Genomic DNA, 285,592 nt, shown 5'->3' with positions numbered 1-285,592 from the left:
CATTCCTTCTTTCTTCATCGATCCAACCTTTATTTGTACTCATAAAATTGTAATTATCTATTATTTAATCATTTTATTTGTTTATTTTTATTTTAAAAAGAAAATGAATAAATTACTTTTGTAAATTGCACTAAAAATTGCTTTAGGAAAATTGGAACAGACAGCTCAACTTCTTGAGGATGCGGATGCTCGATCTTGATTGCACTGCCTACTTCTTCATGTCGTCGTTCTTCGTTATAATTAGTTAGCCTCCGATTCGGTTTCCGTCTCAGCATCCACATTGATCTCATCCTCCTCGTGCTCGGACTGAGCACGTTCCACATTCGTTGGGGGCGCCATGTGACGCCAGATGTATTGACGCGCAAAATTGAGAGCAAAGGCGGCGGCGGAGGAGGCGGAGCCGGGAACTCCTGCCGGTCCAACAGCGGCATGAAAGGCGCTATGCTCACCGCCCATTAATAATGGAACTGATGCTGTGTGTGAGGCAGGCGGCAGCGGTGGTGGAGCTGACGCCGGAACCGGAGCCGGAGCTATTGCTATCCCCGCTTCGGGGTCGCGGTCCGTAGGGCTTCTCCGGATGCTGTTGTTGCTCCCTGCTGCCTCGTAGCCGACGGCTTGGGGTGCATAGGGGTAGCTGACTGTCGATGGGCTGAGCTCCTCCCTCACTGCAGCGGCGGGTGGCGTCGGGGAGGTGGAACCCGAGATTGAGGCCGAATCGCGTTGCTTCAGCAGATTGACCCGTTGATGGCGACGCCATTTCGCACGTCTGTTGGAAAACCAAACCTAATTGATCAATCGACGGAGAGACAATTTGTTAGTTTAACAAAAAACGAGTAAGGGCGACCACGAGTCCAAGTCGACGTACTTGATCAGTCCTAGTCGAGGTCTTAGTCTAACTGGTTAGTAGGCAAAAAGCAAAAGCACAGTCCGGTGTAAAACTTCTGAACTAACCTGAACTCTCGCTTCGCTCAGCGTAGTACGCGACGCTAGCTTCTCCCTTGTGCTCACGCAGGGATAATGCGACTTCTCGAACTCCTTCTCCAGTTCGTCCAGCTGCTCGGGACTGAACGTTGTGCGATTGCGACGAAACTTCGGCTGATCACTGTCCTCCGAGTCGCTGTCCTCGCCCTCAATATCTGCAAGCGTAATTCATTTGATAAGCCTTACAATTAATTTTGGGAATTATTCCTCGACTTACCGATCATGCGATTGGCATCCACATCCGGTGATTGACTGTCCCTGCTGCCTGATCCTGGGGAGAGCGCTGGCAGCGACAAGCTGGCACTTGAGCTGTGATTATTTGTGGTCGGATTGGAACTGCCATCGGAGTTGCTGTAGCTGCTCCCGGGTAAGGCGCCGCTGCCAGGCAAGGGCACCGCACTCCAGAGCGGATGATGACCCGGCAAAGTTGCTGGCCAGGTGGGAAAGCTCGTATATGGATGTGTGTGTGGATGCGGGTGCGTGGGATGCAATGCATAACCATAGGTTGCAGCTCGGGCAAACTCTGCAGCCGCTCGCTCAGCAGCGCGATTTCTCAATATGCGATTGATGCTGCTCACCGAAGGAGCCGTGGCATTCGTGCAGACACCTGCGGGGAGAAGATGAGCAGGAGTTCGAGGTTAACCGGATGCAGTGCGACTGACACAAATTAGATTGACTGTAATGAGCAGCCGAGTTGCGATTTAGATCTGTCTTCGAGACGCAGTTCGACTGGTAGTCGCAGTCAGTCAGGCAGTTAGTCAGTTTGGAGTCTGCGAGCTAGCTCTTCTTGTGTGTCCGCGCAGCTCATGTGAGCGATGGCAATCGGACGATTCATCGCTCAGCGCCAGGTAAGCAAAAGGCCCCCCGAAAGTCAGGCAGACAGGGAGAGTCAGGAGAGTCAGGGAGTCAGAAGAATCAGTCAGGAGAGTCAGGGAGTATGGAGAGGGCATCCCTCGCTGTGAGTGACACAAATGTGAGCACATTTACATATCAATTGGACTAAGCCTGCAGCGGATGTTCATAAATTAGCCAATCGATAAATCTTGCGATCGCAACGAGAAACAATACAAGACACGAGCGAGTGAGAGAGAGAAACTTACAACATTAAATGAGGCACAAAGTTGGCCAGAACTGCGGCACAGACTCGTACTTGGCTAATTCGTATTACCAAAGCTGCGGGCACCATAAACACATCAACAACAAGACGCAGATGCAGCCAGCTAATCGGACTCTTTGCTGTCATCCAGCTGGAGAGACGAAGCTGGAGATGGAATTGTAGATGGACTTGGAGTTTAAGTTGAAGTTGGAGCTGGCGCTCTGTGCCCAGAGGCAACGCACTCGACGAACCATTGATTGCTGACGTTCTGTCAATGGCTGCTGCAATTTCGCTTTTGGGGGCTTTTGTCATCAGTTCAATTTAATTAGTTGACCCCGCTGCAAAGTTGGCAGACATTAACCCTAATCTGCCAAGCAATCTGCACTTCCCTTTCATTGTACTCATTGTTCTCATTTAAACCAAATAAAATAAAAGAGTTTTACTCACCTTCGGTAATCAGTCTCTCGCGTATTTCCCACGCGAATATCGTTGGATTCTCGCGTTTGTATTGCTCGATCTTGGAGACAACTGTTGGCGTGGCCACCTTCGGTTTGGAGCCACCAATTAAACCTGGTGGACGCAGTGTGCCTGCAAAATAGAAATCAAATCAAATTGATTTATCGTAATTCCCAAAAACAAACATTTTCATTCATAGGTGCGACCTCTGACCTCTCCCCTGGCCCCTACTGTGAGTTTGCATAATTTTCGCATTATCAATCGCAGCTCCCGGTTGAGTTGTGTTGAGTTGGCGTTTTCAACAGGTCAAAAGCCCGCTGGCTACCTGTCTAACTAACTGAATGAATGAATGACTGACTGACTGTCTGACTGCTGAGCTAAACAATTGAACTCGCGTTTCACTATTCTATGGCGGGTTAATTTGAATATTTCAAAATGCTACAAAACAAATACAACTACGTCAACTCTCCACATACAATGTCAGCTCTAAGCTCCAGACTCAGCCTCAGCCCAGTTAGAATGATAATTTGTCGGAAGCAACTGACAGGCGTATACTGTTTATCTTGTGAATTAGGCGTCGAGCTGGGGGCACACTTGGCGGCATAACTATCGACCCATATCGTATCTTACACTCAGATCATTGTTAGTTTCAACCTGCGATGTAAAAAAATATATTTAAGACGAACTCCTAGACATATATTTCATTGCAGTCGATCTTCTCTAGTCGATTAATTATTAAAGTTTTGCATATGAAAAATCAATCATTTTAATATTAAATTAAATTATTAACTAGCGACGCTTTACTATAATATTTTTAGGATGAATAATGGTTGGTATGTTAATGCATTATTTTCTTTTAGTATATACCTTTTAATATGTTAGCATACCAAATTTAGTTAACTCTTTTATTATTCTGATTTGCATAAATTAAGTTTATGATCAACTATTTTACACTAAGGTTTGCTTTTAGAATATTTAAACTGAGTTTCTAAATATTTATATGTATTATACAATTTTTAAATACGTATGAGTTATATTGCGTATACTTAATAGATCTGATCTGTGATCTTTTACATTAATAACTAAAATCTTGTTTTGATGTATTATAAGTAAATTGCAAAATTGCATGTGAATTTCATTTAATTTATTTTAATCGATACCTTCATCGTCATCTCAATTCATTGTTTCTTTCAGTGTATACCTTACAGGTATTTGCAATTGTCGCTTTAGTTGCACAGATACAGGTATAAGTATCTCTCTCTGTTTGTGCGAACTTATGTAAATTGAATTTTGCGCAAAACGGAAATTATTTGTACATTTACACAGTTTACATTAACCAGCGTCAAACTGCTCCCCACATGGCCTAAAGGCAAGCCTACGTTGAGAGTGAATGAATTGCCGTCGTAATGGCTGCGCACAGATCAGAACAATTTGTGAGTATGATTCAAAGATAACCCAATGAATGGATGTTGTTCTTGTTGTTATTGCTGTTGTTACTGTTGTTGTGTCGGTGACCGAAATGAGCTGTGCTCAACAATCAACTGCACTCAGTAAATCAACTAGTTAGACAGATCAAGGTATGCGCAATTTTCAAATTCAATTGTTTTTAATATTTCTATAGTAGCTTTTAACAGAAAGATAAGAATTAAGCAATGATTTATAGGGTATGTCGAACTTAAGCTTATAAATTGTTTGCTTTTGTCTTACTGAAACTGAGATTTTTTTTTTAATTATTTAGTTTTCTTAACTGCATTGAGCGTTAATCTTTTGGGCCTAGCCTTTAAATTGAGCGTATAGTTAACAGAAAAATTTAAAGTTTTGTAATCGGATTATAAATTAAAACGCTACTCGAACATAAATGGTATCTAATATAATGTTGTAAATTACATTTAAAATTCTATAGGAATAACATTCGGATATAATTTAAATTATTTAATTCATAGATTGCGAAGAAGTAGATATATTACGCATTATAGTGCAGAAGCAAATATATAAAAGATTAATTAAAACGGAAATTCACATTAAAGCAAATTTATTAAAGATCGAAGAACTGAATTGATGCCTTATGCCTTGAATTGAAAGACCAACAACAATATTAGTTATAATCATAAAATAATGTTTCAAATGGTTATAAATGTATAATGTATTTGAACTTTGAATTAGCATTCTTCAGAGTTATCTTTTCAAGTCCTTAATAGAATCATTTAAAAGTATTTTATACACTTTTTTGTCACTTCTCTCTGTTTCTTCCTTATGTCTCTCTATTTTATCTTTTCTTATCTTATTGCTTCGTTAGCACATTTCTGATTACCTTATTAAGTTGTTCCCCTAAACATTCCATAATTCACTTTGCTATTTTCTCCTCTATCTTTCTCTCCCCTTAGAAATTTGTTTGTTACTTCGCCTCGGCGAGTGCGCAGAATTGCAATTTGGAGCGAAAAGATTTGTCTTGGATGGCAACAGGTGTTCAGGTATTGAGAGCAGCCTCAATTGCACTCGCTGGAATTACATTTGTGCATGGAGTTTGGCCAGGTGTCACTTTGGGCATGGTAAGGTGCAATCGATTTGTCGTGTATACGTAACCTTGGCCTCGCATTCAAACGCGGAGTTACAGTTGCAGTTGCAGTTTAAATCGATTACGGACGCTTGAGCCCCTAATTTGGCGGGACACATGGCAATTGCATTTGGAGCGCGTGTTTTGTGGTTCCGCGTTATGCAAAAAGATGTCGCAAGCGCTGATTACATTGGTCAGGCTGAGCCAACATCGCTAGCCAATGAGTGAAGCAAGCCGCAAAGCTCTTATCTAACGCTTTATATAACTTACCCACTTCCATAACTATTTGCATTAGAAAATTTCATTATAGTAGTTTATTTAACCTATCCTTTCACTCTGCTCATCTATACTTTTTTTTGAAAACCTGCAGGAAACAGAGGGATCACTTCACTTAATTCACCGGAAAGCTCTTAGAAAACAAATATGTAATTTGTAATGTGAGCTCCAAGGTACAATCAATTCTTTCCTTAAAACGTAGTCCTCCTATGCAAATGTAATGCGTAGCTCTTCAGGCTAAATTTACAACGCAATAATATGTATATAGAGTTTAACACATACTATAATTTTTATTTATATGCCATTTTTATCCACTGATTACATTGATCGGTATAAATTAAGAGCCCTCTCTATAAACAAGTTCTAGACGCTTATCTTATCTACGTTCACTAATCTACTTACTAAGTTTAGTGAATACATTATCCAGCGTGGTTCTCTTGAGTTAATTCTTCCTTTTATGTTCCCTTATTAACTGCATTATATAGTCGACAACCCTTAAATTATCTTTCACTTAGCACCTCACTATATCTATATCCTTTCACTAACCCCTAGTTTAACTTAGATAAGTCTGTAACTTGTTAACACTTTTGTTCGCTAATTCGATTCGCACATAAAACTCATTTAAGTCCCTTATTGCTTGCGCTATTCCTAGTGTCCTGTAGCCGAAGTCGAAGACCATAGTGTAATGCCTTTTATGTTGATTTCCATAGCTTGCCGCTTTCATGTCATTCTACATTTTAAACGCTTCTTTCCCTTCGCCTTCGAGTGCAGTTCCTTTTCTATTCACGCCTAGTCAATTTGCCCTTTTCGCTGTCCAATCAGCCTAAGCGCGGTTTCAAATCAAAGACTCGCACTTACCCAGCAGCTTGGAGACCGCGCCTTGTTGGGAGAGCATATGCTGCGCCAGATCGTATCCTCGCAGTCCAAAGCGTGACAGTTCCAGCAGCCGATGCTGCGAGGCCAGGGCGCTCAGATTAGTTGCAGCAGCCGATCCCGGAGGTCCATTGCCGCTGCCTGCCCCGGGACCACCACCGCCAAAGAGACCCAACGTGGGAGCGGGTGGTGTGCCTGGAGCCAACGAGTTGGGCGAGCAGTGGCTGTGCGTAAGAGCTGCCAATAAAGAGGAAAAGAGAGGAGTTATTGTGTGACAGAGATGGGGAGAGAATCATTAAATGTCAATTGGAATTTAAACGAAGCTGCTGCCAGCATTCCACGCATGGCACGCAAACACCAAGAAATTTGTAGCTCCCCGAAGGTAGCTAAGGTCAGAGAGTGGAGTTCGGTAGAGGGGGAAGCAGTTGATGATTGGACAAATTTCGGTCTGTTTTTGATCGACAACAGACGCTGATCAGAGACGAAGACATTGAAGCCAAGTGACGACGACGGGAACAACAACAACAAGCTGCTGGCGGAAGTGTCAACGTTTATGGTCATAATGGCGTGTCAAGTGGTCGTGGTCGTGGTGTGGTCCATTACCGTCGAAGACGGTAGACGCAGTTGTCCGCAATCGTGGAAGTTGTCGTCGTCGTGAATCAGTTGTGCCCAAGCCAAGTGCCGAGTGCCAACTGCTAATTTGAGCTGGAATTTATGAAATTCCTGATGTCTCGCAAGGCAATTTGTTGCTGGGATCTCGACGAGATCGCGCACATCGGCCTCTCGAACCATGGTGCAACTGGACTCTCGGATTGTTTGTTGTGGCAGCGATTACCAATTCCTCAGATGTAGAAGCTTTTATGTTCATTTTGACATTTTATCTGATCGCGAGAACTGCACACATTTTAACACCTCTTTTTTGGTCTCTGAATCTTGCGTTGCCTCCCTGACTCCCTGCCACTCTATAGCAACCTCACTAACTCCTTGTCACTCCTTAGTCAGTTGCCCTGACTCCTTGTCACTCTTTAGCTGTCCTCCTCCCTTACCTTCTGAGAATCTTCAGCTGCCTCCCTCGCTTCCTAAGACTTCCTCTTACATTTTCCCTCCCTCTCTGACACTCTTTAACTCTTTTGTTGTCTTCCTGCCGCCCTCTCACTCCTTTGATGCCTCCCAGACTTGCTCTCCCTTCGATTCGTTGCCTTCCTGATTCTCTGTTCATCATCCTGATCAGCGGGATGCTTTGGTATGCACTTGACCTCATCGCGACCCTTTGCTTTCGCGCTAATTAAATGCGTTGCGGTAGCTGCCGTTTCACGCGGTAGTCGACAATTTGTTGCAGCCGCATGTTGCACCAATTGTTGCAGTTGCAGTGGCAGTTGAAGTCGCTGTTGTGGTCGTGGTTATGGTTATGGTTATGCCTGATTTATGCCGCGCGCTCCACACACAATTGACGTTCAAATCGGAGTAGTTCGCTGGCTGCGCTTATGCCACGGATGTCAACCGCGCTGCTTGCCACAGAATGTTGCAGAGAGTCGTGGAATCGGTCGGTACTCGGTAGTCCAGCGATGATTTACTACCGATCTGGCCGGGCAATGCGACAGCTCCGGCTGCGCTCACGACGAACCTCAGTCAATTGCAAAATCGGCTTAAAATCGCACGACTTGGCGCAGTCTTCTTGAGAGTGGCCGATGAAGAAGAGGCAGCTGTTGAGGCCGCCACAAGAGTCCGCCACACTGTCTGGTTGCCGTCGACGCACTCGAACGTCACCGTGCGACTTATAACAAGAAGCGACGCCGCCACAGCTCAAACCACAGTCAAGAGAGAGAGCGCGAGATCCAGATCCAGATCGCCGTCCAATGTGAATGTCTGGCACAAGTGATGATCGCCTCGGAATTCAATTGATAGTTTGATTTATTGCTACCGGTGAGTTTTTGTGCCCCTTGCTGCCAGCCTTTGGCAGCCTTGCCAGCCTTGCCAGCAGCACTGCATATAAATTAAACTTGAACGCTTTTTATTTTATTTTATTTTTTTTTTGCAGCGCTCTTCCTCTGTCTTCTTTGGCTCCCGCTCGAGCTGAATCGAACCGAACCCGCAGCAGCGAACCGCGTGCTCGCTGATCTTGTTTGTCGCGCGCAGCCCATTTAGACGTTGTCTAGGGGCTTCTGGTTTTCAATGCGTAATCATGTGATTTTCACTCCATTTTGGGTATGCACGACTAGGCAATTAAGTTGGCTTAACCGACGTAATTTGCTCATCATGCTTCCTAAACAGAAACTGCACTTAATCTAACTAACATACTTCGGCTACAAAAGGGGCGGCTATTTGCTATTTCAAATGTTTCTTTAATCTGGAGTGGTATAATTATATTCTATAAAAGACATATATTAAAAATGGGCAACACCTTCTTAGCTAGAAATTTATAATATTTTTGCATACCTAACTCAAAAAATATAATTAGTTGTGTTCATTTGTTGGCATATAAACGATTTTTTTACTTATTATATAATTTTAGTAACAGAGTCTTGTATCTATTAAAGATCAAGCTAGCCTTAAATGTGTATTAAATTTTAAACCAATTCAAGACTCAAATTTCATAAAATTTTTGCCATGAAAAATATGTGTTGCTTAGAATTTTATTTATAGAAAGCTTAATGAAGACTAAGAAAAATTCAAAACATTAAAGTTGTTAAGTGCAATATATAAAGTGACTCTTTAGAATCTTTTCTATTTTATCTAATCACAGTATTGTATAAAGAGCTTTTATTACGATACATTTACAATACATTTTGCAGGGTATCTTTGTAATGCAATGACAACAACTTTGCTACTTAAAAGTGTATAATAACTTAGTGTTAATGTGTTTCATCGACTAAACTACATACATATGTGTTTCCCAGCCTATAAAGAACCACTAGCTAAATAGCCATACACCTAAGCGTTTGCAATAGCTCAACGTCTTAAAGAGCTACAACAACCAAATTTCGAATATTAATTAAGAGTATTAAATAAATTTGATATGTGGCATAACAACAGCAGGTATTTGGCTGTCGTGCACACTCGACTGTGGCTAATTTTAAGTGATATCCTCGCGTATTTCTAGTGTGACTTGCATTACTTGAAATGTCGACGTCAACGTCAAGGGCGTGAACAGCTGATTTCCGGACTGCACCAAATTTGGCTGTTGATCCACATAAGGGGCATAATACATACATATGAAACGACTACAGTTAAGTTATGGCACGGCAATGGCTCAATCGAGGCGACGGCAATGTGGCTAAGAGAGCAAGAGGAGCACTTGAAAATCATTGTGGACACCTTTTATACGGTCGGCTTTCTAAGAATAATGCGAATATATACAACACGTACACGCACCACGAAACCCGAGACCCTTAAGTATGGTTTCTGCCCAGTGCTTAAACTTCCATGTATGCTCCCCTCCCTCCCCTCCTCTCTTGCTCTCTCTTTCACTCACTGTGTGTGTTGGTTTTTGCCCCCTTACCACTTTTTTATAATTATTTATTTATTGTGCAACTTCCAACACCTTTTAGAGACAAGTCAAAGCTTTAGTCTGTGTTGTGCTGTTCTCCTCTACTTCGCCCCCCCTTCTGCTCCCCCATCCCCTAGACTGTGGCATCGAGTCGCATCTCGACATGGCCAACTCGATGGTTGCTTTGGCCTGGGACGACGTGAACTAATTTTATTTGACAACCCATACTTGTGCAAAACAAATTGCCACTGATGTGCGAAAGACCAAAACAGTTGGCAGTTGCCAGCGTTGCCAGCGCTGCAACTCAGCCAAAGTTGTTGTCGTTGGTTGCTGTTGTTGAAATTTCCAAATCATTGCGCTTTTCCTATGCGCTGCCCCTCGGACTCCGACTGAGACTACGACTTGACTCGATCAGCAGCTCAGCTTGAGACTGCCTTTTGGTCTTGGCTTTTTGGCGGCGGCCCAAATTGTCTCTCGTCGTCGTATCCTTGTCAATTCAAAGAATTTCGGCAGAATGCGTCATGTTCACCCTGTCTTTCCCTCTTTCTCCCTCTCTTACTCACCTGTAGGGGGTGTGGGCGAAACGCCAGTTGCCGTCGGCTGTGCAGCAGTTTTCGCCGCATAATCTATGCCGCCGCCCAGCAGCGGTGGCAAATGTGGCGGCAGACGCAACGTTGGCATGCCGAGGGGCAAACTAACAGTGGGCATCACCTGTGCCGATGTCATTGCCGTTGCTGCTGCTGTGGGCGTATAATCGGTTGCAGATGATGGAGCGGCAAGTTGGGATGTGGCTACCGTTGTTATCTTGCTTGTGGTCCTTGTGGGGGCTGCACTTGCCGCAGTTGTCGCCATGCCCCGCACAACAAGAATCGAACGAGTCAACAACGTGTGTGTTTATTTTCTATTATATATGTATGTCAATTTTTAATTATAGAATTTTATTTTTATTTATGCCTCTTATTTGTGTTGATATTTTTGGCAGTTGTGCGACGGCAAAAGCGAAAAGTGCACGCGTTATCAGCCAAAAAAAAGGGCGAATTACGCGTAATTCGCCTGGGCGAATTTCTTTATTTGATTTGTGCTTAACCGTCGGCGCTTTGACACTCACACAACGACGAGCGAAACACACGAGAGACGAAACAAAACACAACGCAAAACGTAACGAACGAAAGCGAACGGCAAACGTTCCCGTTCGACGCGCACTCACTCACGCTGTTGGCTGACGCCGACTGAGACTGAGACAGCGAAACAGTCTCGAGCTCGGACTCAGGCTCGGTCTCTGCTTGCTTGCTGGCTGGCTCTGCGTTGCCTTTGCCTTTGCCCACAGTGTTGTTGCTGTTTGCTTTTTCTTTGGCTTTGGCTTTGCCTTTGTCGTTTGCCGTTGTTGCTTTGCCGCTGTCGTTGTCGCCCTCGCTGAGATCGAGGCTCTTGTTGTTGCTTTTTTGCTGTTTCTGCTGCTTGTGACTGTGGTTGCCATCGAGCGAGCATTGGGGTCTGTTCACGTGCTTGTATGTGTGCATGTGTTTGTGTGTGTGAGTTTGTGCGTGTGTAGTTTTGAGCTCGAGCTGTCGATGAGCGTCGCACAATTGAGCGCTTCGGCGAGTTTCTGTTTTCAAACAGTAGTAAAAGTTCAATAAATAATTGACTACCAATGCAGAGTCCGCTAAGCTCAACAACTTTTCCGTCCACTTTTAATTGATGAGTGATTTTGTTTTGTAATACGGGGCGTATGTGTGACTTGGTAAAAGTTGTAAATAACAACCAAAAAAATGCCCACATATCTGCTACAAATATGTAGCTAGCAAAATGGATCGGCAGATAACTTGCCTGCTCAGGCGAAACGGAAGCTAATCGCACACTTTGATTATGATATATGAGAGCATTCATGGTCGCTGGCTGTCTTCCTCTGTCCACTGTCTGTGCGCCACAAAGGCAAAGGCTAGTCGAGGGTGCGCAAAAAACGTATTAGAGCCGCGACATGAACGGGAAGTCGAGCAACGAACATACCGCAAAAAAAGCAACAAAGGTGGTTAAGAATTCGCCAGCGAATTGGCTAGCGACTGGCCAAACAGTAACCGATTAAGGCTTAAACCAACCCCACAAAGCACTCAACTCCAATGAGAGAATGCGCGCGCGCTTGCCTAACCATGTGCAAGAGTGAGAGGCAGCTAGCTGAGTGAGAGTGCGCAAGCGAGTGCGCAAAAATCATGACGCTACGTGTCCACACTTACAACTGCTTCTGCTACTGTTTCGCTGCAAGTGCGAGCGAGAGCGAGGGAGAGTGAGAGCTGCGACACTCTGTGGTGGACTGTGGGCGACGCGATGCGACGCGACGCGCCTAATTGATTTATTTGTTCATATTCCCATTGCCGCAACACTTCCATTTCCATTTCCCCTTTCCAATCTCGCTCGCATGCATATAGACTACTTAAAATGGTCGCCAAGTCTTCTTTTTTCAAGTAATGGCTGCCGGACACTCTTACTCTCCCCCTCGCTCCTGTAAGTGTTTGCCATCAAATCGCAGGTGTCGCTTTTGAAATACCCATGATTCGCATGCACTCTACCCCTATAATCAAGGCACGCTCAGTATATGACAATGTCGCAAAATAAAAAAGAAGAAAACCAGCCATTAAAACATTCGATGCGCCCTCTGCCCGATAATGAAAAATAATCAATTTTAATGGTCTATAATTTGCCAACAATAATTCAAATTAAAAGACAAACTTTAGCCGGCAGACTGACTCGAACTACTACTGTTCGCGTATGAGCGTTTTAATAGATACTTTTATATCGATAGATAACAAACTTGTGCGTTTCACTGCGAAACGTTTTAATTCGCAAACGCAAGAGAGTGAGCGAGAGAGAGAGAGCGACGGACTTGCGAGAGAAACGTGAACTCAACTCAACTTACATAATCGACGAGCCGAAATGTCATAATTACGCGCTTGAGTCAAAACTCAAATATTGAGTGAGAGTGCGCGCATCTGGTAGAGGCGTGCCCGTCTAACCAGTGCATTGCACAGTGCGCAACACTAGTTGTCTCTTTCTGGCGCACACACTTGCCGCATTACCGGATGAACAGCCAATGGCCTGCGGCGACGGTAGTTTGTAGCTTGAGAGGAAAGAATTAAACGAAATACTTGAGAAGACAACAAAAAAAAAAGAAAAATAAAAGAAATGATTGTAGCTGTCTTTTGGAGCTGATTGCCACAGATTGGCTAATGGGGACGCAGTTGTTGTTGGCCCCTCTTCCCCTCGCTGATGATTGATTTTCATTTTGTTGTTGGCCGGCATGATTGATTACGTTAATTACGCGCCTAATTAAGCATTTATCATTGTATCTAATGGGTACACAAAGCGTCGCTGCCAAGCGCCATTTGCATGCCAATTTGCCGATGTCGCAGTCGCCGACGCAGTCGCAGTTGGCGTCACTGTCGCTGCCGCAGTCGACGCAGACGCCAACAAATTATGCTTGCGCCTAATTGCGTTTCGTGCTCCTTTCTTTTTATTTTGGGAATGAGGAATTAATTATGGCCGCCTGACAGCCGCGCCGCCGCCATTATTTTAACATTATTTCACTATTATTTTCTCCTGGTTAGATAGCCATCTAGTATCTTCATGCAAGTGGTAGCCAATGTCCAAGATACAGCCAAAAACTAAAAGCTATGGGCCAAACCCAAACTCCAAGTCAGAGTCAAAGCCCTCCCCTGCAACACAGAGCGCGCATATTTGTGGTAGCCACGCTTCCTGTTTTTGTTTGTTTGGCCTGCCCGGCAGTCCGGCTGTCCGCCCGTCCGTCTGTCCGCTGTCCGTCTGTCTAAGCGGCCCCTGGCCACAACATAGACAAGAAGTGCCCATCGCGCGCTTTTTGTGCCTTTCGGTTTAGCGGTTCGGCGCGGTGATGTTTACCCATATGTAGGCATATGCATATGCTGATTGCGATTGCGGGTGTGTGTAATGGCCTCTTGCCTTCTCTTCTTTTTGGGGCGGGAGTCGGGGGGGCAGACAGAGCCAAAAGGGGTTAGTTGTATCCGCCGTTCAACCATTAACACAATGGCCACAGAAGTTCTTCAAGCGTAAAAATGAAAATTTAATAACTTGTATCACGCGGCCAACAAACTAAATTCTTTTCGAACACAAAATAACCCAAAAGATATTCTTGATGCTCTTATCAATGAGAAATGTTAAGAACACGTATTGATAATGCATTTAATTGTTGGTTTGCAGCCCTACTTATTCTTGTCCTTGCAGCGGAAAAAAGTTTGAGCTTCCTTTATTCTTAAAGCCTGTTGTTATAGTTATAAAGTACGCCCTTTGTTTTCTTGCTTCCTCATTGTAGTGGAATTTTCTTTGTTCTTAAAAACTTTAATCGATTGATTTCCTAGTGGAGGTCATATGTGAGTATTACCTTCTCGATAAATGTAATATTATAAGCGCATATTAAATGAATTGCTTAAGTAATTGCCGGTTAGCTGTCTAATCTAATATTTAAATTATAAAATATCGATAATATTTTATTAAATACACACTCTTACACATCCGTTCAACCCTTTCTTTGAGTTGACTAAATGATTTCATGGGAAGCGACAGGAACTAAATCATTTGAGGGGGTTGAATTAAAAAGCATTAATTGCATTAAAAACGTTAGGAAGTTCTACCATTGAAATACCTTTCTTATTGCTTATATTCTTTATAAATTCACTGAAATTAAATCAATAAGTTTTCGAGATGAATCATAGATAAAGAATATAAATGATTTAATTGAAAAGGTAAGCATCATATCAAATATCTAAGAGGATGAATTATTTAGTTGCTTATCTGATATAAAATTCAATTTTTTTAAATATCAAATAGAAAAGTGAAATTAAATACTAATAATATAGCAAATTGCAATTATTCTCTACACATAATTATTTGAAGTTTTTTCTATTCATCTCTTCCTATTTTTTATTTCATAATCTAAGTCAAATTAACATACCTATCTTCTATTTATTATTAATTGTGAGCTTATGTACATAACAATGAAATTTTGTTATATATTTGATGATATTCTAAGAATTTGATATAATGATATTAATAAATATTTTATGAATTATAATAACGTAATGTTACCCAATCAGCAGCCAAGTGAATTAAATTCAAGAAGCAGTTTAAATCTCATTACAAATTCTATACAATTTGATCTCATTATGATGCATTATATTTATTTACGAATGCAGCAATGACTAATATACAATTGGCTGCAATAAGGTCACATAGTTGGGCTGCAGGAATGTGATTGGGATTGTTCGAGTATTCATGTACCACTCTCTAACTGCAGTGCAACGTTGCACGCACTCTTGCTTCTTTTGTTGACCCCACTGGCGGCGAAATGTAATGATTAACTCCTTGCCGTCGCTAAATTAAGTGAGTTTTTACTTAACTGGTGGGGAGAGGAGAAGGAAGAGAGGTGGAGGTAGCCAAGAGGTATCCATGCGGTGCAAGTTCTTAATGCTGTTGTGCTCCTGCGACAAGCTAATTCTGTTGCTGTTGCTGCTGTTTGCGTTGATGTTGCAGTTGCAGTTGCGTGTCTGGGGCCAGAAATGATTTCCACATACCACAGCAGTTAAAGCCCTTAAGTCAGGGAGAAAATCCAATTAAATTCGGTAGCGAAAGAAATAAGTCCGAACTGTCGGTAAAATGATTCTACATACACGTATTTGCGTCAACATTGATTTTGCCAACAGAAACAGAGACAGCAAATGTGCACGAAAAAGAGACAGAGCGACATTATGGAGAAGGAGACGTCGTTGACGACGGAGACGGAGACAAAAGTAGTTCATGTGCATGGCGTGATTGAGGACGAAGCCGACGACGAAGCCGAGGACAGCAAACTGCAGAAGCAGCAACAGAATCAATAGCAGAAGCTCTTTGCTGAGGCGTGATGCGAGTTTAAGCGTCGGTTTTGGGCTCCAACTCTCAGACTGGACGTGGATTCTTTTGACGAGAGACCGAGACACGAGGAGGAGACATGCAGTTGGCGAGAGGAGAGATGAAGGTGCAGGGCAAACCGTCGAAAAGTTGCGTGCCCATAGGTCTTCTGTGTAATTGCGCAACAATTGTCAGGCCGCAGTTGCCGAGTCTCAGTCCCGTCACCGTCTCAGTCTCTGTCTTCCGTCTCCGTCTTTAAGGGCGCATTGCAGCAACCGCAATCAAGACACGGACACGTCATGGACAACAAAAACAAAACACAAAGCAGCAGCAACTCCTGCAGCTATGGCTACCTTCGTGTTTGCGTCAAACTTGCGGAAATCTGATTTTAAAATTATTAACAACATGCAATGGCTAAATAGTTTTGCATTCGATAACAAAAGGCGCTCGCTCGGGAGATGGACTCAAAAACATGTTGACTGTTGACTGGCAGCAACAACAGCAGCACCAAAGAGAGGAGTGGGCAGCCCCAACAGTGCGAGGGGCAGCGCCTCACGACAGGCCAATTTCTGATTGCTTTTTTGCGAGTTGTTGTGAGCTGATCAGCAAATATTGCGAACAGACTCGTATTTGTATTCATTGCCTTGTGCCTTGTGAGTGCATTTTGCATTTGCAGTGTGAGTGCATTCGTATTTGCATTCACCTCATTCGAAATGTTTGTCCAGTGACCGCAACGTATAATTCACAAATTCAAATTCAACAACGATCGAAATGCACTTTGAGCTAGCGAACCGTTATAAGGTTAATTAAATGCAGCCACCAGGCAACCATCTCACTACTTCACGACCCACCATTTCACCACCCACCCACCTCACGCCCTTCTCCCTAACTCTCTGCAAGCAGCTCCAACTACGCTTTCATTTCCACACGACGGAGCCCAAAGCATTTCTCCAGCTGCAATTAGAAGTTGCACAAAAAGCGCAATAGAAAGAGAGCGAGTAAGAGAGCGGGAGAGCGCAGGGAGGCAGCGTCGCCAGGGCTGAAACAAAGCGAAACATGAAAAACAAAATGGCGATAAATAGCGCAATTTGCATATAAATGGACGTAGAAACGTCTTTAGTCACCCGAATCTTGAGCAAACCATAAGACCGATTAACATTGTTGTCGACCGCCTGACAAGCAAGCAGCCGCCACAGCAACGTGGGAGGGACGCATAGGGGCAAAGTTGGTATGGGAAGCGACTTGTTACATTGTTAGCAGTTACGAGTGGCAATTGCCACCACTAGAGGAACGAGCGGCACGAAGAGGAGAGGTGAGGCGTCGCGACGGTCACGGAAAGTCGAAAAGACGGAAAGACCGACAGGCCAGGGCACAAAATGGCGGCACAGCCGTCAGAGCGTGGCAGCAGCAACACCCCAGGGGGGAAAGCGGTGGCCAAAGAGGAGGAAGAGTGGTGCCATCAAGCGTGTTAGGTTAGCTGGGCAGCCCAGTGGGGTACTTTGTATACCCTGCAAATTAAAAGGGTTAGACGGGTATAAGGAGTTACTAACAAACAGAATTATACTAGAGGCCTGGATTAGCTGAATAGAATCAAGGTCAGAACAGAGAAATTGCTAGAAATTATTATAGTTTCAGCAATCAAATCTTAGAGAAATAACAAATTTTTCTAAAGTACATCTGAATGTGAACAACACACAAATTCACTGAGTAGTCAAGACTTTTCGTTAAAAATAAATGAAAACTTAAGTCATACTAACTTAAAGCAAAACTACCACGTTTTAGAAATCAAACAAGCAAACAAGCTGACGTAAGCATCTCTATTTATTGTGCAATAAAAAGTAATTCTAACTTAATAAATATTTTGAATATATAGAAAAGTAAATTACGATTTCACATGGACATTTTTCGAATCAAATAATATAATTTAATAATTGGAGAGTTTTAAGTTCTTCAATCTTACCTTTACTATTGAATCCTCGAGATATTCAGCAGGTGTTTGAGAGTCGATCACACTCGACTACAGCGTTTTTTCCCCTAACTCGTTTTGGTGTTGGCTGAGTACCCGTACTCCTATTCGTACTGCTCTATGAGTGTGCACGTAATTGCAATGCATTTTTTTCTATCGCTGCAGTGTACACAGGCTCCCACCCGCCGCCGCCCCCTCTGACACGCCACAGGAGTGTAGGGGAGTTGGGGGCAACCATTGTAGTGGTGGTGCTGCTATTATGCAAATGCCATTCATAGGTAATTACCACGCTGCACCGTTATAATTGCGCTCGAAGCCCAGCTACGAATCACGATTGCCGCTCCAGCGCCAAAGCCAAGCAGCAAGCTGCAACTCCAACTCTAACTACATACATCGCCATCTGTAGTCAGCCTACCATTGTTGCCTCCGCTTTTTTTTTTGTTTGACTCAAAACGGGGGCAGGCAAATCGAAACTGGCAACAAGGCAGACAGCACACACAACACACACACACATCAGAAGGTGGCAACACAGCGTCAAGTCAAACTTTCCCATTGCGGCGATTCCAGAGCGTAACACAAAAATGATTTCATCGCTAAATACTCTCAACTATACTTCCACGAGACGATCTATTCAAATAAGCTACTATATTTACCTGCCTGTACAATTTATGGCCAATAACGTTTAGCAACAGATAACGTTAATTTTTTTCTTTAAAATGATTTACAATAAAAACTAAACTGCTGTGAAATGCAACAGTCACATGAGTAAATTTCATACAAGCAAGTTAATAATTTTAATTTTAATAATTTAAAGTAGGAATTTTCTAAGTTGAAATATGAAATTCTTCTAAGCAGTTTTTTTTAAGTTAGTAGTGCCTAAATTTATAAATTTTTAAATTAATTCCTTCAATAAGTGTATGACATTTCTACAGCCAACAAATGAAGACATTTATTTTCGTTAAGTTGAAACGCAATAAGTTTAATTATCATGTATAGAATGCTCTTCTTTAATATCTGTTTACAACGAATAATCTTATTTAATTCAAACGAGCTCAAAGCTTGACTGTTCATGTTACACTATAGGGATTCAATGAATACAACGATTAGCGAAATAAACTGGTTTAACGAATTTCATTCATTTAATGTATAAATCAAAATTTATCTCGTATTATTGTTATATTTACAGCAGTTTAAACAAATAAAGTTCGCATTGAATGATAACTCCATAAATCTTTTTTGACAATAAAGATTAATTATTGTTCGTCGTTTAAATGGCATCCATTCAAAAATGTAATTTAGTAAATTCTATATGGAGAAATTCTCTTTTAAAAGAAAACGGCAAACACGAAATTTGATATTATGATAATTTCGATTTAAAAGAATTGAGTAAAAAACCTACAAAAAGTATTGTAAGTTTGTTGACAAGCAAAATGGATAAAAATAAAGGAAATTATGTTCGTTAGAATAAAGAGTTAATATTTTTGATACAAAATAAAACAAAATGGGGTTTGTAGAAACTACTATTTCCAAATAAGAGAATTGTTTGTATTTAAAGTTGATTAAAAGTTTTTTTCTATGTTTAAACCGTTTGCAATTGCAGTTGCTCAATATTATTTTTCAGTAATATTTATTTTTCTCAAACATCAACACATTTCGTTGTGACATTTATTTAACAGACCGCAGGAAGTGTGAGTGAATGTCGCTGACACCTTTTGTGGCATATGGAGAAGGGTCGCCGCAAAGAGAATCATCGACCATGAGAGGACCAAGGAGGTGCTGGCAAATTAGAACAACTTAAAAACGCGGCAGCACACATTAGCGCATTTGCCTGTTGGCTGCACTCCGTCTCCCGCTTTTCCCGTCTTAGCCCAAAAAAAAAAGCGGAGACGATATCAGCAGTTGAATCGGCATCGGAGCAGGTCGAGGCGAATCCTTTCCTTTTCAGTCTGTTCTCGCGCACTATCAAAAAGTAATAAATCTGCGGCTGATCTGTCGTAAATCTTTGGGTTCCCTTCATGATTTACCCACATAAATCAAAATTATCGAAACGTCGCCTCGCGTTCAGAGTTCTGGGCCCCAAAGCGAATGTGAAGCAAACTTGTTAACCAGCCGCTGGGGAAGTGTTAAATGCATTCAACTGCTGGCTGTCAGACAGACAGCAGGACAGACAGAATGTCCTGCCATTTGGCTGGGAAAATCTGTCTGTTGCTGTTGCATTCGCATTTGGGTTATTGCGTTTAGCGCTGCAATTATCACCCTGCAGCCTGCAACTTGATGTGGCAATGTGCAATGTGGCATTCCAGCTGTCCCCAATCAAATGGATCACCCACCAGTGACCTGACGCAGGTCACGCACCTCTCTTGCTCGCTCTCTCTTCTCACTCGACGAATTGAGGATTCGTCACATGCAAAGTGAAATTACCTGGTCGGCTAATTTCATTTAATTTTCGGGCCAGTCAAGCGAGCCAAGTGAGCGCTAAAGAAAAAGAAGCGACCGCCACACAATTATAGCATATTTTCCCCAATTAATAATTAATAATTTGTTTGGGTCACGAAACGCTCTCGACTCTCGTCTCAGTTCGTCTCCGCTGCTTGCGTTACATTTCGTTACATTTCACCCCGTCAACGAGCAACAAATTTGTATCTATAAGCTACACACAAATGTATCTACACGCATGCACACTAGAAGCTGCCCATTTTTTGGCTGTTTTCATATTTCGAGAGATAGGCTGAGACTTTGTCTGATACTGAAGTTAATTGCTGTCACAAGAGTTGAGGTCGAATCTTCAGCTCTATGCGTAATACTCTTACCTATATAACTATTACCATTACCATGGCCAACATTTCAAGAAAGACACGCAAACCCAGCCAGAGGTGCAGAACACATTTTGTGTGCGATTGCTGCTTCCTTCCTGCCCCTTTTTTTTTGTTGACCGTCTTTAAGTCTGTCTTTCTGTCTCTTGACAGTCAGTTGGCTGATGCTTAGTCAGTCAAGAGTCGAGCAGATGGATTTTGTTGTCGTGTTCTGCTCTGCTCCGCTCTGCTCTGATTTTTGCTGCCCCAATCATGTTTTGTTGCAAGGGCATTCGCTTATGTCCTTCGGCAACAATTTGTGCGCCTAGCGCAGCGATAAATTAATTCAGCACTACAGTGAGGCCTGCCTATGAGACTCTGATAACTATCGCCTTTTTGCCGTCGCCTGCAAATTGCGCTAAACTTCTTTTATTTCGCACTCACACTCGCTCTCCTTCTGTCTCTTTCGTTTTTGGTCATTGCGCCGTCAATAGAGACATCAAGCAAACCAGGCCAGTCGAGACCAGTATGAGATGCCGCTGTTCTTGCCGCTGCCCCAGCCCCTATCCCATGCCACATGCAACTTGCAACTTGAATTATGCTCGTCTCGGGCTGTGAATGAAGCTATGTGCGATCAGGATTGGCTAATGTACAGCTCCAACGACTGCCTGACTGCCTCTGCTTGGCACTGACTTTGCCACTGCCCACTCATGTTTGCCTCAGATTCAGCAACAGCAACAGCATCAGCATCAGCTTCAACTCAGCCTCGTCTCCAGGTCTCGCCTCGGCTCGGCGTATCATCAAAATTGTCGTTGGCTCGCAGTTAAATTAAGTCATAAATTCAGTATTTATCTGTTGAATGTAGTTTGTTGTCCGGTCATCACTTCTGCTTTTGTCGCTGCCTCAACCACAGCTCTTGCTCTGTCCACTGTCCTCATCCTCTTCCTCATCCTCATCCTCGTCGCATTCACATTCGCATTCGCATTCGCATTGGAGTTGCTCTAAGTTAACAGTCCCATCTCTGACACGGCCGTTGTTATCCACGTTTGCTGCTTTTATAGCAGCAGATAGTCAACAGGAAGGGAGGCAGGCAGCAGGGTAAAGGAAGTCGATGCAAGGCAAGCGCAGACGAGGGCGCGGCCTGGGGGCTTGGATACAAACTTACTCAAAGTCTCAGAAATCGCAGCTCGGAGTAAAAGTTTCAGTTGCTCTCGCATGTGTCAACTGGCGCTCCCTTTGCACTCTTTGAGTTTGAGTTAGTTTAGCTCCACTTAGCTCAGCTCTCGATTGAATTGTTTCCCCGAAAAAAAGAACCGCATATCCGCAACAAACACGACAATAAGGAATGTCAGACTAAAAGTTACCCAATAGCTAAATATAATAAATATATTCATCATCAGTTCTAAACTTTTTCATGATTGTTCTCATTTAAGGAAAATACTTATATTTGTTTTTTTATTGCAATACTTTCTGATCAACCTCTCAGGCATTATTTAACTATATATTGAATAGTATTTAAGTTTGAAGCCTTCTTCTAATAATTAAAGTTGAATGAATTGAATAATTCAATATATTTGATAAAAATCAGTTCCAGTACAAATACTTTTAAGATATGAAATAAATATGTACCATAAATGGTATAAGAAAGTTTAAATCTATAAGTGTTTCCTAGAATAAGTGAATCGGAGAGACTTACGAATAAACGAATTAATATCGGAAATGGTTACATTTTAATTTTAATCTTTAAATCGATATAACTTTCGTCCATTCACTAGAACTGTAATTTTAGTTAGAAAATACAGCAATTAATATTGTATTATTTGACTTCTCACTTTTTTAGAATTAAAACGTTTTAAGACTTACCAAGAAAAAGTACATTGAATGGTAGCAGGTTTTCTAATACACTTTATTCCACATTTCAAAAAAAGGCCACAGGGTATAACAAGTTGCATTTGATTAAACAATGCTGATGCTGCGCGTCAAAGATTTGTATTTTTATTGAAAACATTTCAGCAGATTTATTATTGCACATCAATTAGCTGCCACGCTTGGTTGCATCCACATTCACATCCACATCCATATCCAAGGCATTCAACAGCCAGCGGCTAGAACATGTAGCACACGTATTTGTACAAATCGTTGATAATTCAGATCAATACGCCAATGCGTACTGCCTGTCTGCCTGTCAATTTGTCACTCACAAAATCTTTATCAGTTTGCAGTCTTCGCTTCTTCGTTTCTTCGGTTCGACTGTTTACTATTGCGACATTGTCTTGACGGTCATTTATTGAAACATAACGCATTATGGACATTTTTTAATGTCAGCCTAAAGTGTTGCTACCCAATTGCAACTTGGCTTAGAAACTGCGCACCTGAGACTGAGACTGCCTGACTGAGAGTCGCACAGTTGCAGGTAGCCGAGTACCCAGCGATTGTCACTCTGATTGTTGTAGTCGCATTTGTTGTTGCTGTTGTTGTCACAAAGACGACTCAAGACAAGTCGAAGTTGCGTTGACAACGCCAACGCTGATGGGACGATGACACTGAGTACTGCGAGTTTGTTGCCAGTGGCAACAAGCAGTGGCATCTTCTTCAGCACTCGCTCACGTGCGTCCCCCTTCTCCTTAGCCAATGTGGCTGCCACAGTCAGTCTGTGCGGCTCAGTCGCAGCAAGCGTGAAATATTTTGACAAATCGCAGCCACTTAATCAAAAATCATCATCAAAAAGCGATCGATGTTTTGTATTGAGGTAGCAGCAGCTACAAAGGACAAGCCGGCAGGTGAGTGTGTGTGTGTGCGAGTGTGTGTTTGCCTATATGTGTGTGGAGTAAGCTGCAGCTAGAGATTTCCGTTGTGGAGAGGCGATGAGATAAAGCGGGGAGCTCGTTGGGTGCCTGGAAAATGGAATTAGTCGGCTTTAAAGTGTGTCTGCTGTGCCGCACTTGTCGCCTAGCCTACGACTGCAGCGGGTGTGTGAGTGAGATAGATAGGCAGTGTGTGAGTGCGATAGCTAGCCAGTTAGCTGGTGTAAAGTAATGACAATTCATTTGTGTTACCACATTATTAGGCTTCATATCAATCTTCATAATGGCGCTGCTTATGAGCTACGTGACACATGCAACACACACTCACACTCACACACACACACCCAGTCACAGTGACATGTGTGTGGGTATTTGTATGTTAACTAACCGATTGACGTTGATTACAGATGGGTCGCGCGACTCTGACTACCTCGACCTCCTCTCCCGCTCCTCTAACTTCTCCTTTCTCGCCGACGCAGTTGCCGAGCGATCGCCATAGGCATAAATTGACAGGCATTTATCATTCAGTTGAAGACGTGACCAATTAACAGCATAAACACACCAATAAATGACACAACTTAAATATACATAAGCGTTCATAGAAAGTGCTATATGTTATATCGACTGCACATCCTGTAGTCTTTGATGTACTTGCTGAGTATTTGTATTTCAGAAAGAGATTAATAAATTATTTGTATTGTTAGGGAATACATTCAAAATGGTGTTGAGTTTTTGTATGAAGTAAATAGAGAATGCACAAATATTATTTTATTCACCGTATCTAATGAAAATAGATGGGATTTGGAATTAATTAAAAGAAGTTATGGCATGGAATCGAATAGACTTTTTCTTAGATTAGAAAAATCAATTATACAAAATATGATGTTCGATAGCAGCATAAAATTATTTATATTTAATTAAATTATTAATATGTATATTATTTTAGAATTAAAGTTGTTTTGCCATTTTAGAAGTGTTTTTCCTTAGGTATATTAAAGTAGTGAAGCCTCTTTTGTAAACAACATTTCTTAAGAATCTTTTAAAATACATACTCGTTAGTTGATTGCGCAAAATAATGATTGTATCGTGGAACTGATCAAGTAATAAAGGCGCCACTTAAAGAAAACAAAGCATACAAAGCTTTGGAGCTACTTCAGGCTATGATTATACAAAAGGGTTGACTCAATAGATACTTGAAAGTATATATTATAAATCAGAATAAATTTTAAAATAAAATTGTTCTTAAGGATTTTTTTTTATTATTTTTAGAATATATTTATTGTTGTACAGGAAGAATATCGTCAATAAATATGGTTGTATAGTTAAATTCTGAAATATTTTTAGTACCCACACTTATTTGATTTCCTCACATTTTGAAAAGTACCGGGTATAATACCGCCAGCTGAAAAGAGCAAGCAATTGTGCGCCTTTTGGAAAGTGGAAACTCATTAGACACATGATTCTGCAGTTCATTGAATTCCATCATTTCGATTCGGATTCTCATTTCTCGAGATGCTACCTACAGCTGAGGCAACTAAAAAAGCGCCAGGCGAGTGAGGTAAACCCGTAATTAAAGTGCGAGTATATCAGGAAACAAATGCTTAAATCACGCGACGCAAACTCGAATTCGAAATGAATATAATCTGCAGCAGCAGTCAGGAGCGGAATCCACAAAGGTCGATTGCTTCATCCGACAGGCAGGTGATGAGCCGTCATGCAAGCCAAAAACGAAGAAGACCAGTCGCCAAAGACCAAGGCCGACACATTGACTTTGCTTAGATAGGTTATTAGAGCAGGCGATTGAATGAGAGATGGGAGATGAGAGCAGCTAACGGCCATGCCACTTGATCATGTCACACTCTCTTAAGCTGGGGTATGTTGGAGAAGCTGCCACGCTGCTGCTGCTGCTGTTGGGCACACGCAAAGCCAGAGGCATAAGATACAAAAGTATCTTTTTGATGGAGGCGGGGGCTAATTTCCATTTGGGCAGCCAGCGCGCATGCTGAACACGCGCAAGGATCAAAATAGCTTCGCTTCTTATTTTTTGTTCTTGTCCATGTCGATGGCAAATCGTGCGTCCAAAACTCACCTGTCTGTCGTGGCATTTCCGCCGGCTACAATACAGGGAAAAAAAACCTCAAATGTTGCGTCATTATCAACAAAAAAAAACAAAAAACGAAGAAGAAGCAACGAAAATTTATGCCATATTGAGCACTCATACACATTGCTCTAATTTTTTCCGCGTTGTTATCTGGCTTTTTGTTTTAATCACCAAGCGAGGGCAGGCAGCTTGAGAGCATGTTTTGATGAATTGATGATGGGGTCTGCATCTTGAGCCGAGTGCAAGCGTGAACATGTGGAAAACGCTCAACGGGAACCCTTTTCGCAGCGAACGAACAGTTTTTCTTAATTTGGAATTTATTTAAATCTACAGTAGCAAAAGGGTCCTTGTCCAGGCACCAGTCAACCAGACACCAGTCATTGAGTCAGTCAGTCACTCTGTTTAGGATAGACTTTGGGGTTCATTGTCTTTCGTGTTCGTCTCCATTTTTGGCAGGTGCATTGGCTCGCTGCTAATGCATAAATAACGCATTCGGGTTCAGCTTTGAGTTCGCAGCTCTTTACTTTTGTTGCCCTGTCTTGTCTTGTGTTCTCCCTCTTTAACATTTTTTGTTTGTCTGTTGTCGTTCACCGAAAAAATGTTAAAAGGCGTTTAGCTTGTTACCTTTTAATAATACCATTTAATTTGGCCGCTCACTTCTTTCTTTGCCTTTCGCCTTTCGCGTTTACCTTTGCTGCGTAGGCGCGCAACCATCAATCAGCCTCGAGTTCGCATCGAGTTCACCTGATAGCGCCAATGTATTAAGTATAACATAGCATCGTATTATTACCCGGCAAGCACCAAGCACCCTGCACAACACTTTTGTTTAAAGTGCAATTCATAATTCATTTTCCGCTTTTTGTGGATCACGTCGTCTTCATTTTTTATGCTAGCACTAGACCATAGACAATCCAAAAAGATACCATCGCACCACAACAGCAACACTTACCCAGTTCACAGGGCAAACAGTTTAGAAGAGCTCAACAGCTACTCGGCAGTTACTCAACAGCTACTATAGTTGCAGCTCCCTGCTACTGTTAGAGATACAATGAGCGTCTTGTTTCTCAGAGGGGAAGTAGAGAACACTTTGTTGAATTATATTTCTTATACTTTGAATGGAAGACAACGCTAGAAAGTTAATTTCTGTTTTGTTAAGATAAGGTATTTCTTCAAGCGTCAACTTTGATACATTCAATTAGAAATTTTAACGTTTTTCTTAACTAATTAATTATGTTATTTGATTAAAAATCCCATATTCTAAAAGCCTATGACTCTTATGTAAACTTAGTATATGGGAAACATTCTAAGAAATAAGTAGGACGATATGTCGCTTAATAATTTGAGTCATAAGAGAAAATATTTATTTAACTGAATCAAATTGGTTTATTGCTAAATTCAACTATATTGGCATATGGATATATATCTCTTCCTAACAAATAAGTGAAAAATTTGAGGCTATTTAACAATTATGCAATCTTCTTTCCTAACTACCAAGCGACTAATGATTATATTTCACTTCATTTACGCCAATTATATTTTGTAAGTGTTTAATCCATATGTTTTTGTATAAGTGAAATAAGATTAAATATTTGATTTTCTAAAAAAGGGAGTTACATAATTGTGTGTATTTTTTTTTTAGTTTGGTGAAAATGTTTATAAGATAGTTTTATATTCTTTCCTTTTTTTGTAATCGTAAATATCAGCATAGGCTGTTTTTCATATTTCTCTCAATTTGTGACACAATTAAATGCAACTTTGCTGGCCCAAAATCGCGTGGGCTTAACTTATTGTAAGCGACTAATTTGAATGCCAAGTGGCAATGCGACATAAACATGGCTGACGCATTCTAATGGCTGTTATCTGGGCTCGCGACAAACTTCCCTGCACCCGCATCCCCCGAACGGTGAGCATAGGGTGAGTGGGCGCGGTGTGTGGCTACTGTGGCCTGCGGATAGAGTGGATAAAGTGGCCAGTGGCCAGTCGTAGGGCAGACACAGAAAAGGCAATCAAGGGGTGGCTGGGGCGTGACGTGGCCGACCAACTTGGCCAGCTGCTGGCAACATTTACCAAATAAATTATGACACAACAAACATACACACACACAACAAAGCAGACTGAGAGACTGACTGAGAGCGGGTGAGGCAGTCAGTACTCCTACTTCCGCTGCTACAGACACAATTGAAGCCTTTGCAGCGAAAGCTTACTGAAAATTGAAGTCAGAATTGCAACGCGCGATCGAGGATCGAGGCAGGAAACCCAAGTCGCAAGTTGCAAGTCGCCAAGTCGCAAATTGCTGGGTAGCGCACGCGGAAAACCAACTGTGCGATAAGCGGCGAGTCAGAAGAAAAGGACAGACAAACAGACAGACAAGGACCGTCGACAATTGGTCGGCGATTGACGATCGACGACGTTCGACGACGACCAGAAGCCGGGGCACATGGAGCGATCGATGGAGCGGGTGAGCTGTCTCTCTGTTTATGAAGTTGTGGATTTTTCGGTCGGGTTTTTATTTTCAAGCTGACTGCAATTACAAGCCGTAAATTTGTCAAGGCGCGATAAATGTGCAGCAGCAAGGAGCGGGGAGTGTGTGTGCCACGTATAGTGGCAGCCTAATGCATGTAATCTGCCACTCAACACCCTGTCAGATCGTCCAAAGAGTCCCAGCGAGAGCCTGGCGTCGCGTTTGCGGCTTGTTAAGGTTAAGCAATTTGGCACGAAGGAACATATGGGCAACTGTTGAACTGCAAAATCAAATCAAATTGCTGGCCAAAAACGGGGCTAACCGAGAGACAGCGAAACAGACAGACAAGATCAGTGTTTGGCCATAACCATAATCAGCAACAAACTAACTAGTCAAAGGGTTTAACGGAGGGCAGTTGGAATTGTGCGCGCCTGGCCAGGCCAATTCATGCTCACATTTTGGGCTGGTTAATTAAATACGGATTTCGTTTTAATGGTCGATAAAACTTGATGAGATACTTTAATGGCCAGATCGCTCGAGGATGCCAAAAAATCACAATATCAGAGTCGGAGATTGGAAGAATTTAAAGTTGGAGGAGGCATTCACTCTCTCTCTCTCTCTCTTTCTGTGTGTAGAGTGCTAAATCACCGTTAAAGCGATAAGATTAAGATGGCCAATAAGCGCATCTATGGCAACATCAGCAAACGGCGAGCATAATCCGCGTTTTACGAGCCAATTGGCAACACAATCTCTGCCTCTTGGCCAGCGCTGCTATTCATTACATTGTTGCCGAGGCGCACAAAATTAATTGCTGATGAATGTCAATTTCGCATGGCATCCCCCGCTTACCCCCTTGCACCCTGTTGTGACCTGCACTTGGAGGGGAAACCAATCGGTTGCCACAACAACAACAACGGCAACTGGAGCGCGGGTTCAAAGTCACTGGCAAAAATGTTGTAAGCTCATTGGCAGCGACCGCAGCTTGGCAGCGTTCGCATTTGCCACTTTCTTAACGTTGCCCTCTTCCTCAACCCCTTCCGCTATCCCTCTTCTCCCTTCCCTTATTGGCCACCCCTCCTCCTCCTCTCGGTATGTCCGCCTTTCGTTAGCGGCTTACAAGCTCGAACGCTGACGTTGTACGGCCATAACCATTCGCCATTCGCCATTCGGGGCATAAAATTAAAATGTTGCGCTATGACGACCCTCCACAGCCCCCCGTCCCTGTCCCTCAACTGTAGGCCCCGGCAGCGTAGAGGCGCGCTCATTAAAAACGCCATAAATGCAATAAAACGTAGAGCAAACATCGATTAAACAATATTTATGGGGCTTCACTTGCACATTGTTCGTTGGCTCTGCGCCGAGCACGTCCGCGAATCCATGCCCGCAACAGACCCACAGACTATAGCTATAGACCCAGCCCAACACAGCTCAACACAGACCAGAGCCAAAGCCGCCCCCGGTTCAGCTCAACGAGACCACAACACAAACCAATACAACGCAACAGAACAACGGAACACAACAGAACACAGTCCGCTTTATTTGTGTTCTCTTTCTGTTCTTTGAGTCTGTTTTGACCTCTTAGATTATATTGTATATACTTGCTAAATGTGTCTAGAACTACACGTGAATACCTATAGCAACAGCAGACGCTATATACTATATACTTTGATTGCACAGAGTCGAGCTTTGCTTATATTCATACACCGAAGGAAAAAATGAATGCGAAATGCATATTTCATATTTATCTATCACAGAACTAGATTGTTATCGTGGTAAAATCTGTAGGATTCGTAATCAAACATCGTTTCTTGTTTACTTTTATTAGAACCTTCGCTTCTGGTATATTTTCTAGGCTATAATTTATTTAGAATGTATATCAATATACCAAATACCTTCGGTATATTTGAAAATTTTTTAGTAAACAAATTCGATATATTTTAATTATGACTTTATTCAAAATGAGAAGCGGGTAAATAAAAGTCGAACAAACTTGAATGAAGCATTCTTTCATCATTTTTCTAGCGAATTTAGTTAAATTTTTATTGAAATACTAATACAAATTTTAAGTATTTTTTTTAATATTTATCGAATTTGCTTAAATCAGAATTAATTTATAATAGTTATTACGATTGATCATCATATATAGTAGAAATATACTAAAGTCCATAGATATGGACCGTTTTAGATTATTAAATTTCTCGCTGTGTATATTTGAGTACTTTGAGCAACAGCAGACGCTATATAGTATATGGTATGTACTTTGATTGCACAGAGTCGAGCTGTGTTTTATGTTCATACTGCTTATTGGTATGGCAATTATTACAAAAGTGATTTACAAGTGATAATGAGATATGATGCTAAAATCTTAATTTTATTATTATTGTTTGTAAGCAGGTGTAAACTTTTTGTTAGGCAAAAATTAATTTTTTATTAAGTCTAAGTAATTTTTCTATTTTGTAAAAATCTAATTTTTTCTGTGTACAACTCTGACGAGTAGAGTTTTGTTTAAATTTGTAGTTTGAAATTTAGAAAATTAATTCACTTTGTCCCACTTACCGCTCATAATCTGTTAGATGGAAAGTTTGAAAGATCTTTCTTATAGTGAAAGGAGTTTTTAGAGACATTTTACTAATTCGCGTGATAGCTCATCTCCTAATTGGCGATTAATCGTCCGCAATTAAATGTTTACAACTTTCCCAATTGAATTTGTATAGTACCTACAAGGAAAAACAATTCCAGCCAAAAACATTTTCACATTTTCTGCGAAATATTTGAAGTTAAATTAAAATGTATTAAATCCACAGACTGCCGCTTTAAAAACTATGAAACACATTAAGAACCAAATTTATTTCGCATATGTTTTACTTTACTTTTTAAACTAGTTCACGAGCTAGGAAATGCGAACCTTTTAGGGGCGTTAATTTGTTGGAAAAACGAGCACTTAAATTAGGCAAATGTAAACGATGGCAAATTAAGAAAATAATATGCAATCAACTTTTGGCAGAACATTTCAATTTGCAACGGCATCGAGGCATGGCAAAGATGCGGCAATTTAGCAGACTTTGTGGTTAAAGATGTTAGCCAAAAAAAAAAAGGTTGCAGAACAGTTTTGAAAACGGAACCGAGTCAACAGAGGCAGATGTTGGTGTTGATGTTGTTGGTTCCGGCCAAGTGTTGAGACAATGGCAGAGCCGCGGCGTTCAATGAATAACAATTACAGCTATTAATCTTAGCGAGGTCTGGTATTTGGCTTGTGGTTAGGCTCAGACTCGAACTCGAACTCGCACTCAAACTCGAGTTCTGCTCCCGACTGCAATTGCGACCCATTTATTTATTTGTTAAGTGGCCGTAAAAACGGCAAACACAGCAAACAGAGCAACGGCACTTGGTTGCGTCTCTGTCACCTTTTTTTATGCACTTTTTTGTTGTTGTAGTTGAAATTTATACATATTGTATAAGTAATAATTGTGCGGAAAACGGAAACAATGGAGGTTGTGTAATGCGTCAGGGGAGGGGCCGAATTGTGGCAAACTAAAAGGCGAGTCGAGGCGAATCGAGCTGGCCATCTGGCGTTGGCCAGGCCAACTCACAACGTCAGTCAGTCGGCCAGCCAGCAAGCCTGTGGCAGTGGCTGTAGCTGTGTGCATGAAAAAGGAGTGAAAATTGCACGTAATTACCCATATGAATATGTGTGTATGTAATACGTATATAATACTTACAGTTGTGTGAGCACATGCGCCATTGGTAAATGGTAAATGTGGTCATTATATGCTGCTGACCACGATTACTCGGCTCGAGTACAACCACTAAACCAAAACAACGCCTTCGTGTCCGCGAATCCACATCTCAGTGCCTCAAGCTGTGCCCAAATCCGCCATTCTAAAAGGCTTTGCCCATGTGTGTGTGTGGCATAATAGCCGCCACAGGAAGCACTCGCGATGGCGATCAGAGAGCGCACTTACAACTGCAGCGAGCTTATGGCCATCAGCAAACCGCAAATAGCCATGGCCATAGACATGGCCAAGTCTGGCCAACTGCCATTTGCCACCGGCCACTTACCACTTGCCACTTGCCACTGCGGTAGCCGCGTTGCAAGTGTAATCATGCGCCAGTTATTTACTATGGAATTTCAGTGTTCATAAATTTTGGCACAAGCTGCACAAGATTGCGGCAATCAGCAGCGGTGCAAGTGGGGTCAGTTGAAGGCTAGTTGCAGTCAGCCCGCGCTGCAAGTTATGCTCGACTTTGATAGACGCTGCCACTTTGAAAAGGAAGCAAAGAATTTAAAAGAGGGCAGAAGAAAAGTAAGAATAAATAGACAGCGTAAACGAATGAGAACAAATCAAAAATTAATTATGAAAACTACAAAATTTATTGACAAAAATTATGCCATATAAGATATTTTAACAGGACATCAATAAACTGGAAACAATCTTTTTCAAAATCAGAAATAAAATGCTGAACTCTTTAAATACTGCTTGATTTTAAATTAAATGAAATACTTCATTTGTTGGTACTTCAACTATTAGCATTGTTTCTTTTCAGTTACTACTGTTCTTACACTTTTTAAGATCATAAAATAAAAATTGATACACAAATGTTTAAAATTAATAATACATTTTTGTTTGTGTTTATTATCTTATTTACTTAAATATAATATATATTATTCATAATATAAACTTCTAGTATTCTATTCTAGTATGTTATTTGCAATAATCAAAACTTTTAACCACCATCTGTATAAATTCTAAAAATTTATTTATTGGTCTAATTTTATAATCTTAAATGTAAATACACAATTGTGTTCCCTTGTTTTATCTACTAAAAGCCGCTGTTCGAAATAGCTACTAAAAATAGCTCCTGGCAAACCGCTTTTCAGCTGTCTAAGCAGCACCCATTATTCTACTCTTCTTCACTTTTAATTATTCAGGTGTTCAGCAAGATAAGCAAACCTAGGTGACCATCCTCCACGTTATGATGTCCCTGCTCCTGGCTTTCTTATAGACAATTAAGTAACCACGAATGCGACTGTCTAAATTCGAGAGGTGTTACCAATGACTCTGCTGCTGTTGACCAAAAAATACAAAACGAACAAAAAACAAATGAAAAGAACAAAAAGGGTTGACGGCCTTCTGACCGAATTCCAACGACCAGCCGAGCAGCAATCCCTCCCCCTCCATCTCCACCTCCATCTCCTTCATCCAGCAGATCGCAGGCGGAGCGTATAATTGAGGCGAAGCCCAAATGGAAATTCGAAATGGTAACAAAAGTTATTCCCGACTGTGAGCTGACCACAAAACGAGACAATTTTTATTGGCGTTTTGGTTGGCTTAATATCAACCAGCTCCCCCTTTCCCCTACTCCCTTCGTGCCTTAAACCAACTTTCGTGTTTACCACAATTTAAACTCAACTTAATGATTATTTGCATTTCGAATTCAATAAATTGCATTTTCCAAATCAAACCCAAGACCAACTTCTATATTGACTTCGACTCCGACTCCCACTTCAACTTTTTTGGACTGCCCGAGTTGGGGGAGAGAACAGACAGACAGAACGAACTTACTTATTTTGGGCACAAATTATATAGCACTATATAATACTTAGTTACACATGTGTACATCGACTGTGGATGTGGCTACAAATTGAGGGTTATCGCATCCGAGGGATACACTCAACTGGCTCGCCTTTTAGTCTTTACCTTGGCTTTGCCTTGTCTTCTGTTTGTTAACTGAAATGCAACTGAAATATTGATGGCGACTTTGTTTTTGGTTTTTTGGTAATTATACAGGTCTAACATAGAAGTTGACTTCTTCTTTTCAAAACAAAACCAAGCGAAATCCAACACAAGACGTGACTCAGTGGCGACCACAGCTGATGCCAATAGCCGGGATAGACGGATCGTTTCCCATGGATATCAACGTTACGGCCAAAGCCACATTTCGACATCGTTCAATAACGCTCAAGTGAGCAAATGAGCTCAAATCGAGGCGAGCAGGCAACTTCTAAGTAAAACTCAACGAATCTCTACAGAATTCACAGCGAGTCACAGTCACAACTGTGAAGAGTTGAGTCTGCTCGGCATAGAAATACTCGACAATTGTGTATTTGAGTTAAGAGTCAAAGCAAATGATCATTGATAATATGTTAATATGTCAGTTTGACAAATAAATAATATAAAGAATATTAATGAGTGATAGGTAAATACAACAAAATATAATTAAACCCTGAAAATTCAAAAGAAACCGTTTCCATTTCAACCTGTCTTCCTAAACATCCTTATAAGCTATACGACATATCAATAAGATTTTCCCTATTTAAAACCTCAAAAATGAAAAACCTCTCAAACCTCCTGTACGCTTTAAGATAGGCATAGGTTATTTCCTATTTAAATCCTCAAAAATGAAAAATTCCTTAACCTTACCCGTTACGTACTTCACCAGCAACTTATCACAATCGTTTCCCCAGTTTTTGTGCCGCATATAAACATGATTCGCATAAAGGAAACTTAGAGATTGATTTTGTTTTCGATTTCATTGGATTCATTTAATCCAATTAGGCTAGAGACTGTGTGCGGCTCAAGGCCCCGGACCCAGCCCCAACCAATCGATGTGAGGTGAGTTATGGGAAAGCTTTTGAGCTGAACTTGCCTGCGTTGTCCGATCAGAGATCTCTCTGATCTTGATCTGAGCACCCTTTTGCCGCCAGTTCATTCTTATCAGCTGCGCAAGTTTGTCGCTGTCGCAACCGCTGCACATATTTAATAAGCGTCAAGCTAAACATGAGCACTCATCATTCAGCCGCCAAAAGAAGAGTTGACTCTAGCATGAAGACATCAATGTGAATGAGCTCTGTTTGTACCTGGGGTCAACTGGGTCAGCTACCCTGGAGCTGGGGCCGCAATAACAACTGGCAGGCCATTTGAGGAATTGCAGCGCAGTACGCATTTAATTGAATTAAATTCCAATTCCAATTCCTGTTTCCCTTGTCATCAACTCGTTTCCACAGTTCTCTCAGTTGTGTTGTCGTTGTCGTCCTATCGCTTTGATCAGTCAATCCAATTATTTGCAAAATTTTGTCACATAAATAACTAGACGAGAGCGTTTCTGAGACTGGGAAGGAAAGAGGCGCCCCCTAGAGCCAGGTTAAGGTCTCAGTCTTGTGCTCTGCTTAGTTCGTTTCCTTTCATGTTTCACCTGTCGCCAGAATGTGAGCTCTTCCTGGTGGCCCTTCGCTTTGAACCGTTCGCAACCGTTCACATTGGCGTTGGCGTTAGCGTGCCGATTAACCCCAGCAGTTGAAAAGCAGTTGCTGCGGTTCCCGCCCGCTGAGTTGACGATCCAGGTCCCGGTCCCTGTTCCCGGTCCCGGATGTCGACAAGGGTGACGAAAGCAGCAAAAGAGGAGAATAGCGCGACCTGCGTGCTACCGCGCACAGCATTCGGCATGGTTTTCTGTTTTATGCTGAGGTGTTAATTGAATTGAATTCGTTTTGCATAACGAGAGCTAAAGGAGTAGCAGGACAACAGCAGGACCACCTGCAGCACAGTTAGCGCAGAGAAAGGGAAGAAAGAGAGACAGGGAAAGAGAGAGGCACAATGACAAACCCTTTGTGTGTTAATTGTTGCCACAATAATGCCAAAAACAGGGCCAGAAACAAAGCGAGCGACCAATTGTCAACATGACAGCAACAGACAACAGTTAGCAGCGATCATTGTTGCTGTTGCTGTTGTTGTTGCCACTTGCTGGCTGCCGCCTGCTGATGTTGCCGCTTTTGCTGTTTATTGTTTGTTCGGCGTGATCTTTATCGGCGCATACTATTTGCATATTCCACAGTGCCGACTAAGTAGAGGAGTTCAAGCAGGCAGGCAGGCAGGGAGCAGGCATTGCAATGGTGGCATTGTCTGCTAGCTCGCTTGTGCTTGCTACTTGCCGCATGTCGCCGCTGTCACGTTGTCGTCGTTGTCGACTTTATTATGTCATTGCATCATCAGCAGCGCCTCTTTATCGCCATCCGTCATGCACATTGTGTAGAAATTAGCACATAACCCAAATGTGTAAAATAGTACAAGCGTGTAAATTAATTGCAAACAATTATCGAAGTCATACGACGAGTGGTGCAGCTAAGAGAGAGGAAAGGAAATCAGCATGAGGAAAAATATTCACAACAGAGGCAATTGCATTGCATTGCGAGAGAGTTAAGAAAGAGCACAGAGTATTGGATATAAGGAGAGCAGACCTTAAGTTAGGAGAGCTTACAGAGTATGTATTGCCTGTATTTATTTGATTATTAATTAAATTCGTCAGATAATGCCTTTGCATCAAGTGTGATTTTAATAATGTACAGCATTTAAATTAAAAACTTGTTTCCATTTATTTTTGAAAACATTTAACAAATTGCGAATTAACACATAAAATTCAAATGCTTCCACTCTATTTATTTGTTAAATTATGGCTTTTTTTATTTACTTATTGTTTTTTTGTTCGATTTTATTATACATATGTTCAATGTGTTAGAGTTAATACAAGCGTTATTTAAAAAAAGGTAAAGATAATATTACTATGTTTTCATTTGTATTTGAAAGTGATTTTAACATATATAAAAAGCATTCCATTAATTTAAAGTACTACTTTTGTTTTTGTTATTTTCGTTTATTTACAATTAACTTATATTGGCTACTATACAATTAATTTGAATTTAAACTGTAGCTAAGTAGCATTTCTTTTATTTTGTTTACAAGTTTCTTGAAGTAAAAACTTAAGCCCTAAGACATCATAAATTAAAGCATAAAATAAATTGTTCAACAAAAAGAAAAGTGTTGTCTTTCTTGTTGATCTTTAAATTAAATATATATGTACATCTAAATATGAATTAAAAGTGAATGTGTAATCATTAAGAAAATGTATTTATACTTTGTGCAAAAATGTTTTGATTGTAAATATCAACATAAATTGCAAGATTACAAAATAAGTTTCACAAGTAAATCTCAATAGGAAATACAAGTATTACAAGCAACACGAAAGCAAGTCAAAGCTTCCTTAATAGAGTTACAGTCGCTGGAGCTGGCGCTGGTTTTGGATCTGACACGTCAGGGAATCTCACAGGTGTCAAGGCGCTGGACAGCTGCGAGTGTGCAACGGATCTGACAGCAGAATGCCCTTTAATGTCGCCTCACTGGGTGACTGTGTGACCGGCAGGCAACTGGAATCTTTAGAGCTGCAAGCTGGAAGCTGAAAGCTGGCAACTATTCGATTGTAAGCCCGCGTCTCCATGCAAATGTCAGTGTCGGCACAATGTTGTCACAGCACAAATAAAATATAAAACGAGCCGTCGCCGCGATAAATCATGAGGATTGGTCACTGATCCTCTGGTTCTTCAAGGAAGTAGCAGTAGAAGTAGTAGTGGAAATAGTGGCACCATTCTCTGACGTTTTTGGTAAGCGTGGCTCTGTGTTGCTGAAACTGAAACTGAAGGCAACTCAGCCTGGGATGGCCATTGGCCGATCGCATAAATTAACAATCTAATTACCACGACGATGCCGCGCGAAATCTCACCGGAATCACGAAGCGCAACCGACACTGAGCACGAGCATTCACCATTTGTATGCAAATTACTTTGTCTCCGTCGACGTCGATGCCGATGCCGACAACGATGCTGACGTCGCTCTCAGCTGCTGGCAGCACTGCTGCGACGCGTCGTTCAATTCGATGCCAACGATCGCTGAGGTGCAATCATAATCGACGTCATAATATCGTTACGGTGCCGTCGTTATCACCTGTCCGCCCGGGCATCGTTTTGAGCTGTTGTGCCTTGTGTTTGTGCCCGTGCCAACTTTAGAATCAGCTTCAACCTCAGCCTCGGTTTCAGCTTCCAGTCGAAGCTTGGAGCTTGGAGCCAGTGCTAAACCTATCAGCCAGCGGCCAGCCACAGTGGGCCTGCTGCAGCAAAATAAATTTGCATATAAATTGCAGCGACTGCGCTGCCTTTGCCGCCGACGCACAGTGTCCTCATGCCCAATTCACATGACGAAAATTCACAAATTAAATTAATTTTGTATTTGTATTCAAATTTTATTGTGACTTGCTTTAGTCTATTTAAAACATTTGAATGTAATGTGCTGCAAAAAATGTATATATATTTAATGAAAAGCAGAAACTGAAGAAGAATTATTCGTTTCTCCTACGAAAATAAAAAATGAAAAATATTTGAGAATTTTTCAAAATAACCAGATGCCTTAGTAAAAAACACTTTTATTAAATAACATAAAGATTTTACAAATTTTTGTTATTTTTAGAAGAAAAATGTATTTAAAAACTAAGATAATAATAATTTATATATCAAATCTTATAATATTATGCAAAACTGAAATTATTATTCTCTAATTTAGGTTTAGTAGGTTGCCATATTTTTAAGTCTTTTAAGTCTTCTTCTGAGTTATATATTAAAATGCATACTCCCTTAGTCTAAATTTGATCCCTTCATCGTAGGAAACAGCCCCACTGTGCACTGTTCTTGGTTGGCCGTTACTGTTCCATTTAAATCGATGCCCACCGTAAGCAATTTTGGAATTTATGTAAGCATTTCGTTCGCAGATTTAATTGACACGGTGCAGGCTAAAACCCATGGCCCAGCTACACGCTTTGAGTCTCCGTCGAGGCTCTCAGGCTCAGGCTCCAGCGTGTCCAGTAATCCAATTAGCCCGAGCGACGTTTCGTACAAGAAAAAGCACTTGTCGCTTGCCGATTCGGAGCAGACTCCCAGTTCCTGCCGCTTCAGCTACAATTCCAACATTTCAGTCTCCATCCCCCAAGTGCCAAACCCATTTCCAAATGAAGATGTTTCTTTGCGGATTTTTGTTGCTCCCCTTGGGCCAATGTTGACGTCAACTTACAGTGCATAAATAACAAGTGGAACTTACTTATAAAGCGATCATGAAAGTGAGTATATATAACCGACATGCATACATAGATAGTGTGTAAGTATTCTAGATATTGGATGGAAGTAAGTACCGTTCTGTCGCCGTCTCAAATCTTTTTATGATGCGGCTATTTTCAAATTCAATTTAATTCACTTTGTTCGATGAGCATTATCAGACGATAGCAGATAAATGGGGATCACTTCACGCTCTTAATGGGCATGGCATGGGATGGGATACGATGGAATGGGAAGGCGACAGAAGCAAAGCATTGACTGCAGGTGACGCGACCAACGAATGAGTGGCCAAAAAGGTGAGCACAAACGACATCGCATGCGCACAATCAGCAGCAGGAGCAGCATCTAATAGAGTGAGCCAAAGAGGTAGAACAAGAGAGGTAGAGGTAGTTAGTTGTCGAAGGTGTCGACTCGCGCAGAAAACGGCTGAGCGCTGAGCTCTGAGTGCTGATGATGCCCGTTTGCCCAGAGAGATAACACAATAAATTAGGAAACGAAATCTTTACTAAATAAAGACATAAATTAAACACACAGAATCGCACTAGAGAGCCCGAAAAAAACCGAGTCGGTGTTGAATGAACAACAAAAAAACAGACAAAAAAAGCAAAGAGACACAAAAACAAAAACAGAAACAAATAAAAGCCAGAGGCGAGCCACAATGGCGACAACAACGAGACCGACAACATGACAACGTAGCAGCAGCAACAAGAGGAGGATGAGTTGAGGAGAGGGGGCCGATAACTTGGTTTAAACTCGCTGCGAAGCGAGAGAAATACAAATAATCAAACGAAATGTATTTTATGGGGTGATAAGAATCAATGAAGCCACTGAAATCCTATAGAGACATATTGTATGCATTATGAGGCATCATCAGGCAGTCCCCATCCCAATTCCATTCCCATTCCTATGTCCCATACTCGGGGACTGACCCCTGCCTATAAGATGCCAACATTTAAATGAAGGTTTAGCCAACGGCAGCAGCGGCAATGTCGATCAAAAAGTGTCGAAGCGCTGCACAAACTTTTCGACTCTGGAATTGGACTTCAGACAAAATTCTACACAGCGAAAAACTTGCAAACAAAATAAATTTTCTAAAATGAAGATAATTTTTTAATAGAGAATATAATAGAATAGAGAATAAAATATTATGTATGTACTTAAATATAAACAAATTTTAAATACATTTGAAATTTTATATAATTAAGTAAACAAAAATAATTTAAATTAATATCAATAAATAAATATACACAATAATTAACAGTAATTAATAAAATACATAAAATCAAGATTCAAGATTTTTGATCTTAAGAATTAGATAAGATTAGATAAATATTTCTCGTATTTAGATAATAATGTATCCTTTTTAAGTTAATTTGTTTGTTTATTTAAATATATTAAATATATATATATATATATATATATATATTACTATACTGTTATAGTTAATAATATTATATTTCTGATTGTATATTTAAAAAAAATTGAAAATTAAGGATACAAATTAATAATAACAAAAATTATGAATAAAACAATTGTGATTGTTTTTAGATTTGTTTGCAGTCAAGAGTAGCAAAAACGTTTTATATATTTAATACATAAATAATTTCTCTCAGTGTAGCTAGTGTCTTATCAATATGATGGCATTGGTTTGGCTTAGCTTAGCTTGGCTTGGAGTTCGGCTTGGGTTTCCGTGTCGTTGTCACCGTCGACGGGTCAATTAGTGGGCGATGTAGGCGCATGAATACCTTAATGTTAATGTTGATGCTGATGTGGATGCCGATGCCGATGATGCCTGATGTTCGATCGCTCGTTCGTTCGTTATTCGTAGCTCGTTGTTAATGTTGGCGACTCTGCAGCAGCGCTTCTTTTGTTTTGGCCGCAGCAGCAGAAGCCGTATCTACAACGGTCTGCTGTGATTTTAGGACAACCAATAAATCTTCTGTCAAACCCCAGCACCAACAGAAAATAAAAACAAAACAAAAAACGATGCCAGTTAACATTTTTGGTTAGTAGTCATAGTAGTGGGAACAATAGGCGTTGTTTAAAGACCATTTGCAAGGGAATGCATTTTAATTACGCACTTGGACATAACTTTCTGGTTAATTGCACCTCACTGTGACAATCAATCAACAACCTTCGTTTTCCCCATCCCCTTTTCACCCTTTCCATTAGAGAGAATGCCAATGTTAAGTGGCCCAAAGTGCTCAGAAGTGGACCGACTTTGATTAGCCATTGTCTGTCCTTTGTATAATACGACAACTTGGGCTAATAACTCATCGCTCTCGCAGCTCTATTGTTCTAAGCAACATTCTCCAGTTAAACTGCACACACAATGCTGCAAATTGAATAGAGTGAAAAGAATCACAAATAATAAGCGATAATAATTCGGTAGCGATCGCACCGTTAATTGGAGGCTTTACAACAAAAAAGCTGAACGCAAATTTGTCAAATGCAAATTGAATTTGAGAAAAATTCCAGCATTACAAACGAATTGATCAACTTTAACCTTTTGACTGTGGCTATGAACTTAATGTCCCAAGGGAGCTTGCTTCTATAGCTTCATCTATGCTTAATTAAGCTGAAAGGGAATGAATGCCAATGCATTAAATGTCTTTCGCTCTTTGGACACTATCAACACCTCATTACTCTTTTGATCACACTCCTCGTTAATGAAGATGTCAGGCGGCAGCTGCCGACAAAATCATTTTGAATTCAAAATCATTGCTTAGCATTCCACTTTTGTTGTTGTTGATGATGATGTTGCTGTTGTTGTTGTTGGGATGTGCTTGTAGCTTGTTGCTCCGAAGCGACAAAGATTAAATATATAACTCTTCTTTCTTTCTTTCTGTTTTGTTGTTTTGAACTTTTCTTTGCCGTTGCCGTGGTTGATGTCACATTTAACTCTATTGAACTGTCAATACTCTACCTTGTTCCTCTGTCTAGTTTGGCTTCTATGCTATCGATATGCTCAACGTATTGCAGGGCATGACAACTTTAAACCTGTATCTGCATAAAGTTATAAACAAAGAAAACAAATTTGTCTTATCGCCCGATTCCTAATGAGATGACAACGAGACAAAATCACTCGGTCGCAGCGCGTTGAAAGCGCGAGCTCATTTAAGGAGCGGACAAATACAAATGCACACATTTTTAATCACTTTGCTCATTAACAACAGCAGCAGCAGCAACCGCTAAAGCAACAGCAACAACAACAGCAGCAGCAACCACAGCAGCAACTTAACTATTGTGTTCATCGCAGTAAATTATTGAAATCAAAACCGAATCATATAAACCAAATTAATCTATGACTATTGGCATTTGCCAACACTATCGTTTCTTCAGCAGCACTTCCTCCCTCTCTATTTATCTTCTATATGTATATCTCTCTCTCATCCGGCGCTCTAAACTAATTTCGAACTTTGCGTCATTTGCATGGAAGTCACTCTGCGAGTTTTGAACAAATTGACTAATGAGCTTCTAGAACCTTAAATTGATTTCGTGATATACTATAGAAAAATAAATCAATATATGATAATAAAGTGCCATTAAGCTAAAGATTATTACACTCAAAACTTGAATCTCTTAAGCTTTAGCTTTGCAAAAATATTTAAATACATGTATAGCAAACTAAGCAAATTTGTCATCGTAGAAATCAAAAGTTTCTTACTTGACCTTCACTTGGGGAAAGGCATTTTAGGAGTTAAGTTAATAAAATAGACATATTTGAAAACAAGCCACTTTAAAGTTAGATTAATTGAATTTAAAAATACTTATAATAAGACCATCTATTTTCAATATTTTCATTCATATATCATATTTTGCGATGACTTGTAGTAAATACATTAAATTTTTTATTTGTCTACGACATTTGATAATACTTACCTATACTTTGACTGACTTTTAAATTGCTAAAATGGATTTAAAAAAATCAACAACACTTTTAATGCTTGCACATAAATCCCTTTTCTGCTGAAGCTATCAAATGTATTTTATCATTTTCGTTTTCAAATTTTAAACAACTTCTATACAAACTGTAATCACATAAACTTTCCAAATTATTGCTTATCTGACCTAATGAAAAGCTCTTATAATAGATTTGAACGCTATGAGAAAAGTTTCACAGTGTATAAAAAACTTCCTTGGCGGTGACTCTACACTATTACTTTTTCTACATCATTATAATTAGAAATGTATTAATGTTTACTTTCTGGTGTTCAATACTAGTTTTTTCAACATAATTGTTGTTAGAAGTGTATTTTAATCTTCTTTGGTGGTAGCTCAACGCAACATCATTACAATTAGGCATCCTTGGACATTAACTGAAAAACGTTTAGCAAAAAAATCATCATAAAAAACCGAATTTTCTAAACTTACTTTGATCTCGCGAAAGATCTTTGCTGAATTTTACGACATAGAATATTATCGGGTAAGACAAGAAATGAAAAACAATTGCAATGCTGGAATGAGTTTGAGTATATTAGCATTCGTCAGTAAATCTATGATCTATTGCCGGTCAGAGGGCAGGCAGACAGTTTTAAAGACAGACCTAAAGCTGGACTTGGACCTGGAAGAGTGGCAGAAGAAGAAGAAGAAAAGTTTGCAACATTGTTGATGTATTAGTTAACGTAACTAACTTTAGTTATTGCTCGTGTTGGGATTTCGCGCTTTTATGGTCCATTTAAGACTATGAGATGGAAATGTTGTGTCGGCGTTCCCAACAGATTTATCACCTGGTCCCCTAGCGGGTGGCGGTGGCCAGCGTCACAAAGGGAGAGGGGGAGGGAAGGAGGGGAAGAACGGGAAGACAAACTGGAACTGTGCGAGGAACACTGTCGAGTAAAGTTCATCGATTTCAGCCAACCCAAGTGATAAAAACTGTGCGCAGTGATCAACAAGGGGGAATTGCAAAAGATTGTTGCCTGTTTCGTGGCCCCAACAATGTTGCCAACAAAGTTCTGAGCAATTTTACTGTAAAACCCCTAAAGAGAGAAGTCCCAGACAGACACAGAGGATCGTAAAAATGTTTGACTGCGATTATATGGCGCTCATGAGAGCGCCACTTTGTCAGCCAATTCCTCGACAGCGAACCCTTCTGAGATGAGGTTGAAGCTGTAGCTGCAACTCAGGTTGATGTGGATGCTGATGCTGATGGACTGGACTGGACTGGGCTCGTTAATCCAGGGGCGTACTGCAAAGTGTAGCTGGAAACGAGCTAAGAACAAATTGGCAAAAAAAAAAAAAAAAAACGAAAACGAACCACATGCAACATTGATACCATTTGCCAGCTCACTCTAGCACACTTACCCGCTTGCCATCTCACTTCAGCACACCTGCATAATGTGTGTACTATGTGTATAAGTTAGGCATAATTTATGGAGCGAGAGGTGAAAATATTTTCAATAGAAGGTGATTTAAATTTATTAAAGGAATGCTCACGACCAGCCCAGCACTAAATTAGAATAAGTCAAGGGGACTGAGAGAGAGAGAGAGAGAGAGAAGGGGGGTTAAAGGGGAAGCTGGCTCATAAAAAGTCAAGCAAATTGAATTTGTGTGTGACTCGGCGCACGCTTGCACGGCTGAGCATTGGTAACAGGCATCGGGAATCGAGAATCAGTAACAGAATGGGACCATCAAAAAAAACGCTGATCAGCTGCATCTAAGCATCGACATCGTCGCGCTCCGCTTATCAGATTCGAAAAATTTGGTTACGAGTCCGACTCATTTAAATCTCGGCCAGAACCTGAACGTGAAGTCGCGCCTGAGCCGCGTTCGAGAGCCGCGTTTGCCTTTTGTTAACACCATAATTTACATTGATTTATGTGCTTAGTTGACTCTGCATTTTTAATCGGTTAGCCGGACCGTCACCGTCCCCAACTCAACAAATCCCAGAGCCAGAGTCGCCTTCCCCGTCTCCGACTTCGTCTCTAGTGCCATCTGTTACCCCCTCTCTCTCTCTCTCTCACCAGCTCTGTCTGTCTCGCTTTTGTGTGTGCGCGCGGCTTCATTTGGTTATAATTAAAATGTCGATGTTATCAACCAGATTTGGACATATTGGCCATTACACTCGAAATTTAAGCGATTTCTATGCGCGTATTTTGATTTTGACTTCGTTTTCGGTTTCAATTTCGTTTCCATATCTCCCTCTCACTCTCTTTCTACCCTGCTTCTCTCTGCCGTCTCTTTCGCTCCACACACACACACTCACAATACATATTGATTAAATTAATATTTAATAACGTTTTAAGAAGCTTTTGAGTGTTAAATGTTTATTTATGCCCATTCGCTGTGCTTTTTGTCGCTGTCACGTCTCACTCTACTCTCCCCTCCCCTCCTCTCTCTCTCTCTCTCGCTATCTTTCTTTCTAACATGTCGATGTGTCGATGATTATTTGGGTTCGAATTTGGAATTCAGTAAATATTTAGAGAGTTAGAAGTTGTATTTCTTCTTTTGATTATGCTGAGCACTTAATAGATCAATTGAATGAAGATTAATACTACTTAATGAGTCGTATTATTAAGTCGTATGCATATGAAATTCGCCTCGGCTCTGTTTCAAATTAATACACACCATTACTAAAGCTTCCATTAGGCCTTGTAGTCTTTTTAACTTTAGCAACTCGAAAGGTTTTTAAATTGTTATAAAAATTGTTTGGCAAAAACTTTAGTTTTGAATAAAAGTTTTCCGTACTCTTCCTTTATGAGTAATATATGAAGTAGTTCATGCATTGACCTTTACCCATTCAATCAATTTTGTGTGGATCAATCAGCCAATCAATCACTTTTGCAAACATTAACCCATCAGTTTGTCAATCAGTTGATTAACAATGTCTGAAATTTTTCGCTAGTTATTCAACAAGTCATTCAATCAATACATGATTGAATCTATGTGAACTACATTCAGTCTATCGTCAAATCAATCATGCGATCTAAAAACAATCAAATCTTTTATATTTATACACTCCGCATGAAGAGTATCAGTTTTCGAGCAATCAGTAAAACGCGCATGAATCTTTAGGATCTTCAAAAATGTATCCAGAGTTTGCCATATTAATTCATTCGAAACTCAGTCTTTCAATCTTCTCGACAATTACTCGATCCCGAATCAATGTTAGAAGTCTTCAATCAGCTGATGAAACAATCTACACACAAAATAAGAAATACTGATCCCAAAAAACACAACAAATTATATTTTTTTCAACAGTTTATTATTGCGTTTATAATGTTTTTTGAGAGACTAAGTAGTTAGTTATTTTGAGCCATCGTAAATGTACAATTGAATTACATATAAAGTACCACGACGACTTTCCTCCGATTGTCGCTTTTCTCTTCACATACTCCTGGTATCAATATCAGTTCAAACGCAACCAAAGACAACACAGTGAGTACTCGAACTCGTACTCGTTACACACTCATACTGGTAAAATGGGTATCTACAGATACAGACATCTACAGTGCTGGCCAAGCAAATAGCAACGGGGGAATAAATAATAAAATATTTTGATAAAACAATAAAGTATAAATAAAGTATAATTTATTTGAATGAACATTTAATTTAAATAAAATTTAAAGTAGTTGTCACTTATGTTGTGCTATTTGCATGTCACGCACTGTAGACACGTCTCGCAGCTCTCACTTAATGAGCATACATGGCTAAGCTTAAGCCTAGGAGCTAGGGCTAAGTTACAGATAAATATTGCATACGCTATAGCCTTAAATGGTGATGAGGTAAGCCGGCAGCTAGTAGTAGATAGTAAAGATATAATAGATAGAGATACAGATACAGAGAAAGAGAGAGAAGGAGAGCTATGAAAACGACCTACGGCCGGCAATGAATAAATAAAGTACTCTTAGTTGTATTCGTAATAGAAATAAGTATACGAACTGGGGCACACACAAACACACAAACACGCTCTAATAGAGGGGCGACCCCCCTTGTTAAGTATTAGTTACAATTTCAGTTTAATTTTAGGCACACACGCAATTGTTGCAATTGCAATTACAGAGCGCGCAACTTGCAACTGCAACACAGTGTAACGTGTAACGTGCAGCTTGCGGCACACACAAGTCTCGGGTCTCTTGATCCGCAGCCATGTGGGTGAGCAGCATTTTAACTTTGGTTTTCGATTTGTTTTATTTTTTTCTCTCTATTTTATTTGCTGTATTTTTTGCTTACATTGTCGCAGTCGCTGCAGTTGTCGTTGTCGCTGTCTCGGGTTTCAGAGTGCAACATGCACGGCAACGCCCCCCTCCGCCTGCCGCCTTCCCTCCTACACTACCCTGGGGCGATGGGGTCGCTCGACTTGTCGCTGTCAATCAGAAACGCGCACACAACTCAACTTTTATAATTAGAAGCTACCGCTGCCGTCCCCACGTCGGACATCGACTTGAAGCTACGCCTTGTGCCACGCCCTTAGCGGTCATGCTTTAGGAGCTGCAACGTTGTCGTCGCCGCTGTCGTTGTCGGTGCATCAGAGGATGACATGCGGGCCACCTTAGCCACTGGCGACTCAATTTCAGCATCAGAATCGTCGTGCACGTTGATCTCTTCATCGGAATCCGACGAAGAATTGTCCACCATCACCGTCGACCCCGCTGTCCCCGCCAATGTCGCCGCTGTTGTCACACACTCCCCACCCGGATAGTGCAACCGCGAGCGCTGCTCCTCAGCAACCGTTAGCGAAGCAGCCACCGCATATTGTCGAGCTAGGCCAAGAGCAAAAGCTGCCGCGGATGGCGAACCAACCAGACTGCGAAAGGCGCTGCGTTCGCCGCCCATCGAAAGTCCCGAGTTTGGACTGCCGCAAACACCTCCCGAAGTTGGAGAATGTTGCTGCTGCTGTTGTTGTTGCTGCTGCTGCTGCTGATGATGATAGTGGCTGAAAAGCTGCAACGCAGCCGGATGCGCGGGCAAGTGATGGTGATGTCCAGGCGGTGCGGGAGGTAACGCGTGCAGCGGGTGCATCATCACAGCAGGTGGTGATTGGGCCGAGGATAACGGCGAGTCAGCGCAGAGCAGCGATTGATGAGCCAAAGGCGTTGTGGGCGCCGACGTATTGCTGTGTGTGCTGGGCGTGGGTGAGCTGGTGGCGACTGGACCATCGTTGGACTGCTGCGAATGCATAGGATTGGCGGGACTGGAGCGCTGGCGCTTCAGCAGATTCATACGCTGATGACGACGCCACTTGGCGCGACGATTTGAGAACCAAACCTGTTTGTTTGTTGTGAAGATTGCCGTTAGCTGTTGCCCCAAAAGCTAGAGAGAGTGGGCAGTATCGAGACTTACCTGAACACGCGCCTCGCTGAGACTGGTGCGACTGGAGAGACGCTCCCTGGTGCTCACACACGGATAGTGACTCTTGTCGAACTCCTTCTCCAGCTCCTCCAGCTGCTCCGGACTGAACGTGGTGCGATTGCGTCGAAACTTGGGCTCATCATCATCGTCCAGATAATCCGAGTCAATCTGTCGATTCTCATCTGCCGACTCCAGCGTCTCGTGGCTGCCCGAACCCGGTGAAATGGCTCTATTCATAGGCGCAGCGCTGCCCAGCAGATTAGCAGAGCTCAAACTCAGACTTCCAGGCGTCGAGTTGCCTGCACTCGGTGGCAGATTCGCCAGCGTGGGAGCAGCCACGGGCCACAGCGCTGAGGGTGGCGGCGGCACGGGGGAGTTGCCAGCTACACTGCCCGGATGCCAGGTGAAACTGCCGTAGGGATGCGGCGGTGGCGGATACAAGCCATAGGCAGCGGTCCGAGCAAATTCGCTGGCCACACGTTCCGCGGCGCGATTGCGCAGAATGCGATTGATGCTGCTCACCGAGGGTGCTGTGGCATTTGTGCAGACACCTGCGTAGAGTTTGTGCTTTTTAGTTACTGAAACTTCAATTGCTGCCGCTCGCGATGGCGTGCAGATAATCCAAGGCTCAAGCTCGAGATTGATTTGCAACTGCAATTACCGGACTTACCTTCAGAGATTAAACGCTCTCGTATCTCCCAGGCGAAGATCGTTGGATTCTCGCGTTTGTATTGCTCGATTTTGGAGACGACTGTCGGTGTGGCCACTTTTGGCTTGGAGCCACCAATTAGTCCAGGTGGTCGCAACGAACCTGCGGAAGCAAAAACAACAGCACAACACAACACAAATGGTTAATAACAATAATGAGACAATTGTTGCATCGATCGCAAGCATAATTTCTGCGGCAACCCACGCTAAAATTGTGCTGGCTACTCTGGCGTTTAATAGCTTTATCAAGCCGCATCATCAGACAAGCGACAAGGAGCTTCCCTTGCCTCTTAACACGCTTACTCCTGTTCCCGACTGCGGCGATTAGGGCACGTTATGATTAATGAGCCAACAGAGCAAACCGCAGTCGTTCGAGGCGTTTATGCAACTTTAAGTGCCCAAATTATGCACACCGAAGGACCGAAGGCAGGAGTCGACATAAGTAGGGATAGGGTTGGAGTTACACAGAGAGAAAGGATCAATCAACTCGTTAAAAATAAATATACGGAATAAACATTACCACACATTCAAATTTTGTTGGTAAAACTTGACTTCACAACAAAAATTAAAATAATTTAACTTCGTTCATATCACATTTGTTTATGTTTTTTTTTGTAATTTAATGCGCAAATAGTTATTCTTATGATCATTGGGAGCTGTCTATATTTTTTGTAAATACTTTTCAATACTACTTGAATTTTTCTTATTTTATTAATAATATTCATTAGAAATCCACGATATTTTTATTTTGTTCTATTTATTTATCAATTATTATTTTCTGCATACAGTTATTTATAATATCCATCAACTGCAATTTTTTTAAATAACTTTTCTTCTCTGTTCTTGTTAAGTTTTAATTATTTATCTATATCATTATTATATTTACATTATTTATCTTAATCACTAAAATGCAGTTAGATATTGAATTAAACTCTCAATCTCTAGCAAAATCCAAAGAAAATTAGAAATCATTCGAATTGTGTAATGAATCGATAATAAAATTCAAAAACTGCTCTTATAATTATCAATAACAGGAAATGTTTAAAGTGTACTTTTTTGGTTTGAATATTAGATCAACCTTTTCTCTCTGTGTATGAATTGCAACGGGCACTGGGACTGGGACAACTTGGGTTGTTACCGTCACACTGACATGCCTCAGCGGTCAGGATAATAACGTTATGTTAACATTATGCGTAATTGTGTTTATCACATACAAATTGGCAACACACACAAATCGAGCAAAGTGTTTATCGCACTGTCCCCTCTCCCCTATATAACTGCTGTACTTACCCAAGAGTTTGGACACTGCGCCCTGCTGTGTCAGCATGTGCTGGGCAATGTCATAGCCACGCAGGCCGCCAAAGCGCGAGAACTCCAAGAGGCGATGCTGCGACATCAACGCGCCGAGTGTGTTGCCCGTGGCAGCCGCTGCTGCTGCCGCCGCCGCTGCTGCGGCTGCTGTGGCTGCTGTGGTGCCAGAGGCACCGTTGCCACCAGCCGCAGCAGCCGTGGAACCAACGAAACCTGGTGGTATTTGCACAGTTGTTGGCGCTGCTGTTGTCGGTGTTGTGGCTGCTGGCGATGCTGCCGCGGCTGCTGCTGCTGCTGCTGCTGCCGATGATGCCGACACTGCAATTGAACGAATTGAATGATAATTGGCCATTGTTATCAAGTGTTGCTGCTCTACTACTTTACTTTACTTTACTGTACTGTGTGTTGCCCGTCACAATGCTTAATTATGATAAATTAATGGTTAATTGTGTTGACGTTGTTTCTAAAAACGAGCCAAAACACGACAAAGTCGTGCCGCAACAACAACAACAACAAAAAAACAATGGCGTTCCTCAATTGTCGCACAACATTCATAAAAAAAATGTGCTCGGAAAGCAAGAAAAAGAGACTTTCTTGAATGGATTTCTGATTCGCAAATTCGAGCGCAATAAAAACTAAATTAAAATATTTAAACAGCTGTGTGTTGAAGTGTGTGTGTGTGTGTGAACCTAAACTGCTGCTGTCGATTTGGCATTTTTCCCCACCCCCATTTGTTAATTAGCAATAAATGGGTTTAACTTTCAAAAACAAATATTTTGTCGAAATTCATTTATGAATTTGTTAGCTGCTTTATTGCGCACTCGAAGTTAAACTCTGCTATCGATTGGCAATTGCCGTCGGCAATCGATTTGTATTGTTGGTACTTTAGTATGCTTACTGCTGTGTGCTCCCAGTGTTGGCAATCGTTGGGGATGTGGCTCCATTTTCCAGTGTGCGATGCCAGAACTTGCAGCAGTTAGCGAGCCAAAGTCACGGTTCAAGCTCGGCTCTATCAACATGTCCGTAGCCGTTTTAAATATCGTAATCGCTGTACGGAATCGATTTGATTTCCAATCACAATTTAAGCTCTTATATATTTAGTTAGTTAGCACTGTCACAGTCACTCTTCGTCTCACTCTCTGTCTCACTCTGTTCACAGTTCACAGTTCACGGCGGCAATTATTGATTATGGGCTACAATAGCGAATCGCACTTTAGTGGCAAACGGAAACGCAATTCGGCCAATTAAATGCATAACGTTCTACGATACACCTCGCATCACCCGCGCACATTGCACAACCGATTATTGATGATGATATTAGTTAAGTTGCCTTTTTGCCTTTGCCGTGTGCTGCTGCAGTTGCCCGTCTTCAAGCGACGACGTTTTTGTTGTTTGTGTGTGTTTTGTGTTTTCCCGTTTTAACGTTGTTCTCGTGAAAGCCGCTCTCAGCACACTGAGTGGCAGCCGCAAGTGGCTTTCATTTCACCTGGGCCTAGGTTCGCTGCCGTCGTCACTCCACTCAATTCTCGTTTCACTCAATCGCTTGAGTGCATCTGACGCGCCAACCGGTTTTTCAACTTCGGCGCACATTCATAATGGCGGCCGTATTCAGGCGCACTGTGCGCGTGTGAGCGGGACGACAGTATAGCATCTGCCAGTTGGCGCACACACAATTCATGCAATTACACATGACTCTCTCCCCCCTCTCACACACCCGACGACAATCGAATCGGCGCTGAGCGCGCTAAGTAGGCAGTGGCCAACGCGCTCATGACTGCGTCTAAGCGTATAAACAACCAGCCTCAGGAAAAAGAAGAAAACTCCGCAAATGTTGCTTCTACTCGTTTCTCTGTGTGTGTGTTTGTGTCAGGGGAAGTGCAATTTATTTATGAAAAGGAAATGCTTATGTGTACATATGCATCAAATAGTGATAAGTATGCTTGGAAAATTGTCGCATACCAAACAAATATCAGACTGTGCAACAATTAAAACTTACTTGAAAAGAAAATGAATGCAAGTTTACAAACATGCACGCTTCTGCTCACCTTTCAAATATCGAAAAACTTTTTGATTAATTATTTATCAAATAAATTTCAATTAAATTCAATTACCTTAAGAGGTGGAAATTTTTATTGAAAGAGCTGCAACCCCTATAATAAGCATAAACTAAACTTTGTATACAAAATTAAATTTAAAACTAAACTAAAATTGAAAAATAGTGTTTAAAACATATTCAACTTGTTCTTAAGTCATCGCAAAAATTAATAAATTGTAACTTAAGCTTAACTTAACTCAAATTAATTATTTTAGTTTCATATTTGAAGTATTTATTGTAACTGCCGCATTTTTTAAATAAAATATTTTTATTAAGTTTAAAAAGAAAAGGAAGAACAAACCACAAATTTATATTGCATGCCTATCTCATTTTCCACCTAAAGTATGGCATATGAGGGTATTAATAATTATTATTAAATTTGATGAGGATAAACATATTGTGTTGGCCACGCCTCCTTGATTACGTTGTGGTGAAAGGAAAGACAATTATATGCTTGAGTGCATTGATCTCGATATTCGACTTGATATTAGACATGCACGCATATGTTTCAGCGAAGCACAAATAGAGCTAAGTTCTTCAATTAATTAATGACATATACGTTTGGTCAAACATAACTTTAGGCTTTACTAAGTTAATTTAAAATGTGCTCCTTTTTTAATATATAAATAAAGTACAAAATAAATCTAATTTATTTCTATAAGCATTTTTCCCATTTTAGTCGATTAAAATTCACAACTTGTCCCAAAATTTGAATTTTTCATTAATTAAAATTGCCCTAAAAGGAGTTTCTAATTTGCAAGCATTAACAGAATAAAGATAGATATATAGATCAGTTAAATTTCTCATAAATTTTTCAAATAATTCTCAGTTATTTCAAATGCTTGCATATATGTACATATTTTTATTTCATTTCTTGTGTTGACTTATTTCTTATATGTATTGCGGCTCAATGCATCATCAGGAAACTTGCGCTTCAGAGAGTTTAATGCACGATTTGAAGATCAAAACCAGCTGCCAGATATGTTATGTACGTCAACTTAGAGAAGCTCAAGATTTGCTCAGTGTGCAGAATGCGAATGCGATCAGGTTTGTGGACTCTGATCTTGTCTTGTCATGTCTTCGGACTCGTCTTTCTCTCTTTCACTCTCTGTGTGTTTGTGGTGTGCGTGATGAATGATTGATGCGCTGCTTGGGCAAGGCGACTCAAATCTGAATCGAAACTGCAACTAAGCTACACATGGCGTGATTGGCAAACCACACAGAATGCCTCTTGCTTCTTGCCTCTTGCAACTTCGGGGCATTGGCAAATAGTGCTGGCTGCACAGAAGCCAAATTGCACTGATCCTTTGTGATTTGATTTGGCTGCTTGCTGCTGGCGGTGATCATCTCAAACGAAGGCAATTACCCAGTTCCTGGATTAATAGAACATAAAACTGCGCACATGTTCAAGAAAAAAAAAGAAAAATGCTTAATATTCCATAACAAGATGTCTCACTAACGGCTCCACAAAAATATTGCACAGGAAAATGAGCTCAAATATTTTTCTACGACAGACAGAGAGCAACATATGAAATGCACATAACATACATATGCAGATAAATCAAATTGTGAAAGGTAAATCATGAATGAACTGACGACGACGATGAAAGCTGACGATGACGCTCAAGTGCTTTCATGCCAGAGATCCAGAGCAAACGCAAACAATCGAACAGGAATAATTTACTATGTAAATAAGATGTGAATCGAGCAGTCCGACTTGGAGTTGGAGTTGAAGATGGAGATGGAGATGGCGATGGAGTTGGGAACGGAGAAGGGGAAGCTTGAGAGTAGCGTGCGCCCTCGCGCCATCAAGTGGCACTTCAACAATCAAGCATTCACACAAGCAGATGGTTCGCAGCCAGGCCGCAAGCGACCACCTTTAACGAAATTTCATTTAGTTTTAGCCTGTCATCACGGCGCAATCGCAATCCCAATCTCGCTGCTGACTCGCCTCAATGTGTGTGTGAGTGTGTGTGTGTGTCTATACGCGTATGCACAACGAACACTCGCTTTATTGAGTGTTTGTTTACCTAATTCGATTACCGATCGCGTCCGTTCGCCATAATCCACAAAACACTTGACCATTTGGGTGGCACACATACTATATGTATTGTGTCGATATGTATATATGAACATACACAAATATGCATATAGATTGTATTGACCGACGACCAACGTCCGACGACCGATGAACGGTGAACGACGTGGCCCGTGGTCTTCGAGCACGCAATCATTACGGAGTAATAAGGTTGCTGCCTTAATTTAAGAGCTTTAAAGTATGCAGTTGATTATTCATCGCTCAAGATTGTAAGTTTCTGCTCTCTGTATCTGTGTGATTGTGTGTGTGTGTGTGTGCCTGCGAGTCATAATCACAATGCAATTGAAGTGACGGCTTGGTGCACCAGGTGTGTGCTTAAGTCCCCACACATGCTACCTACTTTAATATTATGTGTTTTGTTGTGCGAAATTTTATCCACATGCCCATACATTATTGTTTATGACTTAATTATCATCTAATGTTTGCTCATTGACAAATCAATAATTACTAAATAGAACACATTAATTACTCACCCATTGCAGCACTTTAATTATAGTTTTTATTTTTAATTTTCGTAAGTATTCAAAATTTTGAATTGGCGCCGATTACACTCGATCTTCTTCTTGCTCCCTATTGGTTAGCGATATTAGTCGATATTAAGTCGAATAATCAATCAAAAACCGATGCTTCTCCTGTTGTTGTAAAAATTATCGATAATAATGGCAAATTATTTAAATGAAAGTAAATAACTACACAATGAGTGCCGTTTTATCAATTGCTTATTCTAAATCAAATATTTCATTAACTTCTTGCTAATTAAAAAGCTTAGTAAATATATACGCTGTTAAATATTTTTAATTGAGCGCTAATTGTCTATCGAATAAAACTATCGCAAGTTGAATCTTATCGAAATACCAAAACATATAAAATAAATACTTTTTCTCTTTGGTATAATTCGAGAACCAAGTAACGGTCACGCTGAGTGTCAGCTCCGAGTTGACTGCACGCACACAAATTACACACGAAAGTATAGAGATATTGTTATTTCTGTGAAAATAAAAACGTCAAATTATGCGTACCGTGCTTTTGAGCAAAGCCGATGAGGTCTATCTGGAAAAATGCGCTCAAGAGCACAGTTTCTCGTACGGCATAATCGTTGGGCATGTAAGTTACCGCTCCTTTCGCCGGCCGTCGCCACGTAGATTATTTTGTTGACTCTATTTGCCACCTCCCCCACCCACTTTAATACAGCAAGCTGACTTAACCAAGAGCATTGTTGTGCACTTGGCCCGCAACAATGAGGAGGATGCCGACTTGGAGGACCTAAACGATGTGAATTTTACTATTCGCGATGTCAACTCACAGGCGCTGGCATCGCAGTGGCTGAGTGCTAGCAAAATGTGTCCCGGTTCCTTTGACGTCATAGGTTTGCATTGCCCCTCCCCCTCTCAGGACGCCCACCTGTGACTCAATTTCATAATTTATCTTTGTCTCTTCAGGTATTTTCATATCCTCTACGCTGTCCGAGGTCGCCGATGAAAACAGCGATGAATTTAAGAACGCCAAGAAGCTGTTCTCCGATGTCTACGAGTGAGTACCGAATTTAATTACACCCGGCAGCCATACTCTAGTAGGGTATTTCAAGTGAGCGGAAATTTAAAATGTATAATGAACATAAGGAGACATTTCCGACCTTAAAAAGTATTGTTCATATATATATATGTCCTACTCATTTCCGTCTGTCTGTGTCCGTTTATCAGAAAACATAGATCTTGGAGACTATTAAAACTAGAGTCACCAAATTTTGATTACAACGCCTATCAAAAACAATTTTTAGTTCAGATTCAATTATAATTTTGTTTTAATTATAAGTTTACGCTGCATTTGCTTTGAGCAGAGTAATTGTAAAATACATTCGATTTCAAGTGCTAACCGGATATTTTTCAGTCGAGCAAACTCGCCCTTAGCCTAACTACGTTGTTAAATGTTGAAGAAATGATCTCATTTGATACACTGCATGATTTTATATTCCTTAAAACCTACTTGTCGGGTATTTCACAGCCGAAACTCGAGTTTAGCTGTACTACCTATTAAATGTTGAACTATTGAACTAATTTGACTTTTATGTTTGTAGTTTACTGCTGCAGAGCAACAGCTCGTTTGGAGTGTACACCACAGATATGGCACAGACTGAATATGTATTTCTCGCCTACTCGCTGGCCGACAAGAGATTACTCTGCAAGAACTTTACCTACGGGAAGTAAGTACAAACTGTTTAGATATTAATACCAAAATTAATTGAGTTGAGTGCTCGGGTTAGGGCATTAAGATTTGCTGTTGACTTACATATGTATCTTGTATGTTCTTTAATCAATTATCTCAATTAAACTCTACTACTCTAAGACATTGCAAAAAATCGTATTTTACGGCAAACATAAAATGCATTATATGGTAAATAACATAACATATTTGAAATTTCAACTACCTACAATACAAATACACTTTTGAATGTTTATTAACGCGAATGTTTTTTATCGTATATTCACTAAGTTCGTAGTTTCGTTTTATGGATTGCATTTTATGTGTTTCGGTTTTGACTCTAGATAACAATACTCTATATATACTATACTATACTCGTTGTGTGTTAATTATTATTCTGTAGTGCTTTTGCGAAAACAACTTGTATGATTCATCCTTATTAATGTGTGTATATTTTATCTTAGCGGCGGCACGTTCACCAAAATGGATCATCGCTTTGTGGAGAAGCCATTTGAATGGATACCGCTCGAGTGCAATTACGATCTGGACGATGTTATACCCATTATCGATCCGGCACGACGCATTAACATCGAAGAACAGTTCCAAAACATTATATTGACCATACGCAAATATCTCATCGCCAGTGAGGTGTTTTTACAAAACGAAATCGTCGAGGACACCATCGATTTGCAGACGTACATAAAGAAAAAGAAACAATCGGATGACAAATTGAAAACCTCGTCAAGCACAAATAGCACAGCATCGGGCAGCAGCACAGCAACGGGACCAGCTTCAGGACTGCATTTGTTATCCTCGGATGACGGATCCAATGGCAATGGCAATGTGATACGTGCCAGCATTGTGATGCCCGTCAAGTGTCAGCTGAACAGTCCGGCCAACATCAAAATAAGCGAATTTAATGGCACGCTACGGATGAGCGGCATGATCTTCTCACGGATTTACTGCAATTCACGCAACACAATCGCGGATGTAAAACGTTTCGTTCGCGACGATGTCTTGCGTTCGCTGATCACACGTATTCAAGTCTATTGTGATGGCTTGACCGATCCGCATGTCTCCAACGAAGCTGTCTACATCAGTGAGCCACCGCGACGTGTGTTCTTCAGCATTCCGGCAGATGGCGCCAGTCCGTCGACCAGCACCATACAGTTCTCGGAGTATCTGTTCCGTGGCGAAGCCCCCACCGTTGCCGTCTCGCAGGCCAAGCAAGTGCTCGATGTTGAAATTGATCCCGAAGCGATTGTCTTGGATGCCGAAGGTCTACCAGATAGCAATTTCACAGCCAGATTTCAGGAGACCGATAATGTGGATGATAATCGTACCATGTCTAGCTCGATGCCAAAGCGTGAACTATCGCGCAGCCTCTACATGGTGGGCATTGCAGTTGCCCTCTTGGTGCTGCTCGCTTCGGTGGCGCTGCACTACGTCATGGCCTGATAGTAGTTGGCTGGATGGATGGATAGAGGGAGGGAGGGAGGGATTTGTTGATGCGCAACCTTATATAGATTACATACTAGTATGTGCAAACACACGCTGTAGTATGCTGGTGAATCTTGTGATGGTTTTTTTTATGATACACAACAACTATACTCTTATTGTCTAGTAGAAGAAATGTAAAAATGACCCGTTAAATAGTTTTATTATATTGAACGCCTGAACGGGCAGCATTTAATACTTATTGTAATAAATTAAAGTATGAAAAAAGCAATTTTTGCTGTTTGTTTAATTTGTGGTAGTAATCTACAATTAGTTGTTAGCTGCAAACAAATTAACTAATTTCTTTTTAAATTAATGCGCCATCTGTTGACGTAAAATGGTGAGTCATTGCCCGTGACCTGCCTTAATTATCCAGTGTGTTACAACTGTTCTCAGTCTGTCGCACTCTATCGTTCTCAACTGCTCTCTCGCATCCACACTCAGTCTACACTATTGAACTGTTCTCGGCTTGCTGAGCTGCTCTTCCACACGCATACAATCAAGCCAGTCTCACAACCATTCTGTTCCCAGCTGCTCTTTCTAACGCCTACTAGCCTCTAGCGTAAACATCCAACACTGCTCACACACAAACACAGACGCAAACGCAGCCCCTGCTGTGGGTGTCAAACTGAACTGAGTTATATTACGTTCCACTTAGAGCCCTCAACGTAGCACGCGCTTCACCTACACACAGTGGAATCTAATTATGGCGCGCGACATTTGAACTCGTTAATGCGCCAGCTTTTATTATTTACAACGTTTCGCTGTGAATTATTAAAATATATTAAGACAATTATGTTAATTCGTATACCTTTATTAAATAATTTATTCCACTAGTTTATTGCTCAGCTTAAAGCTATCTACCAACACTTATTTTTTCCATTTATATAAATTTTCTCTAATTCTCTGTAGATCGAAATTCTTATTTAGAAACGCTGACAAATCTTAGCTAGTTAGTTGAGTTAGTTTAGTTAGTGTTAATTTCCATTCGTAGTTTATTTTACGTATTTTAGTTCTGTTTAAAATAATAAAACAGTTTTCGAGTCGAGTTAGGGGAATTCGCCTTTTCAAGGGGACACAAAAGGACTCGAGTCATTCATTCAGATGAGTACTTATACAAGTATAGGAGTATGTTTAGTATTTACATGATGAGATTTGCTCGCAAGCGATTTAAAAAAATGTATATAAGTATCTCACAGCCTCTGAAACATAACGAACTTAAGCCTAAATTAAATCTAGGGACTCGAGGAAATACTTATAGCGTAATATACTAACTATCTAGTGCATCTTGCAATTGCCATCGCAGTTGATCACTGACCACACCCAATCCACATAGTTTGGCACCTTGGCGTAGATGCCAAACTTGTTGCGCTTGGCACAGCCATCTCCAAACGAAGTAATGCCAAAGATGGTCCACGGATGATTGGGTTTAGTCGTATCCCGACAGAGCAAAGGACCTCCCGAGTCCCCGGCACAAGTGTCTATGCGACCTCGACGATGTCCAGCGCAAAACATGTTCTGAAGATAGAAAATATAATAATTACAAGTTCCTTTAAGACTCCGTCACCTCCAACCTTTGTTATGGTGTAATCCTGGTACACACTTCTGCAATTGTCCATGGGAATGATAGGCACATGTGCTTGGTGCAAGATTCGAGTGCCAATCACCGCCCTATTGCGTCGCTTACCCCAGCCAATGACTGTGCAGTCCACATTCTTGGGCAATTGCTGGTAGGGACGTGGTAGACAAGAGTAGCGTATCCAGCTGGTCGAGTTCACAGGTTTCGGGAGTCTGAAAGTGGGAGAAATGTATGATAAAGAGAAATTAAAGCTATCTTTGCGTGGTCATTAAATTAAATTGTTTAGCAAAGAGAAATCTCGAATACTAAGCGTAATTTATGTTGCTACAATTTCGCCATCCCAAATTTATAATAATTAGATAATAACTACGTAGTTATATGATATTAGTCCAGTTCAAGTAAAATTTGGAAAGTCGATAAACGTTGGCAAATACAATCGGAGATAGATAGAGTAACTTACTAAACTGTGATATAATCCGCTCATGTTAAAGCTTATCAGATTAAATTACAATTGACAATGTGTCAAGAGATATTTAGTAGAAGTAGTTTATTTACTAAACTATACTATAATCTATTCTCCTTTATTGTTGTACTTTTTTAGTGTTTAGCCACACTGAGAATATGACCTTAGCTAGCTACCAAACAAGTTTATTTTGAAGTCGATGGACATACGGTACGAAAAAATACTATAAATTCAATCATCAGGAGTTGACCCATGTACTCACCTTAAAAGCGCCACATCGCTGTCCACGGTGCGCTTATCGAAGTTGGGATGCTTGAAACTCGTCTTGACACGCAGCGTCACCTCGGTGCCATCGTCGTAGCTGAGATTGTGTTCCCCAAAGCGCACATAAAGAACTTTGCGAACACAATGTGCCGCTGTAAGAACCCAGAGAGGAGCAATCAAGGTGCCACCGCAGAAAGCTTCCTTAAAGCGATTGAAGATCGCCACCTGCCAAGGCCAATGTCCTTTTTCAGCACGCCTGCCGCCAATGATCTTCAGCATGTTATTCATGCTTTGCGGCGCCTGGCCACATTGCAACTTAAGTGGGGAATACTCTGGTCCGCGATAGCCACGCCCACTCATTATGACATTCACATCGTTTTTGCTCAGCGCTGCTGTTCCCGGTTCCGTGTGCATGCGTCGCATGGCAGAGACGCCTCCAGTGCTGGGTCGTGTCTCGTAGACAGGAGCTTTCTGCACTTGCGTCTGCAGCCACTGCTGGCAGAAACTGTTCTCCGTGTAGCAGTAGGCGATCTCACGCAGCACCTCACGGCCACATTGATCCATCACGCGGCACTTTCTAAGAAAAGGAAAACAGATACGCAATGAAAGGTACTTAACGGAAGATTTATATGAGAAACATAATATTATACTAATATTTACTTTAAAAAATTAAAAAAAATTCCAGTTTAAACGTAAAATTTTTGTTAAGCCTCATGTTATAATTAAATAAATAATAAAATCACTTAATTCGTAATTGCAGAATTGAAAATTATAGAAAAAAAATTGAGTTGAATTTGCTTTTAATTATTAAATCTTACGTTGTTCATAAAATAATCATGAAAAATGATTATAAATCTACTAATAAGAGCGTCTTGAACTATTAATACATCACCTTACGCTTTTTCTCTTAAAAAATTTCATTAAGTATACGCATATAACCATTATTAAGTATACGCCAAGTAAACGATCTCAACTTACTTGTAACGTCGTGTGGTGCATTTCGGTGAGCATCTCGTCCAACGGCTCCATTTCGTGTAGAGACGTCGATGTCTGGACACAAGTCCATCTGGCGTATTGCGTTCCCAGGTAATGTTGCGATATTCTCCGTACTCCTCCGAGTCGGAATAAGCATTATCTTGATCCATATCAAAGTCCTCGTACTGGAAGACGTCGCCCTCCAATCCGGAGTCGCTCTCTACGCTGCCTAAACTGCGCTGCCGCGAGTTAAACGAACGCTTCTCCAGATAATCCTCGAAGTCATCGTCTATATAGTTGGGACTGGGCTTAGGTCTGGGCTTTGGCCTTGGCTTGGTTCTCTTCTTGTTCCTCTGCCTCGCGTGTTGTCTGGACTGCTGACGCGCCTTTTGCCTGCTTCGCTTAAGCACAAAGAAGTCACCTTGATCCTCTGGAAAGCTTGAGTCGTCATCTTCCTCCTCCACTTCCTCCTCTTCAATGGGATAGAAATGCGGCGGCTTGCGATGTACAACCTCAGCAGAGTCTGCATCCCAAATGGGACCATGGTCGGGACTGGGATGTGGACTGGGATGTGGACTGGGATATGGACTGGGATGTGGACTGGGATGTGCTTCAGCTATATGTGCGCGGTAAGTTGGCCCACCAGCTGCAGCTGCTGCAGCATTAATGATGATGGATGGCGGTTGACTCTGGGTGTTCGGGAAGTGATGCTCTTCTTTGGACTTATGCCACTTCTCAACGGGATGACAGCTAAATAAAAACAAGGCAGAACATTTTATTGAAAAGTGCTCGACTTTAATATACCTGCTACCCATATTTAGTAAACAAACGTATGTGTATAATAAATATGTATATCAAATATAGTTGCAACTGATCTTCACTCCATTAAATAAGTTTTAAAATGTTTAACGTACGATCGTAATAAAGATAATTTATAAACAAACATTGTAAATATAGATATTTGTTTGTCTTCCGATGCTTTAAAACTATGCTCATTCAAGAGTCGTTGTAAGTTTTAAAGTTCGTTTTATGAGCATAGAAAATATTGGAAGCAATGAATACAAACGAAGTGGTAGACATGATCATGCTATAAACGCTATTTAGTAGTTTAGTATATAGTCGAAGCTGCCTCTTATTGCCTATTACTTGCTTTTACGATTGTCATTAAATTCATATGCCTTTTTAATATAGAAAATTTATAAACAATCGTTGTAAATATAGATGTTATTAAATATATCATAATTATAGTCGGATACTTTAGAAGTATGCTCCTCATTCGCTTTGCTTTCTAAAGCTTGTTTAACTTTCCCAAATAATATTGTCATCATGAAGTCATATTTGAGTTCCAGATAATGTCAATACAGACAGACAGTCTATTTAATAATGCACTTTATAGAATCAAAGCTACCTCTAGCTGCCTTGTCTTTACGATTGCCATTAAAATAATACGCCCTTCTATAACATGTTAAAATAGGGAGTATTATGAAATCGAATCCCCCTCGCTGAGATCGAGTTTCAGTCGCCAGCATCGATACTTACTGCAGACACTTGCGCTGCTCCATGTGCTTGGTGTGTCCGCACTTCCGCTTCGCTTTGCAGTAGCGTTCCCTGTGCCGGATGCAATCGTCATCGCACTGTGTCCACTGTGTCCAACGGCTGAAGGGATGCGCATGATTGAGCGATCGTCGTCGGCCACTCCAACGCTGATGACTGTGCGATGGCATGTGGAGACGATGCACTCGCTGTCCATTGTGCCAATGAGAACCATGGTATCTATGATGACCCAGTGCATCATTGAACTCGGCGCGTATGTGTCGCTTTGCTTCCTGCACAAAGCCACACTGCAATAACATAAAAAACACAAAAAATCGCAAATCTTTCATTGATTACTCGAGTCGCCAGCAAAGTTCCCCATTTGTCGAGCGTCGCAGACATCTTAACGATTGCCAAGGCAACAAAAAGACAACAACAAAAACGAGACCACAATTACATAGAGTGTATATATTTTTATATACTATACTATGCTATGCTATACTATATATATATATATATGCCCGCCAGTGTGGATAATTCAGGCCGCAGCCCCGCGCGAAAGTAGCGCAGGGGATGGAAGATGGAAGCGATGCATTTGAGGTGTCATTGCTCTCGTCTGACTCAGGGCGCTGCATCGATGCATTTATGCTTCCAGCTCCCAGCTAAAAATAACATAGATCTCCGCTCTCCCGGCACACCACATCACAGCACATCATCCACCAGCCAGCCAGCCAACATCGGGTGGCATATCCCTTTTTTCCTGCCTCAGTTTCAGTCGCAGTCTAATCGAAAATAGGTTGCGACTGCACGATGCCGTCGTAAAAATTGGCTCACAAGTTCCTGTTGTAATGGATGACGGACCAGCTCTAAAGGCACTCTAGTTACCCTACAATTAGTTTAATGTTTTTTCTATCTGTTTATGAGATCATCTCGCTCTCAGCATCTATGTGATATATTCTTCTCAAAATTGACATCCAGTTTTCTATATTTGTCTCCCTGTTAATGCACATTGTAAACTTTGCATTATATACAAATGCAGCCTTCGGGCATGCATTAAGAAAATTATCTAATTCAATAACTTTTGGATTAATTGAGGTCTCGGGCATGTAAATAATTTTAGTTTACTTTGGCCTCGGTCAACCCTGAAAATTTGATTCTAAATGCATTTGCAAGCCTTGAATTAAATTTACTACTAAAATTAGACGACAATGTTCCAATAATATAAACATATGAATTACTTAGTATAAGAAATTTAAAAGAATGTTGGTAAAATTGATACCCTAGGCTCCGAAAAGTATGCCTATAACCTTAGATTCTGTATTAAAATAAATTTGTGATTCTTTAAATGTTGAACTCAATACAAAATAACATTATTAAGGTTAAATTACCTTATAAGCAACCAAATCTTTTTAATATTTCCTTATTCATTCGTGTGCATTCATTGATCAACGAGGATTAAACGAAGGCAACTTTCAGAATTGTAATTGTAAATTTGAATTGTAACACAAATTTTGACAGAAAATAGTTAATATTAACACCTAGATTTTTAACCACATCCTATAAATTTCGAGTCTTTAAGAAACATTTTCGTTGAGCTCATCACAATATATTCTACCTTATAAGAAACAAATTATTTTACATTCCTCAAAGTAAAAGCTTTCTTTAGGTTCAAGCTATTCCCAGGGAATAAAGAAGAAATTAAAAACAAAAACCCAAATTGAAACAATTTAATAGCCATCACACCTTGTCCCATAGAAAGCTAGGTCATGCCAGAGTTGCCTAACCTTACCAATTTTGGTGATTGAACTGCGACTAACTGTAACACTCACTCACTCATGCGGAAATCGACAAACTGCACGAAAAATCATTCAAGGGTACTCGATACCGTTTCGTTGCCGGGGTCACAGATACGAGTATCTATCTATCTATATACATATACATATGTATGTATTTAACAGATATGTATCAGAACATAATATAGTAGACCACAATGGGATTACTCAATTTGGGGACCGAGATAATTGCTGCACAAGTTGTGAGTCGACAAATTTGTAAATTATTCACAGTTCGGCAAGAGAATTGTATTCGATTGACATCACGAATATGTGAATTCGGGGTTGTGTGTCAAGTGGGATTGCCCCATTGTTGTGTGTTTAGTGCTCACCTGACTTGGGACCACAAGCTGTAAGAGTGCCAGCCATTTGAATATGTTGTAAATTAGCCACATGGCTTTTATGGTATTATTATTTGGTGATGCTTTAGCCCCGATTCTTCTCTGAACAACAATGGCAAGCTCTGGAATTATAAAGCAAATAAAATCATTAAGTATTTATTTGGTTCTGCTGTCGTATTTAATACGTTTTTATTGCACATAATTTATTTCATTCAATTTCATTCTATTATTATATTTATTATAGGGAAATGAAATCATCGAGGTATTATTTCCTTCCTTAGATTTCAAGTTAAATGCTTAAATTTCGTTTATGTTTTTATTCTATTATTTTATTATTTAAATGTTTAGTATTGATTGAATCATTGATATAATTTTGAATATTTTTTGCAGTATTTCTAAATTATGGATTCATTTTTAATAATGATTAATTACTATTACTATGCAATTATATATTTATTTCCATTTATTCAGTTAATTTAAATCACATTATTTAAGAATTGAAAATATAAAGAAAAACATAAACAATTTCAATTCGAAATATCAATGAATTTTGATAAACAATAGTCTTTTGATGTATTATGTACATTCAAAATGCAAATCAAAAAAAAAAAAAACAAAAAAAAATGTTTATATTTCACAAAAACAACAACCGATCAAGATCAAGATCGCTTTGAGAGTGCGGGAGTTGATATTTGCATGTAAGTTATATAAGAACGAGATCACTGAAATGAAAAGATCATAAACAGATCGAGTTAATGAAATGTTTATGCTACTGTCAGTTTATTCACTTTGCCAACGAAATGATTGCATATGTTATGAGTACTCGTTATATCATATGCGAACATATTCTCTATGTGTGTAGTACAACATGTAAAGCTGGCACAGTCCAATGCTATGCCCGAGCAATTAACTTGTTTAATTTGGCCTAACTAATCGGCTAATTTGCGTCAAAAAAACAAAAAAAAAAATGAAGCACAATCACAACCAGTCAGATCTTTGGGCGGCGCACAATTAAACACAATTCCGATTTTTGTTTCGAATTTATTTAGAGCAGACAGTCAGACACTGACGCAGTCAAACGGCTTGCCCAGCCAGGGCTAAGTATCAACTACAAAGCAAAAATTTGAACTTGCAAGAGACCTTAAAAACTCGACGATCAAACGCGTGGGCATGAGAAAAAAAAAAGTGAAATTATTTCATGTACTCATGTAATTACAAACAGACAAACAGATGAGCAAAAATTAAAAACATAAAGATAAATTATTTTTAAAAATTGAAACTGCGGCTGCTCTTTGACGAATGCGAAGAACCCAAAGAACCGAACGCACTGAATGAGATTCACTCGATTCGATATCAGATACTACGAGTACCCGTTGAATACACTATGCATTGACTTTTGGTCCGTTGCATCCCCCCTTCCCCCACCCCCAATTAATATCATTAACTTCAAGTTGCACTGTGGAATTTAAAGTGGCAACAGCAGCACTTGATTATGCTGAACAAAAAACACTCACAATGTACTCGTATATTTATTTTTCTGAAACAAGTACAGGCGATCTTACGTCAATGTTTGTACGCTGACCAAATTTAGATAAGATTCATGTGAATACATTCAACACTCATTGCATATATGGTCACGTATTGTCCCTTTAAGGATGCAAACAAAAGGCAGACGGGGCAACAAAAATAAATCACGGTTTCTGGCTACTTCAGTTGAAGTTACACAATTCCTGTTTTTCCCAAAAGATTTCTGGGCTTTTACAGGAAGAAAGAATAAACCCAATCAAGCACACTTTCTATACCATTTGCATTGAATTCTCGAAGAGTAAACTGAATAGAAGAATACATACGTCAACTGAAAAATGCAAAAGAAATATTTTATACTGGATACCCAAAATATGTAAAATATAAATACTAAAATATTCGCATTTAGTCCTACAAAATTTCTTGCTCAAATTACAACATTTTCTCTGCCTACATATATCTACATTCTACAAACTCATTATACCTCTTTTTGACATAGATGAATAGGACCTTCCGAAACACTATATCATCAGTCTGTCATAAGTTTGTTTTGAGTAGTTGCTGATGCTAAAAACTGATGTGTTTTAAAATGTATCTCCAAGAGAATCTAAATTTAATTTCTATATGAATGATTGCATCAAAAACTATTTTGATTTCACATGAATTATATGAAAAACCAGAGCATAAATAGTCGAAGAACATAAATTATAGTCACATAAATCGTTGGCACGCAGAAAACAATGGTTTTAAAACGTATTTCAACAAAGTGTCGCCGCAAAACAAAAAGCGCTATAAAAACTTTAATCAAATTGTTGAAATTTAAAAGAATATCAAAGTGGTTTAATGACTTTCTGAGAACACACATTTAAAATAAATAAAAACACATAATAAAAATTTCAAATGAAAATTCGCAAATTGAGTAACAAATGTCATTCAAGAAAAACATATTTAGTATTTGTTGTGATTGTCGGTATAAGATTGCGAGTTTTCCAAATGATTGTTGTTTATTTACTCGACCGACGTCGTAATGGGTGTGTTACGCATGTAGTGTTTATGTATTCATAAATGAATGTAATCCTCAAATTAACCCCAGTTGAGGCCCCAACATGGCTATCTGACAGTGCGCCGGATCTCACATGGTTGAGTAACTGTCACTCTGGATTGCGTACGGAATGTTCGTATACCAAAAACTCAACAAAAAAAAAACATTATCAGAAACAAAACCACTAGAAACTATTCTTAAACACCTGACGACATACGCATACATATTTATGTACACACACACACACATACTCGCACACTCAAACATTCGTCTCCACATACATTCTTAATTTAGAACGCAGCGCGAACGCTAAGCATCCCAATGACGTCGCAGTCGCAGTCTCAGTCGACGTCAACTGCGACAGCAACTGAGTGTTGGAGATGTGGACGCGGATGCGTTGTCGGGTGTAAACAAACCGTTCGTCATAGCCATCACTGCGCACCCCTCAACACCGCTGAATGCCACAACATCACCTCTTAAGACCCCACCGAGTCTAAGTGCGATTAACTTTTAACTTATTAGCGCAATCAAATCCGATAAACATGGGGTATATCCATGAATCAGTAACACCCACAAATTGAAGCTGATCGATGTGAAATTCCAGTTCCGCCCACATCAATTATGATCTGTTCCATATATATGCTGAACATTTCAATAAAAAAATCACATAAATTGCATTAGAAAAACATATTGTAGTGTTTTTAGCAATTTATTAGATTTAACATATGTTTAGTACTACCATATGATCGATCAGCTAAAAATAAAGTAGTCAAATTACCAAACTTTTTAAAAACATCCAGAAGAATTATAATATTTATGCTGAAAGTAATTTAAATTGCTGTACTATTTAAATAGGAAAATTTAACTTTTGGAACACATTATTTTAATTAACTTGTCCAATTCTAAAGTGAAATCAGTGCGCCTAAAAATAAATTCAATAATTTGATTATGTTATGTTATGGTACAAAAACTATAAATTCCCAAGTTCAAGGGTTAACTGAAAAGACGGGACAATAAGAAATAGAAAACTGACATATAAAAATTAAATTGTAATAGAACCTGTAACTTAACTGGTTATGTTACCCTTGTCAAAAAGCTTTATTGATAAAACCTTCAATTTCAGGGCCTCCATTAACATGTCTTGATCTACATATGTCGCCGTTGAAATCAAGATAAATGTATTTTAAGTATGTACATAAGTAAATAACAAGGAAAACGCAAAAAATATTTTTGGCAGGTTCAACTGATTACAGGGTATTTAAAAGTGTTATACACTGGAGTCTACTTGTTGTATACACCTATGAATGGGCACTCATGAATGAAAAAGTACGCATTTGATTAAGCAACAACAACGACGGGCGGCAAAACGCCGAGAGAAATAAAATTGTAACAACACGTTAGTTAAACGCTCGATAGTCATCAGATTGGCCGCGCACCAGTTGCCAGTTGCCAGTTAGTCAGTTAGCCAGGCCAATGCCCATGTCTCTACTTGCTGTGCTAGCCACAAAGTCTGGCACTGCCAACGGGCCAACAGAAGCCGGCAAATGCAACTGACAGTCACAGCGGGGAAGGGGAGGAGGAGTGACGGGGCTTGCCTACGGGTCTGTTTAACGAAATGCAATTTTAATGGCGCTTACGAAAAATAATAACAACAACAACGACAAAAGAGAAGCCGAAGTATCGAAAATACGAATTGACGACGCTACTGTGGGGGGTTTGTTGTTGTGCTGTTCGCTGTTGTTGTTGCTTACGTCTCGAGTGGGCAGCGCCAGTTGTTAGTGGGCAGTTCTTGTCGTTCGTCTTGCCATTCGTGTTTACAATCGCACAATACATTTACAAACGTCTGTCTGTGTGAGTGTGTGTCGGTGTGTTTATACATGTCGTGTGCAGATGATGGGCAGCCACGACGGAAGTTGAATATGTCAAGTTGTCTGCCCATCCAGTTTTTTTTCAGTTTTGTTAATTTTGATTAGTGGGTTCTTTTTTTTATTGAGCCCAATATCGTTTTCGATTTCTGTTGTAATACGCAAAAAGCCTTTAATAGTTTAGTGCGCGACAATTTGATACACAAATAAGCACACACGCACACACACACACACAGATTCAGAGGCAAGTATTTATATTAGCGGATGTTGTTGGCCATAAATCATGTTTTGCCGTCGCCGCTCAAAACACGCGGCGATGCAATCGCAAAGAAGCTTCGATCACAGCGACAGCCTCGCTCCCTCCCCCCAATCTCTCCCACTCTAAAATCCGCAAAAACCCACCCCACACCACACACTATACACATCAGCAGCAGCAGCAGCACATTTTCAACACATGTATGCGTTTATTGCAGTCCATTTAGAAGATGCACACACACACGCACACACACAGTAAGATGTAAATATGTATATATTTTTCTGTCTGTCTGTCTGTCGGTGTGTACACACTGCTATTTTTTGTTATGAATGAAACGTTTATGTTCATAATTGGCGCAATGTCCCTTGCAGCTGCACTTGGAATGTACATAATTAAATATTTACATACTTGAGTATGTTTGCATCTCGAATGTATTATGTATGTATGTTCATATGTACATACATACTCGTGCATATATTTATAAAATAAAAATCAATGGAAACGGCATGACGACATCTAATAGAGGGGCCGACGCATTGCTAATGCCATTGTTGCGTTTTATCGCCTTTCAATTGAGCGCGGGTATGGTTAATGATTTTTTATTGTTATTATTTGCATGTTAACCAATCGAAGGCACCTTTCAATTAGAGGCTACTGCTGTCTGCCATTTACCTTTTTACCAAAACCAACAACAACAAAACATACAGGGTCACTCAGCTGTCGCACAACAATTTCCGTTAATTTTTCGCACACTTAATTTGATTTTAATTTTGGCTTTTTTTTGTCAAACACTACGAAATCTATTTCGACGATGGAAATACGAGGCAAGGAAAATCTCGAAAAGTGTTTTTCCCGATCGGTCAGCTTGCAGCTTCCCAACAACGCACGAGACACGAACACACAACCGATCGCGTCGCTGTCTTCTCGAGAACTGAACGCCAACGCCGAGCGTTCGCTTCAAGCCGAACGACAGCACCAGTGTTGCCAATTCTTCTGCTCATAAAATAGCTAAAGTAACATATGAAAAACGCTAGAAACCGCCAGACAATTAGGATGATAGCCAAAATATAAAGCTACGTTAGTAAAACAATATTTTTATGAATTTGATTTTTTTATTAAGTATTTTTGATTAGTAAATTTCGTCAATCATGCCCTATTCTATTGATCTGTGAAATTTGTTCCCGCACAACAATCCCAAATGGTCAATGGGGCTGACCAATGCAGACTTATGGTTGTTTGTCTTGGTATGTGCGTGCAATTCACAAAGTTTCGTATTAATGGTGCATTTGCAATATTTACAAAAGCATTTTGGATCATCGGCTGCACCTAGAGGCAACCAATTCTTAAAGAAGGGGTCTTGCAACTAAGCATGACGCGGTTTTTGTTTATAAATCTTGGGCATTTTAACTGCCCCACACGATCGTTTTGGAAATTGTGAAATACCCAGATGGTCATGTATATAGAGTATAAAACTAGTAAAAACTATAAATCGATAAAAATGAAAAGATCTTTTGGCATATCGACGTTTTTTACCATTGCAATGCAAAATTACTGCAAGGTTTTAAAGTGTGGCATAGTAAAACATAAAAATACACAAAGGTACCAGATGTTTTTAAAAAACTAAAGTTCCATCAGTTTTGTTTTGCAAATAGCTATAATTCCCGCTAGCCGCTAGTTTTCAATTTATCCCGCATTTTGCTTTTGAAAACCGTCAGATCTAGCGGGGAAATAGCTAAATTGGCAACGCTGGACAGCACACCAAAAAAAACCAACAACAACAACAACACCAGAGACTATTTTCCATATTCACACACACATACGCCGTTTGTGCTCTCGCACAGTGGGCCGAAAGCAGCGACATGCGGCGCAAGCGCAAGAAAAATAAAAGTGTAAAAACCCCTAAGCGTGAAATAGGCAATGACCAGGTGTTGACCTGGTTCTGTGCTCGCAGTCATGGTCATAAAGCAGTTAACGGATAAACCAAAAAAAAGTTGATCGAAAAATATTATTTAGTATGGGAAATACATTCTTCAATTGTAAAAAACTGTATGAATAGTAAACAAAACATTAATTTATATTTAAAATACATTTTTAATTATATAAAACTTGTTTTCCAGACAAAAATATAAGATCCTTTATGTCAAGATGATCCACATAACATTTATATTCAAAATAAATTTTGAATAATAGAAATTTTGGTCTCACTCACTTAAATATCCTTTTTGCTTTGACTTATTTCCTTTCTAAGATATTTATATAAATAAATCCCAACGGTAACATTTAGGATGCTGAAACTTTAATATAGCAGAGTCTTTAACACTTGTCATGTCATACATTAAAATAGAATACTTCGTCATTAAATATATATTTATTAATTTAATTTAATCGAACACGTAGAGTAAAAACTAAGATTTTGGCATCAACTTGAGCTTATCTTTTCGTAGAACTCAATGGCATCATCCTCCATCGTTAACCTCCTACCTATTGATAACAATGCCAAGCAGCGACTCGCTGGTTCAGTGGGGAACTCTGCAAATGTTGCATTTGCTCTGCGCCGGTTTCAGAGGATGAGGAACTTCTGCCGCCAGCAACAACAACTGTGCCCAGCACTAGTTTCTTGCCCATTTTCAACTTGGTCGCTAGCGTTATCCTGATCTCAATATTTTCCAGCTGTTCCAGGCTGCGCAGAGGAACCGAAATCGTTGCATCATCCCCGCCAGCGCCATCCCAATTGGTCGAGAGCGAGGGATAGAAAAGTTGTGACTTCCACGCATCCACATAGATGCCATGCTCAAAGATTGTGGTCTTCACATAGACTCGACCGCTGGACGTCGCCTCCAGTTCGTCCTTGACCTTGTTGGAGCAACGCATGCGCGATGTTGTCACCCTCAAGAGAAGCGTTTCCCCAGTTGCACTGCTGACATTGCTGATACCCATTTTCCGCTTCACTTCGGCAGTCATCCGTTGCCAATTATTATTTCCGCCTGCATCCTTTGTTATATCCTGCTCTGGCGCTGAATGCACCTCGGACTGTGTTTCTCCCTCGGCAAGTTCGGCAAGATCGCGCACTTCGAGGGCCAACTCAACCACGCCCTTTGCCGAATTTGTGAGCTGCAAAAGAGACAAGGGTCATGGGTCAGGGGTCATTCGCATGTCGTGTTTTTTGTTGTTTTTGTTTACTTTCGTCAGTTTATTTTTTGTGTTGAATTTAATTCGCGTTGGTTGTCGCAATCGCAATTTGAATACGTTAAATGTACTTTCTCTAGGCCAAATTGAAAGCGCATCTTAATTTCATTTTCATATGCGGCCAACACTCGGGTTATGAGATTTAGTTAAGTCATTGTTGTTGTTTGATGTTGTCGCTGTCAAATTGTAGTCTAATTGTCCAGTTCAACCTGTTGACGATTAACTTACATAGTTGTTGTTATTATTGGGCGTTGCTTTGGATACTGTTGTGGTTATATCTTTAATTGGTAGCCATAGCTCCTCGGTCGTATAAGTTCCATTACGCGGGTTGCGCTTAAAAAGCTTCGGCTCCAGATAACAGGTAACAGAACCTGCAATTAAAGCAATGAATAAGTTAAGTAATAGAAAATACTGTTTAAAAAAATAATTAATTGCATCAAAACAGTGAAGTATAATCTAGTACAATAATAAATGTTAAAACCAAAAAAAGAAAAGCATAGATATAAGCTTAGATTAATGACTTCTTCTACAATAATATCACATCTGAATTTTGGATCACAATTTTAGAAAAGATACTTTGAATATTAATGATGCAAATTATTTCAACCCCATATTAATATTCTGCCGTTTATATGTTAATATATAATGATAATGTTTAATAAATACATTAACAACATGTGCTCCTATAGAACATTCATATTTATGTTAAACGTTATTTAATTTTTAAAATCCTATTAAATTATTGAAACCGCATTACAATCTCAAAATGTTATAAAAGTTTATCTTACAACAATTAGTTTCCCTACTTAAATATTGGAAGTCTTACCTATATTTCGTCTGGATTCACTTATCGTCAAAGCCGGCATAGCAGTTCGGGGGCTTTCCGCTGACTTCTTATCCTTGCCTTTTGGCATCGCACCATTTTCGGGAGGCGCTTCGTTCGACATCACCCCCGTGGAAAGGCGTTGCATAAATGTGGAGCTTCTTTCTTTGAGGGAGCGATAGGTCTTGTTGAAGCGATTGAAGCTCTGCAAGTGTTACTATAACTCACATACAAACATAGATAATAGGTGAAACTTACAGCTGCGGGTAATTCCAGTAGAGCATAAACGGTAAAGACCAAGAATTGGCCGGCAAAGAGTTCCCCTGGATCGGAGTAATCGCCGTTAACTGGCTGCATATGACGTCGCGATGAAAATGCCGAGCCATGCTTCAGTGAAGGTCTTTGGTGAAAAGAAAATCATTAGCAGATGGAAATTAACACTTTTTTCTACTCACTTAATGTCTGGTACAAGAGGAAACTTGAAGTTTTCATTGAACTTTGGCCAAGTGTTTGTTTGAATGCTACTATCCAAGCGCTTGGTGCCTGGAAAGAGCTTAACCTGTAAGCACAATTAAAGAGAAACGCATTACAACACCACTCTCTTATACTTATGCTTCGGCTCTCTTGAACGTACCTTAATAATATAGCCCTGAACAATCTTGAAGCCGAAAAGAGAGGGCAGATGTCGGGCCGCAATAAGATGCACATTCAACTCGGGCATTGCAGAAGCTCCTCTGTCATTGCTGCTCTGATTCTGTGGCGTCTCGATGGTGATCTGAAAACCAATCTCCGGCTCCAATGTGACCGAGTGGCGCGCAGACTCCTTGGAATGCTGCCCCGGCAGCAAGTTGCGTAGTTTATTCATGACTGTCACACTGCACTGCAATTGCGATCAAGAACAAAAACGTAATGTTGACTATTTGGAATAGTGATTTCAGTGTTGCTTATCTATGACTCGCACTTCGTATTGATAAAGAAAATAGAGAACTTCCACCGCCGCCGCCACTTTGGCCACCCACTTCCAATTAGTACTAACTCTCTCACTTAAAAGTGAAGTACACAACCCATACAATAATTTCAACGCGCTTTCAACTTATCACATGCTCAGCAAGAGAGAGAGAGAGAGCGACCAAGGCTACTTAAAAGCTACGTTTGAACAAACAGCTGTTCGGCCAAAGCTCTGCTGTCGCTCTCTCTCTCTCTCTCTCGCTCGTTGTTGATATTGCTCTCTTTGCATGCTCAAAGCTTGATAACGTGCTAGTGCTGTAGTAGTTTATTAGTGCCTTGTAGCGAATTGGCCACTCACTTAGCAGGTTTATCTACATTCTACAATCGTAAACACAAAGTATAGTATATGTATGCAATGCATAATCACTGAAATCACATTTCTTTATCAATAATACGCGAAAAGAGAGTGTAATTTCCTTTTGAGTATGTAAGAGTCTTTGACCCTTCCAAAAAAATAAAATATTTCCAAGCACATGCAACTTAACTCATACATATATACACGTGTGCTCAATATATATAAATATATGTATGTAGTATATTATTAAGACTGATGACTAACAGCAAATATTATGCATACGTCGTGTAAGCTTTGCCAATACCAAATGTCATACCAGTAATACCGAAGGCGGAGTTCCAATAAATATATGTATTTGTTGAAATAAAATAATAAAAAAAAAGCCCGGTTGATATTCTGCAGTTGCTCAATGCTCAGATGATGATGATGATGAAGATAATGTTGACATGCTTAAGCTCCAACTACAGTGTGATACATTTAGCACAGACACAACAGAAAGCGCAACAACAACAATAATAACAACGACAACAATTAACAATCACTTGAGATGAGACTGCGACTGCGACAGCGACTGTGACGGCGGCACACGCTCCGTTCTGGGTCTCTTCACGATCGACGCTCGCGTTCAGCAGCTGATCCAACGCTCAACTGAAATGTAAACTTTGAAATTATTTCGCTGCCAGTAATAATAATAAAATGTAATGCCGACAGTCAGTCGCACAGCGCACATTCTCACAATTCTCTTAAGAAGCTCATATATGTGTGTGAGTGTGAGTGTACGGCTGCCTACATAAGAAGTACGCGCACACAAACAAGCGCACTCACACACAAACTCAGTTGAACTTACGCTTCATACTTCGAGCTTTGATTGTCGTCGCTTTCTTGCTCAAAAATGCAATAAGATTCTCTCACCGCTGCCGCTGTCGTGTCGCTGTCTTCATGTCGCCGTTATCGTGTTGCAACAAAAACAATTACGGGAATAGCAGCGATCATAACGTGAAAGCTTAACTGACTCTTGAATGCTCTAAAGTTTTATTAAGTTTGAGAAAAGTATGCTGACATTGTATAATTTTAATATTTTATATACTTTAATCAAGAATCAACGATTTCGATCATTTTCAGAGATTTTTATATTGTGAATATTTGTTCCTACTAAATTTTTAAGTTCTACTTTTATTAATTTTAAAATTCAATCTTTTTAAGTTGAATCATTCTAGTTATCTTTCATAAATTGGCAATCTTGAAAATTAAAAAAAAGCATGTTCTGCAGTTTAGTACTTTAAAGAGAATCTAAAATAACAACCCAAGTGATATTCAATGAATCATGCAAAAGTTACCTTATAATAAAATCAAACTGTAGCACAAAATTGCTTAGCAGAATTTTAGGAGCCCCTTTTTACACCTGTTGCCAAATATTCTACGCTACTTCCAAGAAATAAATATATGGAGATTTTCACTATCAATCGAAGCAAATTTTGCTACTTTTTGAACTGCATATTTAAATTGATTAATGCGATATAAATGTGCATATTTAATCATATTAAATGTAGAATGATTCCAACAGTGTATCTTAGCTGTCGTAGATTCTCTACTGTCTTAATCGTGCTTCCACTTTATGTATATCATATGCCCCATAACAACAACTAGCATAAGAGATGGAGAACACGCTTTAGGGTTATTCACCTTGATGACATACATTAAAATTGGGTAATGTTTCAACATGGTTCTGCTTGGATAGTAAAGGGTAAAGAAACCAGCATTATTTTAGATGGACTGTAAAGTAATATCTGTATTACTTTTTTAATGTGTGTTGTAAATTTAATAGAGAACTTTACAATAGAGCAACAGTGACTACAAAAAGAATAATACATTTTCTAGAGTTGAATAATGGATCGACTCACTTGGTGACAATAGTTTGATAAACTTCGCATTGAAAGGAAAACTTCAGTCGCGTTAATGAATTGAAATCAATTGCATATTTATCTAGAACTCTGTAAAAGGAAAGGAAAGTGGTCAACTGAGTTTGCCAATCATTGTATAATCCGTTTCCTTTCATCTTAAATTAATAACTACAAAATCTTAAGTTAATCATTGAAAGAACACTTTTAGAGAATGAAAACAAACATTTGATTTGTCAACAAAAAGATGTACATACATGTAAATATATTTAAATAGCATTCATACAAAATTAAATAAGGCTATGCATGAATAGCATAAATTGTATAGAAAGTATGTATAGTATATATAGTTATATCATATATCTACCTCTAAAACTCTATAACGCGTATAAACTTCAGTTTCTGCCTGGTGCTCGTGCTTTTTTTTTTTAAGGTATCTGCGTGTGTTGGGTGATTGTATAAATTTATTTCATAATTTAATATTTCTGTACTCAGAGTGACAATTTTGATGATTGTGTGAGTGAGTGTGTGTGTGTTTTTTTTTGTTTTTTGTCATTTGTATCAATGGTATTCTGACTTATGCTATAAACTTATTCAACTAGCCGAGAGTGTTTGGAGGGAGAGAAAGAGGTGATGAGGAGAGGACACTAATCCACCTCCAGTTTCCTAAAGCTACCCACGACGCCAGCATCGATGTCGCCAATGTCATTGCCAGCAAAGTTGGCCGCCTCCTTGGTGATCTCGATCTGCATGTCATCCAAGGCGAGAATCGCAGCACGACGCTGTTGCAGTTTCACCTTAAATTCGCGTATCATCTCAGCAATGGGCATGGTGCCGCCATATTCCTTGGGCAGAATGGCGGGATCGATCTTTGTCTTCAGCGCCTCCACATTTTTGTGCACCTAAGCAAAGAATAAAATACTGTAAGTTAAGTCTGCACATATTTCCAAGATCGTGGGCTAACTCACAATGATACGCTTCTTCAGCTTGTCACTGAGCATGGAGACGCCCAGCTCAATGATGCGGTTGGCATAGTGTGGAATGTTGACAAAGTGCGTCTGCTTGTGTCGCATGGGCGTCGAGTTCTGAATGCACTTGAGAATGCTGCGCAAATCGGTGAGCGACCACAGACTGACAAATCCCATATTCATGCCGCTCTCATCGTTCACATACACATAGCCAGCCACCTGGGAGTCCTCATCGTCCAGCAATGCCTCACAGATCAAGCTGTGCACTCGGGCCATCTGCACCGACGTGAACTTGTAGGGATCGAATTTCCCCGCCACCGAGAAAAGTATCTGCCTTCCGCTAGCATCGCGTTGTGGCAACGGCACCAAGTATCCCGCCTCAAAGATCTCATTGATGGCCGGATCATTGATGTCCAGCTGCTGGAACCACTGCGGAAACAGTTGGCGAATGGTCAGATAACGTTCCAGCATCTCGCAAGCGGCGGGCACCGAGAACTTCTTGGTGCGCAAAAAGCGCAGCAGGAAAACGGCATCGGTGCGGCACTTTTTGATATTCGGATGCTTGGCGATCCATTCGCGGAACTGTGCCAATGCCTGTCGTCTAATGTTCTCATCTTCGTGCAGTTCCTCCTTGGCCACCTTTTTCATCTCGGCACTCAGGCCGCAAGTGTAGGGGAAGTCATAGTCTGAGGTGCTCGAGGCGGGTCCGTCGAGCTTGGGTTGTTGCAGCACCTCGGTTTCCAGCACTGCAAAAGTTGAAGGAAAAATATTTCATTTTAGTAAAACTCATTATGGAGACAAGTTCATTTAGTTTTAATAGTGAAAATCATTAGAAAATGCAGCAAGTTTATAAATAGTGTAAGTAAACAAGCTAATCTAATCATCAATCTTATTGATGCCCTCACTCAGTCAAGAAACAATTTCACAACAATTATCATTAGCGTGGAACAGTATAGAAGAAACCTAAGCTAGCGGCAACATAGATAAGCAGAAAGTAACAGAAAGTAGTTCTTATGTTGATGGACAAACAAGCAGATAAAGAATAACCAAGTCATTTGAAAGGCGCACAGTTTATCAATGTATTTAATTTTGTTTGGGTAATAATAATAATAATGATTCATTCAATACACAAATCAATAAATGTTGCTTAATATACAAGCACTTCGTTTACTACGACATATATTTTAATACGTATACGTAATTTATGCATAGGCAAAAATTTATTAAAAATATAAATATGAAAATATATATCATTAATATTTCATTCTGAAATAACTATTGCATAGTATTTAACTGGTAAATAAACTCTTCTATAAATAGAATACGCTACGAAATCAAATCTAAACATTACGTATACGTAATATGTGCCAAGTGTAATATATATTTTAAAAGCAATAAACAATATTTTATAAAAAATTACACATTTGCTTTTATTTTTAACTTTGTGTTAAAAATTTAAAGCTCACATTAACTCTCATAACACAACACTAAATAATTAGCAACAATAAACCAATAATTTAATAAACAAGTTGAGTGAAAACATTTCGAATTGACAAACAAACTAAATAATATTACGTGATATACGTTGAGTGAAAGATTTACAATTTATAGATTAGAAACGTGTTGAATATTTCAACTTTTTTCAAACTCATTTTTTTCAGAATAAATGCATTTCTTTGACAAATGGTGTCCAAATGGGAAGTTCCCTGATGAGGCAAGAAATGCAAAAAAAACATTAATGAATTTTGTAACTGATGAAGGCTTAGTAAGATTTGTGTCGTGTTTCGAGCCGTGTCGAATTGGCCATCTGCAGCGCAGTAAACGTACAATTACCGTTTATTACGTATACGTAATGCATGATACGAGTACGGCTTTGGTGCAGATATCACTAATTGTGTGGTTGGCCTTGGCCAGCCATGTACCACAGACAAAAATACAACGAACTCTTGGCTGTCAACAGGTTAACTAGTTGTTTACACACATACCCAAATTGCACGTTAACTGTAGAGTACACTGTGAGAAAATTGGCATTGCCAAAAAAAAGGCCAACAACTTAATTCTGCATAATATTTACAAATGACAAGCACAGTTTGTTGAAGCGAATTCTTGTGGCAAAAACATGCAGCGATTGATTATCGAATTAAGCATGCACTTATAATTAAAAATCAAGTTTTTTCGGTGTTGCAAGATGTTTGGAATTTTTGACGAACTTATGCATTTAACCTTAAGTATGGTCAAGAGAAATATAATTTATAAAAAACAAGTTAAACTTCAAGTTCATAATTCATAACGGAAACGTGTTAATAAAGTGTTAATTAAAGAAGTTTTTATTGAAAACCTTTATCAATACATAACTAAGAAGTGAAATTTTTATATATATATACATCCTAATTAACACATTTAGTTGATAAGCTGTTGTGTATCATAGTATTTTTAAGAGATTAAGGAAAATTTAATGAGATCAGTATAATATGCCTTTAAATAGAAATATGTAGGGAAAACTCAATAAGATCAATATAATACTAGTAATAGTTAGCATTACAGTTATAAAAGTGAAAGTAATATTTAATAATAAATAATAAGAGCTATGAGTAATCATCTCGAGGAAGAACTCAAAAATGTGTCGTAGTTTTTATGAATGAAACCGAATGAGTTTTGGCTGCTGTGTAAATTTGTTTTGCAGTGTCGGATTATTTTTTGTCTAGGGCGGCAGGCAGCACAGCATGTGGGCATTGGGTCATTGGCTTCGATTGGAAGTGAGGTCTGCAAACCCCGAGTGTGGGCACAAAGTGAACCACCTGTTGTTGCCAACAACATCAACAACAACAAGAAAAAAGTCGCCCGTTGCCAAGTTCAGAGACAAACAATTTGAAATGGAGCTGTGAACGAGGCTGCGACATTGCCACAGTCAGCGGCAGAAGCAGAAGCAGAGGCAGAGGCAAAGGCAGCAACAAATATAATAGTCGAAGCTAAAGCGAAAAGCTGAAACTGAAGCTCAAGCTCATTAACTGCGGCCAATGCGTTGTCCGCTGTTGTTGTCCGAATGCTGTTACCGGTCCATTGACCATGACCTAAAACCAAGGGCTAGTCGCTTCCAAGTAGTATTTTGCATATGAACACACAAGAGACAACACAACATCATCCGATCGTATAATTCAATTTCTACATGCCCAAAAACCCATTTAACTGCCGAGAGCAAAGACAAGACGAGAAGGTCAAACGAAAAGATAAACCGAAGAAGATTATTGCAGTCGCTTCAACTGTACTTATTTACATATGCATGCATGTACGAATACACATATAGACATGCCTATTTATATGTATATCAAGTGTTGCAATCGCATGTGCGTAGATTGGTGTGATGTATGGTACATTTTGTTTGCCATCATCATCAGTCCCAGTGAAATGAAAACCATTTTTGGTCAACAAACTTTTTATGAGCAATTCATTCGGTGCCCATAACCAGAGCCGTTTGGACGCAAAATCAGGTTTATTTAGGTTTTATATTTATTTTTTTTTTTCACTTTCATGGCCTTCACACAGATTTCAATGTACACGGAGCAGAAGTTGAAAATGAAATTGAATTGGTAACATGCCCTAGCTATGGGCTATGCCCAGATTACATGTTCACTTACACACATACGTACATACAAGGTGTGTGTGTGTTTGTACATATTCGCAGCACATTGACGATTGCGTTTTTGGGTCACACACACCCATATATACAGCTGACTATGCATGTGTGTGTGTGCGTGACAGCTGACAGGAGGAGAGAGCTTCAAAAAGCTGCGCTTCAAAAACGTGCAATTTATATTTTCTTTTCGCTCACTCTTTCTGCATCCGCTCTGGCAATTAGCCTAGCGATTGCATAACAGCATAAAAACCGACAAAGCGACAAAACGTACCACAGCAACAAAAACAACAACAACAACATTTACATTTACGCACGCCTGCCTGTAATTGTGAGTGTGTGTTTGTGCGCGTGCGAGAAAAGGAGAGGAAGAGCGCATGAGCAAAGGCAAAAGAAATGACTCAAAGAAACAGGTTTAAACTATAAGAGAGCTTTCAACTTACACCCCACCGCCCCCTCCACCCATCAAGGGGGTTTTAGCTCACTCGCACTTCAAAATGTGCTTTTTTTGTTGTTTGTTTTGGTTCGATTTCAATTTTCCATTAGGGCCTTGGCAAAATTTTTCTTTCCGGAAACTCATGTAACAAAAAACACAACTTGAATTGTGCTTTAAAATACTTGTGGCGCATGAATAGTAAAATTACACACAAATATTTACATAAATATATAGTATAAAGCATCCACGTGATCTATTAGCTTACACGCTTACAAGCTCGTCATTCAAAATGCCAAGTTAATGAACGAAATTGTAAGATCATCAGCAAACACAAATCTAACAGATATTGGATAATTAATAAGTCGCCTCACGTTCCAAACTGATCGTTAGCGTTAGTGATTTGCATTGGTCAAGATCGTTCCACAATTGTTTCGAGGTGTTGCGGATATATAGCTATGCGTACACAAAATATAATACTTCAACTACATATATATGCGATAAAAGTTAATGATTTCGAACTGATTAAAAACGTCAAGACTACACACACCACACACACACACATACACAACAAAAAAGTATGTTTCGTTATTATGGCGCTTCAGTCGAGGTCAAAATATTGTGTGTTGACCGTTAATGCAGTTGCCAAACTCTGCTCGCTATGAATATTAATTAACGGCCAACACATGCTCTAAGTATATGTTATGTACACATATCTATAAAGCTACATACGCTTTTCATTTACTTTGTTTTATGGCGTTGACCAACTTCGATGGACAAGACCTTGCATTGCGCGGCCTATAGCTCTGGCTTTAGCTTAAAATTCAAAACTTAACGCTGGAATGGCTGCCAACAACTTGAGTAATTTTAATTGACTTGCCACTGCAATCGCACAAGTACAATTACTTAATAATCCCCCCTTGCTACCAATTGAATTGAATTTTGCATTGGGCAAGAACAATAACAACAACAGCAACAGCAGCAACAACAGCAATGATAATTGCCCTACACTTTTCCCAAGTGTTGGTAAATAAATAAACATACGTAAGTACACACTGTCAATCGACCAGAGAAGAAAAGCTCATGTGCAATGCGAGATCAACGATAAACGCGGCTGCGCATGCGTTTCGAGTGAAAGCGAAAGTTTTTCTTCAGCTTCGGGCAGAGTTTAGAGTACGACAGTTTATTTCAATGTGTGTGGGTGTTGTTATTCGCTCTGATATCCTTTCCCCCATTATGTAACTGTAGTGTGTATACATGTGTGTGTGAGTGTGTGTGCAATGCTGTTGATGATGATGATGATAATGATGATGAACTCACTTTTCGATATATCCGTACAACAAGTCAAGGTTTTTTATTTTTGAACAATCGCGCGATCAATTTCACAACTTGCAAAAACTTATATAAATATGCTTTACTTTTTATATGGACGCGGCGTTGCAATATGCCAGTTTGAAATTTAATTTTGTTTTTTTTTTTGGCTATTTATTTTATTTTTTTGCTGAGCTTTCGAGAGCGCTGCAGAGCCGACGGACGTTGTGAACGTGGTGACGCTTTGAGCGAAACTGCCTATTTTCGGTTAACTGAAAACTTATTTAAGCCTCGCTCACTACATTTCCACTCAAATTGGGCTTTGAGCCAATGTCTCTGCTCTGCTCTGCTCTGTCAACTACCGAGCAGTGTTGGCTATGTGAGTTTGTTTTCGTCAACTTTGGACTTATTTAAGATGATGCAAAATTTTAATTTTAAATTAAAAATAATATAAACGAAAATTATAGACAATTTTTTAAATACGTTTTTGCTCTTTTTATTTTTAATACTTATAATTACTCAAATTGTCACAAAAATATTGTTTTTACTTGAAAATTAATCCTTATGAACGCTCAAATTGTTTATATATAATAATAAATTTGTATTTACAAATCTATTAACTAAAATGTATCTCTTTGTTTCATAAATTTTTTAACAATAATCTTAAAATATTTGTATATCCAATAAAACTAGCTTTTTTCTTTAACAAAGTTGGCAGCACTATCAACCGCTGTTGAGCTTTATTCGTTTGAGTTATAAACAAAGATAATTACGTTGTGAGTCTGCCTCATATCTCAATTAAAAATAACTTTCCTTGTTTTTTTATTCCTGGCCTGCGACCCACTAACTGGGGTATCCAATGCAAGGCAATTTTAGGTGGGGTGGGAATCTTGAAGACCTGTCAGTAGCCAGCAATTTGATTTAAAATCTAAAAATGTACTAATTTTTATAATTAACTGACACTGCTGACGTAATAAGTTCATAAGAATAGCCCCGTGTTCTGACTTCAAACGCATAAAAAATGTTGTTTTATGGGGGCGAAACGTCTCCACAACTCTCACTCTAATTTACATGCATAAGTTAGTTAAGAACTTGTACGAACAAATTGAGATATACTACTTAACGAGCATTTCTAAAGTCCTTATTCAATTACTTGCTAAGTTTACTCACAACTTCAACAGATAATAGAAAAATTTCAAGTACTTCTCAACACATAATTTACATGAATGAGAAGACACTCAGCTGCTCAACTCTCTTGGGGCCTTTGTGTGGGAGGTGTTAATAGTGAAGGGGTGAAGGTTAATGTAAAGTATCGTCTATAGTGTAAAGTGTGGTGTGTATTGTGGGTGTTTGGTGTTTGGTGTGGTATAAATCGTCGAGTGGAAAATATAGTAGACTGTGGAGCAAAGTGAAGTAGAGTTCAACGAAACTGCGTAGACTGTAAAGCTGAGCGTATTGTAGATTATAGTATAGAGTTCATTCCATTATTTATATATTTTTTTTTGTTGTCGCAACGCGCCTTCCATATCAGATTTAATGCGTAATGAAAAGAGCATAAAGAAGCATTGCGCTGACTGGAATTCAAAAGGTGCGTTTATTAACCTCGGTAACAACCTTTGACTTTCAGCAAGATACACAAATATTCTAAGCTATTACCATAAAGAATACCCAAACAAAAGCGTAATAGTTATAGGGCAAGATCTTAATAACAATGGGATAAAGTATGTCTACTAATTTACTTACAATGAGATGGATTTTTACCTCTCAATGTAGAACAACATGTTAATAACATTCTGTTAAGTTTTTATCTGAGATATGTTGGCTTACTGTAATTCGGATAAATCTTAACATAACTCGGATAAAAGCCTAACAGAATGGCGTGTTTACAGCAGCCAAGAATTCAGCAGTCCATTGAGAAAATATTATTGCAATTTGAATGGGCTAATTATATTTCGAGAGTGCCGAATAATCTGCAAATAATTGGTTAAAATCATCCAATTGCTTCCATATACATACATATGTACCACAATTAGAAATCTACGCTGTTTCATGCATCATTTCAGCTTGTGGCGCAACTAATCGCAGTCACATAAAATTTATCAACTTTGTTTATAATTTGCTACACAACAATTTTGGACGACCATGTGATTACAACAGATTAATCTTTCCATTCCCTTTTCCCCTATCGATGCATCTATTCATCGCCCTCGTCCACCTCTTGTTCCGTTGGCTCCGGTTTAATCGTTTGCCTCGTCGGACGTGACTTTCGCTCCGGTTCTGGTTCCGGTTCTTGATCGTCTTCCTCATCCTCTCGCTCGAAGGGATAAAATGAATGCTCTTTTACAGTTTCATATTTAACTATTCTAGGCTTGGGCTTGATGCCACGCAAGGCGCGAACATCGTTCTCATTTAATTGAAAGTCGAAAATGTTTAGGTTTTCTTTTATGTGCACGGGATTGCCAGCCTTGGGTATGGGCACAACACCATAGTCAATCTAGGGGCGAAATGAATATTAGTAGAACAGAAAGATGAGCAAGAAAAGACAATAACAGAAAATCAAATACATTAAGCTACACATTTTTAGGGAAATGCTTGAAAAAACGCAAAAGACTCTTTTTCACTTATCTATGTATGTTTAAAGTAAAGGGTCTACAAACTGTTCAATTTTAACAAGATCTACGCAATTTATATAGATTTCAAGAGGTTACAGCACACTTACCAAAAAAAAAAAGGGTATCATCTTCAGGTGTATTACAGTCACTTAGGTAAAGGTGTTAATAGCAACGGACACACAGATCGACGGACGGAATAGGTCCTCAATGCTTAACTACACATATTTTATAGTATAGAAGTTGTCTTCTGCTGTTTGTAATAAAATTTTGTCAGTTATTAGCAAATTATTCTACCCTCACAATGTCAGATAGCGCCTAACCAAAATACCCCTTTTAACCGACTTGATTACGGATATAACTAAGTAATCTTTACCTTACCAAGTAGCGAAGCACAATCTGCGAAGCAGTGCGTTTGTATCGCTTCACCAGACGCTTCATGCCCTCGGAGAAGAAATAGATGGGTGTATGATCGTCTCGATTTGGTTGACCAAGAGGCGAATAAGCAGTGACAATGATGCCATTGTAGCGACAATAATCCACTAAATCCTTTTGCATAAATCCTGGCCAGATTTCCACTTGATTAACGACAGGTTTTGAGGAGCTGCATTGAATAATGCGCTGCACCTGCTCCATGTTGAAGTTGGAAACTCCAATGCTACGCACCAGGCCAAGCTTGACCAGCTCCTCCATGGCGCGCCAGGTGTCAATATAGTCAATCTCTCTTTAGGCAAATAAGACAAATGAGATAGACTAACTCCGAAAGTGAACAACTTACGTGGTTTGCACCTTGTCGCCCTCCAAGGGAGTGAGAATCTCGTCGCACATGTGTTTGTAACCCACAGGGAAGTGCATCAGATAGAGATCGATGTAGTCGAAGCCCAGAGCATCCAGCTGCTTCTCGCAAATGCGGCGCACATCCCGCGGATCATGATGTATATTCCAAAGCTATCAAAAAGCTGTGAACCTTTGAAGCAACTGAGGGCTGGACCAGCACTTACCTTGGTGGTCAGAAATATGTTCTCCCTGGAAACATTTCCCATCTGAATTTGGGTGCGTATGGCCTCACCCACCTCCTTCTCGTTCTCATAGCTGTAGGCGGTATCAAAGTGGCGGAAACCCGTCTCCACTGCACAATGAATGGCCGACAAGCATTGATATCCCTTCAACTGCAGGATTGAATATTAGCAAAGCAACATTTGACAGCACCAGTTGAGGACAATTTACGGCATAGGTTCCAAAGCCCAGGACAGGCATTTCGTAGCCACTGCTCAGCTTGATCTTGGGCGCCATGAGCAGCGTTTTTTCGCCACACACGGGTTTATCGCCCAGTATCAATGCCACCCGGGAATTGGAGTCTTCATCGTCCTCACACGTGGTCAAACAGCGTGCTGGTATCATATCGAAATGCAATCTCAAATAAATCTAACAAATTTGTCTACAAACAAAATTCTTAAATTAATCTGAAAGTTATTTCAATTGGAATTACATACTTATACTTCAAACAAAGCCAACCTAATGTTTGATTCCATGTATCTGATGGATGCATTTAGCTGCATAGCTAAGCGAATTAAACTTAAGTATATTTTTGTTGGTAACAGCAAAATTCGTCAATGGCAACTTCACTTTCTTTGATACCATAAAACTGTCATAATTACTAATTTCATTTTCTATCTTAAGAATAATTTAAGCTACTACCATTTAGAATATGAAATACATTTCACTTCAAACTAACGACTATCTCACGACAACATTCCAATAAAATTTGTACTTTCACAAGGCTATTTATTATTTAATCATACAAGTATTTACAAAAGCATTCTTTTAGGTTTCCAGCCCTAAAATTCAATGGCAAATGGAAAATACTTGTGGTTACGAGCCTTGATCAGATTGAGGGGCACCATGCGTTCTCCAGTATTAAAGCTATCGAGCACAGCCTTCTCCTCGTCTGTCAACGAAAAATCGAACAGATCAAAGTTTTCGCTGATGCGCTTCGGGTTCGACGACTTGGGAATGGGAATAGCGCCGCTGTCAATCTACAATAAAAGTTTAATCACAATCAGTTATGATTTTATTACTGTTAAATTAAACTTTAACCCACCAGATAGCGCAGTGCCACTTGCGTTGTTGTCTTGTTGTACTTCTCAGCAATCGCCTTCACCTTGTCCGAATAAACATAGTCGGGTTTCTGCTCCTCGGGTCTGGGACGTCCCAAAGGAGTGTAAGCTGTCAATGTGACATCGTGCTTCTTGCAGAACTCAATCAATTTCTTCTGATTGATGGCTGGTGAGCATTCCACCTGATTGGTGACTGGCTTAATCTCACAATTGTCAAGCACACGTTTCAGCTGTTCGCTGTTGAAGTTGGACACGCCCAGACTGCGCACCAGACCACTCTTGACCAGCTGTTCCATGGCCTTGTAAGTGTCCACGTAATCTACATCGCTCAGCAACAGCGCACCATCTTCGTCTTTGGGCAGCAGTGTCTCCTCATTGATATACTTGTAGCCCACGGGCATGTGCATCAAGTAGAGATCGATGTAGTCAAGGCCGAGATTAGCGAGCTGCTTGCGACAGGCACCCTCAACACGCTCGGGGTCATGGTAAATGTTCCACAACTAAAATAAAGTGGTTATTAGCATCATATTTTGATGTGTATCTAAATTGAAGTCGTTACCTTGGTGGTTAGAAAGATGTCCTCGCGCTTGACCACACCCTCAGCTATCTTGTCACGAATTGACTGGCCAACCTCAGCTTCGTTCTGATAAAAGAAGGCGGTGTCCAAGTGGCGGTATCCAATGTCAATGGCATGTTTGATGGCAATCTCGCCTTCTTTGTTCTGAGACTGCAGGCGAAAATGAACAAATGTAATAATAAATATGACGTTGTTGGTACAGAGATAAGCTTATCTTATCTACTATGTAATTATGCTACATAGCCCCAGGAAATGACAGTGCCAAATTTACAGATGTCACATCTCCCGACCACCTTTAATTATCACTAATGAAGACACAAACGTACATACAGTGAAAACTCCCTAAGCATGTCTGTATGGGGATATGTTACTTGTTGAACAATAACAGTCCGATCTACAGATATTCCACAGTATTTACTTAGGTGCAAAAATATTATACCTTTCATTTTCTTATGATAGCTAATATATTTAATAATAATTGTTATAATGAAAAACTATATAAAAAATCAGTTACATAAACCATGAAATATAGCATCAAATATTAATTTTCATGGCTGCTTTTTCTTTATAAACAATTAATTGATGATAATCAAGGTCAATTTGACATGTGTACATTGTACACATATTTAATAGGGTACAATTTGGTGCATATGTCCCGCAATTGTTCGTATTAGTATTAGTACATATTTGTATTTGCTTTAGTACACTTACTGCATAGGTTCCCAGGCCCAAGATTGGCATTTCGCGGCCATTGTTTAATTTCACAGTCGGTGCGAGCTTCATGACTATTTATTGATTAGCAATTTAAAATGAAGAAAACACACACGCATTACTTACTTTTACAAACAACTCTGTTCATATTCTTTCTTACCGTCGAAATGGAGAATTTGGGTTTATTTATTTTAGCACAACCGGCAAGCACTACGTACAAAATGCAAGTGTGATGTCAATTTGATTTCGTTTAGCACAACCGGCCCAAGTTACTAGAACACAGAGAGATGACACTATCGATTAATCGTATTGAAGCTTCTCGAGTAAAAACAAATTACTTATCATGTGTTATTATGAGCTAATTTCAGAGATAACAAAACAAACACTGTGCGCAGTTCCAAATGTGCAAAAAAAACGAATTTTATAATTGATTTTCAGCAAAAACAAATTGTACTTTTCTTTGTATTCAATCGGGTAGTGCTGACAAACGCTTCGAGTGATCGAGTTGCATGGGTGGCAACACCCTAAAGCTCTCATTCGTGAGGAGCAAGAAGGAGAAGCACGACTTGGAGAGTATGAATCGGGTTAACATCACTGAGAGCAGTGCCCGATTGAAAGGTCTAAATTCCCTTTCGAACTTGAACTTGTATTTACCTTGTAAAATTACATTTAGGTCTTAGTTTATAAGGGTAATGCGATAGGTATTAATTGTTGTGTGGCCGGATATTCATTGTGTAGTGTTTTGTAGATATGCCAAATCGCTTAATTTTGTTACTGTCTGTTAAATAAGTGTTGAAAAGAAGGTGTTGATTAAGAAGTAGTGCATTAGGATTAATATACAACCCTTAATATGATTATTGAAGTTTTTCATGGCAATGAAGTGGTTTCATAGGAAGCACTCCAAAATAATATTAAATAAAATATCAATCACAATAAAAAGTCTTGTTGCAAATCCAATTCGGAAATCTGTAGTATCGATGCTAATCAGCTGTTAAAAAATACTCATACTGATAGGGCTGGTATTTATAGACATTAAAGTTTGCGGTCACACTGTGTGACAAACAAACTCAAACCTTTCGATTGTTATGGAAAAAACAAATCCCAATAACATGGAGGACAACGCGGATATGACACCAGATGCAGAATCATTCAATGGATACGGTTTCAATAACTACACAGCTGCTGAAGCATTCATACAAGGACTAGCTGGCATGGTCAACCAGGGCGACGTTGAGACAATGATTCGAGCACAAAAACAAATGTGAGTACAACAACGAAATACCTCCTATTGCCACCCACAAAGACCAAATTTGCTTTAGGTTGCAACGCTTTGAGAAAACCAATGAAATGCTACTAAATTGCAATGCATTGTCGCAGAGCCGTTTAAAGAGTGCTAGCGAGGATTTCAAGCGGCATGTTAAGCTATTGAGTGAAATGAAAAAAGATCTGGATTATATCTTTCGTAAAGTTCGCATCATTAAACAGAAATTGCAGCAGCAATATCCTGCCATATATGCCGAAGTGCAACCACAACGCAGCAGCCTTGCCGAAGAAGCAGAAGATGAAACTGAAACCGCTGCAGCAGCCTCGCAGAATGTGGAGCCAAGCAAAGTGAAAGCAGCTGCTGATCCTGCTGCTCCCAAGAAGAGCGACGCCACTATTGAGTATGTGCAGATGCAGGAGGCCATCGAGAATGGCACTGTCGAGGTGGAGAATGAGCTGATCAAGCGTGTGTGCTCCGTGGAGACGGCGAATCCCAATGACTCCTCCGACTGCACGTCAGAGGACACTGGTTGAGGCCAATATCAGTATATGGACTCGTTACCCAAGGACTAGAAGGTAGATGCAGGCAACTTTTGATTCGATAAAAAGCAAGCGTTACATGTGCATCCGTCTACCTATCTGACCATCTGCGTTAGCACCTAGATCTCATAGTATTCCACAGTCGAGCACACTCGACTAATTCCCTTGTTTTAGAGATAACAATACTGTAAATATTACATATATATTTATTAACTAGTAAATTATGTGCTAATAGTTAGAAAATAATTTGGTACTTGTACTGCTTGGGTACCTTTGAGATTATAACGCGTCCATCATAGCTCAAAGAAGCAAATATCCAGGGATCAACATTGCTCCATTCAGCGCAATAAACCGAATCCTCGTGTTGATCAAATGTTTGTAATAGACCATCAGAAAGGACTTTATGACGTTCCTGTGCTGATGCTTCACTCACATCACTTGGCACAGCTTCGGAGCTAACAGAACCAGCACAAGTAAGAAGCACTTTGCAATCACTTGAGCTTGACAAGATGAGCTGATCGTGGAATGTATTAAAACGCACGGACCACAGCCAATGCGAGTGATCGCTGCGCTCAAACACTGGTGCTTTGACCATACGACAATCCCACACCTTAAGACAACCGTCGTCGCCTCCAGTGACCAGATGGCACTGCTTATTGGGATTGCAGTCCAAATCGCGCACCAGCTGACCATGTGCGTCATCTATGCTCCAGGCACAGTGCTGGGAATCGCGCACATCGTAGGCACGCACACTGCTATCGTGCAGCACCACAAACTGATGGCCCTGATGATGATGCGACCACTTGCCGCTGGTGAATGACGACACGCTCTTGGCGCCACTTGAATTGCTGCTGGCCTCGGCTACTACACGAGTTGCGGACTCGGCGCGTTGCATGATTGCCAACTTGTTGCCCGCAACACAAGCAATAGTCTGCTCTTGGCTGGGATGAAACTCAATGGTCTTGACTCGATCCCCCAAGCTGGCGGTGTCCAACACTTCAACTTTGGCCCAGGGAATATATTCGCTTTTTAAGGGTTCATTGTCGGATGCGTTGGGATCGTCTTCGGGTAATGTTAATAATGCTGCCTGGGACAACACTTGCGCTCCTTTCTGCACATTGTAAACTGATGCCAGCAAACGTGCGTCGTGTGGACAACTGTTAAGTTTCCACACTTCGCCCAAAGCATGCTCAAAGATCTAGAATGAAAATCACTTAGAACTTTTTCATGATTTACTTGTCTGCTTACCTTGGATTGTATAGTACCCTGCTCCTCATCGTACTGCAGCAAATGCAACTGATTTGTGGGCTTTAATGAATTAGTAGCAATAAAAAAGCACACGTCATTGCTCTCCCCGTATTGTGGCGTCAACGCTCGAGCTTGCAACTCCAAGCCGTAAATTAAACTATTCTCCTCCATGTCAGACGCTTTTCAGAAAGCGACGTAACTGATTGAATCCCGGGGTTTCTTAAATATATTTTAGAAAGAATATTAATTATGAATACCAAATATAGAATTATGAAACTTTTTGTTTACGCCCGGCTGTGGCTTTTGTTTTTGTTGTGGCCGTTACAAGGATGCGTTGGCAGCTGTCGATACATAGTTATCGAAATTAAGGGTGTCGCCAACTGTTAACCTAATTGAATTATTATACTGTTTGCTAACATTTATACATTTAAGTAAACACTAACCGCAGACCGATAAAATGATCTTATTTGCAAAAACAACACAATTCAAGCAATTTGTATTAGAGATGAGCTCATACCGATAGACGTGAACAACATAGTAATATTGATGCTATATTACAAATTCATATATCGATTTTTATGGCAAACATTGATGACTTTTGTATTCAAATAATAATATCAAAAATGCATTTATTGTTGAAGACAATTATTCGATGAGATGGATTAAAATTTTTAGATCCCATAAAAAAATCTTTAGCCAATTAAAAATCAATACATCTGATGCACATGAAGCAACTGGCAGAACTCAGTAGCTACTTACATTAACTTCATGTTTAACATATATTTGCAAGCAAAAATAGGTTCAAAAGTATATTTATTTTGTAAAAAGTCCATTATTGTATGGGCGTTCATTATATTTTGCAATTATTTTATAGTGCATTTATGTGAAGCAGTATATTTTTTAAAGTGTATGGTATATTTTAACGGTCAAGACGCGTCGCAAAGCTAACGACGCCAAAATTGTATATTGTGAAATGATTCAAAGACGATTTATTTGCATATATTTTGGAAAAAATTAATAACTGATGAAATTACGAGGCAGAGAAAAGGTATATTTATTTGATTTACAATTGCCACTCACTATAATGGAATTATCGACTCGTTACAATTCAGCTACCACAAAATACAACCCTGTGCACGCTCAAATCAACACTGTGTGTTGTCTCCATCCATTTTGTTTTAGTGAAAAAAGATTCTCAAAAGTAACAGACGCGCATTAACAAAATTCTCCATTTACAGTATAAATTAGTGAAACTAACATTTGGCTTACAACCAAACACAAGCAACGTAACTAAATTGCCCCCGAGAGTGCAACAAACGACGCGCAATGGCACAAAACATCAGCCCTGAACAGAGTGGTGCTGGTGGCAGTAGCAAACACAGCGATGACTCGCTGCCTGTCAAAGACAATCATGCTGTGAGTAAAAGGTAAGGCGCCAAATTTTTATAAATGCCCCCTCTCTATTTATATGTATATGTACTCTAATGATTTGCATTATTTGCCCATAGACTGCACAAAGAACTCATGAACCTAATGATGGCCAACGAGAAGGGCATCTCAGCATTTCCGGATGGTGAAAACATCTTTAAATGGGTCGGCACTATTGCAGGCCCCATAAACACGGTGTATGCGAGTCAAACGTATCGCTTGTCGCTCGACTTTCCCAACTCATACCCGTATGCGGCGCCAGTGGTTAAATTCCTAACTCCATGTTTTCATCCCAACGTCGATCTGCAAGGCGCCATTTGTCTAGACATCTTGAAGGACAAGTGGTCAGCGTTGTACGATGTGCGCACCATATTGTTATCGATACAATCGCTGCTCGGCGAACCGAATAACGAGAGTCCACTGAACGCGCAGGCCGCCATGATGTGGAATGATCAAAAGGAGTACAAAAAATACCTAGACGCCTTCTATGAGAAGCACAAGGACACCTAAACCTAAACCTAGCAAGCAAAACTAACTACTACTACAACAACAACAACACCAAAACTGGCAGCGACCGTTTTATCCTAATTCTCTATGCTCATATTGCGGCGTATTTATTTACATTTCGTGGATGTCTGGTGCTTGCAACACCAAGCACACCACTCTCAACACCATCATCACCACATCCCCTTATATTCCCCTAACTCACTTATATTTCTATATATTATATAGTTTATGCTAATTTTGGCTCATGCATTTTATTTCTTCCCTCTCAACTGTCATTTTTATAGATGCAATTCAATTTTTCAATTATTTTTACAACCAATTATTAAATTTATATAATGTAAAGTGGTATGTATGTAATTCTCAAATCTAAAATAACTAAAAAAATACCGTCTGTTTCATTAAGCTTAAGGCAAAAGTTTTAGTTAATTGTTTTTTTTACAAATGATTTTTGAACTACGATTATTGTAAGGCGGGCTTGTGCCAAGACATCTGTTCTGTACTGATTTCAAGATAATACCAGATTATCTTGCTGCAAGCCCAAGCCCCAAGCATTATTATGTGAATGTTAGCTAATTTTATAGTAAACCTCCCCAAATCGATTCCCCCTAAAAAACAAAACAACTGTCACTTTTAGTATATGTATTTACTTTAAAATCAGCCGACTTTCGAAAAGAAAATAACAAAAATATAAGAAAATTTTTTTAGTATTTCAATGGATTGTACTTTTTACATTGTAACAAAGTTTCGTTAGTAAAGCAGAGTTATTGAAATCACATACTATATACAATATAAATAAAAGCGAAATAATTGATCAGTAAAATGTTCTTATCATAAATTTATCCCGCTTCATTTCATTTTGTTTCGCAGTTTCGCATGCTTCTTCATAGTGTGATTGCTCAGCGCAGCGCGAGATTCAAAGATGCGTCCACAACGACGACAACGCAAAGCTGGCTTATGACTATGACGTCGCTGTAGATGATCCTTCATATTCTGATTCGTATAGAAACGCTGTGTGCAATAGCTACACTCAAACTTTCGCTCGCCCTTGCTCTTGTGCACCCATTGATGACGTGTAAGGTGAGCTCGTCGACCATACGACTTTCCACACTTGTCACAAATGTGTGCAGCACTCGACTCCTCCTTGCGATGACCCCGCCGTATGTGATAGTTGAGACTGCGTGCCGCCGTGTAAACCTTGTTACAATTGGGTTCGAGGCAGGCATAAATCCTTGCGCTGTTCTGATGAACCTCGCGGAGATGAGCAGTCAGCAAATTGGCTCGTGCATATGTCTTTCCGCATTCATCAAAGGTGCACTTGTAGGGCTGTTCGCCGCGATGCTTCTGCATGTGTGCCTCGTACAAGGACATTTTGTAGAAGCCACGTCCGCAGATGTGACATTCCGTTTTGTTGCGTACTCCACGGGCTCGTTGGGAAGTGGGAATCCGCTCCTTACCCAACGTTCCCTTGGCGGTTTCATCTTCTACGATATAGACTTTTTCCTGCAAGTAAAAATAAGTGCATTACATTTAGGTGCGAGAAGGAGCGATTACCTAATGATGTACCACATAAATAATAATAAATTAACCAATCTAAGAATTAAACCAAGTTTAAGTAACAGGTGTAAGAAACACAAATTTTCTAAAAAAGGGAATCAATAAAACATAAATTTAAGGAGTTGGTTTGTATTATATATTATGAAAAATGTTACACTTTTTAATAGGAGGTTTTCATCATTCTAATTTTGGCAACAGTGCGTATGATGGATATGATTAATCGAGTCTTTCAAATCTCATAGCTATGTAAGAATTAAGCAAAAATATTCCTCCCATAAACAATGATAACGAAGTTGGTATATTGCATAATTATATAGGTCAGGGACAATAGTAAAATACAACTACAAATTTCATTTGGCGTTTAATTGTGTGTGTATGCAAAGTTATTCATACACTTAATTGAATCCTGCTGCTGCACAATTGTATACAGATAGAAGCGCCATAAATGATTTATCAACACTGGTCATAAATGTGGTCGCGTTATCAATCCTTTTGAAAAGCGCGCGGCAAAAGCTTTCAAAGCTGCCATAAAAAAAAACAAAACCATCCGTATCTATGTTTTGTATGTGTGTGTGCACATTTCCATAAAGTAAACATACATATGTGAGAGGTAGTATAAAAATATCAACAAATGTTCTCACGCCAATAAAGTGTTTAATGTCAAACATATACAAATATGTATGTATGCATGTGTGTTTTGTCTTCCGTATCCAATGTGCATACACACAAACATATATAGTTTACAGTTACAGTGAACACATATACAATCATAATTAGGCGATGCTAATCAAGAACATGCGATTAGATTGTACCGAACTTGTACACACACACACACACACCCACATATGCACTTCCTAGCAACAAACACTTACGATTTCTTCGATGACCAGCGATGATTGAAGCTGGGCAATTTCTTCCACATTAGGGGACTCCAGCGGCGTTTCAACAATAGTATTTTCCTGAATTTCCTCCACATCCTTGGCATTCACTTGTAGCATAATTTTGTCAAAGTTTCGCTGGGATTCCTCGCACATGCATTGGAAATCATGGAATTTTTGCACTAACTGATAACAGCACTCACAGATGCACTGCAGCACAACGTTGCAGCTCAAGCTGCTGTCCAGCAGAGCCTGAGGGAATCCTTTCGCTCGGTTTCCCATGCAACCCAGGAACTTGACAGCTAAATCTTTTTCACGGCACAAATCGTAGGACACATCTTGGCTGCCAAGCAGCACGAGGCAAGCACGACATAGTGACATTCTGCTCAAGGAATTACAGGCAGAGGAAGGTTCATTTGTGTTTGTAGTTGTAGTTGTATCTGCAAGTGCGCGGCACGCGCTTGAATTTCGTTCTGATTTAAACATCGTTGGTTTTGGGCTGCATTCGCGCTAACCGGTCTGCTATAAATTGACTTCAATTACTCGCAATCACCGAAAACAATAACAAAAGCCCAACGTCGACCACCACGGCGACGACGACGACAGCGACAGCGACGCCCGTGCCCTCCGCTGCTTGGGCTTTCACTGCGCTGGATAATAAAAGCTTATTAGATGCTGCCCATGTCGCTGCTGCTGTCGTCGGCGCCGCTGCCGTCGATTGAAAAAACTGTTATGTATCACAGGGCGATTCGGTGTGGTGCTAAGCTTTTCGGTCCTAGCATGCCAACACAGGGTGTCGCGTGTAACGGCTACAATTCAAACAGGTTGCCATGAGTTCATATTTATAAGTTCATTTAATTTGATTGAAGATTTTCATTTCCTTTCAAGTTGACTGGCAAGTTATTTAAATATTTATGAAATTATTTAAATTTAAATTTACTCGGCGTAAATTATAACACCAAAATAAGCTCCAAGCACGTATTAAATTTTTGTTTCTGTTCACCTGAATTGCTAATAAATTGATCAAATAAAAAAGATTGCAAGCTTTTACATTTTCATTTGTACTTACCTCAATGGCTTCTAAATTGATCGAGTAAATTAACAAATAAGAGATTTCAAGCTGTTATTTATGTTTATTTAAAAATCGCACAAAGGTTATTAACATTTCAAGACCTCAAATTAAATCATGCTTCTTAATACACGAATATTTGTATTTAAAGTAAATAATTAAAACTTGTCATTTTTATATGTTTTATACACTTTTCTTTCCAAAACGTACAAAAAATTAAGATAAATGTTCAAATTAAATGAGTATGACAACTAACCGATAAATACTATATGACATAGGACATACAAAAGATTCCTAAATGTAGACATATGAAACTTAAACGCTATCTGTGGTCATAATGGAGCCAAGTGTGACAGACGTGGCCACCGAAGAAATGGTTTCCATGGAAACATTAAGCTTATGTTTGAAAGCCTGCAGAACATCCAGATGATAAATCTGCTGGACACCAGACTGCTGATCTATGGACAACGTATAGGCATTTGTGTCGCCACTCGAGGTCAGCAAGGTTGGCATATAATGAGGTAAGTACAAACGCTGCATGTCGGGAGCATCATTGCTGTCCGCATTGAGACCGCTGGCCAGCTGTTTGCTGTAGGAGCGTTGCAGACGCATCACCTGAACATGCTGATAATGCGAAACATAGAGAAAAGGTTCACGATAAACGAAACCAGTTGGCGCATATATCCAATTCAAGTCGTAGGGACGTGAACGGCAGCCAAATTCATCCACAAAGACGCCACATTCGGCAAAGCAGAGCAGGAATTCCTGTCGTGAGATGCGCACGGCTACAAAAGGTTGACACTTGATCGTGTGCTGCAGCGACTTGTCCGCCAGATCAATAAACTCCTCAGCAGCATAATTATCCAGATCGATTTCGTAAAACTTATCCGAACTGACAATAGCCGAGTGGCGTGTATAGAAGATTGAGGTCACGGGCGTGGCAGTGTCCAAAGCACGCACAGGCTTGAATTTGTGCAGCTTCAGATCATATTTGAGTATGACAATGCGCGAGGAAGTCGCTGCAATGGCCACCGAATCCAGAGCGTTCTCGGTTTCATTGGAGATCTGCACAAGTTTCCACTTTTCGCTGGCCGTGCGATTGGCAAAAGGCAGCTCAATTACCGACGTCTCCAGCGATGGTTTTTGGCAAGGAATAGCGCTCTGACAACGTGTCTCCAGCTGTCGATAGTCGCATTGGTAGAGCTTCTCGCCACTGGCGCCCACCATAATTGCCTTAGCCAGACGTGTGGAGATGGACACATAACTGACGCTCTCAATGCCAGCAATATGCAGCAAACGCTGGGTTTCCACGTTGTAGGCAAACAAACCATTGTTGCATCCAAACAGCAAGATCTTTTGTTCCACAATTTCATAGGCGCAATTGATCTCAATGGTTTCCCCCGACTGCTGCACTGCACCATTGTACACCAATGTGCCCAAGTAGTCGTCATTTGAGCTCTTTTCACTCTCAGTGGTGTCGCTGCTCAGCGCTTGCAGCTCCTCGCAACTATCGACGATCGAAGGCGCCGTCGGAGTCACCTTGCTGCCGCATGACTCGCTGACATTAGAGCGACATTTACGATGTGCAACCTCCTTGCATTCCTTGCAACGCCAATAAGGTGAACCCACAATAATCAACTGCTCACAGGCCAGACAACTCATCTTGTCCAGCTTCGACTCGTGCAGCGCCAGCTCAAAGCGATGATGTGTTGGCTGTGCTTGCTGCTGCTTCTGCGGTGACTTTGATTTGCTTTTGACTTCCACTTGACTTACGGCACGTTTCAGTTGCGTCTGTTCTTTCTCTTTGAGTGGCGAACGCGGCACGACAGCGATGCTGGCAGGGCGCGACTTCTTGTCCTCGCTGTGGCCATTTGATTTGCTTGGCGATCGCAGCAAAGCTGTACCTAAAATACAGAGTTAAATTTTACAATTGTTCTTTTATTTTATGCCGTCTGCTGCTAACCATTCAACTGGTCGAGTTGCTCCTGCAACGTCTTCGAGTGCTTCTGCTCGCGACGCAGCTCCTCCTTGAGCGCGCGATATAGAATCGAGGACTCCACATCATTGGGCGAGATGTTCTCCTTGGCATTGCTGCTGGAGCCAAAGATTTTATCGGCCAGCGTTTTTTTCTTCTTGGCGGATAAGTCTTCAACTTTGAGCTGCAATGGAATAGTTAATATATTATTTAATTAGCTAAGAGCAACTGCAGTGATTAATATTCATAGTTAACTTAAGTATTCGACACTTGTTTAATGCAGGTTTACTTTAACTAGTAAAAACAGATGCAGAGAAATGTTAACTTATTCAATATTAACATCCGTTTTTTGTCTTAAAGTTGTAATTTTGGAAATCGTTCAAAAGTGTCGGATTTTAAATAAGAAAAAACTTAATATTGGTACAACTTAAACTCAAAAAGAATTACCTGCAAGTAGTCAATCAATTTCTTGTGCTGAGCCAACGTTGCCATTGACTTAATGTCGCGCTGCACAAAGTATTGCTCCTTCTCCTGCAGCGTGTTCTGCAGCTCATCGATCTCGCTGTGCAGCCCAGTTTGCACCTCTTGCAGCTGCTGTAATTCCTGCTGCAGATGGCACACCTCATCTCTGCTGTGGAATAGGTCACTCAAAATGCGCGCATTCTCCTCCTTAAGCTGGAAGAGTTCACGCTCGTACTCTGAGTTCTGAGTCTGACAATTGGCGCTTTGTGTTTCCAGCTGATCTGTGCGCTCCTGAGCACCGAACAAAGCATTCGTCTGCTCCACCAGCTGTCCTTGCTGGGCAATCAGTTTCTTTTGCAACTGCTGCAAATTCTGCTTGAGCTCGTCCAGCTCTACGCTAAGAACTTGAGCACGCTGCTCGGCCAGACGTTTGCCCGACTCTTGCACTGCGAGTTCCTTGCGCACTTCGCTCAACTGTTCATTGCGTTCACGTAACTTGTCGTGGCAGGCTTCCAGTTGGGTTTGCTGCTTCTTGTTGCGCTGTTGCTCCATCTCCAACATGGCCTCCACTTCGGTCAACTGATTGTCCGTAATGCTGCATGCGTATTTCAAACGTTGGAAGTTGTTCGTCAACTGCTTAATCTCCGCTTGCAATGCCTGGCTGCCTTCGCCCACCACAACGCCACGTTCACGCTCCTCTTGCAGCTCCCGTTGCAGTCGCTTCTGCTCTAGTCCTAAGCCATCGCAACGCAGCTGCGTTTGTTGCAATTTCTGGCGCAGTTCCGTGGCCTGCTGCTCGAGTTTGTGCACATTGGCCAAGTGTTCAATGATCTCCGACTTGCACTTCATGCGCTCCTGCTCGGCCTTCTCCCACATACGATGCTCCTTGAGCACATCGCGCTTACTTGCTGCCAACTCGCCTTTCAGCTCCTCGATGCGAGCATCGCGTTGTCGGAATTCGTCCTGGGAGGATTTGAGCGCACGCTGCGCCTCGTCTCGTTCGTTTTGGGCTTTCTTGACGCGATCCTCGGTCAGCTCCATGCGACGCGCAATCAATTTCTTCTCAGCGAGTGCTTCCTCCAATTGCTTCTCTACTTTCCATAATGAGAGATTCGCTGTGCGCGCCGCCTGACGCTCCACAATCATCTGCTCGCGCACTGCGGCCAGTTTATCCTCCAGTTTCTCATTCTGTCGTTCCAGCATGTCGCCCACAGCAGTATTGCCATGATGGGAACCTCCATGCGACTTCATTGGCGATAAACTCTGCTCGTTGAAACGCTCCAGCATGTGTTCCAGCTTGTTGACCAGCTCTTGAAGTTGATCGGCGCGTGTCTTTTGCACGCATTCACCTTCCTTGGCCACAGCGAGATCGGCACGCAGTTGATCCTCTATGGCATGAAGTTCTGTTAACGAACCTGGCGCTGTTTCATATGGAGATGTTTGAGATGCTAGCGACGATTCTGCCAAATTGCAGCGACACTCTGCGAGCTGTAATATAAAATTATATAATTATAAACTAGAGATGTACTCCAACCAAAAAAGAGAGAGAGATTCTAAAGTAATCTAAAAGAAAACAGTAATTTTTAGTTAAAATTATAATAAGATTAATTATTTGAACACAACTCCAAAAAACCATTTAGCATATTATTAATTATTTTAACACAACTCCAAAAAACCATTTAGCATACGATTTTTATCTAGACCAAGATAGCAAACACAATTTTTAAAGTGTCACTCTTAATTCGAATTTTATCGATGTAACACAAATTTTGCGCCTTGAAAAGTTAGCTCGATAGATAAGACAAGAGTAAAACTTCTTTATCTTCTACAACAAGTCAAATTTATAAAAAATAATTAAATATATTTTCCTACCTGCAGTTCCCGCTCCAAGCGCACACATTCGGTTTGCATCTCTTGAGCTTCCTTTTTGGCATTATTAAGCTGAGTTTCCAGCAAAGATTTGCCAGCACGCAACTCGTTATTCGCTGAAATTTCGCTGTTGAGGCGCTGCAGCAACTCCTCAATGCTGCGCTCCGAGGCGTGTTTGGCTTCCTGCGTTGACTTGCTCGAACTTATTGATTCATCTAACTCTGTGCGTATGTCCTGCAGCTCCAGAGTCATGCGTCGATGCGTGTCCTGCGAATCTCGCAGCTTGTGGCGCAGTTCCGTCATCTTGTTCTCATAGGTATCCCTCAAATGATTGACCTGTTGCTCGTTATTCTTCTCGGCTTTGTTGTTCTGCTCCTTTAGTTGCTTTAGCATCTCCTTGTAATTGTCCAACTTGTCTGTCAGATGCTTGCATTCATCGCTCTTCGCATGAAACTCCAGTTCACGCGCTTCCAGTTTCTGTGTAGTACTTGCGAGCTCCTGTTTCTTCTCTGCCAACTGTTTCTCATAGCGCTGCTCGGAGGCAATCTTTGCTTCCTCATATTTCTGTCGATTCAAGCGCAACAAGTCTGTGATTGTGGCTTCCTTTTTCGACCACATCTCCTCGTCAATCTTGGCCGAACTCTGCAGCGTCTTGATTTGAGTCTTGCAAGTGCTTAGCTCCATGGTTTTTTCCTTGATAATCTGCTGCAATTTCTTGATTTCAGCTTTGGCCTCTAGAACAACCTGCGATTTGCCGTCTGTCTTTTTAAGAGCCTGCTGTGCTCTAAGCAAATCTTGTTTGAGCACTAGAATTTCAGTTTCATGTGATTTTAATTTCGTTTGCAAGTTCCTCAGTTTTTCCTGTAGCTTTGCGTTGCGTGACGATTCCGAATCATCGCCTGAAATGGCGTCATTTTCCATATGCACAAAGCTGTAGCCAATGAAAGGTAAATCTTTGCCACTAAAATCATTCGATTTCATATTCGAAGTCAGCGATTTTTTCGTTTGCTGCTCTCTGCGTGCCTTATGCCGAATGCCATCCTCAAAGTTGGAGATGTCGTCATCCGACTTAATAGTGGGTATAATTGGCGGCACCTGGGAGCGAACTGTGCTCCACTGTATTGTTTCAAAGAAGGGATGCTTTACAATCTGTTCATACGACAGACGATTCGTTGGATTTGTGACCAGCGAACATATGAGACTCTTGAGATTGCTAGAGATTTTTAAATCGCTGGGAAAGTTAATAATCTCCTTAAGGCGACTCTCCTCGCAATGCGAGAGTATCTTCGAGTACGTCTCATGGACATTGTCTTCATGGAAGGGCGTTATCTCGCAGATGAGCTCGTAACCAATGATGCCCATGGACCAATAATCGCAGCTCACCTGCTCAAGAAATCACAAAATTGAATAAGAATCTTGTCTACACATTGTTCACACCATAAAATCATACAATTAAACTCACGTCATGCATGGATTTGGAGAGCTTATATGTAGATATGGTCTGCAAGAGCTCAGGAGCAATATAATCTGGTGTGCCGACAGGCGAAAGACTGAGCACATGACCATCGCGATCTAAGGCAGCGGCATTGCCAAAGTCCGCCAGCTTTATGTGACCAAAGCGATCGATGAGAATATTCTCGGGCTTAATGTCGCGATGCACAAAGCCCATGTTGTGAAGTGTGTGCAGAGCCAAGGTCAGCTCGGCTAGATAGAAACGCACCAGATCCTCATCAAAGGGGCCATGGCGTGACATTAAGCTGAGTAGATCCCCACCAGGTAAATACTCCATGATTAAATACAAGTTGTCATTGTCCTGCAAGCGGTATATCAAGGTAAATATATATATTTAAATGGAGAATATAAGAGAAACTCACCTGAAAGGCGTACTGTAAATTGGTAAGCCACTCAGAGTTACGACGAGACATAATATCGCGCTCCACTTGTGATGTGGTTACCATGGATTTTTTTATCTTTTTCATGGCATAAACATCCGAGGTTTGACGTTCCACAACCAAATGCACATTGCCAAAATATCCTTTGCCGATCAATGCCTTGATCACAAAATCATCGGCATTCACCCGTAACTGACGCGTCTCCTCAACGATGGGACGAACTACAATAACAATAGTAATAATAACAAACAATGCTGGAATCCGATTTCTAACTTACACTTGGTCACAAATTCTGCAATGTTGCGATCGCGCTTTTTGAGCGTCTCCTTGTCACACTCATTGTACAGCAGACAGAAGGCATCGAGCAGTCCTTCCCTGCACACGGCCTCAGCGACAGCTGCACTTGTGGTGCTAATGGGCACAATGCTGCGTCTTGTGGCGCCCAATGGCTTCTGAATGGCGCCAACTCCTTTGCCGAGAATTAAATTATTGAGACGCGTTGTGCGCACACTAATTGGATCGCGTTGGGGCGGCATTTTATTGTTTATTTTGAACTTAATCGAAATTTAAACTGCATAAATTAAAACGTGTATTTTAATATTTCAAACACAAGGAAGCCATTGAGAAAAACACAAGCGACGCGCAGTTGAGAATTCAACGTTTTGAATGTTGTACGAGGTGACCGTATTGAAATTTCAAAATACATCACTTTAAGTCGGAAAATATACCGAAATATACCAGGTTGATGATTGTCTAGTTTGAATTGGTTTCGTCACTAGACAACAAATTTACCTAGAAATTACCACATTTTATTAAAAAGCAATTTCTTTACGAAGTTCCTCTGGGACCTATTGTTAATATTATTTTATGTATCTAGTCTAACGATTTATTTAAACTGTTTAAAAATGGTCACACTGTTAATGCAACATCAATATTGTCGCTATTGTATTGTTGCATTGGGAGTCAAAATAAAGAAATACTTCTTATAATAGCTGAAAGAAAATTGTTCATTTATTTAATATTTTGTGTATATCCAGTACAATTGGGATTTTATTAAAATAAATGCTACATTTTTGAAGCCATTTTTGTTTATGCAGCCCCACTTCAGTGCGTTGTGCAACACTATCGAAAGCAGCGAGTGTGGTTGTTCGTTCGAGTTTCTTCCACTTTCGACGGGTAGGTTTTTGCAGACGGAAGGTGAAAATTTTCCACATTACGAATTGCAAAAATTGTACATTTTAACTAATTTATTCTTTTGGTTCAATTAATTGTTCGAATTGTGCATAAAACTGAACACATTAGAAAGCTGTCAATTGAAAGTAAAAAAGCCGACATTTTGAATTGGAAACTTGGAAAGTTATTGCGTGCTTGCTGCTCTTGTCAACGTCGAAAGGTTGAAACTGCAGGCAGCAGCAGCAGGCAACTCAACTCGCTCGTCAAACGGGGCAACGTCGCGCTCGTTATAATTGTTTGCTTTACTTCATTATTTCTACGATTCGTCGACGATTTTTGTCGGCCAAGAGAAACAGTTCTTTTTAATTTCATTCGAAGACTTTGTTGGTGATTTATAATCGAGAATTAATACGTGCGATTGAAAATCAAAAAGATGAGTGGCGGATTACCGGAGTTGGGCTCCAAAATCAGCCTAATTTCGAAAGCTGACATCAGATATGAAGGCCGCTTGTATACGGTAGACCCTCAGGAGTGTACCATCGCTTTGTCGAGTGGTAAGTATTGTTTCCCCCCATATTATTTGTATATACACTTTATATAGGGTATAATTTTTACAGGGTAAAAAATAGAGATACACTCTTGCATTTGCATAGATGCATGCATAAGTATATATGTATGCAAAATGCGTGGGTGTACAACGTGTGCTTTAAAACTAAAAAAAAAACGGTAAAAAGAAAATGGTTTCTATGAACTTTTTTTGTGTTCACGTTTTTGGCTGCTTCAGTTAGTTTTTACAGTAATCGCCCAAAGAGCGGGCACTCGGCGGCAGTCGACAACTCGCTCTCTCTCAATTGCGCTCTCTCCCTCTCCCTTATGCTTTTTTGTTTGTCATGTTGTCGAAGCTCAGATGCTGCTGTCGGTCGTCAGAGCAGAGATAGAGCTTCGGGTTGTACAGTGTTGCTCTTGCATCCCCATGCATTACATTATGATGTACCTACATACATATATACATACATGCTTGCTTACTTTCGCATTTGCATGTGTACGTATGTATGCACGCTTCAAAATAAATATGTACACACACACACATTTGCTGTACATGCGTGTGTGTAGGTGTATTTTTATTTGCAATTGCACTGGCACATATTCTCACATACTCATGTTTGGGTGAACGGTTGAAAGTAAATATGTGTGCATGTGTGAGTATAGTTCGGCAAGCAATCAAAAATTGTTGCAAAATTTTTGGCGCCAGGGTTAAGCAAGTACCGTTAGCGAATGCAGAGGTCAAAATGGAAAACGAAAACAGTGCAGTACAATAATGCACACGTGATCCTCACGCACGAAGCAGAAATAATCGTCAGTGTTCTTAGAGCAATTAATTAAAATAATTAGCAGCAATATTATTAACATAACTTATTCCAATAGGCAAACATTTTTTCATGAATTCAAATTGAAAATCTTTAAATCTGAATCATTATATTCCAATTTTTTTTTTTTGTATTGAGGTTATAATAAAAACTATCAATCCATCTACAAACTAAAGCATGTTTATTTTTGCTCCCCTTTCTCCAATTTAACAGTGCGCTCCTTTGGCACCGAAGATCGTGACACTCAGTTTCAAATAGCGCCGCAATCGCAGATCTATGATTATATTCTATTTCGGGGCTCCGACATCAAAGATATTCGCGTTGTCAACAATCATACGCTACCGCACCACAATGACCCGGCTATTATGCAAGCACAGTTGCAGAATGGTCCCCAGGTGATGCCCCAACATTTCCCCATGAACGCACCACAGCAACAACAGCAGCAGCCACAACAACAACAGCATGCGACTCCATCCATGGGTGGCAACAATAGCGGCGCATCGGGCGGAGCACCAGGCAATGCCTTTGGCAACGGTGGCAACCCCTTCGGCGCATTGGGAGCTCCAAGTCTCGGCCCCGGATCGTTGGCGCCTGGCGCTGGAGCACCTGGCAATGGTGGTGGACCCTTCATGAACATCGGCGGTAATCAGCAGCAACAGAAGCCTCAGCAGCAGAAACAACCAAGTAAGCTTTGCAACAATTATCTTAAACTAAGGAACTGTCACTTAACCTATAGTCCATTAAATAATAAACAATCCAAGTAGGCTTCGAAACAAAATATTTATTTCACCTGCGACAGCTACATTTATATAATACAAAAAAGAAATCGGCAAATTTTAAAATAAAGCGAGTCGTGCGACGCTTTATATAATCTCATGATTCTCAAAATACCAAAAACTGTTTAACGTTTAGAATAAAAGCTGAAGCGACTATTTAGACAATTTTATAATTTCAAATACAAGCAATTAGCTTGTAGAAAAGATGGAAAGATTTCTGGAGATAGTAATCGTCTTAAAGATATTGTTTGGTTAGTATTAATGGAGGCTAATGACTATCACACACACACACACACACATCAACACACCTGCAAACACACACACACAAGACACACATTAATATAAACAAAATTTGTGCACTGTTCCTGTTTATATGGAAAAGTTTCCGTTTTAGATATGCTGGCGAGCGCATCGCGTTCAACAACACCCATTAGCCTGATTATCAGTCCCACGGCCGATATGACCCAGCAGCACAACCAGCAACAGCAGCTGCATCAACAGCAGCAGAATTCATTGCAAGGTCTTGGTGGTGGTAACAATGCGCGCGATGCCGGACATAAGCGCCAAAACCACCAGCAGCAGCAACAGAATCAACAGCAGCAGCGATCTGGCCCGAATATGCAACAGCAGAGGAACAACCATAACAATAACGATTTCTACAATCACGCCCATCCACAACAGCAGCAGCAACAACATCAACAGCAGCAGCAGCGTGATCGCCGTGATTCAGGCCGTCAATTGGATAATAATTACAACAATTACAACAACAACAATCAACAGCGTAATCGCGGTGCAGTCGGAGGTGGCAATGCCATGCAACAGCAGCGCGGAGGCGGCGGAGGAGGAGGCAATGGTGCATGGAATATGCATCGTGGCGGCCCACAGAATTCCAACAATATGATGATGCGCGGCAATCGCGGTATGGGGGCACGTGGCCCAGCGCGACCCAATCAGGTAACTAAATAAATAAATAAATATATCCATTACGTGATTTTGGGTTTCGATTGTGTTATTATATATGTACAGCAATTTCAGGGCTATCGTATGCAGACAACTAACCAGAACAGGCCTCGCAACAAGATAAAGTTTGAGGGTGACTTTGATTTCGAGCAGGCAAACAACAAGTTCGAAGAACTGCGTTCGCAATTGGCGAAACTCAAGGTGGGTGATGAGGCCAATAACAAAACCACAGCTACTACAACAGCTACGTCTGCAACATCAACAACAACAACTACAACAACTACCACTACTGATCAGGTATAAAGACATATCATTTCACTCTAATACCTTATATAACTGTGGGATGTCATTTTTGTAAACAGTTGAATGGAGAGACTGACAAGAAGGATGATTCGGGCAATGAGACTGGCGCTGGTGAGCACGAGCCTGAGGATGAGGATGTGCATGTGGGCTATGATGCGACCAAATCATTCTTTGACAACATCTCATGCGAAGCTGCCCAGGATCGCAGCAAGAACAAGAAGAGCGACTGGCGTCAGGAGCGCAAATTGAATACTGAAACGTTTGGCGCTTCGTCGACTCGTCGTGGCAGGTGAGCTTGCACAGCTGATTCTGCTGCTATCAAGCAAATTCTAATTTATTGATATTGACACTAGCTACCGAGGGCGCAACCATTACTACAACAATGGCAACTCAATGGGCGGCGGTGCCGGTAACGGTGGCATGAACTCTGGCTATGGCGGCGCACCAGGCTACAATCGCAACAACTATCGCATGGGCGGAGGCGGCGGAAATTATCGCAACCGTAGCAACAATCGTAATAATAATAATGGCGGTGGCAATCCACGTCAGAATACCAATGTTACCAATGGAAACGGTAGTTCAGCTGCTGCTCTTAAGGCGGCCAACAATGCAGCAGGAGGTGCCGCAGGTACCGGCAACACGGACACCACGGCATCCAATGTCACAGCAACGAAGACGGCAGCAACTACGCATACGGAGCAGACGCAACAAGTGGCGGCAGTTTGTATGTCAACAAACTCTTTCATTTACTTTCACAAACAATTGCTAACTTTGCTTAACTTTTGCAGCTCAATAATGTCGCACAAGTGGAAATTCCTTGCCCCAACTTTACAAAATAACCACTGTCCTACTCAAAAACAAAGAAGAAAAAAAAAACAAAAAACGAGGTAGTTACACCCGAATAAAAGCTAATCAAGCGACTCGACCGATCGACGACAAAAAGGCTCTTATAACCGATTCAACAACAGGAACAACAACAACATAATGTTATGGAGTTATGGATCTTAAACGGCAAAAACAAAATAATTGTAAAATTTTACTTAGTGTTGTAACGCTCATTGACGTCCTGCGCGCCCTTGTGCCCGCCCACCGTGTTGCTTTGCTCTCTTCAATATGATCGAAAGCGTTTGGAAAGCAGCCATATGGAAATTATGTTTAGGTTTTTCATTTTGTGTTAAATGGCATGCAAAACAACGTACCTAGCAAGGCAGCACTTGATAGTGAGAAAGAACATACACACCTCTACCATATACTTAGTAATAAATGTGAAGAAAAATATTAAACATAAGTATGAAAAGTTACCGAAAAACAAAACAAACTCTAGGAGTCGCAAATTATGAAATTAAAGGAAAGAAAAAAACATTAAATCCATGGAATTCCCGAAACATAAAATAAAACGCAATTCACACATGTTTATATATATATATATTTTAAATCGAAACAAAAGTCTACGTTCGAAAAAATAACAGCAACAACAAGAACAGCAAACAACTATACTTACTTGCATGTGGGCATACGACATAAATAAATTAATTCAAAGCGTTACTAGCATTTAAAACTTTTTTAAGAACATTTTAATGATGGAGAAAATGGAATTACATGCATATATATTATTAAAATTAGAAGCAAAAACACGTAAATATATTGAACCCAAGAATTGTAAAAATCAAATAAATCACCTATCCAGCATGTAGTGTGTGGGCAAACAAATAAATCTACAACAAAAACTGGTGTTTATAAAACAAAAAATCAAATGAGAATAACAATTATATAGCGTGTCTTTAAATAATTGGATTAGTTCAATTCCCGATCAATTTCAGTGTCTATAGCCAAAACAATCTTAACAATATTTAGCGTGTAGTATGTCTTTCACAATGGGAGCTAAAATACAAATATATATATATATTTTTAATTATGCTACGGCCTTCAACAACCATTTGCAATTTTGCGATTTGCAAAATGAATAATATTCTATGTTTCCAGTAATGCACAATAATAATTGTCTCATATGATTACCAACCACACTTTTAGTTTAAGGATATCATCAATTGTCAGCTATGCATTAAATATGTTTGCGTAAGATTGCTATATTTGATCTTATTTAACAAAAGAAACAACAAAAAACTACATTTTTATTGCTAATAATTAACACTTGTAACGATTAGTTGGAATTTAACAGAGATTTTACGAGTATTCAAGATTGTACATCAAGCATGTTTAATTTTTTTTTTGTAAATGTTTCGTATATAATAAGCCATCAAATGCATATTAAAAAATCAGAGATAAATTATTATGAAATTACTTTCACGACCCTTAAAAACCAAAATGGGTTTTAGTGTTGCGTTAAATGCTATTAAGCAATGGGAGAATTTACTTCTATGTTGAGCACAAAATAATGTATGAAATTGTAATAAATATGTATAACTCGCTAATAAGTAAAATGAAAAAAAAAAAACAAAGTCATATTTTCCAATAGATACAATGTTTATGCAGACACTAGGCTTGTGTTCATTTGTTTTGAAATCCTTTTTGAATAACTTTGCTTCAATTTCATTGGATCCAAAATTGATTGAAACCAAAAAACAAGTATTGAGAAAGCTGATTCTGTTTACTCAAAGATTACTTTATACGACTTTAAAAAGCGTTGGACATTTCTGCTCACAATAGCTAAGGTCATTGAACTTATTAAATGCGAAGTGAAAAATTACCTAGAGTTATTGCTGCCGATTTCTGTTCGCTGGTAATTTACCTGTTCTTTCGCAATTAAATTTCATAATTTAATTCTTCTTAATAATGGACAACTACAGAAATTCGAGAATGAAGAGGGCAATGTACTTAGTGAAGAACAAAATTATATCATTTTGATTACTTTGTTTCTGGTTAAGAAACAAATTGTCATTAAATTCGCATCATTAATTCCCTTAAAAATCACTTTTATTAACTTCCATAGTAGTTCGTGCATACAGATGAATTATGTTCTATAATAAATAAGGATTAAGCATTAGATAACTTTGCATAAGTTTATAAGCATTCTGAAAGAGCGTAAAATTATAGTTATGTATTTATCGGGTGCTATCTAAAACAAAGCAGTCAAAATACTCTATACATAGTTAGTAGATACTTGTGTCTTAGCAGGATTCACTCAGCTCGAACCCGATGGATGAGTTGCTAAATCGTCCGATCATTTGTCCCACAATCCCAGCTCACGCATCTTGGTTTGGAAATAACGCTCCAGGGAGTTGGCACAACGGTAATACTCAGTCTCGGGGGAATTGTAGAAGCGACAATTTGTGAAAATCCTCGCCATATCCGCCATAAACAAGCGACGTGTTTGATAATAACCTCGCTTTAAACGTTCGCCCATCGTCTTTAGATCCATTGGATACTTGATATGATCATAATAGTCGGGAACTTCAGCTGCGGTAACAGGACGCAAAAATGGCCAGGCCGAGGCATGCTGACGCGTGGACTGCAGCACAGATTGAAACGATGTTGCCAATTTCTCGGGATCAGGTGATTCCTCCAGCGGACGCGAAGCACGTGCTGGACGCATCTGGGGCTTCCAGCCGATTTCCCTGAGGCCAGGTATCGATTCAACCGGTATGGATGGTAAGCCCTCCTTGAAACAGGTGAGACCTGGTCGCACCTTCTGCACTTCGTTATGGCGCTGAGCGATGAGTTCCTTGAGAATCTCGCTCTGATTGCGAATCACTGTACGAAAAATGGAAAATTCACATTTACACTTCAAGGTATAATTATTTGCTATGCTAACCTGCAATAAATTGTGTATTGACAATGCTTGGATGCAGCTCACAGTGCATCAAAGTAGCACTGTCGTATTCCTTGATGTAGCCCGCATAAACAGGACGTGCTAGCTTAATGTCCTTGGAGAAACCCTGTTTCTTGAAGTAGCCGATGGCATCACAATCGGCAAATGTCAGCAAATGCTTAATGTTACGCTGAATGCTGTAATCCTTAAGATGATTCATCAGATGTGTGCCATAGCCCTTGACCTGCTCGGCCATTGTGACCGCGCAGAAGACAATTTCAGTAAAACCCTGCGACGGAAATGGACGAAAACAAATGCCACCAATGGGCTGATTCTCCTTAATCAATGCCAAGGTCTTGTGCTTGGGATCAAACACCAGTTGGCTGATGTATTCACGCGGCATCTCGGTGAGTTGATGAGCAAACACTAGTTGCAAGCCCAGAAGCCAAAGTATGGTTTGTTTGTCCACCGGCTTGGTCAACGAATTTCCAACGACATGAAACTCGATGGCACGCTTCAGCTCCTCCGCCTTGACATTTTCATCGCGAGACACATTAACGGGAAACAATATCTCAGCTTTGTTGGTGGTCTTGGACTCCGAGACTGCTTTCATGGCACGCGCCACAACCTCGACAGGCAGATCATCTTGATGCTCGCTGAAAGCAATTGGATGTAAGATAAGCTAGAAGTCGAAGAGAAGTTTTCTTGAGCAACTCACCTGCTGCTGCGGTCGGGTACCTCTTTTTTAGCCCGCTTATTTACGGGTTCTCCAACACTCGAACGTTTACTGGTGCCACCAGTTGCTGGAGCAGCAGCAGCCATGACATTAGTTGCCAATGGTGCAATTTCCTGGTGACGCTTACGTTGCTGCATAACAAATGAATTGGGTGGTCGGTAATTTGTATCCCAAATGGGCGAATCATCTTTCAGCAGTTCCGCACGCAATGCTTCCAGAAATTTGGGCATTTGTGTGATGATCGAACGCTTATCCTCCGGGAAACGATCACGTTCCGAGATGCACTTCTTCTTTAGCTGCTGCGACATATATTGGAAGACAGTTCGCAACAAAGTACGACCAAAGACTACCGATGTCTCGAACTGTCGCAGCGAGTTACAGAAGGCAGGCACATGACAAAAGACCAACCATCTGGTATAGTTGATCTTATAAGTGGAGGCATCCTCGTGCGTCAGCGTCAAATCGTTGCGTCTCGCCGACGGCGATTCAAAGTTGTAATGATTGAGGAAATTCAAAAAGGTTTTGGCCACCTCCGTCATCGTTTGGAGTTCTCCAGCATTTAAATGATTGTACTTGTAGTAGACCAACGATAAAACGGCCTTGGTGATGCAGGGCGACTCAAAAGGTGGATCCCCTAACGGACCACGAATCACCGCCTGCTGACGTGTGAGCACACATTGACGCAGCAATCGAAATAGATACAAATATACCTTCTTTGTGTCCTCGTCTTCGACGCGTTGCATGGACATGAACAAGTTTTCCATATCGATGATGGCGCCAAGTAGATCATCCATGCTGGAACGTGAAATCTCCTTCAGATGTGAGATGTGTGTGCGCAATGGATGACGACAGCTAACGTTACGACACTCCTCACTGAATTCCGGACAATAAGAAGACTCGACATCGCGGTGGCGATTCTCCTGTGGCGTCTTCCAACCCGTGCAGCGGCAGCCATCGGCTTGACATGCCGAATACATGGAGAGCTTGGCCAGTTTTTGTGCCTCGGGCAGATTAAAGACCTTCTGCTTGCGTTGCTGTATGCGTTGCAAGCTATTCTGGCGAGTTCCCTCTTGGGCAGCTGTACCTTGTTGTTGTTGTTGCTGCAGTTGTTGTTGTTGGGCCGAAGACGCTGCATTGTTAGCAGATTGTTGTTGTTGCTGCTGTTGATGATGTCCAGCAGCATTGCTATTGCTGCCATCAATGGGTTGACTCTTCAGTGTTATTGCCGGGCCGCCAGACATTTCTGCTTCGTGCCTTTTTGCTAAAACAAATATCAAAAATTTGTGCTTAGTATATAATTTTTAGATTTCACAAGATGCGAAAATGCTGATGACGAGGGCTGATGAAATTACGTGCTGCGTTGAAGTGTTCGAGAGACAACGGAAATATCGATAATAGTGAGGGTACAAATTACAGCGGTTTAGTGCTTTCTCTTTTCAGTTGGCTGTTGCTAACTGCAAATGCTGACTAAAAGAAAACTGCGCTCGACCTTTGTATTTATTTCGCTACAAATCGAGTGTTTTTGCTAGACTTCGCAACCTGCGTAACGTTGATGAGGGATGGAATATTACGCGAGTGCGCCACATCGATAACTATGCTCTTGTTATCGATATCCGCATGTGAATACCCTGCACATAATTCAAAATGGCAACAAAGAAACTCGAAATATATACATATCTATGTGATTTGCAGTAATGTAGAGCACTTTTGACGAAATGTCAAGCCAGAGTAATGTTGATTTAGAGGAGCAGCTGGACAATTTCATCATACGAAAGACAAAAGATGCCCGAAAGCCGTTTGAAACAGCGCCTTTAATAGCGCAAAACGGCCAAAAGATTTACAATGAAATACCACTGCTTGTGGGCGACATCTTGAACTCGTCCTTGGTGCCTAACGATGCAGGCGTCTTTACCGCCCACAATCTGGGCACACTGAGCTACCGCACTTGCTTGGTCTATGGCTTTGTAGCTGGTCGTGGAGTTCACAACAAATCGTTTCACAAATACATCATCGATGATGGCAGCGAAACCATGGAAATCAGTATACCCTTGAGGCCCAAGGAGCGGAAATTGATCACAACGCTCCATAATGAAGCTTCTGTAATGTCTACAACGGTTGGTTGTGAAAACATTGCTTTGATCTTACAACGTCTACTCAGCAAAGCCATGGCTTACATTGATGGTTCTACGATCCTACCTGGCAGCAATATTTTATTGTTGGGTCGTCCTAAACTATTTCGAGGCCAGATATCTTTAGATGTTATTTCATTCTTAATAGACAATGAGAGATCTCGCAAACTAGAGTTGGCCTATAATGATTGTTTAATAGAGTTTTATCAGAGCCAAAATAATAGTGAGAAGAAATAAAATAGTAAAACAAATGCGTTTTGTATATATATTGAAATTTTACTCATTAATAAAAAATCCGAATATGCGAAATATATATACCGATTTTTATGTGGTTTTTGCTCGAATGGCGGCACGCTTGCCAGTGACAGCTTGGAAACCCGACTTAATGCTAGCGACAGAGCAGCGAGATCCGCAGGATTCACACTGCAGGAAGAATAGACGCGTATCCTTTTGCAATATTGTTTCCGGCGAACGGCAGGTGTGACAGGTGACATATTCCTTAATATAGCGACGCAGCACATTCTCAATTTGCTTGGGCTGGAAGCGACCCTTAATGATTAGCTGCTGGTTGCCATCCATTGATCCACTGGTACCCAACTCGGCCAGCAAGAAGTCCAACAGATGCTTGGGCAAACGATGCAGAGTTTTCGCAATATCCATAAAGTTGGCAAACGATGTCTTCTTGGTGCCCACGCGCAGTACTTGTGGAGGTCGCATCACAAACTTGGGCTTGCGGCCGGCGGCCATGTCGGGATTCTTGTCCAGAATAATTTCAAAAACGCGTTTAAGTAGTTCGTCATATGTGTAATCACGATCTGAGCCAGCCCATGTGGAACTGTTATCCTCGACTGCAAAAGGGGAAATAATATATATCATATATTTCATCACATTCACCAAAAAAACATTCATTCATTGTGTTGTTACTTCTTTCACTTAAGTTGAGTCACAAACCGTAAAACGTTTAAACATATGCTCATCGAAGTAACAAACCAGATGTAGATGTATCAAACAACAGCTGTTTTCGTTTGATCCTTCTTACCATTTTCTTTGTCCTCGCTCTTGTCATCCTCGACTTTGTCAGCAAACAGCTCATCCAAGTCCTTCTTTTTACTCTTCTTCTTCTTTTTGGCCATTGAAAAGTCCATGTCTAGATTAATTTCTTCCTCCTCAGGATCTTCAGCTGCCCCAGCATTGTTGACATCATCCGAACCATCGGGCAAGGCACCTTCCAGCTCATCCAAGTTGAATGGCTTCTTCTTTTTCTTCTTCTTTTTGCCAAAACTTTCTAAATCGAGATTGTCTTCAAGTTCAGCTGCCGCTGGATCAGCGGCGCCTTCATCTTTAAGATCCTCTTTCTTGGCAGCATCATCGAGTCCCAACGCGGCATCCAAATCGAAGGTGGTCTTCTTCTTCTTCTTCTTTTTCAACAAAGTGGGATCGAAGCCCTAGACAAACAGCGAAAGAGAATATTGTAGTATTATTTTATAGACGCGTATGCACAGTGGAACACCCCTTGCACATAACCTCACAAATGGCGACCACAATGTTGTTGGCACACATGAATATTTCTCACAATCAACATAGCAACAGTAATTTTCGTCACTCAATCAACACTTACGTCTTCGCCTTCCATTTTCGTGTTTTGGTCAACAATTTACGAATTAAATTTGATAATTAATAGCCGCGTTAGTTATTTCTGACTAGTTTTTGCATCAGAAAAAATACACATTAATGACAGCAGGGCAGAGTTTGACAGCACCGAAAAGTTAACAGAAATCTGTAATGTAAAATGAACAGCAAGCACAAGGTTTCTTCAAATTTCTTTTGCTTTAAAAGTACACTTTTTAAAAGGACTGTACGTCGCTGAAATTATTATTTCTTGACCAGAGTATCTCTCACCTTGAATGTAATTTAATTTATGATTGCAATAGTTTCGAATGCTGGCCCAAACAAAAGAATAACAGAGCCATACGAGTACGTTCGAACTGCGCACTGTTATAGCTTTACAGCTGCTTAAAAAGATGATGAAATTTGGATCTGGTTCCTAATTCATTGGATGCTCCGATAACAATGTCATCGTAAACAGCTGATATGTGGCGCGCAAATTATAAATATTTGAATTTCTGTTACTATTGTATGTATCAAATTAAAACAGCTTACTGATTTTGTTTTTGTGAGCATTGTTGGGACATCAAATAAACTGGTATGTTTTATTAGAATCTATAAAAACAATCAATTCAACGAATACGACTATTTTATAAATGCACTTGCAAGTATTACACTCTGAGCTTACGTTATAAAAAAAGATATAATTATAAAAATTTTGCTAAGCTCGTTGGGGCTAAATGCGAAACTGCTGAGTGGAGCTTAGGATGACAGAAAGATATACATATGTGTATATATATGTACATATGCCTGAACACATTTAGATTCATAGAAGCCTTTGATTTTTCGTCTCCACGATTTGTGACTACAAATGAGCATTGCTTGGATTGACTAATTCTGGCCCAACTCCGCCAGCAAGTCGTTGCACCAATCTTCCCACCTCGTACGCCAGCTGTTGCACATCCTACAAATATAAACAAATTTATTTCAACTGCTTTAGATAATTAAAATCACAACTTGCCTCTTTGGTGGCGGCCTCAGCATAGACTCGTACAACATCCTCAGTTCCTGAAGGACGCACAAAGGAACGTCCTCGCTTATAGTTTGCTACGACCTTATTGATCTCCTCCTGCAGCCCCTGGGGTTCCACGCACACACGTTCCGCATCCGTGGTCTTTATGACATTTCTATCCTGCACAGATATCTTCAGCTGCAGGTTGGGCAGATCATTGTAGGCCGCACTCCAATCCTTAACATCCCAGCCCTTGTGATTCAAGATAGTCTCAACCAACAGCATATCAGAGATGGCATCGCCAACCGTTTCATTAATGAGATCGATTATCAGCAGCAATGACTTGGCATCCTCATTCGTCTTGGCTGCTTCGGCAATAAGGCTCTTGGCGCTATCGCTAAAGACAATTGTGCCATGTCCATTGGCCTCAAAATAAACACCCACATCATACTCCAGAGCCTTGTGATGCAAATGCTTGACACCCGTGGGTACACACGACACCGGCACCTTAAGTTCATTGACAATGTAATCAGTGGATGCACCATTCGCATACGCAGTTTGCACAAGGCCAATGCGCAGATTGAGGTCACAGCGTTTAATCTGCTCCATAAGATAGTCAGCAACCAGGGTGGCAATGCGATCGCCATCCAGCAGATGGAACTGTCCCTCGTCGTCCGTGTAGAAGTAAACCACACGATCGGCATCGCCATCGACACTCACACACCGCGTAAACGGTTCCACATCAGGCATATTAACGGGAACACGTTGCTTCACCTTGACATGATCGGCACCGCAATCCTCATTGATTTTGCCAGTGCCAATACCCTGATTGATGACCGTTACAGCGAGCGAATTATTCATTCGCTTGATGAACTGCAGCATTTTCCTAGCACCAACACCATTCGCACCATCGTAGATCAGGGAATTGCGATAGTTGCCATTCTCGACGCGGCCATTGCGTAGCTTCTCAAACGACGAGATAAGCTTCTCGTAGTAGCTCTCTTCCGTGGGCTTGCCATAGGCCTCCTTTGTGTTCGCGGCGACGACAAAGAAATGCATCATTGGTGTTGTGACAATGCCAAACTCTCTGACATTGCCTTTGAGAGCGATGACGCCATCGGCGACAGCTTTGAGCAGACGTGGACTGTGATAGCGATTGTCCATGCCTACGTAGACATAGGAGCTGGATGTCACATCGATATTATTGTCCTTGATGATCTGGCCCACATGCTGCTCCAATTCCTGATCACTGACATTCACTAGATCTGTGGCGATTTTCTCCCAGCTGGACTCCAGCATTTCTCCCTTCGGATCGATCAGTTTAACGCCATTGTCGGGCTCCGGATTATGCGAGGCTGTGATCATCACACCAATCACGGCACCTTCCCGATAGCGAGAGCGCAGTGTGGCCAAAACACCCATTCTGAACATGACACTGTCCAAGAACTCGGCCCTGAAGAAGTAAAACAAAATATTTAGTCGGAAAGTAATTGGAAACTATGCTTATGAGAATGTTCACATTGGTTTACAATGTCGTATTGTTGTCTTGGTCACGATCTTTTAAATATCAAGTTATTTATAATATCGACAAGTTGAGTATACGACACTTCAAGATACTCTCTGATCATTTCAAACATTACTAAAAAGTATACTTAACCCCCATAAAATTGTGTCCTCAATATATGCATAGTTATCGGATAGGTAACTATCCGTAATCAATTTTTCAGGAATTATTAAGATTAAATTTGTCTAATGTTTAGGGTAAATAATTTAGATTGATGTGTATTGATATCGGAGAATGTTTCAATTTGAAGCTATATTATAAAAGTGTCAGAGCAATGAATATATTTTGATTTTTAATGTTTTTTTTTCTTTGGTAATAATTAATTTAAAAATTTAATAGTTTTGACTTTATATTTATTATAAAAAATTTTTATATATCAATATATCGTGTTTATTTGTTCAAAAAGTTTTAATTCATCATTTTGAATTAAGGCTTTATTTGATTATATTTATTTATTTTTTTTTTTTTCAAATAATTATTTGCAGTTGTGCTAAACTTGTAATGAAGTTCACTTATACGTTTTTACCCCAAAAATTATAAAAACACGAAAAGTAAAAGTTCAGCCAGCATAAAAGGGAACATGAAATTAATCAATGAGGAAATTTCAATCATAAACTACAAACATGTGTGCGTGTAGTAACTTCAAAAACAAAGATAGATGGATGCATCTACACATAGGTAGGAAGACTCCATTTATTTGCGTTGGTGTGTATGTTAGCTATCTTTAAATGTGCATGTCGACTGATAAAGTGTATTCGTAAGAAATGCTATAAATAGTTTCAAATGCCAAAATAGTGCAGCCAACCAACGTCTTACTCATCTTCACCACTCCCAAAAACACACCCATACAAATGCAAACACCCATATAACAATATCTGTGTGTTTGGGTAATGCATGTATGCGTGGACCTACAAGTAGCCCAAGCTAAAGTACTTGCATTATCTACTTATGTACATTCTTTGTAAATACATATGTTTTATGACTGCACACACTTGCATAAACGTTGGAATTATATGCATGTGTGTGGGTGCACACCAATAGACTCACTTGCCGCGAAAGCCAGCTGTTCCATACTGAATGGTCTCCTTTGAATTCTTTGGATACATTTCTCTCGCAAAGGCGTAAACGGTCCGCAGATTGATCGACATTTTGCAATAACTTGTAATACTACTTGACTACTTCGATGTGGCACTGAAAAATTCCGCTGTTTTTTGTTGCTGCAGCTGCTGTAGTCGCGATGTTTAACCGGTTGAAAAAACGTATTTCAGTGTTGACGCTGTTGTTGTTGTACTAAAACTACCTACAAGAAATACACCATCGAAAAGCAACGCGTGTCAGTGCAAGCGCCAGCTGTTTCAGCGTGACCGCAGCTCCAATCTTCAAATATACTGTGCACCTCGAGAAATATACTACTTACCACACTTCATGGCCACACACCGAATTAGATAACAACCACACACCGCGCAGTTGGTGAATTCTTTGGATTTGAATTTGCTTTGTCCATCCAAAGTGTAACACCACAAGTTAATACTTTGATAACAAGTCAGAAAAACAAAATGAGATATTGTAAAATTTTTATTTAATGTTCCTTGTGTATAAATTTGATCGTTTATAAAAAACTACACTTTCGATGTGTAAATATAAATATATTTGAGAATGGCTTGTAAAAGTTTCATTTAACATAAATGTATGGGACGGAAAAATTGTACGCTTCGACTTAGTAAATTATTGTTAACAAAACTGTATACCTATTTGTAATGTCATGTCTTACGATTAAGCTAGTTTACATTTTAGAGTACATTGTATTTCGCTTGGCTGACATTTTAAAAGGCAATTGATTTAATTTCAATTAATCTTTCGAGATTCACAATGTTAAACAATCTTGTACTCAGGACGGATATTAAGGCACTATATTCTACATTTTTCTTTTGATAGCAGTTTTGTCTATCCGTTGCACGTTTACTTAAATAGCTGCCAAAAAGCTTATAGTTGATATGTGTGTAAAAGATTCGTAATAAATAATTGAAGAGTTACGAGTCTTATCAAATTTTAAAAAACATGTCTTTAGCTATTGAAAAAATATTCTTAGTGTTGGGCTATTAGCTGCCAGTTTTTCTGAATAGTAATAGCTGCTAAAAAGTAGTATTAACTACAGCTTGTAGTTGATGTCAAAGAGATTCGTAAAAGATATTCGAAGTGTTAGAAGTCTAAAATTATTCGGATAGTTTTATCCAGTTTGGAATGGTTGTGTGAAGTTATAAAACACGTCGATAGCTATCAAAGAAATGTTCTCAGCGCCAAAGAGCTGGTCAACAGCAAGATTAATGAAATTGTCATTTGGGCTGCGCCAGCATAACAATCTGTAATGCGACGAGCTCTCATAAAATTGCTACCCAAATACGTATCATAGCGACGACTCTCCGGTGGAATAACCTGCAATTGTCGCGTAGCATCTTGGAAGATTAAATCATAATGTCCGATGGGCGATGAAAACATACTGAAACTGAAGGCATCCACATCCTTGCGGCCATATAATTGTTGAGCATAGGTGAGGAGATTGATATAGGCATGCAGCTGGGTCTCATTATAGTTGATACCGCCACGAGTGACGACAGCGTTCGCCTTCACCTTGCCCAAGTTGCATCGCTTGTAGTCTTGTAGCTCGGCACGTGTACCATCAGTGCACAGCAATTCAAAATCATCGTTGAGAGCATTTCTTGCCCACCATTCCTTGCGTTTACCGCCCGTGCTCTCCATTACAGTGGTGTGCTTCATAAAGGCCACATGACCGCCGCCTTCGACGAGGCAACGGAAGGCACCTGTGTGTCCATAATAATCCTCTGAAGCATCACGACGACAGTATCTATAGCTGGTACCGTGGCACAGATCGCACATGCTGTCATAAGGCACACCTGTGTTATATTCACTGCTTATTGCGCCCGGCACACACGATTTGGTAAAGTACTCAGCAGCAGCACGAACGGAATCACAGCCATAAGGACGTATCCAGCCATTGGAAATAAGGAATGCCATCGGATATGTCCAGCCAGCGGCAGTATTGATTCCCGTGTGGCACGTGTTCTTGCCTTTCAGATACGTAAGCTCGGTGTCGGGATCTTCTTCTTTGGCCACAGCAACCACATAGTACTCTGGCTCACCCAAATTGTACACCTCCGACATGAAAGGAATTAGATCGTAATTTAAGCCACCAGTATACACATCGCCGGCATCAAACACAGAGATGTCCGCTTTGCCAGTTTGAATCAGTTGCATGCAATTGATGTGCGAATGCATTTTCTTGCAAATAAGCTCAGGTTTCAATATCTGTGCCTTCAATGCAGTCTGTTGACAAAGAAGAAAGCGTGTGAAATAATTGTGGCAACTGAAACAATAGCTTGTAACTTACCCGCATTTTGATACACTTTTCTAGCTCTTGCTCAGATGTTACGCAGAGTGTCATTGCAGGCACGGGACATTCACGAATGCCATAGACATAGTCAATAGATTTTTGCAGATATTTCTTAAACGACTGATCATCCTCTGGGAAAGCAAGCAAACCTTTCGATGCATCCTACAAATTGAAATACATAAATTAAACATATTGTAGACAGGAAACTCTTTGATAAATACCTGGAATAATAAATTGGAGCCTTGGTAACGCTTCGATTCGAATATACGGAACTTTTCGATAGGAATAGACCCATTGACATCCAGTTGATTGCGTTCAGTGCTAAAGCTGCTGTCCAATCGTTCATTACGATAATTCTCATCGAAGCGACTGAAAGGATTCTGGTTGCCATTTCTGCCATATGGATTGCTTTCATATTGATTGTTGTAACCACCACCATAGGGAATAGGATTATTGTAGTTATTGCCGTTGCTGGGTTCGTAGTTGTTGTAACCGATGCCAATCGGCTGCTGCTGGTTTGGATCTTCACGTGTGGCATCCGAGTACAGTTCGGTAACTCGCTTCAAGAACATTTGGTATTGTTTTCTATCGTGATAGCTGCGCGCTGATGACGTGACAACGGCGTCCGAAGGTACCTGACCCCAGGAGCACTGACGATACTCTCCGACGGCGACACGACGGCCATCAGGACACAACAACTCAAAGGAATCAGGCGACAGTTTCTCTGCAAAAGCAAACATCATTGTATTTTAAATATAAACTAAGACAAACAGTTGTTCAACTTACTGTATTCGACTGTTTGCAGCATCTCCGAGACTGTTGAATGCCTCAAAAAGGCAACTTCACCTACATCGAGCAGACAGCGAAAAGCGCCATCGTAGCCATAGTAGGGATCAGCAGCTGAGCAACGTCCTCCAGTGATTTTGCCAGTACACAACGCACAAAGTCTTTAAGTAAATAATATTATAACTATCTTCATATTAAACTTAATAGTTTCACTCACTTGTCGGAGTTGTCGCCAATGGGATTGTATTTGTCAATCAGCGAATAGGCAGCGCAGGAGCTATTGAAAAAGTTGGCAGCGGTTTTCACCTGGTTGTTGCAGTCCACAACTTCCATGGCACCATTGTGTTGCAGCTGCAATAATGCATAAAGAAATGTTTTATTTGCCATGCACAGCAATTTAATTGACTTTTCGTACCGTGTAAATGGGCACAATCCAACCAGCCAAGCTGCCCACCCAGGGGAAGCAAGCACGCTTATTGCGCAAATGACGCAGCTCGGTAACATCAGGCAACGTATTCTTCTTAACCACAGCTACGGAAAAATATTCAGAGAAGCCGCCCTCTAACTTTTCCTGCATAATGGGCACCAAAGAGTTGTAGCGACCCGCTGTAAACACATCACCAGCATCAAGTGATGTTATATGCGCCTTTTCGCGATCCAACGCACGAATACACTCATCAGCGCTATAGGCTCTGAAGCAGGTGAGATTCAAGTAGGCTTCATCAAACAATTGGAAATCACGTTCGATAGCAACCGTCAGATTTTGGCATTTGTATTGCTCCTCCAGGCTTTTGGTACACCAAATAATATTTTTCGTTTTGTGCTCATTGTAGTGATGTTGTGCTACAATTAATTGAAAACAATTCATGAAAATAAACACTCAAGGGAGGCGTCAACACTTTGAAGACACTTGTGGTGTCTATATGTATGTGTATGTGTGTGAGACTATATTGTAGGAATCACAATTACTGCTTTGTTAATTTAAATCAGAGATCACAATTAAGCAGAGCGATATATGTAGTTAAGATCGTTTGGGTATTGAAATACCCTTATACTCCACTTTTTAGAGGAATTCATTCAGAATGTTTGAGCATCACATGCACACACACAAATACATACATATGTACAAACTCAATAACAACGCCCAATGTTTAGTCAGCGAACTGTGAATTTTAAATAGCCACTTACCGTTTATGACGTTGAACTGCAGTGCGCATAATATGCTTAAACTCAACAAAACTCTCAGCATTTTCTTACTTATATAGAACAATGCACATTTATTTATTCGTTAAAAAGCTGCCGTAATTCACGAAAATAAAAGAAATTAATGAGTTAAAGAACGGCGACACGCCCGCAGTACATATTAATCGATTGTGTCTATCGCTTATCGAACGTCCATAGACACAGTGTTGATTTCGAAGTGCTGGTATTTTTTAGACAATTTCGTATGCAACCAGGTGTTTTGTTTTATAATAGTCACTTTAAATAAAAACAATTTGTAAATGAAATAAATTGTGTATTTTAGTGAAATGGCAGTTCTGCGCGGTTGGAGATTTATTGGCTTTGTGTCCTGCCTAGTTGGCGCTGTTGGACTGACGCTGTACCCGGTTGTTGTGGACCCCATGATAAACACGCAAAAATATAAATCATTGCAAGAGCATAACAGAAACAAATAAAATGTACACAAAAGCGGTTTAAGTGTATTTTGTTATTATAATGTTAGCATTCGTTTCCATATGATCATAAACAATTCACGCAATAAATGAAAACAGCTGTTTTTTGAACCGGCATTTGCATTGTGTATTTATTTATTTTATAACCAATGTGCAAAACACTTTGTAAGTATTAACAGTGATACATTCCAAAGTTTAACAGCGGTGACCTGTGCTAATGTATTGCATTTCAACAGTTTACAGTGTTTATCGTCATTCCAGTAGAACGTTAACAGCACTGCTGCAGCTTGATTATCAATCACATAATCAGCTGACGCCTGTAAAGTTGCGTACACACAACATACGTGGTCGTTTTTTGCGGCAAAGGTGTTTTTCTGTTATTTTTCCTGTTCTGTCTGATGCAAAATACATTCCAATTAGAAAAATGTCGCTGAAACGTGAAGATATCTTGCTGCTCTTCGATGTCGATGGCACCCTAACATATCCTCGCTCTATGGTCGAGCCTGAGTTCGAGGAATTCTTCTACACAAACGTCAAACCACGGGCGACAATTGGCATCGTTGGCGGTTCCGATCTGGAGAAGATGTTTGAGCAGCTCAATGGCAAAAAGATATTGAACGAGTTTGATTTCATCTTCCCAGAGAATGGCCTAGTTCAAATCGAAGCTGGCAAGGAAGTCGGAAAACAGAACATCATACAGCATTTAGGCGAAAAGACCTTACAGCGATTCATCAACTATGTGCTACGTTATCTCTCTGAACTTGAGCTGCCAATTAAGCGAGGTACGTTTATTGAGTTCCGCAATGGAATGATGAACGTCTGTCCCATTGGACGGCAATGTACGCGGGAGGAGAGGAACATGTTTGCTGCCTATGATGATGAGCACAAGATCCGAGAGAAGATGATTGCCAAGCTTAAGCACGATTTCGCTGACATTGATCTTACGTACAGTATTGGTGGACAGATTAGTTTCGATGTCTTCCCACACGGCTGGGACAAGACCTTTTGTCTGCGTCACATCGAAGCTTATCACAATAACTTCAAGGAGATTCACTTTTTCGGGGATAAGACTGATCCTGGTGGCAATGATCATGAAATTTACACGGATCCTCGAGTCAAGGGTCATAAAGTTGCCACTCCCAAGGACACCCAGCGTATTCTTTCCGAGATTTTAAACATTCAGTAAACAAATCTTTTGCATTTTCGGAATGTTGTTAAAAATGTATTCTTGTATTTTTACAAAAATCAATAAATATACAATGCTGTTTGTAAAACAATTAATAGTTTATTCCCAAAGATTCTCTCATTCAGATTTTATGATATGTTAAGTGCAGAGTTCAAGAATTCTATGGGGATTTGGGATATTTTTTACATAGCACAATATTTAGGCATACAGGATTCTTATTTACTATTTTGTGTAGATTTTTCAATGGGATTTGAATTTTGATTCTCCAGAAATTTATAGACAATATATTTTGTTTTAGTAATGAACATTCTTATAGTAGATATATATTTACTCACAGTTCAAATGATTGTGATTATCATTTTTCTAAAAGATTATTTTATAAAAATATTTAATTTTCATTCAATTTATATTTTTTTTAAATCCATATAATTAAAAGATTTGAATTCAATGTGGCATTGAACTGCTCTTCGTAACACTATATAATTGTTAATGAACTCCGTACGTTAGAATAATGATTATAATGAAATAGAATCTATAGACAATACAATATTCAATTGATTTATTTTAGTAATCGTCAATTTTTCAAGAGATTCAACTTAATATTATAGATTTGTCAGATTAAAAAAAATGCGAATGTTATTTTTATAGAAAATTAAGGTTTCATTGAGTTTCGTCCATTGACTGACCAATTGGAGTCAAAGCCACAAGCTGAATCTGAATCGGAATCAGCTGTCAAGGATGCCCCACCTATAGTTTTGGGTGCACGTATTTGATTGGGAGTCGTGGGCATGCTGCTGTAGCCGGAGTTAAGATTGGAACTGGAATTGGACGAGCAGATCGAGTCTCGTGGTGAATCAGTCGCATTCGAAGCATACGACGAACGTTTCGAGGATCTATAACGTTTCGATATAAAGTCCACCGACTTTGGTGGCGGCATTAGATTCTCTGAGCGTTGTGTGATATTGTCAGCTGAGCCCCAGGATTTGTGCACAGCATCGTAGATATTGTGGTTGATGGGTACACTCGAACGGGAGCCAAGGATGTTATTCATCCCGTAGGGTACAGTCGCCGATGCTCTCTGATTCTGAGAGATTCGATGATCCCGTGTCGTACCATTGACAGGATGATGATGACGCTGATGAGGGTGACGGTGAGTTCGCTGGTGATGGCGAGTGGCTTCGGTTGCCGCCCCATGGCCATACGGATTCATTCCACTGCCATTGCCCACTCCCAAGAAGTTGCTGAAGGCTTCTGTGGTTTTCTTTACTCGAACATTCAGCGATCCAATCCGCAGGAAGCCCAAATCTTTTTCGACTGCAAAAAGAAATAAAGATTATTTTATACGCATATTTCAATAAATTAACTCCACGTGCTTGACTTACTTGTTTGCTTTTTTCTCGCTTTGATTTCTGCAAAAGTTCATAAGAAAGAGAGAATTAATTAATTAATTGCTTAAGAGAGACAGCTGAACATGCACATGCTCGGCAAAATAAAAATGAAATAAATGCAACCCAGACAAATTGAAAGCGTTTTTTTTTGTTTTCTTGTTTTTTACAAAGACAAATGATTGTGCGATTAACAAAACTCATTAAAAGAATAACTTACCAAATTAAATGCTAAGTATAACAGGCATCAAAATCAAATGCTTTTAAGTAATAAAAAATAAACTTAGGAAAACTACAGAAAAAAAATAGCGTAAGTTTGAAAAAAGCTTAAAACATTTTAATAAAATGGGATTAGTGAAAAATATTGCAAATCGAACAAAATCATATTAAAGAACGCTAATTGATTGCAAGCAATCCAAATCGTTAGTGAAGTCAACCTGCCTCCAGGTGCCGTTGTGTCCGCTGCTGAGTTGCATCGCTTGAATTTCTACACGAGTTGATTATGAAAATAGAAATAGAGGATCCCCATTTTTTTTGTTTTTTAGACAATTCAGAGAACTTAAATACAACAACAAGGATTATTTAACCAGAAACGTTGGCCAAGTTAATAAAGATTATCAGAACATAGAATGCAATGACAATTGAAGTTGTGTGTGAAATTTATGAAAATTTATCCATGTTGTGAATTTCCTTTATGTGATTTTTCAGGCACTCGCATGCAATTTATTTTTAGTATTACCCATTTAGTAATAACACATTAATTATAATAAATTATTGTTATTCATCGCCATAGTCTGAAAAAGTTATACATTGCAGTGGAATATTTGAATGCCAAATGCTTTCTTTTGATGTAGTGTTGGTAAACGCGTGACTGTTTCTTGCCATTCAAATGCTTTGCGCGAAGCTTAATGTAACGGTAATTTGAATTGCAAAACACTGATTGAATTTAGTGAGAATAATGTTGCGCAGCTATTATTAAAAGGTATATTATTTCTTTTTACATTATTTTCAGAGCTGCTTTAATAAATGCATGTTTATGCATTTACTATGTAAATATTATTAAAAATCTATTTTCTATTCTGTTGCTTCATTAAATAAGTTGTAAGGCATGCAAACTGTAATTGAGAAAAGCAAAGACCGCAAGTTGTATTCCTTACGTGGGTTTAATAAGTACTCTAAGTTATTGCAGAAATATATATTTGTTTTGATAATCACTTTGTTGGTTTTACCATTGTGCCAGTTGTGTAAACATAACATACATAATAATTATATAGTAGTAGTAGTAGTACTGGATGTATAAAAGTTGTATTGCAGTTGTTGTAATAATATTGTGCAATTAGCAAAAGCTTTGTTTTTATAGTTGATAATTACACAAAAGGTAGTTGTTTAGCACATGCTTGCTTTAATTGACTAAGTAGTTGGGTTAGTAACAGGATCTTTATATGGTCGGCTTGCACCGGCAGCGGACCGAAAAGTTTTGCGCAGAAAGCTCTCTTTGCGTCGAGCACTGCGAGCACTTGCCACCGACACTGGTCTCATCGCCTCCTCGTTGTTGTCACTGGCACCACCATCCTTTCGATCCGAGTCGGAGTCCTCGCTTACATTTTTGAATAGCAACGATTGCACCGATGGCTTCTTATAGCGTCGCGATGGCGATGAGACCAATAGCGATTGAGTGCGTGACACAGTACCCATGCCCTTGGGGGCGCCACTAACGGTGGCATACCGCAGCTGAGAGCGTTTCTTGCCGCGTGTCAGTGCGCTGTCGAGTGTGCCGCCGCCGCTGAACTTATTATTAGTACCGCTCGAGTAAGTGCTCTCAAGACTCATGGGTCCCAGATAGTAGTTGTTGTTAGGCTCCATTTGGAAGAAATGGTTTTGATACTCACTACTACAGGTTGAGGCCGAGACGCTGGGACGTTGGCGACTATAATCCAACGGCTTGTTACCACTCCAATCCATAATGTCACGATTGGCCTCTGGAGAAGCAAAGATTATTAAAGTCCACATTATTAGTTGTTAGGGGAAATTATTATATTGCAGATAAATATATAATAATCTTCATGATATCTTGAAGATTATTTTAATGCGAAATAAATAAATCTGTTAAAAATTAGGGATAGCTGCAAAACTTCTTGTTATTTCTTAGGACACTGCATTTCGTATGTTTGAAAATTCAGTTGTTCAGAAGAACAAAAAAGGTTGTTTTAGTTTTTTATTTAAGATTATTTAATAGTGAGTATATCAGAGCTCTATTATAATAGTACTATAACTCGATTCATTGAAAAAATGTAGCTACTTACTGTAAACATTCCAAAGAAGCTCATAAATGTTTTGTCTGCCAAACTGAGTTGCCAAGTGAAGAGGTGTATAACCCTAATATAAAGGATAAAGAATAAATAAATAATCGGTTAGAATTCTTGATAAATTAAATGAAAAAAGTCACACAAAGGAAATACATTAGTAAATATTTGCACGCAAGATGATGTAATATTTAAAACGAATATTGAATCCTTTTTATAAATTGCGTATCGAATTGGAAATGCGAAAAAGAGGTTGAGGTAAAGAATAGAATCTAATATGTAACACACATTGTGATTGACAATTCACTTTGTCTCAGTTTTGAGAATGACATTTTGAAACACATTTGAAAGCGAGAAAGAGAATTTAATTTGTTGGGAACACGGCACGGTTCAATTTAAAATTGTGTAAACTCTCATGCATAAACCTAAGGACTTGAGGTTGGGCAATGTTGTGGCACAATTGGATTTGCTCGTCACGATTTGTCACAGCTTGCGACTGACGATGGTCGCTGTGCTCCAGCCTCAGCTACAGCAGCTCCTGCTCCTACCTCATGCCTCTGGGGAAGGGTTAAAGGAAGCGCTGCAGAGAGTGTGTGACATGTGACGCAGATTTTCGCGTGATTGTGACTTGTGACAAGGCAATCAGTTCGTCGCATTCGCATCAAGTATTATTATTAAAAGTATTTCAATCTATGGCAGGACACACTTACACCATGCTGTAGTCGACAGTTGTTCAATCCAGTTGGGTATTCGGCAGTGGGGGAAGATACAAAAAACAGAATAGAAGAGTGTTTCATAATTTATGCATATTATTTTTCAAATTGTACAAATTGTAAATTTACCGTTTTGGCATTAACATCCGCCTTATAAGTGCCGGCAATTAGTTTAACCACATCCTCATTGCCATGCTTCGCAGCCCAGTGAAGTGCGGTCTATAACCAGTGAGAGAGAGAGAGAGAGAGAGAAAGAGTTGAATACTTTAATTAGTCAAGCGCTTAAGTCACATTAAGGCAATATTTATAGGACTACCATTCAATTGGTAACAAATCACCGATGAAGGGACAAACACTACAATCAGCAGGGCGTCGCTGTTCCAATATGCTGCACTTCACCAACTATTTGTTCGACCATCAATTGCTGTCCACCGTAAAACAACAGACAAAAAATAAAAAAGCAGAGCAAAGGAGTGGGTGAGGGGAAGGGGAAGGGGGAGATTCAATGCCTGTCCAAGAGATGTTACGATATAAATAAATTGGGCACAGAGCGCGATGCAGCCACTGGTCGAAATGCTGAATGCCGAATGGCGAATCGCTGAATGCCGCTTGCCTCAATTATTTTCATGTTAACATAATAATTTAGTAAGGCGCAACGATTCGGCCAACTCAGATAAGCTGAGAAGCCCAAAACTGAAGCTCAAGCTGAAACTGAAACTGGAACTAAACTGAACTGCAAGATCGCCGCGAGTGCACGATGATTTTCTATAGAATTGTTTGCCAAGCCAAAGTAAAGAGTCAAAGCCAAAGCCATGTGTTGACAATGAAGACGGTCAGTTTTTGAACAGCGCGGCGACAAACAAGCAGCAGAAGCAACCGGAGCAACAGCAGAAGGATCAGCAGGAGGAGGAGGTACAACAAATAGAGTTTCAACCAATTCCCGCGGAGGATCGGTATGTAATTCTTTTCAAGGGAAATTTGTTTCGTGTCTCCCAGTTTAAAGCGATGTGCTCTGCTCTGTGCCCTGGCTCTGTGCTCTGGCCTGGTGGTGGTAGCACACATGGGATCCATCGCCGATGCAGATGCAGATGCCGTCTGCTGGCCGGCTTAATGCTGATACTGACATAGCTATTGCTGTCGATGCATCTTAATCTGCACTGTTTGGCATTTAATCTCATCCATTGTCTTAGCATTTCGTGGAGAAATGTTTCACGAACAGAAGCTGCAAACCACCACAAACTTGCGTCTTCGCCTTGGACACAGTCTCAGACTCGGACTCGGACTCCACTCGGACTTCAGTCTGACTATCTTATCAACAATGTCAATGGATCTGGCCAATACTTGCAACATTGAAGCCTTATTCACTTGCACAATTGCGGCAGATTCTATGGATTACTGCAGGAAAATCGAATCGGATATGGCTGAGACTATTAATGCCTAAATTAAAATGTATGGCCAAAAAAAAAATCAATTGAGAAGGGAAACTGAAATAAATCTATGAATCGTATAATAATATTTAGAACTCACTGAAGATGTTTCAAATTATAACTACTAAATTTCAATATCTTTGTTTATTGAACAATTTAATTCTTTTTTATATGAATCTTTTTAAAAAGAGACTTTATTTTGTTGATTGATAAATTATCTTTTGAAATTCCTTTTCTTTACTTTACTTTTTATAAGAATTTTTCTACGATGAAGATGGTGAATCTTTAGCTTATGATCTTTCTAGTTTTTGGAATATACTTTATGGCTTAATGGACTACTAAAGTAATATTGAATAATAAATTCTTGTTTCCTATTCAATGATCAATACACTTAAAATTAGGTGAACGAATTCAAAACGAAATTTATTATAAATTTGTTGATTGTTGAAGCCTAAGAAGTTTAAATTTTGCATTTTTTACGACCCCAACTATGATTTCTGTATACAAACTATGAAATATCTATATCAACTTCCTTAGCTACTACACAAGTTTTGTAATATTGACATAGTACATTCTTTATGCCAATTCGAATGATCGATGCAAGTTGCTCTTGTAATTTGACACGATATACACAATAGACAATTGTGTTGATATGATTAATAGGCTGTTGATATGGCAATGAAGTTGAGGTGTGAAAATGATTATCGCTTTGTCATATGAGGATCTTGACTCTCGGGGATATTGGAGTTGAGGACTGGTTTTGCATTTACAAATCGTCTCACGCGCAAAGTATCCGTAAGAGTAGCGATTTTGTCCATTTCGTGAATGTCGCTTCTACACTGCACTGAATTGAACTGGACAGTTTGCTGAGATCTCGGTGCTAGAGTGAGAGGGAGAGGAAGAGGAGGAGGCTCTTTACATATGGCATGTTGTCCGTCTGCACGTTTAAATTTATTGTCCATTCCATTAATGGTGGCAAGGGACAGGAATTCTGCGTCTCTGACAGTGAAATGCCATAAATTCTTGCGTCTCGTTCGGATGTGGCATTGTGTATTTTGTGCCTCTGCAGCAAGCTTCCAACACAAAACAAAACAGAGCGATTTGCTCTGCTCCACAGAGAGAGAGAGAGTGAGTGAGAGAGAGACTTCTCCAGCTTGGAGCTGAGCTCAAGTCATGGTGGAATCCGACGACATCCGACGGTGTTGGGTTGAGATCGCGCTAAGGAAACCAAAAGGCAGCAAAACGCATTGTGCAGGAATTCCAGGAGTATGGAACCTGGAACCTCTTTTGCAAACTGGACAAGTACTCAGCTTTAGGTTTAGCTTTTAGGTCGTGAGACACACTCAAGCGCTCCTTGTCCTTTATATGTTGTTTTTGTTTTTAATGCCTCACGATCATAAAAGGATGGTCAAAATATTTGTCACTCGTTTTAGTTCCAGTCCAGCAGCAGCAGCAGCCGAGAAGGTGTCACAGCTGGAATCCGATATGGTAAAAATGCGGTAGTATTATCGTATATGTGTGTGCATCTGGATCATGATAATGCTTGAGTAGCCGATGCCGATGCTGATGATTGAAAACCCAGATAACACTGGCCGATGCTAATCTCGCTGACTTTAAGACAAAAGCACTTTGCTAAAATCATTGTGTTGGACTTTACAAAGCAAACTCAATTTGCCCCAATTTTCTTGCAACTAAATACAGTTGGTACAATCGAAATCTTGGCAGAATTTAAAACTTATTTACGGGTCCACATTTTACGAAGAACAGTTTTTTTCATTAGAGAAGATTATCTTCCTTAGTTAATTCCATGCTGCAATTATAATTTTTGATTCGAACTTTTTGATTCGTTTGAAAAGGTATTAAAAGTCAGCTCGAATCGTTTTGGGGTTTTCCTTTTCATATTTTTGTTGGGTCTTAATTGCTTTGGTTAACATCGTGTATATTTTGTATTCTACGGTATATTTTCAAGGTATCAGTAAGCTAATATACGAAATATATCTTTTGATATCAATTGTTGGTATATTTAAACGATAATACAGCTATCGCATTGTATTGATGCATTAAAAGCTTGCTTACTTGTTATTTCTGCATGTGAAATTAGGTGTAAAAAGATCTCTAGATTTTTTTCATAACAATCAGAGAAGTGAATAAAGCTGCTATACATTAATGCATATGACTCTCGATCGTCTAGAGCTTAAGTTAAAGTATATGTTTATAGTGCAAGTATTATTTAAGAGAATCATATTTATGGGTCTCTCATTTAGAATCTTAGATTCTTCAGACGATGATCAGTACCCCATTAACTTATCATTTAAAAATTGAAATTGAAATGTATATTCAATACTTACATACTGCGCAACGTCCACAAGGAGTGTGCAAAACATGTGAAAAGAAAGGAAAAAAATATTTAAATTTCATAATGCCAATGTATGTGAAAACACTCCATTAATTAGTTTAATTTGTAGGGAAAAACAAACGTAATTATTGTGGATCTAGTTAAGCTTTATCAGCCTTTTTCTACACATTAAGTGCTAAATATAGCTCTGAAGTTAGCTGCCATTTCGCTTTAACAATTTAATAACACATTGGCAAGAGACTCAACGCCAATTACGCTGTCCGATCCTGGCAGATGCACTTGTATAGTGAGCACATCCTACTGTCAATGTCTCAGTGATGATCGTCGTAGGACTTGAAAATTGGAACAGTGAGCAAAATTATCGTCCCCTAATGGTGCCAACTATGATAATGAGGGTCATGTGAGCAAGGAATGTGGGCTGGCAACAGAGGCAACAACCAAAACAAGATCGGTTCAGTTTTGCTGGATGAACTGCAGCGCGCCAAAAAGTCGAGCGCCTGCGAGTGCCGTTTTTTTCTGTTTTCAAAAAGAGAAAAAGTCGCTCGAAGGCGTTTTGATCGAAATTCGATATTACGTTGATAAGACACGAAGTTGGCTATTCAGAGTTGGCAGACCAGCAGACTGTGTGTGGACTGGAATCTTTTAAAGCAACTGCCACTGCCACTGACATTGCTACTGCTGCTATCCAGAAGCTGTCGTTTTGATCGATCGCCGGCACATGAAAATTGTCATGTTTAACAAGTATTTTGCTGGTTGTAATTAAGGCTGAACCCGGGACGTTCAGTTCCATGCTTGCCTGAGTGTCTGCTGATCGTCAAACTGAATGGTTTTATTCTTTAAAAAGACATTTTAGTAGGTGTCAATTGTTTGTGAAATTCATTTATCACTCGACCAGAGAGTTTGGACACTCGACAATTTCTCTCTCTTTGGTCTGTCTTTCCGCTTCCGATTTGAGTGTTCTAGACCTTAATGTTTATTTAATTTTTGTTTGTTTTTCCCTTCAAATGCAACTACTTATTAAAGTAATTTTAAATACATGTACTTACACCCTAGTTTTCAAAGTAAGCGGTTGATGTGGCGATCCAATTAAATGTGTTTTGGGTGGGAGAAACAAGAAAAATAGTAGATATAAATTAGAGTCGATCTTTAGTTAAAAGTAGGAAGAAAATTTAGAAAATACATTTACAACACGAATATAAATTTGTTTGATATAAATCCTGAACAATTTCCTGATTGTAAAAGATTATAAAAAATCTTATTTAGAGAAATAAAATACAAATATATAGAATAGAATTCAAAAGATATTTCATTTTGATATATGTACATATGGGAAGAAATTAGATATTACAAAAATTGTTTATTGATTATATTTCTTTTAAATATATAAGTTATTATAAAAAAGATTGAATATTTATTTAGTTTTTATTTTATATATATTGTGGATCTTTTACTCTGTAGTCTGCTTTTCAAAATCTCAAAATTGCTTATCCTCTTATTCAACTCAACTGAATTGAATTATAGCTTACCCTGCTGAAAGCCTCTGTCCTTCCAGAGACCTTCAGCTTTAGTCAAAACATCAGTTTTTACCAAATGACACTTTAAGGACTCGTTTATCAGATTCGGAAAATCACAAATTTTCCATGTTAATACACCAAACTATATACTTTCCAAAATGGGCACTAAAGTATCCTCGATTAAGGTAAATCAAGCTTGTGTTCTAATTGCCTAGTAAAATCCGAAATCTGAAACACGAGTTCTATCAGGAAATGTGTGTGAGTTCCCAGAGTAATTGAGACAAGCGCATTTAACATGAATGTGAAACAGCAAACAATTATTTTCTCTTTATGGCCTGGAGATGATTAACCAAATTGATTAGACATTATACTAGTTATATATGTATATATTGCCTTGACCTCACAGTAGTATGTTAACTTGCTTACGCACCCCACTGTAACGCGAATGTGAACGTGAACGTTAACAAACTAAACAAGCAAAAAGAAATAATCAACAGCTACGATAAAAATATAAAAACAATAATAATGACAGGCACACACAAAAGTCCTCGCTGCGTTTTCTTTTTTTTGTTTATCGGTAGAAAACAATCTAAATGATATATTAAGCGCAAAGCAAATAACGCTCTTTTTGTCGCCACCATGCTCAGTTCTCTTTGCTCTTTTCATCTCTCTCTCGCTCTGTTTTCCCTGGCGAGTTAAGTTCTCCAATTATGCGGATTATTAATTTAACTGGGTCGCGGCAGTCCCTTTCCCAATGCCCTTCACCCTAAGTCCCTTTATCCCCACAATGTTTGCTCGCATGTCTTCGGTTCGTGGCGCGTTCAAAAACGAAATGGACAATGGACTGAGTGTTTGTGTTGTTGTTGTTGTGTTCGTAGCAAGCCAGACCACTGACCACTTGTCGTTTCACAAGTTGTCAAAACTTGTCATTTAACCGACAATGAGCCTTGTTTGCTTTAATCGTGGTTATTATGCGTTCGACTGAATGAATAAGTCCGCTAACCGTTTCCCTTGCCCTCCGAATTATTAATGATACCCAGAGCCAGTGAGTTGGCTATAGAGAAGTGCGTTCGTTGAGTGTTCGACGTCGCTTCGACATCGACATCGGCAGGTGCTCGGACTTCATGGGGAGTTGCCTCCTAATTAGCCCGACTCGGCTCTTCAGGCTCGACATCGAATTTGCTGACAACATGCTTTGCTGACGTGGCAGAAAAATGGATTATTCCTTGCCGCGATAATCCTCAGTTTAGAAATGATGTGTCATGGATTTACAACAGCAGTAGAAGTCGTAACTCCAATTGCCACAATTGGTTAACACCCATTAAAACAGCCAGTGTCCTGGACTGCACATGATTCATTTCAATTTCTTTTTTTTGGCATTATGCGATCCATCTTTTAATTGGTTTCCCAACGGCAGCGTGTCTCATTTGTCAATGGGGCAATCGATAAACTTGCAGACAGGTGGAATCCGACTACGACAAGGGTTGTTTCCATTCATTTCTTTTCCTTTTTTTTTAGTTTTTATCCTTTCCTCAGTAGATCCGCAACAGGTGATCGTCGCGTTGAGGTGACGTGTTTTTGTTTTGTTATTAAGTTGTTAACTTAAATTATTGTTTCTTTCTTTTATATATGCATTTGCCTTTGGCTTTTAGTCCCCGTCGGCGACATTTAACAGTTCATGCACTTATATGACCTGTCGCAAAACTTATTGTGAACAATAAAAGGCACACATTGTTTGCAGGATCAGCATTAAGATCGGCTTGGGGATCACGTCTTTATGGCCAATTTATGCGCATTCAAATTATGCCCTTTCACGCTGTTAACAGCATTTTATTACAGCACTCGAAAGCAGTCAAAAGCATTTGTCTTTAATGGTCAATTTTGTGTGCAATAAAATTATGGAAGTATTACTCCTTTTGTTCAAATTTCCCTTATTGGTTGTAATGTATGCAATTGTCCTGGATTTTTTGGTCCACGATTTCATAATTTTTATTTTCATAATTGTTGGTATATTCCTCATTAATTGATGAAATGCTCAACCATCAGTTTAAATTTCTTTTAATGATCAATTATGCAAGAAACTGTTGTTTAGATTCAAAATAATTTAATTAATCTATTTTATATGCGTATAGTCGGATAGTATTCATTTCGCTTTAACTTGTTACCTTCTATGTTCAGAATAATTCATTTTAGAACACAAACATTAAGTTTATCATTTACCACGTTTAATTTTTGACTATTTTACTTACAGATACTATTCAAAATTTAGTGGTATGTCGACTTACCGTAGCTGGGTCCTGAAAAGAAATAACAAAAGTAATTATTAGTAATTGGCTAAATAATTTATTAAAAGAATGAATAGAATATTATTTTAAGAATCGAATATATAATTATGAATATAATAAAATGTATGGCACATAAAATATCGTAAACTGTATTTAACCTTAAAATTAGACAAAAATTCTAAGTAGAAAAAAAGTATTCTACTTGTAGTAGAAACTTGTCGCAATTCAATAATCTTTCAGAGAATATATTACTAAAATGCCAAAGAGGAATGCTGTTAATGCTATTTCTAAATAAATGGGCATAAATGACATAATTAGTGCCGTCATTACGTATGTTAAATCCTAATTAATATGCTTAGACACTAACCGCACAAGTCGCCAATGTCCACAATGAGATCACTGGAAGTTTGTTGTTGTTCTTGTTGTTGCTGCGAGAGCATCGTGTTGGGCATCGATTAAAATGAAACGCAGGCAACGCAAAAGTTATTTGACGTATGAGAAATAAATGAATGAAAATCGGATTCATTTGGCATCGATTTAATTGTCTGATTTAATTGTCTGACTAATTGAGAGATTTTTTTGCACTGGGCCATCTGTGAACTCCCAGGACGCACATTCGGCCTAGTTGCAGCGTTATTTGCTCCATTTGGCACTCCGGCCGAGGCTTAATGACTTGATTTGGCAAGCTGATGAGGTGCGGTTCCAGTTGCTTTCCTTGGGTTTGCCAGATTGCTGCCCGTTGATTAGTTCACATTGGTATAGCCTCCGCTCTCCTCCTCCCTCCACCCCTTCTCCTCCACTACTCGACTGGCTTTCTCTCTCTCACACACAGCGATACAGATACTGAGATACAGATACGGATGCAGTCGGAGAGTCAAAAGCTGTACGTGCAGAACCGCCAGTCGACGACGACAATGACTTGCCATATATGCGCACTAGTAGCCGTAGCTGGGCGGCTGGTCACAAAAACCTTAAATTTCATGCAGAATTAATTAACTTCTGGCTGGTGGCGCTGATGCCGCTGTCGCTGCCACTGGCGACTGAGCTCGGAGCTCGGTTCGTGTCGCCGCCGTCGTCGCAGTAGCTGCAGCCGCCCAAGTTGCGGGAGCTTCGTTTTTGATACCCGCCATCCAGAAGGATAGAAGGGCATTATCTATAAGTGAATTGCTATAAACAACTCTATGAAGCATAATATATAGCCCCACATAAAATAGACATTCGAATATCCGCTGGAGAAACTCACAGAATAGATTTCTCTAAAATTAAAATATCTTGAAATTAAAATTGAAGTTTTTAAAATTGCAAAAATTGCAAGATTGTTTACTTTTTCTTCAAAAAAACACTTTAACAATTTTTTTTGCAAAAACTTTGATGCACTCAAGCCCATTGAACACATGTTTAATGTTTCCTAGGATATATTAAAGTGGAAAGTTTCTTAAAGAAGTATTTCTAATGTAACTTACTATTGTATTTTGCTTAACTATTGCGTCTTTTAAGCAAGCTTTTTCATTTGTTAAAATATTTGAATTGGTAGTAAACGAGAACAAGTGTTTAATAGTATGTTATATTGAATTACTTTTAAATTCTATAAGATCTAACAAACACGGTTATTTTCAAGAAACAATAATATTGCTAATTTAAAGTCAGTTTATAAACATATATTTATAAGAACAAATATGCTATTGATTTGATTACACTTCAGTATGTTGTTATCTACCCTGTTCTCAGGTATATTACAGTCGAGCATACTCGTAAGCAACTTTCGTTACTGCTTCAGTTGTTCTCTCGCTGATATTTTGATGGCTGCCCAGACAACATGGGAACACACAGAAGCGGCTGTGGCTGGAGGATCGCTCTGGAATTTCATTGAGAAACGTGCCCTGTACTTTGGGACAACGGCGCAGGTCGTGTCCCCATTGCTCTGTCATGAATTGCACCAGCTTCCTGCACCCTGCACCCTGGACCCAGCATTATGGCCACATCTCATCGCTGTGGCAATATGGTTCACTCGCTGCAGCGTGCGAGTGTACTTACTATACTCTCGTATTTATATTTGTATGTGGGGGATCGTTGTTTGTCTCGCGGATCTATCTGCTGGCGCCATTTGCTACCATTGGCTGGATGGCTGTGTCGACTTGCTGGATGGCTGACTTTGCTGGCCTGTGTCGCAATTTAATTACAAGCATTACTATCACAGGAGGCGGCATTAAGATTTATGCAAAAGAATCAACGAGCAATATAGTGATGAGCAAAACGAAGCGATAGTTGGCTATCGAAAGGTTGTTTAGGAAAATTTCGAATAAGTTCAAGCTAAGCAAATGTTTAAAATAAATTAAACTGAGAAAACGATGCAATTCTTATCATATATTCTCACTTTTAACATTTTATATGATGCACTCTATATTTGTCAGCTCTATTGTGCTACCAGTTAAAGATCCCATTGTTGCCTTCAAATGATATCACGATGGTCTCTTTATTGGATGTCATCGTTGGGAGTCAGTCGCCGTTTTTGTAGTTTGTTTGTTGTTTTTGTGTTTTGTTTTCTTTTTCGGGATGCACAACTCAATTTGCTGTTCGTATGTGTGGATGAATATCTCACAAGTACGAAACGGAATAGCCTATTAAGGGAAAAGCACTTGTCGACCACGACTGCTGGCAGCTTCTTTAAAATCGAATCACGTCTGTCCAATTTTGAATGGAGGAACCCGAGAGTAACCTAAGACTTTCAGTTCGAGCAACTTTAAGAGCGTTCCTCTGACAATTTTAGCTCCCTTGTAGGCGATTAAGTTAAATGCCACTAAACTAATTTAAAAACGATTGTAAAAGCAATCTCGCTCTCACTCTCTCGCTTTCAGTTGCTTGGCGATAGAATTTCTTGGGCAAACTCGCGCCAAACATCTTGTCTTCCTCGATATTTGCTGCACTTTGTCACGTACTGCAGAATTGTGGTCATCAAGAGTGCTGTGCTGACCAGCTATGTTTATACACTATATAGTATAGTATAGTAAAATAAATACATGTGGTGGCTCTGGGCAAGATTGCTTTTTCCATATGGAATTTAATTTGCGTTACCCTCAAACATGTAATAACGATGCAATTTCATTTTAGCAATTTACCCCTTGCTTGTCTTGCCTGACCAGAGTTGCCCCCACACACACACACACATACTTGCCAGTGTTGCCTGCCTTTGAGCGTATTACACATGCGATAATATTCGTTGGTTTGTTTTCAGTTTTGTGTTGCGATGACAAAGAACTCTCGTTATGCAAAATACCTGCGAATATTACACAGTTAAGTTTACGATTTGATATATTGCTCGCTTTGTGGTTGTTGTTGTTGTTGTCGTTACTGTTGCTGGCGCCTAGAAAACAAAACACAGTCGTGGCCTGCAGTAGGCTACGGTTGCTGTTGCTGCAGCGGTGGCGGTGGCAACCTGTTGCGCATATGGATGCCCCGCGGTTATGGCAACCATAAAACCTTACGAGCTGAATAACAAATACACGTACGGCATGATTAATTTAAGCACTTTTACGAGCTCTCTTCATGGCCCTGCTGATTTATTGTCGGACCGTGCGACGAATTTGCGTCAGGGAAACAAAAAAACCAAACTCCACAAGAGGTCCAGTTGTGATCCGCGGACGGATTTAAAGGCCTCAATCCTTGGTTTACGATTGGGTTTTAAGGGGCGATAAATGAAATTAGGGTCTTAGAATAACTGGTCGCAGTTGGACGCAAAGCACTTGTTCTTGGCTATAGATTTTCTCTTGCTATCTACAGCAGCTTGTAGGCGTACTTTCAATGAGCGATGCCTATTCTCTAAGCCAAGTTAACAGTTTTGTGCATTTTGTTGTGCAACAAGTACACAAAGCTGGGCAAACACCATCACAACAACAACAACAGCAACAACGACTCGGAGCGAGGCGACTGGCGCATGTTGCCATCAGACGCATTTACTATTTTGCATAAATCATAATGTAATCTGCATCTGGAAATGAAAACAAACCGAGTCGAGTCGACTCGAGTGGAGTCCAAGTCGGAGTCGCGTCGAGGCGATGCGAAGCGAAAATGTCCAAGCTTTTATAATTAACTGCGCGGGCACAAACTGAAGACATTGGCAGGCGACATGCCGGGCACAGCTGCAGGACCTCTCTCAGTGGTTCCATAAGCAGCCCAAGCCACAGCCTTAGCTACAGCTACAACCAGCATCAGCATCAGCTTCAGCTTCAGTCTCAGTCAGCGACAACAAGCGCATAAGTTTCTCAATGAAGCATGGACCCTGATATACATATATAGATATACTCGCACTTATACATATATACGTACACTGGGAGAAATGATATATCTTTAGCAAAAGTTTTGTTTATAAAAATTTAAAGTCAACCTGAGAAGATTTTATAAAACTTGACAATCTAAATCTCCTCATGAGACGAGGTTTAGATATTGTTTTATTATGGATAATGTAATAGATTGCTATGATATAAAAATGGAATCTATAAACCAAACTTTTGAAATTCCTTTAAGTAAATATATAATAATTTTTTATATATTTCGTATCGATTTCTTATATTATCAAAATTCTTGATTTGATTTTATTTTCATTCGAATTTTAATTAATTTTTATGCAAATTAAAAATTGAGTTCTTAATGCTTTATCTTTATTATCTTTATTTATTATTATATTTTAAGTCAATCTGAAGATCTAAGTTTATCTAGTTATTTTATTTTTCTCTGGAATTTTATTCTACTATACAATCTTCAATTATAATAAATATTTTTATATTCAATATTTCAATTTTATTGTCTTCGTTTTATATGTAGATGAGGATTGAATTAGCTACAACCCTATCATTCCCACTGGTGTATTATTTCTATTTATGATAAATTTATTAGAATTTCATCAATCATAATTGTCTTTGAGGTTCTAGTTTCTAGATTATTATGTTTAATTTTATGAAATTATTGAAGTGTATTTGAGCTTACTTTTATATACGAAAATCAATCCTATTGAGTTGGTTTGTGAGCATTCGGTTAAAAAATGCATCAAAATTCAAGAACATATAATTTAGAAAGTGAATTTATGCCTGACTTTAATTAGAGACTTTTCTCTCTGTGTAGATACAGTTGTGAGCCGTCGCGGTCAGAGATTCATGCCCAAAACGAAGATGAAGTCAAAGTCGATGCAAAGAGACTTGGATGTGAATGTGGAGGACGACTGGATGGCATGGATGAGCCCTCACTTCGTCTTCGTCTTCATCTTCAGCTTCATCTTCAGCTTCATCTGTTCATCTTCCTCTGCTTCTTCTTCTCTCGTGCGCAATCGCAAAATCTACGCAGTGTTTGCAGCACAGTGCGCGGTCAACGGGCGCCTGCCAAAACTACGGCAAAATAATTTATGCCCCAAGTCAGCGAAGCGCAGCCACAAGCACACAGAGCACACAAGAGTACAAAAACAACACATTGGCGCAACATGCTGCATGCTGCAGACCGCAGAAGCAGCGGGTTGGATGTTAGTCCCAGTCAAAATCAAACAAAAATTATAAATTAATGAAATTTATGCACAATAAAATTGCAAGCGAAATTATTAATGCAGTCGTTCACGCTTTAAATGCACCCTAAATCAACGAACAAACGGCACAAAATTATTAATACGGCCAACAGACATGCAGCTTCGATTCCTCTTCTCCTACTCCTCATTCTTCCACTCCAACTCCTACTACAAACATCTCATCCTGCTGGCTAAGAATCAGTTGGCGCTAGGCCCGCAGACCGCAGTCAAGTGAAGCGAGAGCAGCTTCTTTTAGGCGCCGGATATGTTCAACTTCCAAGACATGCGTCTTGTTACATTTACTGCACAACTACAACACTGCGATCTCTCGCTCTCCTTCTCCTCCTCCTTGAGCTCCTCTCAAACCACCTGCCCACCACTCGCAGATATAGTATGCAGAAATCATTGCGATCTGTTGCCACATTTGCCACTTTGAACTGGTTGCATGTCTTGCTCAATGCCTCAATGGTTATGATGATGCCCAGACATCAGCATGATTCACAAGAGGAATTGATTCTGTGCACAATTAAAGATTATATCGACAAGCTGCCATACAACGCGAACAGCTTGAATGGGTATTAGCTATTTATGTGATATTTTAATGGTTTCAACAATGTTTATGGCTTATAATTGAAAAATTCTAGTCTTCAAACTGAACACGTTGAGTTGCAATCGGAAATAAATTAATTGATTTCAGCAAAGTTACTCAAGCGCTTAATTAAATTTTGTATTTTGAAATATTTGGCATTGAAATAATTTATATTATTAGTAAATCATTAAAGTGAACAAAATAAATTCACTAAAACGCATAAAGCACACAAAAATCAAAGTCATAAAGAAACTCAAAGAATCTTTATTTTAATCAGATAATTTTATACTAAAAATATGCGAAGAATCGAAATTTATAGTACATTTGGCATAATTTGTTTCACATAATAAATAATTCTTTATAATTTTCATTTTTGATATTTGGTAATAGTGAAGTTATAACCGATCCAATATTTAACAATTTACAATTATAAATTTTATAAATGCAAAGTTATTATTGAAACTTCTTAATAAAATAGATTAATATCATTAAGAATGTAATGGAATCTCAGAATAAAGAAAGCCACATATTAACAAGTGTATTATTGTTTACTTGCTTTCGCTCTAAAAGTTAAGATAAATACAGAAGTTAACACAAAAAAAGGTGTTCAGCATTCTCCACTCTTATTTGCGTATTAAGTTCATATCAAGATTTAGTTCACATTCAAAAGAACCCAACAAAAAGTTTGTAACGTATTCACTTTCCGACTAATAATTCGGACATTTCTTAATTAAACGGTTGAGCATTTCCACATTTGGTCAACACATTCATATAAATTCATTGAGAGTGACAAATGACGTTTATTGCGTGTAGTTAATGTCTAATAAACTAGTTTATGGGAATATAGTCATGTTTAATTTCAATTTCGTTGAAATGCCACAATCTAAGATCATCAAAAAACAGGGGGAACCTCTACTACTTGGTTTGCTGCTGTTTTTGGTTTAGATTCAAGTTAGATTTCTCAAAAAGAAGTATCTCACCCAAAAGCCCTTTCGCAACAGAGTTATTTAAATTTTACAGCGAATTTTTTGTATATCTTAGTATACGAGTATTTTTTGGGTTGGAAGCGAAGACAGCTTTATCTTATCGCCCGTCGAGTTGAGTTGAGTTTTGAGGTTTCCCTTTAACGAATACATTAAATACATATATTATTCCGGGAAATATATGTAAATAACCCGCCCCGCCTGAGCACTCCATCTTCATCTCTCTCTCACTCTCTTGCTCGGTTTGTGTGCGATAGTTATCGCTTCGTTTTTTTTTTTTTTGTCGTGGGCAAGTTTCGTAACTTACGCAGAAATCTTGCGTCGTATAGTGGACACGGCGTCGTGTTCAAGACAGGTAGCGCTCTATTGGGTCCATATCAGCAAGCTAAAAAATTAGTTCCTCAACGATGACAAATTAGACGTCATTAAGACAGCGTCTCTCGCGCTCACTGACTTTGGGGCCCTCTGTTTTCCTGGCACAACTTAAGCAGCAGATAATGGTCAACTGGGACTGTGACTGCGACTCTCGACTCTCGACTGTGACTGTGACCTCATCCTTTCTGAGAAAAAAAGTAAAAACGGCGCGGTACGTGCAACAAATGGGCATCCTAGGGCTGGAACTGTTACTCCATATTATTTATGATAATCTCGATTTTGTGTGGTAGCCAACTACCAAGTCAGTTCGCGTCAGTCATTCAGTCATTCTGTCCTCTCTTTCTCAGCCACTGGGAACGCTGTGTGTGGCCCTGATTCGAGGGGCTCTCGCGCCTCTACCTGTTGCCAGGCCCCCAGTTCAGATTAATGTGAAGTGACATGTTTAAGTAAATGATCCAGAAGCTTATCCGATAATGGTCAGCATATTTGTTAAATGCTGTACTTGCAATATTCTTTTTGGTGGTCCATCTAATTGACCCAAAATATTGCCATAAATCGAAGAGTTTTCTGCTCAGGATATTACACAGCGAAACAATCACGAAGAGCAGCTAGACCAACACGAGTGGCACACAGAAGAGACTCAAGAATCGTCTCCAGACGGTACACGATTAGCCTTAAATAGGCTCCACAATAATCATTTGTTTTCGGCGGCCCCACCAACAATGCAGCTGGGTTGCGCATCGATAAGCCAAGGAGTGCGGCAGGTGAAGAGGAGGATCCAAAGATTCAGCTTCTCATGACCAAGTCGCAGGGCCACCGCAGTTGCCAGACAACGTTGTTGTCGTCGTCGTCGTCGTCTTGGTCGCCGTCTTCGATGTTGCTGCTGCTTGCAACGGTTGCAAGTTTTGCGACAACACGAAGATTAGCATGCGTGACTAACAGAATTTTGTTATGCCTTCCAAGTCGTGTGCTGCTGCTTCTGCTGCTTCAATTCTTTGCAGTCTCTCTCTCTTTACCTGAAGTCTTTGCCAACTGCTTTGGGTAATCGTTTCTTAATTTTGCTAATTAATAATTAAATGCACGATAAGCCTCAAAGATTCTGCGCTAATTAATTAAGCGCAAAAAAGAAAGTATACTGCAAATAATTGAAGACTTGTCAGCGAACAAGGTCTTTTCACATACCATCCATAGTTTCAGGCTTCAGTTTAAGATGATTTGCCTTTTTAATGTTTGTTGCGTTTGTTTTTTATTTTGCTGTCTGTTTTTTTTTGTGTTTTTGGTTGTGTTTTTTTGACCGGAACCTTTTTTTTTATTGACAAGCAAATGCACTCAAGCCGAATATGTTGCCCCGAGTTGGAGTTCGACTTGCCAGTTGCCGGTCAATGCTTTTGCGCGCAGATCTTACAAACATTTTAGTCGGCGCGACTTGTAGCATTTGCCTCCACTGGACGCGCGCGTCTCCCTTTGGCACAAAGTTGATTTTCGTAATTTATGATGTCGTCGCCATCTCTGTCGTCGTCGTCGTCGACTCTTCCAAAGAGATTCAGATTTTAGGCCAAGGCACTGCGTGGGACGTCTGTTTGGGCCTCAACTACAGCAACAACAACAACAACAACAACAACGAGGCAAACAGCTTCTCTCCTTTGGCAATCACACACAAATCGTATGGAAAACTATTATCAGAAGTTTTATGTTAATTTTTAAGCATGTTGCCTGTTTGCTTGCCTGCCTGCTGCCTGCCTGCCTAACATCCTGTGCTCACTCGATAGATACGACAACGAAAGAGAGACTTTAGGAGGCTTGGCAGTGGCAGCGGCAACAGCCGCAAGTTGCAAGTTGCGAAATGTAATCTTTTGTCATCATGTTTGACAGAAACGGTTGTCGCCCCAAAACGCACCTGTTCCGATTCCCTCATTAATTATGCATAAATCCCTCTCGCAGTCGCATTTCATTTTGTATTAGAGCGTTTACGAGTTGGAAAACAATCTTTAATGCCTTGCTTGTCAGTCACACCCTCTTAAAGTCAAATTGGATAATAAATACACTGCCATTTGTCGTTTATCTGCTTGTAAAGATACTTCGCAACAGCAAATAAAGGATAGCGTTGTTAATAACGCATAATAAAAACGCAACGCGTAGTAGTTAAATGACAACATTGTGCATATCAGTAATGAGTGTGTCGGCAAGCAGTGTAAAGTAGATAAACAGGGTACTGCTTACTTTGGTTATGTGAGTAAGCAAGCAGTACTTTTTGCTTGTTTATGCCAATTAACCTTTTGCTCAAGAGCAGCTTAGCAAACACTCTCGACATTAATTGATTTTATGTTGTAACTAAGCAAAACTATAATTAAGCCTCGTTAGAAATGCAACGTAAATTGAATTATGCAGCCCTATTAATTATCAATAACTGCTGATCATAATTGTTGACTATTGCAATAAGCATCTAACAGGAAAATATTTTGAAATTGAATACGACAAATATTCATACAACAATCTAAGGTAATAATTAATTGAAATGTAATTAATTCGGAAAATATTATAGCTTTTAAGTATTTTTACTGATTTATATACGCTGTATATTTATAATACATATGTACATATATGTTATGTATCTATATATTATGAATTTCATATTTTAGTAATTAGCCTTTTTACAAGCAGATTTATTTCTCTTTGTGATAAAAATCATTTGATTGTTTGCTTTACAATCTGAGTTTTGTATTTAAAAACAATAATTTTGCAAAAATAAAACAAGCTTAACGAGCGTAAAACAAATGTTTGTAAGTTCAACGCATTGTTTATGAATGCTTTTGTTTATGAAATGCACTTTTAATTTGATAGTACGCATTTTCTTTTCTTTTCAAAGTTGAATGTGAAAACAGAAGCATGGCTGATAGCCATAATTGTGAGTGCAGCATACATTTGAATCAATAAATAGTTATGCATATATTTATGTGCTGACTTACAAGCGCAACCTCAGCTAATGTTGTAAATAAAAACAAGACTATTGTGGTTGTAAAAAAAATGCAAAAGGTAACGATGGCATTTTCTTATTAGTATAAATAATAAATGGCTTTACTTTGGCGCACAGACAATGCGTGGATTTTTCAACAAACTGGGCACAAAACAAATATAGGCGTTGCAATGGGCGTTTTTAACAAATGTTGTTCGATGTACTCGCAGCATTGTTTTGGCCCCGCAAGAGTTAGTAGTGACCACAGAGCAGAGAAGCAACAAAAAGAAGGAGAGGAGATCATTGGGAAGTCAATTTGAAAAATCGATTAAATTCGAATAAATGTTGAAGGATGGAGTTAGGCAGATTTAAAAACTCATAACAACGTGGCAACACCTTCTTTTGTGCTCAGTTCTCTCATTCTGTCTCGTTGTCTCTGTCGACACGGAGGTGTGCAAAACCATGTGTGGGGTAATCCCCATCATCTTCCCCAAACACCCGGGAATATCTCTGGCTGTTGTCGTTGTCGTTGTCGCTGCCGCTGGCGATTGGTCAGCACAGAGAGGAGGAAATATTATTTATATTTGTTTTGCTAAATTTATGACCCAAACGAGGACAGAGGCAACTCAGAGAGAGAGAGAGAGAGAGAGGGAGGCAGTTATTGACAAATTTCCGGCGTGCCAGAGGACAACAACGTGTTCGGTAGCTGGCGCTAGTACATGGAACGGTGGCAGTGAAGTCGACAGGAACACGGATTCGCCAAAAGCGAAACTAATCAATATATTCCTCCAATTAATGCGCGCATCCTCATCCACATTCTCTGGTCGTTGAGTGAGGTCCAGTGTTGATTGCTTTGCATATACATATATATGCATATAAGCATTGCATCTGGGGATGGCGGCATTAATAATCTACAATATCTGATTTGAGGAGTGGAGATTGTGTGGAAATCTCACACACAAACACACACACTCATACTCTGGCAATCCAATCACAATGCATTCCATTAAACGTGACAAGTTGCTTGTCCAAATAAAGGCACAGCGACCCCATCAAATTCCAGATCGAAGATGCGCCCCAGGATCGTGTTCAATAAAATGCAAACGCCGTCTACCTCGACTTCAATTCGAAGTCCATCTCCATCTGCAGTTTGGATTGATTGTAATCAGCAGTTTTGTCCAGTTGGAATAACAATGGCCAGCCAGCAGTCAGTCATGAATCCATCTTCGTCAATGCTTCTGATGCGCTGTGATTGTGACTCTGAATGTGGCAAGTAAGTTAGTCAGTGACTTCTTGGTGGTTAACATGGCGCCTGAGTTTGTCGTTTTGGGAATTGCCATCAGATCATCAATAAGGTGATCATCATCAATGACTTTGACGCTGACTCTCGACTTCAACTCCAACTCCAACTCAAACGCGGATGCTGTTGCCCCATTGTTATTGTTTTTCTTTTTTGTTTGTTCTTTTTTGTTGGTTGTAGTTGGCGGCGTCTGCAAATGCACGTCATTCCGCGGCTCATGAAATGTCACTCAAAGCCATCCATCCATCCATCCGTCCAGATTGCCAAAGTAGGTGCTCATCCACCACAGAGAGCGAGAGGCCAAACAATTCAATTGGAGTAGCGAATAAATCACCCAGAATGACGCCGTGGCTCCTTGGCTGCTGATCGTGAAGCCTTCGAATTGGCTTAGCCATGGCTCTAAGCATTTCCTTTTGATGCCCTGTAGCCACCGACTGCTCAAAAGCGGGTGAATTCACTAATAGATAAGTGTGTCACAAGCTGAATAAATTTGACACTCAGCGGAAGATTTCTATTTTAATAATTAGTACATTTATAGTAATTGGTTTATAAAATCAATAAATGGTAATTGAAATGAACTGTCTCAAAATATAGAAGTTTCAACTAAATAAATTACAATTATCTTTTTGTAACTTTTTATGGAAGGTTTCTATTTTGATATTTTATTTAATTACAATTGTTTTTCACTTTAATTTCTTCATTTGAAAGATGTGATGATTCCAACAAATAATAATAAATCAGTATTTTGTTTGGAAAAATATATACAACTTATTATGAAATATATTGCTCTTATGTTCTTTTCAATGATTTAGTTTTTATTTTATTGAAAATTCGAATTATTGGGTCTTATCAATTGCGCTTTTGATTGTAATTCTGATTTAACAGTCTTTAGTTGAATGTTTGAACTGGTTTTGAAGACTATGTTCGAATGTAAAAAAATAAAATACTAATACAATTTTTAAGTTTTAAATATATTAAAAAATCTATTATAATTAACAATTAATTTATTATTATTATACTTAAAAGTTAAAAGTAAACCAAAATCGCTTTAAAGCTATTGAAACTCATTCGCATTGAGTACTTTTCCGGACACGTCGTATTTAACGGCTGTGCCAAATCTTTAAGAGAATTTGCTGTTTGTGGTTTTTGGTCTTTGGATGGGCTAAAAAGAAATGCGGCCGTGGCACAGGAAATGATCGCGGCCATTTGAGCATTTTATTTTGTTTACGATTTTCGTCGTAGTTATCTGGGAAGTATTTCGAACGTCGCTAATTTGACGACTGCACGATTGCATCGACTTGTTGGAAGAAGAGACTGTTTGCTGTTGGCTCTTGGCCATGGCTGGTGACTAGTGACTGGTCCTTGGAGGATCGGCTCCCGCCGATGCATTTACAGATAAGCTCAATTTCGTTTTTGCTGACACTTAAGCATTGGCGGCCGCAGACAACCAAAGCTAAAGCTAAAGTTGAAGCTGAAGCCAAACCCAAACCTCAAGTGGAGATCACTTGCAATCGGAGCGGAGGTGGAGTTGTTGCACGTTTCTTTTTTTCTGTTTTCATTGAAATGAAAATTCCTGGTCGCAAAGTCACGGTTAAGTCAAGTTTTGTTGCACTCTGTTGACGATTGTTTTATTGCACACAGAGAGACCAATATTGTAGAGGATTATACACACGAAGGGTATTTGTGGCAGCTGCCAAAGCCGAGGCGATCTCTCGATGCCCCATGCAGCATGCGCGGGTAATTGTGAATGACAATAATTGTGAAGACATTCGTTTTTGACCTGGACTGGGGGACAAACTGACTTGGGGCATTCGGTGGAACGTGCAAGACATTGGCGCCAACAGCGCCACCCAATCTTATAGTCCAGACCGAGTGAATGTCATTGTAATGCAACAACTCCAAATACATTCCCAGAATGGCAGACGGATCGCTTGCTGTCTGTCCTGCTCTCCTGTCTGTCGATACTCACACACAGTGGGCAGTTCTCAGCTTTGTTTTTCTTTCTTTCGTGAACGAGTGAGGGACGCCTTAACATTTAATAACTTTCGCCTTAATTCATGTTGGCTGTCAGTGCATCGATTTTTCATAATTAAAACCGAATTGCAAACTGTGTGCAAAAGTTTGTAGGAGGTGCGCAACTCCGGCGTCTTTGAAATTGAATTCGTGTGCTGCCTTCAACTCGGACTTCGACTACGAGCTGTGGACTTGTGGAGTGGCAGCTACTGCCGACAACAACATTTCAAGGTGGTGCCATAATAAATGGTTAGGCAGATAGAGAATTCGCCAAGTCTTTCCTCTGCATGTCTGTCTGTCTGTTTATCCCTCCATCGATGGCCACGTATCGAGGGTCTCGATCGTGATCGAAATCCATTAATCAAATCACTTAGTCTCGCTAAATAAACTTTCGAGTTCTCACTCGCCAAAGCACAATATGTGAAGAGTATTAAGTTTTGTGCTCGTTATTAACTATTGCAAAAAACGAAAAGGACATTAAACGACTGCTCAATGTGATATGTAAAGATGCAGAATATAATGATTATTATGTAGATAAAAAAATGTGTAATACAATTACAGTCATTTAAAGAATAATTTAGAAAAATCCTTAAAAAGATGCCAGCAATTCAATATTTTACAGAAAACCATCGAAATATATTTGTGCGGGAAACTATATTATATTAAATCACATTCAATAACTAAACCTAATACTATTTACATTATTTCTAATATATTAAATTCATTTATTGTGAATAAAATTTTATTAACAACCAAAAATGTAAAAAAAAAACTTGAAATTAAGACTTTTTATAGATTATCAGTAAGAACATTTTTGATAATGTTCTTTAAATTCTGTTCTAGTAAATATGCAAGTAAACAAGATAATTACAAGTTCTGCACAAAACCTTTTTTTTTTCAGAAACTATTAAAAATTAAATTTTCTAATCTTTAGTTTCTAAAAATTTAAGTGTTGGACTTTGCTAAGCTCAAGTTTCTATTCAAAATGAAATTGCATTTAACTGCTTATAAATGCTATGTAAATCGGAAATAATATAGTCAAGCAAAGAAAAGGCAATTGTGCGAGATATAATTAAATGAAAACGGCATAGTTAACAAGTATATAAATCAGCTGCACTGGCTCTTGCCGCCACAGAAGGGCACTTTCCCAGAAGGGAAATCCTTTCGCATGTCAACTGACAATAATTTTAACAGCACTTGACGACGCGACGGCAAATCCGAGTGTGCTTCTTCCCTCCCAACAAGAACTACGAGTGAAACTACTATAAGTGGAAGCGTCACATATCCACAGGGAACTAAATAAAGAGACAAACTCGAGGTTGTCCTCCTCAAGATAATACGCAACAGGCGGCGCTATTTGAACATAGAAATGCGGAGAGAGAGAGAGGTAGAGAGAGGACGGAGAAAGAGACGTATTTATATGCGATTGTTTTGGATGTTTCCTCGAGCATATTTCGGTGACATTTATGTGCCGCTGACGGCCAATGGCGGTAGCAACAAGAAAGCGACACAGAGCTCTAATTAAATTTAATAGCTGCAACGGCATCGAAACTTGGGCCAAAGCCACCAACGTGGACAACGTTGATGGCGGGGGAAATGCGAGTTGAAGTCGTAAACACATTTTGATTTGATTTTCTGGAAAGGATTTAGATTCAGACGTTTCACAGCTCAAGTTGTCGGTGCGTCTTTGCTTATGCGTTGATTGAATTGTCACCTCCGTTTTAATGACACACATGGCCACAAATGCCGAATGACGACGCCAAAATTCAAACAACTTCTAGAGCGTTTTTGATGTTTCTTTCTTGTGCGGCGCCAGCGTTGACATTTGTTTCACTACGTTTTATTACACTTAATGCGGAATAAGGAATAGAGAGAGACAGAAGGAATGCAGGAGACACTTTGCTGTAGTTTGCCAAAGGTGTCAGACGTTTTATGGCCCTTCTTGACGACCTGTTGAAAAGTTCATGGTCACTCACAATTTTACCTTCGAGAGTTCTCGACATTTACGATGATTCTCCGTTCCTATTTGAAATTCCCATTGCGGATTACGGCGTCGGCATTCGCCATGTTCATCAAAAGACAAATGCCTAAAATTACTTTTACCATCTCGCCCCGCATTTTATGCGACGGAAAAGGGAACTTCCTAAGAGCATAAATGAAACAGGCGAATCATTTATTCGGTTTAACTTTCCTTAAAAGTTTCCTATATAAATCTGAGAAAACAGTTTTATATTGCTGGAATTATAAGGCTAGTTTCGGCTAATTTTTAAGACAGAAACGTTAGGACTCGATAAAAATTGTTTAAGAATTTCAAATGTTAAATATTTATGCCATTATCATTGCAAAACTTAAACTATAAGACTTAACATTGGTTTAATTTGATGAAGGACAAATAAATCGAGAAGGACAAATTGTCAAGAAAAGATTTTTACAAATAGTTTTAGGAGTTGAATATTGGTTAAGAGCTTTTTCAGGTAACTTTTTATATAGGTTAACGAAATTTCGTAATACCCACTTCATGCTTTTACGTTCAATTTATGTTAGTTCGGTAATTGATATTTTCTTCCGATAAAGCTAAAGCGTTGCCAGCGAACATGAGTATTCGCAGACAACAGTTAAGATTAATTTTAATGTCCCATTTGCCTACTAAAATGTCTTTGGCGATATGTCCGAACAAGCGTTGGAATTTGAAAAAATTTACATATGTATGTACATTGTACATCGTAGTTTATCTACGTACAAATATTTTGATGAATAGTATTGTATGTATTTATTTATGTACTACTTCAATAATGAACATGGGCATTGCCAAACATGTTTGTTTGTTTATACTCACATCGCATCGCATATTTATTTCTACACACTTGAACATGCTAAATCATTTATATAAATGATTTGCACATACAAATTACATATGTGTATGTAAAGAAGTGTGAGTATGTTTGGTATGTAAATAGTGTGAGGGGGAGAAAAAGAGTTGAAGAAGGCGAAGAAACACCAGCTACATTTTTGTGTCCAGTCATTGTCAGTATGCAGCAAAAAATATTTTTAATTTGAATAAGTAATTCGAACAACAGCCGAAATCAAAAAAGGAAAAAACGAGCAACACACCAAAAAGTACAAAAAAAGAGAGAGAAAAAAAATACAAACAAGTCAAAACAAATGCGAAACAAGGAAAATTCAATTTACTCGCATGTCAAGCCGAATTGCCGGCTAGGTCAAACACGTTGATGGATGGATGAACGGACTGGCGGACAAATGGACAGACGGACGGATGGATGGTTGGCTAGCTGAATGAAAGGGAAGAACAGCAACAACAATAACAAATACAAGTACAAGCTGAAAACGTTGGCAAAACGTTGCATGCTCGCCGATTGGGCGGTCCAATTGCCCCACCTAACTGACCCAGCCGACGGCAAACAATACCTGGCACACTAACAAAAATTACAGTGTAAATTCAGGTGGCTAAACGAGATAAATTGCAATGTAAATTCAAGTGACGAAAATTCGATTAACGAGTTTGTTGTCCTCAGAGTTTAATGAAGAATTGGATTCTTGTATTAACTTGGATAGATTACAAATTTGAGTAGCATTATCAAACTCTTCATGGAATAAGATGGTTTGTTATGGTACTATAATGGTTTATGTTATTTCAACCTCTTATTGAATGAATAGAATATAATACTTTATACTTTATATTTATAGGAAGCTGAAGGCCTTCGCTGTCATTGCTTTACCAATAGCGTTAGTATTAATTTTAATTATAACTAACCTTTTAAATAATAATAATATTTATAGAAAGTAGTTGGATGAAAATTTGATTAATAAAGTACAAAAATAATTTACAAAACTTTGGACAAAAATGATTTTGATAAGGTAAGCAACATAAGAACAATTTTGAATGTGAGAAAATTGATATATGAAATTGGATTATTTTTTAGAAGTAGCAGTTTTTTATTTATGTAGAATGACATAGACAGTGGATAGCATAGATATTGTGAAGAAATCGCTTCGCTTCCATTCGAAACATCATTTCATATAATTTCATTTTTCTCTCTGTGTATTTACTTACACACTCTCCCACTTACACCGTTAGTTGCATATATGTATATATTTCCATACATGAATTGAAACATAACAGCAAATGAAAATATAAATTGGTAAAGGTATGAGACGAGCCAAAGTTTTTAATTAATACAAAACTTGTAACATTTTATAAGCCGCTGCAGTAACTACAGCTACAACTACAACTACTACCATAACTATTAGCCAGGCTCTGTAGCATGCCCAACTATATGTCTGAGCATATATACATATACATCAATCGCTTTGCATGCGCCACAGAGCGAAAAGTGGAGGAGTTGGGGGAAAAGGGAAGAGGAAGTCGCGTCAGTCCATTTGGCAGGTCAAGAGTGTAACTCGAATTCGAATGTCCGTTGTAAATGCCAGGCAGAGTGTTATGGCCATGTTTCTCTGTGTTATGGCCAGCATGAATGCTGTGCTAACAGGCCAGCTCAGCACAGCCATCGTCGATGGCTGATTGTCGCCACGTATGAAGCTAGAAATTTAATTAAACTTGGAATGCAAACACAACATCTAACGGCAGGCAGAACAAGCAGCCAATACGAGCTCTGCATGCGGGATGCACTTGACCAGACTAGACCACAGTCGTGGACTCTACTCTGCCAGACAGTCTCTGAGTCACCCGAAGAGGTTACTAGAAACTGGCGAGATTTGGGATAGAACTTTGGACATAAATACACCAGGGAAGACAGTTCGACCAAACTAAGTATATAATTTAGCCTGGTATCCTATAATTCCTTACTATTGGATACTACACAAAATCATACGCTTAGTTTCTCTCCTAGCTAAAGAAATTTAAAAATGTGAGATAGTATTTTAGTGGGTTTTAATAATGAAATTAAAAAATTCCAAGTATTTTTCATATCAAGCAAATAAAGTTAAAATTAATGAAGCACCACAGCCCCAGTAAAAGTATATTATCGGAATTATCATTGAGAATAGAAATAAAATGTGGAGAACCTTTAATAATACCATTATAATAAAGTCGACAATATTAAGATAAGTATAAGACGGATAGAGAAGAACATGCAAAATTTATCAAATTATATATTTTTTGAATTCTCGACATGGTAAAAATTATTGACTTCAGTTCAATAGGAATTGGAATAAAAAATGGAAATTCTATAGTCTTCACATTATAATAAATCTACAAAACAATTAACATTTAACATTCGATAATATTAGGATGAGTATAAGATGTGCTTGAATTGCGTGGAACCGATGCGATTTATTTCTCTCTTTGTTCGTAAACTGGCCATAAAATATGGAATCGCTGGCACTGCGAGTGAATACTTTTTCGGTTCTCTTTGGATGCCCCGAAGTTGAGACATTAGGCTAAGTGACAATTGTGCTCTGATTTATGGCTATTTCCGTCTCGTTGCGATTTCAGTGATTCGAGGAATTGCAAGCGCCGCTAATGAGCAGATTCCCCATGCCCCCAACCCTCGATCGCACTTGGCGTGGTGTGGATGATGCACGCGATTAATTGATTGCACTTATGCCTCTCAAGATTTGCATATATACACACATACAAGGCGTTGCGGAATCCATTATTTCCGGGAACATTGCATTTTGTACGGCAATTAGTTCGCATAAGTTGGAGCATAATGCTCGTTTACGAGTCGGATTGTTGGATTGCCACCACTGGATTATGTTGGATGCTGGATGTTGGGACACTGCCTTGGACCCAAACCCTCAATGGCAGGCATGTTCGCTTGCGGCTGGCATAAATCATCTTCCGTTTGTGCCGACGCCAGGGGCAGGGGCCGGGGGCCGGGGTCAGAGAGCCGAGGGTCTTGGGGACATGGGACTCAACAAAAATACTCGCATGTTGTAACCGAAAATTTTCGTCTAATTGAGAGACACACGACGCCTCGAAAACACACAGATTATTCTCGACTCTTTTAGCACATATTTTTAGGGGAAAACATAGAGTTTTTCTCATAGAGAGGGATCGCCCACCCGTAATTCTTCCGTTGTGAGTGGTGTAAAAAATAGAAAAGTTGTTTATAATATTTTCGGGTGCAAGTTAATTTATAGGCATTTAATTTGACATTTATATACAACAATAAGTTACCCCACAGAGAAACCACAAACGATCCACCCCTCGTCTATCTCTGTGGCTGAATTCTTAACAATTTCCGACATTTATGAAGCACCTCAATTCAAATTGTGGCCGACTTTTCAATATATACGACGACGAGATTGTACAACTAGCACTAAGCATATGCAAAGTATCTACACTAAGAACTTAGTTAAACATGTGTTCTTAGTGCATGTTCAGAAAAAAGCGACAAAAACAACAAGAAACAGAGAACGAAATCATTGTGATGAGAGAACAAATATAAACACGTGTTGTTCTGTCAAATGCTTGTACCCGAAATGGAAATTACTTGTACCAAGGGCTATCCTTTTCATGCTATACCCTGTGAGTATTGCGAAAAGGGTATTGTTAAGGAAAGTGAGGAAATTTCAATGGTAGACCACGAATTTTGAATCAGCATTACATCTTATCTAATTTAAGATCCAGCATCTAGAACATACAAATCGCAAAATTGATCATTCCATTCTATACACAACCTATCATCTTATACTTATAATTGATTTTTAATTTTTATAAGTTTTTAAGCAATCATGTCCTCAGCAATAAGCGGCAAACAGTAACAGGTGCTTTATTATCGGCATGTTATTTATAGACGCGTTGGTGTAACCGCGTTTCTACGACAGTTTGCTCAACTGTTAGTCTGCTTAAACGTATAAAACTTGCAGCCGATTATACTATATTTAGAACTTTTCATTTCTTTTTTAAATATATAATTTAAATTTGTATTATATTTTATATGCTGAAAAAAACAAGGAAGACAGGAATAGATCTCTCTTTACAAAGATACAATTTAAACTCTTTGATCTCGGTGCCAATAATTACAAGGGATCAATCAATTATATATACATCTCTAACACCTGATAACTGAGCTATTTATACTTTTTACTTTATTATAAAATTAAATATTTTTGGAAAAAATGTGACTCATGACTTTTAAGAAGCGGAGGTATTAAGGTATAAAAGGAAAGTATCGCCATCCATTTATTTTAAGCTCTTTGATCTCGAAGACTATAACAATAGGAGACTTTCCATTTCTTATACAGACCATTTTCAATTTCATAAATTAAATAATTAAATTAAATTATCCTAATATTGTGTATGTTTGTTAAATAAACATTTTTTTCCTACGGGATCGGACAAGTACAAACAGTGAAAAATTTGCTATAAATTACGTTTAAATTCGTCGAGCTCGGAGCCTAAATTCCTGCACGCAGGATATCTGTTCGGCTAGCAAATCTTAGAGAGTTATTTATTTTTTTTCATTTTATTCGTTGGTTTTTTCAAACTTTTTTTTTGGTCAACTCTTGCAGTGTCGGGCTAGTGCCGCCTTGTCTAATGGCGATTGGAGCGTGTTTGAGGCCCACGCGAGAAACAGCGGAACGACGCCCACTTCAGAAACATGCACTACAAGTGCTAAAAATTCTGAAAACATATTTCACAATTAATTGTCACAGCAACTGTGGCACCACCGCTGCCGCTGCTGCTGTTGTCGCTATGCCTTGGTGCACGTTGCTGCCGTTGCTCGACGCGGCTGTCATTATATTTTTCTCGCATTTTTAAAAGTTGTTCGACATGGCAAAAACAACGCGTTGCTGCTTAATTTGTCGTAATTAATGCTTATGAATAGTTTGTACTTGTCTTTATTTGTTAGAGCAAATTTCAGATAATTCGAGGTCGATCTTTTGCTTGGGAAGTAAACTGAGTATCAAAGAAGGGAATTGGACTTAAATACTATAAGTAAATAGTTTTAACTGTTACTTACTTGTAGCTTGACGAGCACTGGATCATCGGTAGCTAGCTTGGCCAACTCCTGGTAATTAGCTTTGGCCATAGCTACAATCCATTCCTTAGCCTTGGGATGTGCCAGTGTCACCTCCGCGGCATCCTTTTCCTCAATTAATTGCTGTGGAAAAAAACGACATAAAAAGACAATGGCAACCATAGGGCATAAATTAATTATACATGTTGTAGCGGCAGCTTTTAGCGGAAGTTTGAACTAGGAGTTAGAAGGGGTGGGGGTAAAGGGGTGTGAAGTGGCAACAAACAAATACCAAAAACAAAAAAAAGAACAACAACGGGAATAAAACATAGAAAGCCCATTGAAAGCATTAACGCCAACACACATGAGCAACGCGTCTTAGAATCCATGTTCCAAACACACACATGTTGAGTGTGGTGTGTGTGTGTGTGTTGTCTAATGTGTGCGCCAATCTTTGCGGCAACCAAGGGTTGTGGGTGGTGGTGGTGGGGGAAAGGGGCTGCTGTAAAAGCTGAGCATAATTATGCGCACGCATTCAACGTCGCCATCGCCATGTTCTTCCCATAATTATGAAGGTAATAATTTTTATTTATTAGGCGCGTGCTTTAGGCAGATTGTGCGACGGGTTCTTTTCTTTCTTTTGAAATGTGAAATAGACTGGGAGCCATCGCATCCCCTGCCATCTCAACAGCAAGTAAGGAAAGCGACGGAAGGGTGTGGTTGACTGAGAGATACCCGATAGACTTGCTTTAACTGATAATCCATTTATTTGTAATACAAATGAACTAATGAAATTTTCAGGGATGATTAAAAATATGTTTACTATCGTGCGTACTAAAACTATAAAAATTCGCATTTTGTGATATGAGGGTCGTTGCTGAAATCGCAAACAATATTGAAATGTATGGGCATAATAAGAGCATTGTTAATCTATTTAGTAGGCATAGAAGTTTGGATATGAGTAGCAGAGGGAATAATGTACAGGGATGATTTGATTCTATTATTACTAAAAAGTTAAAACCTTAAACTCTAAGTCACATATTATATTAACTCGGGTAATATAAACTGAACACACCCTTCTAATCACAGCCTGCCGGGTATAAATACCCAAAAACGTAACCCCCGGCGCAAGTTGTTGTTCTCATTTGGTTTTTTGTTGTCGGTGATTTACACATTTCTCGGGACTCCAGAGTGGAGAGGCATCGTGGCATCGTAGTGGGTGTGGGCCACCACGCATTCCTACTGATAATGAGCACTCTAATGAGCGAGGGGCAAACGCACACACACACATGTGGCACCAAAAGTGAAAGAAGAAAGGAAAGGGAGCGGGAGCTGGGGTGGAACAAGAGGCAAACATGTGTGCCTTATATTTACGAGCGCGGAAAACATTTTCGGCAACTAATTATCCATTCGCATAATGTTCGCGATGCTAACAAGATGCAGGAGAAGAGGCCAAAAGAGTACAAAATGTTCATTGTTGTTGCCCTCTTACTCTTGTTGTTGCTGTGTTTACCTGAGCGCCATTTGCCATTGTGTTGCAAAAAGGATACACGGATGCGGCGCTTAGCCCGCAGGATGTGGCACGAGTGCGTGTGCCACACGATGCTCCGCTCACTCGCTGCTTTCTTTCATTTCATACTCGTACTCGTATTTACACGCCACTTGACTTTGCCAAGTGCCTCGCTTCAGTTGCTTCAGAGCTCTGAGCTTAGCTCGGCAGCATTTTTCCAATTATTCGCCACCCCCGCGGGCTCAGGTAAACGTGTCCGCCATTTGCAAAATGCCGAATACCGAACATCGAGTGTGTGCCGACTGCCGAATCGAGAAAGCGGGGAATCCCCCGAACAACACAACGACAAACAAGGTGAGCTCGAGTTGAGTGGAATTGAGTTGAGTTGAGGGCGAGCCAACTGAAACAGCAACTGAACAGCTCGGAAACATAACAGGACAAACATTGAAAAGTAAGGCCCCAGGCAAAGTGGCCATGTCAATGCTAAACAAAAGAACAGACCCGCCCACAGTCCAAACCCTCGACAATCCTCTCTACGGTCCCCCACCATTCAACGCGAAGCCCACCCACATTCGTCATTGCATGGAGTATATGTTGCCTTTTACGGCTTGCAAACTGCCAGCATAAAAAAAGTGAGCAAGCACGTTAAAGTTGAGACTGATCGACAGTGGATAACTCGCTAGGCAAAGACATATTAAAATAAACAAAGGCAAATTGATTATGGGAAAAAACGTGAAATCTAATCAAATTCTCTAAAGTTTAAAATAAGGTCAATCTGCATAAGTTATATTCGAGTAAAGTCTGTTAGTTTTGTTGCTTTAGTTCTCATAGACTTTAATGTTCCGTAAAGTCTATGGTTGGACGGTCAGGAGACTAAGTATTCTCCATTTACTTGCAAGTAAAGCTAAGAGCTTGGCTAGATTTTATACTAGATCTATGTAAACCCATTTGAAATATGTTCCATAAATTTCATAGTTTAAACATTTAAAGATCTGTTGAAGTATAGCAGCGTATAGACAGACAGCCAACAAGTTTTCTTAACTCTCGAGTTAATCTTGATTGGTGATCACTAATCTCTCTATTCAATTACATTGTTTCGTTACATACAAAGTCCCTCTTTTAGCATACCCAACTACGTTACAAGTTGGAGAGCATAAAGTCGAGCAGAAAGAGCAGCGAAAGCGAGTTGGCTGGGACCTTGTCTATTTGCTCATTTCTCCCCAATCGCTTGTTTGTTGCCTGGCTTTCTTATGTCCTGTGTGTCCCTTTATGCAAGATATTATATCACACTGCTGGCCGTTGTTGTCCTCCACCACCGCCAAGCCGCAACCGAGAGCAGAGAGCAGCCCTGCAAACCGAGTCCCGACCATGGCCATGTCCTGTGCGCTGCTCCTTGCTGCGTTGTGTCCTTTCTGTGTTTGCGTTTGCCTCCCGAAACTTACCTTTGGCTCCCTTGAAAAACGGATGAAGCCACAAAATGGTCATGTTTGCCATTGTCCGTTCCGAGCACACTGTGTTTCCATCCAATGCCAATGCCGTTGTCGTCGTCGTCGTTGGGTGTGTGGAGGCGGCACCATCGGTGGCAGTGGCATGGGGCAGGGACTGTGTGGCATTGACGACGCTCGACATTGTTACTGTTGTAAATTTAACCGCTTCGGGACACACTGCGTTGTTGTTTAACAGCAATAACAACTTTTGGTTTGTTTCCTTACATTTTTAATTGGGTCCTTTGTGGTTGGCCTGGCCGTGATGAGAATAGCTTTGCCTAACTAATTTCTATTGCTGCTTATTGGCTATGTTAACATGTTTCACCAACTTGTTTTTATGCAAAAAGGGTTTCATTCCGTCTTTGTCTCCCACTCTCTTTCTTCCTCTTTTTCTCTTCTATCGCTCCCACTCTTTTCCTATCTGTGTGTCCAACTGTCCTCAGTTTGGGATTTTAATATGCATATTGGGACACGGATCTGGCCACCAAAGTACCTTCTGGGTTAATAAAAATATATGTGGTTTGTTTGATGCTACAGTCACTCTTCATTTCGATGTATTTAAAGTTAATCCGCAATGAAAAGGAGTCAAAGTTATCGCTTTAAAGTTCTTTAATGAAAACTATGCGATAACCGTATTTTAAAGTAGAGAACATTTTATAAACACTTCCCATTCATGAAGAAGTTAGCTGTTGACATCATGAATTTACATGGTTTACATTCGCAAGCTAGTTTATCAGCACTTAGTAAAATTCGCTTAAAGGCGAATTGCCATCAGGCGATCTACATTCATGTAGTCAAATGAAAGCAGAGAGCGAATTCAAGCTTCTAGCAAAGAGAGTTTTGTTCAATGCAGAAGAAGAGTGTTAAAGATAGCATGTGTGCGAGAACAGCACAGCCACAGTTCAAGGTAACTTTACATACTAACTAGTTCAATTAATCAATAGCTGTCTCCTTCTCGCATGCAAGCGTGTTGTCGTCTAAATAAATATTTGTTTTAACATTACTAATAATGAGTTTTATGCTGATAACAACAACGTGTAACAAGTAAGGTTTAATTTCAAACATTGCCTCGACACACGCACATTAATCAATAGCTAAAATACGGACAGTGGGTGCTGACTAAATGCACAAACTGCCAACTCATTGGGCTAATTAAAAACGCTCGAATCGAATTTAATTGATCAGCTAGATCGCCAGCCAGATCAGCCCGTAGCTATTACAATCATTACAGTTGCGGCGCCAAAATTTCACGGTTCATATTGATGGATCTGATGGATACGTCAGACTGTTCAGCCTTATATCGCGGGAAAATATAATATTATATATCATATCGTATATGTAGTTGTGTGTGCTTGTGCATTGGGAAGATGATCGAGATCCCATTTCAAAACTCTTTCATGAATGATTTGGCACTTTCCTTTTTGGCTTTCTTGATGATTAATAATTTTTTTGATTAAACAAAAAATCCGTCAAGCAATTCGTTACCTTTAAGATTGTTGGCGCCGTCTGCTTTTTAATTTTTCTTTTCAATATTTTATGTTGAATTATCTTGTTAGCGAACAGATTTGTTAACAATTTTCATAGTTTACTGTTCAGTCGATTACAATGATTGGCAGTATTACAAGCTGTCTACTTTCTTGATGATAGAACGTTGTTATGGGCGAACTCTTTCTTTTTATAACAAATAAATTTAATAGGTTCAGAGTTTTGAACTTGGAAATGCAATGTCTTATGAAGATTGCTTTTATCAAGTTTGCCAAAGTTTAGGTACTCAATAAATATTTGAATTTGACGTTTTTAACAAAATTCTGAATTATCTTGAGCGAGTACAAAAATAGTCAATCTGTGGTTTTGTGCAAAATAAACTAAGAATAAAAATGTTTTTATGTTTTTAGTTTCTCTTGACTTTTTCGAGGAGTGATATACGCTTCCTATTTGATGTATGTAATTGGGCAGCATTAATCCGGAAACATGAAAAACGTGAGAAACTGAAGATAAACACAAAGTTCTTAGTCGTTTCCTTATATGCACTCGCATCTCATGGTCATGTAACATACTTGGATGGTGTAGAAGTATCTGTATATCTGTTGGCTTCACAAATAGGCACTTAAGTCGATGCTGTTGCCTTTAGTGTATTTTAGTGAGTAGTTTTTATAGCGCTTGACGTGCAGTTGACAATCTGAGTTTGACGTATTTCTACTGCTGCGACTGTCTAACTGAGAGATTGAGACTGAGTATCATGCATCAATGTGTTGTTGCATTGGGTAAAGATACACACGCACACACTTCTTCTGGTCGATGTTCTTCGCTAGGATGATTTATGCACTCGCCTATACCTTATGCCTAAAAACCCAAATTCTTTTGATTGACAGCTCTGAGTGGATGACAGTTGTTTGACAATTCAACCCAATTGTAATTGCCGGCATCTTTAGCTCGGCAACATTTCCTTTCGTTCAAGCGATTTTCTCGTAACGCTTGACAAATTTCAACATGTTGTCGCCTTTTATTGCCAGACATCTGCAGTGGCCGAAGATACAGAAATATATCTACATGTGCATTCTATCTATTACTAGTTGAATGCAACTCATTTGCTTACTACAACAACTCTAAAAATATTCTAAATCTTGTCAAGAACAAATTACTAAACTCATTTGCTAAAAACATGTAAAGACTCGGAAGAAAACGAAATAATTAGTCTCAGTAATTGGAAACTATTCAAAATATAAAAATGGAAATAACATTTTTCATATAATTAGGAACAAATCTAATGTCTTTAAATGTGCAATTATATGCCGATTTATTATTGTATAAGAAAAAAGAAAAGGTTTCACAAAAAATTCATGAATAATTTTTAAAGAATTCAATTTAATATTGAATAGTGAATTTAGTAATTTAATCTTTTCTAATCTGAAATTATCAAATTTTATAAAAACTTTCGTTAGAAATGACAATACATTCTTGGTCACACTATTCTCAAAATTCATTAAAAAGCTCTGTTAAAGTGCATATTAGAAGTTATACAAAATTGCGCTTTATCATAGTAAGAATTTATGAGTGAAATGATATATTAGGGAGAGGTTAAACTTATTCTACATAATACTATATCACAACATAAAACTATATTATTCTCAAAGTACAATTCTAACGGAAAAATAACAGAAGAATGGGCAGACACAATAACTAAATGGGTCAAAAAGTCGTGAGTTTAAGACCTTTTGCAGCGGGTGTTTGGCCATTTTATGAAACTTACATTTTATGTGCCCACGAATAAACTTAATGGGATTTACTATGTTCAAATGTGCTGGTGTCAAGTCTGTGAAGTTTAAGCGGTTTGGTCACAAGCCAGCAGTTCCACTCGAGCAAGAAACGAGTGACTGAGAACAGACCCTCATTCTGACAAGATATTGAAGCTTTTGAAAACAAGTGAACTGATCTCAAAGATAAAATACTATATATAGTACTAGTTAGCTAAGAATTCATTTAGCTATTTTTGAGCAATGCAAACATAAAGTTCTTGCGTCATAAGGTAAATATTTAAACTCTTTGTAGATGAACAGGGGAAAAAAGAAGAAAATCGACAGACAGATTCCCCAGTATAAACAATTCCCACAGGAAATGGGGTCTAGGTAGAGAGACAACTTGGATGCGCTGGGCAGCAGGCAGCAAACGATGCGAGACGATACGTTTTTGCACCCACAACCCGCATTCTACACTCCAAAGACAAATCCAAAACCGGTTTACCGGAAAGAATATTACTTATATGTTTATAGTGGAGTCTTTGCCTACCTTCTCTGGCTTCTTTTTGGCGGGTGGTGAGATGATTTTAGCCTCTTCCTCAGATGCCATGCGATTGAATTTACGCGTCGCCTCTTTAACACTCATGGGATTCTCGGCCACATCGCCCTCGGCACCTGAGACTTTCTCTGCGGCCGAACTGTCGGTAGAAGCACCCGATGAAAAGGAGAAACGTGGTATATTCTCCTTGTTTGCAGTCTCATCCAGTGAATTACCACGCGATATGGACTTAGCCTCCGATTTCTTGGGCGTTTCCACTTCTGCTTCGACTTCAGGCGTCGTTGTCGGTTGCAGCTCGAGACGCGCTGGATCAATACGTTGCATGGCGACTGTAAACTCATTGACGCACTCGCGATAGCTTTCCACCTGCTCCCGATGAACTGCAACTCCAGTGGCGGCCGCTGGAGGAGCGGCCACTGGAGGAGCTGCCACAGGAGCACTTACCACTGGAGCAGATGCCACAGGAGGAGATTGCACCTCGGGTGGAGCTTTGTAGGGCGGCGGTTGCCTCAAAGGCGACGCAACACTGTCGTTCATAGACACTATGGAACTGGCACCTGGACTGGAAGGCACTGAAGCATTTCCAGCTGCTTCCACGGCTCGTTCCACGACATCGTCGGCTGGACACTCGTTGATATACTTTTTACGAAGTATCAAATATTTTTGATTGTTTTCATTTTTAATCGTCGAAAGCAACGTCACATATGTTTTGAAACGTTTGCGTGCCTCAGCTTCATCTGTAAATATCATAAATGCAAATTGCAGTTGTGATTTAGTTGAATGCAACAGGTTGTTGCTGTTGCTTTGCGTAGTTAACGTCATACGCAGTCATCAATGTTTTGGGAAGTCTGACTCACTTTGTGTGTGCGTTAGATATTTCTTGAAATGCTTAACCAGCGCATGGTTTGTCACTTTGCCGTCGTTCTGCAGCATATAATTGCGTATATCCACAATTGATAGCTGTTTAGTATTGTCTATTGCACTCATTTTAATTAAATTCCAATTGTACACGAATAAATAGCAAGCACTTTATTTTGCACAAAACCTAAACAAACATACTGACGCCAGGGCTGCCGAGCACTTAGCGTCAGCTGGCTTGCAGCGCACAAAACGAGTGTCGGCCCTGGCGCCTCGTGGAAAAAAGCTTGCTGCTATGAGCGAGTTTACTTGTTTACAAATGCCAAAGCGGCTTAGTAGAGATTTTTTTATGAATCTATAATTAATTTTTTTATTGAAATATTTTATTAGGTTGCGTGAATAAATTGCAGAATTATTATCTATAAATATTACTATTTTTACTTTGTTCGTATTTATAGTTAAAATATTCGCTCCGCGATTTTCGTGGACGAAGAATTCGTATTAAAAGATATTTTAAATACAACAATATAAATATTGGGATTTTTTCTTATTAATATATTTTTCGACTAAGCAATAAATCTATTAAATTTACTTAAATTTAATTAGTAAATACCATATTGGTACTTTTTTTTAAATGTGTTTATATTTTTAAAAACGTTTTGGAAGAAAATAATGTATAATAAAAAATACTATAAATCATATTTATTCAAGTAAATTAATAATAATTCAATGGTAGTAGATTTACATTACATTTCACATTAAACTGTAAAATAACCTTATTTATCAAAAGGATTGTAAACAATTTGTCATTACAAAAATTTCCCTAGATGGTACTATTTCTTGGCGTTCAAAAGTAAACCATTTCTATTTACAAAGGCATACAAATTGTGTAAATTTGGCAATTTGACCGCAACTGATATATGCAAAGATACTGTCGCAATCAGGCAATGAGATTAAGCACTCGAACACTTTGTTTTGTGGGCGGAATGTTAAGTCTGCAAGGAGGGGTGAGGAATAAAAGGACGCTCGTACCATATGAGAAAAGTGTTAATTTCATTTTCGATTTGCCAAAATGCGATTGCCAAGGAAATTGTCGAAAGGCCGTCGTCATTTATCATCTGCACATGCGAGCAGAGCTCGTAGATTCATTCTTGCCTGTCAGCCAAGCCAGTCACAGGCAGCCACAGGAGCTTAGCTTCAGCTTCAGCTACAGTTTCGTTTCAGGCTGCTGTAGATGTTGTTGTCTGGGCCCAAATGTTTCTCTGTCTCTCTTTCTCTGCTGGCTGCAACGACGTCGATGAGAACGGCAAATACGACAATGGCTTATGTGGTTACACAGATTGGGATTGTATCTTTCACTTACATTTCAAGTTTCAAATGTCAAATTGTTTTGTTGTCTCACTGAGCTCACTCCACCCATTGCTCCTCTATCCCAATGCCCATGCCCATGGTCAGGCTAAGACTCCAACTCAAACTCAAACTCAGGCTACAGCTCAAGCTCAGACGACAGTCGACAACCGAGAGTTGAAAATTTACATTTGCATTTTGCAATTACCAACTGTATAATTTTCTATTAAGTCACATACATTTTAGAAGGGGATTTTTAAGACGTATTACGATCTGATGTTTATAATTAAAACCCATTTCATTTCATTTCATTTCATTTCATTCTTAAGTTCAATATTTACTTTAATCATGCTTATTAAATTTTGTAGACAAAGTATCATTTTAATTGAAGTAATAATATATTCGAAACGATTTTTAAGTGGTAGTTATCTATGTATATTGGTCAGAACTTAAATTTATTTTGCTTTTTAAGCATATATTTAATAAATTAAAATTTAAAAAGGTATTGCATATTTAAAAATTAAAAATATTTCGTATCATATTTATATTTTATAATTTTTAAAATGTAATTTATCTATTAATAATTTAGTCTATAATATAGCTAAGCAGAAATATTGGTTTTATATTTTGAACAAATATTCTTTTTTTATATTTATGATTGTTAACAGGACAGTTAAAGAAATAAAATACTTTACTGACTGAGCAATAAATATAATTTACAAATATCTATAAGTCTTGAAATATTTAATTTTTTTTACGACAATCATTTAAAAATGATGTAACTACTACAAAGAAAAAAGAGACAAGAATTGTGTTACATATGATACGAGTATTACAAAATGGAAAAATATAGTTTAGTCTGTCGTGTGCAATATGCATTATGTTATTCCTTCCATGGTGCCACTCGAATGTTGCCAAAGTAAACCACAAAGTGCCAAAATGGTGTCGTTGCCGAGTGTGGCACGTTAGTTGGCATTCATTTGTAGCATGATTGAGCAATTGTCGCCGATTGTTCCAAGAAGTGGCGCCTGATAAGCGCCACAAATTAAATGAAATATATTTTATGAAGCTGCAAACTGGCAACTGGCGAAGTGTTTGGCGCTGCCAAATGCCACGATTACCAGAGAATGTAAACGTCTGGCCAAGTCGATGGTGCCAGAGGAGCGTCGGGAGTTTGAAGCGAGGGCGAGCAATGGAATCCGTCGTGAAGTTCCTGTACCTGCTCCTTCTGCTCCTCCTGCCTTGGCTCTCGAATTGTCGCTTGGTCCGTCTCTCTGGTCCTCTTCCTTGGCCTTCGTCGTCGTCGCCGTCCTCGTCTGCGATTGTCGTTTGGCGTCTATTCCGACTGCTGACAACAAAACAGCTCCGATCGTCGATAGCTGCAGCGTTTGTCTTGTTATGGCGGGGCTGTTGCTGAAGTATAATTGGCAATTGGGAATGGGCTTATTCACTTTTATGACTCTTTTTATACCCGTTACTTGTGGAAGTAAAAAAGGGTAATACAACTTTGTGATGAAATGGATGTAGTAAGCAGGTTAAGTTATGTATTCTATATTAGCTTTCGTTTTTTTAATCACCTACACAAGCTAAAGACATGGGATGTGTAGAAAATATTCAAGTTCTGTGAAGATGAAATGTAATTCAAATTTTGAGAAAACTTCTTATAGACTCTTTATTAAATATAAAATTGTGATCGTAAAGTTTAGGGTTTTGTGTAGAAAAAAATAGGAGTCACAATCTGAATACTTTATTAAAATTAAATATGATTATGAAAGACTTCTTAATGTTATTTAAATAACATGTTATAGAGCGAAACTGTAATATTCTGATTTGTTTATTTTCAAATTTAAAAACACTTAGTAAATATTGGAATTTGGTAAGTTTCATCTTTTTTTTTGAAAGCCCTAATATAGATAAAAGGTATCTCAAAGTCGTGTACACAAGTGCAGCTTCTTTTTTGCAGCCTAGCTTCTTCGGCTGGTTGTCGAGTACATACTGAGTACTTGGTCTATCTATTTCAGTCACATCGAAGTCGTGGCTGCTTGTTTGAATGTTTCCTCTTGGCTTTCCCACTTGAAGCTGTCTGTTTTTTGTTTTTTTTTTGTTGCTCTTGCTGTTGTTGTTGCTGTTGTCTGTGCTGTCGGTTCCCTGTTGACCCCCGGCGAGTGGCGCCTAAAGTAACATGCGAGCTTCTTTCCAAACCCAATGGCCACAATATCGATCTCGATGCCGTCCACAGCTGTCACAAGCTTCAGACTTTTCCCAAATCGTTTTGTGAGATTTATTATGGGCCGCATTGAGTTGTGATCGGCCAAAGTTAAACTGTTGCCCAATAGCAGCTGTCTGGCTTTCCACACGGACTTGGGGTTGGCGTAGTCCTTTAAGTGCTGCCATGCTCTGCCCTGCCCTGTCTCGTTCTGTCCTGGTTAACGTCGTCATCGGCATCATTATTGAACCATTACCAAATGAGCAGTGCGCATTATAAATGAGCACATAAAACATAAACGTTGTCGTTGCGTTCGCTGAGCTCGAGAGCCGATTATTGCAATTTAACACCCCCGCCTCAACTCTGAGCGGGACTCTCAAAAACACACACACACATCAATCCATCCGTCCGTCTGTCCTTCTGTCGTCGACGTCATATGCTGCTATTTCCGCATGTCCTTCAGCCAGGGAACACATTCAGATGCTCAGGGTACGGTCTGCGGTCAAATGCTTTAACTCGCCCCGGGATTTTGGGCTCGTTTCGCTCGGCTTAGCCTCAGCTCCCAAGTGGGATTATGTCACTTTCCTCACTGACATTTGCATTTTGATTGACAAACTCATTTAACAGCACGACCTCTCTCTTTCACTTCCTCTTACTCTCTGCCTCTGCCTCTGTCTCTTTCGCTATTGTTTGTCAGGCGCTTAGCAGGATTTCCCAATTACACCTACTATTTACGATTTTGAGAGTATTTCGAGTGCAAAGAGCAAACAACAAATACTTTGACATTTAATGTATTTGTGCACTTGCAACTGTTTAGCGTATTGTCTTCAGGGTTGTTGGTCCTGACAACAGGACTTCGACTCCATTTGGCTATTGATTTATAAATTGGGAGCACACTCATTCTATTTATTTCAATTATTCAGATGCAATGACAGACAGCTTCACTTTAGTTAACGCTGTCAAGGATGTGAGAATTGCAGAGTGTTGCGAGCTTTAAGGATTTGGCCTAGTTGTATTGTTTTTTCATATTCATAACATAAATTCATAAATAGTAACAATAATGCATTTTTTGCCTAAAGATTTGATAGGTATTCGAAAGGGAATATTTTCTATTCTCAACTGAAACAAGTAAATAAGTAATTAACTTTCTATTCTTTCTGTTTCAGGAATTGAATAAGTTCATACCTAATATTTAATGTACATTCATTTGGGTTTTAGAAAAATATTGATATTTGTATGTTTATTAGAGTAAAGTTGTGGTTATAAATTTTAGGTTCAAGATTAGTTAAAGTGTGAACATATTTGAATACTTTTAGATAAACGAAATTGTTTGAGATTTTAAGAGAATGTTGAGTCGATGGCCTTAGTAGCTAGCACTTCCTTCTTTTAGTTATTATATTATTTTCTATAATAATTAAAGATGTAAATAAATAAATAAATAAATAATAAAAAAAACGTATTATGATGGATGTTGTACATAGTGAAGGTTATGAGAAAGCTCACAAAGATTAAGTCAGAAACTATTTTTGCTAATTTATTAATTTATATATTAATACCATTACCAGAACTGTTCTAGAAACTATCTGCATTATTTTCCACATCAAGTTAAGTATTTACTAAAAAAGCGATAAAGTAAATGTAGATATGTACATGTGTAGCGATCGAAATCATTTAAAAATTCATTGCAATTAGATTGTTTGGTAAAAATATATGTATATGGTATACGAGTGATTGTAATTTTCATATAGATATCTGGCAAAGTGCTTGGCGCAGCACTTTACACACATTTTAAATGTTATAATGGAAATCAATTATGTAACAGAGCCGACGACGCTGCTTCCATTTGACAATTTTTATGTTTTGTGACATCCATTAAAGTCGTGCCCGCTGACAATGACAACAGCAACAGCAACAGCCACAACAACAACAACAACAACAACAACTGCAGGCAATGCCAAAAACAAAAACAAAAACAATACTCATATAGTGCGTGTCCCGTCCGCTCTATTGTTAATGTCCCCCCGTCCGTCATTGCTTTTGGCTGGCTGTCTCTCTCTTCCTCTTTCTCTTTCGCTCTGCCCTCGTCTTCATCATGTACGTTATCCTGGGCCTCAGAATGAGGCTCAAAACTCTGGCTGGCAGAGCTGACAAGCTGGTTGGCAGTCCCCGTGTCAGTCGGCGGAGTGTTGTGACAGTTTTGCAGGCGAATAATAAAAATAAAAATACAAATAATTCATTTTTCATGGTGGTACGTTATGCCCTGTTTTTTTCGCTTTGGTTTCGACTCGATCTGGGTTTGGGTTTGATTTTGGATTGCCATTTTGGCGTGGCTATTTTGAAATTGATATATGCATAAACCGCAGTGACAGATGTTGCAATTAAAACGGCATAAAATGCGCGTCCCGTTCCACACACACACACAGCCCTTGATGCGGCTAATGGCTGAGAGGGCTGGCAGGACGAGGATGAGGATGAGGATGAGAATGAGGATGAAAACGAGGACTCACCCTGCATCTGCATGACATTTATGCGAGAATAGTGGCGCGAAAAGTGAACGCTGTCAGACGGAACGACAGCTCAATTGTCGAAAATAGGTTTAAGTGGCAGCAAACTGATTTGTAAGTAAGAGATCTACCTCTACTTCTACCTCTCTCTTTCTACCCCTCTCTGTCTCTTTTGCTCTCTCTCTCTCTACGCCAGTTCAGTTGCCTTGGAGTCGCTGTTAGCCTTTTTGGCACTGACTCAGAGGGTGGTCAAATGTGGCGACCGCAAATGGAAACGCCCCATGTGGTTGTGCCACACTCGCAATCGCACTCACATTTGTTGTTCTCCTTGTTCTACTACTCGCTCTTCTTGTTGCTGTTGTACCGTCATGCTGACCCATTGATTGATTGCATTTGACTGCCCGCCGATTGCAGCAACATCAGCAATGCTACAGCAGCGAAAAAAAGCTCGTAAAACGCGCCAACAGCGCAAATATTGCACTTAACACCCAGAGGGACACTTTTCGCTCCCTTTCGCTTCCTTTCTCTGTCTTCCTCCTGCATCTCTCCTCATTTTTCTTACCTCCTTTAATTATACTCGTCACTTATTTGGTTAGAAGGGTATGATGAATCATTGCAAATATTTATATTTCAATGTGTTTTCGATCAACCAATATCATCATGCAGCTGTCCGTTCATTCGTAGAAAAACCTCAGTAACTATTAGAGCTAGAGTTATAAATTTTGGTACTCTGGTGAGATCTACGCAGATCATTTTTTTTGAAAAGTTAGTTTAATTACAATAATGAGACACTTTAACAAAATTTAACTTTTCTTACTATGAAGATAATATATGTATAAATAAGTTGCATTAAATATAAAAATTTTAATAACTACATTCTAATGTGAAATTGAATACAATATAATCCGATATTCACTTAGAATTAATTTAAGAACAATATTTCCTAACGAAATCAAATAAAGCTGCATGGATTCAGTTTCTTTGCAATCTTAAATTTATTTTCTCTTTACTTAAAAAGACTTAGAATTCTCTTAAGAGCTGAAAATAATGTGGAAAATCATTGATTCGTTGACGAGTAAGTATCTATAAGTCGAGCAAATTCAACTGCTTCTTTATATGCTTTCGTTGGCTTCTGCTTTGGTCATTTGTTGACTTTAAGCTCTGCAAAACACGTTGTCGCAGCTTCCATTCCCTTCGCATCCTGCCCACCCACAGACTAACACTCCCCTCCCTCGGTTGCCCTTCTGCCTTCTCTGCAGGGGTGTTGCCTGTCCTCATATATCTTGGCACAAGGACACGCCCAGACCTTATGGCACAATTCCATCATGTAAGGCACACTTTTTCCCGTTTTATAGGTTAATTCGCTTTTATTACATTATCATAAAAAGTAAACAAAAGCAACACACACATCAACGTGTTTGACAACTTGGCTTGAGGTTCACCTCTTGGTCCACAACAGTGGACCTCAACAGACTGACACCAAGAGACCCACTGTCATGCTCCCGCCCCCCTTCCCCTTCACCTTAATAGTCCCCTTCTCACTCCACTTTGGCCACACTCGACACTCGTATTACTCGTAGTTCTCCCCGCGTGTCGCGCTATAAAAAGCAGCTCGTTAAATTATATTCCGTATATAGTGTGTTTTTTTTTTCTGTTTTAGAGCAGCTTCTACTGTTGAGTGCTGCATTTTTCAAATTTTATAAAAACTTGAAAGACACTCCTAACTTTAGTTCGCATTCATTTCATTCAATGGAAAAAATATAACATTTTTATAGTTTCCAAACGAAAACTTAGCTTCCAAAAAAGATCCTTTAAATTTATTCAGCCTTCAGTCTGTTCAATTTAATGAGGGAAAAAAGCGAACACGCAATCTGCTCAAAGATAATTGTATGGTTGAACTTTCAATAATATTTAAGTTTTTTAAGTTATTATTCACTATATTGAAAATTTAATCTAAGTTTGTAAACATCAATTTATTTGAGAAATGAAATTGCAATTTTATTACATATTAAAATTAAAAAAAATATTGAAATATGTATATATTAAAATATTAAGAAAAATCTACTTTTGTTACTTTGTCAAATTCAATCATTACTTCTCAATAAAACATGTAAATATAGCAGCAAACTCAAAATAAATGTACTATATTTAAGCAAGAATATTCTGATAATTATCCTGCAAATGTCATATTTAAATTAAAATCAAATCCGTAAAATATGCAAATTTGTATTTATATAAAATACAATTCCGAAAATTCGCGAAGTTATATAGGATATTTTGCGTAATAATAACAATAGAAAATACAATACAAAAAAAAACTATAACAATACACAATACATAATAAATATTTAAATTAAATTTATTAAATATATAAATATTTATTTAAAATTCTCATTAAAAATTCTTCGTAATAACAGGCTACTTGTACAAGAAGATTCATTTGCATACATTAAAAAGAAGGTGTGTATAGTGTTCCATTAAACATGAAATTATAAAACTGCGCCTATCAGAAATTGCTTCTTCTACCTTAAATTAATTATAAGAAAGTTTTACGAACTTCTTTTTTACCCCTATACAATTATATTTTAAACACAACTTAAATTTTGAAGTAGAAGATAACAGAAGGTTATAATTAGCTAGTGACATATAAATGGTGGGGTAAAAATACAATGTGTGAAAGAGACATCGGCAAAAAAGGGACGTAATATATATATATATATATATATATATATATATATATATATATATATATATATATATATATATATATATATATATATTAAGAGAGCAGCAAAATTTTCTGAACTGATCTGAATATTTATTTTAATATTTTGCTTTCAAAAGAATATGATTTATGCTGCACAAAGTGTCGTAAATTAGCAAAAAGTAATTTTGAAAACAAAAATAAAAATAACTATGCGACATATTGAATTATGTTTGTGGAAAATTTAGACAAAATTGTTGAGTAATGCGACGTAAACAAGAGAAAAAGTGATGAACTGTTGCTCGTAAGTATTTCACATTTTTCTATTGTAATCACTGTTTATCTGAGAATATAGGCCAAGTTATTGTTTTGTTGTTACGGCTGTCTGCTACGAGTATTTCCAGGTTTGCTACGATCGTTGTGCGTCGAGTTGAATTCGGCATAAAGTCGGTCGGTCGGGGCGAAAAGTAAACAAACATGCGACTAACCAAACAAAACAAATGGGCGTTACCCAAAAAATCACTAAAGCACTACCCCTGCCACGGGAAACGTGCGAAGGGGGGAAAGCGGTAAGCGCGAAGAAAATAAGAAGTAATTAATGGTCGTATTTCCATTTCGTTTTTGCTTTCTTTTGTTTGGCTCAAATGGCATTATGGTACCTCTTGTACTAATAAAAGTCGCACCTGTCAATGCGAGACAATAGGGCGAGACAACGAACAAATGTAAGGGAAAAGGGGAACGCAACGAAGGAAACAAATGAAGAACAACAGTAGTATGCAGTAGTAGAGGCAACGGCAACGCACACGAATCGAACGAAGCATTCTGATTGGCTGGAGAGCACAAGCTAAGCATTTCCAGGCAACCGTTGTGTTTGTTGTGTCTTGTTTCTCCTTTGGGCTTAGACGGAGAGAGCGCTGTGTGTGTGTGTGTGCGTTGGAACGACACCACCACCAGTAGCAACAACAGCAGACAGCAAACAGCAGAGAGGGCGTTGCCATCACCGTCGCACTTCCAGCCCAACATGCTCATTCTAGTTGGAGCCGTTTGTGTGAGTGTGTTTGCTTGACTGACAGACTATAGTGTTGTCTCGCTCGTCCTCTACACTGTGCACGAGTGCAACGGAATGTGTGCTTGGCGAGTAGGCCAGAGCAGCGGCATTCGTATGAGCTCTCGTGCCGGTTGTGAGTAACCATCCGCAACCAGTTCGTGTTCGAACGTACATAGGTGAACATCTGGAGCGCGTTCTATCGTCATCGACATTCGTCGTCGTCGTTGTCGTCGTTGCCGTCGCTGACTCCGGTGACCGTTTTTTACGTCTACGTTTACGTTTTGCCTTCATACTTGTATTGCGTGTGCATCTCTCCAAAAATCTATGACTACGACTACGTCTACGTCTGCAACTGTATTTGTAGCTTGAGCTAGCTGTCTGTGTGGCGATAAGCGTTGCAATTGTTATGGTTATGTTTATGTCGGTATTGTTGTTGTCGTTCTTGTTGTTGTCGCCGTCGTCGTTGTCGTCGTTGACGTCGTTGTTGTCGTCTGTCGCTGCTGTTGCTGCTGCTGCTACGCTCAATAATCCCAATGTTGATTCTGGTTTCTCGCTCGGTCGGTGATTGTGAACAGCGTCAGCGTCAACGTGAACGTGAACTGAGCTCGTGTTTAGAATTTTGTTTACGCGTGTTTCCCAACGGTCAAATTGTCACATAGTAGCACAACCCCAACTTGCCACCTCAACTCGACTCGACACGATTCGACTCGATATCAATTCGAATTCGAATTCAATTTCAATTTGAATTCAATTCCGATTCGTTATTATTAACTTTTGAGAGGTGTGCTACTCCTCTGAACGGACTGACAGCTCCTACTGCATAGCCATAAATAATTAATTAACAAAACAAAAAGTTTCAATACAACTTCAAAACAAAGTGCGAGCTTGATTAACTTTGCCAAATGGCTGCTTACACACAATTCGGATACGGCGGTTTCCCGTCGGCATCGCAGGTGGGTTTAACTGGCATTTATTAAATATTTTAAGTAAAAGCAATATTATTAGTTTAGATTAGGACTATTTACTGAATGAGTAGCCATTTATTTTAATTTGATTAGATAGAACATATTGTAATTCGATTCTGAGCTATTTTTCTTCTGTTTCTTAATTCAAACAAATAAAATTTGACAATATTAGTTAAGATACTTTTAACTATATAATTTTATCAATTGAATTGCTAATTGGGAAATAATAAAATTGTAGAATAATTTACTTTTATCACGGGATATTGTATATTGATATTTATCTTCAAATTCAAATACAATTTACGACTTAATTAATAATGAAAAATAATAACTAAATTTGCAAAACTACTTTAGTTAAATGTTAGTATTTTAATTCAAATACATTTTTAATATAAATATAAAATAACCTGCAAAATAAATTATTCATATTTAACTGTATTCATGTATTTGACATATTGACAAACTAGAAAAATGTTACAAAAACTGCTTATGACAGTCTGAGACATAGACATAATAAGCTTCTATTTTGCATACAAGAAACTTCATTACGAATTGGCGTGACGCTTTTAACATAAAACAAATATGTACAAAATTTGTAGACTACTATAATAGTTGCTTTATATTTTGTCAATAAACCATCTACTTTATTATGTCAACATGGACTGCTTGTCCAATTAGATATTTGTCTCCAAAGTGTCCTGTGATACTGGCGCTATATTGATTGCACTGCTTGCATCGCATAGAGCATACGCACAAGCAGTGCAGTTTCTCATTCTTTTTCACTCTGCAACCTGCTGACACAATAAAATCATCAAGTTTGATTTAACCTTTAACAGCAATCGATGTTGTTGTTATTATTGCTGTTGTTGTTGCTGTTCATGCGTTTTATGAAAACCATTGCTGATTTCAGCGATGGGCGCCATTATGAAATGTTCGCTAATTGGAATCAAAAGAGATAACAAGAAATGTGTAGACCTAAGCGTTGGTTGAAGAGAGGAGGAGGGAATAAAGGCGAGAATTGAAGGAGTCGCGTTGCGAAAAATCAATAAAAATGCAATTGCAACGATCGTAAATCATAAAATTATAACCGTAAAGTGACAGCTCAGAGCAAGCGCTGGGAATGCGATGCAGACTGGGACTCCAAGTTGGACTTGGAGTTGGAAGTCGCGACGGTGACTGCGACTGAGACTGCGCCATGCGCTCACGAGTACGTGAGCAGGCTGATCAATGAACCAAAAGCAGGCGGTGGCGACGGCAAAAGGCAAGAAGGAGGAGGAGCAGACAGTGGTCAGATGCTGCCACACCGATAGTGAAATCAGTGGCGGCTACCGGCGGAGGTCCAAGCCATTGAGTTGACGACAGGCTGGGGCCAGAGATCTGGGTCTTTTGGGTACTGCGATGTGATCTACTTTACATTGCTGCACAGCATTCCCGTTTGGCGACTCGTGCCCCCTTTAGGCTCATGTGGCGCTTGCAGCTTGCGCTATCAAGCTGGTTATCTGGCCAAGGCGGAAGTGGAGGAGTAGAAGACGGTAGAAGTCAGGTGGAGGCAGAAGGGAAAGCTGCAGCAGAAAAAGTCCGCAGGAAAACGCAGAAGCAGGAGGAAGGCGGGCGGGAGGAGGCAGCTCCCAGTGTACGTGGCTACCTTTTGGCCGCAGAGATGCAGAGTCGAGATTAGATCGATGCGCGTTCTGCGATTCAAAAGAAATTGGTAGTGCACACACAAGGCAAGGCCGCAGCGATCTTATCAGCTTCTCTGTCTGGTAGTCTGCTTGTCTCTTGGTTTTGTTGGGTTGTCCACACACACACATTCACAATCGCAGTTGCAGTCGTCTTCGCAGTTACCCAAGATCAAGCTTCACATGAACCTTTGCTGGCGCTTCCTTAGCTTAGCTTCTTCCTTTTGCACTCTCTCGAACTTATGAATAATGCATGTCGGTTGACCGGCGGAATCTGCTGCCATTCGCATAGAACTCCCTATATGGTGTCGCCTATCAGATCACTTGTCATAATTCTCATATTCTTGGTGAGATGCGACGACGACGACGTCGACGATGTGGCTCCATGGGAACACGCCAAGTGGATTGGCTGAGCTCCTTTGCAGCTTTTTTCTTTGATACTCCAACTACTTCTCTTCCTCTCTCGCTCTCTCTCTCTTTTTATAGAAATACTCTTACATTTATTTATTTTTCACTAATTAAAAACAAAACACAAAAAAAAACATAACAACAACAAAATTAAAGCGGGGACAAAAAATTGCATCAATCATTTGTTGGAAATTTGATAAATGGTTTGTCGTGTCGAGCATCGGCCTCGAATTTCGAATTTCTTATTCGGTATCTGAGTCATCTGCCAAGTCATCAAAAGTTCTATTAAATTGAGAATGGTATTTTACTTTAATCAAACAGAAAATTGAGAGTTGAGTGAGCGATCCAAAATAAACTGTTTGATTTACTTTTATTCAGATTGTGTTATTACGAGAATAATCTAATTATAAATGGAAGATATATAGAGCTTAAAATTTGAGCTTTAACTATTAAGGTGACCATCCTGTAATACATTTTTCTCAGTCTCATTAAGAATGTATTTAATATATAACAAATTTTCAAAAGAACCCTAGAATCCAAATATTGTATAGTGAGAAAGTAACTTTAAGATTTATCTGCTACTACTTATCCAAAGTGTCATCAAAAATTATTAAAATAGTTGCTATCGAACTCTAAAGTGTAAAATTCTTTGTATGATTATATGATTATGAACTCGCTTGTCTAAAATGCCTGTTGAAAGAATGATCGCAGATGTATAAAATATACAGACCATAAATATGAAGATGGATCTCTATAAGAGATGCCTTCCGTTTCACTTAAATAACACTTAAAATCGCCAAGTGCATTCTTCAAGATATAAAAGTTAAAAAGAGTAAAGAGTTGGATATCGTAAGGTCTTTAAATCGATCTTCAAAAGCGGCAGACATCCGCCGTCTTAAAAAGATCGATCTCTCTTCTTACAAATCTACATCAACTGCTGTTTGCCTAGCCTCACCTCGTCTCGCCACATGCCTAGTGAATGAGTGAGTGGCGAGTGAGTGTGTTAGTGAGTGTATTCAGTTGAGCAACTACAATGTTTGTGCAGAAAATTAAGCAACATGCGGTCAGACATCTTTTTGGGGTGCAGCAGCATCAATCGACAGATTATGTTAATGATTCGAGATAATTATGAGTTTGAGTTTGAGGAAACTTTAAACTCTTCAACGCAGACTTGGAGGCTGGCAGCACTCAATGGGGGCCTTCAACGGGAGCTGTAAACGCGAAACGCAGAATGGAAAAATTGTTGCACGAGGCGTGCAGAAATGACCTTTGGGGCTAGTCGACAGCAGCAAACGTCTCAGCGACGACGGCATTCGATCAATTTGTAGCTGTCCATCAGCAAAGTATTCAACTTAATTATAGGTTTATCGATATTTTCGCGAAAAGGCAGCACTCTGAAATTAAAGCCAGCGTCCAGACTGACAGACAGACGTACCGACAGACGATACGAGGCGGACTCGTTTCGCAGATTGTCCCGCGGCAATTTTCAGAAGCATTCGATTGCATGTTCTTGGCTCGACGACGAATCCGAAGATGCTCCCGCTGCTGTTGCCGCTGAAGCTGGTGGTTCAAGTTGCTGCAAGCGTTTGCCTGCCACACCCTCATTTGATTTCAGGCATCTTTGAGGCCCGAAATGCAACTGTGGAGAGGGCAGCTGGGTCGAAGTCTGAAACTGGGGCTTGGTCTTGCCGCACTTTGCATATTAATTGACGTGGTCGCGGCTGAAAGGCTGCGGCTGTGGCGCATGCTATTGGCAACAAACAGGCTAAAAGATGGAGGACATCAACTGCGTTTCACTTTGTAGTTAAAGTTCCCCAACTGTCCCTCTTTGCACTTCCCACCTTAAATCGATTTACTTGGCGGGTAATTGATGTAGCCGACTTCGTCGTGGACGACGACGACGATGATGATGGCCAGCAAACTGAGTTTTGGAGTAGCTGCTGATGTTACAGCAAATTCGTCAAGCGACGAGCCATCGATGTTTGCCAATATGGCGGAGAACGATTAATCGGTGGAAGGATTATGGGGACAAGCGGCTTCTGTACTCCATTTGCCGCTGCGGGCGCTGATTGTGTGTTAACACCATATTCGCTTACATGTTATCGTGCCATCGTGTAATGGGCACTCTGTCCTCTGCATATACCCTGTAAACAAGCAGAAAATTGGGGGTAATAAACTGCCGCAACGGTTCAGCAATTACATTTGCAGCAATCTCTGTTGTTAGCTGAGCTAGAGCTATGCAATTTGGTGTGTAGCTGTCCAACTACATTAGATATTCAAAATAGTTTTTATTAACTGAATACCCTGCACTCTTTGCTATAAATTGTCAATTGTGTAATTGCATTAGTATTTATTATTATATTTATCTTATTGAATTTGTATTACTGATTGTAAAATCAATTCACTTGGGATACATTTCAATTTCTAACCTTTATCAAATGTTGTTCAACTACGAGGTATCTATTTGTCTACTACTGCTTAAGCTACCTCTCATTCTTTGGCTAAGAGGCGGAGTAATAGCCACATTTCCGACAGGGATGTGCTTACATTGCTCTACATGGCGACGATCATCAGGTTCATATTAATATTTATGAACTTGCTTCATTGGATCAGGTTCATTCACATAGCGCCAGTTGCCTTAAGCCAGTTGGCCAGTTGACCAGTTGCCATAAGCTGCATTTATTACGCCGTTCGGAGAACAGTCTCTGCAAAATGCGAACTGCTTCAGATGCCTGCTGAAATAACTGAGCAAATTTCAGGAAAATTATTAGAAAATCCAAATGGAGTTGTCAATGGCTTACTTGCAAGAATTGCTTAACTTGAAATATCAGGAAGTAAATCGTAAAGACATAAATTATTAAAGAATGCAGAAAAGTCATAAATAAATAAAACTTCTGCGATTTTGCTTCATAGTGAATCAGGAAGTAATTTATGAAGACATAAATTATGGAAAAATGTGGAAAACAGAATAGATAAAGAATAAGACGTATATGAAAAGAATCTGGAATGAAAGACTTTATTAAAAATGGAAATAGACTATTTCTTTTTCAATATCATTAAAAGAAAATAATCAAATTAATCATAGAAATATTATTAACAAATTATTGATAGAAATATGCTTACCATATATGATAAAACATTCAATTAACATAAAGAACTACCAAAATTCCTATTAGATGATTTATTAAACATTATTTCCTTAACTTGTTTAGTTTACAAAACTACAGAACTACTTTGCTACGATTTGTATCTAAAAGATACTCATGCTATCACACTTCCAACAAGTATTTCAACAAGTTTTAAGTAGCTTTTGGGGGCAGAGCTAATCGTGGATTGTCTTTTGAAATGATATATCGTTTGTTAAGTTAGTTGTAAGTGCTATCAACTTTATGGTATCTCTGAAAAGTTGAAGTGCCTTGAAGAGCGATCGAGCTTATCACGATGAAATTTCCATTTGTTTGGAAATTCAATTTAAATCGAATCGACTTGAATCGACTTGTATTGAATTGAATTGTTGATAAACATTAATTAATTATGTAAAGCATGGCGAAGAGCGGCCATAAGCGGGGAGTGTTTAATTAGTTTATCAGTTTCTTTTTCAGTTCTCGAGGGTGACAAATTCTCCACATTAAATCGACTCGTCGATGGCTTCTGAATGATGCAAAGATAAAGCTCGAAGTTTAACTGAAATCTTTTTTGTTTTTTCTGGTTTGGTTTTTTGCAGCTGCTGCCGCCGAATGCGTCGCAGACACCTGAGGAAGTGAATGCATCTTCATTGGTGATGACAAACGTGCCCGCCTTGAGCCCTACGGGTGGTGCCGACTGCCAGACGAGCCAACAGCAGCCTGGGGGAGGAGGGAGCGCGGGATCAGCGGGTGCTGCCGCAGCGCCTGGAGATGCCTCCACAGGCGCCTTGAGTCCCGACGCCCTTTCGCAGAACTCGAATGCTGGACCAGGCTCTGTGGTGGCTGGAGGAGATGCGCTGCCCGGTGGTGGAGGCGGTGGACCTGGCTCCCTGGACAGCAACGCTGTGGGCACGACGCCTACAACGGGCAGCTCCTGCTGCGAGAACGGACGTCCCATCATGACCGATCCGGTGTCGGGGCAAACGGTCTGCTCCTGTCAATACGATACGGCGCGTCTTGCGCTCTCCAGCTACTCGAGGCTGCCGGCGGCCAGCGTTGGGGTCTATGGCTCGCCATATCCATCGACGGATCAGAATCCATACCAGAGCATTGGCGTGGACAGCTCTGCCTTCTATTCGCCGCTGGTAAGTGAAAGCCAAGACGGCTAAATGGATTATCGCCAACATATGACTTTAATTGTGTAGTCAGCGAGAGAGAGAGAGAAGAGTGTGGAGAGTACGTAGTGGAGAGGAGCGGAGAGTGGAGAGTGGAGAATGGGCAGCCAAGGCTTGTCAATGTATTGGGGTAAATCGAATTATCATTATGGCTGACTGAAGCTCAGTCAAACCTCATTTAGTCGACAGTTTCCACTCCCTCAGCACTTCTCCACTCTTCGCACACTCTCTCCCTCTCGCCCTCAACTCTACACACAGCCATTGTGATATTCGATACTTTGCACAACGAAAGGCAAAATCATTGGCAACAAAACATATTGCCCCATGGCCTCAATTACACTCGCAGATGAAGCTTCGCTTCCCATTCTCATTCGCCTTGTCTTTTTGTCTCTGCGTCTTTGTATTTGTGCAGAGGCTAATCGAGCTTATGCTCATGTGTATGTGTGCATACATATACATATGTGTGCCCTTTGTATTTTCTAAGTGACCACAGAAATGTACACGTTCAACATGCACACAGTTTTCAATGACACACTAGCTGTCCATGCTCAAGCTCAAGCTCAAGCTCAAACTCAACACAACTCAACTTCAACTCAGCGAAGCGGCTACAGAGAGGAGCTGACTGGGAGGGTCGGAAGGGACGGGGGGAGGCTGTGCACAATACATGCTCAGAGAAGGTAGCACAAACATCGAAAACAACGAAAAGCAGCAACCAAATATTTACCCTTTGCAAAGCGAACTACAAGCATCCAATTAATAGGCCAATCAGTTAGTCGATGTCCCCAAATAGTGTACAGAGTGTACTAAGTGTGCGTTTACTTATGCTGCGCACTGTACATGCAATATTGCCTAAACAAAACTCGACTTCATTTGCATAACTTACACTACAGCAGTTATATTTATAAGTCTAAAAGCAGAGTAATGCAAAATATATCTAACGATAATAAATATTTTATAACAATTCTGTTATTTGGGAAGATAAAAAACAATTGAGCTATTTTGACAAATCTTTAAAATGCATTTTTATTATTTTTGAAATAATAATAAAATTTTAATTATTCAGAAATAAATTTGTTTCCAAAATTTATTTGCAAAGTCTACAAACTAAATTGATAAATTTTTTATTTAATTAAGAATGAACTTTAAGATAATATGTTTATTAATCATGCTAAAATTAATGGCAAAAACTTTCCCACTCTTACTCTCAACTTTCGTGAGGTAATTTAAATGAATCCCAACTGTCTAGACAGCTGTATGGTATGCATGATATACCTGAGAACCCAAGAGTAATTGCTATACTTTTACTTTCGTGTGGTTAAATCGCGTCATAATATATATGGAGGTCTGTAGTCATTAGTAAACTCAATCTCGAAATGATTTAAATGATTTATCTGTCATGATTCACACATTATAAACAAGGTTAAATATACATAATAATAAAGAAAGAGAAATATCAGCACAGAAACAAAATGTGCATATCGTATAGAGCTGTCTTTTAGTGTCAGAATGTGATTTTTATGAAAATCAAATGAGATTAATCTTATGAATAATCGTAATGGTTAGATCGTATAGCAGTAATTTATTTAATGGCCCAAGCAAATCGCTTTGATAGTCAGCATTCCGACACAAAAAAAAAGAAACAGATATTATTTTTATGATCTAATTGATTAATTATTATAGGAGTTGCCAAGTAGATTTGCAGTTGAGATTGTAAACACTTGCGCTGACAGTTACAATATGATATAGAGCTCGAATCGGAAATAAAGTATACGTAATGAAGACTCTTGCTATTGTGATTATTTTATGAGTTGAGAGCATCGGAATTTTTGTACGAAAAGAAATGAAAATAAAATGCCGAAAAAATGGGGAGCGAGAGCACTTGAGTTGAGAAAGGCGACAGCAGCCACCAATGTGTCATGTTTAATTGTTATTTACAAGAACAGGAAATTCAAAGTGAGTAAGTCTCCCCCGTCTCCCCCCTAGTACTCTCTCTTTTGCTCTGCCTGCACCTGACCGCTGTTCTCGCTCTTATCCGACGCTTCTTTTAATTAAGAAAATATCGTGCTGCAACCCCTCTCGTTGTTCCCTTTCGCACATTCAGCTTGATAAGATGCCGTTTGCTGTTAATTTTTTGTTTTTCTTTTTTTTTGGGACTTGTACAGTGGGTGCGACCCAATTCTCTACTGAGAAGGAGAGTGAGAGTTTTGTTTTTGGTTGGGTGTTAAAGTTCGTTGCTGACGAGATACTCTGACATTTTGCTCACTCGCTTTTTGATTGTCGTGTGTGCACCTGGTCCAATCTCGTAAATCAGAGTTCATGTTCGGGTAGCTTGCCTTTTGTTTTGTGATTTGAAATGCGAGCAGAGAGACGCGAGAGACGAGCTTGTAGATACCACAATGCGATAGCATATCCGATGATACCTGTTTCCTTTTTTTATTCCACCTCTTGCCGATCGCCAAATGGCATTTTGATAAATATATTTGTCACTCGTAAGCGGCGGTGGCGGCGAAAAAAATAAGCGTAAGGCAAAAGTTAAAAAATTAATAAACAATGCCATACATGATGTTAAGCAATTAAAAATGTTAATGCCGTTTCATAAATCAAAGCCTCACACAAAAGCCAAAGTCTCCAGCAAATGTGGCCAACCAGATTGGGCGCTAGGTTCTCCCCTCTCGCCCCCCTTCTGCGCACTGAACGAGATCCCATGGCGCGGCGATCTCGTCTGGCCAATAGATGTCGCTCATAAATCCGCCTGTCGTATTCGTCTCGGGGGGCATAAATCGCAGCGAACCCGCAAAACCAACTAAGGTCAGCAGTGAAGAGTAGACGGCGGCCATCTGTCCATTCGAGCGATCGTTCGTTTGTTCGATATTCAAATAAAATTAAGAGTGTCGACCCACCATCACAATATCTATAGAGCGCAAAACAATAATCGAGCGATTCCTCCCAGTTTATTAAATTTTTTTTTGTTCGGTGTGTTTCATTTGAAATGTTGTTAGTCTAAATTATGTTTTTGGATACACATCATAGTTCGGTGCGGTGCGGTTCGGATCGGCAGCGTAAAATATGGTCTGCGTCAGCATTTGCTTGTTTCATGGCGAAATATGTTGCCAAATTATAAATTCCATGTTAACAAAATCGTCAACTGTGGGAAAAATCATTTTGTTTAGTTTAGGCGCCTATCGCCTGCGACTCTAAAGGCCAAAAACTTGAAGCCGAATTTTATATTTTTGGATTTATCATTTTTTTTTTTTTTTTTTTTTTGTAATTTACGACTCGTGTAGTCATAGATTTATACCGCATCTGAAGATGCCACACGAATGCCTAATTAATTTGTATACATTTTTTTTATCTTTACAGAGCAATCCGTATGGCTTGAAGGATTCGGCGGCTGGCACTGAGATGGGCGCTTGGACTTCGGCGGGATTGCAGCCCACAACTGGCTACTATTCATACGATCCGATGTCCGCATATGGGTTAGTAATAATTTGAATTTAATTATTTTGCTATTAATTGCTCGCTTAACTGATTGACAAATAATTGCGATTGGTGCAAAGATTTGGCGGCAAGTCAAAAGCAATTGTGCGCCCATAATTAATTGTAAAATATTTGCGAGTACTTAAAATTGATTTGAATTTAATTGCCGTCGCTTGAGGCCCACTGTGGCTGCGACTGCAACTGCAGCAGCGGCAGCGACTGCGGTTGCTAAGGACAGTGTGAAAGAGACAACAATAATGCGAATGGGAATGAGAGTGTGTGAAGAGTGGAAGAGTTTAGAGACTGGGAGAGAGACAGGCGATAATAATATTTGAATTGTGAAAATTGCTAGAGCGCGCGAAATTATTTATTTATGATTGCGGCGAAAATAATCGCAGTTAATTGCACGCCACAGTGCGCTCTCTGCCCAAATGCATATAAAAAGCATACAAACACACACACCCAACTATATGCATGTATTATGCTTGCGTACACACACAATCCACATATAGTCCACACACGCAGCAGCAGCAGCAGAATTGACACGGATACAGCGTAGCGGACAGTCGTCGGACATGCAACTGCAACTGCAATTGCCGTCGCGACGGCTGCGGCTTCCCCGTTGGACGTTGGATGCATGTTGTTGTATTTTGTTTCGTTGTTGTTGTTGGTTGGGGACGGTTGAGTTTGCGTGCAGAAAGCCCATGAAATCGAGCTCGCTGCGGTACAGCAAAAGCAACAGCAACAGCGACAGCAACAACGACTGCAAACTGCAACTGGGAGTGCAACTGCAGCAGCTGGGAGTGGGAATGGGACAGTGCAACAGAGTGCTACTAGCGCGTACTAGAGTGAATGAAGTAGGGCGAAGGAAGGTGTGAGTAAATGAACGCCATGTTGGCCGCCATATTGAGCGAGAGAGCGACGAGCGACACACGTTGACAGACATTTAAAAGAAGAACGGTTTTGCGCTTTTGTTTTTCTGCATTGTTACGGCTGAACGAGAGTGGGAGAGGGAGAATGCAAGAGCGTGAGTGAGTGGGCAAAGAGAGTGATTATGTGTGTGAGTGGGTGGGAGAGTGTGTTGGGTTGAGTTGGGTTGCGTTGCGTTGCGTGTGTTGGGGTGAGGTGGACAATTGACAATTGTGTCTGTCTGTCTGTCTGTCTGTCATTCTCTCTGTCTGGCATGTTGATGCCTGTCTGCCTGTCTGATGTCTGCTGTTTGCATCAACTGGAGCCAATGTCATTTGGCGTGCTTGGCATTATTTGTTTAAAATGTGTTCGACGCTGTAAATTGCTAGTCACAGATAATAACAACAGCAATACACTGTGTAATTATAATTGTTGGCTAAAACTAAGTTGCATGTTCGCTCATATGCCATATTAATGCAAACATGCATGTCCTACACACACATACATGTGTGGTAGTATTAGTGTTAGTGTGCATACTTGATGCTACAACTTAAAATCGGTTTTAGCTCAGTTTCCGTTGCAATAGTTATTGTTTTTGTGTGAACAAGAATTCGATTTGTTAACAAGATTATGTTCCACACACAACTAACCCACTCACACATACATTTGCATACCTACAAAAATAGAAATGTTGTACTCGTCAAATTGTAAAACATTAGAGAACAAAAGCGCACTAAACACACACAATCGTTAGGTTAGGTCGCATCGCAGCCGCCAAACTAAACAGCGGACAGACGGACTGACGGACGGACGGGCGGATTGGCATACCAACCACATTGCCACTGGTTCCGGTCAGCTTAACAGCCCCCAACACATATACGATAATCATATGGCGGCCACGACGTCTGATTGCCGCTTCCAGCCTTCAGTTATTGTTTTTTTTTTTTTTTTCTTTTTTGCTTATCGTTGACGTGCACCAAATTACTAGAATCATAACATTTGTTTTTACCTTCATGAGATGCTTAAGCAAATTGCCAACTGTAAACTGTAAACTGCAAAATGCAGTCAACAAAACACGAAACAGCAGCTGAGCAACTCAATGAAAGAAAACTTTCGAGCTTTCAGCTTTGGCCAAATCTTAATTACACTTGCAGACAAACTTATATTTAGATACAAGTTTACGACTACTTAAGCGTGTTCTACCCATTTGTACATGGCCAACAAAATGTACAAAAAACATTGGTGTAAAGTAACAAGAAATTGCAAACTACCTACACAAAATTGTTTTTCTTATAAATAGCAATTTATTCTATGGCACAACAAAATTTCAATTACTTCGAGCTAAAGAGAAGTCAAACGCCGCTAAATATTATTTTCATAAGAGATTTAGAGGGTTAAATATATTTTAAAAGTTATAGGTGAGAGGACATAATAAACAGGCGAGAGTACATAATATAGAAAAAATAAGCAAAACAAAATTGAAGATGTATAGCAGATTTTCTGAATGCTTTAAATAATTTGTAAATAAAATTGAAACGATAATTCAAATTCAAATGCATCCGTTTATTACATTTCTTCTGCGAATGTTAATGCTTTAAATTTTAGGTAAGGAGAAAAATATCGGTAATTATTGAGAAAGCATTTTGTCCAGGAAAAATTCCGAATTTTGTTCACTTTATTGAGTTTAACACTTTGCAGTTAACTTGTTAGAATTAAATTGAGGGTGTTATTTGAGAACTTGATTCAATGAGTGACGAATGGATAGTGTTGTCTCCTTCTACTCAAAGAAACTTTTATCAAATCGATAGCTCTATAAGAGAAAATAGAAAGCAGCGAACATAGAATGGGATAGACTTGAATGCGCAACGTCCTTGTGCCAGACAATAATGGTAAAAACTCAAACATCAACTTCAACGCTGCATAAAAATCAGCATCAGAGAGGGTTGAGAATGGGAAGCTGGCATAAAAAATAGGGCAGGACAACGGGAACAGCAGCAGGAACGAGTCCACAACTCCGGAGGCAGAGGCAAAAACAGAATTTCGTTCTTTATCTTGTTGTAAAATTCACCGCACAAACTGTTGATTCTGCGGCACCATAAAAATCCCATGAAAAATTAAAAAAAGAGACTACAGTTGGAAAAAAGTATGCAAAGGATGCTTGGGCAACAGCAACAAAAAAATGAAAGAAAAAATAAAAGCCGGCAACAACAAAGATGGCAACTAGGAAAGCAGGAAAGTGAAATGTGCGACGAGCTGCCGCTGCTGCTGTGGCTGTTGCACAGATGAGTTGCAGCAGGATCTACGCATGGGTTGGGGGCTTAATTTAGCTAGTAGCAACTTTAGAGCAGGACAGTCAAGGAAAGGTGGGGGAGTGGAAGTGGTTTGCATGGGATAAAAATGCAAACGCAATAACGCCTGCTATGACTAGAACTTCTGCTTTCTCCTACTCCTCTTCCACACCCAAAAAGTGACCATGCGCTTATGGCGTTGTCGTCCTCGTTATTGTTGCTGTTGCTCTCGTTTCTGCTGTAGTTGTTATTGTTGTTGTTGCGCTGTTTCACAACTATGTTTTACAATATTTTGACGTTGTACTACACTGGGCGTGGGTGTGCCATCTGTGGGCGGTAGGTGGCGCCAATCGCCTGCTGCCTGATGCTCGCAATATGAAAGCATCAATTTAAACTGGTTCGCATTTTTAATGAATTCGCATGTTGAACTCGCCGCTGCCGAATTAGCACAAGCGTCTGTCCGTCTGTCTGTCTGTCCGCATGTTTAAAGTGCTATATCTTGAAGAGTTTACGAGATAGAGTAACAAAATGTTTTCACACTGTTTCTTTAAGGGCAACATACAATAAATTGTTCGAAATTAAAAAGTTCAAACTAAAATATAAATTTGTGAAGAAGTCATTTAAAGAATTTTCAATTCTTAGCTTTGAAACTATCTATTTTTATGGTAATTTTTAATAACTCTAATATAATCTAGGTACAATTATAATTGGTTTTCTTGAAAAACACAAAGATTGTAATAATAAATAAATATTATATATTACAAATTATATCTTTCCATTTTTGTCTGGTTTTCTTATAGTACTAAAATTAAATAAATAAATTATAGATTACATCTTTCAATTTGTATTTTAATTAGAATTATGAAATACATTATTTATTTTCTTTTTTGTTCATCCCCTTGCAGCTATGGTGCCAGCTATGACTTGGCTGCTCGTCGCAAAAATGCAACGCGTGAATCGACAGCAACTCTCAAAGCGTGGCTCAATGAGCACAAGAAGAATCCCTATCCCACCAAAGGTGAGAAAATCATGCTGGCCATCATCACAAAGATGACATTGACCCAGGTCTCAACTTGGTTCGCAAATGCGCGACGGCGCTTGAAGAAGGAGAACAAAATGACGTGGGAGCCAAAGAATCGCACAGATGACGATGATGATGCCTTGGTGTCGGACGATGAGAAAGAGAAGGATGATCTGGAGTCGAGCAAGGATGGCAGTTTGGCTAAAGGTAGAGCTAACTATTGCTTTTATTATTGGGGGTATGCTTAAGGTATATTGGTTTCTTTTGAAGCAGATGTGGTCAAGGATGAGGAGGAGCTCATCGATGAGGACCAAAAGAACGTGGGCCAAGCGAATATATTGCGTGCTGGCTTCGGTTATCCATCGGCAGGTTATCACGGTGGTGCGGGCAGCGGTCATCCGGCGGCTTACCATCCCTACCATCATCATCATCATCCGCATCCCGCATATTATCAGCCGCAACAGGCTGTGATGCCAGCTGCCTTCCATGGCGGGGAAATGGGTGGGAAGCATGGTAATGGCAGTGGAAGTGGCAGCGCCAGCGGAAGTGGAAGTGGGAGCAACAATGAGCATAGCGATCCAAAAAACCAGCTAGGCCGGGACTGTGGTGTGCCGATTCCAGCTACGAAGCCCAAAATCTGGAGCTTGGCCGACACAGTTGCCTGCAAGACGCCACCGCCAGCCTGCATGGGCCAAGGGCAATTGATGCCATCGCATCAGCAGCAGCAGCAACAGTTGCTGATGCAACAGCAGCAGCAGCGGGCACATCTGCAGCCACAGTCCCAACAGGAGAACCACAGCATGCACCATCAGCAGCAGCAGCAGCAGCAACCACAACAGGACCAACAGCAGCAACCGTTGTTCAATGGAGCTCCTTACGTGAGGGCGCATACCACAGCTTACGGGGGTTTTCTAGGGGCTACGACACAGCAGCTCCATACTACGAGCAGTCCGAGCAGTGGCAGCTACAACAACAACAGTCAGCAGCAGCAGCAGCATCCAATCAACAACATCAGCAACAACAACACCAGCAGCAGCAGCAACAGCAGCAACAGTTCCAACGGCACGCATACGCCTACCATGCCTATTACGGCAGCAAACCCGGCAAATCCCCTGGGGGGCTTGGGCTTGGGCCTGGGTTTGGTGCAGCGTCAGCAGCAGCAGCTACAGCAGCAGCAGCAGCTGTCTCAATCAACAGCGAGTCAACAGCGGGCGATGGCGATGGGGTTTCCCGAAGCCCAACCCGATACTCCACCCCAAACTCCGCCGAATATGAAGGTCTTGAACGGAGCTTTGAGTCTGCTGCCTACCGCTTCTCAAATCCCTATGACCGCTACCTGTCGCAGCAGTAATCAATATCAAACACCCGGCTGCAATTATCCAATGAATTTCTCCACTCGCCTCAGTGAATACGATTATCCGTCGCATATGAATCGCGATGATTACAGCAGCTCCAGCAGCAGCAGCTCTTCATCACCGCATCTGCAACAGCGCAATGAGCATCACTTTAAGCCACTCTTCAAGAGGTAAGTGGGACATAACAAATCTTACATTTACACAGCTAATAAATCCCATCGATTTATCGCTACTCTGCAGCCTGACGCCAGTGTAAAACCATGCAGAACTCTATCTATGAAAATGTACTAGCTATATTTCTGTACATAATTCACTTAAGGTAAGCACTCTATATTTTATAGAATGAAATAACGAAAACTTATTTTTACATTTCTATAATCTTTTACATTTTTATATTTTTCGAATTCTTCCACTCTTTAGATTTACCATATTTTTGGGCTCGTGCAACAACGTAATGAATTGTGTAATATCTAATTCTTAGTGCATACCACATTGGTATTGCATGTACCATAAAATATAATATAATATTATTATATGTAATAACAAAATAATCTTAATTATTTGCATAACTTTACTTAATGAATAAACTAAAAGAAATACACCGTGCATTGTCTTAATACCTTTAGACACTAGAAGTACTTATAAATCCATTAAGATAAACAACTTCTTTTGTAAACAGGCACACATCTAAACACTAGATTTTAAGATTATAAACTGTGATAAAAATTTTACATTGTTTAACAGAATTCAAATAAAACACACACACACATATGTACACATTGTCTCTATAAATGCATAATCTAACAACTAATTTAAATTCGTTCAATATAAATAAACCTTTGTAATCCTAAAACAAAACACAAACTGCTTGTTTTTACTTTTTCTGGCTTCGATTTGCAGGTGGGAACAATTTACGATTGCTTCGTTTGTGGGTAGTTTTTTTTTGCTGTTAGTTACTTATTTGGATAGCGGAAAATGTTTATCACAAAATAAGAATACGATTTAACTACTGTTTGTGGCGTCTAAGAGATTTATTACATTGTGATATGAAAAATATCAAGTATACGGTCACGCAATTATAAAGTACTTGAAGTAAATAGATCGAACTGAGAATAAGATCGATTGATGGATAATGAAAAGTTGAAGGGTTTCATTTGAATTGAAAATTGTTTTTGCCAAGCATGTTATATTTTTCAGTCACTATAATAAAATAACCAGGAAACCAGTCAGTAGTCAAAGCTTGCAAAATATTACATATTTTTAATATTTTTATATATTTTGAATTAGAAAATTATTTATAGATAACCAAACTTTTAAATTTCCAGAAGAAAAGAGTTATAGTCGGGAATCTGTCAACGCTCATATTTGAAAATAATTTTACCCATCACATCAGCTACTTTAATGTCTATTTCATAGACGCTTTTTATAGCAACAAGGCACTAAAATGGTAATAGCATTAACAGTGTTATTTAATTGGTGAACAACCAAAAACGCTTTTCACGTTAATTTTCCATTTAAATTCTCAAAATTGGAAATGCACGTTTTGTGCTTTAAAGCGCTGTGTGGTGCACAGCCAATAGTTTGTTTTCGCTCTTCTCATTCTCTGGCTTTTTGTTTTTTATTTAAATCAGCGCTAATTACCTCTCCAACAATACCTGCTACGCTTTTTTTCGCTGCACACAAATGGAAATTAACATAAATTACATATTATAATTCATGGCAAGCATGTACTTGTACTCTGGATTGTCATCTGTGGCAAACTGAAAACAGCAAACAGGGGCATGTACATGGAAAAACAACGAGAGCAAAATGCCACGAAAATATTTTATTATTATAATTATTTACTTTTTTTTTGCAATTTGAAAAAAAACTTAATTACTATTTAAGTTATTGGTCACCACATGATAGCAAACACTTTTTGGGGAGGTGTATTTTGTGGTTGGATATTAAATGCAAAAGGGTTTGTTTATTTGTAATTAATATTATGAGTTATGAGTAAAGCGATAATTTTGTATTTAAGACAATGATCGAGAGCATAACTGTCATAGTGTTAAAGCTACATATATAGAAAACAAATTTATAAATGTGTTGATAAATATTTAAAATTATAGTTAAGTTATGTAGCTTATATATTTACTTTGTTGAAAAGCGAAAATTGTTGTTCAAATTAAATTAGTTAAATTTAATAGAAAACTTAATAGAAATAGGTATTTGGCTTTATATAAAGCCACTTATTTTTTAATAAAAGCAAGAAACAAAACAAGAATTTTTATAAAATTTAATATTGGAAGTAAACAAAAGATTGTTGTCAGAATTTATTTCATTTATTTCCAAACACACTTACTAAGATTTAAAAAATTATCATTTCAAGTTTGAGACAAAAGTTGAAGCAATGATTCAAAATATTAGTATTGTTCCTTATTATTTCTCAGTTTATAAAATAAATGACTATTTATAAACATATTTCACGTTTTCTAAAAGTGTTTGGAAAAATACATTTTAATGCTTAAGAGAAAATACTGATTTAATTGTATTTTATCGTTTTCACACGTTAGCGGAAATTTGTAGAAGCTGTTAAATTAGGAGCACAAATATTTATAGAATTTGTAGAGGAAAAACCTTTAAGCTCGAGTGGAAATGGAGTCAGAGACGGCGTCGAATACTGCGACCTGGTTTGGGCCCACATCAACAGACAAATTACGCGACAGAGAAAACGTTTCTGTCAAAGTCACAGCTACAGCGGTGAGGCAAAGCAAAGCGAAGTGTCTGCCACAATCACAGTCTCTCTCTGTGTGTGTGTGTGAGGGGAGTGGGGAGCGGTGGCTTGTTGTTTAGCGGGGGGAAAACAATTTGTAACGACTATCGGCGTTTGATAAATTAACATTCAGCAGTTCCTCGATTATGCAACAAATTGTCAATTCAATTGAAATTGACAGCGCGATGAAGCTGAAGCTGAGCTGAGACTCTAGTCGAATTAGTCGCCGATGACGATGACGATGCCAATATATCGATGACGATGACGACAACGACAACGATGACGCTGCTTGTAAGTGCAAGTGATTAATTTAGTTTCTTTTTTTAGTTTGACACACTTTACATAAATGGAAGTGAGCTAAACTTGCTCAGCTTTTGAAGTAACAAATTTCTTAAATGTTTTTTCGTGGCTTTAATCCTCGTCTCGTACAATACTCAGAGCAGCGGGGGATTTAGTTAGTTCCGTTCCCATGGCAGTTCCCATAGGCACACATAATGCAGTGCGGTGCTATTTGGCTTTACGAGTTGTTTAACAATGCTAAACGACTTGCAGTGGGCATAAAATTTCCCATTACAAATGCGGCCAATCAGTAAGCCGGGTAAATTAATCGCATCACATGCCATCGTCATCGTCAACTTGAAGTAAACAGCAGGCCAGGCCGAGTGGCCAACACACCGAAGTGGCCAAGTGGCCAAGTGTAGAGAGATCCTTCACTGGGTTTGTGTAGCGATCTCATTTATGGGCCATAAACCATAGAAGCTGACTTTGCAGCGCCGCACAGTTGTTGCTGCTGCTGTTGTTGTGGTTGCCCCTGCCACAATGAGTTGTTGCAACAACCGAGTCGACAACCGGAGAGAGACTCAAGAGGCATTGTTTGGTGATCGTTCGGCTGGGTTGGCTGCTTGGTTGCTCGGTCACCAGCAGCGAGGATATACGACAGTTAACTTATCTTGCATCCACTTAACGTCTCGCGGCAATAAATCAATCCAATGGTCGAAAATCTCGTTGGCAGCCAGAAGGCGAATTAATCACTTTGAAAATTGTTACCCATTTGGAAACTTGTCGCATTAACTTCCCAGCTGCATACAACTCGTTCTCTAAATACGCTATTCCTCTCTGTCTCTCTTTCTCTGTTGCACCTCCTCTATTTACTTCTACTTTACCCGGTTTTGGGGGGGGGGGAACCAGTTCGCGATCTCTGAGCGATCGTGTGTGGGCAATCCTTCAACATCATGTGAAAATGCATATAATTTATGATTGTCATGATTGGACTTTATGACATTATTCTAAATCTGGGAGGGGGGACACTCCAGCCTCTTTCTCTCTGTCTCTCATTGATGACCCTGCTGTCTTTTTCCCCTTTTTTCTCTGTCTACCTCTTAAAATCAAATACTTTTAACATTTGTCTAATTCATTGCACTAATTTGACATTTTTTCAACAATTTTGTTTTATTTCTTATACCTAATCTCAGATCCAATATTTATACAGAGCTCTTAAAAAAGTTGCCCAGAAATGTAATATCAAGTTAAATTTCATTAATGGATTAATGTGGTTTACACAAATAACCTGAAGGATGAATTGGGTATTAATTATTGTAGCAAAAGGTATTTAGCAATCTTTAAAATCTGTTAATGTATTCTTTCTGAAACGACTTTGATAATAAACTAATAAAGGTAAGCAACAATACAGTTTTCAGACAAATGAATATGCAATTTCTTAAAATGTCTTTAAGTGTCCTTTCAATATTCTTCAAAACATGTTTTTTCCATAAATTCAAACTAGAAAATTCATAATTTGCATATGTGCCATTCAAGTGAACCTCTCAAATTCCAAAGAAGCTTTTAGTTGTGTGCTATGTTTTCAGCTTGTGTCCAGGCTGGCTCAAAAATATATATCTTGCTGCATGTGGTGAAGATATTTTATCTGCAAATTGCTTAAATACTTGTGCCTATTAAAACAATTAGTCACTGCAGCAGAGGAGCAATGGAGAAGGAGTGCGTAGAGGAGAGCACAAAAGTTTTATTAAATTTTCACAAATTTTCATATTCATCGAGACTATTCACACTCAATTATAACATACCAAAGAACACAAATTTGCTCGAAAATAATTAAAGGGAAATTCCATTTGCCAAAGATGCGTTTTTGGGGTAAGTCTTGTTTGTTTTGCATGCTCCAACTCTTGCACCCGACAGCAAAGGGATGGATGACTAGGAGTAGATGTGGATGTGTGTATGCCACAAGCAATGGTGGCCTAAGTTTCAAGATGCTACAAGAATGCAAAGTGTCATTTAAGTGAAACAAGACGAGAACAAATACACAACGTTAGAGCCACCTCAAGTGAGTGAAAGACAGAGAGAGAAATATATAGAGTAAAGGGGTTTTTGAGCAACCAAGACTAAGGCCTACCCCAACCCCTAATTGTGTGCGTGTGTGTGTGTGTTCGTGTGCCCCATGTCGTTGCAACGGCATCGTCATCGGCTGTGGCAGGCATCCTTAGCCACGCAGCTTGAGCAGCCTCTATAAATTATTGCTGCTGCTTGTCATGTACGGAAATCCTTGTGTCAGTGTAGCCAAAATGTGCCTGCCTCCGACTCTGTCTTCGACTCCGTCTGCTTCGTTTTGTGCTGCTGCTGTCTCTGCGTTTGCCAGGCAAGGAGGCGATACGTTTTCAACAAGATTAGAATTTCGTTGCAACGCACAAAGCCTCAGAAACAATTCGAGCAGACACATCTCGCAACTATAACAATTAATATCCTCAAACTCAAACTCAGACTCCAAACTAAAGACTCCGTCTCCGTCTGCGTCTCAGCGTCAGTCAGGGCATGACTGCATTGCAATGCCACTTGTCTTTTGGCTTGAGCCTGCGCACATCGGGGCGTATACGTGATGGCTGTATGTTAATTCCCTCATTCCAACAATTTGGCACAGAGAAACAACTGTGTTTGAGTTATTAGCTGACTACGCACAGAGCTGCGATTCCGACTCCGACAACGAATACGTCTTCGAGTATATCAGCACTTACTCCACTTTAAACCAACTTCATTAATAATTTTACTGCACTTCCTGTGCTCAAGTTTTGTTTATTGAGGATATGTTTCCACTGTGGGATACGTTTTATCAAATGTTTTTGATGTTCATTATAGCAACTTGAAATGCTAGCATAAGAAAGTATGTTTTTAGAAGAGTTTACCGCAGATTAATTAAGTTAAAAATCGTAACTTAGGACACATTATAGAAGCAGTAAACAAATAATATTAAACTTGTACAAATTAAAATATATGGTTAGGTGGAAAAAATACTTCAATATTTTCAATAAATCCTGTAAAATATCGTTGAATCAATAGAACAAAAACAGATACCTTATAGACCTTAAAAATTATCCTCACATTTGCAAGAATTTTCTATCGTCATTTTGCAAAAATGTTAATTGTGCTTTGTCGTAAAATTGCCACCTTGGGACGTCATTTCCTGCAATCCCGTCGTATACAAAGATGGTTAGCTAGTTATGTGACAAAATGAATATGCATTTTTATAGTCATAGCTGGGAAGTTACAGAGGAGCTAAGCGTAGAGTTTTTTTTTCTCTCGAGGTGTCTCGCAGCGTATTAAGCGATCCATTAATTACCGCTGACCATGGGCATGGAGTGATTTTGTTGTTGTTGGCCGTATTTGATTTCGGACGCCTCGGCTCGAATTCTTCTCTAATGGACGTACATTGTTATCCATAAATCATGACCACACGTGCATCGCTTTTTACCTCGCTTTACCTTAGACAAAATTTGAAGAAATACGGAATTAAACGTAAAGACGCAACAACGACAACGACGAATGAAGCCAACCGATGCGATGCGACGCGACGCAATGCGAGGAACTAAAAATACACATTTACAACGTTGTGTCAAACGCCTACAAAATGTGGGACCGATGGCCACCTCTGCCACCACCGCCGCCCCCACCGCTAACACCACAGCAACGCCACCATCGAAGACTTTGCGGAACTGAGAAGAGCCCAAAACACATAAGCGACTTGTGCGCCTTTTTGACATCCCCACGAATGAATGAGTGAGTGAGTGAATGAATACATGTGTACTCAGTAACAAATGTGAGTTCAGACAACACTCACTTGATAAGATGAGTGAAAATAATTATGGCCATTAGCCAGCAACCGAAATGCAGGCAGCGTAAATGATGCCAGCGATCATTGCTGTCCAATGATCATTCACAGGCAATTTTGATTGGTTTCACTACTGTGAAAGCTGTCTATAATTAGATAGTAAGGTGTAGGCAGTAGCAGAAAGAACTAATCATAAACGCAGTAAAACTAAGATGGAAAGTTGTCTTTAAAAATATATCCTCATTTACTGAATTTTTGTGTTTTGAATGAAATTGAGAATGGATAATAGTAAAGTGAATTCTTGCAGAATTTTTCAACGAAATGTATTAAACATAAATGTAAATGTTTGCAATATAATATATAGTATGCAAGGAATAATGTTAACTACAATATTAAATTATAGTATAATATTAATCAAGGGAGATATTCAACTGAATATTCCAAATAGTTGTTGTACTTTCTAAGAGTTCTTGTCCAATTTTATCAATAAATTATTATAACAGAATGATATCTGGGATTGATAGAATAATATCATTACTGGATAGCAATTATAATCGCAAAACTTGTATATTTGTGTATTGTACAAAGTATCCACATGTGTATTTTATACGACTTATTTATAGTATATCGCCCCTGAGTTAAATCCTAAGACGTCATTTGTAGACAACTGTTGACACATTGATAATATAAAAGAAATTATTCTCTTCCATATCAAAAACTTATTGAATGATATGATTATGATTATTAATTTTCTATATTGTTAAGTGTTGTCCTGAGAAGTTGAATCGAACTGTTGACATTTTAATAACTTCCCACTAATTTGCGTGGCTAGTTGGCATATCAGATTTACCACGATGCTCGTATCTATGAAAGTTTTGTCGGCTGCTTAAAGATTTTCATTCTCAAAGAATGTAAATGTTTTTGATTTCTATTGATATCCGTTGTGTTATGTAAATGTCCGTGGAGTTGATAAATATTAATGAATGAGATATCCAAGCTCATGTTGATGTTTGTCGCCACAAAGTCTACGAGAACTAGCGAGACTTTAGCATAGAGGTTTGTTTCCACACACCAACAACCAGGTAATTGCGAGGAAAAAGATTGTTTTTCCATCAAAGTTTTTCATTGGAAATGACCCTTTTTGTTGGGCCATCATTTTTACGAGCGTGAGTGGCTGAGTGAAGATCTAAGAGCTGAGCGTTGAGAGTTAAGAGTTAAGAGCGAAGCGTTGAGAGTTGAGAGCGCAGGTATCTCAGATGCCCTATCAAATTTCGTTATCCACTTGGCGGTCTAATTAACATGACAAAGAAATGTCACTTTGAGAAATTTATGGGGCAACAGGCACTTTGGTGCTTTGCTGTTGCCTCGATCACTACGATCGCTACGAGATGCTGCAAAGTTGCAGATGGCTAAGATAATATTTACGATGCCGTTTGATTGGTCTTCCAATCGATGCTCGATGCCGCACATATTTCAGAGAGCGATGCTAGGACAATTTCATTGTCGTTAAAACAACTAATTTTATTATTCCGCTGACATTTACCATCCACACACAAACACACACAGGTTTGTCTTGGGGTCAATTCCCGATCCCAGGCGAGATCTCAGAACCCAGCCAGACTTGTAGACGTTGTTGCATCGGGGACCCGCTTGCTTGGCTAGTTGGTTGGCTTATCTTGTTGCAAGCCCGTTATGTTTGTCCATTCTTCTCGTTCTTTTTTTCAATATAAATTTTAAATTGTGTTACCGATTTTTAATTCAGCTGTAGATTATGCGTTTTGTTAGACGATTTCTCTTATCTTAATGCGCCTATGCTTGTGCTTAGTTTGTAACCAAACCAAAAACAGAAATGGAAAAAAAAAACCTGTGGAGACACTCTGTCTGGCGGAGCAGTGCCCAAAAGTCCAAGCTGGACAAGCGGACAAAAGTCGTAGCAGATGTATTGTGCATTGTGCGATGCATTGTTTAATGGAATTTTCTTGTAATTCGTGCTGAAATTGGATTTTAAAGTGCGGGTCCAACATATAATTTGTTTGTTAATAGTTTCGAAATGCGAGCACACGCGGCTGCACATGCTTCCCCCTTTGGTTCTCTTCCTTTGTTCCCTACTCCCTTTTGCTACTCCCACACACACGTATCCTATCATGTCTGGTTGCGACTGTTTACATGGCCGAACTGCCTGCATATCTGCCCATAAAATGGCCTGTTGTTGCTTAAATCGGGCGTAAGCGAATCAATTTTCATTTTAATTTATTGACACAAACACAAGCGACCAGCGAGCAGCAACCAGCAACCAGCGACCAGCGCCCAATGTCCAGGCTTCTCCTGTTGTCCGGCAATTCTCCTCTCTCTGTTTGACCGGGGACCTCGGTGTACATTGCACCAATTATACAATAACTCGACTACAATACAATTTGCATTGTGCGGCAAATTGGAACTGTCCCAGCCGGCCAAGAAAGGCCGCGTTCAACCGATTTTCATTTAATAAATGCGCATACGCCCGGTGGGCAGGCAGCCAGTTTGACTTTGCTCTGGACATTAACTGCAGTAACGGCACATCATGCACCCACCTAGCAGCGACACCAACGATACTTCTGGTCCCAGTTGCAGTCGCAGTCACAGTCCCAGTTTCCAATTGCAGTTGCAGTTGCAGTTGGCCGAACGAGTGCGACTGCAATAATTATTTATTGAATTTATGGACGTTCGTTTCGGTTTATATCGCGGACTTAAGCGTTGTCCAACACCAGATACCGTAATGGATCCGGTGTTCGGAATGATGTTGCCAATTGCTCGTCCCATTTCGAACATTTCGCAATTCGCCATTTAACTGCCATTTCAATTTACCAAATGAGGACTTATCCATTCATCCGCCGGCGAAGGTAGAGCGAGTGTGTCAACCATCATTATTTATTCGCATTCAACACTTTTTACTCTCTTGCTAATTTGCAATTAATGCTGCTGCAGTTCAATATTAGATGCAGACAAATTCAGCCAGTTACCATAGAAGTTGTTTCAAAGCAGTTCTATTCTTTATGTTAAAGAAAAAAAAATAAATAAAGTGTCTACTTACTGTACAAGACAAGACTTTTTACTGCCTTTTGTTAAGATAGGTAATTTGAAAGGATGCAGTTGACTTCAGCTAAATAAAAAATAAATAAATAAATGTAAGGGCAGTGCAGACTCTGCTAATTTGAATGGAAATTGAAGATCTTCGTTGAATAAATGTCGAAGTAAATGGAAAGTCTTGACCTTAACTGAACCTATGCACATTTCAAAGGAAACAATTGACTTTAGATGATTCTTTGATAATCTTGCAGAAAACAATTGCAAATATCGGTTATCTATTGAGGGAAAATACTCTTTTTGAGAATGAATTGAAAATAACATGAAATCTGCAGTTGGATAAATGTAAGGTGGTAAGTAAGTTGATGTTGTGAAAGGCAATTTCAAGCTGACGAGAGTGAAGCTAATGTCTGCTTACACTCTAAGCTCAACCTAATCAGTATGGCAATTTGTTAATTAGAATTGTTTATGGTGTAGACTAGGATGGCTATTAAAAATATCTTTGGAAAGCTGTTGAAAAGCTTAGACTTCAATTAGATAGTGGGAATCGTTAAAGAAAATTGCATAGAAAAAGAGAAGTAGGAACTCCAATACTAAGAGGCAAAGCTTGTTTTTAGAAAAACAGATTGAAGGCCTAACTTTTGAACATATTGTATTTATTTTATTTCTTCTATTTAACTATCTGCAAAGGCGTTCAAGTTTAATACATAATAAGCAAGAAATTCGCATTCAAAGTTTTAGCTTGTATTGCCAAAATATATTTAAAATTTATGTTATTTCTGTACCCCAAAATATAATATATTTTAAGCTAAGAAGAATAATAAAAAGCTGAAACCATTTATAATAAATCGTTATTTCAAAAGCTTCATTATAAGTTTCAGACATCTAATATAACTACAGTTGCATTCTAATAAAAGTCAAAAAATCCACTGTTAAGTTTTCCTCAAAGTAAACCAAAAAACTTCCGAAACATAATTGTGTGGACAAGCGCAGTTTTTGTGGTTGCAGCAACTTCTTTTTTGTCGTCATCGATTTGTCATTACAATACCGAGAATTGTGTGAAGTTCCAAAGAATGAATTGGACAACGAAAAAGCGTTGTAAAAAACCAAAGCATAATTACAACGACATACAGATATTGTATGGGTATATAGTAAATTTGTTTGTACATATGTAAGTGCCTTGTGTGTGTCCATTGTCGTCGTCATTGTCGTGCCACGAGACAGTTGTCGGTCGGTTGGTGCGCCCAAATATGCAGGAGGCCTACATAATTAATGATTGCTTTTAAACAGCGTCGACAGACGTTGAAACTGCTGTTGTCAACGGAGGAAGCGAAGGAAACAAAAAGCGCGAGGTGACGAGGAAAAATGCCTTTTTACTGTATAAACATTTGCACTTGCTCGAAATTAGTTTACGATGTCAGCCGCGTTGCCATACTTATTTTGTTTGAATCGATTTGAATTAATTTTAATACAGAAATAATCATGTTGCCCGCGGGGCAGTCAAAACTTTTTGGTGCGCTACAATCGAAATGTGAGGGTATTTGGGGTAAATTATAAATATTGTAAATGTCTTAATGACTGCTTCACGTTGACAAGTCAGTTGAAGGAATGAAAACCAGAAAATAGATATAAAGAAATAAACTAGAAGAAGTCTGCAAACAATTCGTGGAAGAGCACACAAACTAATTACTCGTACCTGCGTCAGCATCCGGGGCAGCATCTGTGGCTAAATAAAGATGGACAAACAGAGAGTGAAAAAGAGAGAGGATAGCAATCATCTACATTTATTTATTTTTATGTCGAGTAAAGTACACGAACTTAATCACTAATTACCGTGTTACGCATAAATAAATATGTGCACTGCGCTTTGGTATGAGTTGTGCGACTTTTTTTGGGGTAGATGGGAACACTTGACATGGACACTTGGGTGTCGCAGTTTGCAGCTCTGAAATTTGCAAACTAATCTGCCATTTATCACCGAGCAGCGAGAAGTTGCCCTGACTCTGGCGACAGGTATGTACTTGACTGACTCTCCAACATGTCGAGCGACAACTACGGATGCAGCGAACAGCTACAGATACAGATACAACTATAGATACAGATTCGCACTTGCACTTGCAGTTTAGCCGAGGGCAGCAGCATCAGCTCTTTAAAAATGATTTATTTTTGATAAATTACCACGGTCTCCGCTGTGCGGATTCGCTTCATTTTGCAAATGATTTACACGGAATGACACGGAATTTAATTTTGAAAATTCTCAAATGCTCAACGATCTCGCGCTGGGTGGCAAACATGATTTCCCCTTCTCGAGTCATACACAGTAGACGAGGTCGCACTTATACTTGGCAACGTCAAGGGGAGAATTATGTGGCACCTATAATTATACCATCATTGCCTAGTTGATTCACCGCTCTTTTTTTTGTTTTTGCTACTTTTCACATCATGCTGAAGATTGCTCTATTATTAACTGAAGAAATTTACATAGATCTTCTTTTTTAAACGTTTCAAAAGATTTAATGTGGAGGTTGGATTTTAAGTAAGCGCTTTATACAAATCGTAAATTAACCTTCGTATAATCAGTAAAATTATTTTTTGCTTAGAGTTGTAAATCAGTAAGATTAAGGTTTGGCTTCCGGTTTGAAATATTCACGAATGCAAACTCTTAGTTGTGAAATGTGTCAGCGGAAAGTCAAGCCTTGTATATTTATCTATTTTTAATTATACTCATTTGTATTTTAATTCATCTTAAATATAATGATTAAATTTTTTATATTTTTAATGATGCATCAGAAAATAATAATTCAAATATTAACTGAAGAATATGTTATTAATGGTAAAATGTGGGTAGAATGCTTTTGATACTTCTAGAAGTCTTCATTGAAACCTTTTTGTTTTAAATTTTGAATAGCGGATTGTAAATAAATTAAACTTATATTATTTAAAAACATTTTTTTTTTATCAAAATGTATTTTATATTTTTTTAATATAAGTAAAAAACATTTTTTTGCTTGCTTTCCGAACTCCCATTTTAAAAATAGTCCCGCAAATTGTTATTGCAGCTTGATATTTTATAAGATTCCTTTAAGAATTAAAACTTGAAAATTTTTTATTATTTCCTGTTGAGTAACACATTTCTCTTAGCTTTTTTTTTAAAGATATTTTTGAATTTCAAACATATTGTGGACATCAGCCGTTGCTTTTCATAATTTTTATTATCCTTTCGTTTTATACTTTTCAAAATTACCCCGTTGTTTGCTGTGCAGTGTAACACAATTCGTACGCCATGTAAAAAGAATTCCCTGCGGAAGCTGTTGAAACTTCATGGAAGTTTTGCATACTCGTATTTCGTTGGAGCATGGTCAGGTTGATTACTTTTTGGCAGCATGTGAATGCATAGAGAGGGAGAAGAGAGAGCACTCAGATGTGTACTCACATGAGCATTCATTGTGCATATGACTGTGCGTAGTTATAGCCAATTAAAGCCAATCAGGCAGCAAAACTCAACTCTCCAGAGAGCCCTTAACGTTTGCCAACTTTACCTGTCGACCTTTCTGCCTCTGTCTCTAATGGCTTAAACCGAACGTCGAGGTTAAATTAAAGAATTTACAGCAACAAACTAAAATATATCATGTCGTTTTTTTTTGAGTGTGTGCTGTTGCATGCAAATGGGAATCGTGTTGAATTGAACTAAATCCATCAAATTGGGACTTCGATTTGAAGTCGTGGATCATGCCCAGAGGCAGCTGCTGTCCATGCTAAGCAGAGACGACAGCGACAACGATGACAACGACAACTAGTTAGTCGCATAATTGTCCAACTCCACTTCCACTTCCTCTTCGCATCTACCCTTCCCCCGTTTGGGGCACTTATCACGCGGCGATAATACGCAGCGAGTGTGTTTGTTTCAAAAACAAAACAAAAAAAAAACCAATTGGAAATTAGAAATCAGCGTCAATCGGTGCGGCAATCAATCGTGACTGTTGTTGTCGAAATGCCGACAAAAGAAGCGACACACGCGCGGGACGCAGCAGAAGGAGAACCAACTAGAGGAAGAGGAGGAGGAGAAGCAGGAGACAGTCCAGGTTCCATCATTTGGACGTGTTTGGTTCTAGACTTGGACTGGGGACTCTGATGTGTGTGTTTGCGTGTGTGTGTGTGTGCCAACGGCACTTGAACCACAAAGAGCACCGATTTGTTGATTTGTTTTTGAAAAGTGAGTAAATATGTTTCCATTTATGAATGTTTGGAAAAGTGTCGCTGTCACTGTTGCTTGTTGTTGTTGCTGTTGTTGTTGTTGCTTTTGTTGTCGCGCTGCGTTTTGTTTGAGCAGCAATCCCATTTTGAAGTGGTTTCGATAAGATGCCAGGTGCTGATACCGATAACACACAACACAACGCACAACAGACAACGCTGCCTCCGATAACAGAGCCGCCAATCTTGCCACTTGCCGTTTGATTGGTGGCCATTGCTGCTGCTGCCCCACCTTCGACTCCGAAGCGACTCCAAGTTGTCTGCCTTGGCTAGCAATTAACTGAAGCCCAAAACAAGCTGCAGTCAGTCATTGCAGGGATTTGCTGCAATTTGTACGCAAATCTCAGCACTCTTTCTCGCCCAGCTCTCCTCCAACTCTCTAGGCTCAAGGCGTAAACAAATTTATTGAAAGCAATTTGCATGCAGCGTCCTTACGGTGACTTTATCATTTGTCCTTGCTGGCAAAAAGGATTTTATTTTATTACTTTTTGCAGAGCAGAGACTTCAATTTAAGAAGATTTTGTGAGGCACATCAAACAAACACACAGCTGCAAGTGTGTGTGAGTGTGTGTGTGTGTGTGTGTGTCATACACTGAAAAGCGACAATTTCATGTCCAATTGCTTTCCAGGTGACATGAAACAACACTTAAGTAAGAGGAAGCATCACAGTCAGGATGAGCAGGAGGCACGCAGCAGCAGCAACATTGGAGGAGAGAAGAGGTGTGGCAGGAGTGAGGTGGGTGGTTGGTTGGTTGGTGTGGCAGCGTTGAGAGACAACCTGCAACACTCCCAGCTCGTGCAGCTGCTGCAGATGCCAGGCTCATTCCCCTTCTCACTCTACTTCCACTCACGCACAAGTGTGCCATCTCCCTCTATCTTTCTCCCCCTCTCTCTCGCATGTGTTCACTGAAGAAGCATATTATATCGTAAACTCTATGCTTGGCAATCTACATTTAAATTGTTTTCAATATAATCTGCATGTTGTGTCCGTTGCAAGTGCAAAAATGGCCGAGTTATTGTTTTCACAAAATGCAAACACACACTTTCCATCTACAGCTTATGTTGCACATTCTACACGGTGAGGAAAAGGATAATCTATATTATAGATAGACATATATATGGTATTTTAAGAAACAATATTAATAGATAGTAAATATCGATTAGAATCTAAAATCATAACCCAGAGGAGGGAATCTTCACAATTCTTCTTTAACATATAATGCAAAATTTATTTTCACTTTAATTAATTTAATTTTGATTAAAGTTTACTAATCAAAATTGAGAAGTTATTTTTAATTTTAGCCTTATAACTAACTACAAGTTAGTTTATAATTTTACTCAAACACCTTAACAATGTTAATATTAATTTCTAATTTATTCGAAACTATGTTTTTTTAACCTACTACAAAATAAAAATCCACTCATATCTTAATAATAAAGCATCAAAATAATGTTCAATGTTATTGGATCAATATTTTCTATTTTTGTTACTGAATAAAAATAGATTTTTCTCTCTGTGCATGTGTGTGGCAGGTATGTCTCGGAGTGGCAACATCTGTTGCAGTTCTCAGGCGCAAACACCAAAGCCATCACCACGGGGATTGTGATGTTATTCGCAAATTTAAGGTCCATTATAGACCATCATCATCAGCATCAACATTATCAACATCGCCATCATCATCAGCTGAGATTGTTGAAGTGTCCTGCTCTTGGATTGTGGCGCCACCAAGTGCCAAGCACACACTGGCGACAATTAAGATCACGATCTGCTACTTTGACTCGAATTCAGACTCAGACTCAGACTGGGAGCATGCCACATGTTCCCCTTGCTTGCCCCGTTACTCCTGCTTGCCACACTCGAGTGCAACACGCCCAGCCATGTGGACTTTCTAGACACTTGCGCCGTCTCCTCGTAAGTATTATAAATGACAGTACGTTAACACCCCCAGAAGAAGAAAAAAAAATAAAATAGTGAGATCTCGTCTTACAAGAATTCTTCCAAAACTACTTCGAGCACTCTTCCATAAATTAGAAACACTTTCAAGTGTCCTTTGAGTCCGACTGGCATTACATTACATTTCACATTGCACATTTCAAATTGATTTGTTTATTTTGTTGTTTTTTGTTTCACTCCAAACACACTTTTGGTTTCGTATAACGATCGCGTAAATCTCGCTTCACGGTGATCCTTTGAAATTCTTACTTAACCTGTTTATTTTCCACAAAGTATTTGAACAAATTGGGCTTGTAGTTCGAAACAAGCATATCAAATGATGAAGCTATGGATATTGTATATTTAAAAGATGTGTGTTTTATTTAATATAACTTAAATTTACATATTAGTTATTTAACAAAAATTACCTAAGACGTATTAAAATCGAGTCCTAATAATTAAATCAATTTAATGTCAGAGGCTCTCATAAAAAAATATTTATTAATAATTTTAGAAATGGAAATTTTATCATATTAGAAAACTGTATAAAATATGTAAATCTTATTCGTATTAAAAAATTTTTGTCTGAAGAATTTTGAATATCAAAAGCCTGAATTATATTCTATATTAGCAGAATTTCTGAAATCCTGAGATGAAAGTCTCAATTCAATACAGCAATAACAGCAAAAAATAGCGGAAAGTTTATGTAGCAAAAACAATTGTCTTTCCCAATTCTAGTGCTTAACAAATTAAAATTTGGCAACAAAATTAGATGTAGACACATGTGTGAATTATAAACATGACATAAAACAAAATCTATATTAAGCATTTGCTCTGAAATAAATTAGTCGCTATACAGATTTAAATCATTTAAGCATTCTTTGTTTGAATCATATTCAAGTTTATGGTTGAAAGTGTTTGTTTTATAAATATAAATTTAAACAATTGTTTTGACATGTACCAAAATGTTAATTTATTTACTCTCACATTATTTATAAACACTGATTAGCTTGCTCACACATCTCACAAATGTTTAATTGCTTGTCTTAATTGGAAGACTGAATATTTCGATTTTTAAATAAATATTCGCCATAATACATAATAAGCTGCAGAAATCACAAGCATATTAGGGCAACATCAAAACATTGAACAAGGAGTTGCGGAAGAAAGTGAGACAAACTATGTGAAGCCTTTCGATCGCAGGCCGCCATAAAAATGTTTCCAGCGCACACGAAGAAGAGGGGAAACGACAACAGAACTGGACTGGAAATATAATATGTTGAACTGCGACGACTGCAGCAGCTGCTATGTGTGTTCCAGTCGGAGGTGGGCGTATTCCTCAGCAACAGCCCCCTGAGCGCAATGAGAATGCGAACCCTCGCTCTCGCTCACACGTGTGGCGAACACGCAAGTCGAATGAAACAGCAAATTCCTTGTGCTCTCTGGTTGGAACGGTTGTTAACCAGAATGATTGCCTGCCTGCTCTCACACACACACACAGATGCTATTATTGTGCATTGCCTTTCTCGCTCTCGCGACAGCGCTTCGTTGGCCTTGTGAGCAAGCTGTTTTGAATGAGTGTGTGTGTGTTTGTGTGTCTGTTGCTGTTTCGGTCTCTGTTTCGGTTTCGGTTGCTGTCGCTGCGGCATCGAGAGACCAGTTTGTGTTGAAACGCGAATAGGCATAGGCGCACATCTCAGCTCTGTAGCTGTAGCTCTGCCCGTCGACCGTCGAATATTTGTGAGCTCGAAGCGTCGTCACTTTTGAGAGGCCACTGACAGGTTGTGGAACTCGTTTGCGTCGCTGCCGTCGAGATCGGTGCAACCACAAAAACAAACAACAAGAACGCAGAGTTTTGTGCAAATGACAAAGAAATTGTTGATAAAAAAGAGTGTTTAAGCTACATCAAAACTAAGTAAAGAAATTACAAACAAAACAACAAATCTACGAAATGACAAACAAACATGAGGAGAAACACATGTGACTAGTGACTAAGTGACTAAGTAGCACGACCCTTTGGCCCCGCTAGTGTCAAGTGACGAGCCAAAAGTGACCCGGTTCCGTCGTTGGACCCGTGTCAGTGTCAGTGCTCTCCTCCCCCCTGCGTCCCCTTCACGTAATCGAATTACGTATTTGGTAACTAGTGTCCAGCATCCAGCAGAGGACATCTGTTTGCTCGCAAACATTGGTGTGCGATTTGTCGGCCAAAGTCAATAAAAAAGGCGAGTAAACAAACAAACGCGAAACGACAAGTAAAAGAATAAAGCGCAAAGTCACACGGCAAAAAAAAGCAAAAGCAAAACAAACAAAAACATTTTCCGGCTCCGGCGACATTAACAGAACTGCTCGACATCGACAATTTGTTTTATCAATTTTCAACAAGGTCAACAACAACTACAACAACAATAGCACAGCAGCCAAACAAACCAACAACAAACAACAAAAGCGCCCAGAGTGCTTAGCCGCGCTTCGCGTCGAGCACGCACGCCAACCACCAACAACAACAACAGTAACAACAATAAAGCAGAGCAGAGCAGAGAAAAGCGAGCATCTCTTCGAATTGGAATCCACCTTCAACTCCACCCACTCCAGGGCCGCCACAGCATCCTTGGAGGGCGCGGGCGCCCCACGGTGAGCAGCACTCACACTTTCCGTTCCCATTCACGTTCACGTTCCTGTGACAAGCGCGACAATGGCTGCATATGCGCAGTTTGGATACGGTTACCCGTCGGCAAATCAGGTGAGTTTAGATCTGATAAGACACGAACACGCTACAATTCTCTTCTACCATAATTATTTGGCACCGAGTGTTAGATAACACAAAATAATTGCTATTAATATCGCAGTTTGGAATTTTTTGTTGCATCAGCCATAAAGTTGAATGTGTTAATAACATGTGATCGACCAATAAGAGTGCAAAACGATAACAGCATAGATAGCAAAAGAATCTTGGCAACTTTGGCACACAAAATATGTTCTCAATCAGCGGCTGAACATGTCCATTGTGAGTGACAATTTTGGCCAATCAGCGAGCAGTTATTATCACGAAAGTTGGCCACAATAAACTTTGACATTATTTGCAAAGATTGGTAACAACTGATAAGTTTAAAAAATATAAATTTCTGCTGTAAGCATTAATTGCCAGTTATTTAAACAGGGACTTTTGCAAATTTCCGTTTCTGTGTCAACTTAAGGAGAACTCGCATTAAAGAGCTGTTTAATTTGTGGCTAATATCCAAGATCTGCTCGTGTGTGTGAGAGCGACTAATTTTAGTCACATATGTATACATATAATTGGCTATGACGTCGTAGCAGTATTTGAAATAAACATAAATTTAAATTTACGCCCAGGGAATTTGTGGTCAGTTCTCGACGGCATGAATATGCAAGTGAATGTTGCACAATTTAGGACGTTGCCTAGACTGGACCTTTTCAGTTCTGGCCATAATTACCCACGGGGCAAGAAGGCGAGCGAAGCAAAGGCAAAGGCGACGGCGGCATAATGTGAAGCTCAGTAATTCAAATTAGTTTAGCTGAGGTTGAAGACACACAGCAACCATTGGAAGGAAGGACTGTCTAACATATCCAAACACACACATACTCCACTTACATATATTGGCCTTAATTCATGTCGATGGCCCGTTGCCCTCTCGGCTTCCTCAGCTTCCTCTTACATGCCACATAAATTGTTGTCAAAGCGTATTACTGAATGGAGCGCCATTTATTATAATATGCAAAACTTGGCAAAATTGCAATAATTAAAATAATGAACGCTCAGATTATCGACCATAATTATTATGGCTCGTTCCAGGGATACGCAAAGTGCGTTCTACTCATCAGCAGCAGTTGTTGTTTTTCTTGCTGTTGCTATTATTATTATTGTTGTTAATATATTTACTCGTTTTGTGTGTGTTTTTTGGGCTTTGGAGTCAGTCAGTCACTTAGTCAACTCAAAATTGGGAAAACTGTTAATTAAAACGTCTTTAATATTGAGTTGTTTAAATTATTCTCAATAAGATAAATGAACTTAATGCTTTATTGTTGCGATAGGTTAGGTTTTGTAATTTACGATTTAGTTAGCGTAAACGACTTGTAATACAACTATTAAATTTAATTTATTATCACCTTTTATTATAAGTCATTCTGACGAGTGCGCTAAACAAATTGTTTCTATATGTAAAAGGTAAATTATAATCATTATATTTTGCGACTAAGCTTTAAGAAAAAAGTGGAATGTTTTTTAAAATGAAAAAGAGATTAATGTGTTAGAATGTGATTTATATTCGAAATTTTAGCCTTAGTAACTAGTGCAATGTTTTTTGAGAGGCATTCACCTTTAAATATTTGTGACAGGAATTAAAATGATTTCAAATTTGTTCTGTGAGGTAAAATTCTAAATTTTTCCATACTTTAAAAGAATGATATCAATTCAATTTTCACTAAAGTAAAATCCACTTCAAGTTTCATTTACCTAAAGTTTCTCATAAAATATACTAATATAAACTATTAATAAAGTACAGTAAGCTAAAGTTAACGTATGTATATACCAAATTCATATTTTTCGCCAAAAATATGAATTTCTTATAAGGCACCAAAACGAATTGTTATTCAAGAGACACTGTGTTTTAATTAGCGAGTGACTACTGTATTATAACGAGGTGAAGAACACGCTGTATGCCCAGAGTACATAAATAATTGAAATTCATATTAATTAATTTAATTTTGATTTTAATTTTATTTTCAACGCCAATTCGGCATGCCAAATATGACACGCAAAAATTGCTGACGAATTCAATAAACATTCGATATGAGTATGAATTTAATCAACGATTCGTTTGGTGCCTCCATCTCCCAGTTGAGTCGGGACTTGCTGCTGTCAGCTCCTCGATGTTGCGCCTGAACAGAATTGTCAACTTCCCATGCCAAAGGAGTTGAGTTTAGCAGTTCACGCATTTCATGGCAAAATAACTTGAATTCCCAGGCACACACACACACACGCAGAGGGACAGAGAGAGAGAGAGAGAGAGAGAGAGAGAGAGAGAGAAAAGGAGGCAGGCAGACGGCACAATTTGGCTTGGTCCAGTGTCCTTACGTAGGCCGAATGTGATGCGAGAAAAAACTAATATTTTGCCGTGTGCATTCCATAATTGATTTATGAATTTTTAATGCAAACATTGAAAGCGACTGCCACGCTAAACAAAGAATTGGTCCAGGAGCTGAGGCTGTTCCTCTGGAACCGACGACAGCAAACTACTGAAACTGAAGTTAATTCAATAAAAGGAGCGCCCAACAACAGAGCAACAGCTACAGCAACAGCAACAGAGCAACTTATTCGCATTAGCAAAAACACGCATTGGTTTTGGTATTTGTATTGGTATTGGGTGAAGGGTATAGGAAGGAGACTCTTGTGGAGCAGGTGGTGGAGTGGGGGCAGCTATATTGCGTTGCCTGCTGCCTGGATGAATGTGAGAATATGCCAAATGCCAGCGACGCACTGCCTCGAGTCTTCTGCCTGCAGTCGAGTCTCTGTCCCAGTCTCTGCAGTGTCTGCAGAGTGCTCGGAGCCAAAACCAAAACCAAATGTCGACAGTCCCAGGCCTCAGCTTCCCCTTCTACCCTTCTCTTCTTTCGATACCAGCTCATACTCTCTATATTTTCGCTTATTGTTTGTCATTGCTGGGCTGGCGGCGCCGTTGCTGCTGTTGTTGCTGTTGCTGTTGCAGCAATGCCAAGTCGACTGGCGTCAGGAGCAACCTTCTATTGCGTTGCGGCTATCACTTTTTGCAGCAGACTCTTTGTTTAGTTGCTGCTGCTGCTGTTGTTGTTTTGGCGTGCAAAAACCAAAATCCATAAACGCATCTTTACAGCAGTAGCAGCAACAAGAGCGAAACGGCAGCAACAACATCATACAGCACACAGCAACAACATGAAGCACGGCAGCAATATTGCCAGTAAAAACAACAATATGAACAGCAACAACAACAACAGCTCTTTAAACAACAACCATAAGATAACTGCAGTCTCCTTTGTTGCAAAGGCAACGCACACTGAGCAATTGGCAATTGGAATTGCCAAGGTGGGACGACCAAAGTCTGGGGCCTTTTTTTCTCTTGCTTTGCTTTTGGGGGCAGGCGTTTCGTGAGCTTTAACATAAATCATAAAATTAATAACCATAAAGTGACGGCAGCAGTTTTTCCAGCAAACTTGCGTCGCTGAGCGGGTGGCCAAAGCAACTGCAGCAGCAACATCCGAAGCAGCAGCAACATCAGAAACAGCAACAACAGCAATCGAAGCAACAGACGCTATTGCAGCCCTGACAATGCGTATGGTTGCCATCATTCGCTAAACTGGGTTGTCTGTGCACTTCAAAGACCCTAAATACTCGCACTCGTATGAGTTAGTTTAAGTATCTTGCAGATACTTTGGCAATTATGCTTGATGAGCAATTCTATTTGCTATTTACACGTACTTTTCGTTTGTTCTCGATTTGCTTATTTAACAATTGTTGTTGTCGTTATTGCTGTTCCAGTTGTCTTGGTGCTGTTGTCTTGCCATTGCAAACTGTTGTTGTTGCAAGCTTCGCTGCGAACATGGCATCCGATTCTTTTGAACTTGGGTCATGCAACAAATGAAGCGCATGCCACTCATCTGTTGCATCCACACACAACGTGCACTTATCAATGGCCAGTCAAGGTTTTATTTTAGCTCCAGTCGGGGGAATTACTAGAGAGGAAAGAGAAGAGAACTATTGAAACACTGTGGCAATAAGCAATTTATTGGTTTAGACGCATTTCCTTCCAGTTTATGAATTGCACGTAAATAAATGAAATTCGAATTTGGTTACTCCCTTCAGTTGTGAATTTGTGTAATATATTTTAAAGAGGTTTCAAATAAATGCAAGTATTTTATGATATTTTAATGTTAAAATAAGATATGAAAGCTGCATTAAAGTTTAGTGAACTTTCCCTTTTCTCTTCTAATAATTAAAACACAAATAGAAAATAATAGTTTCAAAATTCTTAAAATTATGCATTTTGAAATTTGATGTATTGAAAAGGATGAAAAGTTGTTTTCATATGTTTATACTGATATGAATATGAATGATATATTATATAAGATATGAAAGCTGCTTTAAAGCTTAGTGAACTTTCCCTTTTCTCTTCTAATAATTAAAACACAAATAGAAAATAATAGCTTCAAAATTCTTAAAATTATGCATTTTGAAATTTGATGTATTGAAAAGGATGAAAAGTTGTTTTCATATGTTTATATACATTTTTCGATTTAAAAATCTTCCCACATCATAAAATCCCTATTGTGAAAAATCTCTTTATTATAAAAAGAAATTGCTATGATTAAGATCTTAACCATACACTAAATAATGATCCATTCAATCACTTGCTAAATGATCAATCAGTCAGTAAGTCAGTGAGCCAAAAAGGATTTGCATATGTGGATATTATGAATTATGCTTATAAAGCAAGATTATATACTAAAATTTCACAAGCACTATTATTAGTGCAAACTGGTAATTACTTTGTAATCCCGCTGGGATAAATGAAAGCCCCTGAATATCCTTCTTCCGCTGACATGACACACGATATTAAAAAAAAAAGGCACACCAAAAAAAGCGAAGAGCGGTTCACACCGTTTATCGTAATATTCAAGTCATAAAACAGGGAACTATAAAGCAATATTTAATAGTTGCCAACACTTGCCAACATTTGCAACATTTCCGCATTGTGCAAGAGAGTAAGGGACATAGAGAGAGAGAGAGACAAAGAGAGTGAGCAGTGTATCAAATCGCCTTTAAGCCAGTGCAGAGAACCCCTCGGGGCCATCGTCAGCTATCCTGTCTGCGTTCAGCTCAGCGATAAACCCGGCAGCGCGATGCGATGCGCTTCCTGCACACCAAAGCACCACAGCACCGCACCGCACCGCACAAAAACACAGCAAAGAAAAAAACACAGCACAATGCATCCCAGAGTGGGTGAGTGAGAATCATTAAAAATAAACTGACTTGCGTGCCGATAATAAGCCGAGGCACTGCACTGGACACCAAACTGGACTCTGACTGCGACTGCGACTCTCTGGTCTCGGACCGCACCAAGTTGGGTCCTCGGTGTCGTTGTCGTCGACGTTGCTGATATGTGTTTTTTATGGACGACCACAAAAACTGAAATTGATGTTCGAATCGCATATAAAAATAAAGAATAATAAGAAATGAGCGCGCGCAGCGTTTTGTACATTAGCAGCAAGAGGAGGAAGAGGTGGCAAAGGAGAAGGTGGAGAACAGTGTGGCATGCCACTTGTTGTGGTTTTTTGTTGTTGCTGTCGACGTTACAGTTGGTCGCCTGCTTCTCGCTCTCTCTCTCTCTCTCTGCCCCGGTCGCTCTGGGCAGTGGTCATTCATTCAGAATTCATTAGATTTCATTCATGAAAACGCCTTCATTATGCAATAATTTTCAAGCCAACTCCAGGAGGAGTATTCTCCTCGATTGTGAGTGTGTGTTGGGAGCTGTTGGCACGAAATTGCCTTGCGATTAGATAGCCTGGCAGGAGGTGTTGAAAATCAGCTTGTTCAACTGGCGAATTACCATTATTATTTAAAAGCATATGGCCAAAAAGTACAAAAACAGTAGCTGCCTCTTGAATGAGTGATAAGTGTTTGTTTTTTTGATTTGTGGTGGGGAAATTCATTAGAATTGTGGCATAGCTTAAGCTACTTTTGTGTAAAGATACTTTACGGCTTATGAGCTTACGAGTCGGTTACGAATACGTTCTTTTTCTTTTTTTTTTGGTTTTTGGGTCTTGGTCTTGGTCCTGGGCAACGGCGATTCGTTGCGGTTATCGTGCAAAGCGCATACCTGAGTGCCTCATTCAATTTTGTGTGCCCCTTTTCTTTTTTTGCCCACACTCCAGTCGAGTCCGACGAGCAGCTCGATCGGTCCGCTGATACTTTTCGGTTTGTACCCTCTTCAAAGAACTGGCTGAGATCTCGAACTGTGGCTGAGGTTGAGGCTGCGACAGACACTCGGCTGCAGTATCTTAAATCTGACTGTGATAAATTGAAAATTAATGAAGTGAAAATAGATGGAACGGATCGCAAAATGCGCCAAGCCAATAAAATATTTTGACATTTGGAGTTATCGTCTTAATCTGTTTTCTTGATTTCGAGCCCTGCCCTGAACTCAACTCAACTACCTACCGCTGCCCTTAGACCCGTTTCCCTCTTCTCTCTTCACTCTCTCTCTACTTCTTTTGCGTGTCCTTGAGCACATCACCTGTTTCCAATCCATTGCGAACCTTCTTTCGGTTCTTTTTTTGCTGTTGTTGCTGTTATTCCTGAAATTTATGCAACGTGCTTTGCGGTTTTTTCTTATATTTTGTTTGCTTTTCGTCTCCTTTGCAGTTGCTTGGCGGCGCGGCAGCCACAACGGGCGGCGACAGCCAGAGCGGACATGGAGGCGGCTCGGTGCCGTCGCCTTTGTCGGGCACCAACGAGGCATCACTGAGTCCCTCAGCGGGTTCGACAACCACCGGCATCACCGGCCCCGTTAGTCCAGGTGCAATTTCGCAGTCCTCGAATCATGCGGGCGCTGTCGCAGTCCTTGCTGGCGGCACTGGAGCCGCCTCGGCTGCTTCGGTCAGCGATGCCGATGTCGTGGGCAATGGCAGCGAGGTACAGAGCGGCGCCATAGATGTGGCAGATGCGTCAGCCGCAGGAGTTGGTGGCGGTGTGGCGGCTCTTGAGGCGCATGTGCGTGTGGCCAACAATATGTCCTGCTGCGAGAACGGACGTCCCATCATCACGGATCCCGTCTCCGGGCACACGGTTTGCTCCTGCCAATACGATTCGGCTCGTCTCACACTCGGTGGCTACTCTCGCATGGCGTTGCCCGCAGCTGGCGTTGGCGTCGGCGTCTATGGCGGACCTTATCCCTCGAATGAACAGAATCCATATCCGAGCATCGGTGTTGACAACTCGGCCTTCTACTCGCCACTGGTAAGTTTTCGATCGTTGTTGTGATCGTCTTAATTGGATTAGTGTGTGCAGCGGGCAGAAGTCCACGACAACTGAATTGTAAGCCGACAGTTTAAGCAATAACAGCAGAGATGTGCTCTTTCAAGCCGGTTATTTTGCTGTTGCTGTTGTTCTTCTTCAGGCAGCTACTCGTTGCCCGGCTTACAAGCTTGTTGTCAGCTTTGCCCACCTGGCGCTACCTCAGAAGGCGGCGTTAACTGTAACAGTCTCATTTCCATTTGCAGAATAATCCCTATGGCATGAAGGATGCCAGCTCTGGCTCCGAGATGAATGCCTGGACCTCAGCCGGTCTGCAGTCCACAAGCGGCTACTATTCCTACGATCCCACACTAGCGGCCTATGGGTAAGTATCTTAAGCACTTGAAAATAATTATGACGAAATTAAAGTGAGGGGGAAAAATAGAGGGAAAGGTGAATAGGAAGCAAACTGCTTCTTTGTTGACTTTAGCTTTATGCTAGTTTGCTCTATTATAATCAAGTATCTAATCAAATATTAATGTCAATAAAGTTGTGGTATTGGGTACAAATTTTTAAATCAGTATAAAAACATTAAATTGATTTGGATCGAAGCAACATTTAAAGTTTGTATTACAAACACAAGATTTCCCTGTTATTTATTCAGCTTTTAATGCCAACATTACTGATTCTTTTACTATTTTTGACTAACCAATACTGCACAGTTGCTACATATAATCCTTATTGTTCTCAAGGGTTCAAAGCGCAGGTTAGATTTCTGCTTAATAAATGTGATTAACAAATACAAATTTCTTGCCATAGTGCTATGTCAATTGTCAGCCAAGTTAAGCGAGCTTTTCAAATGCCTGAGAAAACTTTTTGGCAGCAAGTGTCTGCAGAGTTTTTATTGCCGACCCAAGTCAGCAGTCAGAGACAATATGCAAAGGGTACGCGAACCCGGGGACAGGACTTTGCTAACCTAACCCTCTAAGCAAATGGCGGCGCGTCGCGATGCTTTTAAAAATATACTAAACTCAATAAGTTCGTGGCAGGAAATGAAGGGAAAGAGAGTAGGGCAGGGCAAGGCAAGGGCAGGGAAGGACAAGAGCAGCAAACGTTCTGTTTTGTGGTCTGGGCGGAAGCAAGTTACAAATGCACAGATTAAAATTCCCAGGGCGTTTCTCTCCAGTCGCGGTTTTTTCATTGTGCGTTATTTTAGTTGAAGAGCACCACGCGAAAAGGAATTTCGTGAATCGCAAGTGCAACACGTACGCGCCGAGGAAAATGCCGGAAAAACCGGGGGAAAACCCATCTTTAAACGTTTTCAATTTGCGCCGTTTAAAATGATTCACATTAAATTTCATGTTGGCGTATTTTAAAAAGCAAAATAACTAGCTTACTTGAAAGTAAGTGAATGGTTAAAGGTTTGAGTTTAAGTGAAAGTTTCATTAAAAATTGATAGCAAGCTATTTTCAGTTTATTAAATAATTAACTGAAACTTAAAGGGATTAATCTAGGACAGACTAAGACAGATAATATAGTCATATTGCTCATGGTGAATTTTAAATTGAAACATTGATTAGTTTATAATGAAATTTATAGGATTTTTTTGAATTACAAGATTGTAGCTTGGTGGCTCGAGAAAACTATATTTTTGCTGAGTAGCTAAGGTGTAAATCAGAGTCCAAAAATAGTATCAATCACAGTAAATACGCAGAATAACTCCCTACTACGTCTAGCCTAGCTTCAATCTAAAATAGAGAAGTTATATTCAGTCAAACATTCTACAATGACTTTAAAAATATCATAATTACCTGCACCCATTTGCTCACTTTGGACCCACTGTGCGCACTGTGTTTGTGCTGCAAGTTTGAAGTTCCATTTGACTGCTTATCTGAAAGTCACTAGCTAGGTATTAAGCTCAAGTGTTTGACTGGCGGGTGTGGCAGTCAACAGAGCTATTAGCCACGTTATTGATATGGAGACGTTGAATCTACCGGAAGAGCCAACCATGTTTACCCCAAGTATGACAGGGCGCAGTTCTCGGCGGTTGAGTCGCAGATTAAAGTCAGCTAATGAGCAATAGCCTCAAGTGTGGTTAAACCTGAATTGTTTTGCTTATCGCTTTTGTTGTTGTTGTTGTTGTTGCAGTTACGGACCCAACTATGATCTTGCCTCACGTCGCAAGAATGCGACACGCGAATCAACAGCAACGTTGAAGGCGTGGCTCAGCGAGCACAAGAAGAATCCCTATCCGACAAAGGGCGAGAAAATTATGTTGGCCATCATCACTAAGATGACATTGACCCAGGTGTCCACGTGGTTTGCAAATGCCCGACGCCGACTGAAAAAAGAGAACAAAATGACGTGGGAGCCCAAAAATAAGACAGAAGACGATGATGATGGAATGCTGTCGGATGATGAGAAGGAAAAGGAATCCAGCGATGGCTCCAAGCTGCCCTCAGCCAGCGACACATTTGGTAAGTTGACAACTCATTTTGCTGCTTTTCCGTTGCTCCTTGCCCAACTCTAAAAGTCATTGAACTGTATCTGAAGCCAAAGGCGTTTTAGGGGCTTAAAGTTCACAAGTGCTACATGTGTGTATTGTTTTAGAGCAAACGCCTCTTCCGCACATTGATTTGAATGCCTGACCCTGTCTTGGCTGCCAGCCAAAGCAGCAGAGTCTCTGCTACTCCTCCTTCTTTCCCCTTCCTTAGCTTCTCCAGCCACAGTTACAGATTTTGCGGCAGCGCCGCCTTTTAAGTACAATTTATGTGGCGCAACGAATCTTATGCAATCTTTGACCGTTCGCCCTAACGTCTGTCTGTCCGTTTGTCCGACGTGTCCGTCCGTTTATTTGTCTGACTGCTTAGGCGACATCCTCCCCGGAAGTTGACAGCACATTGTTGGCAAAGTGGCCTTGCGCCCGTACTTTCGGCCTTGCTCGACTTGGCTCCGACTCTCGAGCTGGAGTTGGAGCGGAAGCTAGAGCATTTTGTTGCTGAAAGCTTTCTGCCCTCTGTTGCTGCCACATCGCGTCGCGAGGGTTGCACGCATCAACGCCCACCAACAATTTCAAGGGTTTTTGCCTGCGCCTGCCACACACAAAAAAAACAAAAACAAAAACAACACCAGACTCGACAAACGCCCAGTCAGCAGCTGTTGGCAAAAGCGGCAACTTCCAAGTGGCAAGTGCCAAGTGGCAAGTTTGCAGTCCTACTTGTTCAACTTCCGTTCTGTCGTCTTGAAAATTAATTAAATTTATATATAATATATTTTCTTCCTTCTTGCGCTTTGTGTGTCAACTTTAATCACCAGATCCCGGCCATCAACGTATCAAGTCCGAGCTGACCAACAACAAGTCCGACAAGGAGTTGGATATGGAGGAGAAACTCGAACTTGAACGCGGAGGCGAACCGCAGAATCTGCTGGCCATACGCGGTCTGCCGCCCTACGGCGCGCCCAGCTTCAGTCCGCATCCCTCGCACGCCTACAATCCCTACGCCCATGCCCACGCCCACGCTCATGCCCAGCACCAGCAGCAGCAGCAACAACAGCAGCAGGCGGAGCAGCAATCGTCTGGCATTTATTACAATGCTGGTGGCTATGGACAGACGCCTGGCGGAGGAGGCGGAGCACAGGAGGCCAGTGATTATAGTGCCCTTCAAAAAAACCAGCTGAGCAGAGACTGTGGCATACCGGTGCCGGCGAGCAAGCCCAAAATCTGGAGTGTGGCCGACACAGTCGCCTGCAAGACACCGCCACCTACGGCATATCTCGGCCAGAACTTTTACCCGCCAGCGGGTCAGCAGCAGCAGCAGCAACAACAACAGCAGCAGTTGCCAGCCGACTCACCGAGCTCCCAGCTGCATACGGAGCAGCAGCAGCAGCATCATCCACATCCAATGGGGAACAACAGCAACAACAACATGACTATGACGGGGCAGCAAGTCGAGCTCGGTTCGCCGCTGAGTATGATGAGCAGCTACGCCGCCGCATCGCCATATTCGCGGATACCTACGGTGTACACCGAGGCCATGGGCATGCATATAGGATCGGGATCGGGGCCCAAGACATCTATGCACCATCGCGACCACTTGCATACGAGTTCGAGCCAAGCGCCGCCTTACCATCAGCAGACCAACAGTCGGGTGGTGGGGTTTACCGAGATCCAGCCCGATACGCCGCCCCAGACGCCGCCAAACATGAAGCTGATCAGTCACATCAACAGCAGCAGCAGCAGCAGCGGGAGCAGCTCTACAGCGCATTCCGGAACGGTGCCGGTAACATCCATGGGTTCAATGCTTTACAATAACAACATCTATGGGAATTATCTGAGTAGCGGACGCTCCAATTCGTAAGCGGGGAAAGAGGTGGAAGAAATGGCGTTACCAAATACCAAAATTGACTAAACAGGCCCAAGGGGGATAAGTGCAAAATACAAAATTGTTGCAGGCATCAGAACGAGAGAGCGAGAGAGAGATGCCAACGATAACGATAGCGATAACGATAACAGTAACCACACTAATTATTTTGCAATAAATGTAGCTTAAGTACGGCAATAAAACTTTATTTCCTACCATATCGTAAATTATTTCACTTTATAACTTTAATTAGCATATTTACACTCTTCAATTTAAGCTGAAACTTTCAGACAGACAGCGAGACGGGGCGGGGATGTGGGGGAATGACTAAACGTCGCTCCAGACACACGACAACAGTTTGTCATGCAGCGGGATTTGAGTCATTATCTTCTGCTCGAGTTTAATGACTTGAACACAACACTAACATAATGCCTGAAAAGAAGAAGTCACGAGTGTCGAGAGCACACTTCTTGTTCTTCTTCAATTCATTCATAGCAAGTGCGAGTTCACGAGTACTCAAATTTGTCTAAACTATCATGTGTCCCCATTAAAACTTTGTAGATAATCAAGTTCAATACTATGTAAATTACACAATTATAGAAATATACTAATAAAAAAAAGAATTATAGATAGTGTCTTGTGTATGCTTTTGTAATCCTATATGATAGCCAGTTTTTCTGTGATATATCCATGTACTTGCATGTGCATGTTAGTGATGCACAGACTTAACGATAACACTACATTAACTTATAACTTTAAACGTACACTTAAGATTAGCCCATATCACATATTGCCCCCATTCATATTCATATTGCATTCAAAAATACCCTGTACTGCGCCAGCAAGGGTATACTCGCATACGTAAGTACTCGTATGTTATGCTCTATGTGTATCTATGTACTCTAGTTGAATAATATGAACCTATTAACCGATTCCTAGCTAGTTTCTATATACTTTATCATTTACTTTTCCTGTAATATGTACGAATATTAAATACACTTAAATAATTAATTACAAATTTATTAAATAAAATACAAAATGTTTGTAAGCTCGTAATATAATAAAAGATATATTGAAATAAAGTGAAAGTAAATCGAAAAATAGCTGAACAGCTGATAAACGTAATCAAATTGGGCGCGCAACAAACAAGCTCCACAATAGGAGCAGGTGTGGATGCTGAGAGCAATTGGATTACATTGCAGAAGAGTTGACAAAATGGGTGTTGCGCATGTGGATGCTAACAGGCTGCTGTGCTTATCTGTGTGTGTGTTTGCAACGGGGCTGTTGTATTGGCGAGTGAGAGAGAGAGAGAGAGAGAGAGAGAGTGATCGATTGAAAGTTGATGTTAGCGCTGCTTGCACATGTGAGTGGGCATGTGTGTGAAAGCAGGCTTAGAAGTTTTTTTCATAGACAAGTGCTTGGGTATTTACTTATGTGTGTTGGAACAGTTAAACATGCTTACATTAGTTGCGTGTTCGATGCAATGCAGGTTAACTAAGTGTGAGTGAGCAAGATTGTGTGATCACTTATAAGCAGAGCTTCTGCAGTAAAATCTAAAGAAGTGATACAGAACAGGAAATGGCTACTGAACTACACAAATTATTAATTTAATTATTTGTATTATTAGTTATACTAAAATTTAGATATTATTTTTTTATTACTTTAATATAAAGTTAATTTATTAATACATTTTTATAGTTATTAATGATTGCAAATAATTTAACCGCTACAAACTATTGAAGATAATTTATAGTTCTCAGGTAGAAACCCACCTTACATTCTTCACTATAAAAGCCTCGGGAAATGAAAGTTTGGCTACTTTATGTTACGCTGGAATTGTTTGCTCATGATTTGTTCAAAGGGGTAAAACTGTCAAAGCGGATTAGACTCAACTTGTTTTGATTGGTTTGTAACGACGGATTGTTTCTCCCGCTGATAATTCTATTTTGTCATCAACGATTAATGGATTTCTTCTATGCTGCTGACACGCGTTACAATTTGTATCGTGATCATGACGGAGTGTCTGTTTCTTCAAAATCGGTGAAGAAAAATGTGCTCAATGTGCGGCCCCGGGCCAACCGGCCACTCCCAAAAAGGCACACAGCTATCAATTTAAGTAACTCCGCCGTCTCGAAGTCTCCGAGACTGATGGCAACTGTGATCGTATCTTGAGAACCATAAATAAATTTAATACATTTAAAGCATTAAATACTCTAGTTGAGAATAATTGACTCAGAGTGACATAACTTTAATGCTGAGCCCAAGAACAACAACAGACGACAAACCAAAGTCGTCTCTGGATTTGTGGAGCTAGTTCTGCAACATCCAATGATGAGTAATACAAAGAGTAGTAGTATATAGTTTTTTTTATGTTTAGGAATAAATTAATCTTTAAAATAAACCGTCAAAAAATTTATTTCTTCATCATTATTAAATTGAATAAATTAGGAATAAAATGAGACTAAAAGATGAAGAAACAGGGCAAAAATAATATTATTTCGAAGTTTGGCATTTTTGCTTATTATATTTTGTATTAGTCATACAATCTTGTTAACTTTTTATCGGAGTTATCTTTTCTCCAATCTTGAAAACACAAGTAGTAAAACCTCAACAGTAATATATATCCACTCTTTCAATCCCTTATGGTTCAATTATATTTAAATAATACGTCAATATCTCCTTTTATTTTTGGTCTTTTTTTTTGGTACACAAATTAATAGTAAAAACTGGTGGCTGGAGTTATTATAATGTACGTATATACGCATATAGATTTACAGCTTCACATTAAAGTCATTCCTTTTAGAACAATTGAAGAAGGTAAATGAATGAACTCCCATAAAACAGATTAACAGTTGAAGCGTATCAAGAGCATGAAGCTTTTCGCCACGCTGCATGCGAGAATCATTAGATAAATTTTCGAAAATTTCAAATTAGCAGCCTGAATTATGGCGCCATCTGCATTCAATTGCACACTTTGCCAAAGTGCAGCGACAGACTGTTGTGCGAGTGTGTGTGTGTGTGTGTGTTTGAGAGTGTATTTGTTAACCGTATCCTGATCAACCCCATATACGCGGCGAACTAAAGCTCCACTTCTGCATTGGCTTTTGTCTGACCATTGGCTTTTGCAATTTTATGCACCGAGTGGAAAATGTCAACATTAATTATACCCTGCAGCCATCGAGCCTAATTAAGCAAAGGAATATTAGGCTGTTGAATCTTAGAGAAACCTTAAAAGCAGCCAAAACAATTCAAAAACAAATTTTTTAAATTTTCAACTGGGTTAAGACTAAAACTTTTATAATTCTAATTATAATTAAAGAAATTTATTTTTTTTTATACATTATGCCTAATTTATTAATATCATATTTTACAGCATATCTTTCAGTCTAAATTTTTAACTTAGTGTGCTTTTGTTTTGCCTTTTATTTGTGAGAATCGAGGTCGGCCACATTTTAAATTAACCCAAAACATGTTTAGGGGTTTTCCGCACAATTGCCTCATCGCTGCAAGCGCAACCATGTGGCATGTGGCATACTCGTAATGGGCTTTCCAAATGTTGCTGCTGCACCTGACGCCCCTTTTTCCCTATTGGGGGTTGCTCTATGTATTGTTTTTGATAGCCATATTCTATAAACTGCAGTTGTAGCAGCTGGAATAGGAGTAGAGTAGTCTGTGGCAATCTAAAATTATTGTATTGCTGTGACAACTATAGAAAGAGAAGTGCAGCATGGCTGGAGATAGGGTGCGCACTGCTTGCAAGCAGTTCATGAAATAAGATTGATGATAGATAGGAAATTTAGGATTTCTGTTTTTTATTGCTAACAACTTATAATGATTCTTTTAAAACAAGCAAAAAGGGTTAGCCAATTGTTTAATAGAAAATTAAATTATTGTTTTTTTTTTATTTTTGTATTTAATTACTATTAAGGTAAGTTTTAAATTGAATGTAGCTAAGTATAAAGTGTTGATCCGTTGAGCTTTTCAATGTATATTTCATCAATAAAGATTTTCACTTTCCACTAGAAACACACTGATTTTCAGCTGTGCAATCTTGTAGTTAATCTGTAGCTAAGTATAAAGTATAAATATTAATTTCATTAATATTTCTTCAACAATTAACTACGTTTGAAATTTGTGGTATTTTATTCTTTATATTATTTAAATTAATAGTTTCTTATAAGTGAAGAGCAATAATTTTGCAGACGATTTAGTCATGCACAATAAATTTAATATATTTTCCACTATATGTTAGTAGTTAAGTTCAAATAAGTTATTTAACACTTATTTACTTAACTTCAAAAAATATTTCTTTTCATTGAGATTAAAAACTTTCTTAAATTGAATGGTTTAAGAATGTTAGCCAACATCATTATTCAATTCTTTGATAACTTCAAATATTTAATTTTTACTAAGAATCTAAAATTGAATGCCTAAGCGTTATTATAACTGTTTTAGGTAATTTATAATTTCAATTCATTGACACTAGATAAGGGTTACTCAAATTCAATACCTTTTAGTTCCCATCCAAATGAATACACAAATGAATACTAAATTTCTAAATGAGATTCTCTGCTTATTAAAAAGTTTTAAAATAGCGCATTGCAAAGGGCAGCTGGTGGGGAAGGAAGTGATTAAACATGGTTTGCGTGTATTTAAAATATATCTTGGACAAGGACTCTAACATTTGTACAGAAATTTATACTTGTTTAAAAGTTGAACATAACCGCAGTCGGTTGGTTTTGCTTGCTCGGTTGCAGGGTGAGATTGTGTTTGGTTCTGTTGGCTGCAATCCCAGTTGCGATCCCGATGCTGATCCCGAAAACAGGTCCACTCTTTTTGGGGGCACGGCACGGCGTCCGGACGCACACGTGGCTACATTATTCGGCAACAAAATGGCCAAAACAACAAACCGCTATAATTTACCATATTTTATGGGTGCGCTGTGGCAATAAAATCGCCAACAAGCGCTATAACTCATTCGAGAGCGGGCCCCGAATGCCGCATGCCGCCTGCCGCCTTGCCACATGCCGCTTGCCGCATTGCCGCCCGCCCCAAAAACCTGCAACTGAGCAGAAGCTGCCCCCGGCGCACGTTACACGCTGACCGTGGTCGGGTCTGGGTATGTTTTGCGTATATCCGCGGTTGTGCAACGTGCAACATGCAGATGAATGGTTGCGTTGATTGGAGGCGCATAGTCACAGAGAGAGAGAGAGGGGGAGACAGTCCCGCGGCTCTAATTTGTATCTCAAATGGCGGCTGTGGGCGACGAGAAGCGTTTTCTAATTTATCTATGCAGAAATGTACATTGATGGCATACAAGTTTATGGCTTTGTTGTCGTTGTTATCCTTGCGGTGGCAATTGCTGCCGTTGCATCGACTGCACTTTTTCGGCCGCACGCATAAAAACGCGTCAAATTGGCCAATAAAAATTTTTCCAATTTGCGTGCAAAATGCCGCTCTGAACTGAGGCTTCGGCGCACAATTCCCAGTGAAAAGCCAAATTTAATTAATTTTATTTAAATTCATGGAGCATGCAGCATGGAGTGCACAGGACACAAGGACACGCTGGCTGTTGGCTGCTGCCAGTTAAATTATTGCCGCTATGTGTGGTATCTGTCCGAATGAAACGAATTGAAATAAAATAAAGCGAAACGCAAATGAAATAAAATTGTTTTGTGGTTTTTGCCCAAAGGACGCGTGTCGCCATTTTTCATTTCATGGCAGAACAACAAAAGCAAAAAAAAAAAAGAAAAAGCAAATCGAACAAGGCACACACCACAGTTGAGTCTAGCATACCCGTTGTATACTTAATTTCAGCTGGGAGCTGCTGCGATCTTTGTGCGAATAATTTAAATATTTAATTAACACATTCCGCCGGTAAGTAAAGGTATGAAATGAAAGGCAGCAATCCCACAACTTCTGTCTCTGCCTCCCTTCACCAACTGCCAACTGGCGCTGACGCCATGCAAATCGTGAGCTTCAATCGCAAGTCCAAGGAGTCGCCACAACGTCGTCGCCGTCGTCGCCGTCGTCGTCTTCGTTGTCGTCTCGCGCGTGTGTGTACAATTAATGCAGGAATAGGCGCAATTAAGTTTGTCACAGTCCAAACTGCCAACTGCCAACTTGGCTAGTGGCCAAGTGACTGTCTCTGACTCTTGAAGAAGAAGCCTTTGGGCTTATCGCATGATTCTGATCGAGCTTTAACTCTGCACCACAGAGCACAGAGCACAGAGTAGAGCTCCTCCTGTTGAGAGGCATGCAAAACGCACTCGCACTTGTTGCCAAAGCTTTTGCTGCTCGTTGCCTTGTCTCTCGAGTATGGCGGCAACCCAAAGATTTATCTGCATCCGGTGTCCAGTTACCACAGTTGCCCCAAACACACACACACACACACACACGCACACACACTCGAAGTCCACTTGAATGATGCTTGACTTGGCCATTTTGGGAGTAAATTTGTGTGCAAATGAGATTTTTATTTGGCTCATGTTTCTTATTCTCTCGTTTCCCTGATCGTTTCCACAGCGTCTGCCAAGATTGCGCAACGTAACAGCAACAACAACTTCAAGAAAGAGGGAGATCAACGATTTATGTAAATATTACGAACAGCTCGATTTGGAGAAATATTCACAAAGATTATTATGCTGACAAAAGGCAGAAATAACATTGCCTCCATCTATGAATAGACAGACTCTTGGTATTCATAATCAAAGACTGAGCATAAAATGTTGTTACTCTGTCATGACGACATGCTGATATCTGAGTCGACATAAGCATACACATTAAATTCACTCATTAGTTGAAGGCATGTTTAATTAAGCGAAAATCAATCTTCAAATTAGCCAACTGCTTCTGATTTTAATGTTGCCTTGAACAACGCTGATTTTCATTATATTTCAATATGGTCACTCGAATACCTTTTGCTCAACATATTTTTTTTATTTGTCAACTGTTCAAGTTTAATAATATTTAAAAGCAAAATATATGCTTAAAACTATTTAGATATGGAAAGCAATTGGTAAGGTTTCTTTTAAAAAATAGTTGAATTTAGTAAAACAACAAAGCGGCTGACTTAGCATACATATCTATCCCATTATATTGAGGTTAATTGCTCGAAAGCAACTTGCCTTTATGACGTGGATCTAGGCAGAAGATATTTCTTTTGAATCTTCAATCTTTAATATCTCAATTTTCATATACATATACATATTTAATTTGTTCATTTGATGAAAGTTCTTTTCTGAAATTAATTTATTAAATAGTTGAACCAGTACAGCAATAAAGTACCATAACAAATCATTTTAAAGAAAACACATCCAGGCCAAACCTCATACTCATATGAAAAGGACGTAATATTTGCTGAAAGTTGAATTTTTAAGTTTAATTAGATAAAATTTCATAAAAAAATTCATCAAATTTATTAAGTTCGACAACCATTTCCTCATGACAAGTTTTTCATCTTTTTATTTTGAAGAAATTTCAACTTTAAGTACATATCACAATTTAAATATATGAATGTAGCATGAATGAAATATTGTAAGTCGTTTTCGAATATTAACATTTTAATATAATTTGGGAATTATTGTATCTTCTAACCAAAATAGACAGAATGAATACAAATACTAGCAGATTTAATACGAATACTGCTCCGTCAATACTGATTAGGAATTCAAGTTTATCTAAGATAAACACATTGTGACAAACTGATGACAACTAAGGTAGCAAACTGTTGATATGTTAATGATTTGCAGCTGATAAGATTTAATTAAGATATGTGCAGAGTTTATCATACATGAACTTGATCAAGACATTTTTAAATTTATGCATAACTAATTTTAATTTAAAGTTTTGTTTTTAACTATTTTTATTTTTGCCTGATTTAATTATATTATATTATTTCAATATATATATAACGTCTTACAAAGACTATAAATTTATACCTGAAAAATATTTGTATATTTAAAGTATTGTAATTATAGTTATTTCTTTTAATTTTTGAGGTATACACATAACTATTTTTGATTATATTGTTGTCATTTTCATATATGTATGAAATTATTTAAATCAAAACGGTTTTGATGTACACTTAAGTTTTGTTGACTAGATTTTAAACTATTTAATTTTTCATATATGTAGAGTACGTTTATTGCAATCCTTCTTATTTTATAATTTTCTCTATGCCAGCTGCATATTTAAATTGAAAACGCGTACATATCACTTTGAAGCTAATGATGATGGGGCTAACAATAAAGTGGTCTAAATACTCCTCGCAGAGCGGATAGAGTTGCGTCTACTACGACAAAGGGATTTGTAAAATTGTGCGAGTTGTACTATATGTTGTCGGCGAAGTCAGCCTTTTGGCGAGGACGACAAACAACAACAACTACAGTGAACACACACAGAAACCAAAAAACAGAAAAAATAGAGAAAAAAGAGAGTAGAGCTTTCAAAAAAGGACCAGCTGAATGTTTAAACCAGCAAAGCCATTTGTTTTCTAGTCCGACAAGATGTTTGCTCGTTCGGCAAAATAAAGTACAGAATGCCTGACGCGTTCTCCCTCTCTTTCAGTCTATTGCACCCTCTCTCTCTCTCCTTCTCTTTCACTCAGTCAGCGTGCTGTTCGCTCTCTCTCTCTTTCTGTTAGCTAATGTGCAGCGGGTGCATTTGGGGCACTCAGAACATTTGGGATAACATGCGAACACGGCATATTTGCAGGGATCCAAAACGCCAAACGCTGTTGTCCGGCCACTCAGCTAGTAGTAGGTAATGAATGGATGCGAATGCATGACATGGACGCAATTTTCGACAGTCCATGGACAGGACAGTGAGTGCAGCAAGGACGAAGACGAGGACGAGTAGTGGGAGAAAGAACGCTGTTGGCCGCAGTTTGAGTTCTGCTGATTAGCTCATGTTCAAAGTCTATAGAAAGTACGAGTAGACATAGGCTTGTGTTCAGACTGCATGTACTCACACACACACACGCACACACACAGAGACAAACACACATACACACACAGAGAACACACTCATACATAAATATATTTGCCCTAGCCAATGAAGCCCTAATATGGCTGAAAATACCTGGCGAATTAAGCTAAACTTGGCAACTATCTTTAAGATACTTTCCATTCTCTTGCTATATTTAAAATAACTATTCTTTACTATTTATAGCTTATAAATTTAGAGGGCTATTTCAGCTAGAGAGATCTGTGTGCATCAGTTATGCAGGTCTTTGGCTCATACGGTTCGTTGTACTAATTAAAACCTTAGAACTAACAAGCCAAAGTTGAAAACTTAAAACAATACAAGTAAGAGCACAAGAGAAGGGGGAGGAAGAGAGAGCGCTTAGGAGAGCGGTAAAGAGAGGGGGAAGGAAAAACTGAGAGCTTTGGCAGTTATTAATGGGCGGAGCAATTTCCCCAGTGTTTCCAATGAACCAGCCCCAGGTTGCCACACGTTACTCGCCACTTGCAGCAGCAGCAGCTGGAAAGAGCAGTGCAGCAACTGTTTTGCTTTGTGTGCGTGTGTCTCGCTTGCACTCGACGACTGAGAAACCCGTTTTGAGCAGCGCATGCGCCGCGCCTCATGCCGCATGCACAACACCCCGTTCTGCCACGAACTCAACTCGGAGCGTAGCAAGCACAACTTGCAACGCAACTAGTATGCGCTCGAACACGGCATTGCGCACATCGTGGGGCAAGAGTGGGCGCGTGCAAAAAATTTCACGACGGTGGAAAGTCTTATTTTCTGAGTGCGACCACAGTCGTCTCCCGCTACAACAAACCGGTGTCTCGCCTCCCTTCTCTTCAGCTTTCTATAACGAAGTAAGTACAAAACAAAAATACAAAAAAAGAAAAGTGCGTGAATTAACACAGCTTGCAAACGCATTGAAGCGTGTGGTTGCCAAAGACAGCGTTTGACTTTCAAAAAAGTTGCAAGTTTTTCGCCGCCCTTGAGGAAGCCAATGAAAAGTCGAGTCTTTGTAAAGTTTTTCAGTGTCACGTGGCATGTAACTTGTTATTTAATGCATTGGCAGTACTATATAATATTATAAACACAAAGCAACTGCTGGCAGATAAGCAACGTTAATTTTCATTGCTATTATTACAGTGATATAATCAGTAACAAGTATGCGCACTGTTATCGCTCGAGAAAAACAAATATGAAAATAAACACTCGCAAGCCGAAAGCAAGCAGTGCTAATTAGGCAGCAGCTGACAGCACTGCTTCTTCCGGCGGTGCTCATTAGGCAAATTAGTTTATACAAAATAAATTAGTTTTTATTATTGGGTTTGCACTTTTATGTTCTGCACTGCCACTTAACAGTTTATGGTTCATTTTGTGCCCATTTAGAAAACTACATTTGCATTTATTGGCTATAAATGCTGAGAGTGTCTTTCGTTTTTGCAAAGTAGGCGGCTAGGCAGCACTGCTTTCTGTAGTTGCATAAGTAAGCGAAAGCAGTTCATGCGCTTGCAAATAGATCTGGGAACAGTGCTGAGAACACTTTTAATTAGATATTGGTATTGGAGATTCATTTAAAATAAAACTTATATAATTGGTTTCTGGAAAGTGTCACCTGGCTTTCAACTCATTTCACCGACATGCATTAAAGCGTATTTTTAACGAGTGTAAAAATAATATTTTAAAGTTGATGAAAGAGCACGCAGGCCAGTGCATACCCGTAGATATAGAAGTACACTCGTCTACTAGTGCTCGTAGATCGCGTGACTGTGACCATAAACAGAAAATACTTCGCAAAACGCCTCCGTCGCTTTGGCAGGCATTAACAATATTGCAAGAACCTATCGCGGGCAACGTGAAAACCGGAGAAAAAAACGCGGCAGCAAATTATCATGAAACAATATAATATTATTCATAAATGCAAGGTTGTTTTTGCTCGACACACAAGATCCTCAGGCCACAAAGAGAGTTAGCAAGCGAGAGAGAGAGAGAAGAGTGCGGTCAAAAGGTCTTACACCCGCCCTAGGTTTGGGGGCAGCTATCCATCAGCTCATCATGTTGAAGCGTTCGTGGCGCCGATAATAAAACAAAGATAAGAAACCAATTTTGCAATTGCCTTACAAGAATTTTTAATTAGGCAGACTAAGCCTTTGTCGCTGCCACATCTACAGCCGCTGCTGTTGTTGACCATTGAACGGAAAATGTTGCATCTTGATATACACGTTGCACTACTCTAGAGCAAGTAGAATGAACCCAAAACCAGTTGACTTCGAACTGCGCACACATGTCCCTAATTTGCATACTTCGATATGAATATGTATCTCTCGAAAGATAATAAAAGTATAACTAAATATGTGCTAAGTGCATGCCACTTACCCCTCGAGTTGCACTTCGCACTCAGCTCTATTCATATTTTTCTTTTAACATTTTAATATGCAGGAATAATATTTATGTAAGCGCTTGACGAAAACATCCTTGAACTTGTACACACATATAATTTAAAGCTATAGACAGTGAGTCTACAACTTTCATTAAGATCGGATAATAAATGCATTGGTTATGGTCTGTTGAAAGTTGTGCAAGCTCGAACAATATTAATTGTTACAAATGTCTACAAAAAAACTTATTTCTTATAACTTATTTCTATGCCACGCAAATCTCAGTAGAGTTCTCTTAATTAACATGTTCTGAGTTGTGTTGACTAACAACATAATTAATAAACAGAGAAAAACACAATCTCAGAAACCGAAGACTAAATGCGCTAACAAATTATTTTGTTTTTAGAGACTAATATTATTATTATTATTGGAAAGCCGTGTGAGCAATATTATTATATAATTTTATGAATATATTTTTGAAGCATAGTATGTGTGTCTATCTAAATATAATAAGTAACTAGAGGGGGTAAACGGGGAGAGAAATTTATAACACTTGATTGGTATTTTCAATAAACTTCCTAACACTTTAATTTAACTTTAAAATCTTAAAATGTTTTTGTCCAATCCACAATAATTATTTGACGCCGCAAATAGTAATATACTATATAGCTGAATAATATCGTTCAACAATTTTTCATTAATTGCAGAACAATTTATAAATTACGATATCAACCAGCTCAATTTTTTTTAATTTTAATACATCTCCCAAATTTTTAAATATTTGTATACAATATTGTTGAAAGCATGAATATTTCCTACAACATTTTTATAAATCAAATATGAAATTTTTTGTGAAATATACTATATATAAAAAAATATATATAATATCTCGAAAGCATTCTGAATGAATTTAGCAAATTATTTATAAATTATATATATCCTGTTTAACATTTAAAAGCATTATAAAAATTTGAATTTTTTCATCCAAACTTAAGTATTCATTAAAAACATAAATATTTTCCAAGAACATATTTACTAATAACATTTGTTGCAAAATATGTGTCAGTAATATTGACAAAGCATTTAAAATAAATTGCATAAATTATTGTTATCTAAAACAATATTTTATCAATAAGATATGCTCAATAATTCTAGTTTCAATATTTATGCAATGCCAATCTACGAAATCGTTTTGGCTTCCACACGAATATCGAGAACATAAATATTTGTTGCCTACTCTAATGTCTCAATTTTAATGTCAGACTATAATAAATTTGATGCTTGTCACCAGCGCTGAGCAGCATTTAATGCCACATTTTGTAGTGAGGAGAGGAGGAGGAGAATGAGACTAAAAGGGGGAATTGACATGGAAATTAGGTGTCTCACGAATGTGCATAAAAGCAAACCGTTTGTGGTTATGAAAAGTTGTCGGTTGTCTGCTGTGCAGAATATAATGGCAAACAATTCAATTCGCAATTTGCGCCATTAAAAGCATAATTATTCATTTATGCAGAATTTAACCGCTAAGTTATTGTAGCGTAGATCGCGTCGACTACGGTTTTCAAGGCCCGGGCGAAAGTCAGCGAAACGAGACACACACACACACACACATTCTGTGTGTGCACAGTGGTCCTACTTATAGAATTACATGAAGGGATGACAGAGAGAACAAGCAGACTTAAAGTAGAAGAAGACTTATTCCTTTCAATTGTCTAATGAGTAATTGAAACAATAGTACTCTCGTTATTATAACCATATTTATGTCTACTTGGGGTCTCATTAACTTACAAACAAACTCGCAAACGTCGTATCAAATTCAATTTGCATTTTCAATATTTATTACTTGATTTTGTTTATTCTGTGAAGCTTGTTGCGTTTCTTTATTTACCACCCAACTGAAAATGGGTGTGTCGTATCTGTTGGTCGATTAACTTTGCCTTTGCACAATTCGAAGTGGATTCAAAAATCATTTTAATATTCTCCAACAGAAAGCAGAAAGAGAGAGAGAGGTAAAAAAAAACGCACTAATTGAATATTCATATGGATTTCTGAATATGTTAGTACTGAGTGCACATTGGCAACATGCAACTTCGTTTCGTGATTAACTGACATTGTGTTGTTGTTGTTTTTGTTGTTGCTCTGACTTTGTAGGCCAGCCAGCCAGCCAGTGGAAAGGGAAGCTTTATTTGCTGTGAAATTCTTCAATTAATTTTGCTACGAAGCTCAATCTCCACACGCACATTTCACCTCTCGTCTACGAATCTGATTAAAAGTGCAAATCATTGCGAAACAAAAACATTTTATTTTATTTTATAACAACGCTCGTCCGTTAATTTAAAGTATTCATTATGAGTATGGGCGTAATATGATATTTCCCTCGTGCGCTTCGAACGGTTAACAAACGATTTAAACTTGTTCTATTTACCACTTTTTTATTTATACTCGTATGCATATACATACATACTACATACAGTCTACTAACTGTTTCTCTTGTCATACAAATAATTGCCAACGTCCGACGGGGTTGAAATGCTATAATAGCTTTAACAATTCATAAATGTAAATACAATAATTCCCGATGTCAGGCTATGTGTGAACATTTGGAGCTAAGCGATTAAATGCATTTCGTTATTACATTCCTGCTTATGGCTTTATTATGAAGTCACACAACTACCACGCGACTTTTGCCCGACAAACGCAAACGCAAACGCAAACGTAAACGCAAAATGTACTCGTTTTATTTACTCTCTCCCCTGGGATATGAAGTGTTCAATGACACCTGCCTGCCAGCCGCCTGCTTGCCTCACCTGTGTTGCAAGTACGAGTGGCTCGTCTCGTTCTTTTGACGGCCTTCGTGTTTACGTCTTGCAAGCTTCAAGTTCCTACCCCATTCCCATTTTGCTATTAAGTTGATCAGTCGGCTGGCACGCATTTCACATTTTACAGGAGTCAAGTCGAAAATTAACATAATAATAAAATACCGCAAGTTGGTTTTTTGCCACCAAAAAATTCCTATTTAATGTCCTAATTTTCTTTTTGCGCCCTGTTGAATAAATTCATAATCTTTTGCTGGGCATTTTATTATTAAAATTGAACTTTCTCAAGCTGAACATATATTTTTCTGTAATTAGTTTAATAATTTCTGCGTTCATATTAATACAAAAGATAAGAAACGAATTCTCTGAATTATCTAATCGGTATTTTATCGTTAAGCTCAGACTTTCTCAAGCTGAACGTGCTTCTTATAATTACTTTAATAATTTCTACTTTAGCTTGCATTATTAAAATATTTATAAATAGAGTAAAGTAATTCGATGCACTGCTTGCTGCATCTATGTTGGACTGCAAGCAGTACATTTCTGAATAATATTTTGTTCTGCTCATTTTCAATTAGCGCACGTACAATGTATTAAACGCAAAACATTTTGCCTGTTTTGCTCGCTAAATAGTATGCAATTATTTTGAGCAAAACCGACCCAACAACAAGAAGCAAAGAAAAGAAACAAAAAGGGCAGAAAAGTTTGAGAATATGCTTTTGGTAAGTGGCCAAAACGCAAGCGCAATTGCAATAGATTTTACAGGCAGGCCCGGCGCTTGGGTAACCCTTTTGTCTAGCAGCCATTTTAAGAGCCATAAAAAACTCGAAAAGTTGTAGGAACAATGTAGACAGCGTGTTTTCATTTTATGCGAATTAAGCTGCCACTTGAACAACTTATTTTGCCTGAACAAGCGACTGGACCGCCGAGACCGACATCAACTCTCCAAGGCAGGCACTACAATGCCCCCCCTTTTGTATGTGTATGTGTGCTGTGTGTACTATATGTAGAAGCCTTTGTGGTGTGCATGTGTGAGTACAGACGGACTGCGAAAAAGAACCCTGTAGAAACTGTAAATATCTTATTAAATTCGCAATAATTTATAATGCCAAAATGATGCTTTTACTTTTCATATAATTTATGGACATTTTCTCAAGGATAATTCTAGTCTAGTCTACTTTTAGCGGCCTGTTAAAACTACAAAATGATGGGAACATATTTTATTAAATTCGCATATTTGAAATATATATTAAAATTCATTTTTTTCTATAAGAATACTTTATCAAGGATCATTTAAAAATGCGCACAAATTGTAGTCTACTTTTAGGCTGACGCCAGGACTCGTGGCACATTTCCAACTGGGCATGCTGTGTGCTGTGTGTATGAGCGATGTCGTCGACTTCCATGTCACAGCTCAAAAGGGATACAGTTGTGTGCCGTGCATAGCTGGAAGCGTTGCTGCATTAAGGCGCCCAGGGAGAGGATGGATGGGATGGAGGAGGAGGAGGCAACTGTCCGACAGTGTGACACTGTGACAGTCTGGCCGCAGAATAGCGTCTACTCTCTGTACTCTATGTACATTGAGGGAATGCGAACACACAGAGAGAAACGTGCGCATGCAGTGAGCTTGTTAATACACGTACCGTTAAAACGCAGCATTTCCCTACAACTCTCTCCTCGCTCCTCGAATCGGGAGTCAACAACATGTATGTAAATATGTACTGTTGTAAGTATATACGATATGTGCGTACTTATTCCGGTTGATAAACAAGTTTACGGGTCTGGCGCAGCTTAAGGCATGTCCAGCAATAAGGAATCGCCTAGACAAATGCCTGTAAATATTATCACTACGTCTCCTTTCGTATCACACATTAACTTGTTCATTTCACTGCTTGCTTTACTTAACACAGGCGATGAGACAACTCGATTGGGATACGGAGTTATTTAAAAATATAGCTGAATGATGTAAGTAAGTTTTAAACTCTATTTATATTATGAGTTGCAGTTTCTTATTTATGCATATATTTATAATTGAAATGTATATATTATATAATTGTATATTAATACAGTTAATTGAAAGTTTAAATTTTTGACGAGCTGCACACAGCTATTCACACAGCTATGTTCACTTTTACTAAGATCACATACGATTTAACATGTATTTTTACGACAATATGATTTTGAAATACTATAATCTTGAATAATGATGTTCTCAAACTCAATTTGAATCTGATTTTGTGTAAACCAAGTTTAATAACCATTTAAATCAAACACCCCATTGTCAGTTTTTAGACCCATAGTAGAGAATTGAATGCACTGCTTGCATATAAATGCATCTATATTGCAAGCAGTGCACTATTATTGCATAGCGAATTTTCGAAAAAGACTTTCAGAATAATATTCTGCGAATGTAAAAAAGCTAGACAACTTTATCTCATTAGTACTATTGTTATTTGACGGCTGCAACTTTTGATCTAGGCTATACTTTATATGCTGAAATTACTGTGGATGACGATTCATCGCCAAGAAGTAAATGAATCTATTGTACATAAGGATATGCAAAAAGGATATGTGTGTGTGGGCAATGCGAGTACATATGTGAATAGCTGGGCATGTGGGTGGAGATGCTTAAGCATATATGTATTTTGGGCGTATGCACATGTGTATTTCCGATTGAAACGCACATGGGTTGATGGCTCATTTACCATAGAAAGTCGTTGGCTGTCGCTGTCGTTCATCAGTCGGTCGAGACGAAGCGAGGCATCCTCCCAGCAGCAAACCCAGCTAACAGAACCGACCCTAGGCGCGCAACGTGCGCACATTCGTCAGAATTTGCATTTCAATTCGAATGTCAGGATGACGGAGCGTTGAATTTGGGTGGCGGTGGCATCGGCATCCAAATGAAAATAAATCACGTTGCTCTGCTATTGCCGCAGACGGCATACGGCAGAACGGCAAACGCACCGCGTTCTGCTCTGCTCGAAACATAGCCACCATTAAGCCAAAAAAAAAAAAAAAAAAAAAAAAAAAATCAGGAAAAAAACAGAAAAGCGCCCGGGGCGTGGGCTCAGTGAGTCGTGGAAGCGTCGACGTCGTCGTCGTCCCCCATTTTGAACTCATTTATTCGCATTTTTTGTGCGAAAACGAATGTGAAAAGTTTTCTGCCATCATTTTGAGTGATGTCAATTAGATTGATTTGATCAGCGAAAATATGTGATTTATCAGACTGTAACACTGAGTGGGCGGTCCCGAGGCATTTCTGCCTTCGCCCTCCCCATTTCAGGAAGAGCAATGCAATGCTGCTGTTGCTGTTGCTGTGGGTTGTTTTACCGCTACGCGGATGATGCCGAATCACATGAATATCTAATGTGCCACACACATATTCGCACTCACACTCATTCCAGCACTCACACGCATTCGCTTCATCACACCTTTTCATTCATTTGCGTCATCAATCAGTCATCGAAATGGGAAACTTAATGTCCATTGACCCTGGCTTCGCTCCCTATAGGAAGGTTCGATAAATATGTGCACAGACACATGTCATATGTGCAAGTGGGTACTTTGGGTTTATCTCTGCTTAAAATAGCATGAAATTATCGTTTAATTTTCATTTAGTTGCAATTTAAAGAAAACAGGGAAAACAAAGCCCTGAACAAGCAGTGCAATGCAATTGCCTAGCACGAACTGCTTGCTACGTAAATAAGCGAACCTACAAGCAGTGCATAGGCAAGTAATTACAATTATTGCACAACGCTTCCTTATATTAAAAGTGTTTATTTACAAAAGCATAGCTATAAATTCAATTGTAAGACAAATTTGCAGCTAATAAACTTCACAAACATATGCTCAACAACTTGAGCTAATAAAGTCTGTTTAGTTATCGCATTAAAAGGATTTAGTAGTCGGGCAATCAATCAAGCCATTAAGTTGATGGCATTAACGAATGAATCCGAATGCGACTGAATACACTCATTATCACAAATCTTTAGTCAACATTGATAATGACCAATTGCCATGTCCACGCAATGCTCATATCTCATATAATTCCTGTTCCTGGTTGTGTTATTACAACAGTTTGAAAGCCCATTTGATTAACCACTCCCTGTTGGCCATGGCTGGAATATAATATTATATCCTCGAAGTTAACATTTTATTCGGGAATCTAAGCGCTTCTGGTTTGCGAATACGCCTACAAAATTAATATACCACAATATAGCTGTGTGATAGCATTGAGTGGCGCAGAGGAGTGGAGATTGGGGAAGCACTTGCGGGTGTCATACAAAACAAATAAAATAAATCAAATCGGAGAAGCGAATGAAAGGAAATCGCAATTCGAATGAACGCATGTGTGTAACGAGAGGTAGAGAAGGAATGAAAGCAATCCCAAACAAAGGGGCGCCATACTTGGCACCCAAAAAATTTATGCACATTCTGGCACAGGGCCGCGCCCACGCCCACGCACTCCAACTCCACCTTCGATTCGGGCTTTGGGCTTTGGGACTCTGCGTGTTTATAGGCTGAGTTAGTGCCTCAGTTTTGTGTTTGTCTGGACAACAAACAAATGGCTCAGAGACTTGACTCGATTTGAGCTCGGGGGTGCTTTTAGGGGTTGTTACCAGCACCAATAACTCATTTTCAAATGGAAATAACATCAAATAAAATTCGCGCTACTGTGTCGGCTTTAGCCCTCTTGTTGTCCTCCACTTTTTCCGGCCTTGAATCCAGCCACCATGTGTGTCAGTTGCCTCCGCTGTTGCTGTTGTCGCTGGTCGTGGTTCGTGGTTCGTGGTCGGCAACGCGGTCGTTTGACTGATGAAATATCGTGACAGGCAGTATAAAAGCTATTAAAGCCGAGTGTGTAGATGGCGCTACTTGAATTTGTCAAAATGTCTTTTTACGCGCGCTGACGGCAGGCGGCGGCAACAATAACAAATACACAACAACAATCGCCCCACAAGTTTCAATACCAAACCTAGCTCAGCACTCACACACACACATACACACGCTCACATGCAGTAAACGGGTGAAACTTTGATTGATGCCAAAGTGTCACGCAGGCGCGCATGTGGCTAATGGGCGGTTACGTTACCAAACGCCAAAATAACCAATACCTCCTCATATGTCGTGCATTGTCTCCCCAACAAGCTTTTCAGGCCTTTGACAAGCGTTTGACAAATGTTTCGGATTGCGTCTTTGTTACTTACCCATATGGCTTGGTGGCAGGAGGGTGTTGGGGGCTAAGTGGAGCCAAGTCGTAACTCGTTACAGCTAATCGAAACACAATTATTAATTTCACCATTACTTTAAGAAAGCAAAACAGCGAAATCGCACACAACTTTAAGCGGAAGTTCACTGAGCGCGGGAAGTTACTGAGCGAACGAAGCTTTGAACGAAGCTGGCTCATTCATTTAGTTCAATTGCAATGCATGTGAAAGAATGCATAATGAACTAGAAAGAACTAAGCACTCACCCATTGCGACTTCTAGTTCACACTCGTTCACTTAGTTCAATTGCAATGTATGTGAGTGAAATCAACAAGAACTAAAACGAACTAAGCTGTCTTTACTACTAGTTCACGCTCGTTCACTTAGTTCCGTTGCAATATATAGAAACGAATGCAACAGGAACTAAAACGAACAACTCGTTCGCTCCTGCAGCAATATACAATATTTAACTAACTCCTTTTGGTGATAGACAAAATGAAAAAAATGTGTAAACAGCTTTGAGTGATTATTTATAAATGCACAAGAAGAAGAGTGCAAAAGTTTGTCCGGATGCTGGCAGCTCAGATCGCGAATCAAATGGTGTCCCGCTGTTGCGTCTGACGCATCCACAAATAAACGCGCGGCGCAAAGCGTCTCAAATACATCAAAGTAACAAGCTCCAGCTGTGCACGCCACAGTAAGCACTGCCCTCAGACGGGGAGGGATGGGGCAAGCGTCATACGCTGTGGCCATTTAAATGCTGTGCATCCAGCCAGGACACCGGCGCCCACTGACACAAAATATGGCATTGACTTAATAAAGAAATGAAATATCGCGAATGAATGAAACCCACTCGCGAACCAAATCCAGGAAAGCATCCTCAACTGGATGTCTGGGCTGGCGCTAGTTCCACATGCTGCGATCTCGAAAATTGTAGCGCTCTGTCGGGGTTTCGGGATTCCCCCCTGCGACAGCCAGAGGTGTCTCATGACTGCGCCCATTGATCTTGTTGTTCTGCTTCATTAGTTACGACTTCTATTGACCGACATCGTTTATTGGTAAGCGTTTTGTGAGAATGCAACCCAATTGTCTTGGACAGCTCTGAAGACGATTAATAATTAATGTCTGTATTAACTAATTCAATTAAGTTGAGTAGTTAATGGATAAGTTAAGACAGAATATAAGCTACATTGAAAACGTTTGGATAATAGCCAAAAAGAAGTGGATACCGAAATATACAGATATAGGGAATTCTTCAGTTTATTATTTCAACTCTGTTTGAAAATTGTTAACACACAAATTTGAAGTACATATTCTTATGTATTACACAGGAAAATTTCTGTTTTACTAAACAATATTAATAGTCAATATTAAAAACTTTAAGTTCTTGCGGAATGCAAAGAAAATTTACATGCTTCTCAAATAACTGTTGTCTAGACTTTAAGCTTAAAAAACATGGTTGACTTTAGTATAAAATTCACAGCTAAGTGTAACGGAATGACAGACCACATTAACTACACGCATAACAATAATAATAATTCTAATTTAAAAGACTTGCTAATCAAAATGTATTACCCATTAGGTATTATGCTGCTCGAGAGCTTTAATCATTACCTAAACTACACTCGACAATGGATGTTGGCTACGAACTAAATGGGTTTAATGGGGCGCAGGTCAGGATCCCGAGGGGATGGGGAAGCGGGTGCTTAAAGTACATAAACCTTTATGCTGTGATTGCTTGACTGGCTTTGGCTTTGTGTGCGCTATTGTTCGGCTGGCTGCCATTGTCTGATATAAATTAAGCAAATTTTGTTGGGGTACCTTGCATAGTTTCATGTGCAAAATCAATTCCACCTCAAGCCAACGACTCCACCCTTTCCAAAGGGTGAATAGTGGGAGTATGAGGTTGAGGAGGTTCGAGTTGAGGATTTAAATATATCTCATATACTGTGCCGAGTTTGGGCTCTATTCGGTATTAACTTTTCACTCTAAGCCCAACGTGCAATAAATTACGTTAAAGACGCCAAATTCAGGCAAATTTGCATGGCCATGCAACAAACAACAACCCTTCGCAGCAAGTGGGAAGGGTGTAGGAAGTAAAGTAGTCGCAGCGTGCGGCACACGCATCGCATCATCATAATTAATAAGAGACAATTTGACAATGGCCCTTTAGCGTTAACAGCAGCGATATCATTTTCAACTGTACAAACTCAACGGCAGCCAAATGAGCAGCATCCCATCGCATCTCATCTCATCTTGGGTTCTCGACTCTGGTTCTGGGATGGCACACGCACACCCTCTTTGCCATTTTGCGCCAAATTAAATTCAACCTCAATTGAGGGGTTAATTTCTATCACCACGCAAACAAAAACAAAACCGCCCAAAAACTGCAGACACTACCAGAGGGTTGCCAAGCAGACGTGGACATGGAAGCGGGAGAAGTGCGGGTTGCGGGTGTGGGTATGGGTATCGCACCATTATCTGCATCGAGTTCCACATAGAAAATCATTACGGCATTCGCACCATGAGCAACGTATTCAATTTGAGTGTCGTTGAGCTCTTTATTACGTTAGTGTGAAAGTCGCGTGCGGGAAAACCCCAGCGACAATAAGGAATACCGAATGCGGCAGACGGACTGAGTACTGAGGACTCCGGACTTGGGCCTCCCTCGGGCACAAATGTGCCCAGGGCCCAGCTCTCTTGCTAACAACGCATTCATTCACGGTGCGTAAGTCACAGCAGCCGGGTGCTAGAGTCAAAGCTTGGCGACGTAGCTGCAACAACAATAAAGCAGAAGGGCGTTTTGGGAAGTGGGGAAGTAAATTGAAAGCATGCTGCCGAGCGGGCGGGCTATCAAAGCGTTCGCAACCCTTCTTCAGCACAGAGAGTTGAGAGCGGTAACTCCGAAATCCATTAGCAAGCAGCGTGCGGCAAAGCAGCTAGGAAAGAAAACCTTTGCCACTGGCGATGCTAGCTGGATGCTGGCCATGAGGCTTTTATGCGCAACGCGTCCTGCTTGGTTTTCGGTTAACCATGGGCATGCCCCTGCTGTCTGACTACTCAATCTCAACGAGACTCATAAACATATGCGCCTCACGTCGTTTGGCGTAAATCTAATGTAGCGGTGGCACTCGTAGACGGCGACGACACCCCACCAACCATCCTCCCCACACCTCTCTCCGGTTGCACGCCCAGCCAGGAGCAGACAGACGGACGGAGAGACGGCTAGTGCTTCTTTGATGAGGTTACTGACTTTGGCGAATTAACTGCCACTAACTCCACTCTCCGCCAGCCTCTCCGGGGCGTTGCTGAACCGGAAACCACTGCATTTTGTTTGGACCAAACAAGAGGGTGCCACGCTTTAACGCCTCAAAAAATCTCCTGGGACACTTTAGAAACACAATGTGGCATTTAAATGAACACAAACCTTAGAGGTTCATTCATTTACTTTAGCACCCTGCCCCGCATCAAACAAACTGTAAGAGTTATGTGTGCACTTAAATAGCTGTATCTATTACTCTGGCACACATGACTTTTCTTATTTTGAAAAGTCCACCTTATAAACACAAACGGAAAGGGAAATTCTAAATAAATATCTGGGATGTCAGATATCTGTTAATTTAAATAAAAGGGAGTTATTGAGAGATCTGCAGGATATTGATAGAGCAATCAACAATTGGATTTCGCCTTCAACCCTCTCAATGATTTCCATTTCCACTTTGATAAAGTATGGGAGTTAAGTTGACTTGTCCGTGTTTTTATAGTGAAACAAATGAGAACACGAATGAGGAATATATTTTTGATAATGAAGCTTTAAGACACCCTATTAGATATTTTGAAACTGACGATCATCAATCATAATGAAATTTGGAGATTAAATCAAGCCAAGTAAATTTGAATTTTATTGAATTTATTGAATTACTGAAAATTAATTTAAGAAATTTTTAAATACAAAATGTATAGATGCTGTGATTGTAGTTCTCATATCACTGAAAAATAGACTAAGTATTCACAAATCAAAGGATTTTCTAAAGTATATTTGATAATGTAGTAAAGAATATTTAAGTTCCAAGTTAATGAGAATGTGTTCAACACATTATTTAATTTTTTTCAAAAACAGTAGATTTATGTGTAATCCATATCCATAACTTGATTGATATACTTAAGTTTGAGCAGCTGTGATTTCGAGTCTCTAGTCCATATCGTGGTTATCAGTTGTTTAAGAAGAGAAATCCCCAAAAGCACAGACCAAATCCGAAATCCCAGTTGTACACAAGAATCATAAATTTTATTTATTTATGTAGTATAAGTATGTTGCCGTTTTGCTTGATGCTGCGTTTTTCTTTTGCGTTTTTCCACGCAAAAATCGACTATGAATATCAATGGGGGGATTGCGGACGAAACGAGACGGCACGCGCCCAAGCTCGAGTTCGACTTCGAGTCTGAGGCCAAGACTCATCCACATCCACATCGACAACGACATCGATGGTGAGGCGACTAAGTGTTCATGGCCCACAGCAGAAGGCAGGGGGAAAAAGGCAAGCAGACGATGTCTACCGGACTCGCATGTATTGATATTGTTTTTATCAACATTCAACGTGTGCAAACCTCGGTGCTGGGTTCGAGTTTTGGGCCACTTGTGCCCCTGATGAGATTTTAATTTTATTTTATTTGGGATTGCGATTGGGATTTTGTTGCTGTTGCTTTGGCTGCTGAAACAGAGGCAAGTAAATCACCACACTTTCAATATTGTCCGTATCGAACAAGGACAAAGCTATCAAGACGGTCTTTTTTTCTGGGGGTGTTTCCCTCGCTACTCCGGTTAGCTTTATATCGAGTCACTTTAGTTTGCCCCTGGCTGATCCTGATGGACTTATGCTACAGGCATGTGCACACACATGCACAAACGTGTATAGACATGTTCTTCCCGGCTTACACTTGTCCGTGCGAGTAAAGCGGGAAAAAAAGTAGAAGGAAAAGATGATTGCTCTTCTTGTCGAGTGCTGATTGTTTGCCATATGAGATAAATGAGCAGCAGCAGTAGCAGCAGTTGAAGCTGAAGTTTGGGCTTCTTTCGTATTAAATTCATGGAAAGTTAAGTGCTTTGTAATTGATGTTATAAAATATTTATGACAGGCGAGGCCAGGTCGACAGAGAGCGAACGAGATAGACCTTTCCAATCAGACTGAATGGCCAAAATTAACTTTTCGTCTCTAATTGACATTAATTATTTAAAAGGATACCGAGAAAGTGTTTTCCGTTGAGTGACAAAGTTGAAGCTGTTGAATAAAAGACACCAATCCGGAAAAGTTGGCAATGCAAAAGCTACAAACACTACACGCAGATACTTTATCTAAAGACTGAGCAAAAGATACAGAAAGATAGATAGACTGATAATGATGCTGGCCTTGGCCTTGGCTTGGGCCAGGGGGAAATCACTGACAGACTTTGATGCCTCTATGGATGATGAATTATATTTGACATCTATGTGCTTTGCACTCACTACTCAAACTTACGCTCACACTCACACTTACACTCACTACTCACATCAATTCATTCGCTTGTGAGTATGTGCACTCATTTGGTAAGAGGCCGCCGCACTTGGATATGTTTATTTTACTGTCAAAACATTAAAGCCAAAACTCGCCGGGGGTTGATTGTCAACTCAGCGCAGGGCGGCTTACTTTGATAGGTTTCCACTTTATGTGTGAGGGTGGCTACCCTGGCTCGGCGTCAAGTGGCGCTTGTCTGCTGTCTGTCGACTCCTCATATGAGAGTCTCATTCACTCTCTCTCTCTCCCTCTATCTATTTGTATCTCCTCGTCGATGTCTCTTTTGGCTTGTGTAGACAAACATATTTGCATATGTTGGCGGCATATTTTAACAAATCCTGCTGGATTTCCTGCTGAATAGACAGCAGATACACACTCATTCACACACACTAGGGCAACATGCCTTTTTGACAACTCATAACAATCACTCATCATAAACAAAGCGTCCGGCCTCAAGGTGGCAACACAGCAGCCCAGCTAATGGCAGACAATGTGCAATGTGTGATGTAAGTATGTAATGAATATACACTGAGAAAAAATTCATCGTTGGACGATATGCTTTCAGAAAAGTACTGATAAGAAATAAGATCAGATTTAATACTATATGATTTGTCTTTATACATATTTTTTATCTTCCTAATTGATTAAAAACTTATTTTTGAAATCTATATTTTAAATTTTCAATCATATAAACATTTAAAATAATTTTCTTAACTTGATTTTAGTCACTGATTATCCAATGAATTTTTATATACATATATATATATTTTATATATATATATATAGTAAATCAGCAAATTTCTTTTGAGTAGCTGTAAGTTCTGCGTTAATTTGCTGCGATCTTCGACTAAAAAAGCAAAATCATTCACTGCAGGTAAAATAAAGACTTCACTCAACTGTTGGCCATACTCGTAATTATTTAATCTGCTGCAAATTAGTTGGCCAGCATGTTTATTGCCTTTTAGCCAGAGCCATTTATCCATTGGCCTCCCGGCCAGTTTGGCAGCTCTCCTCAGAAGCAGCAACCGAAACAGCAGCAGAAGCATCTTGAGTTGAGGTCAATTAAGAGGAATCCGCAAAATAATTGCCAAGAAATTTATTCGCTTCATTAACTTGTTAAAGGACGTGGACATGAAAGTTAAGCCCAGAGTCAGCCACATGAAGTCAGCTAGAAAATTAAGTGAAATAATTAAATCTCAATCGGAATCTATTAGATTGGCGTTGATGCGCCGAACTCTTTCCTCTTTTTTCTCTCTCCCTCAACCCTTGTCAGCTGAGTGAAGAAGAAGCCGCGGAGGGGAGGTGTTGGGGATGAAGTGATATAAATTGTGGAAGGCCATCAGCTAATCTGGCGACGTCGACCCAGCAAGGGGTTAACGAGTGAGTTGCCTCGGTTGTGTCTGTTGGGGTTGCAAAAGATTTTAACATTTTTGGCGTGGCTTAATTTTTGAGGGGGAGGCAAATGCAACAAACGGCAGGCGTGCTGCGTTGGGTGGGCTGAAGAGTTGTCGAGCTGTAGAGCTGTAGAGTAGCTGGTAGTCAACTGGAGTCATTTATCACCCACGCAGCATCTTTCATAATCAGGCCAGGCAAACGAGGCCTCTTCTCTGTCACTGTGTGTGTAAGCAAAAATGCAAATGACTCAGGACAGAGCAACACACATACGATACTCGTATGTGTGCTGGGTACAAAGGAGCAGCCGCGGCTTTTAATTTACAACATCCTACGAGCCAGTTGGGCACCAGCAGCAGCATCAGAGACCCTCATATGCAGCTGTAGCTGTAGCTGGAGTTGGAGACGGAGTTGGAGTTGGAGCTGTTGTCTCTTGTCTCTCTCTCGGAGCAAAATCCGCCATTGCAGCCCAGACGGTTGGACGTCGATATTGCTGCTGCTGCCTTTGCTTTTCGGTTTTTGGCCAGGCCAGACAAAAGGTCGGCAACACACACACACATACTAACACATACACACATTGGACATTCCGGCCGAGTTAATTAATTTATGCACTCAGTGAAATGCATCGGGGTCGAGAGTTGGGATTGGGAAACGAAGCGGTGCCCAGAGTTTATTTGGACTTTAGGTGGACATCATTTCTTTGCTCTTCTTGAAAACCCGCCTAATTTCAAAATTAATGAGCGGAATCTTGATGGCCGATGGAAGCGATAAGCCTCATGATTTTGGCTGTCACACACACACACACACACATACTCGCACACAGTGAAAGAGAGCGAGACACGACTAAGTGCGGCATCCCCGCATCTGTTTTGACCATGGGCCTGAGCCGAAGTAAATCACGTGTTTATTGGCACTTCACTTACGACACCGTCGTCGACGACTTTGACTTCGACTTGGACGTCGTCACCAAAAATGGCACCGCTCTCGACTCGCTGTGGGACAACGATGAGTCTGCGACCTCAACGTCAGTGTGTTCTGGGACCGAGAATGAGCGCTGGGGCAACGTCATTAATTAGCCGGTTTTTTGAAGTGTGGGGAACGGATGGCAAGCGACGTGTTTATTTGGTTTTTGTTTTTGGCTTTTCTACTCTCTGCCCAGTTCACAACATCTTACGAATATGTATTGGGACTTCATTTACGAGCCAAAGCGTCCAGCCTTTGCCGTTGCCGCACTCTGGTGTCTCTACAGACGTGGCCAATGCAATTGAGTAGGGCATAAATCACAATAAGCGGCTAAGAGGTGTAAAACCATATGCAAATGCTGGAGATTACCATGAAAACTCTTTCACTAAAACCTGTCTTAACTACTTGCAACACCATGTGGCAAATCCACATTGATTATCAGCATACAAAATGTCTACAAACATATTTAGATTAGCATATCAGAATTAGTAAGTTATAGTAGAGTCATTCATATTTACTTGCAAGCTGGCATCTTTATTGCTTGCCACCACTGTAGGGGACGACACTCTTGCATTTACTTTGCTTTTGACCGGAAACTTCTTATCTTGTGGCTAATCTTATTGATGTTTCAGATGACGATTTGGGTTTAATTCTGAACTTAAGACAAGCATAAATTTTGTATACCGTATAAAATTGATTCATTTAATATCATTCATTCCATTGGGCAAGATATACGCCATCGATAGAGAGAGGGTCCCATTCATTCGATCACTCACCGGTTCTGAATTCTTGAATCTGGAAACAAGGCAGACAAACAGTCTCGCTTCGAATGCCACTCTTAACTTTCGATTGTGTTTTCTCTACCATATTTTGTAAACAAAGAATTTAATGAATGAAGATTATGTAGCTTCAAAGCTAAAAGAGTTTGGTGTAAAGCCCAGTTATATTTTATAATAGTAGAGAAGATAAAATTCTAATATAGAATTATATATTTAACTGCATACATATAAAAGAATACTGGGAATAAAAATATATTGTTTTATCCCTGTTGAATATGTTATATTTTTTTAATAACGTTCATAGAATTTGATTTTTTAAGACTGTTTGATAATTCAAGTTATTTATTCATCATAACTTGCACACCTTCATTTAAGATTAATAGATTATAATCAATTGAATCGTAATTGTAATACCAAATTTAAATATGTTACAATCTTTTAAATCACACATCATTCTTCTTTTATATTTTCAGTGACAAAAGGAGGAACCTCACACTTTGCCTTAATCATCTGGTTTGCATAAAATATTTTTTTCATTATTTATGACAATTTAAACTAATTTGTTTTTATTTGCAGATGCCGCCTCTTGACTGGCCAACGCACCCAACAATAAAGAAATAATCATTTGTTATCAAATAAAAATACTTAAGTACGCAATGAAATGTTAATGAATGCTTCGCATTTTGCATCAATTATTTGTAAACGTTAATGAAATTGAACAAAAGCAGAGTATAAATAATTTACTTTAAAAAACGATTTCGAATTTTAAGAGAACAAGTTTTGTAATAAATATTTTATTAATAATATTTTCATTGAAATTACTTTATAACTTTCCGAATAAAAACAAAATGTACCTGTCTACAATATATTATTATGTGATAATAAGTATATTAAAATAAAATATAAAACAAAACAAACAGAGCGAAGTGTTCAAGCGTTAGATTTGCTTACACACTGAAAAAAATCGAGTTAAGAAAGATATAATTCATAAAGCTAAATTTTAAATTAATATTAATGCAGACATGCGAATTGTAAATTAAAAGAATTAAAAGAATAGCATATAGAAAAGTATTAACTGTGGATAATTGTTTAATTACCTAATGTACGTACCACAATCTTAAAATGAACTAGTAACTACTCGAAAATGATGCTGAACATTTCGAGTTTTAATGTTATTACATGTTTCACAAGTTAATCAAAAACATTTTATAATGGTAGTTTTAAGAAATGATTCTAGTCAATTCCAATTGTTTAATGATTAAAAACTGTTTAATTTGTGTGGTTATTTGTTTTAATGGGTTAAAAAAGTGAAAATTGTAAAATTTCTAATCTTTAATAATGGAATTAGATATCATTCAAATGTAACTCAAAAGTAGCACTGCTTGCATCCAAGTATGCACTACTGCAAGCAGTGCATTTAATACACTAAAATTGATCGAACTTCCCTGTAATTAATCAAATTACTTTATCACATCAATATTGACTAAATGTATGTAGCTATAACATTCTATAGTTTTAAATGTTATCTGCATTACTTTCATGATTTCGTTTGATCATCACTTCTGTTGATAGCAAAAATAAATATAGCTCTTGAAATGTTCACCACCTGTTGCTATAATCAACACTTAAAGAATGCAAATCAATTATAGCCTATCTAACTTTCTAGCCAAGTATCTAATTATGACATAATCAGTATAGCAGTTTTCTAAGAAACAATTTCACTTAAAATTATTATGTATTAAATTAATACCTTTGTAGATGGTTCTCAGTTTTGTAGCCTGTGCTCACTTGTGCATTTCAACTCAACTAGGTTCTTCGAATGTAATTTGCATTGTAAAACTTAAGTTTCAGTTTTTGTTGCAATTATATTTTTATTGCATGCTTTGAACTAATGTATAATGTGCATAGCATGACTAAGAAAGTAACGCGATTTGTATAAAATTAAATCTGAATTATGCATTCAGCATTATAGTTGATGATAGTCTATCCCGGTTTAGCCCGAGTTTTCAAGATGATCCAATGAATTAAGGTTTTTAGACATCAATTCATTTTGGTTATTAATGTACTAATGCGATCACAGTGAAGATATTTATATAAAAACTTTACAACTCGAATGTAAAAAAAAACTTCAAACAAATTTGTAATTGAAAATATTTACTATTTCAAACAAATTTTACTCTGCATTATCTTATTATTAGGAAAACAGATAATAATTGTTGTATTCAGGCAAATTATAATACTATAACAAAAGTTTCTTAAATTATTAAGAAATTATTAAATTAGACTTCCACATACACTAAAGCTGACAATGATCCGATCAGAAAACCGGTTTTTGACCAATTGGACTGACAATGAATATACTTGTTGAGCCTAAAAGTATGCAATGATTTTTGTGCGTTTGTAAAAGCATAGCATACTTTTAGAATAAATTCAGTTGGGTGGAATTTTCGCTTGGCTGCACTTAATTGTCAATGAATACGATATTTAAAAGGTTATTTAATATTTTTGAATACATTTAAAGTGCTTATGAATATTTTCCAATATATTCAAATTAATATTATAATATTAGGGCATTTTATTCAATTGATTGAATTGTTTCCGCGAAATACTTGATATTTATAGACTTTCATATTGATCATCGCCGTAGGTCAATTTTTAATAGAATTGTTTCACATCCGACCAAAAAGAATACGTACTTGTTAGTCTTTTATGTATTCATTAAGAATTCTGCCACATATTCGAGAGCTCTCACTTAGGGAATTCCAAGAAAATGGCATATAAAACAACAATTTAGCTATTGATAAATGCTATTGAAAAGAAGCCACCCCATTTTGGCCATTTATTGTGGAAATGGAATTAAAAATCTATTGTTGGCTATTTACTACCTGGAAGTGGTGGGTAATATGGGTCACTACGATGAGGCAGATGAGATCTATATATAAGTATAATGTGGGGAAGAAGTTGCCAAAACGGGCAACATCATAAATCATGCCAAAACTGTTTTGGTTTGCTTGGGCAAACAGAAAGTCAAACAGAATACGATCACTTAAAAGTATTCAGGCATTTATTTATGTCAAAACATGGTACGTTAAGCCGACTGTCAACCCTACAGAAAAGGTACCACCACCACCACCAACAGGGGTCAGTCGTATAACTCAATTAAAGACAACGACGAGGAAGAAGAGATGAGGATGGAGGATGGAGGATGGTTCTTCTGCCCTCACGCAAAGCGTCGCAGCGGGATGTCGGCGCATTAGCCACTTTTCTACATCTTCGTCTGCATCTCCGTCGTCGTCGCCGTCTTCTGATTTGAGCAGTTGCTCAATGGACACACGAGGCTGAGTCTGTGACTGTTACTGAGACTGAGATCGAGGCTGGGCCAACAACAAAACACAAGTCCAAACAATGACCAAATGGTAGATGGCGATCGGAATCGTTGTGGTTTTTCACAACGCTGGCGGGTGACTGCAAAATAGACGCCACACACACAAAATATCAAACTGAAACTCGAACTGGACATTCTGAATGAAACATCCTTACACCATTTACCTCTCTCAATCTGTGCTCTCTCTCTCTCTCTCTCTCTGTGAATTGTCATTGTTGCTGCCACAGCTGCCGCTGTGTGGCCTGCGAGATCCGCCTGCGCAATTGAACCTTGGCCACGACCGACCTCCAAGGGCAAGCGCAGAAAACATGATTTTTATGTAACGAGAACATTGTTCTCGCAGTCTGTTCAACTGCAATTGCGTCGTTGGCGATCTCAAACTTGTGGAGCCAACTGGGGAGGTGGGGAACCTTAACAGAACAGATACAAATACACGACTCCGACCGGCCGGATCGTGCAAAACTACAGCGACGGTCTGACAGGTGGCGCCGGCGCCAATTTGAATATGAGAACATCCAATGATTACGATTACGACTATGCCACGAGTGCGACTCTGGCTCCAACTACGACTGTGGCTGTGAGTTTGAGTTGGACTGTGAGCACAATTACGAGTACTTTGCGGCATGCCAACTGTCCAAGCGATCACTTGGCTTTAACATACGTTACGCACAAATAATGTAAATTTGCGATAATAAAACGAAATGTCTTTTCTTCGTGCCGCAAATAATAATAGATTTTTAAGGACAAAATAGTCACATGGACTCTAAGTCGGAGTGCAAATAGTTATACTTGTAGAAGAAGCACTATTTATACTTACATTTTACATTTTACCATGACGAATCTTTTAGTAATTACTACAACTAATTGTATTTCTATTCAACCATGTTCTTTAATTGCTATACCAAATGTTTTCGATCTCTTGCCCAAAGTTATAAAAACAATTATGGATTTCGTATTGCTACTAAAAGTACAACTAAATATTCTCTGTTGACAATAACTATTTCTATACTTTAAAAAAATATGCTTCGCACTAATTTCTCTTACTATACAAAATAATTACATTATTAATGAAATTTCAAAGTAATGTATACTATAAATATCAATTCAATGGCTATGACTAATTTAAGTATTGTGTCACTATTTATATATATCATTATTAATTTACTATTGCTACTAATGAATCTCTTTTAATATTTTCAATGTAATAATTATGCGAATGACTAAGATTGCAGGAATTCAATAATACAACTTAGGGATACTCCAAATACTTATCTGTCAAAGTATTACCATTTATAATAAAATAGATGTATAACTCTGCATAACGCATTTCCGATCGCATCGATGGACGAAAATTCATTTATTTAATATGATTCTTTTATTCTTACTTATTTATTTATATATTTAAAATAGCAGACTTGTAACAAACTACAAACAGATCATTTCTATAATTTTTGTTACTTTTATGAAAATGATATTTGTGTTATCTTTAACTTATTTAATAGTATTTTACTTTCTATTTGATACATTTTTTTTTAATTTTACAAAGCTGCTAGACAAGTTTCGATCAAATTCAATATTCAGACTGACTGAATTTCTGTATTCGCATATTAATTGGTTTCGTTATGTTTTTCGTCCCTTCTTATATCCCTTTTATTTCGCGCATTAATCCTCAGACATAGCGAAATGATAATGAGAAAATCAAACACGGAAATAATTGAAACGAAATCCAGAATTATTGAAACACTGAATATAATCGCGATGCACTGCCAATCAAAGTAACTATATAATCCCGCTAATCCCTGAGATAGTCAAACCAAAAGCAGCCCAACTAAGGGGCGTAAGAAATGCCTCGTACTCTGCAAAGAATCTACGGGTAGTTACTATCTATAAAATACAAGGCATAGAGTTGTAATCTGGTACACGTGATGTAATTTATGTGCTCCCCAAAAAAGAACATTTGCAACCCTCAGTGTATCTCCGTATTGTTTCAATGTCATGCGCCTTAAAGAGCATTCATAAAATCACGTTTAAGGGTAGAGCAGAGTTAAGATAGATTTACCGAAAAAGCTGAAGTGCAAACACCTTATGCAGTAAATGATATCTAAGGTACTTTATAAAGGGGCAGAGATTGAATCTAGTTCGGGGTTGTCAACTACTTGCACAGACTGATGAATGAAGCTGATCCTCATAAAGTATCCTACTGGCGACTATTTGACTTGGCGCCAGTCACCATCCCGAATTGTCGCCTTATCAATGTTGTGTTGTCCTTTTTTCTTGTGTGTTTTATCTGTCGTCAGAGACGCGACACTTGTGAATGGACATGCGATGTGGACAATAGCGCCGCTGTGGGTCGCGAGGGAGTGAGGCAAGGAGGCAGCGTCTGTCTGGCACCGTCGCCAACTGCGAAGATCTTATTTTAATTGCTGTACGGCGATCGATCACACGCAGTGAACACAGGTCAGAGGACACTAACTGTTGCGTATCGGTTACGCAGCCTAATGAACATAATGTTGTACAAGTATCTTTAAGATGCATTCCATATTTTGTACCTGTCCCATCGACTACCTGTTTCAGTCGCTGTCGCTGTTCCGCTGTCTCCGGCATCATCTCGGCAAAATCGAGGTCTAGTTAATCTGTCCCAGCTTCGTTGCGATAACATTTTAGTGCTCAATTTTAACTCTACGCCCTTTTGTGGTTTTGCTCTTTACAACTGTTTATGCCTCTTATGATTGTCTCTCTGCCTCTGCCTCTGGCATTGCCTTTGCCTTTGCCTCTTTGACTTTGTCCTGCCGACTTCAGAGCAGCTTCGACTGCTTCTGCTTCTTTCCTTCTTGCCTCTTTCAGTTGTCAATCGCAAAGTCGTTTTGACTGTAATTTAATATGCTGTCCAAGCGACCGTATTCATATTGCTTTTATTTTATTTTATCGAAGCCTTGCTTCGGGTTGGCTATTGCACGTTGTTCACACATTGCCCATGTCCATGTCCAAGCCCATGTCTATGCCGCCGCTTAGATACCCTTTCTCCTCGTTCTCCTCCTCGTTGATCTCCTGCTCATTTTGGTTTTGAGTGCGTGCCCGTGCGGCCATTAAGAAGGTCTCTCCTCATCTCTGGTTACTTTCCGTATATCAAAAAATCGACAACAAGAAATTGTCCCCGTCGCTCATTTAAATATTTTATCATTGATGCGCCGAGAAGACACTAAAGAGAATTTTATATCTTTTCAGTTCGCTACGTTTTTATCACTCGAATGAACAAAAACATTTGTTACCAATCAGAGTTCTTAATTTTACGGCCAGTCTCCTCTCTCCCTTCTCTGTGTTTGTTCGGTTTGCGACAAAAGTGCCGCTTCAACACAAAGTGGTCCCAGAGACACTGGACACTACAACAAACGGACATTTCCAACTCTCAATCTCTCCAACTCCAACTCCAATTCCTGCTCCAACTCCAACTCCAACTCCAACTCCGTTGCCAACTTCAGCTACAACTGTGGACACGATGGCGATCTTTTGTCGGCTTTGTCGCAGAAATTAGTCGTGTATTCCTTTAAAGCTTGTATTCAGTGCCAGTATCTTAATTGGCTTTGATGCTGCGATGGCCTTTCATAAATTTCAATCCGTCTCCATCTCTGTGTGTGTGCGTGTGTGTATTTATATTATGTTTTTGTGTGTGTCTTCTCTTTTACACACAACTCTTTGTCTGTTTACATTAGCTGCTAAAAGCCTTAATGAAAATTCTGTCTCTGAAATAAACGACACGATCTCGATTGTTAGAATTTAAATAATTGACGTTGTATATCTATCGTTTGATTGCCTCAAATCATAAACAATAATAAACAAGAAGCTAAAATTCGTAGATACAAGATCGGTTAGGTCGCAGACAAAATGCTCTACAACTAGTGACATATTATAGAGTATCTTTAGGAATATCTGCACTATATTATAGAGTCTCTTCGCTTATTTTTATGCCCTTCTGTAGCATAAATTGCTGTTTAAAATTGCAAAATACTCCTAGATTTCCGATTATCATCTGTAATACAAATAAAAGTCTTTGATCATTTAGTTCAAATTTTACATTATATTTATGCTTACCTCCTTAAGTATATTGCATTTAAATATGTTTCATTCCAATCACTTTTTAAAATATATATTTAAATATTATATTGTTATTTAATTTTTTGCTAATTCATCGTACAAATGAAAATAACAAAAACATCTTATATCTTCATTGTTATTAAACTGTCTTTATCTTGAAATAAAAATCGAAAATCATTTATTTATGATGAAAATCAACTGAATATAGGAATCAATCAAATTTTTAAATATTTATTAATGAGAAGGCAACATTTCTATACTTACATAAATATACAACTTTTTTGGTTACAGTATTAGATACACAAATATAATACTTTATTGAAGCAACAGCAAATAGCTATGTACATATATAGCAAATAATATTCCTTGACGACAAATTTTGTTCCGACAATTAAGTAAAATTATTATTTAATAAATACTATAATAATAGATATTCACATTTAAATCATATATTTTTCTATATACTAAATAAATAAATTTTGGGTTTAATTTGACTGGCTTTTGGATTATATGATTTTTCCATTGAAATAAAAGTAAGACTATAAAAAGGAATACTCAAATAAATATGAGTAACTAGTTGCTTTTTAATCTAAAGTCTATTTTACTACCTCTAATTTATGCAATTTCTCTACGCTCCGCATTTATTCAAAAGCCAAAACAGAGAATGCGCTTCTTTGTTTAAGAACAATTCGAATGTGGAATAATTAATAACGCATCGGACAGTTTTACAAGTTCTTAAGCATTGAGCACAACTGACAAATTGCGGCGCATAAATTGTGCGTTTCAAGTCTCCAGGTGAAGCGAGCGAGAGAAATGTCAACTGCTCATGCCAAATGGCCAAGAAAATGGAGCAGTTGGCCACATAAAAGGCAAAAGATATGTTAACTAACGGAAGAAGAGGCAAAGGAAGCAAAAGGAGCAGCAGAAACGATCCCAAATTTATGCACTTCGACTGACCGAGTGCATAATTTATGTTTATCTTCCTCTCCCTCTCTCACTCTCTCTCTTGGGTTCTAAGTACAAGAGCCGTCAGAATACTTATGCCTGACAGTGTCTGTCCGAATTGTCATGGTCATAATGCTAAACACGATGTGAGGGTTTCGCTCCCCCCTCCCTCGCCCTCTCCCCTTCTCCCGCAGCATATATTGGTAAAATTTCACGCTCATTTGCCCAACTGCTTGACTGACGGACTGACTGAGTGGATGTTGTTGCTCTAACTGTCTATTCGACTGTCCAACTGTCCAACTACCCAACTGGTCATCGGTCAGTGGTCAGGGGCTAATTTATAGAGCGAAGCGAGCTGCGCGGGTGTTTTTATTTCTGTTTGTTTATTTACTGCAATCGCACTATGAGATTCAATTTATGCTGGCTTGCAGATGGGGTAAGGGAAAAGGGAGTGGAGGAGTTGGGGTTGGGGGGGTCAGGTAAATTGAAAAATGGACATTTGTTGTTACAGATCCCATTGACTCATTTACGCGTAGCGGCAACAACATTTGTATCTTGTATCTAACTGCTGTTGCTCCGGATTCGAAACCCAAAAAAGCCCCGAAGGGAATGTCGCACCAAGTGGTGGGTTGGCTTTGGCTTTTCGGCTTAGATAAGCGCTGGCAACTACTGTTCTCCCCTCGCTCCCCTCGCTCTATACCTCCACAGAGTTGCCTTTTGCTATCTCGGCTGTGACAGACGCGTCTCTCGGTGTCTGTTTCGAGGGTTGTTCGGCTGCTGGTTTGACATGCAGATGTGACGAGCGCGGATTTGTTTCGTGTATCTTTTCATTTAGGCGTGTTCGCTGTATCTGTATCTACAACAGTGTGCGTGTGTATCTGTAACTGACGACAACTTGATTTTTTCCGTTTTGAGCGATGCGCTTTTTTTGCCGCTGCTGCTGCCGCTGCCTAGATTCGAAAATCCTTTTTAAGCTTGACGAGGTCCGCACAGGACAACCAGAAGTAGAAGCAGAGTTGTGTTCGCGAGTGCAGTTGACACTTTTGTACTTGATGGATTACGCTTAATTATTGATTAAATGGGCTTGTACTTGTCAGAGACGCGTTGCCGGGAATCCATTAAAAACGAAGAGAACAAAAAAAAACTTGACTACTTATTTTGAATATCGCACGCAACACAAAATTAGATTTAAATTTTTTACGAATTTATAATTTGACATGCACACTTGATGGATGCTGATGCTGTGGCTGAGGCTGTGCCGCAGACAGTGTGTGGCAAGACAAAGAGACACAGGCGACTGGGGGGAATTTACGTCAATGTCAATACACTTATTGATATCGATGCGAAGCGCCTTTTTACCAAACATTTTTTACATCCAGCCGCACACATACATATATAGAGTGTGTGTGTGGAGAACCGGCAGCGGGTCGTGGCCATGGTCACGCACTACGAGCGAAAGAGAGGGAGAGAGAGATGGGAGATGGGAGATGAGAAGCCGGCGTTGTCGATTAAAGCGAGATAACGCGGAGGAGCCACAACAACACAGAGCAGTGGAGAGGCCTTTTTAGAGATGCCGCGTCGTTATTTTTCGGTTGTCGCTTCATCTGCTCTGATTAATTCTCTGTGATGAATGCCGCAGTCGCAGTCGCAATCGAAGTCGCAGCCGCCGTCGTAGCCACTTGCTACTTTACGTTCAAATGGATCCATCCAGGCAGCTGTTGCTGCTGCTGAAGAAGAAGAAGCAGCAGCAGCAGAAGCGGAGAGCTTTGATTTATCGACATTCCGATGACCGTGCCGGATGTGCGCATCCGACGCCATTTTGAGCGAAACAAGTTGAAGTTTGAAGCTGCCATTGCGATTGCGGTGCCGCGTAGGTGCAACTTTGCAGCTTTTTTCTGAAGCGAAGCTTTCGCTTAAGCTTTTCTGCGCCCCCAACAAAAGTGCAAGCTAGATAGTGTTTGGCTCCGAAAAGTGTAACGAAAGCTAAGCGGCGACTGCGACTGCGGCTGCTTAGGTCCACTGCACATGCGATAGGGGGAAATATTCAGCGTCAGCAATACTGGTTAATTTGTTAGCTAATTACTCATATTTACAAAATATGTACTTCTTTTCACTCTTTCAGCTACACATTTAATCAAATATATTGCGCTGCGCTGCTCAAGCATTTTTGTCAATGTAATTTCCCAGTATTTCCCCAGTGTGTCTTGCGTCGCTGCTTTTGGCTTGTGTAGCAAGCACCGCCTGTTAAAAAATGGCTGCGCATTTATCTGCGGCAAGCGATGCGTGCGTGTGAAGAGCACAGCTAGCTGTTATTGAGAGCGTCACGCTATAGTGCCAGCTCGCTTGCATCACAATTCCCCTCGAATAGTATTTTTCATTCTTTCCTTTTTCTTTGCGCTGTTCACTGGCCGCTGTTCGCTTTTCGCTTTTCTCTGTCGTTGTTTTTCTTCGCTCGCCTTTTTGATAAGCAATACAAAACTTTAATCGTCGTTTTACAATTCTAATATGCCAGTCATCGACCAGCCCCAATCACGAATCCCGAATCCCCATTTCCCATTCCCAATTCTATCTCAATCCCAATCCCAAGTCGGGCATATGTATTAAAATCAATGTATAACAAAGAAATACAAATCTCTGTGTTGATGCCACAAATGGATAACAACAACAACAACAGCGGCAGCGGCAACAAAAAGTAGCTTAAAAATGTTGCTGTGTGTGTTTGTATGTACATGTGTTTGATATGGATTATTACATTATTTATTCGGATTACGGGATTACTTGTACATATGTACACGTTAATAGAAGCAAAACTTTCATTTTATTAACTTTACTAAATTTTAATTATACAGAATGATTTTAAACTGCTCTAAATTAATTTTAAAATGTTTTTAAGTGAATATAATGTTCAATACATACATTCTGTAAACTTTTTGATATGCATGATATAAATTATTTCATTACTTTTCAGTTAATGGAATTATGGGTACATTAAAAATTAAAGCTTAGCTTCATTTGTATGTAAACATTTTATAGCTCTTTAAGATATTTCAAATTTTGCTATAAATGTAAATAAATTATATGAATTGATTTTTAGCTTCTCTAAATTCATTTAATAAATTTTCTATGTAAATATAACGTAGAAACACAATATTAATAATGTTTTTGGTAGTTTTAATATTGTTTATGCTTAGTTTAATATAATAAACCAATTATATTTTATTAATATGTACATATTTTGTATATCTTTTAATAAATTAAACTTCATTTATAAATGTAATTAAATTGTATGAGAAGAGTTTGGCTTCTTTAAATTAATCACAATCGATTTCTAAATAACACTTAAGCAGACATTTTATAATCATTATATGTTCAAAGAATTATTGTTATATTCAAATAATGTTCAGCAAGATTCTATTTATATGTGAATAGTATTCATTTCTTTAAATTGATTTAACTTTAAGTATATAAACAGACATTTAATAAAGATTTTATTGCGTTGAATATTCATGCAGCTAATGCGACGTGTTGTGAGTGGTTAAACAATAAATGCATTGTCATTAGTGTGAAATTGTTAATTATTTCTAATTTATTTGTAGAAAAAATAAAATTTCTTAAGCAGACAATAAATTAATTGATTGGTAATCGGTTTCTTTGTTTTATGAAGATTAGTAAAAAGTAAACTTGAGTTATCCAAAATTTATCTTTTGCATTTTAGAAATAAACATAACATTTGATATTAGCGTCGCATGAATTATTCATGAATCATTCAAATTGCCAATTATAATCTCTGCCTGATCAAGTAGTAGCTTCTCTATAAAGTTAACTCGTATTCGTACACATGTTTATTCATTCATTCAGACATTCATTCATTTTGCTGTTTGTTTTTCGGGTGATTTATAAAATGATATTTAGTTGGCTGACAATTAATCGAACGCAACACAACGCAATGCTAATCTAATATTAATATTCATATTCGATTTCCATTTTTTGCTGTAAACAAATAATTTATGATTCGCCTCGACTTCGTTATCTTTAACATTATCAAATAGTTTTGGCCTTGACAAGTAATGTGGATATAATTTGTTTGCTTATGAATGTGTCTAAATTGAGCAAGTTTAAAAATACTGCGAAAATCTTAAGTAACTTTTATTACGAAGACTTTAGACTAAATTCAATAAACTGAGATATGCTTTAACTCTTTATGGCAGCCTAGACTAAACACAAAAGCCAAAAGAAAAATGATTTACATTTCATACGAAGAAGAATATTTTCCAATAAATATTAAGACTGTATAAAAACAATTTCAAATAATATAATTAGAACAATTTCCCCTTGATGATTTATTCTTAAATGTTTTCGTCATCAAAAGAAAATTGAAAAACATTTCTAGGTCGTTGTCTTGAGAATGTCTAAATTTAAATACGACAAACTTAAACAAATGAGCAACTGTTTTTAGCAAGTTTTTTTGTGTCACATGTCAAAGGCAAATTTATCGAGTTCTTTTTCAGCATATTTAAATTTATACCATCTGATAGCTAAACATGTGTGTAAAGATTGAAGCTGAGCTGTTTAGCGATAGGGGTTGAAAGAGAAGTTTTATAATTATTGGATATTACTGCCTATAAGAGACATATATGTATGTTAACAAAAAATTAAAGAGCAAAAATTGTTTCATATTGATTTTGCTAGCGATTTTCATTTTTATTTTTCCTACTCAAATTTTTTTTTAATATATCAAATTACTTTCAAAAACTGTTTAGCAAAATATGTATATAATAAATTTCTCATTACTTTTAGAGAAAATTGTAAACTATATTTGAAGAAATCTTTTTAAATTTAAATATATTAAATTTATTGAAATTTATTACAATTTCTACAATGATGTGGTTATATTTTGCAGCAGTAAAGCAAAATTAATTTTATAACAACCATGTTAAAGAAACAATTTTTCTAATTTGCTGAAATTTCTTAAATTTGATTAAATTTTTTAAATTTACTAAAATTTTGTAGATTTGCTGAAACTTCTTAAATTCACTGAAATTTCTTAAATTTACTGAAATTTCTTTCATTCCTGAATTTTCTACAAAGTTGATTTTAATTATTTTTATTGAAATAAAGCAAACGTTGGAGTTAATCAATCAAAGTTGTAAGCAACAAAATATGACTACATTTATTTAAGGCGAGCAACATTTATTTAAGTTGTAATTACCCGGAACTAATTGAGTTTTTGTAATAGATTTACCGAAGCCAATTTCCGAGTCCACAAATGCCGAAACTATTAACTGTCCCAAGACCACACCTGCCCCGCTCTCACTCCCATTTTCAGTCCAAGTCGCAGTCGCAGTCCCAACCCCAATCCGAGTCCGATTTATAGCCACAGCCCAACCTGCTGCTACTGCTGCTGTCACCTCATGTGAGGGCGTAAAACTAATGTTAAATCATAACTATGTCCATGTCGAAAGCTCCGCCCAACCGCTGGGGCTGGAGCGTAACGGAACTAGTGTTTTAAAACGTGAACCTTTGCTGCCCCCAAAAGGTTCACACCCGGACACCTAAGCTCGCATCGAAAGTTTTAAATTTCGGACATTTGTCCGTCACGGGCAAAACGGGCCAAACGATGCGCGTCACATTCAGCTCGGGGGTTGAACTCGAACTCGAATGTCTCGACCTGAGTAGAGTTTGAACATATAACATATATGTACTATACGTGTATATATTCGTGTGTTTATGCAGTCGCTGACTCGAGGGACAGCTGTGTTAGATACGTATGTGTGCTTGTGTGCAGGCCTAAGACAAATGCGGCTGTGGCAACATGAGCAGCCTCAACGGTGACAAAGTCACAGAAGCAGGAACAGGAGCAAAGAGTGAGAGAGGGAAGCAAATGTCCTTGTAGTTAGCTGAATGTAGTTTGTTTGACATCTATTTAAAAGTTTAATCGGATGAGTGTAGTCTGCGTGGTTAGGCTGACCAAAACACTGTGTTTCCAGTGTTTTACATTGTCATTGACTTTCAGCATGGACATCGGCATTGCCATTGGCATCGGCCACCAACAGCAGCAGCAGCAGCAGCGACAGGTGAAACATTCACGTTGAGAGCGAGAGACCCAAACTGACCTTTTGCCAAAGCTCAGACACGGACTACACGTCGTATGTCAGCGCTTTCAACACCAATGATGTGCCACAGTTCCCATTCCCATTTGCAAGCCAAAAATCCAAAATGAAGTGCTCAATATATATTCTTAGAGACTCCAAAGAATTAAAATGTGTTAAAGTTCACAGCATTTAAGCTGCAAGACTGTGTAAAACTTTCACATTATTCATTAAAAAAAATAATTAAATAAATGATAATATATAGTAAAATAAACGTATTTAAAGAAATTCTTACTTCTAAAAAATTTGTATATAATTTGTATACATATTCCTCTTTTCACTACTTCTTAAAAAAGGAAATTCTTAGAATGAAGAACACTTGATTTAAGAAATGCAATAAATTCTTATATTATTTAATTTCATTTTATAAGAATAATAAAATGAAACTTACAATAAAAATATAATGCCAATAACTATCTGCAATGAAAATGTCTTTTAAAATTCACTTTTTTGCAAATTCATGTATTTTTCTTATATATCTTAGATATAAAATATAAAAATTCACTTCCCAAAAAAAGAGAATTTTAACCTCTGAGCTTTTATAACTCAGGGGAATACTATATGTGTTTGTTATGATGTGAGTAATACAAGATTTCAGTGGCCAGCTTTAAAATAAGGTTTGCAATTCGTTTATCGATTTGATAGAATGAATGAGCCTTTGGCCAAGTTTCAGGTTAGAATTATCAAAGCAGAGTAACAACAAAGATATCCTCAAACTCAAAGAGTGCCAACTTTTTTTAGTGTCTGAGATAAAAGTGCCAATATAAACGAACAGATAGAAAGACAGGCAGATTCTATTTAAACATATAATTTGAATGGACTCGCAGATGCTTTCATCTGGTTGTTCCACACATTCGCTGCTGCCACTAGGCTATGATACCCCTCTAATCTATTGGCCAGCGGGTATAATGAAGCGATAAGAACACCTTAGCGAGATTGGTAGATTGAGAGATGGGCTAATGTCAGTCGTTGTTGCTTTTGCTGTTGCTGTCGATGTCGCCAGTCAGCACTTGAGACGAGGCGCATGTTGATCGGCAAACATATCAAAACTCTCTGGCGATGTAAATACTAAAATAGATATAGTCCGAGAGTGCGAGAAGTGGAGCAACTGGCAACTGGCAACTGGAAACTGGTAAACTGAACGGGTTAAGTTGACCATGGCTTATCTGCGGAGTCGGTAAGTAATTGTCGGCAAATGTTTGTGTTTCAGTTTCACTGTTTGCTCTTTGCTTTGCCGCTATCTCTCTGAAGGCGGAAACTTGAAATGCATGAATTGGACACTTTTGTCCAACGAGTATCGAGGAGTATCTATCTGGACAACAAGAATGCTTATTCAAATGTTATCAGTGACAACAATAGTTGTGGCACTCTCCGCCCTCCTTCAAACCCTTTCGACCGAGTGCGAAACTTTTAATTAAATGCCTAATAGATGTTTGTCAATCTTGTGCGGCGGCCGATTAATAAATAGACTTCACTTCAATTCAATTCGATTCGATTCAATTCGACTTCGACTTGACTCGATTTCATTCTCTGCCCCGTGATCTTTCGTGTCATGTCCATATGGTTAGCAATTAATTTTTCAACTACTGCCATGCACTCACCTTGCATGAATAACGTTCGAGTACCCGAACTCACAGTCGTACCTTCTGCAATTGGATTTAACTTTCTGCACTTTGAACATCATTTGATTTGCCGACAATCGATAAGCTGGCGCCGTCACATATAGATATAACACTCTTTCCCCTTAGATATATTCATATTCATATACTTTGAAGTTTGACTAGTCTGGGTCTATACGATAAATTTAATTTCCTTTTGCCCAAATTCCTAAGTTGATATACTTTTAATTTAATTAATTAAAAACCCACAGTGACAACATCTAGCAATTAGTGCACTCAAATATCATTTCGAATACGAGTTTATCGAGGCGTGCTGAAAATATATTCTTACTAATACGATTTATTTAGAGTAATTCAATCGAATCATCATCCCCTCTATGATAGTTGTTTTTCGCTCGCTGAGTAATATTATAATTATAAATAGTTAACTAATAAATAAATATATTTCTTATATCTCTTGTTTATGCAATAAATTTCATAGTAATGCAATCTTTAAAAATGTGGGTTTATTCATCATTCTTCTAAATAAAAGCGTGAATAGCCAAGAAAAATAATATCTGCTTTTTTATTTAAAAATATTTACCAAATTCCTTCGATTAGCAAACAAATATGTTTTGCAATTTTTGTTGATGGAAGGCAAACATATTTATGACTCGATCTGAGTAATTGGGTTATTATCTAAACTAAATACGGAAAACTTTAGCTAAGCCTGAATGAGATTTTATAATTTTTGAAATATTGGTATTAAATAGAGAAGTAAGAAATAAAATGTGATTATTCAGAGTTTTTTAAATACTTATATTTACAATTAATAAACATTTAATTTTATAATCTTACAAATTTAATATTAATACTTAAATTGGCTTAACATAACTTGATTACAATATTAATAATCTACTTACGTAACTCGATTATAATACTAATAATCTAGATTATTTATTTATTCTCTTAATGTACTGATTATTTTAATCTAGTAATTCTTATGTAATACATCTGTGAATAAGTCTATTGAAGTATGAAATGTAAAAAAAAATGTTTTTAAGTTGGCTTCACAACAAATTATTCATAAATAATAAAAATAATCGGAATTAGTATATAATTATTGATTGTTTATTACCTTAATTCAGGAAAATTGCCGCTCGCTTTATTGATGACTTGACAAACTATTTTAAAAAAGGTGTGTTCTACTTTTTCTTGTTGTTGTTCCCCGTCTAAAAATCAAAGCTACAATAAAATACAATTTAGCTTATTGTCAAGCAAAAGCAGTTCCCAAAATATTATTGAAGCGACATTATTGGCATATGCTCATTAATATTTAGAATAAAAGTTCTATTATTGAGCGAGTAGTAGAAAAGGGGCCAACAAGGCAGAAATGCTGACGATTTTTTAAAAACAGATATATACAGTTATGTATATATCTGATGTATATATTTATATAATGTAAGTCTAGGCACTTTGTACTACTTGTCACCTTTTGCAGTTTCGCGCTTCGCAAAGCGCCGCAGCTGAACGCAGCAGATTTACGATAACCTGACAATAAATAAGTATAACAGTAAGTAAATATATTTCGAAGTTTATATATTTCTTTAGAGTTATGTGTGTAAATTGTGTATGATTTTGCATGGGGAGCAATACTCAATGGTTGCTTTGTCAATTAAATTGCTGTGACTATGCTGACAATGACGCTGGCAACTTTTCATCATTGTGGGGAAGGGGGCGTGATCAAGCGGAGGGGAAGTTGTAAAAAGCGCAGTGCTGTGATTTCATTCAGAAAGAAACAGCCTGCACTTTTCCGCACACTTACGTACTACAATTGTTGCGCTGATTGTTCGACTTACAAAACGATATAATATAATATATACCACACTATCTGGCAAAAATATTCTTCTATATAATTAGAGAGCTGGCTGACCGCCTGCAACGTTTTGTGATAGTATTACAAAGTGTTTGCTGTTTACAATTCAAATGCAAACACAGAGTGTGTTGTGCTCTCTGCAATTAAGTGCAAATGATGTGAGCGCTAACTGGGCGGTCGGACCCCACAGTAAGTCAGCTCCTCTCTCTCCCTTACTCTCTCGCTCTCCTTGTTGTTGGCTCCCTTTTTGCTGCAAACGATTGAAATATGATCGGCGATCGCATTTACAAACACACAACTGTAATCGCGAACGCGGACGTCGAGTCAAAGTCAAAGACGAAAACGAAGACGAAGGCGAAGACGGATTCAAAGACGAAGACAAAGACGAAGACGAAGTCAGTGCAGTGCAGTGCTTGCAATTCTTAAGTTTAATGTTTGTTGTTGCTGCTTTGGTGGTCTCAATAGCCCATCCGGTCAGTTACTGCGCTAGCGGGGGGGTGGGCCGATATTGGGTGGGGAACGGAGAGCAAGACTCAAAAGTGTTGTCGACGCCCCAGTCACAACTGTTTGCCTACATTGAGATTCCGGTGTGGTGTAAGAATGTCGCGATGGCTTTTGCTTACGACTACAACTATGTGTGTGTGTGTGTGTGTGTGTGTGTGAGTGTGTTGATGTTCATATGAATAAAATTATGATTTTGTGCTTACGAATTTTGCCGTTTACAACGGATCATGCTTAATTGGCAGAATGTGATTCATGGCGTTTTCGCTTTGCACTTTCGCTGCAGTTGCCGTTGTTGCTCTCGTTGTTGTTTTTGCTGTATTCTGTTTTTGTTTTTTTGTCGATTGTGAACAATCGCCTAATGGACGGACGGACGTTTTGTAATCGATTCCGCAGTTCCGCCGCATCGCAATCGCAATCATATCGCCTGGAATCGCGTGTGCTGCCAACGCACACACATAAATATTGATGGCATACAATAATTACCCACAACACACTCACACACTATGTGTGTGTGTGACAACGGATATGTATATATATATATAGATATATGTAATGTGCTCATTTTCACGCAATTAACGGTCGAAATTGTCGCCTCAACTGAAATCGCGATTACTCTGAACGTTGCTGAGTTCTCGTTGTCAAACTCATAAATATGTCATGTTCAATTATAAGCGATTTTAATTGAAAGTAATGAACATTTCTCAAATGCGTTTGCAACGTGCAACGTGCCGCGCATGAAGCATGCAACATTGCACTGCAACCAGTTGATCGACAATTTACTTTAAACTCCAAGTAATTAGTTAATTGTTTACCAAAGTTAACTATTATTAAGTGCTCACTGCGACTTCAACTATTTCTAGATTTTGTTAAGTGTCTCATGTTTTGTCTGACAACATTTCCTCTAGCCAAAAATTTAAAGCCAAACAAATGAAGCAACTTTATTGTCCATTAGCAGCACAAACACAGCTTGAGTAATTTGACAAATAGCTCTCTGACCAAACTTGATGCTTCTACTACTATTCACAGACAAATATGGCAAAAGTTTGTTCTTTAAATCACTTTAGAGTTGAAATTTCACAAATAGCAAATAAATGTATTTTTAGTGCTTTAACCGTTTAAAAGTAGTAATAATGGAGGGTACTTAACAATATCTAAATATTATTTAGGTAAGGCGCAGAGATTGTATTTAAATATAAATGTAACTTTATACTGAAAAAATATTAATAAATTTGTAAAACTTTGTAATGTTAATAAAAATAATTAACGGAATTTACTTCCATTGGAAAAATAAGTAAATTTTAAAGAATAAAAAAGATGTGAAATTAATTAAAATACATAAAATTATAAACATAGCAATTAAAGAAAATATTTATGAAGACTTTCTTTTCAAATTAGTCCAAAATTATTAGAAGTTCTTCAATATTAAGTTTGTGTTCTGTCAATTCATATACGTGATAGAAATGAATATACTTCGTTGACTGTTGGGAATTATCTAGAAACTACAATTTTGTTCATAAAACTGTGAAATATAATTATTATAAAATAGAATCACAATTATTTATTCTCTTCCTCACATATTATCACTAAAGGATATTGAAATAACACCCAGGCAAATCACATCCATAAGTTAATCAATCAATTGATAAATAAAAGGTAACCTTCCCCATTTACGTTATGTTCTATAAATTCCCATAAATTGTCAAAACAAATAGTATTATACAAAAAGTTCTAAATAATTTCATTCTCTCTGAATTATCAAGTTCCCCAGCAAATCACTTTCAATAAAAGTTGCAGGTAAAATTCTTTTCAGAAGCCTTAATGAATCGTCTCACTCACTTTTAAAATTTAAAGAAGTAAATCGAAAAATAGTTTAGCAAATATTTTCGTAACACTTCTTAAGCTATTACCCCATTGCAAACATGAACAGCTAATGAACACATCAATGGCATTTGCTATGGCATCAAATAGTAGTTAGTAAATTTGCAAATTCAACAACTTTTGCCAACTAACTGAAAACTAACAGCGCCAAAGTGATGAACATAGAGGAACGAAACGTTGAAGTTGAAGTCGAAGTAGAAGTTGAAAGCATTTCTCTTTACTAGTATTTGAATAAACATTCAAAGTTCTTTAAGCATTTTGGCATTTACTTACGGCAGGAACTGTAAATATGTATGACTTTTGTTGTTGCTGTTGTTGTTGTTGATGGTTTGCTGCTTATTTTCGAATAGGCCGACGAACGACTTTGAGCAAACATTGTGGAGATGGAGATGGAATGGAAAGTTTGTAGCGTCTGGATTCTTAATTCAACAGAACACGCAAAGTTAATAAATTTCAAAGTGAATATGTTTTCACCAACATGCACTTAGTCCGCTTGAACGGCACAGCGCTCGGACGTTGGACGTGGTCTTGGACAAGGCAACTTGATAAAGAAGAAGAAGAAGCAGCGGTAGATGAAGCAGCAGGCGGCAGTCGACGGGCTGAATGGAAATGTTGCTTGCGGCGTGGCTACATTGTTTGCAACTACAAGTAATTAATTTTACCACTACAAGGTTTTAATGACTTCTAAAAAGTTTTTAGCACTGCTGGATAATCCGGCCCTGGTCCGGCTCTAAGTCAACAAACACCAGACCAGACCAGACCAAACTGCAGAGGAGAATGGGAAGGGGGAGTGTGCAGGGTGTAGCATTGTGTCGTGGGCGTGCCGACAAAGCCTACGACTATTGTGCTACAAGCTTGTAAAAATAAATGCGGACCTAAGGCTGCAGCAAGTGCCAGTCGAACCTGTGCCACACAGACCAACTAACTCCTTCTCTTTCCTCTCTCCTTGTCTCTTTCTAGAGGGCCAACCACAAGGCCAAGTCGTCTCCGTCTCGCCTTGGCCAGATTGAGTCACACAACGTGGACACAACGATGCGGTTTCGGTTTTGTTGATATAATTTGAATTTTAGGGTGTAATTACGGCCATAAATGTATTTGACTTTTACACAACATCTCTTCTACCCCTCTTAGCACTCCCTCTCTCATCCCCTTTCATGGCCACCCAAGCAGCATCGTCTGAGGCATTTTGCAACATTTTTTGGGGCGTTTGCCGTGCGCTTTTTATATGCAACTCTTAACTCTTAACATGCCACAGAAACTGCTAACAAACAAAGTGCCAGCTGAAGCTGTGAACTCAACTCCAGTCCAGTTGAAAGTTATACACTGCGTTTGCCCAGACGGACCTTTTAATTTGCATTTATTGGTGCAGTCATAAAACTGAATGATGCCCAGAATCATAATGATCATGATCTGCTCGACGAACATTGTAAGCAAACAACAAGGAAGCTTTTAAGGGGCGAGTGAACGACTAAATAACACCCTTTCTGTGAGACCTCAAAATCTTCATAAGTACATATTCAAATATCTTGTGAAAATTGAAAAATTTAGACAACATTATATGAAATTAATACTTTAAAAATTAATGCTAAAACATTTAAATGTAAAATAATGAATTGAATTTTGACATAGTAAAGATAAATATATTTATTCTAGCAAACAGATAGCAAATATTAAATATACTATACGATATTTTGCCAATAGCTTCAAATAGTTACCAAGAAATAGGAAAACTAATTAGTAGCAAATCTTATTGTTTGTATTTGTATTGAGATGAACTAATCTTATTTCGTTTAATATAACATAAAGAAGGTTTACTATTTCCATATGTATGTTACATATTAAATAGATCTGCTTTTAAATAGATTAGTCTGCAAAAAAATAAAAAAAAAGTATTGAAAATTCAGTTTCATTTGTTTATAGTTTTATATTCTTATATTAGTTAAATATACATTTTATAAATGCTATTTTAAAATGGGACTTATCTGTTAAGTTCAAACTTTTTAGCATAAACTTTGTGTGCTCTGTGTATTGCAGACTTTATTAACACATTCAATAAATAAATAAATTATATAACTCACATATAAATTATTGTGCATTTTAAATACTGTAAGTGGTAAAGAATTTGAAAAAACCATGTTCATACATTATAAATTTGTTAAGTACTTGCAAATCGCATGCGAATAATCGGGTTATAAAAACTTTTCTTGGCTTAATTCACTAATTTCTGCTTATCGATTCGTTAGTGAAAAGAAAGAACCTGATCAGCCCTAAGGAGTGATTTAGTATAAGTATTTAGTGTAGTAAATACTTCTTGTTTTTTGTTGAATGGGAACGCAGGAGAGAATATCACTGAAGGTGGTTCAAGTGCGTGTCGTGTATTGTCGTGTCTATATCTATGTCGATAATGGGGATACACACATACAATACTCAGATATACTCGGTGCTGTTGTCGTCGATACATGCTCATGCTGGGGCTGCTTTTGGATTGGTTCTCCAGCAGTTAGCCAGGCTTTTGTTTCGCGCGTTTTTCGTGTTGGCAAATGCGGCAAAAGTGGCGACAGCTTCGGCTCTTGTTGCTGTTCCTCTTGCTGTTTGGTTTTGCTCGTTGTTGTCAGCAGCAACAACAAGAGCAGCAGCAGCAGCAGCAGCGAAGGTGGTAGCAAAAAGAGCAGAGAACACACTGAATTATAAACATTTTAAATTGAAATAACGTGTCGCAATTTTTTTGTGTCGCTGCGCTCCTTTGCCACCAAAAACAACAGCAGCAGCAGTAGAGAAAAAACAACAACACCAACTGAGCTTGGCAACTTCAAAAACGTCGTTAACGCTTACCTACCGCGCATTCTGCAATCGAATACGATTGATCTCATACTGTGTTGTTGTTGTCTGTGTGTGTGTACTCTAGAGTGGGTCGCGGGTCGTCAGGCTGGTTAGCAGCAGCAACAACCCCAACAGGAATGACAATAGCAACAGCAGCAGCAGGACAGCAGGCGGACAGACAGACAGACGGACAACAGAAGAGTCGCAGGAAGTTAAAGTTTGGGGGCCTAAGCCATGGTCCCTCATTTCGGCACTGCCTGCCTGTCTATCCGTCTGTCCGCCCGTCTGTCCGCCTGTCTGTTTGTCCGTCTGTCTCTTCGTCTCTTCTCGCGTGTCGCCAGGTCGGTGCCAAGCGGTGGCGGTGGCGGTGGCATAGGTGGCAATGACAATCGCGACCGGATGCTTCAAATCAGATATTGTTTTACTTTGCGCCTTCATTCAACATTTCGGATTTCGATTGTCAGCGTGTCTGTGTCGCAGCTTTGCCTCGTTGTCGTTTTTTTTATTTGTTTTTCCTTTTTTTTTTTTGCTGCTTTTTGTTGCGCTTTTGTCTCCAGCCTTTCAGCCTGCAATTTGAGCAAGTTGCGGATTAAATAAATGTGTCCCGACATCAGCAGCAGCAGCTCTCGATTCTCGATTCCTTGACTGCATTCAAGCTTCTCCTTTCTGCTCAATGAATGAGAAGGCGAAACTGTGGAGCTGAAGTCGTAGATCTAATCGCTTTTAACACCATCACACTGCGCTTGGAATACAATATTTGTTTGCTGATGCGCCGCAGTTTGACAAATTCCAGCCCTTAATTAAAATACAGAGACGAAATCACTGCAGTTCGAGTTGGGAGATGAGGAAGTCAAGAGACTTTAAGATAGAGAGAGGTCAGTTTGAAAGAAGAATAACACTTAAGTGAGATGATGAAGTGCGGGAAGAGGTGAGTTAGTCCAAGATGATGAAATAGGAAAAATAAGGCAAGTTTGGGGAAGTTGAGGAACAATGATAATTTAGCTAGTCCCAGATGGTAAAGAAAGAGAAGTAAGCTAGTCTAAGTGGATGGTGGTTGAAGGAAAAATATATGTCAGCTTTTCCTCTATAATAATAACGACACTTCAGTTCGTACGAAATGATAAAAAAAAAAAACGAAGTAAGCTAGTCTCACATAATAAAAGAGGAAGAGAGGTCCACTAGGCTAAGATATTGAAACAGGAAGAATTAGACATACTCCATGAAGTTTGAGGATTAAGATGTAGAGATATGTAAGCTAGTGAAGTCAGATATTAATGAAGAGGGAGGTAAGCTAACCTAGGAGGTTACAATTCAATTATTTAACAGTCTAGGATTTAACAGACGAGCAAAACTGTAATAGTTACTCTTGAAAGTTAGTTTTTTTTCATAATTAAATAATATTATATAAAATTAAAGACATGTAATTGTAATTTTAATAGAATTAAATTTTAAAGATTGTAAATTGAGTTTCATAATACTAAATTCTTGACTCGTGATAACAATTTTTGTCTAAAATCAGAAGGGTTTAGTCATAGTCCTACTTGTAATTCACTATTGATTAAGTCAGCTAAGAACAAAAATAAGATTATTAAATTACAGAAAGAAAGAGAGAACAGATGGCTTAAAGAATTGAGCTACTCTACTATTATGAATAATGTGTAATGTGTGTTATGAATAATGTCGTTCATTCTGGGATATTGATTTAGTTCCAAATGATAAAGTGATGAGAATCATACTGAAATATTAGCTAGTCTTAGATGATGTTGGGAACGAGGAAGAAGCTGAAAGAGTTAAAGGAAAAAGTGAGCTAGTGTACCATAGCGATGATATAGTAGCAGGCTGCTGGCCTTAGCACTTGAGCCAACTGGGGACTTACCTCGGTTATTGTCTCAATTGAAGCAATGGGCAATGCTTAAGCCAACTTCCGCTTGTCACTTGAACGCACTTGGAATCGGTTCGGACTTGGATTCGGCTGCGTGCGAACTTATCGAGGAATGTCCCGGCTGGGCTTTGGACGCTGATGCTGACTTTGGCTTTCATTCATGAAGCCTCAAATCCCACCGGGAAAATAAGCAGGCAGCGACACAAGACACAAAAAAGTGAAGCAAAAAGCGCAAAAACCAAAGTAAGGCAGCAAGAGTGCGAACCTTTTGTGTCTTGGGCTCTTAACATTTTTGTTTCGGGTGGAAGGCGCAGAAGTGTCAACAAGCCAAATTGACAGGGCATTGGCAATGGCAAACAGCAAACGATTTTGGAGATTTGTCATTGATAAGTTGGCCGAGTTGGCCAGACTGCGACTCAGAAGCGAGTGAGAAAGCAAAAGGGAGGCAGACTTTTCGCAGAATTGAGCTTCGAGAATTTCAGCGATGAGACAAGCAAAAGGGTGGCTGCGACTTCACATCCAGTTCAACATCGATTTCGACTCCGACTCCGACTTCCACTTCGGCTGCGAGTTGGATTTCTGTGTGTGGTTTTTCTTCTCAACATTTGACTTTTGGCGTGCGGAGCAAATTAATTCACACCTTGCCAATCCATTGTTGAACGACAAGACGTACATACATATGCAAATTGTTTCTTACGAATCAGCCTCAGCTCCCCTCTTACTCTCTTTCTCTCGCTGCCCAATTGATTGCCGACCAAAAGTGGCAAACAGCATTTTGGCAAGCTGCTGGTACAAATAACTCCTCGTGTTCCACGAACACACATCTTTAGCTTAGAGTGTGGCCAAGAAGGGGAAAAGGAAAGGTAAAGGGGCAAGCAGTAATCAGAGATATAGATACAAAGTACGAGCTGTAGAAAGCAGCAATGACTTGATGACGATATTCATTTCGTAGGCAGCTCAGCAACTGCGTATAATAAATTACAAACAAAATATGCTCATGTCTTCGTGAGTAGACAAAAAGTGGCACACACTTTGTGGCTACCACACGACCCATTCAATCGACAACAACAACAACATCAGCAACAACAACAACACGGACAACGACAAAAAGAGCCTCATTGGAACATTACAATAATATTATGTCAGTAATTCGGCCCGAGACGGACTGATGTGTACTCGTAGTAGTACATGTACACGTTCCATCGATATTGACTCCGCTTCCCCACTCCACATTCCTCCCACTCCACAGCCACTTCCCGATTCCCAGCTACCAACTATAGCTCTTACCTCTCAGCACAGACACGGAGAGAAATAATTAATGTATTTTGATTTGAAACTAACAGCATTAAAAGATAAGTTTTGATAAATTATTTGATTTAGTAGTATTATTACTTATTTTGTTGTGCTACATTTTAGAAAATAAGCTTACTAGCATATAAAACTATGAGTACTATCTAATGGGCCATCAATACAATTTTTACTTACCATTTTAAGATTAGATTTTACATTAAGTATTAAAATATATCTTTTCATTATTTTTAATTTTTATACTCGAATTTAAAATGAGACAACTTAAGGAAATAATTTATTAAAACAAAATTATATAATAGACTAATACAACAGAAAATGGTATTTAATATAAGAATCTAAAAAAAATTAATTCGAAATGCATATATAAAACTTAAAAATATATGATTCATTTGATTGTGTTTTCAAATATATTATTGATTTTATTTAGTATACATATTTGTTGATAACAAAGTTTAACAAGTTTTGTTTTTAATGATCTCTATAAAAATCCAAATTTTTATCAAGACTTTAAAATAAATATTTCGGCATTTTATTTATTTCATTTTTATTAATTCATAGATGATATTCTCATCTGAAATCTATGTCGAAATTAGCAGAATAAAATTTTCACTTAATGAAATTTATCGCCTTGATTTTATTTCATCCTTATTTCGCTCAGTGTAGCTGGCAGCTAACCGGTCCGCGTCGCGTCGGCGTTGGAAACAAAACTATCGATTCAGATATGTATGCAAAGTGTTGGAGACCGCGACGACGGCTGCTTTGTAGAGACATTTGGCTCTCCCCCGCCCCCTCCTCACTTTCCCCCACACTCTCCAGGCCAGGCTAGTCCGGGCAAGAGCAGAGCAGAGAGAAGGCAGGGCCAAGCAAAGCAAAGCAAGGCAAAGTCAAGCCATGGCAGGCCAGGGCAGGCACTTTAAAGCCCGAACATTGTGTGGGGTCAAAAAAATAATTAATTTAAAATTCCCGCAACGCACACCGAAACGACACATTGAAAGCTCTTAAAGTCCCAAATTACGACCATTGTACCACAAACAACAGCAGCAACAACAGCCACAACAACAACAACAGCGAAATGAAACTGAAACAAATGAAAGAGACACAGAGTCGGAAAACAACAATATTTCTGACACATTTGCTGTTTGTCGTAATGCGATTGTCAAACTGAATGCGACGACAACCAAATTCGGTAGTTCGATTAAACTATGGAATGTGAAACAACAACCGCATATTGCTCCATAAAAGTGCACACGTCGTATACGTAATTTGACCAAAAGCGTATGAAAATCACAATTTAAACACATTTTAGCTGTCGACTTTTATGTTGTGTGATTTACATAAGTTTAAAATGAAATAAAATTATTATTAATATACAAAAAGCCAAAGTAATTCCTAATCTTATATTGATCGTAATTTTAAAGAGAAATATTATTATTTCTTTTTTTTTGTTTGAAAATTAACTGACTTTAAATATTCTAAGATAATTTAATATAACATATTCTTCACAACTGGAGAAAATAATTTAATATATGTATGAAAACCAGGATTTTTAATAAAATATATATTATATTAATAATTAAGCTGAAATTGAGTTTCCAAACAATTTTCATCATTTAATTATATTCTTTCTTTTATTTTAATCTTTACAAAATCAGCATTTAATATTCAATAATAGAAATCTTTAATCATCACTAATTATCCATGATCTTTACTTTTTTTAAACTCTTCAATATATTAGTCAATATATACTTTTGATACTCTATCTTGTTGAATTAGTTCTGCAATCAAGAAACTCTAATCTATTAGATCTTAAGATTGATCGTGATTATGATTGCCATAAATGCAGCTAGTTAAAGCTGTCGAGCAAAAAGAGTAAGTGGTAAAGTGTATTATAGTGAGTGCCAGTTAGCTGAAGGAATGTTGGGGAAGTATTCAATTAAGTTGAAACGAACGAAATGGGAAGAAGTCTGTGCGCATGTTTGATAAACACAACTCGTAAATCATCGCCGTAAAAGAAAGAGAGAGAGAGAGATAGAGATAGAGACAGCGATCCCTTGAAGTACCGCTGACGTTTGCCACGTTGCAAGGCAGGTGCGGAAAATTACTTTTTATATGCTACCTTTTAGTGGTTTATTATGACAAAACAAACGCGAGGCAAGACGACGAGCTGCTGCTGCTGCTGCTGATGAAGATGAGGCGACGGCTCATGCGCGGCGGGCCAAAAAAAACTGGTAACTGGGCACAAGACATTGGTAAGACCGACGAACCGACAGTAGCGTTATACACTCGCTTGTGTAGCGAGCAGAGTCGAGCGCCAGGTTTGCCGATAAAGACGACCGAGGAGGAGTCGGAGGTGGACAGAAACGCTATAAGCGCTATAAACATAATAAAAGAGCTATAAAAGTGTCCCAAAACGAAACAACAACCGCTAGCTGAACAACATAAATCATCAAATTGTTAGGAAGATCCATTATGGCCCATTACGGACACCAGCAAACAAAACGCGACCTCCAGCTGACCAAGCGAAAGGGAAAGGGAAAGGTTAAGCGGGTTGACGGGCTTGGAGAAAGACAGATAAAGACTGAGTGAAAGAGACAGAGAGGCAGCAGCATTATTAAAATGCCGTTTTGCTTAATTTTATTTTATTGTTTTTAAGAAATTTCAGCCACGAATACCAAACGAGCCTACAACACTCCACAGAAATGAGACCAGCAACTGTTCCTCTAATCGGGTGGTCGACCAAACAGCAGCAGACAGAGGGAGACACACAAAGTGCGGGGGAGAAAGAGAGAGAGAGTGCGAGAGGTGGCAGCGCTAACGAGCACAATGAAAAGCAAGCAAATTCAAATTTATGAATGTGAATGAGAGATACGCTAAAGATACGAAATACGAATACGATCCCAGGTTCCAACACCGACTTCGACTTCAACTTCAACTTCGACTCCAACAACCAACTCCAAAGATGGTCGCTGACCGGGTGTGCAACGTTCTGAGTTCTCTTTGGTCTGGTGTCTCTTCTGTTCTGTTCGGTTGTCCACATCGCGGCGATTCCTTGGAAGTGGAAATGAGTAATTTTTTTCAATTTTCACATTTTCCTCTCTTGCTTTTAAATTAGATTGGAAGGCGTTGATAATGGTAGTAAAGATGCAGATAAACGTAATGCGTGTCATGAAGGCTACCGTTTACCTCACCCACCAACAACAAATATTCTTATGAACAATGAAAAAATTAATAAGCCTAATGGTCATCTTGATGGAAAGGTAACTTTTTCTGTTTTTTACTTTTGCCGGAACTGAATACATATGCATACGAGTATGGGAGGTCATAAAATGATATAATGAGTTGACAAGTTTACAGTTTTTCTTTCACTTTATTTACTGTCAGATCCTTGAGGTAGTATAATACAAAATTGATATTAATGTTTTTAACAGATGATATCGGCTAACTATTAAAGAGTTTATGGGAAGTATCTTTTTCGAAGAAGTTCTTGATGATTATGAATATAAATATTCTAATGTTTATAATTGGTCTCTTTCGATTATTGAGAAATTTATATTGGATGACTATATCAAAAAAAGTTGTGGAGTAAAATTTAATAATATATTAAGTTTATTGTTGAATTGTTGATTCTAATATACTATGATTCTATAATCTAATAATATAAGTTATAGTTTTCAAAAGTTTAATTTTATTAATTTTTATCAAAAAGTATTAGATAAATCATATACCAATATATTATATGTTCATATGACTTTAACCAAATTAAAATTGATTTCATTATATTGTGTAATAGATTTTTACAAAAACAAATATATATTAAATTCAAAAATCCAAATATTTCAATACTTATATACAATACCTAAATATTTAATCTTTATATTTTCAGTTCTAATATTCTAAATATCTATGAGAAATATTTAAAAAGAAAACGATTTAAATTTTCTGTTGTCATACAATTGTAATAATGTTTAATGTTTAAAAATTTGAAATTATATTAATATGTTATATAATTTCTGAAGAACCTGTGCCATATTTTATCACCTGACTAACACAAGACAACACTTCAGTTGGTTATAAAGTTAATGCTCAATCGATGTACTCTCTGCAATTCTACATCTTAAATAGCTCCATAGAAGTTCGGTTTAGGCGCGGCAGTTCTTTGAAAATCATTTGGACCCGAACCCCGAAATGCTTATCTGGAGTTCATCTATGCTAAGCACTCATTGGGCCGTCGTCATAGTGTCTGCTGGAACGGCTTCTGTCCCGACACCCGACGTCTCCACACCGTGACGTTCACCGGGAGGTCTTCGAACATAGAGGAGGATTGAGAATGGAGTACGAAGAGCGGGGAGAGAGATAGAGAGGGGGTTTGGTATGGTGATGGCTGGTGCGTAGATGGTTAGAGATTGTTAAATGATACTCAAACAGCAATTTGGAATTTATTTGATGCGATATTAATCGCCATCTAAGGGTTACACATTGTTGTGAGAACACACCTTGCCTTCCCTTTGTTCTTTCATCTGCCTCTTGTTGCTCTTGTTGTCTGTTTGTTTGTTTGCTCGGAGATATCGTTAATTCGACTTATATGCGTACTCTGCGTTCCTACAGTGATCATGTCAATCCTCTGAGATTCCAGCTTAAATTCCGAAATTGCCTTACACCTTTTTGTAGGCATGCTCGCATTGTACGAGGAATTGTAGTAGCCCAGATCTTAAATTGTTTTCTTTTTATTCTCGCACCTTCTTTTCTCTTTGATCTACTCTTAATGGCTTAAAGGAACTTGTTATAATTTGGTTGCCATACTTGGAAACTACATGGTACTTAGAAATATATTTAATTTTAAATCATCAAAGTTTTCTATTTGTTTTTTTTTTAAATAATTTACGATAATTTTTTTCTAAAATTATCTTTATTTGCAGCTGTTGCATTACTTGGAAATTACACAAATACCTGAAATATAGCTTTTGTTATATTTTACAATTTCGTTCTATAAAACAAATTATATTTAAATAAACCTTTAAATTTCCAATTTATGGTTTTTCACCTTTAACCCTTTATATGGAGTAGCTTTATGCTTCAATAAAAGAAATAATTGCTTCACTAATTTTCACTTAAATTAAAAGGTAATTTTAGCGCTTAATGGCAAATATTATAATAAAATGTACGTTATATTGATGTAAACTGACTAATGAAACTATTAAATATATTATGAATTTAAATATTTTGTTTACTGTACTAAAACCATTGCAAAAAAATGCATTTATGTTAAATGAATTTTTGAAATATATAAACTTTAATTTTGAACCCAAGCGTATTTGATGTATTTGTGCAACATACCGTTTATCCTTAATAAAAGGGTAAAAAATCAAAAATTGGGAAAACGAAAAGAAAGTGTATTTTTTATTTTTTCGTATTTATCTAATAACAAAAACCGCATCAAAATCGGAGTTTATGCCATATAAAGGGTTAAGAATGAATTCTTCAAAGCAAACATTGTTGTTGAACATTTTACCAAACAACAAAGTATTCAATTTTCGCCATAATACGTTTCTATGACAGAATTTGCGTATAAGTTTGTATTAATCGGATTATCAAAGGGTGATTACCCTTACCCCTTGCGTAAGTATCGAGAAACTAGCGTAAAGTACTAAAAATGTGATTAATTCACCTTACAATATTGCATGCAAAACAGGAAAACAGCTGTTTACACTGTTTGAGCGGGTTCATAGAGGGGAATATTTAAATATTGATGCATTGCGTTGTTGCGTCTGATATACGGATATAGTATGCAACAAATGGCTAATGGATGGGTCACATTCAGTGCGTAATCGGTTCATTTGACAGCAGTCAAATGTCTAACAAATTGTGAGCGACAAGCGGACAGTGAAACCGACAGACAATGAATCAGTTGATAGCTTTAATGAGTGTGCATTTTTAATATTCACTGGTTCTCTGTTCACATGCTCGTTGTTTCACTGTTCACTATTCAGTGTTCGGTGTTCAGTGTTCAGTGTTCGGTGTTCGGTGTTCACTGTTCTTGCTATTTAAATGAACACATGTTCCTTCATTGCCTGTGGACAATTTTGCATATCCAGCAAGCGCAACCGCTGGGCGCCATTGACAATTCATGGGGTATGGCAACAGTAACTATGCAAACCAGCGAGTGTGTATGTATGTGTGTGATAACTACACACACATATTTGGGAACACATGTCAACATTCCATGAACACATGTACCAAACATACACACACACACACACACATACACACACATACTGGGAGCATAACTGCAGATCTGTTGTAGTGTGCATTGTGGGCGGCGTTGCCGAACTTCAAAATAGACTCTATGCAGTGGGTGGTCTCAATTAATTAATTGCCTTTGCCAGCCTAGGCGAGTGTGTAAGTGTGAGTGTGAGTGTGAGTGTGTGCCATTTGGGCAAACTGCAATTAAAACACTTACTGGCAAATGTGTCTGCATTGTGCGTGTGTAAGTGCGTGTATGTGTGCGTGCCTGTGTAGAGATGTGTGTGCGTGTTGAAATAATGGTGTGCGAACACAAACACTGCGCCAGAGGCAAGAGGTCGCCACTCTACACAAATAGTTTGTGACCTTTTGGTTGTTTTACAAACAAGCCCCAAACAGTTGGCGTCGCCGTCGTCGTCGTCTGTCCGCGTTTCGCGCCTCAATGTCACACGGCCGTTTCTCGCAGTTCAGTTCATTTTGTTGTTTCAGTTCATGTTGTTTCATTTATCGTTGTTGTGGTTGTTGTTGTTTTTGTTGATGCTCGCAAAAGACGCAGCTCTGCCTCTGCCTCAG

The 285,592-nt window shown here is 39.1% G+C and overlaps 25 protein-coding genes and 2 long non-coding RNA genes across 47 annotated transcripts; 11 read left to right on the top strand and 16 right to left on the bottom strand.

Moving 5' to 3' along the window:
- Positions 1-107: 107 nt before the first annotated feature.
- LOC117570772 (paired box protein Pax-3-B) lies at positions 108-10,933 on the bottom strand. 2 transcript variants are annotated; one of them, XM_034252607.2, is made up of 6 exons: positions 10,287-10,933; positions 6,222-6,473; positions 2,525-2,665; positions 1,199-1,588; positions 952-1,136; positions 108-783 (listed from the first exon to the last, which is right to left on the bottom strand). In XM_034252607.2, the coding sequence occupies exons 1-6, from the start codon at positions 10,573-10,575 to the stop codon at positions 241-243; spliced, it is 1,800 nt and encodes a 599-aa protein (XP_034108498.1). In that variant the 5' UTR covers positions 10,576-10,933; the 3' UTR covers positions 108-240. The 2 variants fall into 2 exon arrangements, with proteins under 2 accessions (XP_034108498.1, XP_034108499.1); XM_034252608.2 differs by having other exon boundaries at positions 293-766.
- A 34,969-nt stretch (positions 10,934-45,902) lies between these two features.
- Positions 45,903-51,451, bottom strand: LOC117570739 (paired box protein Pax-6). Its single transcript, XM_034252561.2, has 5 exons — positions 50,896-51,451; positions 49,977-50,315; positions 48,649-48,789; positions 47,970-48,529; positions 45,903-47,894 (listed from the first exon to the last, which is right to left on the bottom strand). The coding sequence occupies exons 1-5, from the start codon at positions 51,014-51,016 to the stop codon at positions 47,097-47,099; spliced, it is 1,959 nt and encodes a 652-aa protein (XP_034108452.1). The 5' UTR covers positions 51,017-51,451; the 3' UTR covers positions 45,903-47,096.
- Positions 51,452-55,100: 3,649 nt separating this feature from the next.
- On the top strand, positions 55,101-58,118 carry LOC117570092 (protein odr-4 homolog). The gene is made up of 5 exons (XM_034251538.2): positions 55,101-55,294; positions 55,382-55,556; positions 55,630-55,720; positions 56,265-56,390; positions 56,854-58,118. Exons 1-5 carry the CDS (start codon positions 55,202-55,204, stop codon positions 57,845-57,847), a joined length of 1,479 nt encoding a protein of 492 aa, XP_034107429.1. The 5' UTR covers positions 55,101-55,201; the 3' UTR covers positions 57,848-58,118.
- Positions 58,119-58,675: 557 nt separating this feature from the next.
- On the bottom strand, positions 58,676-70,477 carry LOC117571153 (uncharacterized). The gene is made up of 7 exons (XM_034253160.2): positions 70,233-70,477; positions 64,865-64,995; positions 62,707-63,008; positions 61,171-61,917; positions 60,191-60,769; positions 59,461-59,677; positions 58,676-59,404 (listed from the first exon to the last, which is right to left on the bottom strand). Exons 2-7 carry the CDS (start codon positions 64,925-64,927, stop codon positions 59,165-59,167), a joined length of 2,148 nt encoding a protein of 715 aa, XP_034109051.1. The 5' UTR covers positions 64,928-64,995; positions 70,233-70,477; the 3' UTR covers positions 58,676-59,164.
- A 1,432-nt stretch (positions 70,478-71,909) lies between these two features.
- On the bottom strand, positions 71,910-77,274 carry LOC117569418 (uncharacterized). 5 transcript variants are annotated; one of them, XM_034250565.2, is made up of 8 exons: positions 77,138-77,274; positions 76,774-76,863; positions 74,204-74,449; positions 74,025-74,128; positions 73,828-73,969; positions 73,573-73,774; positions 72,975-73,117; positions 71,910-72,671 (listed from the first exon to the last, which is right to left on the bottom strand). In XM_034250565.2, the coding sequence occupies exons 2-8, from the start codon at positions 76,801-76,803 to the stop codon at positions 72,042-72,044; spliced, it is 1,497 nt and encodes a 498-aa protein (XP_034106456.1). In that variant the 5' UTR covers positions 76,804-76,863; positions 77,138-77,274; the 3' UTR covers positions 71,910-72,041. The 5 variants fall into 5 exon arrangements, with proteins under 5 accessions (XP_034106456.1, XP_034106457.1, XP_034106459.1 ...); XM_034250566.2 differs by having other exon boundaries at positions 73,573-73,753; XM_034250568.2 differs by lacking the exons at positions 76,774-76,863; positions 77,138-77,274 and adding an exon at positions 75,415-75,520.
- On the bottom strand, positions 77,187-83,374 carry LOC117569420 (clavesin-1). The gene is made up of 3 exons (XM_034250574.2): positions 83,123-83,374; positions 77,739-78,484; positions 77,187-77,672 (listed from the first exon to the last, which is right to left on the bottom strand). Coding segments are annotated over exons 1-3 (1,002 nt in total). The 5' UTR covers positions 83,124-83,374; the 3' UTR covers positions 77,187-77,417.
- Positions 83,375-85,055: 1,681 nt separating this feature from the next.
- On the bottom strand, positions 85,056-87,208 carry LOC117570016 (1,5-anhydro-D-fructose reductase). The gene is made up of 5 exons (XM_034251432.2): positions 86,950-87,208; positions 86,724-86,891; positions 86,501-86,670; positions 86,104-86,446; positions 85,056-85,607 (listed from the first exon to the last, which is right to left on the bottom strand). The coding sequence occupies exons 1-5, from the start codon at positions 87,121-87,123 to the stop codon at positions 85,308-85,310; spliced, it is 1,155 nt and encodes a 384-aa protein (XP_034107323.1). The 5' UTR covers positions 87,124-87,208; the 3' UTR covers positions 85,056-85,307.
- A 278-nt stretch (positions 87,209-87,486) lies between these two features.
- On the bottom strand, positions 87,487-89,427 carry LOC117570017 (aldo-keto reductase family 1 member B1). Of its 2 annotated transcripts, none has more exons than XM_034251434.2 (5): positions 89,288-89,427; positions 89,128-89,201; positions 88,399-88,566; positions 87,824-88,339; positions 87,487-87,758 (listed from the first exon to the last, which is right to left on the bottom strand). In XM_034251434.2, the coding sequence occupies exons 2-5, from the start codon at positions 89,197-89,199 to the stop codon at positions 87,561-87,563; spliced, it is 954 nt and encodes a 317-aa protein (XP_034107325.1). In that variant the 5' UTR covers positions 89,200-89,201; positions 89,288-89,427; the 3' UTR covers positions 87,487-87,560. The 2 variants fall into 2 exon arrangements, with proteins under 2 accessions (XP_034107325.1, XP_034107324.1); XM_034251433.2 differs by having other exon boundaries at positions 89,254-89,360.
- Positions 89,428-90,125: 698 nt separating this feature from the next.
- Positions 90,126-91,163, top strand: LOC117570253 (kxDL motif-containing protein CG10681). Its single transcript, XM_034251766.2, has 2 exons — positions 90,126-90,388; positions 90,447-91,163. Exons 1-2 carry the CDS (start codon positions 90,213-90,215, stop codon positions 90,922-90,924), a joined length of 654 nt encoding a protein of 217 aa, XP_034107657.1. The 5' UTR covers positions 90,126-90,212; the 3' UTR covers positions 90,925-91,163.
- On the bottom strand, positions 91,121-92,700 carry LOC117570252 (EARP and GARP complex-interacting protein 1). Of its 2 annotated transcripts, XM_034251764.2 has the most exons (3): positions 92,622-92,700; positions 92,179-92,397; positions 91,121-92,128 (listed from the first exon to the last, which is right to left on the bottom strand). In XM_034251764.2, exons 2-3 carry the CDS (start codon positions 92,347-92,349, stop codon positions 91,166-91,168), a joined length of 1,134 nt encoding a protein of 377 aa, XP_034107655.1. In that variant the 5' UTR covers positions 92,350-92,397; positions 92,622-92,700; the 3' UTR covers positions 91,121-91,165. The 2 variants fall into 2 exon arrangements, with proteins under 2 accessions (XP_034107655.1, XP_034107656.1); XM_034251765.2 differs by having other exon boundaries at positions 92,179-92,684.
- Positions 92,701-92,997: 297 nt separating this feature from the next.
- On the top strand, positions 92,998-94,349 carry LOC117567572 (ubiquitin-conjugating enzyme E2 C). Of its 2 annotated transcripts, XM_034247644.2 has the most exons (3): positions 92,998-93,226; positions 93,417-93,605; positions 93,687-94,349. In XM_034247644.2, the coding sequence occupies exons 2-3, from the start codon at positions 93,505-93,507 to the stop codon at positions 94,114-94,116; spliced, it is 531 nt and encodes a 176-aa protein (XP_034103535.1). In that variant the 5' UTR covers positions 92,998-93,226; positions 93,417-93,504; the 3' UTR covers positions 94,117-94,349. The 2 variants fall into 2 exon arrangements, with proteins under 2 accessions (XP_034103535.1, XP_034103534.1); XM_034247643.2 differs by lacking the exon at positions 92,998-93,226 and having other exon boundaries at positions 93,316-93,605.
- A 398-nt stretch (positions 94,350-94,747) lies between these two features.
- Positions 94,748-97,364, bottom strand: LOC117567571 (zinc finger protein 160). The gene is made up of 2 exons (XM_034247642.2): positions 96,540-97,364; positions 94,748-95,613 (listed from the first exon to the last, which is right to left on the bottom strand). The coding sequence occupies exons 1-2, from the start codon at positions 97,029-97,031 to the stop codon at positions 94,960-94,962; spliced, it is 1,146 nt and encodes a 381-aa protein (XP_034103533.1). The 5' UTR covers positions 97,032-97,364; the 3' UTR covers positions 94,748-94,959.
- A 53-nt stretch (positions 97,365-97,417) lies between these two features.
- On the bottom strand, positions 97,418-104,477 carry LOC117567570 (citron Rho-interacting kinase). Of its 2 annotated transcripts, none has more exons than XM_034247641.2 (8): positions 104,090-104,477; positions 103,795-104,033; positions 103,383-103,733; positions 101,924-103,303; positions 100,037-101,539; positions 99,578-99,773; positions 97,615-99,518; positions 97,418-97,556 (listed from the first exon to the last, which is right to left on the bottom strand). In XM_034247641.2, the coding sequence occupies exons 1-7, from the start codon at positions 104,346-104,348 to the stop codon at positions 97,930-97,932; spliced, it is 5,517 nt and encodes a 1,838-aa protein (XP_034103532.1). In that variant the 5' UTR covers positions 104,349-104,477; the 3' UTR covers positions 97,418-97,556; positions 97,615-97,929. The 2 variants fall into 2 exon arrangements, with proteins under 2 accessions (XP_034103532.1, XP_051859671.1); XM_052003711.1 differs by having other exon boundaries at positions 97,439-97,548.
- Positions 104,478-104,982: 505 nt separating this feature from the next.
- Positions 104,983-109,809, top strand: LOC117567395 (protein LSM14 homolog B-A). Of its 5 annotated transcripts, none has more exons than XM_034247350.2 (7): positions 104,983-105,539; positions 106,566-107,036; positions 107,523-108,082; positions 108,164-108,385; positions 108,451-108,680; positions 108,745-109,115; positions 109,180-109,809. In XM_034247350.2, exons 1-7 carry the CDS (start codon positions 105,419-105,421, stop codon positions 109,185-109,187), a joined length of 1,983 nt encoding a protein of 660 aa, XP_034103241.1. In that variant the 5' UTR covers positions 104,983-105,418; the 3' UTR covers positions 109,188-109,809. The 5 variants fall into 5 exon arrangements, with proteins under 5 accessions (XP_034103241.1, XP_034103240.1, XP_034103239.1 ...); XM_034247349.2 differs by having other exon boundaries at positions 108,155-108,385; XM_034247348.2 differs by having other exon boundaries at positions 104,984-105,539; positions 107,511-108,082.
- A 752-nt stretch (positions 109,810-110,561) lies between these two features.
- Positions 110,562-114,346, bottom strand: LOC117567396 (histone acetyltransferase KAT2A). Of its 2 annotated transcripts, XM_034247353.2 has the most exons (4): positions 114,249-114,346; positions 112,879-114,157; positions 112,164-112,816; positions 110,562-112,102 (listed from the first exon to the last, which is right to left on the bottom strand). In XM_034247353.2, exons 2-4 carry the CDS (start codon positions 114,135-114,137, stop codon positions 111,573-111,575), a joined length of 2,442 nt encoding a protein of 813 aa, XP_034103244.1. In that variant the 5' UTR covers positions 114,138-114,157; positions 114,249-114,346; the 3' UTR covers positions 110,562-111,572. The 2 variants fall into 2 exon arrangements, with proteins under 2 accessions (XP_034103244.1, XP_034103243.1); XM_034247352.2 differs by lacking the exon at positions 114,249-114,346 and having other exon boundaries at positions 112,879-114,242.
- A 182-nt stretch (positions 114,347-114,528) lies between these two features.
- Positions 114,529-115,264, top strand: LOC117567403 (uncharacterized). The gene has a single exon (XM_034247362.2). The coding sequence runs from the start codon at positions 114,612-114,614 to the stop codon at positions 115,260-115,262; it is 651 nt and encodes a 216-aa protein (XP_034103253.1). The 5' UTR covers positions 114,529-114,611; the 3' UTR covers positions 115,263-115,264.
- A 12-nt stretch (positions 115,265-115,276) lies between these two features.
- LOC117567401 (eukaryotic translation initiation factor 2 subunit 2) lies at positions 115,277-116,802 on the bottom strand. Its single transcript, XM_034247360.2, has 3 exons — positions 116,644-116,802; positions 116,065-116,470; positions 115,277-115,873 (listed from the first exon to the last, which is right to left on the bottom strand). Exons 1-3 carry the CDS (start codon positions 116,656-116,658, stop codon positions 115,350-115,352), a joined length of 945 nt encoding a protein of 314 aa, XP_034103251.1. The 5' UTR covers positions 116,659-116,802; the 3' UTR covers positions 115,277-115,349.
- A 387-nt stretch (positions 116,803-117,189) lies between these two features.
- LOC117567398 (phosphoacetylglucosamine mutase) lies at positions 117,190-120,529 on the bottom strand. Its single transcript, XM_034247355.2, has 3 exons — positions 120,254-120,529; positions 117,652-119,095; positions 117,190-117,594 (listed from the first exon to the last, which is right to left on the bottom strand). Exons 1-3 carry the CDS (start codon positions 120,352-120,354, stop codon positions 117,496-117,498), a joined length of 1,644 nt encoding a protein of 547 aa, XP_034103246.1. The 5' UTR covers positions 120,355-120,529; the 3' UTR covers positions 117,190-117,495.
- On the top strand, positions 117,213-125,191 carry LOC117567404 (uncharacterized). 2 transcript variants are annotated; one of them, XM_052005135.1, is made up of 2 exons: positions 117,213-117,228; positions 124,927-125,191. In XM_052005135.1, exon 2 carries the CDS (start codon positions 124,931-124,933, stop codon positions 125,075-125,077), a length of 147 nt encoding a protein of 48 aa, XP_051861095.1. In that variant the 5' UTR covers positions 117,213-117,228; positions 124,927-124,930; the 3' UTR covers positions 125,078-125,191. The 2 variants fall into 2 exon arrangements, with proteins under 2 accessions (XP_051861095.1, XP_034103254.1); XM_034247363.2 differs by lacking the exon at positions 117,213-117,228 and adding an exon at positions 124,792-124,858.
- On the bottom strand, positions 120,769-124,762 carry LOC117567397 (melanotransferrin). Its single transcript, XM_034247354.2, has 7 exons — positions 124,590-124,762; positions 123,817-124,244; positions 123,619-123,752; positions 123,402-123,562; positions 122,837-123,339; positions 122,613-122,777; positions 120,769-122,548 (listed from the first exon to the last, which is right to left on the bottom strand). Exons 1-7 carry the CDS (start codon positions 124,648-124,650, stop codon positions 121,484-121,486), a joined length of 2,517 nt encoding a protein of 838 aa, XP_034103245.1. The 5' UTR covers positions 124,651-124,762; the 3' UTR covers positions 120,769-121,483.
- Positions 125,192-125,313: 122 nt separating the features above from the next.
- On the top strand, positions 125,314-126,351 carry LOC117567400 (phosphomannomutase). Its single transcript, XM_034247359.2, has one exon. It carries the CDS (start codon positions 125,499-125,501, stop codon positions 126,258-126,260), a length of 762 nt encoding a protein of 253 aa, XP_034103250.1. The 5' UTR covers positions 125,314-125,498; the 3' UTR covers positions 126,261-126,351.
- Positions 126,144-130,902, bottom strand: LOC117567402 (uncharacterized). 2 transcript variants are annotated; one of them, XM_052005134.1, is made up of 6 exons: positions 130,659-130,678; positions 129,949-130,021; positions 129,535-129,624; positions 128,087-128,132; positions 127,643-127,669; positions 126,144-127,574 (listed from the first exon to the last, which is right to left on the bottom strand). In XM_052005134.1, the coding sequence occupies exons 1-6, from the start codon at positions 130,661-130,663 to the stop codon at positions 126,913-126,915; spliced, it is 903 nt and encodes a 300-aa protein (XP_051861094.1). In that variant the 5' UTR covers positions 130,664-130,678; the 3' UTR covers positions 126,144-126,912. The 2 variants fall into 2 exon arrangements, with proteins under 2 accessions (XP_051861094.1, XP_034103252.2); XM_034247361.2 differs by lacking the exon at positions 128,087-128,132 and having other exon boundaries at positions 130,659-130,902.
- Positions 130,903-138,161: 7,259 nt separating this feature from the next.
- Positions 138,162-167,821, bottom strand: LOC117567399 (fibrous sheath CABYR-binding protein). 2 transcript variants are annotated; one of them, XM_034247357.2, is made up of 4 exons: positions 167,597-167,821; positions 166,731-167,476; positions 159,951-160,091; positions 138,162-138,255 (listed from the first exon to the last, which is right to left on the bottom strand). In XM_034247357.2, exons 1-4 carry the CDS (start codon positions 167,724-167,726, stop codon positions 138,217-138,219), a joined length of 1,056 nt encoding a protein of 351 aa, XP_034103248.2. In that variant the 5' UTR covers positions 167,727-167,821; the 3' UTR covers positions 138,162-138,216. The 2 variants fall into 2 exon arrangements, with proteins under 2 accessions (XP_034103248.2, XP_051861093.1); XM_052005133.1 differs by lacking the exon at positions 138,162-138,255 and adding an exon at positions 159,833-159,886.
- A 9,752-nt stretch (positions 167,822-177,573) lies between these two features.
- On the top strand, positions 177,574-193,982 carry LOC117570894 (homeobox protein araucan). Its single transcript, XM_034252796.2, is given in 7 exon segments — positions 177,574-178,359; positions 184,183-184,728; positions 188,119-188,234; positions 192,338-192,660; positions 192,727-193,401; positions 193,437-193,510; positions 193,512-193,982. Coding segments are annotated over 7 exon segments (2,256 nt in total). The 5' UTR covers positions 177,574-178,308.
- A 17,618-nt stretch (positions 193,983-211,600) lies between these two features.
- Positions 211,601-225,324, top strand: LOC117570493 (homeobox protein caupolican). Its single transcript, XM_034252187.2, has 5 exons — positions 211,601-212,664; positions 219,337-219,930; positions 220,194-220,312; positions 222,076-222,404; positions 223,243-225,324. The coding sequence occupies exons 1-5, from the start codon at positions 212,617-212,619 to the stop codon at positions 224,283-224,285; spliced, it is 2,133 nt and encodes a 710-aa protein (XP_034108078.1). The 5' UTR covers positions 211,601-212,616; the 3' UTR covers positions 224,286-225,324.
- Positions 225,325-239,952: 14,628 nt separating this feature from the next.
- LOC117571711 (uncharacterized) lies at positions 239,953-253,581 on the top strand. The gene is made up of 4 exons (XR_004572470.2): positions 239,953-240,280; positions 240,357-240,411; positions 252,813-252,852; positions 252,916-253,581. It is a non-coding gene; the product is annotated as an uncharacterized LOC117571711 (long non-coding RNA).
- A 19,013-nt stretch (positions 253,582-272,594) lies between these two features.
- Positions 272,595-274,308, top strand: LOC117569049 (uncharacterized). Of its 4 annotated transcripts, none has more exons than XR_007954795.1 (4): positions 272,595-272,682; positions 272,740-273,049; positions 273,117-273,414; positions 273,466-274,308. It is a non-coding gene; the product is annotated as an uncharacterized LOC117569049 (long non-coding RNA). The 4 variants fall into 4 exon arrangements; XR_007954796.1 differs by having other exon boundaries at positions 272,603-272,858; positions 272,912-273,049; XR_004572218.2 differs by having other exon boundaries at positions 272,603-273,049.
- Positions 274,309-285,592: the final 11,284 nt, after the last annotated feature.

This window comes from Drosophila albomicans, chromosome 3, assembly GCF_009650485.2.
Source record: "Drosophila albomicans strain 15112-1751.03 chromosome 3, ASM965048v2, whole genome shotgun sequence".
In the NCBI taxonomy this organism is placed as follows: domain Eukaryota; kingdom Metazoa; phylum Arthropoda; class Insecta; order Diptera; family Drosophilidae; genus Drosophila; species Drosophila albomicans.
Note: the sequence above shows the minus strand (reverse complement) of the source record. Positions and strands in the feature narration are given on the sequence as shown.

Bases quoted from the DNA above. Each gene is read 5' to 3' on its own strand.
- LOC117570772 (XM_034252607.2), bottom strand. From the start codon at position 10,575: ATGGCGACAACTGCGGCAAGTGCAGCCCCCACAAGGACCACAAGCAAG. The intron at 1,137-1,198 runs GTAAGTCGAGGA...TTACGCTTGCAG, and splicing joins GGATGCCAATCGCATGATCG to ATATTGAGGGCGAGGACAGC. The intron at 784-951 runs GTTAGTTCAGAA...TTGATCAATTAG, and splicing joins TGAGCGAAGCGAGAGTTCAG to GTTTGGTTTTCCAACAGACG.
- LOC117570739 (XM_034252561.2), bottom strand. From the start codon at position 51,016: ATGTTGATAGAGCCGAGCTTGAACCGTGACTTTGGCTCGCTAACTGCT. The intron at 50,316-50,895 runs GTAAGCATACTA...GTTCAATTGCAG, and splicing joins AACACTGGGAGCACACAGCA to TGTCGGCATCATCGGCAGCA. The intron at 48,790-49,976 runs GTAAGTACAGCA...TTGCTTCCGCAG, and splicing joins CGCAGTGTCCAAACTCTTGG to GTTCGTTGCGACCACCTGGA.
- LOC117570092 (XM_034251538.2), top strand. From the start codon at position 55,202: ATGCGTACCGTGCTTTTGAGCAAAGCCGATGAGGTCTATCTGGAAAAA. The intron at 55,295-55,381 runs GTAAGTTACCGC...ACTTTAATACAG, and splicing joins ACGGCATAATCGTTGGGCAT to CAAGCTGACTTAACCAAGAG. The intron at 55,721-56,264 runs GTGAGTACCGAA...TTATGTTTGTAG, and splicing joins CTGTTCTCCGATGTCTACGA to TTTACTGCTGCAGAGCAACA.
- LOC117571153 (XM_034253160.2), bottom strand. From the start codon at position 64,927: ATGTGGCTAATTTACAACATATTCAAATGGCTGGCACTCTTACAGCTT. The intron at 63,009-64,864 runs GTGAGCACTAAA...ATGTTATTGCAG, and splicing joins AGCTTGTGGTCCCAAGTCAG to TGTGGCTTTGTGCAGGAAGC. The intron at 59,678-60,190 runs GTGAGTACATGG...TCCCACTTTCAG, and splicing joins AGCGATGTGGCGCTTTTAAG to ACTCCCGAAACCTGTGAACT.
- LOC117569418 (XM_034250565.2), bottom strand. From the start codon at position 76,803: ATGCGAAGTTTATCAAACTATTGTCACCAA. The intron at 74,450-76,773 runs GTGAGTCGATCC...TCGCAATTGCAG, and splicing joins TATCAAACTATTGTCACCAA to TGCAGTGTGACAGTCATGAA. The intron at 74,129-74,203 runs GTACGTTCAAGA...TTGTGCTTACAG, and splicing joins TTCAGGGCTATATTATTAAG to GTTAAGCTCTTTCCAGGCAC.
- LOC117569420 (XM_034250574.2), bottom strand. The intron at 77,673-77,738 runs GTGAGTTAGCCC...TTCTTTGCTTAG, and splicing joins AGCTGAAGAAGCGTATCATT to GTGCACAAAAATGTGGAGGC.
- LOC117570016 (XM_034251432.2), bottom strand. From the start codon at position 87,123: ATGATACCAGCACGCTGTTTGACCACGTGTGAGGACGATGAAGACTCC. The intron at 86,671-86,723 runs GTAAGTGCTGGT...GCTTTTTGATAG, and splicing joins ACATATTTCTGACCACCAAG to CTTTGGAATATACATCATGA. The intron at 85,608-86,103 runs GTAAGGTAAAGA...TTTCGCCCCTAG, and splicing joins AGATTGTGCTTCGCTACTTG to ATTGACTATGGTGTTGTGCC.
- LOC117570017 (XM_034251433.2), bottom strand. From the start codon at position 89,275: ATGAACAGAGTTGTTTGTAAAA. The intron at 88,567-89,127 runs GTAAGTGTACTA...TTTCGCCTGCAG, and splicing joins TGGGCCTGGGAACCTATGCA to TCTCAGAACAAAGAAGGCGA. The intron at 88,340-88,398 runs GTAACGACTTCA...ACTTTATTTTAG, and splicing joins ACATCTTTCTAACCACCAAG to TTGTGGAACATTTACCATGA.
- LOC117570253 (XM_034251766.2), top strand. From the start codon at position 90,213: ATGGAAAAAACAAATCCCAATAACATGGAGGACAACGCGGATATGACA. The intron at 90,389-90,446 runs GTGAGTACAACA...AATTTGCTTTAG, and splicing joins ATTCGAGCACAAAAACAAAT to GTTGCAACGCTTTGAGAAAA.
- LOC117570252 (XM_034251764.2), bottom strand. From the start codon at position 92,349: ATGGAGGAGAATAGTTTAATTTACGGCTTGGAGTTGCAAGCTCGAGCG. The intron at 92,129-92,178 runs GTAAGCAGACAA...TTTTCATTCTAG, and splicing joins AGGGTACTATACAATCCAAG to ATCTTTGAGCATGCTTTGGG.
- LOC117567572 (XM_034247644.2), top strand. From the start codon at position 93,505: ATGGCACAAAACATCAGCCCTGAACAGAGTGGTGCTGGTGGCAGTAGC. The intron at 93,606-93,686 runs GTAAGGCGCCAA...ATTTGCCCATAG, and splicing joins AATCATGCTGTGAGTAAAAG to ACTGCACAAAGAACTCATGA.
- LOC117567571 (XM_034247642.2), bottom strand. From the start codon at position 97,031: ATGTTTAAATCAGAACGAAATTCAAGCGCGTGCCGCGCACTTGCAGAT. The intron at 95,614-96,539 runs GTAAGTGTTTGT...TTTTACTTGCAG, and splicing joins CGCTGGTCATCGAAGAAATC to GAAAAAGTCTATATCGTAGA.
- LOC117567570 (XM_034247641.2), bottom strand. From the start codon at position 104,348: ATGCCGCCCCAACGCGATCCAATTAGTGTGCGCACAACGCGTCTCAAT. The intron at 103,304-103,382 runs GTGAGTTTAATT...TTTCTTGAGCAG, and splicing joins TCTCCAAATCCATGCATGAC to GTGAGCTGCGATTATTGGTC. The intron at 101,540-101,923 runs GTAGGAAAATAT...TTTATATTACAG, and splicing joins GCTTGGAGCGGGAACTGCAG to CTCGCAGAGTGTCGCTGCAA.
- LOC117567395 (XM_034247346.2), top strand. From the start codon at position 105,419: ATGAGTGGCGGATTACCGGAGTTGGGCTCCAAAATCAGCCTAATTTCG. The intron at 108,083-108,154 runs GTAACTAAATAA...ATATATGTACAG, and splicing joins GCCCAGCGCGACCCAATCAG to CAATTTCAGGGCTATCGTAT. The intron at 108,386-108,450 runs GTATAAAGACAT...TTTTGTAAACAG, and splicing joins CAACTACCACTACTGATCAG to TTGAATGGAGAGACTGACAA.
- LOC117567396 (XM_034247353.2), bottom strand. From the start codon at position 114,137: ATGTCTGGCGGCCCGGCAATAACACTGAAGAGTCAACCCATTGATGGC. The intron at 112,817-112,878 runs GTGAGTTGCTCA...AATTGCTTTCAG, and splicing joins GTACCCGACCGCAGCAGCAG to CGAGCATCAAGATGATCTGC. The intron at 112,103-112,163 runs GTTAGCATAGCA...TTTTTCGTACAG, and splicing joins CAATACACAATTTATTGCAG to TGATTCGCAATCAGAGCGAG.
- LOC117567403 (XM_034247362.2), top strand. From the start codon at position 114,612: ATGTCAAGCCAGAGTAATGTTGATTTAGAGGAGCAGCTGGACAATTTC.
- LOC117567401 (XM_034247360.2), bottom strand. The intron at 115,874-116,064 runs GTAAGAAGGATC...CCCCTTTTGCAG, and splicing joins GAGCGAGGACAAAGAAAATG to TCGAGGATAACAGTTCCACA.
- LOC117567398 (XM_034247355.2), bottom strand. From the start codon at position 120,354: ATGTCGATCAATCTGCGGACCGTTTACGCCTTTGCGAGAGAAATGTAT. The intron at 119,096-120,253 runs GTGAGTCTATTG...TTACTTCTTCAG, and splicing joins ACAGCTGGCTTTCGCGGCAA to GGCCGAGTTCTTGGACAGTG. The intron at 117,595-117,651 runs GCAAGTTGTGAT...TTATATTTGTAG, and splicing joins CTGAGGCCGCCACCAAAGAG to GATGTGCAACAGCTGGCGTA.
- LOC117567397 (XM_034247354.2), bottom strand. From the start codon at position 124,650: ATGCTGAGAGTTTTGTTGAGTTTAAGCATATTATGCGCACTGCAGTTC. The intron at 123,563-123,618 runs GTGAGTGAAACT...ATTTACTTAAAG, and splicing joins ATTGGCGACAACTCCGACAA to ACTTTGTGCGTTGTGTACTG. The intron at 122,549-122,612 runs GTAAGTTACAAG...CTTTGTCAACAG, and splicing joins AAAAGTGTATCAAAATGCGG to ACTGCATTGAAGGCACAGAT.
- LOC117567404 (XM_052005135.1), top strand. From the start codon at position 124,931: ATGGCAGTTCTGCGCGGTTGGAGATTTATTGGCTTTGTGTCCTGCCTA.
- LOC117567400 (XM_034247359.2), top strand. From the start codon at position 125,499: ATGTCGCTGAAACGTGAAGATATCTTGCTGCTCTTCGATGTCGATGGC.
- LOC117567402 (XM_034247361.2), bottom strand. From the start codon at position 130,745: ATGAAACACTCTTCTATTCTGTTTTTTGTATCTTCCCCCACTGCCGAA. The intron at 129,625-129,948 runs GTAAGTAGCTAC...TTGCTTCTCCAG, and splicing joins GCTTCTTTGGAATGTTTACA to AGGCCAATCGTGACATTATG. The intron at 127,670-129,534 runs GTGAGTATCAAA...GAACTTTTGCAG, and splicing joins CTCGGCCTCAACCTGTAGTA to AAATCAAAGCGAGAAAAAAG.
- LOC117567399 (XM_034247357.2), bottom strand. From the start codon at position 167,726: ATGAGTGCAATAGACAATACTAAACAGCTATCAATTGTGGATATACGC. The intron at 167,477-167,596 runs GTGAGTCAGACT...TGATATTTACAG, and splicing joins ATATCTAACGCACACACAAA to ATGAAGCTGAGGCACGCAAA. The intron at 138,256-159,950 runs GTAAGTAACAGT...ATTTCTTTTCAG, and splicing joins CAGTGCTCGTCAAGCTACAA to GACCCAGCTACGGTAAGTCG.
- LOC117570493 (XM_034252187.2), top strand. From the start codon at position 212,617: ATGGCTGCATATGCGCAGTTTGGATACGGTTACCCGTCGGCAAATCAG. The intron at 220,313-222,075 runs GTAAGTATCTTA...TTGTTGTTGCAG, and splicing joins CCCACACTAGCGGCCTATGG to TTACGGACCCAACTATGATC. The intron at 222,405-223,242 runs GTAAGTTGACAA...TTTAATCACCAG, and splicing joins CTCAGCCAGCGACACATTTG to ATCCCGGCCATCAACGTATC.